The 243793-nt window shown below is 43.3% G+C and overlaps 1 protein-coding gene and 1 pseudogene across 4 annotated transcripts; one reads left to right on the top strand and one right to left on the bottom strand.

Annotated features, from left to right (window-relative positions):
- Positions 1-2045: 2045 nt before the first annotated feature.
- On the bottom strand, positions 2046-134825 carry LOC309565315 (sodium/calcium exchanger 1-like). Of its 3 annotated transcripts, none has more exons than XM_082270226.1 (7): positions 134557-134825; positions 125197-126947; positions 10623-10717; positions 10319-10437; positions 7102-7201; positions 6416-6688; positions 2046-3744 (listed from the first exon to the last, which is right to left on the bottom strand). In XM_082270226.1, exons 2-7 carry the CDS (start codon positions 126900-126902, stop codon positions 3368-3370), a joined length of 2670 nt encoding a protein of 889 aa, XP_082126352.1. In that variant the 5' UTR covers positions 126903-126947; positions 134557-134825; the 3' UTR covers positions 2046-3367. The 3 variants fall into 3 exon arrangements, with proteins under 3 accessions (XP_082126352.1, XP_082126351.1, XP_082126353.1); XM_082270225.1 differs by lacking the exon at positions 134557-134825 and adding an exon at positions 134361-134423; XM_082270227.1 differs by lacking the exons at positions 6416-6688; positions 134557-134825 and adding an exon at positions 134361-134423.
- Positions 134826-201287: 66462 nt separating this feature from the next.
- Positions 201288-215809, top strand: LOC309565650 (glyoxal reductase-like; annotated as a pseudogene). The gene is made up of 2 exons (XR_014226114.1): positions 201288-201376; positions 214769-215809. The product of XR_014226114.1 is annotated as a glyoxal reductase-like (transcript).
- The last annotated feature ends 27984 nt before the right edge of the window (positions 215810-243793 follow it).

The raw sequence follows: 243793 nt of genomic DNA, 5'->3' as shown, positions 1-243793 counted from the left end.
GGGGGCTGGGATGCTGCAGTTAGTTTGCAAAACACCAGTTCTATAAAAATTAACAGGTATCTTATATCACTTCTAAAGTGTGACAATAATACTTTTGACTAACTCCTTGATGCAATATTGCAAAGTATTTTAAAAAAAATATTCATTTTAACATTACACACAAGTTCATCCCATACCTTTGCCACTGGCAGGTATCAGTTATTCACATAAAACACACACAATGTTACATTTGAATGCTAGCATGTTGTCACAGTTATTCACATTGAAATGATCCCACACATACATATCTATGATCTTATTTTTTCATTCACAACCTAAAAAAACATTCCTGAATAATGACATACACTGCACAGCACCATTTAACATGTCACGCACATGTTGCATGTAAAATACAGTGCACCAAACTTATACAAACATTAGATATTTATAAAGAATATACAGTTAGCATAAGTGCAAAGAAGTCACAGAGAAACATTCATATTAACATGACCGTGCATTATCCTATATTCCACTCTGTTGCCTTCTTCATTTTTCTTTACTCCACTTTTCATTCCCAATGTTTTAATTATTCAGATCAAATATAATTACCTTTGGCCTTTCCCTCTCTGTGTCAAATTAAGTTTGGGCCCTGCAAGGTACTGAAATCAAGGTCCCCAATTTCCTTGTATCTGATTGCCTTCACAGGCATGTCAAACTCAAATAGTGGCCGAATTGAGTAAAATAAATATTTCAAGTGGCCTATTATGTCTATTGGGAGCCACAACTACTTAATTCCAGAAAATGGTTTTAGCACTTCTGTAATCAACATTAGGGTAAAACATGCAACTTATTTTATGTCAGAGAGTGGGACAATAAATCGTTTTCTGAAGTATGCAGCTATAAAATGAGATGCAGGAGTGCAGCCTTTATAAACAGAAGAACATTTGGGGCCTCATTCAGTTTTAATCCCCATATCGAGTGAGGACTAAAAAAAAAAAAAAAGGAGTAAGAGGGCCAAATGCAGTCCCAAAACCCCTCGTCTGGCTTGCCTGTTCAAAACATTTCTAGTCACTGACTTACCAATAGACAAGCAAACCTAAATGAACACAGTTTATATAAAAAAGTTGAAATACAGATATATTTTTAATGTAAATCTGTCAATAAAAAAAATATGCAGGCTGCCATTGCTGACCTCTTTCTAAAAAAGCACGTTGCTTAGTTATAATGTTGACCCACTAGTTCCAACACTTTCTGAGTCATCAACCTACACAAGTATTTGAATCAGGAATGTCAGAAAAAAAATCAGAAGTCCTTATTTGCTTACTGTAGGTTCAGCTTGGTGACTCGAAGTATTGAAGTAGGAAGATCAGCAAGACAAGGAACTAGCATTTTCGGAAACCGAGGTTAGCAATGGCAGTCAGCCTCCATGATTTCTCTGAAAAAAAAAAACAACAACATTGTAATATTTTGCAGCTTACTAGTCCTTCGATGTGGTGGCTGCATTTGTTTTTTCAGGCTTTTTCTATTTATTTTCATTTCATGATCCTTACAGCAACACACTTCCCCCGTCCACTCACTGTACTACTATGGCGAAGTAGCATTGTCGATCTAGACGGCTCTCCTGATTTGGACTACAAACACCCCCCACATAAGATAGCTGGAAAAGCTGATAAAAATTAAGATTTAGGGTCACCGCACAGGAAGTCACAAGCATATGATTTCTGACAGGATGCAAATGTGGTAATATCCACCTGCAAAAAATTTATTTAGCCTGAAAAAGAAAACAAATGCAAGCACCACATCTAAAGACTGGCAAGCTTCACTATATGTTAAACTTTTGTTCTTGGATTTGGATATCCTTTAAGTGTCATAAGCTTATTTAAGCTGGAGATAAGTAGAAAATGTAACTGGTTATCGTGGAGGAGATATTATCTCCATCACAGTAATCTCGTAAATAAATTATGTAGGTAGCTTTTGATATGCCTCATAGGCCTTAAATAGATTTTAAAAAATAGGCTGCTTTTACCCTTAATACAACTGTAAATACAAGGCCAGATATATAATGTTTTATAGAAATATGGGGTGTTTTACATGCATACTCTTGAATGTTATTAGCAGCTTTTTTATGTATTTTATTAAGGTTTACTGTGCCATTGACATACAAAGTATTTCCATGCTAATGCAATAAAGGGTAAAAGCATCTCCCAAAGTTTTTTGAAATATGCTCTGATGTCTACACTCAATGATTATTTTCCTTTTTTAGCAAAATCACTACTGAATTACTAAATATTTTGAGAGGTCAAGGAAGAAAATCTTATTCCCAAAATTTCAGTTTTTGGAATCTACCCTACATTTTATGAGCATTCAATTTTCTTTTTACCTTTACTGATAAGTGGCAAGTTGAACCCATTATTTTTTTTCTTATTCGAGTTTTGAGTAAAACCTAGTGTTTTGAGCTGACTTTTTACAGAATATTTATCTGAAACTTTAGATACTACTAAGCAAAGGCAAGGACACATTACATATCCTTGTGCATCTTCCATATAAATTATGAGCCTTCCTTAACCTGGCCATGGCAGCATTGTAGAACTGAGAGCTCAGCTGTTGAGAGCATAGGACTCATATCCCTAAGAGACATAGATGCTGTTAGGAGAGTCAGGCCATTGGTACCATCTAGAAATTGTATATACATTTTGGACATACTTTTCAGACCTTATCTTGTTTTTGCTATGTTGAGTACCATGGCCTCTGCCACCTACAATAATACAGGAACCTGTAGGTGAGGTTTGTTAAGAGGCACCCTATAACCCAACATTTTCCTGATTTAACTGCAATTTCTCACAGTAGAAGATCCCATTATTTAATGGAAGCCCTGGATATGAATGTCCTTTTGTCAGTTTGTGCTGCTTCAATACCCTCAGAAGACAAATAGCGCTTATGGCCCAACAACATCTTTGGGACAGATATCACTCATCTGTGTCTGCCCGTTCACTAACACTTCCAGATGCGGTAGGTGGATTCGACTGGTGTAATGGATGTTTATTGCCTCACTGTGTCATTACAATCCTAAAGTAGAACAGAAATAATCACTTAAGAAATCTTGGATATAACAGTGCTCTCCAGTATTAAGAAGTAAGTCCGTTTTTTCAGTCTTAGTCTTGGCAGAAAAAAGTAATTGTCTAAGGACCAGAAAAAAGAATGGGAAGACAACACTGTAAAGAGCAAAAGTCTTTTGCACCAGGCTGTTTTATATTGTTATTGTTTCTATTGTGATTTTCGCTTTCACATACAAAGAGCTAAAATGTTGTACTCAAAACTGACCAAAGGATCCTGGGAAGACACATTTCATAGAACAGCTGTATTTCGTTGCTTTGAGGCACACTTTCCTTTAAAAGCCAGGGATGTGGCAGTATGCCTCTAGCGAGGCAAGTAAAATGTACACCAACCAGAGGCCAAAAAAAAGAAGACTAGTCAGTACTTTTGGAATCTGAGGACCTCCAAGTTCTCCTCCTACAGGGGGACGTCGGCGGTAAAGTAGAACACAGAGGCAGATAAGAGAGAGTCCTGTGAAGAGAGTTACAGAAAAGGCCAGACTCCCTGGCTCCACATGGAAGGTCTTGCCCTTTCCAGCCCAGAATATAGAAGCAATACTCCATGCTATTCCTAAACCCAAGAAAACATTAACTGCATTGCTACCCGTCACGTTACCAATGGAAGCATCAGCATAGGGATCTTGAACTGCTGCTACCTTGCTGGCAAATGTGTCTAAGGAAACAATAAAAGATAAAATTACATATCTGCAGTGTAGTAATGTATAAGATACAGTATATGTGTCTTGTAACATGAATTAGGCTTTCAGCAGAATTTTTGCCTGTTCATCAAGATCAGACCTATACCTACCCTAGGTCATAATTCTAATTGGCCCGAGCAATGCCTACACAATCACTCACGAGAATAAAATGCAAATTATCGATAAGGCTATATTTATTGGTACAGCAGTGCAAGGCTAATGACAGCTTCCAACTTCGGCGGCTGGATCAGGGAACACACATAGACAGGAGTCAGACTCGACTGTTTTGTGTGTGCCTGTTTCCATGGAGGCGGACAGGCATTCCTGCGGCTGTAGTCTCCCCCTCCAAGTGGCTTGACAGCAGCGCAGGGCCGACAGGCGCTTGCCACCTGCAAAGTTCACACGGGAATTGGGACTAATGCTTGGCTGGGGCTGTGGTGCTTGGCAGATGAGGCCCCCCGGGCAAGTGGGGCCCCCGGGCAACTTCCCAGCATGCCCATTCAGTAAGATGGCCCTGCTGGTAATATATATAAATATTATACCGTACAAATCTCTGAAGAGTCCCATTGATTCCATTTATGGTGAATGTATTTATGTTGTTGTCTGTTGCTTATCTGTGCATAAAAAACATATATGCATCTGATTCTCACTAAAATGCCTTCACACTATTTTGTATTTCAGATATGTACAACGTATTCACCTCAAACACTGAACTCTATAAGGAACAGCATCAATCTTGTGTGGTAATAATATATCAAATTGTCAGTTGTACAGGGTGAAGCAATGTAAATAATGTTATATTTCCCTAATATTAATTTACTAAATCAATGTTAGGGAAAAATGTACATAGATTTATGGGGATTGTAGGTTGGGGCAGTGGGAGCTGCCTTGGCCATTGCGACAGATTTTTCTTCAGCTCTACGGTTACTATGTCATTTTTAGGCAAACTTTGGAAGATACAGTCAGCAGCCATGGGTCCTGCACAGCATCTCCTCTAGGTATGCAACCACTGTCATGTATGATCTTTTTAGCCGTATGTAGGGGGCCATTATTTCTGACACTAACCACCAATGCAAGTGCGCACTTCTCTCACTAGCAATGAAAGGAGTTCTGGAAACAAGAGCAACAACTCCAAACATAGTTTTTGTAGACTGATATATGTATTTCATCATAATAGAGTAACTCTAGAATATTACAGTGAAATTCATATTTCCAACTCAATCTTGTTTGATGCCCCCTGCTTAGAAGCTGCTAAACCAGAGCCATTGTCAACAGCATAGACTCTGCCTTGAATTGAATGAAGAATCCAGCACCTCCCACCCACACTCTTCAAACACAAATGAAAAGAGGCACTTTTCTGCTGACCATGATGAATGTTGGGTGAGCACTTTTTCACTGAACACCAATGTAAAGGGTCACCTCTCCACTGACCACCAATGTGGTCAGTGTATTTCTCCACTGATCACATATGTAAGGGGGCATTTCTCCATTGACCACCAATGTACAGTAAGTGGTAATTTCTCCACTACCATTTTAACTCCCTTTTTGGCTATATTTTTCTATTTGATATAGTTATTTCTAAAAATAAATTAGTTTAATATGCTATAAACACTCTTGTGCTGTGGAGAATCTTAAATGAGCCACAAAGTGTTTAGATAGGGGCAACTGGCATACAGGACCTTCTACCAGCTTTTAGGGATGAAACTTAGTAGTTTCACAAGGGTTCCTACAATACAAGTAAAATAGGGTAGGACTCATGTCAAGGATATCCATTTTATTTTGTACAAAGACATTTTCTTATGCAATACCTGGCTATGCCACCAAGTGCCAAATCTTTAACAACTTATGCAATCCAATAAGGATTATAGATTTTCTTAACTGAAAGCAGAGGCCATATATACTTTTGGAGACTTTTGGAGTCTTGCAGTCTTATCTAGGTGCTGTCATTTCAACCACCCTGCTATGTCATAATACTGACTTCTTAAATCCTTCAAACAGTGCAAAGTTTTGGCATTTCCTACCAAGAAATTTAAATTGTACCCCTCCTCCATAAAAAAAAAAAAAATAGCAATAACAATATCAAACTGCTGCTACTGTTTTTTTTAACAACTGCTGCCCTTTGCCCGTTCAACGTTAAATGGCATTATAAAATCCTCTATTTTCACTTTTGGGATTAGCTTGTAGCACAGCTGTTTGAAGTGGCAACATTTGCCAGGACCTCAAAAGCATATCCCATATGTTTATACTTAAAACAGATAGCTTTACTTAAGGCTCTTACTTCATGGCCTTTATAAACGGCTTTTTACTAATATAGGAACCAATCGCCGAAAAAGGACAGACTGAATGTAATCCGAAAACAGAACATTTTCCTCCTTATAACATTTATACTGGCTGGCTTCTGTGTGAAATGTGATGCGGCTGCCTCCACTAACAATGTCTCATAGCTTGTCTATACAACTCCTTTAAAGAGGAATTATAGCTGTTAAAAAGTTTAGCATAGGATTGGAAACATCTACAAATAAAATAAATTTCTGTTCGATTCTTGTGTTAATGGTTACCTTATTGTATCATCTATGATAACCTGCACCCCTTGCCTCAACAGTAAATCAGCATCAACAACATTCTATTTGACAGTACAGTCCATACCTGGCACGGATGTACCCAAAGCAACAAAGACCACAGCGGTGACGGAGTCTTTCAGCCCAACAGTGCAGCCAAAGTGTGCAGCCAGGTCGCCAGTGACAGCAGTGAGGATCCCAATGATGCAGATGGAGACCAGAAAGCAGGCCCAGCCTCCCCAGTACTCAGTGGGGGGCACAAAGGCAAAGAGAACCTTCCAGAAGACGGTCAGGAAATGCATGATGTAGTCACAGCAACTGGGCAGCCCTTCCTCACTGCTCTCCTCATCATCATCATCTCCTGCCCAGGATGCGACATGCAGAAAAGGAAGAGGGGGCACAGAAAGAGAACAGCGGTGGAAAAAAAGGGGGAAAAAAAAAACAAAGAACAAAAGAAAAAGAAAAGGAGGGTATGAGAAAAAAATAAAGCATTGCGATATTAGCATGCCAGTAGGAATAGTGGTAGGGAAAAAGTAAAGAAGTTAGTGGCATGGATGCGGGATTCTAGTGAAAAGCATGTGTAGGTGTAGACTACTGTTGCAAAATGTAGTAAGCATATTGGCAATTAGTGTATATGATATCTTATCATTAAATGTGTCATGGTTTTCATGTACTGAAAATAGCATGGCTCTGTGTATTACATTTGTTTGTGTGATCAAGTGCATTTTGTCCTGAGTTAAACATGCAGACAATCAATATGCATCACATACTTACCTGCGCTGACTGTTACTGCACTGACAAACTGCTCTCTCCAGCTGCTGCTTCCAACAACCAAAGCCAAATTCGCCTTCTTAATCAACTTGTCTACTGTGCTCTATATGCAAAGCAAAGGAATACAGGTTAAGTGTAAAGCAATGCAAAGGTTACAGACTGGGGTAATGTTTTCTGCATCACCAGGCATAATGGGAAAGAAGAATGAATGGCTGTCGAGATTACAATATGCCAAAGCAGAAGAAACAGCAAAGCAGGAGTGAGAAGACAAGGTAAAGTCACCACACAGAAAAAACAAAACACAGACAAACAAACCCCCCATCCCCCCAAAGAAAAAAAAATCAAGGCAGACCGAGAACAGTGACAAAACAGTGTGAATAAAGCAGGACTCAAATAATGATGGCAACAGTGAAAGGAATTGGGACATTTGGAGACTCTTAGGGGCAAATTTACAACAGATAACATTATCCACTCTCCGATATACTCTGTTCAGCTACTCTCACTGCAGCCTGCATTTTACAGCCCACTCATAAAATGTGGACCTCGGTGTGGAGCCAGAGGTGCCCCATAGAGTTCTTTCTGCTTAATGAAGCAGACAGAGCTCCAAAATAGGGATGATCGAACGGTTCGGGTCAACCATCGGTTCGATCCGAACATTGACTGTTCGAGGTTGCTGAAAAAGTTTGGAATTCGGTAACCAGAACCAACCAAAATGCAATGGGACAGGAAATGTGCTTTAAAAGCCCATGATTGGACCAGAACCATTAGCAAAAGCCAATTGAGGGGGCAGGAGAATGCTAGGAATGTGATTGGAGTGACTAGGGGGTCCCTAGGCCAATTATTAGTGAATACGTCCCCCAGTATATAAGATAGCCCTCGCCAAATTCCTAGCATTGTAATACAGGGATATGGAATAGAGTGGAAGCAGTTCTGTTAATTTTACTTTAAAAGTGTCATTTAGCATTTATTAGTGTGAGGAAAGGGATATCTAGTGTAGTTAGGGTGCTCTTTTACACTTTAGTTAGATGCAAAAATTTAGTTTCTGTAGGGAAAGTGTTAAGTGCGAGGGTGACCGTAATGTAGTGTAGGGTGAACTGACTGCTATGGCAGGGTGACCAAACCCTTCCATATCAGGGTGACCGCTATAGAGAAAAGCTAGTTTCTCTTAAGTCACATTCGGTGCAGTAATATGGCTTCTCCCCTGTCAGCTTGCTTTTTGGCTGCAGGCGTCTATAGGGATTTTTTGAGGACATGTTTGGAGTCAGGCATGACATCTAAACATGTGTATAGGGGGTATATATACACACCCATGTATGTATATATACACCTGCACATATATAGGTGTGAAAGGAGCAGAAAACACTACTTGCGCTAATGAAATAATTAACACCAATATAGTTACGCTCCTATCACACCTATATATGTGTATGTGTAAAATACATATAAGTGTGTGTGTATATATATACCCCTATACAGAAGTTCAGATGTTTTGCCTGCCTCCAAAGAACCCAAAAAAATGCCCAAAAAAACGCTAGCGTCAAAAAAAAAAAACGCCCAGGTGTGTTGTTGCAGGCATTTTTTTGGGGTTTTTGGAGGCAGGAAAAACATCTGAACTTGTGTATAGTGGTATATATACACACATACTTATATGTATTTTACACTTACACATATATAGGTGTTATAGGAGCGGAGCCATATTAGTGTAAATGATTTCATTAGCGCAAGCATATATTTCTGCTACTATCACACCTATATATGTCTAGGTGTATATATACATATAAGTATGTGTGTATATATACCCATTTACACAAGTTCAGATGTTTTGCCTGCCTCCAAAGAACCCAAAAAAATGCCCAAAAAATTGCTAGCACCAAAAAAAAACGCCCAGGTGTGTTGTTGCAGGCATTTTTTGGGGGTTTTTGGAGGCGGGTAAAACATCTGAACTTGTGTATACGGGTATATACACACACATACTTATATGTATATATACACCTAGACATATATAGGTGTGATAGCAGCAGAAATATATGCTTGCGCTAATGAAATCATTTACACTAATATGGCTCTGCTCCTATAACACCTATATATGTGTAAGTGTAAAATACATATAGGTATGTGTGTATATATACCACTATACACAAGTTCAGATGTTTTGCCTGCCTCCAAAAAACCCAAAAAAATGCCTGCAACAACACACCTGGGTGTTTTTTGGGTTCTTTGGAGGCAGGCAAAACATCTGAACTTGTGTATAGTGGTATATATACACACATACTTATATGTATTTCACACTCTAGGTGCATATATACATAAGTATGTGTGTATATATACCCGTATACACAAGTTCAGATGTTTTGCCTGCCTCAAAAGACCCCAAAAAATGCCCAAAAAAACGCTTGCTGCTAAACCGGCAAGGTGTGAAAAGAGAGAAGCAACTATCCTGTTCTATAAGTGACCTAATACAAACAATCTTTTGTTTATGGTTCTGGACATGCTACAGAGCTGAAACTTCACGGGTATACTTTTTAGACCCCCCCAGATACTAAATCCAAAGACATTTTTTTTTTAATTTTTTCAATAATTGGCTCTCTATCAAAAATTACAATTTTTAAGAACTTTTTTTGTGTGATTAATAGTCCCTGGGGTATGACCCAGAACCCTAGGCACTTTTTAGGGGCATTTATTGGGTTTTAGGGCTACAAAATGGTGTTTTTTGATTACAGAAGTTCGGGTCCCATTGATTTCAATGGGGTTCTGAAATCCGGGCCGTTCGGATGTTCTGGCCGAACCGAACTTTTCAAAAGTTCGATCATCCCTACTCCAAAATAGGGGCAAACTGGTTGTGTTGCTTTTCCTCTTCCTTCCATTAAATTTTATTGCACTCCAACAAATTTTGACGCCAGCAGACCACAATGCACATCTGTAAAGAACATCACTGAGTTTTATAAACGTGCAAATTCAACTTTGTGTGAAACAGCAGTATTGCGGCGGTATAGCCATACCGCTGCTATTTAAATGAGTCCCTAGAACAGTGATGGCGAACCTTGGCAGCCCAGATGTTTTGGAACTATATTTCCTATGATGCTCAACTACACTGCAGAGTACAGGAGCATCATGGGAAATGTAGTCTCAAAACATCTGGGGTGTCAAGGTTCGCCATCACTGCCCTAGTATATGAAATATCAATTACATTTAGAACCTTCCTCAACTCATTACCTCTTACCTTGAATTCATAAGATTCTTCAATGATCACTTCCATCTTGCGGTGTTCTCCTAAGCTTGGACTTCCAGCAATCTCCTCACCACTTTTGGTGCACACCACCCATTTTTCTCCAGACTCACCTGAATAAAGCCAAAAGAGTTAGATTAGGAATCCCAAGCCCACTTATGAACAATCATTCAAAAATAATAGGTGACTGTAGACCAGTTTCCCAATATATATAAAATTTGTTTTGATATAAAATGATTCACTCATCAATTGTTTGGTTCTCTTTATTCCCTTATTTTTTCTATATTTCCTATATTACCTCCTTTTTGTATTTCTGGCTCCCCAAGTTCAATAAAGAAGTTTTTGTTTTTCTCGTACTCTTCATCATCAATTATTTGTATTTCGATGTATCGCCTAAAAATAGAGAAATTTGTTCATTAGTGTTTTCCCCTTATCTGGTTGATATACTGCATATTTACATAAGGAGTATGTGCATGTTTATACACTATAACCAAAGCTAGTTAAAGTGCAACTGCAAGCAAACAGCTGTAAACGGTACATATATATCAAGTAAACATGAAGGTCAGGGCTCTCACAGGTATTTCAAAAATCATAAATAATCAAAGGCTTTATTCACCGACATTATCAAGGCTATGACCCACCAAAACATCAGAGAATAAAGCTTTGCTTTAATTATGTTTTTTAATATATCTGTGAGTGCCCTGACTGACCTTCATGTTTACTAGGATATGCTTGCTTGAATATCCACTACAGTGTGCACCCAAGACATAATGTATTCATGGAAATCTATAGTCACAGCATACACTTTCATTTTTTCACATGAACATTGTACTAGCAATACAAATGGTTATTTTTGACAATCAAATATCCAATATAAGCTTGAAAAGACGAATTTCATGTTCTAAAATGCTGCATGTCTGCTGGCCATCTCTTTCCACAACTTCCCGAATTCCCTGCAGGTTCTCCTCTGCTGTTTACTTTGTAAGGACTACATACACTATATTGTCAAAAGTATTGGGACACCTACCTTTAGATGCAAATGAACTTTAATGGCATCCCAGCCTTAATCTGAAGGGTTCAATATTGAGTTGGCCCACCCTTTGCTGCTATAACAGCTTTGACTGTTCTGGGAAGACTGTCCACAAGGTTTAGGAGTTTGTCTAGTTTGTTTGGGAATGTTTAAAAATACATGATGTGACTAGGCGCCAAGGAAAGTCTGTGACAGGTTAATAACCAATAAACCCATTGCTAGATGCTAAAATAGACACACAGTTACTCTCAAGAGGCGCTTGGGGTAGTAATCAATAAATCCACTAGGTTTGGTGTAAAATTCAAAATAAAGACACTTTTATTGGTCAAAAAGTTCCAAAAGAGGTATAAAAGGTATAAAGATATAAATCCCTGGAGATGGCTTATGTCGTAAGTACATTACCCCAGAAGCCCCCCTGGCTGACCCCAGAATGAAAGCAACATGCCTGGATAATTGTATGGAGCCAGATGGAGATCAATCCTGCAGCTGGTGTGTGACACGTCAATGGCGTGTGTTGAAGAGGACGGGGGAGATGGCTGCTTAATCAGCTGCTGCTGACGATTGGAAGCTGTAGACCCAACGGACGAGATGGTAAGGGAAGCTGCAGTAACCTGTCACATCCACTGTGCAGGCAGAGGGCGGGAGGGAGAGGCCTCCGGTGGTATCGAAGGACGTCAGGCACGGCAGCCTGGGGATGACGTCACTGATGCAGGTCCCGGCGGGTAATGGTTTAAACCCACCACTGACGATCTCTGTCAATAATACAATCCTGGGCCCAGGAGAGAGATGGAGAGGAAAGCCAGCACTGTTTTAGATTTAGGCCAGCAATTGCAGTCCTGGGTTTGGCCCTACTGGTTGCGGGCTTGTATGATGATAGGGAATCACCAATGTGGGCAGATAGGACTAGAGGGTGGTTGCCTTACCAAGCCTTATCAAGTCATGTCTCCATCCCCCCTGCCCTCTGCCTGCACGGTGGATGTGACAGGTTAATGTGGCTTCCCTTACCATCTGGTCCGTTGGGTCTATGGCTTCCAATCGTCATCAGCAAGTGATTAAGCAGCAGTTAGTCCCCGTCCCTGGTTTGCAGTGCCCGGCAACACACACCATTGACATGCCACACACCAACTGCAGGATTGGTCTTCATCTGGCTCCATATAATTATCCAGGCATGTGGCTTTCATTCTGGGGTTAGCCAGGTGGGCTTCTGGGGTAATGTACTCATGAAATAAACCATCTCCCGGGGTTTATATCTCTAATACCTCTTTTGAAACATTTTGACCAATAAAAGTGTCTTTATTTTGAATTTTACACCAAACCTTGAGAGTAACTGTATGTCTATAGGAATGTTTGACTATTCTTCCAGAAGTGCATTTGTGAGGTCACTCGCTGATGTTGGACGAAAAGGCCTGGCTCACCGGCCTCTAATTTACACCGAATTGAATACCCAATTCAACCCTGATTGAACACCCAAAGGTGTTCAATCAGGTTGAGGTCAGGACTCTGTGCAGGCCAGTCAAGTTCCTCCACCCCAAACGTGCTCATCCATGTCTTTATGGACCCTGCTTTGTGCACTGGTCCAAATCATTTGGTGGAGGGAGGATTATGGTGTGGGGTTGTTTTTCAGGGGTTGGGCTTGGTCCCATAGTTCCAGTGAAAGGAACTCTTAAGGCGTCAGCATACCAAGACATTTTGGCCAATGTCATGCTCCCAACTTTGTGGGAACAGTTTGGTGATGGCTCCTTCCTCTTTCAATATGACTGCGCACCAGTGCACAAAGCAAGGTTCATAAAGACATAAATGAGCGAGTTTGGGGTGGAGGAACTTGACTGGCCTGCACAGAGTCCTAACCTCAACCCAATAGAATGAATTAGAGCTGAGACTGTGAGCCAGGCCTTCTCATCCTACATAAGTGACTGACCTCACAAATGCACTTCTGGAAGTATGGTCAAACATTCCCATAGACACACTCCTAAACCTTTTGGACAGCCTTTCCAGAATAGTTGAAGCTGTTATAGCAACAAAGGTTGGGCCAACTCAATAATAAACCCTACGGACTAAGACTGGGATGCCATTAAAGTTCATGTGTGTGTAAAGGCAGGTGTCCTAATACTTTTGACAATATAGTGTATCTCATGGCACCTTACTGCCTGCAGGCAGTGATTCTAAACTGACTCCGCCTCCTGAAACCTCCTCCTCTCAGCACCTCTGTAGTTCAGAAGGCAGGCTCTGTGATATTACACAGTGGTGCCTACACACGAGGCAAAGGCATACCTCCCAATTTTCTGAGATGGGAATGAGGGATACCTATTAGCAAAAGTATGTAGGCATAGGACACGACCCCTGCCCCCTATAGGGAGAATTGTAAAAAAAAAAATTATTGGTTAAACCCACAAGTGCTAAAAGGAGAATTGTTCAAAACAAATTATTGCTTAAACCCACAAGTGCTTTTTTACCTCTATTATTCCTTTATACTGGCTTTTGGAATTTACAAATGCAGCAATTTAGAAATTGGATTAAAAGTTTAGCACCCACAAAACCCTTTTTAATAAATAAGAAGTGCATTTTATATACAACTATATATCAGACCAAAATAAGGAACAAAGAGGGGCAGAGGGACAGTCCCTCGAAATCAGGGATAGTTGGGAGCTATGGATAAAGGGAACATGTGTCACAATATTCAAGGGAGTAAATGTGTGGGGGATCTTCACAAAGTAATTTTACAAACTTCAAGATTGTTCAGATGAACCCATTGCCAGCCGTATACAGTACATATATGGTGGCAAGGCGGCCCTCCATCCCTGGATCAGGTACCTAGTACTAGTGATCCACGTGCTGGGGTAGGGAGCATCCCCTCCGCCCCGGTTGTGCTGCGATTGGCTCAGCATGAACCAATCAGCGGGTGCCGCCCGCAGATTGGTCGCCGACACCCGGCAATCAGCTTCAGACATTACCGAAGAGAGCCCTGTGTAGGTAAACAAACACAGGGCTCTCTTCTGACAGCAGCAAAGTGCTGTTTTTTTCTTCCTGCAAAGCAGGAAGTAGAAACAGCACATTGCTTAGAAAAAAACAGCACACACAGCAACACATGTTGGCCACAGATTTAACCCCTTGATTTTCCTAGATTTTAACCCCTTCCCTGCTAGTGTCATTGGAACAGTGCATATTTTTAGCACTGATCACTGACTGTACTGGTGTCACTGGTTCCCAAAAAAGTGTCAAAAGTGTCAGGTGTCCGATTTGTCCACCACAATATCGCGGTCAGGCTATAAGTCGCTAATAGCCGCTATTACTAGAAAAATAAATAAATACAAATTCCATAAATATATCCCATAGTTTTTGGATGCTATAGCATTTACAAAAAACAATCAATATACACTTATTAGGATTTTTTTTTACCAAAAATATGTAGCAGAATACATTTTGGCCTAAGTTGATGTAGAAATTTGTTTTTTAAATTTGTCTATTAGATGTGTTTTATAGCAGAAAATAAAAAATATTGTTTTTATTTTTTTTCAAAATTGTCAGTTTTTTTTTTGTTTATAGCGCAAAAAAATAAATATAAACTGCAGAGGTGATCAAATACCACCAAAAGAAAGCACTATTTGTGGGGAAAAATGGACATACGTTTTATTTGGGTACAGTGTCTCACGACCGCGCAATTGTCAGTTAAAGTAACACAGTGTCATATTGCAAAAAATGGCCTGGTCATGAAAGGGGTAAAACCTTCCGGAGGTCAAGTGGTTAATAACGGTAGGCTAGAAATAATTTGAACATAGTGTAGAAATTATTATATTAAATTATTAGTATAAAATTGGACCATAAATATGCTTGAATATAACATGTGCAGGAACTAACTATTGCTGAAGAAAGAGCTGTATGAGGATGGAGTTACTGCTCTGATACATCCACTTGTGTGTAAACTTGACCTTGAGCTATTGATGTCGGTAAACAACAGGTTTCTCTCAACACCTCAACAAATGTATTATTACTGTAGCTCAAGAATACAGTGCACCATCATCACATGTCATTTACATCATGAAAGCGTGAATATTGACTATAAAACCAATAGAGTGTATAACTTTGCAGCATAGTCATATTTCATGTGCATACATTAGTAGTTATGCATAGTTAATACAACCACCCTCAGACATGTTTTCCTTATGAGAATGAAGAGGCATTCTCTTAGGTGTCGGGACAATGAATTATTATGTAGCTCATTTAAAGCGTATGTATAGTGATATTGCACATATTTCTTCCTTTATTACAACCAGGACTAAAAAAAATAAATATGAAATAAATGTATTTATTCCATTACAGAAGACATTCTTATTCCCTGGTATGGTTAATCAAAATATTACTGCTATGCTCGCGGACGTGTTACAAAAATAAATTGCATTTTGCTATCTGTCTTTTATGAGTGGTAAAGCTGAAGTACAGGACAGTCTCATTATTCTTGTCAAATGAAGCATATTGGAGTAGAAATGAAACAAGCCACTTATGGAAACACAACTGATGAACTTTTTTTATGAAAATAACAGCAAGACATTCCAAGAAATATATTATTTGAATATTATTCCTTTTTAAATTTTTCCATTTACAGGACCCACTTTACCCAGTAGGCCTGCCACTAGAGACTTTCAGAGTGAGGAATTCAATATGTTTTCCATGCTGTTTTCTTGTTAGCTAAAGTGCTTCTAAAGTCTGAAGTTTGTTTTACCTCCATGCATTCTATATCTTGATATCCATCCATCCCATGGTGATACTGGGATAAAGTGCAGCCAGACCCCCATCTTGGCGTCCGAGTAGCTGGTAAGCTGCTTGAGAGTTGGGTGTGAAGATTTTGCTATCCACACTGTAATATGGAATTTTGTTGAGAAACAGGTATAAATGAACTTTTTGCACAAAAGCACTTCTCTTCTGTTTTCTGATGGACTATGAATCATTAATGCCCATAGTATGTATACTTCATTACTTTAACCCTAAATACCGTTGTTATGGCAGCAGCTAGCTGCCATAACTCTGGTATCCTCTTATTCTGTGGGCAATTGCAGTGGCATCACTAGGGTTGGTGTCACCCAGTGCGGAAAAAAACATTGTGTCACTCCTCCACCAACTATAGTCCCCCCTTAGTACAGACCCCCCTCCCTCAGTACAGACCCCCCTCCACTAATTGCAGACCCCTCTCCATTAGTACACACCCCCTCCCCTCAGTGCAGACCCCCCTCCATCAGTGCAGACCCCCCGCAGTACAGACTCCCCTCCGTTAGTATAGACCCCCCACTAAGTACAGACCCCCCTCCCACAGTACAGACCCCCCTCCATCACTACAGAACTCCCTCCATCAGTACAGACCCCCCTCCATCAGTGCAGACCTCCCTCAGTACAGACCCCATCCATCATTTCCAACTCATCAATTTTATTAGCTAGGCTCCTGGGCTCCTGGCATTTGTTGATCCAGAGGAAGGTGAAAAACCCCTGCAAAGCATGATCCAATTTGCTACAGCAGGGGAAAAGGTTCCTTCTTGATCTCCCGAGAGGCAATTGGATATTTCCTGGATCAACTTTACCTATAAATATTAGTACCCGGTTATATTATTTACACCTAGGAAAAAATCCAAGCTTTTTTTTTTTTAAAGCAATCTAGTGAGCTGGCCAGAACCCCCTCTGGAGGGAGTCTATTCCACATTTTCACAGCTCTTACAGTGAATAAACCTTTCCATATTTGGAGACAAAATCTTTTTTCCTCAAGACGTAAAGAGTGCCCCCTTGTCCTTTGTGATTACCTTAATTTGAATAACTCAATACCAAGTTCACTATATGGACCCCTTATGTATTTATTCATGTTGATCATATCCCCCTTAATCTCCTCCTCTCAAGAGAGAATAAATTCAGCTCCTCTAATCTTTCCTCATAGCTGAGCTCCTCCATGCCTGTTATCAGTTATGTTGCCCTTCGCTGCGCTTTTTCCTTTTTGAGAATTGGTGCCCAAAACTGAACTGCATATTCCAGATGAGGTCTTACTAATAATTTGTATAGGGGAAAAATTATATCTCTCTCTTGCATGCTATTATTAAACTTATGATCTAACAGAACACCCAGATCCTTCTCCGCTATGGATTCCCCCAATTCTACTCCCCCTAGTATGCATGATGCATGCATATTCTTAGCCCCCAAGTGCATAAATTTACATTTATCAACAATAAACCTCATTTGCCACATAGTTGCCCAATGAAACAGTGCATTGAGTTGGCTTGTAAGTTGGAGACATCCTATAAGGAAGTTAATCCACTGCATAGCTTGGTGTCATCTGCAAAGACTGAAATGGTACTTTTAATCCCAGACCCTATATCATTTATAAAGGTATTAAAAAGTAAGGATCCCAACACTGAACCTTGGGGTACACCACTGATAACCTTAGACCATTCAGAGTAAGAATCATTAATCACTACTCTCTGAATTATATCTTTTAGCCAATTTTCTATCCATATACAAACTAATCTTTCCATGCCTGTAGACTTTACCTTACACATTAGCCGTGTGTGGGGAACTGTGTCAAACGCTTTTGCAAAATTCAAGTATACTACGTCCACAGCCACCCCTCTATCCAAGGTTTTACTTACCTCTGCATAAACAGAAATCAGGTTTGTTTGACAACTTCTGCCTTTCATGAAATCATGTTTATTTTTTTCCAGCAAGAACTCTTTTATTAAACTCTCCAGTATCTTCCCAACTATAGAAGTTAAACTAACAGGTCTATAGTTACTTGGCAAAGACTTTGATCCCTTTTTAAATATAGGCACCACATTGGCCCTACGCCAATCCAGTGGTGCTATTCCGGTCCTTAACAAGTCCCTAAAAAGTTAGAAACAAAGGCTTTGAAATGACAGAGCTCAATTCTTTTAGGATGCGTGGGTGGATGCCATTTGGTCCAGGCGCTTTATCCATTCTGTCTAAATATTTCTGGACCATATCACTTTTGAGCCATTGTAGATCATTTGGGGCTGTGTCAATACCATCCTCAATATGGTCCTTTGTATACACAGAGCTGAAGAAAGTATTTAATAAATTTGCCTTCTCTTTGTCCCCAGTCACCCACTCCTGATTATTTTGTAAAGGGCCTACATGCTCAGAACTGACCTTTTCACTATTTATATATTTGAATAATTTTTTGTGGTTTGTCCTACTATCTTTTGAAATCTGTCGTTCCTTTTGAATTTTTGCTTCCTTGATTTCCTTTTTACATATTCTGTTATAGTCTTTATAACAATTAAACAATGATAGTGTTCCTTTATTTTTATATTTTTTTAAAAGCTCTTTTCTTGTTATTTATAGTTTTTTTTAAACTTTGGCTGTGAGTCACATAGGTTTTATTTTTATTCTTATAAATTTATTGCCCATGGAAATATACTTTGAAGTGAGTTTGCATACAGTCTTTTTGAAGAATTCCCATTTCTGTTCTGTGTTCATCAATGCCAATATTCCCTCCCAATCTAAGTCTTGGAGAGCAGCCCTCATCCTTTGAAAATGTGCTCTCTTAAACTTAAGTGTTTTTATATTTCCTGTATGCGTTTGTTGCTTACAGCTACCATTAAACAAAATTATATTATGGTCACTGCTACCCAGATGTACTTTTATATGAACATTAATAAGAAGCTCTGCATGGTTTGAGATTACCAGGTCCAACAGAGCATAATTTCTATCCGGGGCCTCAATAAACTGTACCATAAAATTGTCTTGCAATAGTTTATTAAATTTTTGCCCTTTAACTGTTAATGCAGTGCCATTACTCCAGTCAGTGTCTGGGTAGTTAAAATCCCCCATTATTATCACTGTCCTAGCCCTTTCTATCTGTGCAATGAGCTGAGTCTTTGCCTCCTCATTAATACTGGGAGGTCTATTACAAACACCTATGTACATTTCCACCCATCCTGCTTCAGACTCATCACACTCTCTATCAACAAGGTCCTCTTTCACACTCACTTTTAGATCACTTCTCACATACAGACAGACACCACCACCCCTCTGTTTTACCCTGTCTTTCTGAAAGTGAGCATAGCCAGGAATATTATTAGCCCAGTCATGTGAAGAACGAAGCCAAGATTAAGCAATAACAATTAAATCATAGTTCTCCTCGTACACCAGAGCTTCCAACTCACCTATCTTGCTTGGCAGACTTCTGGTATTGGTGAACAAACACTTTAATTCATTGTCACATTTTGTACACTTATTTTGCATATTTTTTATTTTGGTACAATTAGTACCATTTCCAAAAGTTGTTTGTAACCTGGGAACCTTCTTATCCTGTGCCATAGCTCTCCCCCAATTTTTCCCTATTCCACCCACCAATAGGGTGGAATAGTGAAAAGTAAACCCAGTGCTCTAAAAACCCAAATCCCTCCTTCTTACACCAGGTCTTTAGCCATGCATTTAGGTCTCTAATCTCCCTCTGTCTTTCCTGTGTTGTGTATAGCACAGGCAATATTTCAGAGAATATCACCTTGGAGGTCCTTCTCTTTAACTTGCAGCCTAGTTCATTAAATTAGTGCTGAAGGAGCCTCCACCTTCCATATATTCTGCTGTTGGTTCCAATGTGGACCAGGACAGCTGGGTAAAGCCCAGCCCCTCCCAGTAATTTATCAACCCGGTCCACTACATGCCAAACTCTGGTACCAGGGAGACAGCAAATCATTCAGTTTAGGCGATACTGGTGACAAATTATTCTATCAGTCCTTCTGATTTTAGAATCCCCTATTAGCACCAACTGTCTAGGCCTACCTGCACTACCCTCACCACCCCTATTAGAGTGGCTGCTCTCCCGGCTGTTAGGGATAGCAGTTAGATCTAGGGATGCCACCTCTGAGCTTGCCACTCCCACATCTTGACCCAACGTGGAAAATCTGTTAGGGTGCTCAAACCCAGGGCCGACCTTCCTTTTCTGTGAGCCCCTACCACTTCCTCTGACTGTATTAACCCATCTTCCTACCTGATAATCCTGAGTTAATCCTTCACCCTCCCCATTAACCCCACTAGCCACCTGATCAGCGAGCAGAGGACCTCCTACAAGGTTGTCAGTTCTGCCCAGTGTTGCAATTTGCTCCTCCAGATCTGTGAGCTTCCAGAAGGGCAACCAGCTCACATCTGTTGCAGTGGTATCCCTCCTGGAGCGGTTGCTCCATTATTGTATACATGTGGCACACTGTGCACTGCACACAACCTTCAATCTTGCTACCGTAGCACACATTTTTCCCAGTTACAACAATAATGCAACTAATAGAAAATTTCAGATGTTACTTACTGGTCTGAAGACTCCTGTTATAAACTTTGGTTTTTAACTCACCACTTAGTCAAGGTCCACTTGGTCAGAGATCCAGCAAGCAAAAAGGTGGCAACCTCAATAAAGAGCAAGCTCAGAAATTAGTCCTACAGAAAGTAGCATGAAGCACCTGTGACTAATTAACCACACCCCTTAATAAGTAGTGTGAAGGAAGGAAAGAAAGAAAAAAAAAAGGCCGCTGCGCAAATACGGTGTGACATAAAATTTTGCAGTGAACGCTATTTTATTCTCTAGGGCATCTGATAAACAATATATATATATATATATATATATATACTGTAAATATATACTGTTTGGGGGTTCTAAGTAATTTTCTAGGAAAAAATACTAACTTAAACTTGTAAAGCATAAAGTTCCAGAAAAGGACTGGTCTTAAAGTGGTTAACACATTCTTATTTACAGTTTTTGATATATGAGAATGTTTTGCTTGATTGATGAATTGCTACAAATTTATGCACATTATACTGATAGAGCAACACGTTTTTCATTATTATTAATATGTATAATGTTTATGTGGACATTTTGTAAGTGCAGCTATCACTGAGAAATTATTATTTTTTTTTTTTTACTATTTGGTGACATTTTTGGCACAACTTATTTTTTGGTTATGTTTCTTATTATGTCAAACACTTGATAAAAAATGGTAACCTCCATGAAGCTGATTTCCGGTACTACCACCAGTGGCAGAATACCTAGCATATGGGCACCTGGGAATGATAATAGCATGCCAAGTCACATTGTGGGTGCAGTCAAATTGCATTAACACTGAGAAGGGCTTATAGGGGTATACTCCCCTATACTCAGCACAGTTCTTTTACCCACAAATAATGGTTTAATGACTGTGCCGCAAGCAAGAGTGTAACAGGCAAGTACAAACCTCAGCACATTTATTAAAAAAAAAAGAAAAAGGAAAAATAAACTTTAATTAATTAAAAATATAATTTCTGTGTTTACGGATAACACCAAGCTATGCAGTGGAATAATGTCCTTTCAGGACACCTCAACTTACAAGCTGACCTCAATGCACTCTTTAATTGAGCAGCAACTATGTGACAAATGAGGTTTAATGTTGATAAATGTAAAGTTATGCACTTAGGGGCTAGAAACATGCATGCATCTTACATACAAGGGGGAGTCAATGGAGAAGAAGTATCTGGGTGTTCTGGTAGATCATAAGCCTAGTAATAGCATGCAATGCCAAGCTTCAGTTTCTGAAGCGAGCAAAATCCTTACTTGTATTAAGAGAGGCATGGACTGCAGAGAGAGAGAGAGAGAGATAATTTTGCCCTGTTCAAATCATTAGTAAGACTTCATCTGGAATATGCATTTCAGTTTCTGACACCAGTTCATAAAAAGGATATTGGGGAACTGCAGAAAGTGCAGAGAAGAGCAGCCAAACTGATAAGAGGCACGAAGGGGCTCAGCTATAATGAAAGATTAGCTGAACTGAATATATTCTATCTTGAGAAGAGCAGATTAAGGCAGAAGGATGAACATACTTTCAGAGCTGTGCTGTGAATAAACCAGCTCTCTGCTAATCTATTTATAGCACCCACCCAACACAAATTTTCAGCTGCTTTTTTCTCCAGTGTAGGAGAACTTGTCAAAAGTTATCATGCTGATAACAGAAGAACGGAGCAGCAGAAAATCATGGGACCTGTTGCTTTGGAGAGAGATAAGCAAACACTACAGAAATATGTGCCCAGGTCAAATTTCATGAATCGGGTTTACATCCACTTTAAGGGGAGATATGATCAACATGCATAAATACATAAGTGGTCCATATAATGAGCTTGGAGTTGACTTATTCACTTTAAGGTCATCACAGAGGACAAGGGGGCACTCTTTACATATGGAGGAAAAGAGATTTCATCTCCAAATACGGAAAGGCTTCTTTGCAGTAAGAGCTGTGAAAATGTGGAATAGACTCCCTCCAGAGGTAGTTCTGGCCAGCTCAGTAGATTGTTTTAAGAAAGACCTGGATGGGGAGGGGCCTGCTAATGGCGCCAGTGAGGAGAGTGGAGTGAGCCCGTGGAAGTGCCCTTCCAGGATGACGACTGCTGCAGAGTCTCACTTCCTCCCATGCATCTGCTGAACCCCAGCCAGTCCCGCTGACCCTGCCTTGTACCTTCAGCTCTGCGTTCCTGCTTGTGCAGACCCGTGCTTACTGAGACACGATCAGACATCCATCGGAGAAGGAGCCGCTGGAGGAGTGCCGGGGAGCTCGGAGAGAGAGGAGACACCGCAGACGCCGGGAGGTCATGTGTGCCCGGCGTGCGTTGTGCAGGGACCTCAGGCGGATGAGATTTCCCTGTGCCACACAGAGGATCGCTCTGGCTGGACGAATAAGTGGTGACAAGAGGAGGAGAGGCCCCAGCAACCCCTCGGTGGTCGGGTGAGGTGAGAGGGGTAATACCCCCCTTTTTTGTTAAGCATAAAAAAGGCTGGCACAGAAAGCACATGCAGGAAAATATTGACAATGAAGCAATACCAAAATCGCTAACTGTGCTAAATTTCTGAATGCAAACATTATTATAACTGGAGAGGCTGTGTGGTGGAACTGACACAGGAGAAAGATTATTAATCATAGATTTTGATGAATCTTTTGGATGAATTTTGATGAACTCAGATTGCTCTAGATACCTTATTGGGGAAATACTTATTAACCACGTTCAAAACACCTCTGTGGACTGCTACCAGGACTGAAGAGGTAGTTTTCTGAATCTAATTGTAAAAACAAGATTATTAACTCTAAGAGATCCGGATTGATCTGAGAATTTCATCTCTGGGACACTTGTTAACTATGTGGAAAAATTCAGGTGGACTATTATGTAGAAATTGATGCCATTATTGGGTAGGTAGCCTGGGGAAGCCAAAGTAAAAGTGAAATCGACGGTTTTTCTTTTGTCAGATTGTTTTGGAAAAGTTATTTAAAATCATTAACCATGCTGAAAACCTCTGGGTGGACTTTTTTGTAAAGTATCACCAATGGGGTGAAGGTTGTCGGGTTATAAAAATCTATCTAAGAAAGTGAAATTACTAAATACACATTAAAAAGGCAGACAAATTAAAAATAAACCAACAAAAGACGTGGGAGGAAAACCACCAAAACTAAGTGCCAGTCCAGGATTTATTAAAAATTATATGACCCCAGAGAGAAAGACAGAAAATAAGGAGAGACAAGTATCAACAAAACCAAAACATAGCAATGAAGGCAACAAAAAAGCCCGCAATCAGAAAATAACAGAGATAAGTGAAAAAAGCAATATTGCCCAGCCGAAAGAAGATGTACAAATGGATAATGTACAGATGGACAAGGATCCTGATACAAGTGGAGAGGAAGAGCGAAGAGTTAAAAATCAACTCCCCACAAGGGATGAAATGAGGGAAATGTTCTCTAACTTGGAACAATCTATTAAAAAAGACATGGCAATCTTACATGAAGATTTGGGGCTAATGTTAAGAAGAGTTGAAGAGGTGGAGGAAAAAGCGGAATACCAAGGAAAAGAACTGAAAATACTTAAAGAGGAAATGAGGAGAACAGAAATAGTACAAAGAAATCTACTCTACAAATTAGAAGATCAGGAAAATAGAGACAGAAGAAAAAAAAATCGAAGGGTCCGTGGTTTACCAGAAATGGGGCAAGAAGAAAAACTAGCAGAAATGTTGGAAATAGTGTTTAATCCCCTACTAGGAAGAGAAATAACAACAAAACTAGAAATCGAAAGAATACATAGAATCAGGAAACCACAAAATTCACCAAAGGAATCTTCAAGAGATGTCATAGTGAGGTTCCACAGATATGAAACAAGATCTCAGATATGGGAAAAATTAAAAAGCCGTCCCCTCTTAAAATATAAAGATGTAGAGATACAAGTATATGCCAATTTATCACAGGAGTCATTAGCTAGGAAGCGGATACTGAAACCGATGGTTGAAATACTGAGACAACACAATATACAATACTTCTGGGGTTTCTCGGCATGTCTAGGAGTTAGAAAAGAAGGACAGATAGTAAAATGAAGATTCCCGGAAGAACTGGAAGATTTTTGTGCGACTTTGAAAATTCCCATGCCTAAGATCCCCGAATGGTTGGCCACAGGGGACAAAGGAGCTGAAGACGAAGATGAACAGTGGCATCTGAAGATCAAGAAGAAATAAATATAGTGAAAACACAGTGAAAGAGATAAAAACTACAGAGAGAGAGAGAGGGGGGGAGGGGGGACTGGCGGGGGGGAGGGGGGAAGGGGGAGGAAAACAATATAAAGAGAGAATTAAAAGACTGGAAGGGTCGCTGGGGGAACTAAACAACTCTTCTCTAATATGGCTCCAGGGAAGAAGGGAGGGGAGCCAGGCGTACAGGTGCACCACCCTAGAGGAGAAAGTCAATATAAGGAGGGAGGGAGTAGATCGACTAAAAAGGTCCAAAGGGCGAGGGCCTAGGAACCCATTGGGGCGCGGGCAAAAGTCTGTGAGTGGGGGTAAGGGGAGGAGGGGAGGGGTCCGTGGGGGAGGGGAGAGATGGAGTGGGGCCGAGGGAGGGGAGGGGGGAAGGATGAAGCGGGGAGAGGAGGTGGGGGGCGGAGGGTGGGATGAGGGGAAGGGAGGGAGGAGTCGGGTTAGGGAAAAACAACTACTGTCGTAAGAACCTATCCTATTAACCAGTTAGAAACAATCTCTCCTTATTAAGTGACCAGGAAAGAAAGTTATACAACCTATTAGGAAATAGATGACAGAAGTAAATTTTGTGACGTATAACGTCAGAGGCCTTTCCCCGGAAAAAATACAAAAAATTATGAAAGAAATTAAAAATATGGAAGCTAACATAGTCTTCCTGCAGGAAACTCACATCCCACACTCATCTAATACCAGGCTGTATTTGAAGGATCACCCCAGGTGGTACTATGCAGATTCTACAACAAAAAAAGCAAAGGAGGTAGCTATAGGGATAGCAAGAGGAATACAGTTTACCCTGGAAGAGAGGATGACAGATAATGAGGGTAGATTCCTCTTCTTGAAAGGGAAACTGTTTTCAAGAGAGGTGACCTTGGTAAATATATATTGCCCAAATGACAACCCCATGGGATATCTCGGGAAAATACTGGATAAATTAGCGGAGTTTAAAAAGGGGTGGGTGACAATGGCCGGAGACTTTAATTTTTGTTTAGACCCTGAGGCGGACAATACATAGAATGTACGGAGGTGTAGAACATCACATTTGAAAATGATCAAAAATAAGTTATTTCAACACCAACTCTTGGATACATGGAGAGTGTTACACCCAAAAGAACGGGATTATACATTCTACTCCTCGGTATATAAGATACATTCGAGGATCGATTATATACTGATTGAACACAGAGGAATAGAGGCGGTGACAGAGATAAAAGTTGGGATTAAGACATGGTCAGATCACGCCCCAGTTAAGATGAAGCTGAAAATAGTAGGGGGACAGACTAAAATAAACACATGGAGACTAAATGAGGAACTACTAAAAGATAAGAAATGTGGAGAAGAAATTAGAAACGAAATAGAACTATATTTCCAAATAAATGAAAAGTAAGAAACACCAAAAAATATACTCTGGGAAGCTCAAAAAGCTTATATGAGGGGGATTCTAATCTCTAAAGGGGCCAGGAGGAAAAAAGAGAGAGCAGAAAAAAAAGATAGACTGATAAATGACATCTACTGGCTCGAACAACGACATAAAAACATATAGAGATTCAACATCAATTAGAAATAAGAAGAGATGAACTAAAAGAACTATTAGTACAAGAAATTAGACAGGGTAATAATAAAATCCTAAAAGAGAACTATCAATGGAATAATAAGATCGGGAAGAAACTGGTGAGGGTTATAAAAAGAAAGAAAACAATGAACTATATAGAGAGGATAAGAGATGGAAAGGGGGAAATAGTATATTCAACTGCTGATATAGCAAAGGTGTTTCAGGAATATTACAGGAAACTCAATAATATTAAAGAGTTAATAGATGAGAAGGGCCTAAATAAAACAAGTAAAATACAACAATATCTAAGAGAGTCGAGACTTCCCAAAATACAACAAGACAAATTAGATCCGTTAGAGGCCCCAATTACAGAGGAAGAAATAAGAATAGACCTTAATACTACAAACTCAGGAAAAAGCCCTGGACCAGATGGGTTTATAGTGAACTATTAAAAAAAGTATAAAGATCTACTGATACCCAAATTAAAAGACTATTTTAACGGTCTAGGTCAAGTATACGAAATGAGCAAAGAAGCCCTCCTAGCTTCAATCACAGTTATCCCGAAGGAAGGAAAAGACGCTACAACATGTTGTAGCTATAGACCCATCTCGTTACTGAACATAGATATAAAACGTTTTGCAAAAGTGTTGGCAACCAGGCTGAAAAGCTTGATGACGAAATGGGTCCATAGCGATCAAGTGGGTTTTATACCGGGGAGACAGGGAAGAGACAATGGAGTAAGAACACTTCTATTGATGCAACAAATGGTTAGGAGTGGATCCCAGGGACTAATACTATCAATAGGTGCAGAAAAAGCATTTGACAGGGTAAGTTGGGAATGTAGGACTAAAACCATGGAGGAATTTGGGATTGGAGTAAAAATGATGGCATGGATTAAAACGTTGTATAGCCACCCTACAACTAAGGTGAGGGTAAATGGGATCCACTCAGAGCCATTTGGAATGTCTAATGGAACGAGGCAGGGATGCCCCTTATCCCCGTTGTTGTTTGTCCTCTCTCTGGAACCCCTCCTGGCAACAATAAGGAGGTGCCCAGATGTCATGGGAGTAGTGGTCGGAGATGTGGAACATAAAGTAGCCGCATTTGCGGACGACGTTTTGCTTTACACCTCCAACCCAAGAATAACCCTTACAAATTTGATGGAAATTCTAAGAAAATACAGAGAACTCTCTAACTTAAAAATCAACCTGTTAAAATCAGAGATATTAAACATTAACATAAAAAAAAAAGAAGAAGAAAAATTAAGATTGGAATTCCCCTTCTCTTGGAAAAATTCAGGTCTAAAATATCTAGGGATCATATTAACAACAGATCCCGAAAATTTATATAAAGAAAATTATATACTACTGTTAAACGAAATTAAAATGGAATTAAATAGGATCTCACATAGACAGTTATCTTGGATAGGAAGAATTAACATCATTAAGATGGCAATATTACCGAAAATAGCCTATAAATATCAAATGTTACCAATACCGATTCCTAAAGTATATTTTAAAACTCTGAAATCTTCAGTTTCTAGATTTATATGGAAAAAGAGTAAACCCAGAATACAATATACGGTACTAACAAAAGGTAAGAATCAAGGGGGCCTAGCGGTTACAGACTTCAAAAAATATTATGATGCAACACTACTTTCACGACTGATGCAATGGGGGAAGCTAAAAAGTGAAAAAAGTTGGGCAAAAATAGAATGCACTATGAGTTGCACCCAATTAGGGAAAATTATATGGATACCTGCACAATACAGGAAAATGAACACTAACACACATTTGATTACATATCACGCAATAAAAATTTGGGATACAACTCACAAAAAAATAAATGGAAACACAATTCACCATTGATTCCTTTAAGAGACAACAGCTTTTTCCCACCAGGACAAAAAAAGATGTGAGGATGCTGGATCAGAGATGAGGATGCCGTTTGAGGGATATTGTAGATAAAGGGCAGATTTGCACAATAAATAATTTAAAACAAAAAAACTGGAAGATTAATGAATGGCGGTATTGTCAGCTAAAACATTTCGTGTCCACCCTACCAAAACCATTAAGATCGGGAGACGAGTTGCTTCCATTTGAGCAAATTTGCTCATCTGAAAAACATAAGAACAGTATTTCAAACATATATAAAATACTGGTGGACATGGCAGGCCCGAGAGTACCGCCATACATTGAAAAATGGGAAAGGGAATTTGGAACACGGAATAAGGACTTTCACTTAGAAGAATGTTTTAGATTAATACGCAGTGCTTTGGTAGATGTGAACACTATCAATGCATCAAAAGATGGTATAATACCCCAGACAGAATTCACAACTACCAAAAAGAGAAATCAAAACATTGTTGGAGGGGTTGTATAGAAGCTTGCACAATGGCCCATCTATGGTGGGAATGCCCGAAAATAAAAAAAATTTAGGAGGTTCTAGCTCAAATTAAAAAATTTAAAAAGTTTTGAAAATAGAGATTACAGAAGATCCTTGGTTTTGTCTATTCCACGGGAAAAAAAGCTCAATAAAACAATATAAAGCGACATTAATCCCCCATTTGATGAACGCTGCAAAGGGTTTGATTCCGTTATTCTGGCAGAAAAGCGAGGCACCAACATTAGGTGATTGGGTGAGAAGAGTAGAAAAAATAAGAACATTTGAATACCTAAAAGAGTGGGAAAAAGATGAGATCATAGACTGGGATGACATCTGGGAGGATTGGATGGACTTTAAGAAAACAAGGGGATATACTAAGTGGATTATGGAATAGGTAAAAGAAAACTAGAGTTAAGGGAGTAGTTGGGGGGAAGGGGGAAGGGGAAAATTGGGAGGGAGGGGGGAAAGTAAACAAAATTGATGTATTGTTTTATATTTGAGATGAATTGGTGTTTTATATACTAAAAATAATAAATACATTTATTAAAAAAAAAAAAAAAAAAAAAAAAAAGACCTGGATTCATTCCTAGATACACATAATATAAATGGATACTAATACCTATAGGTAAAGTTGATGCAGGGAATATCCCATTGCCTTTTGGGGATCAGGAATTTAATTTTTCCCCTGCTGGAGCAAATTGGATCATGCTTTATTGGGGTTTTTGCCTTCCTCTGGACTGTGGGTATAGGATTGTATATATAGGATTGTATATATTTTTCCCCTTCTGCTGGTTGAACTGGATGGGCTTTTTTCAACCACACTAACTATATAACTATTTTTTCCATTACATATGTTTTTCTATACATAGCCTACCTTAAAGTGGTTGATGTTTTTTAACCCTAATGCATTCTCTGCATTAAGGTAAAAAACCTTCTGGGTACAAACCTCTCTTATACTTACCTGAACCCAATCTTGATCCATCAATGTCCTCCCTCCTCATAGATTCAGACAACGCAGCAGAACCAAATGTTTCCAGCTGCTGTCAATCACAGCCAGCGAGCGGAGTAGGACCGAGCTGTAGCTTGTGTCTGGACACAAAGAGCCAGCTCGGGAGAAAGCCTGTAGGTGTTGAGGGAGAGGAGCCAGGAGTGCAGGTGGAAGACCTGAGAAGAGGATCAGGGCTGCTTTGTGCAAAACCATTGCACAGAGAAAGTAAGTATAACATGTTTGTTTGTTTTTTAAATCAGGGTTTACAAAAACTTTAAAGGACTTTAGGAGTAATGTATTTAGAGTGCAGTGGTCAGGAGTATGAAATTAAAACACTGTGAGGGGAATGTATTGAATCTGGAGCAGACAGAATATGAAGCAGCTGTGCATAGCAATCAATCAGCTTCTATGTTCAGCTTGGTAAGCTGAGCTTTGAAAATTAAAGCTAGAATCTAAGTTGAGTGCCATGCACAACTGCTCCAGTTTTGATAAATTTCCCTAAGTGTCTATAGTGCAGGAGTTAGGAGTTGACAATACACATGCCACGTTGCAGAGTACAACCAAAATGTCTCCCTATGACCAGTACAAATCATTCTTTCCCTCAAGCCCATACCCCCGACAGTACAAATCTCCCCTAACTTCCCTAAATCCCTCCAAGCTCAAACCGCTCAGTACAGATTCCCCTAGCATAGCATAGACCAACTCCTCATCACAGACCCCTCAGTACAGACAGACCCTTTACCCCCCACCACAAACCTCTCAGTACAGACTCTTCCTAGAACAGACCACTCAGTACAGGCCAACCCCCTCACCAGCACACACCTCTCAGCACAGACAGAACCCCACAACACAGGCACCATAGCAGAGACCAACCTAACTCAGAACATACCATTCAACACAGACTGACTCCCCAAGGACAAACCGCTCAGTACAGACAGAGACCCTCTCTCTACGGACTAATCTTCCCTCCAATCCCACCCCCTCAGTACAGACCCCCCCCCAGTACTGGACCCCACACTTCCGTCAACCTCCACCATTACAAGCCCCTTGCTTTATTGTACAGATGCCCTTACTCTATTGTACAGACCCCTCAGTATAGGCCTCCTCCCTACCCAGTAAATACACCCCTCTCCCTTAGTACAGACATCCCGACACCCAAAGTAAAGAATCCTCAGTACAGACACCATCCATTCCCCCAACATTGAGAACTCTCAGTACGGACAACTTCTATCCCTGTCCCCAGGTACAGACAGAAACCTCAGTACATATTTTGGTAAATGCACTCTTCAGACACCATAAGCAGCAGGATCTCAGAGTGAGAAGTAGTCCTACTTTCGGTACTGTCATATGAACAGAGCAGGGAAGGAGACTTCCTCTCACTCTGAGCTCCTGATGTCATTGAAGCTCTGGGTGTGGATTGACTGGAGGTGCTGTGACTTTTTCTTAATGTGATGCATGCATGGCACAATGCAAAAAAAGTCCCCAGGGCAGACCACACTCTCCTTAGTACACCAAAACCCCTAAAAAGCTCTAACTGAAAGCTCTTGGTGAACTCAAAGGAATGAATTAATAGCACTGATGCCATCATGCACTCAAATAGCAGTGAACTCCCATAACCAGGGTCCACAAAGTTCATTGGACTGTGCACCAGGGAGGACAGTACTCAATGGTTATGAATTAGCAGTTTGGATTCCCTGTGTGACAGCTGATAAGTTTTTGCCTTTAGTGTTAATTACACAATGGTTCTAAATTAGCATTCTGTAGTTTGCAGCTATCTAGAATTGCTAGGACAATCTAAGGTTATGAAGATTTGTCCTTGGAACACTGTCTGGCATAAATTGCCATTATAGTGCACATATATATGTGCAGCATTATAGCATTATCAAGTTAATTTGCAGAGGTCAACATACACTCTATACTTTATTGAAGCCTTGTTTTCCCCTTTAATACCCTGTTATGTTCTTTCACAACCCAGATATCAATTGGTTTTATGCTATTAATCATCTAACAATGCAATGAATTATGGCCTAACATTAAAAAGGTTACCGATCTTAACTAAAACTGAAATCTAATTGTTAGTATACTTAGCACCTCATTATTATATGCCAACCTTTACAAAAAAAGGGTGATACAGTATGTGCAATAGAAGCAAGCTTAATGTACATGAAAATAGAACTGGATCACTTTAAAAAATAAATGCAAGATGTAAATGTATTGTGGCTGATATAAATGGAGGGTACATCTACTTCCTCTTTTAATTCTGCGTAATGTTCAACCCACTCTTCTATTTAATGAAATTATCCCAGAAAGTTATAAATTGCAAAGAAGAATCCAACTTCATTGTTAGAAGACATTGTGGCATGAGTCACTTCCAAAATTAAATGCAGCTAGTGGTGAAAAAGAACCAATTTTAGATCCCATTGACGTGTTTATACCTAAAATGCACAGTTTAAATCACATAAGCATAGTGGCAAACTATAGAAACATTTAGAAATAAAACTTGGTTAAATGTTCTGTGTAAAACTTTCTATTAGTGTAACAGCGCCACAGAAATAATGAATCACAATGTAGACCAATTTGATGGATCGCTGCTGCCCTAATTAAATGGAAACCAATTAATAAATCAGGAAGGATTTTTTTTAATGAGCAGCGCTGATCCACACACCTAACTCAATGTGCTCAATCAACAGTGTAAATAAATTGCATAAATCATACAACATATGTATAAAAAATGTGTTAAAAAAACCAATAGTACAACATAATATACAGTATGTGCAATATACGATAATTATCAAAAGTGCTAAGTGCAAATAAAGTGCAATACAACATATAAAGTGACTGATATAGATCAAAATAGGGGTAGGGAAATTGGCGCTGCCAGAAATAGGATATATAAATATGGGTGGTAAAAGATAAAAACCAGTGTATAGGATAAATTGTTGGGGTGATAGAACTAAACTTTACCTTCATTCGGGTAATCTGGTACAACAATACAGTAGTGCATAAAAAGTAGAACACATAGTGCTCAAAAAATATATATACATATTTTTTTTTTGTACAGTTTTATGCTACTACCAAGCCGAGCCCTACAATACCTCCTCCTGAGTTCTCTATTAAACCATGGACCTTGCGCTTCGACTGTGTTTGGAGAGACCGCTCTCTCAGTTCCCACTTTGGACTTGTTTCCGGGCGATTCTACGACCTCATTGACACTCCATATCTATGTGTAAGCCCTATTTCTTACACAATCATTACAAAACATTCTTCTATTTGATGCAATATCATATATTTATGTGTATATATATTTTTTAGATGCTATGATCATGCCTGCTCCTGAGGAAGTGAAAATGTATTTCACGAAACGCGTCGAGCTTATGAGGCAAATAATTCACCTACAAGTTTCATCATGCAAATTCGAATGTTTTGTAACACCCTCTCACTGTCTGTTAACGTTGTTACAGATTTTATCAGACTTTATATATACATACCTTTTTTACTGCTGCTGTATTGTATTTATACATTGTTGTCAACTGCCATTTTTATATATTATTAAAACACGTGATGTTAATTGATTCTATACTTGTTTTGTGCTTACCAGCCTAGGTATATGAATTATCATTCATAACATCATGTGCACACTGGCCACATCTCATACAAAGTCCCAAACTGCTTTTTGAGCACTATGTGTTCTACTTTTTATGTATACATAGGGATGGAGACCCAAGGCAGGAGTCTCATTTAAAGTCCCACCTATCCCCCATAATTTTTCCCACTGTCCCCCCTATTTTTTCCTCCCCCTTTCCCTATATTATAATACAGTAGTGCAATAAATAATATCAAATCAATAGTAAAAATATACACACCAAATAGTCACCAATCTATGTGTAGCAAGGTTTCCAGGCCTGTGACCTGATGTGGGTCTGCCATTAGAACCGGTACTCTCTCCAGCCCATGTGAGCTACGGCCCTGGGTGTGATAACTAAAGCAGCGACAACTCCGGCATCTTTGTTTGTGGTTTTTATTTGATTTAAAGGGGATGGGAGAAGGGAATGAGTAGGATACTCCTTGCGGCTCGAACTAATTACACGTGGGACTTTGTTACTGAAAAATGCCCGTCGGCGCTTCCTTGACGCCAGCCAATGCTCACTGACTCTTAGAACTCTCTGTGTATCCTAAGAAGTGTTGAATCCCCAACTTATAGTCTTGTAGATCCAAGACTGAGAGCTGTAGACTCCTGACACTGCTGTGCTGTGGAAGTCACTAAAAAATGTCCCCTGCTTGGTACAGCTTAAGGTAGTATCTTGTAGAACTTTGGGTAACTGTCGCTTCACTGACACTCTCTGTACAATTCAGGGCCCCGAATGCCGTTACCCCCTTTACAACTTCAGGGTCCTCTACTTAGGCACCCCCTTTACAGCTAGCTGACACTGGATCCCAGAACCTCTTCCGAAATGGTCCCCTCTAACACTTCAGGCCAACCCCCAGCGGCAATCCTCAGTACTCAGGACCTGTGTAGGCTTTCCAAGGGACTGGACCCCTCTCTCTCCGCAGGCTCTCGGCACATCGGATCCCCTCAGCTCAACTCAGCACTCTCTGGATACTTAGGCGACACCCCGAGACATCCACCTTCCTCACACAGGAGGAGAGACAGCCGCACTCTCCTTCCTAGGACTCTGCTCCTGCCAAAGACAACTTGTCACACACTTCCCCCAGATTTATACCCACTCCCAGAATCCTTTGCAGCCTAATCTGCCCTCTGGGGTAGTTACAAGCTGTGATGTGTCCCCTGATTGGGCTTCTCACACTGCCCTATGAGAGACCTCTCACAGGAGCCAGTGGGGATACTTCTCCCCTCAGCAGGCACATCTGGAAGTCCTGACACCCTACCTAAAAAATCACAGCCCTGCTGTTAGGCAGACAAAGTCCACTATACATTTTACCTAGCACCTACCTGTAGGGTGTTACATATGCATAAATATAAATAAATATAAATAAATAATGAAATCACATGTAGTAATAACATAAACATAAATATAAAAAAGTGATTAGTGATGAGGTCTGGGTTTTAAAAGATCAACCCAGTAAACTGACTATGTGGCATAAAGTGAACTAGAGATGAATGGTGCCAAAGATGGCTTGTGGGAGGTGAAGCAAAGTATTATCTCATACAATGGTGTATCAAATTATGTGCCAAAACAAAAGGGGATGGAGAAGAAATATATCCAGTATTGGATAATAATATAAAGTGACTAGTGCAAGGTGCAGCACCGATAATAGATGTACAATATGCAATGGAATAAGTGCAAAGTGAATAAAATATACAAAAAAGTGACAAGTGCATATAATCCACTGACTAATGAATAACCACTAAGGGTGTGGGTGATTAAATGCACAGTGAAATATATACAATAAGTAGTGCATAAATCATGGAAATAAAGTCCATAAATGGGGGAGTTAAATCTTCATGCGGCAATCCCAACGATTAACGTGATACAAAGAAGGGTGCCCGGGATAACTCTAATATAGATTGCACTCACCAGAGTGCCCAACCCCACACAGGGGTATTAGGCAGGGGTTATATTTACTGTATAAACAGTGTGGAGATGGCTGGTCCTTTGGGTCCTGGGTGGTGCTCCTACATTCATAAGCTTCGGAACCAGGAGGGGGGAGGGGATGGTATTCCTTAACCACTGGTATGCTCCCCGGATAAACTCCAGCCGTGGTATATGAGAAATGAACAAGGGAGGGACACATAGTGTAATACTGTAGCAAAATGTGTTTATTAAAGTCTCAATGTTGGGTACTTACATATAAATAGTAGTAAACAGCATTGGTAAACAGGGAACGGTAGAAAGTCAGCAGGATACGCAGAGCTCCAGAACGCCGTGCATTCCACGGGGATACAGGATCAGGAAATGACGTATCTTAGTAAGATCTACTTTCATACATTTAATATGCATTCCTTTCACCAGACATGGTTATATATTTTTTTCTATTTTTATTTATTTTTACATGTATTTTTAGGTTTATTTTTATCCCCTTAGGTTGCAGGGTATCCAATTTAAAAATCCAAGCGGTTTCGTTTTTTGAGTTCCTAATTCTCTTGTTGTCACCTCTCCAGTGGGGTTTTAAAATATCAATCCCCTAAAATATTATTCCACTTGGGTCTTTATTGCGGGCTTGAGAAAAATGTTTCGAGAGACTGTGCTTTGGGAATCCCTTATGCATATTATTAATATGTTTGCGGATTCTGACATATAGGGGCCTAGTCGTCCTCCTGACAGATTGAAGCCAGCAGGGGCATTCTGACATACGTCATGTGGGTGTTGCAGGTGATCAGTTCCCTGATTTGGAATTCCTCGTTATTCCACCTTGATTTAAATTCGGTAGTCTTTCTTGGTAGGTTCCTATTAGTCTTTCATGGCAGACAGCCTTGCACCCGAAGAACCCTTTTGTCTGAGGGAACATTTTCACAGTTTTGGGAGGGTTCGCCACATTATGTACCAGATGGTTCCTTAGGGTAGATGCTCTTCGATACACAAATTTTGGTTTATTTGGAAGGAATTTGGACAGGACCCTATCTGATTTGAATATAGGCCAGTGTACATATAGAAGTGACCAGGAAGTGTAGTGACGCTGCTGAAGACGTCTATGATGAAACGCGTACAGCATAGTTATGTCACTTCCTGATCCGGTATCCCTGTGGAACACACGGCGTTCTGGAGCTCTGCGTATCCTGCTGACTTTCTACCGTTCCCTGTTTACCAATGCTGTTTACTACTATTTATATGTGAGTACCCGACTTTGAGACTTTAATAAACACATTTTGCTACAGTATTACACTATGTGTCCCCCCCTTGTTCATTTCTCATATACCACGGCCTGAGTTTAACCGGGGAGCATATCGGTGGTTGAGGAGTACCATCCCCTCCCCCCCTCCTGGTTCTGAAGCTTATGAACGTAGGAGCACCACCCAGGACCCACAGGACCAGCCATCTCCACACTGTTTATACAGTAAATATAACCCCTGCCTAATACCCCTGTGTGGGGTTGGGCACTCTGGTGAGTGCAATCTATATTGGAGTTATCCTGGGCACCCTTCTTTGTATCACGTTAATCGTTGGGATTGCCGCATGAATATTTAACACCCCCATTTCTGGACTTTATTTCCATGATTTATGCACTACTTATTGGATATATTTCACTGTGCATTCAATCACCCACACGATTAGTGGTTATTCATTAGTCAGTGGATTATATGCACTTGTCACTTTTTTGTATTTTTTATTTACTTTGCACTTATTCCATTGCATATTGTACATCTATTATCGGTGCTGCACCTTGCACTAGTCACTTTATATTATTATCCAATACTGGATATATTTCTTCTCCATCCCCTTTTGTTTTGGCACATAATTTGATACACCATTGTATGAGATAATATTTTGCTTCACCTCCCACAAGCCAATTTTGACACAATTCATCTCTAGTTCCCTTTATGCCACATAGTCACTTTACTGGGTTGATCTTTTAAAACCCAGACCTCATCACTAATCACTTTTTTTATATTTATGTTTATGTTATTACTAAATGTAATTCCATTATTTATTTATATTTATGTATAGATTGGTGACTATTTGGTGTGTATATTTTTACTATTGATTTGATATTATTTATTGCACTACTGTATTATTGTACCAGATTACCCAAATTATGGGTGGAGTTTACTTTTATCACCCCAACAATTTATCCTATACACTAGTTTTTATCTTTTACCACCCATATTTATATATCCTATTTCTGGCAGCGCCAATTCCCTACCCCTATTTTGATCTATATCTTTGATATAGTCTTTGACTATATTTGAGGGAGGCTGCAGCCTTCTCTTCCCCTATATCCGTAGAGCGGGACTTCTTTCACATATAAAGTGACTGATGCCAAGTGAACTAAAATCTAAAAAAGTCCAAAAGTGTCACCATGAAAACAAAGTATGCTGTAATGTGTAACTGCATTTAAAAAAACAAAGTTCAAACCAAAATTCCTCAAGGATGTGTGGTGTCCTCAAACATGTGTGGTATCCAAACACGGAAAACGTATATACCTGCAGTGCAGCACCCAAAGTGATTCTGTCACCGTTGTCACTAGATATCACTCACCAGAGCCCCAGGCTGGTCAGATTATAAACCAGCACACATGCCAAAATGTATCCAGCAAACACAGTCTCCACTCCTCTCCACAGTCAGGCTCCCATCTGCTTTACCCTTATTTAAACCACAGCGCTCAGTGCAGGAAAAATGAAAGAAAGGAACAAAGCTCCCATCGCGTGAATTGTAAAAACAGGCTTTTATTAAAAGTGCAGATAGTACACTCACATGTCCCGAGTGACCTCCCGACACTAGGGTATAACGCTAAGTTTTGCGGCTCATTTGTCTCCGGTTTATTCGCAGACCACAAGTACGATACAGCATGCGCGGTGACGTCAGCGTCCTTGCCCCCTCCCTACGCGCTTCATCATGCGACGTCCTCATGGAGCGGCAGGACGACTGGACGTGCCATGCCATCTTTATAGAGGGACAATTGCCACTCTATCCCCTAACCTTTATCAACAGTGCAATTGTACAACAGTGCACACCAACCTCAAACCGTAGACGAATGTGACTGGTGTGGCTGTGAATGGCTGGCGCTGTGTGCAGGATTGAGGCATCTGTTGCTGACAGGCATTTGAGGGGAGACACTTTAGGCCTCCCTTTGTGGGGGTGTGTAACTATCGGTTCGTGCACGGGAGAAGGTGATTGTGTGCACTAGCACATATGAATTGAGATCTGGCACTGCCTTTTTTTTGTTGGATATTGGGGAAGGGAGAGGAGTGGGAGGATTTTCCTCTTTATCTCTGTTCCTCTTTTAAGAATACAGGCGATCTATCGGCCTGTCATGATTTTGTTCTCCTTTTTTTTTAATAACTTTGATTGATCTGACATTAAGCTTGGTCACTGGTGTGGTCTTTGTCTTCATCTCTCAAACTACTAGCATTCTTCTCATGTCTTACAAGTGTTGGTAATTCTTCATATTTGGATCCTGAAGAAGCCCCAGAATAGGGCGAAACGTGTTGATCCTCAATTACCCACATTTTATTTATTTGATCCTGCTGAGTCGGATACATTATTTGTATAGAGAATTGTTATTTTTACCTTTCTAATGGTTTTACTATCTGATGTAACAATAAATTATTCTGGTTTTTATATATGTGGATTATACAATTATTATTAACTAGACATTAAGACCGTTAAATTAACGGGCGCTAGAACATATGTGGTCAAACATTTGTAAAAACAGACTTGTTCCAGTTAAGCGAGAGCCTCTGTCAGCTCTGCGTCCCTGTTGCCCTAGCAACGTCGAGGACATGCGCAGAGCTGACTGAGCGGCTCTCGCTTATCTCGTTCTTTTTTTCTAACAATGCGAGAGCCGCATGACGTAGCCAGCTCTGCGCATAGCATCCCTGTTGCCCTAGCAACATCGGGGACACGCGCAGAGCTGACCGAGCGGCTCTCGCGTGACATCGCTCGCCTTTTTTCGCTCCTGGTTGCTGTCCAATTGGAGAAAAGGCAGGGGTTCCTCTCCTTTAGTTTAATTTGGGGATAGTGCCGTGGATTTAATTGGATATTTATTCTGTCCATACAGAATTCCCCCCTTCCTTCTCTTATCAACTCTTTTTGTAAATGTTTTTCCCATTTGATCAGTGATGGAGACTTGGTTACTCGATAGTCACCTAACAGGGTCCTGTAAAAGAAGAAAATTCCCTTGATTGCCTTGGTTAGTTTTCCTTTCAGGAAGTTCCAGCTAGCTGTGGGAATAGACATTTTAGACTTGAATTTATTGGTTTGTGTGTAAGTGGCTTATTTGTAGGGCTCTGTAATTGTCTCGCGGGACGCTACTTTGAGATAAGGCCTCGGAAGTATTAATTTCATGGCGCTGGCAATCCTCAGTCACAAAATCAGATATGAGCCATTCATAGGTTTTTGACAGGAATTATGGTAGAGGTACAGTCTGTGCACTGTTTGTTGTTAAGGAGGCTGAGCCATGCAATTAATGTAGGGGCAATCGTCGGGTGCACTATCTTTTTGATAATACCTGGGGAAAGGACAGATGCAAGCATAATGGGCACAAAGTCTAAAAGTTTAATAAATGCTTGTGCTATATTTATCCAAAGCTTATCTTCCGGTCTCTGCACCCAAAATGAGAGCTGGTCTAGCAGGGAAGCTTTTTAGTATGGTCCGGCAAACCTATACCTCCGCAAGATCGCAGGAGAACATCCATTTCATATATCCAAAAGGTTTCCCTTCTGGATAACTCTCTGGATTTATCTCTACCTCTCCAATGTCCCTCAATTTTCTCTATCCCATAAAAAGTGAGTTGATTGGGGTCTCTAATTTGTTGTAGTTTAACCACATAACGACCGCCCACCGGGGTACGTCACTCGCTCAGCCGCCTGAGGGGGGGCGAGCGCGCGATGCCGGCGGCATGCTCCCACCCCCGCTTGTTCCCTGGGGAGCTAGCGCGAGTGACTGGCAGCTCCGATGGCCGCCGGTAACTCACGATCTCCCGCTGCAGAGTGAGAAAGGCAGAGGGCTGATGTAAGCACAGCCGTCTGTCATTCTCCCTTAGATCATCACAGAGGCTATGCGATCCTGCTATGTAGTATCGTATGTCTCTATGATGATCTAACAAGCCACGCCCCCTAACAGTTAGAATCACACCCCTTTATCACCAATAAAGTTAACCCCTTCCCTGCCAGTGTCATTTTGACAGTAACAGTGCATATTTTTAGCACTGATTACTGCAGTAATGTCACTGGTACCCCCAAAAGTGTCAAAAATGTCAGTCAGAGGTCCAATCTGTCCACCGCAATGTCGCAGTCCCGCAAAAAATCACAGATCGCCGCCATTACTAGTAAAAAAAAAAAATTACATAAATCTTTCCCGTAGTTAGTAATCGCAATAACTTTTGCGCAAACCAATCAAAATACGCTTATTGCGATTTTTTTTAACCAAAAATATGCAGCAGAAAACAAATTGGCCAAAAATGTTAAAAAATTTTGTTTACTTTTTTTTTTGAAAATTTTATATAAAAAAAATGTGAAAAATATTGTTATTTATTCAAAATTGTCTCTCATTTTTTGCTTAAAGCGCAAAAAATAAAAATCGTACAGGTGATTAAATTCCACCAGAAAGCTCTGTTTGTGGGGATGTCTCTTCTCTATATACGATCATCCAACACGATGACGCGTTGCTCGCGTTCAACTGGGCGTTTAGTAAAAGGGATGATATCCCTGATATCCAGAAACGTTTTTTAAGAGATGCTCTTGATTTCTGTCTAGCGCATAATTATTTTTGGTTCGACAATATATTTTATCAGCAGCAGAGAGGTGTAGCCATGGGGGCTAAATTCGCTCTGAGTTTAGCCAACATATTTATGGGGGAATGGGAGGACCGGTCCATTTATGCAGCCCAACATGAGGAGCTTATCATGTACCGTCGATATATCGAAGACTTGTTTTTCTTGTGGGCAGGGACCGAGTCCTCCCTGGTGGCTTTCTGCGACAAACTGAATGTCAATACAAACAATATCAAGTTAGACTTCAGTTGGAGTCGAGAAAAGATTCACTTTCTGGACGTGGAGATATCTCTTCTAGACGGTGGACTGAAGACCCAAGTGTACTTTAAGCCGACCGATCGGAACGGATATCTCCCCGTCCAGAGTGGACACCACCAATTATGGCTGTCTAACTTTCCCAGGAGACAGTTCCTTTGTGTCAGAAGGAATTGCACCATGGATGTAGATTTTGCAATGCAGTCCCAAATCTTAAAGGAGAGATTTATCGAAAAAGGGTATCAAGCCACTAAACTTGATAATACAATAATGGAAATAGGGACTTTGACGCAAGAAGAGTGTTTGAGAGACTCTGTGAAGCAAAGGACACAAGAACATGAATGGAGCTTTATTTCACAGTTCAGTGCACAACACCGTGAGGTTGAACAAATTTTCATAAAGCCCTGGCCAGTCCTGCGTATGGATAAGCTTTTGAGCGGGGTGTTGCCAGATACTCTAAGCTTCATTTACAGAAGGGGACCAACATTTGGAGATCAGGTTGTGAAAAAGGTGTTAGACCCTCCAAAGAAGCCAAAGATGTTTTGGGATAAAACAGTTGGTTTTTTTGCATGTAGGAGGTGCAAGACGTGTAAACAGGTTATTACACACCTGAGGAACTTTACTAGCTTTACATCTCCGTCTAATGGTCTGTCCTTTGAAATAAAGGATTTCATTACCTGCAACAGCACACATGTTGTATACTGTTTGCAGTGTCCCTGTAACTTATTGTATATCGGAAGGACTAAACGAACGATAACCACCAGGGTATCTGAACACATTACAAATATACGTAATGGTTTTAAAGATCACAGTGTTTCGCTTCACTTCCGAGATTTCCATAACAGTGATCCTACCCATCTTAACTTTTGGGGTGTAGAGAAAGTGGAACCAGTGTGGAGGGGCTCGAACAGGGTTCGGGAAGTATCAAAACGAGAAACACACTGGATCTACCTTACGGATTGCTTGCATCCCAAGGGCTTAAATGTGGATTTGGATATTAACTGCTTTATTAGCAATTATTAATAATATTAGATGTAGTTATTATCCGGATCCCATTTTTTTTAGCATATTTCCAAATTATGTGGTGTAACATCTTTTTGTGTCCATTCCTGATCTCATTCGTTTATAATCTTAAATTATGAGGTGTCTAATTTCTTATGTCTGGTTTTAGCCTATATAGTCGGTTCTTATGGGTTTTAAAGCGGAGTTCCGGGCACAAAATCGATATTTTTTTTTGTGCCCCTCCGCTAGTTAGACATCACCTGAAAAGGAATTGGATAGTTAGGTGTTTTTTTTTTGTTCACTCACCTTGTAAATGAAGATCGTAAATACTCACTTCAGAGTACTTCCTCCCTCAGCGCCGCGGCTCACCCGTCACTTCCTCCTTCGCGATGATTCCTGGGAGCTGAACGTCATCACTCCCAGGAATCAATGCGATGGCACCGGCCCCGCTCGTCACTTCCGGGCGACGCCGCATTCCCCTGCTAAACAGCTTCTGGGCATGCCCAGAAGCTGTGGAGGAATGCGGCGCCACACCGGAAGTGACGAGAGGGGCCGGTGCAGGCGCATTCTTGGACAAGAAGACACGGAAGAAGACACAGAAGAGGACTGCGCCGGCTTCAGCTGCCCACAAGAGAGATGGAAACGCTGTGGAAGAAATTTTATAAGTAAGTATTTCTTCTAAAAGGTAAGTGCGAACCGGGACAGATCAGAGGCTAGCCATTGTGGAATGTGCTAGCCCTGACTGTCCCGGGGGTATGTTCAGTGAAAAATGACTTCTGTGCCCGGAACTCCGCTTTAAGTAATGCTTTTTTCAGTCTTGGTTTTTAGAAAATTTACATATTATTTTAGATGCAAGAATATTGTGTTTTAAAATATTTTAGATATGTATTCATAATCAATGAATCTAAATTGATTATATATTTGAAGTTTTTTACCTTTTATGGGTTGATCCTAGTTAATTAACGTGAATGTACATTTATTGTCTTAATGCGTATTGCAACTTGATTTGATGCCGTTTTTAGTATATTTTATGTACAGTGTAAGGCATTCAGTGAAAAATATGGATGCCTTATATAAATTGTCCAGAATCGTTGATTCATTACAATGCCTATTTGCCTTTTAGTATGATCATAGGGCAGCGAGATGGTTAAGCGATGCCTTGATGGCTATTGTTTTTCCATGGTTCTAGCACTAACCGGAAGTAAGGAGCGAAGGGTGTCCGCAGAGCCGATGTCCTAAGGGCTTGGTGAGGACATACATCCGGGTCCAACAACCGGATGTTGTAATCGGCTGCACAGTTCCTGTCTAACGGCAGGATGGGCGTCATGACGCCGGGCGGAAGTACGCATCCGCGCATCAGGGTATCGATGCCGGATGTTGTCATTGTTTGTTTACTTCCGGATGACGCCGAGCATGATGCAGGGGCGCATGCGCCGGCGTCATTATAAATGGAGATAGACCGCGCCGAGCACACAGGCTCTCAGAAGAAGTCGGTAAGACGAAACGTCAGAGCTGATGTGCGCGGTCGCTCATTAAACTACACAGGACATCTTCCAGGGTTCCTCGGCCTAAAGGAATTGGGAATGGTGGCTATCCAGTGTACATATTTTTAGCTCTATGCCATAACTACTTTGCCTTCTTGTAAGTAGACATCTGGAGGGGAGAGGGGCTCAGTTTGTGTTTTTCTTTTAATAAATCATTTTGCGGAATTACACTATTGTTGCCCCCACTTTGTTCAATTGCATGTGCTTTGAACGGAGGACTATTTGAGGAGGAGGGAGCTAGTTGTTGTCCAGCAGTGAGTCCTACACCCGTCGATTGGTGGATACATTTGAAGGATCGGTTTTCACTGATTTCTGGTGAGTGTTTCAAATAGGGGGGAGCACCGAGGTGTGGTGGAAGCTTGGTGAAGAGTCAAGATCTCTCACTCCCCTACCCTGTTTGATGGACTTCGTTTGATCAAGTATTTTATGGACTAAATGCCTATATATCATATGAGGTTTTGAAGGACTTTTTGGTTGTACACATAAGTTCTGGTTTTAGCGCTGCTAGTGTTTTAGATTTATTTTACAAGATTTAAATATTCTATAACACCTTTTCACCATATAGTGGCAATTGTCCCTTTATAAAGATGGCGCAGAAGATCCAGTCGTCCTGCTGCTCCATGAGAATGTCCCATGACAAAACACGTAGGGCGTCACCGCGCATGCTGTATCGCACTCACTGTCTGCGAAGAGACTGGAGACAAAGAAGCCACAATATTCAGCGTTATACCCTAGTGTCGGGAGGACACTCGTAACATGTGAGTGTATTATCTGCATTTTTTTCTTGTACAAAAGTTTTTATTTTAAGAAAAGGCATAAACATACATCAAAACAAGGTATATGTGTACAATGTACAATATGAAAAAAAATGGAACGTAGGAAACAGGTAGCAGCAAAACAGGATGCAGACATAGGGCGTAAGCCAAACTTAAAACATTGTGGACCAAATAAAGTTTATCAGCAAAAAAATTGTTAGACCGGGACCAAAAGTCCCCCCTAGTGGCATATAGTGCAATAAAAACAACAGGAGAAGAAGTTCTAGAACGTTCCAATGAGCAAACATAGGCATGGTCTGAAAGTACCGAGCCAGAGAAGAAGGCAACACTAAGAGACAAAAGAGAAAGAGGGGAAAGAAGGAGTGAGAAAAGAAGACAAACAAAGAAAGAAACGACAATAGAAGAAGACTAAAGAGAGGATGGGAAAAAGGAAGAGAGAACGGGTCCTGTGGGGCGAGCGTCCAGGGGGCATTAAAGGGAGAGAAGAGTGATCTGAAATCTGGAAGGGGCAACATTCGAGATCCAGGGGTCCCACACCTTAAAATTTAGCATGAGAATCAGAGACTATTGCAGTCAATTTTTCATTAATTAGAATATCATTCATATGGTTTTTGACCGCCTCAAAACTAAGCAACGGGGTCTTCCAGGATCAGGCAATTGTCAATTTCGTTGCTGTAAACAAATGCTGGGCCAACTGACGTTGTGTACGGGTCAAGTCAGGTATAGGTTTACATAGGAGCGCCTCATACGGGTCTCTCTTCAGGGTGACCTGAAAAATATTACGGAGCAAGGCATAGATCCTGATCCATAATCTACGCACCTTGGGGCATGTCCACCAGATATGTGCCATGGCCCCCTCCTGAGTGCATCCACGAAAACACAAGGGAGAATACGCAGGTATAAATTTAGCCAGTCTAGCTGGGGTATAATACCATCTGTAAAACACCTTATAAGCATTTTCCAGAATCAAGACATTTCGGGAACATTTAGAGAGAGCTGCCGTCATGTGCTGCCAGACTTCCTTGTCCAACCTACCCCCCAATTCCAGTTCCCAGTTAGAATGATAGACCGTGAAAGGGGGTGTATCACAAGAAACAATAGAGGCATATAGGAGAGATATGAGTCCCGGTGAGTGGGGTTGTGCCCTACAGAGGCTTTCAAATGGCGTGAGTGTATAAGGTAAAGGTTTATGCTTAATGAGTTGCTGAAGGAAATTGTGGAGTTGCATATATCGATAATGTTCCCGCAAGGGTATATCATGTGAGGAGCGGAGGGCCCCAAAAGGGAGTATCCTGGTAGGGGTAAATAACGAGTGGACATCCACAAAGCCATGGTCCGTCCACCACAAAAACAGACGTGGATTAGTATTATCTGCATTTTTAATAAAAGCCTGTTTTTACGATTCACGCAATGAGTGGTTTTTTCCTTTCTTCCATTTTTCCTGCACTGAGCATTGAGGTTTAAATAAAGGGGAAAGCAGATGGGAGCCTGACTGTGGAGAGAAGTGGAGACTGTGTTCACTGGATGCTTTTTGGCACGTGTCTGACCAGCCTGGGGTTCTGTGAGTGATATCTTGTGACAGCGGTGACGGAACCACTTTGGGTGCTGCACTGCGGACGAGAACATTTTCAGTGTTAGAATACCACACATGTTTTAGAACACGACACATCCTTGAGGAATTTTTGCTTAAACTTTATTTTTTCAATTGTAGTGACACATTACAACAGACTTTCTTTTTCATGGTGTCACTTTTGGACTTTTTTAGATTTTAGTTCACCTGACATCAGTCACTTTATATGTTGTATTTCACTTTATTTGCACTTAGCACTTTTGATATTAATCGTATATTGCACATATATCACATTGTATTAGTTTGTTTACACATTTTTATACATATGTTGTATGATTTATGCAATTTATTTACACTGTGGATTGAGCACATTGATTAAAGTGTGTGGATCAATGCTGCTCACTAAAAAATTCCTTCCAAGTGTTCTGTGTAGAAATAATTTGCAGCAACATGTACAGTAGATGCAGCTTGATCTGATGTTATGTTCTGCTCCTGTTAGCTATACAATATAATTATAGATATAAATTGTGTACTATTACATAACATAGTACATTGGCAATTTATATCAAGAACAAACAGTACTGCCGACAAAATTAATTTTGCTTTGGTTGACAATGCTACCATATTTACCCATGTATCCAACACATAAATATTATTTTTTAAAAGTACTAAGCCACATCTCAACCTTTTCAAAATCTGCATAACAGGCAATTCATTCAAAATAAATTTTCCATCCTGTTCCTTTGAATGTTCTTGTCACTGTGGTTGAGACAAAACATTGATTTAACCCCACCAATGATTAAACAATCCAACAAAACAAGGGGTTGATTACTGTTAGAACACTAGTGGTATTTGTGGAGGGTGTAAAGGGTCCAGAAAGTAGGGATAAATTAGCTCCAGGGCCACAGGGTTCTGCACTTGGATGTCAAAAATACCCATGCAAAAAAAAAACACATTAGAAGGAGCTCCCCCTAGCAGAATCATTGATATAAAAGGTTCTGGGGTGCTTGTAGATCACAGAATAAGCAATAGCATGTAATGTCAAGCTAGCAAAATATTAAAAGTCCTGCGTTGACTTTACAAACCCCTAGTGTCCTATGAATTTAAACGAAAAGCCGCTCTCATCTCTGTTTATTCACCAACCAAGAACTTAAATATATGCAAAAATTACGGTAGTGCTTTTCACGTGCTTTCTAAACTGAATGTTTTAAATGCAAAGCAAACTTATGCAAATCCAAAAACTTTCACATATACTAAAGTGCTTGTACAAATACATTTTACAAAACGTGCATCGTCCAGTAAAAAACAATTCCACAACCTGCTTTCTATATATGGAAATGCAATAAATTGTTCAGGATAAGATAAAGTTCTGTGTACGAAGAAAATTTGGCCCAGTCCACTGCCACATGATATAAATGTTCACAGCTATCCACAACAATTCACTTCCAGTGAATCCCCAGTGTCCACTCTACAACCGCAAAATAGTGTTTGGATGTGCCCTCACCTTTAAAGGTAGACCTGCAGGTTAGAATGAGCTCAAAAACAGCTTAGGAATATTACAAAAGCCCAGACACTCTCTTCAACTCCCCTGGTTTATTTCACTCCTCCAAGGGTTAATAATACTCATAAAATGAAAAAGGCACTGGTAATGTAGTATGATTGCTTTATTATACAAACAAAAGCATCAACCTACATAATAACTTGTATCCTTCGGCATCACATCAAATCAGCACAACATAGCCCTGATCAACACTGCTTTGTCGGGAAATCTCCAGAGATCTGCCCAGTGTGGTGACGTCACTGCCCTGCCCACCTGGCGTGTTGTGTGAAATAGGGACTTTCTCAAAGGCTACCAGTACCTTTGAAACCAGGGGACCTAGGGAGCAGTAATGCTGACCCAGGAAACAGTAATTCTAAAACAGAAAATGGCATAGAGCAGTTTCTTACTAGTAGAGGTATGTATCACAAGAACAGTAGGCTATGCAGTCTAATAAGACATTGGCTAAACAAAATTATTATTTAATACATAATGCCCTGATAAAGTTGCTTTGGCAACTCACAGAGTAGGGGAAAACACTGATGCCATCATGCATGTCTCAATCCAGAAGTGCAGATGGTATTGTAGAGAGAGCAATTTTTCCAAATGTATTCTAGCATACGCACCATTGTTTAGGTTCTATCTTTCTGATAAAACTGTTTTACGCAACGAAAGGCTTTGTTATCTTTATAAATGACCTTTGAAAACATTGGCGTTGCTGGTTAAACCTTTAGGAGGGGTTAAAAGAGTGCCACTGAGAGAAGAGGTACAAGTGCTCGGGGAAAGGTTTTATCAAGCACTTTCACAGCCACAAACAATCTGGGCAGGATACTCACTATATATATATAAGTGACCTACTCTAATATTAGGTAGTCAGTCAGTGGGTGAATTCACTGTGAAGAATGTGGAAAGAACACATTTTGTATTAGAGAAAAATAGGACTGATTCACATACATTGTTCTTTGTGTTTGACACTACTGACACTACTACAGTTATTTGGTGCTGCATTTATAATTATTATTGTTTTGAATATATGAAGCACTGAACACTTTATAATTGCACCTTTTGGTTTGTTGCACTTTATATTGTGAATATATAGTCATTATAATTGTATGGTAGGTAGACATTTTTTATTCAGCTAAGATTTGTCTTTGTAAATATTGTGATCATAGGGCATTCTACTTTATGTAGTTTAATTTAAAGTGGTTCTAAATGCAAAAGTTTCTTATCTTAATGCATTATATGTAGGGTTGAGCGGACACCTAGATGTCCGTGTTCGACGGGTTCGGCCGAACTTTAAAAAAAAGTCCGGGTCCGTGTCCCGGACTTTTACCGAACTTTTCCCGGACACCGAACCCCATTGAAGTCAATGGGGACCCGAACTTTAAGGCACTAAAATGGCTCTAAAACACCAAAGGAAAGGGCTAGAGTGCTGCAAATGGCAGCAAAACGTAATTAAGAGCATGGCAAGTGCTCTGCAAACAAATGTGGATAGGGAAATAACTTAAAACAACAAAAAAAAACAGAAAAATAAAACAATGTTCTTCTTCATCTCTGAAGGACGAGGCCCATATGGAGTAGGAGGGAGGTTGAGGTGGTGGTGGATGTGGCGGTGACATAGGCGTGCGCACAGGGTGTGCTGGGTGTGCCTGGGCACACCCTAATCACCTAGGGCACATAGCATTGCCAGTGAGGAGATGGGAAAGATCTCCCTGGGACCTGCTCTGCTCTATTTCTCCTTGCCTACAGGTACATGGCCCCGATACATTACTCTCCCTGCTGGCAAACACATGCATGTGTATTTCAACTTTGGGGTGCACACCTTAATGCAATAGGCTGCGCACACCTATGGGCGGTGTAGGTGGAAGCGGCGGTGGAGGAGGACCAGGGCCGGATTAACAGCATCATGGGCTTGGTGCTGAGGATTTTGAAGGGCCTTAAGGGCCGTGCCTTGCCATGCACCCAGAGGAGGAAGGGTGCAGCCATGCATGCCTAATTCAACATGGGATGCTGTCTCTGAAGCCCATAAACACATCCATGCATCGCCAACTGTCCCTCCTTGTCCGGCCTTCACGCTGTGTGGGGAGGTTCTGAGGGTGCTGCCTGGGGAAGCGAGCATAGAAGCCAGACTTCTGTGTTTACAAGTGACAGAAGAGCGGTAACAGTGAATATGGCCAACCCGGGGCCTATATAAAAGGTAGGGGCCTGGAGCTGCAGCTCCAATAGCCCCTACATTAATCTGGCCCTGAGGAGGAGGACGAGGTAGCCAACACTGCTTCTTTTCAAAAATTTTAAATGAGGGTACACCCCAAAAGAGTGAGAAAGAGCAAAAATGGAACAATGGGTGGGTAAGGTCGGTATCCATTGCTATTCTGCATAAGGTACGGAAAAGTCCCGTGGGATCCATGCCTGGTTCATTTTAATGAACGTGAGCTTGTCCACATTGTCTCTGGACAGGCGGCTGCGCTTGTCTGTTATAACGCCCCCAGCCGTGCTAAATACCCGTTCAGATAATACACTGGCTGCAGGGCACGCCAGCACCTCCAAGGCGTAAAGGGCAAGCTCAGGCCATGTGCCCAATTTGGAGACCCAGAAGTTGAAGGGGGCAGACCCGTCATTCACTACATGTAGGCGTGTGCACACATACTGCTCCACCATGTTGGTAAAATGCTGCCTCCTGCTAAGACGTTCCATCTGAGCTGCTGGTGCTGCTGTTTGTTGTGGCGTGCCGACAAAGCTTTTCCACATTTCGGCCATGCTAACCCTGCCTTCTGAGGTGCTGGCGGTGCCCTGGTTGCGTTGGCGACCTCCTCCTCCTCCTCCTCTGCCTTGTGCTTCCACTGTGGCCCCGCTGTCAGATGGGAATGCCAGCAGCATGGCGTCTACCAGCGTGCGCTTGTACTCGCGCATCTTGCGATCGCGCTCCAGTGAGTGAATTAAGGACGGTACGTTGTCCTTGTAACGGGGATCCAGCAGCGTGGCCACCCAGTAATCAGCACAAGTTAGAATGTGGGCAACTCGGCGGTCGTTGTGGAGACACTGCAGCATGTAATCGCTCATGTGTGCCAGGCTGCCCAGAGGCGACGAAAGGCTGTCCTCTGTGGGAGGTGTATCGTCCGTGTCCTCTGTATCCCCCCAGCCACGCACCAGTGATGGCCATGAGCTGGCCTGGGTGCCACCCTGCTGTGAACATGGTTCCATCTCCTCCTCCAGCTCCTCCTCCTCCTCATCCTCCTCATCCTCCAGAACTGTGCCCCTGCTGGACAATTGTGTCCCTGGCGTTTGTGTGTGCAGGAACCCACCCTCGGAGCCCCTTGCGAATGACTGCCCTGAAAGCCTTTGAAATGTTACCTCTTCATCCTCCTCCTCCTCCTCATCCTGTGCCACATCCTCTTCCATCATCGCCCAAATTGTTTTTTCAAGGAGGCATAGAAGTGGGATAGTTAAGCTGAGAATGGCGTCATTGCCACTGGCCATGTTGGTGGAGTACCCAAAACAGCGCAACAAGGCACAATATATGCAAATGTCAAATATGCAAACTATGCCGCAATTTAATGTTTTTTACACCAAAAGGGTGTGTATTGAATAGCGGAATAGGATAAAAAACTGTGTATCTCACACGTACAAACACAGACTAGGCCCGATTAAATTTTTTCCTACCCTAAAGGGAGGATGAGGAAGAGGAGTATGGAACATGCAGCACCCTCAAATCTTCAGAAGTATGAGATGAACCCCAAAAACTTGGAAAGGTGGATCTCTCTCACACGTACCAACACAGACTATCCCCCAATTTAACTGATCCCCAAAGGTTTTTGATTAAATAGCGGAATAGAAAATATGATCCAAAAAAAGTGTATGTATATCACACGTACACAACCACACTAGGCCCCAATTACTATTGTTTGTACCCCTAAAAGGCTAGATGAGGAGTAGGGGGGGTATGGAACAGGCAGCACCCTCAAACCTTCAGAAGTATGAGATGAACCCCAACAACTTGGAAAGGTGGATCTCTCTCACACGTACCAACACAGACTATCCCCCAATTTAACTGATCCCCAAAGGTTTTTGATTAAATAGCGGAATAGAAAATATGATCCAAAAAAAGTGTATGTATATCACACGTACACAACCACACTAGGCCCCAATTACTATTGTTTGTACCCCTAAAAGGCTAGGAGTAGGGGGAGTATGGAACAGGCAGCACCCTCAAACCTTCAGAAGTATGAGATGAACCCCAACAACTTGGAAAGGTGGATCTCTCTCACACGTACCAACACAGACTATCCCCCAATTTAACTGATCCCCAAAGGTTTTTGATTAAATAGCGGAATAGAAAATATGATCCAAAAAAAGTGTATGTATATCACACGTACACAACCACACTGGGCCCCAATTACTATTGTTTGTACCCCTAAAAGGCTAGATGAGGAGTAGGGGGAGTATGGAACAGGCAGCACCCTCAAACCTTCAGAAGTATGAGATGAACCCCAACAACTTGGAAAGGTGGATCTCTCTCACACGTACCAACACAGACTATCCCCCAATTTAACTGATCCCCAAAGGTTTTTGATTAAATAGCAGAATAGAAAATATGATCCAAAAAAAGTGTATGTATATCACACGTACACAACCACACTAGGCCCCAATTACTATTGTTTGTACCCCTAAAAGGCTAGATGAGGAGTAGGGGGGGTATGGAACAGGCAGCACCCTCAAACCTTCAGAAGTATGAGATGAACCCCAACAACTTGGAAAGGTGGATCTCTCTCACACGTACCAACACAGACTATCCCCCAATTTAACTGATCCCCAAAGGTTTTTGATTAAATAGCGGAATAGAAAATATGATCCAAAAAAAGTGTATGTATATCACACGTACACAACCACACTAGGCCCCAATTACTATTGTTTGTACCCCTAAAAGGCTAGATGAGGAGTAGGGGGGGTATGGAACAGGCAGCACCCTCAAACCTTCAGAAGTATGAGATGAACCCCAACAACTTGGAAAGGTGGATCTCTCTCACACGTACCAACACAGACTATCCCCCAATTTAACTGATCCCCAAAGGTTTTTGATTAAATAGCGGAATAGAAAATATGATCCAAAAAAAGTGTATGTATATCACACGTACACAACCACACTAGGCCCCAATTACTATTGTTTGTACCCCTAAAAGGCTAGGAGTAGGGGGAGTATGGAACAGGCAGCACCCTCAAACCTTCAGAAGTATGAGATGAACCCCAACAACTTGGAAAGGTGGATCTCTCTCACACGTACCAACACAGACTATCCCCCAATTTAACTGATCCCCAAAGGTTTTTGATTAAATAGCGGAATAGAAAATATGATCCAAAAAAAGTGTATGTATATCACACGTACACAACCACACTGGGCCCCAATTACTATTGTTTGTACCCCTAAAAGGCTAGATGAGGAGTAGGGGGAGTATGGAACAGGCAGCACCCTCAAACCTTCAGAAGTATGAGATGAACCCCAACAACTTGGAAAGGTGGATCTCTCTCACACGTACCAACACAGACTATCCCCCAATTTAACTGATCCCCAAAGGTTTTTGATTAAATAGCGGAATAGAAAATATGATCCAAAAAAAGTGTATGTATATCACACGTACACAACCACACTAGGCCCCAATTACTATTGTTTGTACCCCTAAAAGGCTAGGAGTAGGGGGAGTATGGAACAGGCAGCACCCTCAAACCTTCAGAAGTATGAGATGAACCCCAACAACTTGGAAAGGTGGATCTCTCTCACACGTACCAACACAGACTATCCCCCAATTTAACTGATCCCCAAAGGTTTTTGATTAAATAGCGGAATAGAAAATATGATCCAAAAAAAGTGTATGTATATCACACGTACACAACCACACTAGGCCCCAATTACTATTGTTTGTACCCCTAAAAGGCTAGATGAGGAGTAGGGGGAGTATGGAACAGGCAGCACCCTCAAATCTTCAGAAGTATGAGATTGTGTTCACTGTACCCCACAAAGATTGAGTTCACTGCACCCCACAATGATTGTGTTCACTGCACCCCACAAAGATTGTGTTCACTGCACCTCACAAAGATTGTGTTCACTGTACCCCCCAAAGATTGTGTTCACTGCACCCCACAAAGATTCTGTTCACTGTACCCCACAAAGATTGTGTTCACTGCACCCTAAAAGGATGTTGTTCACTGCACCCCACAAAGATTGTGTTCACTGCACCCTAAAAGGATGTTGTTCACTGCACCCCAAAAAGATTGTGTTCACTGTACCCCCCCAAAGATTGTGTTCACTGCACCCCACAAAGATTGTGTTCACTGCACCCCAAAAAGATTGTGTTCACTGTACCCCCCAAAGATTGTGTTCACTGCACCCCAAAAAGATTGTGTTCACTGTACCCCCCAAAGATTGTGTTCACTGCACCCCACAAAGATTCTGTTCACTGTACCCCACAAAGATTGTGTTCACTGCACCCCAAAAAGATTGTGTTCACTGTACCCCCCCAAAGATTGTGTTCACTGCACCCCACAAAGATTCTGTTCACTGCACCCCACAAAGGATTTTGTTCACTGCACCCCAAAAAGATTGTGTTCACTGCACCCCAAAAAGGATTTTGATCACTGCACCCCAAAAAGGATGTTGTTCACTGCACCCCAAAAATGATTTTGTTCACTCCACCCCAAAAAGATTGTGTTCACTGCACCCCACAAAGATTGTGTTCACTGCACCCCAAAAAGATTGTGTTCACTGTACCCCCCAAAGATTGTGTTCACTGCACCCCACAAAGATTCTGTTCACTGTACCCCACAAAGATTGTGTTCACTGCACCCCAAAAAGATTGTGTTCACTGCACCCCAAAAAGGATGTTGTTCACTGCACCCCAAAAAGGATGTTGTTCACTCCACCCCAAAAAGATTGTGTTCACTGCACCCCACAAAGATTGTGTTCACTGCACCCCAAAAAGATTGTGTTCACTGCACCCCAAAAATGATTTTGTTCACTGCACCCCAAAAAGGATTTTGTTCACTGCACCCCAAAAAGGATGTTGTTCACTCCACCCCAAAAAGATTGTGTTCACTGCACCCCAAAAAGATTGTGTTCACTGCACCCCACAAAGGATTTTGTTCACTGCACCCCAAAAAGATTGTGTTCACTGCACCCCAAAAAGGATGTTGTTCACTGCACCCCAAAAAGGATTTTGTTCACTGCACCCCAAAAAGATTGTGTTCACTGCACCCCACAAAGGATTTTGTTCACTGCACCCCACAAAGATTGTGTTCACTGCACACCAAAAAGGATTGTGTTCACTGCACCCCAAAAAGATTTTGTTCACTGCACCCCAAAAAGATTGTGTTCACTGCAGCCCAAAAAGATTGTGTTCACTGCAGCCCAAAAAGATTGTGTTCACTGCAGCCCAAAAAGATTGTGTTCACTGCAGCCCAAAAAGATTGTGTTCACTGCAGCTCACACACAGAAAAATGGATGTGGATCACTGACACCTGCCTATCTCCAATCCCACACCACACAGCAATATCGATTGTAGTTTGTAGAACACAGTTTCCCTAAAATTCAGCAGACTCTGTCCCTAACAGGATTGAGAAGAGATCGTAGATCAGGATTGAGTGCAGATTCACCCCACCCCCCACACAGCAATATCGATTGTAGTTTGTAGAAGACACTGACCCTATAATTCAGCAGACTCTATCCCTAAAATGCCTACAACTCGCCCTGCCTAAACACTCCGACCTGTCCCTCAATTCTATCCGGACACAAATGGTTTTTTCCTGCCTATCTTTCCCTAATCAGCAGCCAGCACATTGATGTGTGCTCTGTCCCTTAGCTAAGCAGCAGAATGACGCTGCTGCGGCGGCTGCCTCGAACTTATAAAGACTTGGTCACATGCTTCAGACGGCCAATCACAGCTACTAAGACATTTGCAGGCATGGCTGGGATGGCTTAAGGCACACCAGTTAAACGATTGTTGATTGGCTGTTGAAAGCCCGCCATGAAAAGAGCGCCAAAGCATGCAAAACCCGGAAATAAAACGACCGAACACGGATTTTTACCCGAACATACAGTAAAGTGTCCGTGTCCGTGTTCGGGTAAAAAAAATCCAATTATTCGGTACGAACACGAATAATACAGTCCGTGTTCGCTCAACACTAATTATATGCATTAAGGTAAAAAAGCCTGGGTGCAACTCTTCCCCCTCCAGCCCCCCCTTATACTTACCTGAGCCCCATCTCGATCCAGTGATGTGCATGAGAGCAGCGTCTCTCCCTTGTTTCTCTCTCCTCATTGGCTCACACAGCAGGGAAAGCCATTGGCTTCTGTTGATGTCAATTACAGCCAGTGAGCCAATGAGGAGACGGTGGGGGCCAGGCTGAGCCACACTTTGTGTGTGAATGGACAATGTTAATTCCCAGGAGTCCGGCTCAGGAGCAAGCCTGCTTGAGTGCCCCCAGATCAAGAGGCTTGCTATTGGGGCACTCGGCAGGGGGGGAGGAGCCAGGACCACCAACTGGGGACTCAAAAAGAAGAGGTTCGGGGCTGCTTTGTGCAACATCATTGCACAGAGCAGGTAAGTATAACATGTTTGTTATTTAAAAAAAAAAAACAACCTTTACAATCACACTTAGGAAGCCAAAGACTAAATTAAACATATAGTAACACTTTACCTCCTAACTTTTGACCCTAACACAAACCTTAAACCTAAACTACAATTATGCTAAATCCAAAGGTACTTAACCACTTTACCACTAGAGCATTTTGCTGTCTTACGTCTGGGCCACTTTTTGCGATTCTGCGCTGTGCGAATTTAACTGACAATTGCGCGGTCATACGACGCCGTACCCAAACAAAATTTACGTCCTTTTTTTCCCACAAACAGAGCTTTCTTTTGGTGGTATTTGATCACCTGTGCGATTTTTACTTTTTGCGCTATAAACAAAAAAAGAGCGTTTATTTTAAAAAAATAACAATATTTTTCACATTTTTTTATATGAAATTCCCCCCCAAAAAGATGTAAAAAACAATTTTTTTAAAAATTTTTGGCCAATTTGTTTTCTGCTACCTATGTTTGGTAAAAAAAATCGCAATAAGCGTATTTTGATTGGTTTGCGCAAAAGTTATTGCGTTTACTAACAAAGGGAAAGATTTTTGTCATTTTTGGTGTTTTTTTTTTAACGAGTAATGGCGGCGATCTGCGATTTTTTTTGCGGGACTGCGACATTGCGGCGGACAGATCGGACCCTTGACTGACATTTTTGACACTTTTGGGGGTACCAGTGACATTACTGCAGTAATCAGTGCTATAAATATGCACTGTTACTGTAAAAATGACACTGGCAGGGAAGGGGTTAATTTTATTGGAGAGGGAGGGGTTAATGTATGCCTGGTGCTTACTGACGTGTGGGGGGGGGAGGGGGCTGAGTGAGACAGGGACAGATCGGATGTCCAGCTATGCTGAACAGTCCGATCTGTCACTCCCTGTCACGGAGGAGATCCGCCCGCTCTGTTTACACAGGCGGGCGGATCTCCAAACTGGATTCCCCGACGATCGGGGCAGAGCAGCGGCGATCGCCGCTGCTCCTCCCCTGGCCCGACTCCCGCTGTGAATGAAAACAGCGGGAGCGCGCCTCCGGCGGCGCGCGAGCGCCGCCTACAGGGGAGGAGTCTGGCGACGTAGGTCTATGTCGTCAGACGGGATCGTGCCACTTTGCCGCAGTAGTACTCCGGTACTCAGCGGTAAAGTGGTTAACTTGATTTATTGAGAACACCTGGTTATTGACAGTTAAGTCATCCTCTAGCCCTTTACCATAATGTCTCAGTGCTAACATGGTAATAAAACCTAATGTTCCATTATTTTGCTTTTCTGATGGTGGAAGCTGTAAGCACTGGCAAAAACAATGAAAAGACACCAAGGGATTGATTTACTTAAACTGAAGAGCTCAAAATCTGTTACAGCTATACATGGTAGCCAGCCAACTTCTAATCTCAGTTTGTTCGATTAAGATTTGACAAAAAAACTAAAAGCTGTTCTACAGGAAAATGCTGTCACATACAGTACATACCTACATACTAAAGCCAGCAGGTGTCTGAAACTATAGAAAGCTTTCAGAGTTTGATGTCTGAAAACTGTATAACAGAATTACATCATTCTAACTTGCATTGGGTCAACTCATTTCAATGTTTTCTTGTAGGCCTTAAGAGTGCCGTAGAATGACATCATGATCTCCTACAGTGGCAGAGTCATCTCAGGTGGATTGTTCTATTTCTGAGTGAGAATGAACTGAATTATGATCATGTCTTGGAATTAGGTCATGTGGGACAGATGTGGTATCCTAAGCTTTCATAGAGCAAATCCTGTATCCTTCTTTATGAGATGTTATCAAGATGTGTACTGTATGCTAAGATACGAGGACATCTGTAAATCCCTAAATATGAAACATAGACTTTTTACATGTTTATCATCATGTTGGTGACATCTGGCACCAGGTAACATATGTTATTTAGCAGCAAAGTTAAATAAACATCTGCTTTCTACCAATATTTCTCTTACATGCACTTCTCTCTGCAATTTGCCAGCAACCTAGCCCATCACTAGAATCTAGTTGATATCTTATTTTCTGCATACAAATCTCTTCTCTCTTTGCATCCATCATTTTGTTTCATTCATTATCTGTTTTCTACATCTCTATATACTCCCTCTGTCACATATTTAACAACCTTAGAGACCAGTAGCAATGTTTATTCTCTTTCCTCCTCTCTCATAACTTTGTTCATCTTGGCCTGTTATTACTGCCAATCTTCCTATTTTTTTATTTTAGATCATTGTCCCTCATTCCCTTTTTGTCACCCACACATCATCTCATTCACCTCCAAATGCACCCCTCCTCTTTCTGCTTAAGCATAGCTACAGAATACTGAGCACCATTTTCAAGCAAACAAAATACGTGAGGTGCCTTTTAACAAGCTTCTCATTTTCCCAGGCTTGCTGACCAAGAAGCAGTAGCATCTCCCTTTTTTCATTGTCTCTTTGTATTAGTCTTCTGTGTGCTTCCAGACTGACTGATTGTGTCCTCTTTCATCCAGCTGTGTTGCACCACACAGATTATACTACTGTTTTTGCTCATCATCATACTTCTCCTAAATGCTTTATTTACTGTTTTCACAGATTTTATTCTTTGTAAACATTTATCTTTTCTCTTACTGTTTGCATTTTACCTGTTACTTTTGTACTTCACTTGAAGCTACACTATGGGTTTGAAAATTCCTGTGTACTTTGCAATGGAATTTGCTCGTAGTTTAGTCTATGTGGCTTACTACTACTAGTGTGCTTACTAGAGTGTTTTATGGAATGGTGGTTTACGTATAGCGGCAAATAGAGCACTTATCATGCTCCTTGGGGACCCTGCATTACAGTCCAGCAAATCTTAACTCTCTGCAATTTTTACAATAAGAACATAAGCCACAGATTTAAAGATGAAAGTTTTGGTTTGTGGCTTGGATGACTTGGAGGACACACGCAGCTATCTAAAGCTCTGCCAGCCATTAATCACTTTTAGAGCCTCACAACAGATCCAAAATAGGGAAACAAAAGAACCTTAGGGATGCGAATGCCTCCTCCCAGCAAACTAGCTTGCCATCTGGGGCTCCCCTGACGATAACCGGACTTACTTTGGCATGAAGGTTCCATGGGTCCTGTTCCTGCAAAGATAGCTCCTCTTGCCTACCTGACACCTTGCTTCCTGAGCATGTCTTCTGGGACTCACAGCTGCCAAAATGGTCTATAGCCATGTGTGGTTCTTTTCGTTCTGAATTGAAATTCAGCCAATTTTTCATTATTCAGATGTGTCCGTATTACAGTAGTGACAAATAGGGTTGGGTGAACAGTTTGGCCTGATCATGAGTTTGACTGAACATTGGCTGTTTGCCCGTTCGATGAACACCCAAATTGTCACCGCCGAACAACCACAATATATTGGAAGCCCTGATTGGCTGAAGCAATAAAAACTTTGCCCAATCAGGTCACATAGCTCTGTCCGAGCCATGACCTGATACTGTCATGATGACTCTATCCAATCATGGCTCATTGACCTTAGTCCCACCCCACACTATAAATCTATTCTTTCAATAGCAGCCATTTGAAGCGTGAGATTGGCGTGGAGATAGAACAGGGCTCTGTTCAGCGCTGCTAAAGAGTTAGTGTGCTACAGTGTGCTATTGTCATTCTATTGTCAATGTATAATACCAGTTTAGTGTGAATCTAGTGATAGTTCAGTGTGAATGTAGTGCGACCATTAATTTTTACTTTAGTGTCAGTTTAGTGTGAATCTAGTGATAGTTCAGTGTGAATGTAGTGTGACCATTCATTTTTACTTTAGTGTCAGTTTATTTTGTCAGTGCAGGTTTACTGCAGTATATTTCAGTGCATTACTGCACGTTTAACGCAGTATATTTCAGTGTGTTACTGCATGTTTAACGCAGCATATTTCAGTGCATTACTGCACTAAACACAATATATATTTCAGTGCATTAGTGCTGTATAACGTAGTATATTTCAGTGCATTATTCCGCATTTACCACGGAATTTCAGGGACTTAGGGAATAGATTGAGGAATAGGACCTCCAAGGTGGTTTTCTCTGAAATACTGCCGGTACCTCAAGCCACACAGGAGAGGCAGAAGGAGCTTAGGGAACTTAACAAGTGGCTGAGGAATTGGTGTAGGAAGGAGGGGTTTGGGTTCCTGGAGAACTGGGCTGACTTCTCAGTCGGCTACCGGCTCTTTAGTAAGGATGGGCTGCACCTTAATGGGGATGGTACAGATCTTTTGGGGAGAAAGATGGCCACCAAGTTGGAGGGGCTTTTAAACTAGGAAACGGGGGGGGGGGGGAGGGCTCAGAAGTAGAGTCAGGAGGGAGGGAGCAACGGACAGAAGGCAGTAGTAGAGTCAGCAGCGACAGTAGTTCCATAATGTCAATTGGGGGGTCTGTGTGGGAAAACCTCAGACCTAACAGGAATAAACATAATCACCATTCACGATCAACTTCCACAAAACTAAGAGGGGTATATGCTAATGCCAGGAGCCTAGCTAATAAAATGGATGAGTTGGAAATGTTAGTACATGAGGAGGACATAGACCTTGTGGGAATAACGGAATCTTGGTTCAACCCCTCACATGACTGGCTGGCCAATATCCAAGGGTATTTGGTGTACCGGAAGGACAGGGTAGGAAAAAGAGGGGGAGGGGTATGTCTCTAGGTCAAGAATAATGTAAGGGTGATAGAGAGGAGTGATATTATGGAAGGGATAAGTATGGAGTTAGAATCCGAGTGGGTAGAACTCCATAGGGAAGAAAAAAAGGGAAAAGTAATTGTGGGGGTTTGCTATAGGCCACCTAACCAAAGGGAGGAGGTAGAGCTGGAATTTATATCACTGTTGGGTAAAGTGGCAAAACAGGGATAAGTCAACATTTTGGGGGACTTCGATTATCCTGACATTGACTGGGAAGAGGGGACTACACACTCACAGAAGGCTATTCATGGAAACCTTTATATACTATTGGGCTTTTTTACATTTGAATTTTGGTAAGCGCATAGCATGGCCCTTAGGCTATCACAGATTGAAGAGATATTTTTCACGGTGGAGGAATCTCTGTTTCTACACTTTTCACTACTTTTTTGGACTATACTTTTATTAATATATCATTTAGATGTGTATTAATTGCTTTATCAGCAGTAATTTGATTGCCTCATTTAAGCACGTTTTGATCATTTTATGTCTCATATTAGCGCGGCTCTTACTTTATATTATCTAATTGGTGTGTTCCCACTTCAGCTGCTGCTTTTGTTCATGACTTTTTAGTTATAATTTTCAGTTGAGTTTATTTCACTAACGTTCAGCACATATATATATTTCTTTTAAAGTGTGTCTAGCGCGGTTATTTTTTGGCATTAATCAATAGCATGCAATGTCAAGAGGCAGCTGCCAAAGCCAGCAGAATATTAGTATGCATAAAGAAAGGTATGTATTCCAGAGATAAAACTATAATCCTTCCACTTTATAAAACTCTGGTCTGACCACATCTGGAGTATTCTGTCCAGTTCTGGTTGCCAGTCCTCAGGAGGGATGTGTTGGAGCTGGAGAGAGTCCAGAGAAGGGCAACTAAACTAATTAGGGGATTGGAGGACCTTAATTATGCAATCGCTTGATTTATTCTCCCTGGAGAAGAGACGCCTGAGAGGGGACATGATTGCAATTTATTAATATCTCAATGGTGATCTCGGCATAGAAAAAAAGCTATTCAATCGGAAGGATTGCATGAGGACTCGAGGGCATACAATGCGATTAAAGGAGAAGCGTTTTAACCTCAGGCAACGTGGGGGTTTCTTTACTGTTAGGGCTACAAGATTGTGGAATTCTCTACCACAAGAGGTGGTTTCTGCGGGAAGTATGGTGGCTTTCAAAAGACTCTTAGACGTACATCTCAAAGATCAGAACATTCAGGGGTATGTGAGATGAGTACGGCCACACACACCTACACAGGTTGAACTGGATGGACTATTGTCTTTATTCAACCTCACCTACTATGTAACTATGTAACGGTATATTTAAGTGCGTTATTGCACTAAACGCAGTATATTTCAGTGCGTTAGTGCCGTTTAACGCAGTATATTTTAGTCCGTTACTGTACATTTAATGCAGTATATTTCAGTGCGTTACTGCACATTTAACAGTAAATTTCAGTGCATTAGTGCCGTTTAACGCAGTACATTTCAGTGAATTACTGCACGTTTAACGCAGTATATTTCAGTGCGTTGCTGCCCGTTTAACGCAGTACATTTTATTGCATTTCTGCCCGTTTAATGCAGTATATTTCAGTGCATTACTGCCCGTTTAATGCAGTACATTTCAGTGCGTTACTGCATGTTTAACGCAGTATATTACAGTGCATTAGTGTTCATGTAACGCAGTAGATTTCAGTGTGTTAGTGCACGTTTAACGCAATATATTACAGTGCGTCAGTGCAGTTTTACTGTAGTATATTGTAGTGTGTCAGTGGAGTGTGTCTGTGTAGTGAGTAGTGAGATTAAAGTGCACCAAACATAACTTGCCATTGATTAAAGTTCATGCAAGTACAAATTTCCACTTCTTTATCAGATTTTGTTAATAAGAGCCCCCCATCATGTCTTAGAGGCCAATAAGGAGAGGCAGACGCTCCCATGCCACTGTGAGGGGGCCAGCAGTGTATGTGTCCACAGGAAAAGGTGGACATGGTCAGTCCTCAGGCAGGCATCATTTCCTCTGTTTAGTGATGTTACCCGTGCTATCCAGCCACAGCATGCAGAGGAGGTGGTGGACTGGCTTACAAAACCATCCTCATCCTACCTCACCCAAGCAGAGACTAGTGCGCAGTCCACTGCAGATGCCAGAATGGCTTTTTCTGCCTCATTGTCCACAGCTATTCCTGCAATAGCCCCAGCATCAGGCATTTAGGTGTTATTTGAACACAGCATCACCACTTGCTCCTTGACGATGCACAGCCATCACTTGATTCAGATGTTGGTTCTGAGGTTGAGGAAGGTATGAACATGAGCCCACAGAGAGGGGAGAACACTGGTACACAAATTGGCAGTCATGCTCCCCCAGATGCAGTGTATTGCCAAGTTGTCTCCAGTGATAATGAGGATGAAGGGGATGATGATGATGAGGTCACTGACACAACTTGGGTGCCGGATAGAGCAGAGGAGATGGCAGGTTCCCATTAATTATTTATTTTCATGTAAGGCCATTACAGGTCTGTACCAGCATGTGGAAGGCAATGTTGTGACACCGTTGGGTAAGGCAAGCAGCCACAAGGTCAATATTACTGCAGACACCTGGTCCAGCAAGCATGGTCAGGGATGATACATTTAGTTCACAGTACACTGGGTAACTCTGCTTGCAACTTGGAAGGATGCAGGGCAGGGCTCAGTTCTGCAGCTTGTTGTGCTGCCACATTTCCATACAGCTACCGGTGATGATGTGAGATTTGTCAGCTCCACACGCTCCTCCTCTATGCCCCAAGAGCTACAAGTTCTTAGGGCATAGTCCTAAGAACCACAAGTACCCCCAAGCGTTCAGGGGCTATTTAATGAGTCAGACTAAATGGTTAAATGGTGCCATAAAGTGCTTCAGCTCGTGTGTCTAGGGGACAGGAGCCACATTGTAGCACAGATTCTTGCAGCTCTGCAGGGGCAGGCCCAGAGGTGGTTCATACCACGCCAGCTGGAGCCAGGAATGGTGGTGTGAGATAATGGCTCAAACCTCCTGTCTGCCCTTAGACAGGGAAAGTTTACACATGTGCCATGCCTGACACATGTCCTCAGTTTGGTGGTGCAGTATTTCTTAAATAGGTATCCAGGGGTGTAAGATCTGCTAAGGCAGGCCAGAAGAGTCTGTAGCTATTTGAGGGGGTCGTACACAGTCAGTGCTCGATTGGCTGAAATTCAAAGGGAATTCCAACTGCCCATAAACTGCCTGACTAGTGACATGCCCACCAGATGGAACTAGACTTTGGCAATGCTGCAGTGGCTGCACATGCAGTAGAGGGCTGTCAACGAGTACCTATGTGAGTATGGCACAACGTCGCACTCAGCCCAGCTCGGCTTTTTTAGCCCATGCCAATAGCTGCTGATAAAGGATGCATGTATGGTACTGTCACCATTTGAGGAGACGACAAGGATGGTGAGCCGTGACATTGCATGCATCAGTGACACAATCCCTGTTGTGTTCCAGATGGAGCAGACTCTGCGTGGCATTGTGGACAGGGCACTCAAGGCAGCGGAGGAGGACTTTCTTTCCTCTCAAGGCCCGCTTTATGCAAACAAAACTCTTGTCATGCCACAGAACACAGAAGAGGAGAGAAAGGAGGAGGAGGAGGGGGAGGAGGAGGATTCTGGCAGTTTTGGAGGCATGGAAGCAGAGCAAGACATACATCAAGCCTTAACAGATGATTTTACATCCCCAAAACCCTTGAGAGTAGTATGTGGTTGGGAGGAGGCAGTTCCAGATACTGTAATCCTCATTAGGCTGTCTTTGTGATCAGACTGCAAGTCCTAAGTTCCTTTTTAGGCTTTTTGGAGCCTCTTGGGCTTGGAATTGAAATAGGAAGATAAATGGGTGGGGATTTTTTCCTCTTTCAGTTCTGGGAGACTTTGATCCCAGGCTGAAGTGAGAGACATTGTTTCAAGTTTAAATTGACAGCTGCAGTCTGGAGTATGAATTAAGCTCAATATATGTTATCATTCAATTGTTCAGGAAGTTGTGTGTCTGTTTCCCTCCTGCTGGAGATCACCTGTGGTGAACTGCTCCCCATGGTGGAGGTCCTGACATTCTCTGAATCCTCGGGTCCCTGCTGTGTGCACGACATCTAGCCAGAGAGCATCACCAGTGCTTGTTCTGAAGAAGCCATTTTGGCGAAACCAATCAACTAAAGCACGGTTATTTACTGTTTTTAACATTTTCTGATGTGATTTTAAAATTTTTTCTTTTCTCTTTTTTGTATAAAGAAATAAAATTTTGTATATTTGTACTATATGGAGTTTTTTGGTCCATGTGTATGTTGGAAACTTTAGAGAATCACACCTTAAAATTCCCCAGTTCTCCCTTCTTTCCTTATATACTGTAATCCTCAGTGATCCCGAGGAGTCTGCTTCTTATGCCTCCGCAAACTTGCGGTGCATGGGCTCCTTCATCCTTCAAAGCCTGTGAAAGGACCCCGAGAATTTGTGGCATCAAGGCGAAGGATCACTATTGGTTGGCAACCCTCCTTGACCACCGTTACAAGGGGAAAGTCTCAGAACTCATCCTGTTCCCACAGAGAGAGAAGAAGATGAAATCTCTTGAGGACACCTTAAAGAGGAGTTTATTTAACGCCTTTCTCGACTTTACAGTCTTTCTCGAGGTTACAGGTTTCTCAAGGTTACAGTCTCGTGGAAAACTTAGTTTTGATGCTTCTGTTGGTCAATAGAGGAACTGTGGAGTCTGTCCACAGACTTCATGGACTGGATGACATTTATCAAAACAAATTATTCGTGGATTAGCCGCAGCTTTTAAGCCCCTGATGCCGAAGTCGCTGATTAAGTGTTTTTGGATGTGGAATTTCTGCAAGACTTCTAGGCTGCCTAGCTTTGTGGGTGTTGATTTCATCAAGGAAAATACATTTTTTGGTAGGTTTTATGGGCACAAATAACACCCAAAGGTCAATTTTTCCACACCTGTTTGACAGGTGCATATCATTTCATATTTTTATAGCAAGGCCAATTCTTGCTTTGATTAAGAGTACCGCTATAGGGATACGTTTTGAAGGCACCACGGACACCCAAAAACCAACTTTTCCACACCTGTTTGACAGCTGCAAATAATTTTAATTGTTGACAGAAAGTCCAATTCTTGCTTTTATCAAGAGTACCTCTATAGGGTTACGGTGTGAAAGCACCACGAACACCCAAAGACCAATGTTTGCACCTGTTTGACAGGTGCTTATCATTTACATTTTTGACAGCAAGGTCAATTCTTGTTTTCATGAAGAGTACCTTTATAGGGTTACGGTGTGAAGGCACCACCAACACCCAAAGCCAATTTTTCGGCACAGTTTACTATCCAAAGTCTGCAAAAGAGACACTAGAATTTATCCAAAGAATCTCTAATCTTGTTCCCAGTCAACTACATTACTACACTGCAATATACTACTGTGCCTCATCATACAGACTGGCTCCCCAAACTGTTATTTCCAAAATAAAGAAAACTTGCATGGAAAATGTCATTTTTTTGGCTTTATAAAATGTCATTATTGCTGCAGCAGCTTCTATATACAGTACAGATGTTCAACTTACCAGCAGACTAAGGGGACCCCCCAGGCACTATATTGAAATGTTTCATTTTTATTGTTATTTCTCATTTTGATGCTTTCACCTTAGGCATCAGTAAATCACTGCTCATTTAAAAATTAAATTTTTTACAAACTTTTTTTTCATTGATACATGTCCCCCAGGGCAGTACCCGGACCCCCATAACCATTGTATGCCCTGCATATATGCAGGGCATACCTGCATATAAGCCTTCAAAATGGGCACTTTTGATTTTTCCAGTTCGGGTCCCATAGATTTCAATGGGATTCGTTATTCAGTTCTGAACTTTCGCGATGTTTGAAAGTTCTGCTGCGAACTGAACAGGGGGCAGTGCGGCCCATCCCTAGTAACGAATTTAAACTAATCCAATATAACGAAACAAAATTTGAAATTGAAATGAATTTGAACAAAACAAGAATAGAATAAAATAGAATAGAAAATAAAGGAATAGAAAATAATAGAATAAAACCGAACATAATAGAATAGAAAATTAAAGAATAGAATAAAATAGAATAGAAAACAATAGACTAGAACAGAAAAGAATAGTATAGAATAGAAAATAAAAAATAGAACATTTTAAATGTGTGAGAGTTATAATTCGTGCCAATGTTTCACCTACTGTGCAGCTGCTATCTCAAAACAATAAAGATCTATTACAAATAAACACCATTCAAGTGCTAGATAGCACTTGCAATATAAAGCAAATAATAAATATAATATGCTACCACAAATAATATAAATTAATATTATTAAAGTGCTCAGTCCATAGTTTTATAATATCTGTGTGCAATATTTCACAAAGAAAGTAGACAGTCCATGGAACAGTGAAGATAACACTTGTGTCAGAAATTACCCCTTGGCTTGCTGTATCATCACCATGTGCTCATATAAATTAGTGATGGGCCGAACATCCCCCTGTTCAGTTCGCACCAGAACATCTCAAACAGGGGAAAAGTTCTAGCAAACATTCAAACTCCATTAAAGTCTATGGGACACAAACATGAAAAATCAAAAATCTTCATTTTAAAAGGGCTTATAAGCAAGTTATTGCCATAAAAAGTGTATGGGACCCGGGTACTGCCCTGGGAGAAATGCATCAATCTAAAAAATGTTTTTAAAACTATCGTTTTTACAGGAGCAGTGACTTTAATGATGCTTAAAGTGAAACAATAAAAATGACAAATTCCTTTAAATATCGTGCCTGGAGGTCCCCTTAGTCTGCCTGAGCGTAGAGTTATCCCCCCAGTCAATACCAGGCCCTTCAGGTCTGGTATGCATTTTAAGGGGAAGCGGCGCTCTGTCTCCCCGCCACTGTACCTCACCCACCGGATCCATAAGCCTACACAGACCCCACAAGGACATCACCAGGACCCTGACCAGGACTTCAGAACAACAAGAACTACTCCCCCACAGAGAGCTGGAACAAGAGCATGGAAGGACAGTCAGCACAACCAGCACACACAGCAGCTGAGTGGTGGTGACTCATCCATCCCATCGGTTCCTAAGGGACACACACAGCCCACAGCAGCAGCAGATAACAGCCGATCAGAGCTCACAGGATAAAGGTACCAAGTACTTACCCTATTTAAAGGTTGACTTACTATCCCTTCAGGATCCCTGTACTTTTCCTTCTCCCCTTACTCTTTGTTCCGTCTGGATATCCGGACCATCCCGCTCCACCTGATCTACTAGCAACTACTACCTGTGCTTTGCTGCTTGTCTCCTTCTCCCTCTCCCTGCCCCTCCACCTCCCCCCCTTGATCAGCCTTTGGCTCATATCTTTCTGACAAATCCTGGCCAGGATACCCTCCTTGCACTGTCCAATTTTGGTTTCCCATCCCTCCTTGCGTACTTACCATTATTATTATTTTTTAGGAGGACCACAGCCAGAATTCTGGCAACGTCTGGTAAACCACGCCCCGGACGACGTCAACCTATGACAAAACGCGTTGGGCGGTACCAGACCCTGCCCCCTGAGATGTCGGCTTTTGTTTGTGAACGCGGGACGCCGTGGTTTTACTGCCTTCCACTGTACATGCTCCGCCTGTTTATTTCGGATGTCCTGTAAGTGTACTCGCATTAAAGTTTTTTATCTTACCTTGCGGTATTATGCTATGTGGCTTTTAATTTCCTTTTCACATCTGTGAACTGCCATCCCTGGAGTTGGATATGAGAAGCCATTGCTGATACGTGCATTGTATCCACATCTTCCATTACATCCTTATGATCCATTGGTGCCCGATAGGAGGATTGAATAGTGCGGTTATACCATCCATATACAGTATACTAAGCGCACGTGGCCTATCCAATAACTTGGGGGCCCCTTATCTCTGGTAAGCAGCCAATTTACATACCTTCCAAGGGTGCATTTCTGGCTCACATCTTCTTTGGGAAAAAGGTCTCCTATCTACCACCATTTATGCTGGGACTTATTGTCCATTACTGTGTTGCACGGTTTAAATACCTGATGAACTTTATTTCCTTCACGGATTAATTTTTCACTATTTTTTCTTGATATGGACACTTTATTGATATGATTTTCCATATAAATGACCACTTTTTAATGAATTAATTTTCTATCTATCACCATTTTTATTGCTCACTATTAATGTTAGCGGTACACATTGTATTATTGTTGTTTTTGATTTTTTTCTATAGATCAGTGTATTGCTGGCTGCTTTCGTTCTCATTATCACTTACTCCCCCCCCCCTTTTTTCATATTATTTAGCGCAGGAATTTTTTGGTTTATTTTATACACAGCCCGTGCACGCAGGGTTGCCACTGCTATTGTTTTCCCCTTAATCTCCCCAAATACCCATTGTTAAACAGCTCTCATACCTTTTTCGAGCATGCAGCCTGGCAGGTCAGGAAAGGGGAGGGGATGAGCGAGCGCCCCCCTTTCTGAACCATACCAGGCCACATGCCCTCAACATGGGGGGGGGGGCTCCCCTCCCATTCCCTATATAAGAACTATCAAAACGCGAATAGGCAGTCCGCGGGAAGTGTTCACTGAGAGCAGAGCTTTTTTTTTTATTTTTTCAGGTGTGGTGGACGGCATGATTGACAATGGAGTTACATCGGGGGGACACACTTTTTTTATTTTTAAATAAAGGATTTGTCAAAAATTGTCTTGTATGTTTATTCTTTTTGTACACTTTTTTGGTGAATGGGTAGGGGTACGATGTACGCCTACCCATTCCCCGACACCCATTCACATGGGGGGCGGAATCTGGGGGCCCTCTTGTTAGAGGGGGCTTCCAGATTTCTATAAGCCCCCCACCCGCAGACCCCCACAACCACAGCCCAGGGTTGTTGGAAAGAGGCACTTGTTCCCATCAACATGGGGACAAGGTGCATTGGGGGGCACCCCAAAGCATCCTCCCCATGTTGAGGGCATGCGGCCGAGTATGGTTCAGGAGGGAGGTAGCTCGCTTGGCCCCCCTTTCCTGGCCTGACAGGCTGCATGCTCCAATAAGGGTCTGGTATGGATTTTGGGGGGGGCTCGATGCTGTTTTTTTTTATTTTGGCGTGGAGCTCCACTTCAAATCTATACCAGACCTGAAGAGCCTGGTTTGGATTTTGGGGGGGACCGGTTTACATCGACCAGTGTGACGGAGTGGTGAAAGTCTCAGGGCACCCTTGTAACTCCATCCCCTATGTATATGACTTATCAGCTGCACTTCTGTATAATGTGACTGCACAGTGTGTCAGGTGCCTGTGATAAACTTTGCTGATCCCTTAAGAACTTTGGCTGCATACTATATTAGACTGCTTAGCCTTAAAACTACCAGGAGGTCTTCCTTGATCTGCCAACATTAATTTATGGGCTGTCTACCAACCATCTCAGTACAGCTGTGTGGGTCATAGCATATACTCATGGGCACCAAGAGACTTATACGTACCTCCATAGGAGGCTATGTGCTCCCATGTCATCCCAGACCCGGACTGGTACAACATTGAATTATACAGTTTTAGCTCACTGTTTTAAGTTACTGGGCCCCTGTGAGCAGTGTCTTTAAGCCAGAGATATTCCGTTACTCTGTGTCAGGGAGATAAGCCCTGATTCGGAAGCCTTGACTTACTGCTCTCAGGCTAAACTGCCTTGACTTAATTTGAGCTGGTTTGGCTGCATTCTGGTGATGCGTGTGTGTATGTGGGGCCCATATTTGCTGTGTGTAGTGTGACAACATTGCCTGCTTGGTTTTTATTGTGCTTTCTGGGGGTTTTAGATTTGTAGTATTTTTGATTGGTCATTTTTCAATATCGTTGTTGGTTCTCCATATACAACTTCTCTCCTAGAGTGACCTGAAGGTTCTCCCATGTTTTCTTTTGTCTATAAATATAACCTGTTTTGGATCCTTATCTTCTTTATGTTTTACCCAGTGATTAGATAATCTGTAGTCACACAACCAGGCAGACTTGGTGAAATGCCCGTCTGAGAATTATTTCACTACTCCCCCCCGCAAATGGCTTAACCTCTTCTCACCTTTTAGATGCCTGAAGGACAACATTATTGCATTGCTACTCCCTCTACCCTTTGCTGTCAATTTTTTTTTTGGTATTAGTGGGCAATATTGGTAATGCTCCACTGAATTATGTTTCAATGTCTCTTGTTCTTATCTACTTAAAAGAGAATATAGGTTTGGAGTATTTTTTAGGTTAATAATTACCTAGGTGGATGTAGCTTTGCTCTGATGCTGCATCTGTCCCCCGGCACCTCTACATTGAGAACCGAGCGATCGAACACCGCCTACCACTCGGTTCTCACAGCTCCCGGGCAGGGATCTGCTGAGTGTCAGTCAGCAGCTCTCTGCTCTCTCCTTGCTCATTGGAGCACTGAGCTGTGGAGGGGCAGGGAGCAGCCCGCTCAGGCTCTCAGAGGCACGGCTTTAGTGGTTCCCACAGCTTTTCCATCCCCGCAAGAGCCCAGGGCCACAGTAAAAGTTGGTAACTAATGGCACTTTTCCACTGCAAGTACCGGCTCGGCTCCACTTGGCACTGCTTGTCCCAGCTCAGTTTGCTTTTCCACTGCGTGGTACAAGTCGGCACATTTCAGCACTGTATAGGCTCTACTCGGCTTGGTTTGCTTTTCCACTAAAGTAGTAAGTGGGTGGGATTGCAACGATTCTCTGACCAATCAGTGGCTAGTAGTGACAAACAATCAAGGCTGCATGCAAAGGATTGTGAGATATGGTATAGGTACGGCCCGCTTGGAACCCCAACCGAGGTGGTACTGTTTAAGCGAGCCGCACCGAGCCGTACCATGTAGTGGAAAAGCGCAGCTGTACCAAGCCGTACCGAACCATTCTAACACATACCATGCGGTACCATGCAGTGGAAAAGTGCCAAACCGAGCCGTACCATGCAGTGGAAAAGCGCCATAAGAGAGTAAGAGGTGACCAGGGAACATCTGTTGCCCGAACTCCCGGTGACTACTGGACCCAGAAGCAATGTATGTTCCATCACTTAGGGTTCACAGCTGTCATTCCCCAGCTACTGTAGCTGAAAATGCAGCTAATCAAGGACAATCTGTGCTTGAGTAGCAGCAGTGGTGGGCAGGGGATCCCCTGGTGTTTCCATAAAGAGGATCTGTTAGCTGTCCAATGCTATCACATGGGGGGGGGGGGGGTTGTGAGCCCCTTTGTAAATGCAGTAAAGTTAAAACAAAAAATAAAAAGTATATCAAAATTGTAAGAAAACCAACAAAAAAGAAAAAAACATTTAAAAGTACCCCCTCACTCCAGTGAAAAAGCATGTGTATGTAAGCAAACATTTTGCCACACACACATGAGATATTGCTGCAAATGTCAAAGCGAGAGCAATAATTTTAGGGCCCCATTCATGGTTAACTCTAAACTGATAAAAGCTAAAGGCTTTGAAAGCATCACCCAAAAATAAATTTGGGTACCTTAGATTTCTGTAAATTCACTGGTACATGCAGTTGTAAGGCTTGACATATTTGGTATTTACCCAATCCCTTATATTTCTCCAAAAATAGGGTATTATTTTGTGTAAACACCATGCATTTGATAAACAGTTGCACAAAAATTATGCAACATACAAAATGTGACTGCTTTCATTTTCATCTACAGGGTCTCTGCTTTCAGAAAGTAAATAATTGTTTGGAGGTTTAAGGTATTTCCAGCAAAAAATGCAGGAAAGTATTTATGATCTCAAAATCCCTAAGGCCATGAAAACACCAAAGTAGTCTACTGTAATTAAGTTAAAAATACATTGAAATTGTAAGGTTTTCACAAAAGAGATTTTAGCTTTGTCTATTGTCAAAACACCTCTATATGTAGCAATTTTAAACATATACCTCTATATATAGTAGTTATTAAACTAGAACAAAAAATGGAACATATGTAGAGATTTCAAATAAAACACAAAGTCTGAATACAGTGGGTAAAAACTCCAATATATGTTCCACTTTTCCTTATACAGATTCATACATTGACTGTTGTATTCAGTGGTATTCATTTTCTGCAGTAATTTGCCATAAAATGTGATCTGATCTTCATCTAACTCACAACAATAGACAAACACATACAGGATTGTGTGTAAATCTCACAAGAAGAAGCCTGCCTTCAGATGGAAGCATTAGCAACGTGGTCGCCCGATTGCTTCCACACACACCCGGTCACGACAGAGCCCTGCCACCCCCCCCTGTGCGCACCCCGGCCATGTATCCTGGGATCTGCTCTCCACCCCTCCTTGTTGCTTGTTTTACATGTGTTTAACGTCACTTTCCCTGGCAAGCATGGAAAGGAAAGAATGTAATGCAATGCAATCTGAATTGCATTACATTCAGTGGAGCACAGGGGAGACATCCAGGATCTTTTAGACCCTGGATGTCTCATTAAAGAAAACCTGTCACCAAAAACTCATCACATAGTTTGTCCCCTACGTGATGGGAAATAAAAGTTAAGTAAAACATTTTTGGGGGAAATTGTAAAAAAATGTAAATTACATCCAAGCACATAAAAAACATTTTTGAGGCCCCCCGAACCCACATAAATGCATGAATAAACGTAAACACACGTATCGGGGGAATCTACGCATGAAAATGCTGATTGCGCTACACGTTACATATTGCCGCACTGGAGTGAGAGCAACATTTCTAGTACCAGACCTCCTCTGTAACACTAAACTGATGACCTATTGGGGGTCACTTAATGGCCATACACACTATAAGATTTTCTGAAGGCTTTTTCCTTCAGATTTACCTTTTCTATGTAGTGCAAGGGCCTGCCAGATTGCATACAAATTGAAAGTGTTTAGGTTTGACCTCATATTATCTGGTTTTGGTAAATCTAAAGGAAAAAGTCTATAGAAAATCTTATAGTGTGTATGGCCCATTAAATTGTCACTTATGGGAAATATAGGGTACTAATATTTGGGCACTTGCACATTTAAGGTTTGACATGTTGGGTATCTATTTTCATCTTTTATATTTTACCAAATAATTGGGTAATTTCTTGTGTTTCTGAGCCCTAACATTAACTTTAGTATATTTTTTACTGAAATTTTGCGTTTCTTAGACCTTTGCGGTAATATTGCATAACATAAAAAAAATTTGGAACTACCACTATTTTATTCTCTAGGGTGTCTGCTTTCAGAAAATATATAATGTTTTGAGGGCTTTATGTAATCTTTAGGCCTAAAATTATTTTTTTAAGCATGTGTGCAAAAAAAATGCAAAAATGGCTCTGGCAGCAATACTCACTCAGACACTATGAGATTTGTTTTCTGTATTCTGCAAAAAAAAAAAACCTGATTGATCTTGCTGCTCTCTATCTCCACCTTCTGTCTACATCTCTAATTCAGCTAAGGATTTTGCAGCTGTAGTGGCAACATGCTAATGCTCAATTTTCAGTGAGTTTCTATGCTGAGCATTTCCTCCCTATCACATCTGAGCAGCCCATGTGATTATAGTCATACATATGGGTGTATGCACAGTGATAAATGACAGTTTCCTCCCTCCCTCCTCCTCATTGCCCACTAACCACCTAAACACAATGGGGCCAGGATATTACATGTAGATTAATGGAGGTTTCACATACCTCTTATTCTAAGACACAGGGTGGAGGGGGTGTGACTGCCAGAAATCCGCCTACACCATTTTATTGCCAAAAAAATAATTAAGATTTGATTGCAAATATATATTTGTATGACAATTTAAAACAGTTTATTGATCATATTTTTTTATTTTTATTATGTATTCCAAAGGCTCTTTTTCTCATTTTGAACATGTGACCACTGACCAGCAGCATAGAACTAGAAGCTCCTCCTCCTTATGTTTTCCTGCAGACAGGCTGTAAAAGATCTGGGTCATGTGGTAGCTGTATATTGATTAGGAAAAAGGTACTTAGATGCTTTTTTTTTTTTTTAATTAAAATAATCACTGTGCCATCATCCATATACAGAAATAGAAGGGATAATGTAATTTAAACAGTGTGTGTTTAGTATCATTATAATAACTACAGCCATAGCAGCATATGTTTCAAAAAGTGTGTATTTGAGGTATTGGTATTAGTTTGCTGCAGTGTTAGTTTCTGAAATTGAATAGCACTGAAGCTACTGTCTTTATTATGGAGGTTGTAGAGCTAGGGATCCTCTAATGATTTTTCTTTGGTATCTTTCATACACAGTTACATTTCTACTATGATGTAGTCAAACCTTTTTCATTCATTTATTTCTTTCCTTTTAAATTTGTGTTTATGACACTCCAATAACCCCTGTCTTCTTAATTTAAGAATAACAAATCAATGGGGAAAAACAAAGTCTTTATTGCTTACAGAAACTATTCCCCTGAACGCCCTGTTCCTCTCTTTGAAGTCAGTTCCCTTGTTAGAGGTTTAAAATTATCTCAGCTTTTGCCATTCTTCCCTTTTAATTTTTCCTTTGTCTTTTCAAATCATCCATTCATTATCATATCACGGTAATACTGCAACTGTAGTCCATATAGTACATATTATAAGATATGTTTCGAAACAGCATAAAGTCAGTATAGCATTAATACAAGAGACGCATTTCAGGACAGATAAAATACCTTATCTCAAAAACAGATTTTTCCCATATACATATCACTCTACGAATATGTAAGCAAAATCACGAGGGGTATCGATATTGATAGCAAAGGATGTCCCATGGACCTTCCAGGATAGTAGACAAGACCCAGAGGGAAGATTCCTATTTGTAAAAGGACAGATAGGTGAAAATCAGGTAACATTAGCAACACTGTACGCGCCTAATAAACGACAGGATGTGTTTATATCGAGAACTCTGGCCAGTCTCATGAGCTTCTCAGAAGGTCAGTTGATTTTAGGAGGGGACTTTAACACGCCACCGATGCCGGCAGTAGATACCTCCTCCAGGATTTCGGCACTCTCCACTGGAATGAGTAGACGAATATTGAAGGCACTATATAAATTCCAGTTGATTGATGTGTGGAGGTTACAGCACCCCTGTAGAAAAGACTATACGTTTCACTCGATACCACATAAGAATTACTCGAGAATTGATTATTTTGCAATACCTCACGATCAGCTACAGGCAGTGAAAAAATCAGACATTAACAGTATCACCTGGTCAGACCATGCACCCATAACAATAGTATACAGTTTAACAGAGAACCCCTTACAGAAAAGACAGTGCTGGAGGCTGAACGAGAGTTTATTGCAAAGGGAAGAAATACTAAGGGAAGTAACACAAGAGCTGAAAGCTTATTTTGAGATCAATGACCAAATTGACTGCAATATGGGCACCCTTTGGGAGGCCCATAAGGCAGTAATTAGAGGGATCCTTATCAAGCATGGGGCACGTATAAAAAGGGAAAGAAATAAACAAATGGTACAACTACTGGACAGACTCAGAGTGCTGGAAACAAAGCACAAACAATCGCCATCGGGAAGAATATGGACAGATTTAATGACGACCAGAAAGCAGATCACAGACTTGCTACAATATAAGGCTAAGGCAGACATACAAAAGGTGCCGTAAATTAAACTATGAAGCGGGAATTAAATGCGGAAAATTACTTGCTAAGACTGTCCAGGGGCAGAAGTTGAGATCATATATACCTCACATTGTAACAGCAGAAGGGACTAAGAAAACCCTACCACCACAAATAACGGAAACATTTGAGAAATATTATGCCTCACTATACAATCTAAAAGTGGAGACACCTACACAACGGGAAATTGAAAAGTATTTAAATCAGTCACACTTACCTAAATTGTCAGAGGAAGAACGGGAATCTTTAGAAGAGGAAATTACTATAGAGGAGGTACAGCAAGCAATAAGGTCAATGAAGCCAGGGAAAGCGCCAGGACCGGATGGCTTAACAACACAATATTACCAGTTACTGTTCCACACTCTAGGCCCATACCTGGTAAAGTTGTATAATGCGACAGAACTAGACGGGACACTAAATAGAGATACACTTACGGCACACATCTCACTAATATTAAAAGAAGGTAAGGACCCAGCTGCCTGTAGCAGCTACAGACCAATATCTTTATTGAACGTGGATCTGAAGATATTCACCAAGGTGTTAGCAGATAGACTGGCAAGAATGTTGCCAAAATTAATACATCTAGACCAGGTAGGCTTTATGACATCAAGAGAAGCAAAAGATAATACCACAAGAATACTCAACCTGATACAAATAGTAAATGAGAAGAAGATCCCGTGTGTGGTGCTGAGCGCGGATGCAGAAAAGGCATTTGACCGGGTCGGATGGCCTTTCCTGTTTGCGGTGCTCAAATACATTGGGCTGGGAAACTCGATGCTAGATAAGATAACTAGAGTCTATACAAATCCAATAGCTAGAGTGAAAGCCAATGGGATAATATCAGACGCGTTTCCAGTAAAGAACGGCACAAGGCAGGGGTGTCCACTGTCACCCCTTCTTTTTGCTTTGACATTGGAACCCTTCCTTTACGGAGTCCGCCTGAACCCAGACATTGAAGGAGTGAGAATAAAGGAAAAACAATACAAAATAGCCGCCTACGTAGATGATATGTTATTCTCTTTGTCTAATCCAAGTATCTCGCTGCCGAATCTGATACAAGAATTCAAAAGATATGGGGCCATATCGAACCTGAAAATTAACTTTGGGAAGTCAGAGGCAATAGGGGTGGGGATGTCATCGACCCAAATACAAATATTGAAAAACAGCTTTGGCTTCAAGTGGAATGAGACGGCAGTGAGATACTTGGGGACATATATACCAGCAAAATTAACACGAGTCTATGATCTCAACTTCTTGCCCCTGATAGTAACGACTAAGAGACTTCTAGAACAATGGCATGGAGGGATGCAGTCATGGTTCGGTAAATGTAATCTGTTGAAAATGATCGTACTACCAAAATTTGTATACCTCTTTCGAGCATTGCCAGTCAAGATACCAAACAGATTCTTTAAGGCAATACATTCGTTATTCATAAAGTATATTTGGTCTCACAAAAAAGCACGTATAGCACGGGGAATCCTGACCTTACCAAAAAAAAGGGGGGCTTAGCATTCCCAGATATACGAGCATATTACCAGGCTACACATGTAAGTAGGATCTTGGATTGGTGGCACCACTCGGAGTCTAAATTGTGGGTAGAACTGGAACAAGCACAAACAGAGGTGAACTTGAAAAGAGCTATATGGTGCTACCGGGATTTACCCAAAAACTTAAAACACCATCTAATAATAGGAAATACACTACGTATTTGTACAAGACCAAACATATACTCTAAATTGACAACGGACAGATCCCCCTTATTTCCAATACTAGGTAATCCTCAGTTCCCCCCGAGACTAGATAATAGACAGTTTACAATATTAAGGGAAAAAGAACAGGAACAGGCTTCATCATTTCTAATACAAAAAAAGTGCCCCTCAGTGACCAAATTGATGGATGAGGAAGGACCATATAATATGCCATTTTGGCAAGCAATTCAATTACACCATTATCTGGTATCCATATCGAAACCAGAAGATTTCGATAGAGTACTAACGAGATTTGAACAGTCTTGCGTAAAGCCAGGGAATCTACTACGTACTCTATCGATCGCATACGGACTACTGACAAACCCAGAGGACCAACCGGAACTGCGCTGGGTGAGAAAGTGGGAGGCAGATTTGAACTGTACCTTGACAAAGGAACAGATCCAGAGGATATTGAGGTTTACCTTTGGCCCAGCTAGATGTACCAGAACACAAGAGATGAACTATAAGCTTATAACAAGATGGTACATCACGCCCAAGAAATTACAAAAGTGGTACCCAAATCAATCTAATTTATGTTGGAGATGTGGAAAAGAAGTGGGCACACTGTATCATATCTTCTGAACCTGTTCTAAGATAAAAACATATTGGGCGGGAGTGAAATCTATAGTTCAGAAAGTTGTAGAATATGAAATAGAAGAGAGCCCAACCTTTTTCTTGCTAAATATATTGGATATACCAGCAATTAAATATGAAAGATCGTTGATTCCACACCTGATAAATGCGGCCAAGGCAGGTATTCCGGGCTGCTGGAAAAAAACACAACCCCCATCGGTAACCGATTGGATAAATAGGATAGAAGATAACAGGAGATTAGAAGAATTAATTGCCACGACACAAAATAGGCAAGAAAAATATGAGAAAATCTGGAAATCATGGAATGACTTCATAAGTTCTGAAGAAGGGAAACAATATATGTAAAATAAAATAAAGGAATAACTCCATCTCTGTTCGCAAGATTATAATAATTTTCTTTTTTTTTTTTTTTCTTTCGTTATTTGGGGTGGGAGGGAGGGAAGGGAAAGAGGAAAAAGAAGGGAATTTAAGGTAATAGCAAAAGAAGATGTTATATTATACATTAAGATGGAAAAGTACGAGATATTGAAAAAGTTATGTATATTTTTATAAATTCCTGAATAAAAAGTTGATATTTGAAAAAAAAAATAAGATATGTTTCTCCAAAGGCTATATTGTGGATGTGGGCAGTCCTTACTATGCATATGTCAAGACTCGGAGACAGCTCTCTCAAGCACCCCCTTAACGCAAGGCTGGCATTAAGGCAGCACTCCAGCTTAAAAGTGATGCTTCTCCAAAGGAACACAGTTAACTTCCTTGTAATCTATGGCAGAGTTATTTCTCTCATTACACTCTGGATAACTTCTCCTGAGGCCTCACTCCATCTTCAGTGACTTCCAGGCTGGTTTAAGATGCCCTGTGCCATGAGTTAGACCCAGTATTGAGGTTCTGATCACTAGGAAAGGAGCCTAAGCACACAATCTCCTTCACTACCAGCAGGGCCGGACTGGCCTACCGGGATATCGGGAAATTTCCCGGTGGGCCGCCGGCCCTGGGGCCGCTTTGGGCCAGCCGCTTTAAGCATTGGGGCCACTGGGATGATGGCCGCTGCAGCCCCGGCCCCCGCTGCGCTCCAGAGTGACGGTCCGATATACTCTTTCTACGTCAGCCGCTGTGAGCGGCATGACGTCACATCCGGCGGGGGCGGCTTCGCGGTGGTGGATCAACTGACTGGCTGAGACTGTCACGGCGCCTCTCCAATCCCTCCCACACAGACGCGCCAGCAGCAGCATGATCGCAGGTGAGCCTGAGGTCACACTGAGACCGAAGACGAGTGAAGATTGAGAGAGACTGAATGAGCGGCTGCGGAGAAAAGCCTGAGACAGACAGCCAGAAAGAGTAAATGGGCTGGGGGGGACCTCGTCCTCTTGCATTTGGGGGGGGATTGGAGAATCAGCATATTAGGGCCCCTACTGCTACCCCCCCTCCCCCCTAATACAATGCTGGCCTGACTTGCCCCCCCCCTCACCCTCATACAATGCTTATCTGCCACCCCTCCCCCTAATACAATGCTGATCCACCCCCCAAATTTAGGGGGAGGGGGGGAAACAGCATTGTATTAGGGGGAGGGGGCCAGGGGGGGTCAGCAGTGTGTTAGGAGGAGGGGGGGAGTCAGCATTGTATTAGGGACAGCGGGGCGGGGGGGATCAATATTGTATTAGGGGGGTCAGGTATATTAGTGGGTGTGAGGGGGATCAGCAGTGCCTTAGGGGGAAGGGGCCGGGGAGAACAGCATTGTATTAGGGGGAGAGGGCTGCGGGGGGACTGCATTGTATTAGGGGGAGGGGGATCAGCATTGTATTAGAGCCCCTAATACAATGCTGATCCCTTGCCCCTAATACAATGCAGTTCCCCCCCGGCCCTCTCCCCCTAATACAATGCTGACCCCCCGTCACTCTCCCCCTAATACAGGGGTGGGGAACCTGTGGCCCACGGGCGTTGTGTCCGCCCCCCCCTCCCCGTGCCGCTGAGCCTGTGTAGCTGTCAGAAGGAGCCAATCGCTATTGTCACACGGATCCTCCTCCTGGCCAATCAGGAAGCAGGTCCGAGACCCGCTTCCTGATTGGCCGAAAAGGCGAAAGCATACCATTGGTCGAGGATGAGGCGGGAAGACTCAAGGAAAAGCCGCCGTTGCAGATAAGTGCATTGGCTTTCTGCATTAAAAGGGGGCACGCTGTGGTCAGTCTGCATTAAAAGGGGGCACGCTGTGGTCAGTCTGCATTAAAAGGGGGCATGCTGTGGTCTCTCTGCATTAAAAGGGGACACGCTGTGGTCAGTCTGCATTGAAAGGGGGCACGCTGTGGTCAGTCTGGCATTGAAAGGGGGCACGCTGTGGTCAGTCTGCATTGAAAGGGGGCACGCAATGCATGATTTTACCTTTTATGAACAAGAAATCAACGTTGTGCTGGTATGACGACGCAATGCTATGGGGCTGGTATGTAATTTTTTCCAGGGCTGGTTTTCATACCCAGTCCGGCCCAGACTACCACGGACTTTCATCACCTATGGCAAGTCCCACGGCTTCCCGACTGCCTGGCTGCTTATGCACTCAACACTGGTTCTGTAGTCATTAGCATCCGCAATATAGCCTCCTCCAAATAGCTTCAATGCATGGTAGACATTTGGACTGCCTCTTCTCTAGCTTGTCTTATCCCCTTGTTAAGCCCTTTTCTTGTGATACACCATGCATGCATGCACCTCTTTAAAGTTGTCCTCAAGTAACTTCAGACCAGGCCAAACTGAATAACAAAAAATGTTCTTTTACTAGATTTAAAAAAAAAAAAAAAAACAAATCTATGAAACAATTAACAAAAAATATCTTCAATTCACATTCCTGTACATAACCTTCAAAGTGCCCCTTAGTTAGTCCACTGGTGTCCCTGATTACCCCATGAGGTGAGAAAGCCCTTGGAGTCCTTCGGTCAAGCATAAGTCCATACCCCTGGAACCCCGACTTGACTTCCACAAAGGGTGGTTAAGTGCAAAGTAACAGATCACATCCTTAACAGCATGCCCTAGGCTTGGGGAGACCTGAAACTGAACATCTGTCTGTCTTGCTAACTAGGATTCCCCTGAGCAGTGGTTCCCTCCTTCTTATATGTTTGGCCCAGCAGTGGGTGCTCCCCAAAATGCCCAGGAAAACCTGTGCAGCAGAGCTAACCCTTATCTGCCAGGGAGTACCAACTCAGCAGGGAAAACACAACTAAATAGTGCAATATTATAACACAAAAATGTTACCATAGATATTATTTGAAAGGCAATAGAACATTTTAACATAACATAAACATTTGACATTCACTTGCTTACATGCAGATGCACATATACAGTACATTTACTCAGCATGCAGTAACACTGCTCCTAATATTAGAAAAAGCCTATATTCTTCCACATAAAAGTTTAGGGCAGGATTCTTCCCGCGATCTTGAATCATTGCAAATCACGGTATGCCTGTGCAATTCCTGTTACTTGCAATGGCACCCCAAGCGCAGCACGATTTTGCCGCAATAGTCGCTTGACGAACCACACAAACAGAATTGCGGGACGTCTGTCGTCCAAAAAAAGAACAGACCAACAGCTGCAAAGGCTGCTGGACCTTGTAGTTTTCATTGCGCATAGCTCTGTCAACCAGTGATGGTGGGGACAGAGGCCCACTGGGCCAAATTTTTGTAAACAATTCTGATAGCTAGTGGGGAGGGAGAAGAACCCCGCTAGCTGTCACAGCAGAGAAGCGAGGAGGTGCGGGAGGCAGTCCGTTTGTAACATGTTACATGGTTTACCCTGAATATGGGTGTAACATGTAACATGTTATGAAAGGTGAACTTATCCTTTAAAAGCCCAGTCCTTTAATAAATGTAATGCCATTTTATAACAATAAGCAGTTTTTACATGTAATGACAGTATCCAGTAAATTAATTTCCAATTATTGCACATTATTATACAGTATTTATGTGTTTTCCACAATTACATGCAGATCAAGCTGGTCACCATAAGTGTTCAGCTGAGACTTTTTATTGACATTGTTTAATTTGTTTTAGCTTTTTTTTTTTGCATTCTTTATTTATAGAATGTATCATACAGTACAGCATAGCAACGTACTACAAAAAAGGTAAGGAAATCCACAGGCCAAACACATGACCAATGATAAAGAAATTACATCTCAATATCTGGCATAATATCAATCTGTCGAGATCATATCAGGACATTTGTACTCAAGATGACCCAGCATTCATATATTTGTGGCCTATGTGAATTTAAGTTATGAAATAAAGTGGTCTGGACATGTAAACCTCTCTGCATGCAATTCTTTTGCATCAAAAGAATGTGGAGTAGTAGGAAATAGAAAAAGAAACAAAGGGGTTCAAGAAGTAAGAATTTTTTTTAACCATGGATGCAACTGCTCACTGTCCCTGCCATTCATGCTGGACAACTTGGATTGGATAGAACTGTTGAGAAAACTTTAAAAACAGGCATGAAAAATAACAAAAATGATCATAGTTAGAAGGAAACATGGACTTTATTCAACTAGACAATCTTAATGTGAACACTGAACAGTACAAAAGAGTCAATATATCAAAAACATCAAGCTTATAAGTTAAGTTTACAAGTATTCCTGGTAAATCGCAATGGTGTCCTAAAATAGATTTATCTAGAAAGGAATGTATAAATAATCACCACAAGGTCCTAGTGCTGCAATAATATATAGATAAACTTTAATCATATGTTCACAACTCATTCTGGTCTTTACCCACGTTTTATTACATGGATGTGTATATATTTATTATTGTATTTCTAGCTATCTAAAAATTATACTTTGGCTCCTAAAGAAGCATTAATTTGTGAAGCATTAGCTACATGAAGCTTACCTATTGGACACTAAGTTAAATCTGGGCTTCACCACATACCAAGTATTCTTCAGTGCCATATCTCTACAGCAGGGTCCATTGGGCTCACACTAAGCCACAGTTTATAAGCTTCATGTTTTTATATATTGCGTCTTTTATACTGTTCTCATTTTTTACCTACTTACTGTCTAATTCAGGGGTCTCCAAACTTTCTAAGCAAAGGGCCAGTTTACTGTCCTTCAGGCTTTGAGTGGGCTGGACTGTGGTCAGTGGAAGAAAGCAATGCCCCATCATTGGTTGTAGTTGGATGAATAGTGCCCCTTTTTGGTATCAGTGGGAGGAATAGTGCCCCATCATTGGCTGTAGTGGGAGAAATAGTGCCCTTGGTATCAGTGGGAGGAACAGTGCCCCATTGTTGCTGTCAGTGAGAGGAAAGGAATGGTGTCCCATCATTGGAGTCAGTTGGAGGAGTAGTGCACCAAGAGCCAGATAAAGGCAAGAAAAGGGCCACATCCATCCCCAGGGCCAAAGTTTGGAGACCACTGGTCTAGTTGAATAAAATTGTATTTTTGTTAACATATATGGTGCCTTTAAAGTCCATGTTTCATTCTAATTAGGATATTTTTTTCTATATAACCTAGGATGTGGCGAATCAATGCATAAAGGCAGCTATGAAAATGAATTATAATCATAGGGTCCTGGAGTTTTAATCTGTAATATCGGAAGGAGGACTAGGAGTATGGTTATGACTGCATACAATTAAAAAACAAGCCGGATAAGTAACAATTCTTGCTGTAGGATGAGAATAGTAATTCATTTTCAGGTCTACAAAGAAAAGTCCACATAATATATATATAATATATCAAAAGTTTGTCTCCATATTTAAACATATTATGATTTATAATGACCTCTAAAACCCCCTTCAACCCCCAGCCTCTCTCCCCCCAGCTTCCTCTCTCCATCCCTTACATGTTATGCCTTCTGTGCCTAGAGCTCTTCATCTGCTGGGGTGATTACATTTTTGCTTACAGTTTTCAAATCTCTTTGTTACATAAAATTTGGAGAAGGTCTGATTGTTATACTATGCATATATATGCTCATATAAATTAAAGTAAAAACTCCAAATCTATCAGAAATTAGATCATTTTTGAGCATTACAAATAAAAACCCTGGGGTGGAAGTGGATTCTCCCCTCTCTGTAATCACATTCACAGTCTGGCTATAACTGCCAAATGTACCTTCTCATCAGATGATTTACTTAGAAGTCTCTGGGTTGTTTCGATCTAATCCTAGCCAACTGTAAAAATTATTAAAACTATTGTGCCACTTTCCCTAAATATTGGACATGTAAGTTATTGAAGATGGTGTATTCTCTTACGCATTAATAATAATAATAAAAAACAGAAGCAAAATGTGTTTCATATGATGCACTATACTACACACAAAGAAAGCCTAATTTACAAAGAAACAAAGAACGTGGATACATGCATTAAATAGACTATGCACTGTTCAATAATGCTCTCTGTTTACATGCCCTGCACAGAGGGTATTTGTGAAATTGCAGCATCTGCTAGTGCATAAAAGTGCTTGTTTTCAGATGAGAGGACTCAGCCAGATTGCGGAGTATGGAAGAAGTGAAAATGTATCAAGCTCTCTGCCTTCATGAAAAACCAAATACATTTTTAAGAAATAGGATTTGAAATGCTTTTCAGCTAGAGGATAAACAAGAAAGAAAAAATATAAAGAGGTATTCCATGATTAACAGGAGGTGTACAGAGTCTCTTCCCCTGCAAAAAGCAATGATGTCCTCAGAGGTCATTGAGCATCACCCTCCAATGTTAGTGAAAGTCTTTATAAGAACTCAAAATATGTTACGTGCAAACGTATAGTAGAAATTAAAATTAAACTCAGAGGCGTAACTAAAACCTTTAGGGCCCCGGTGCAAGAAACCATTAAGGGCCCCCCGGACCCCTGGCCAGGGCCCTTCCCTTCAAGCCTGGGGCTCTTCCCACTGATCCTGGGGGTTTTTACTCTAGTTGCGGGGCCATTTATTACAGTCCCGCAGCGGGACCCTTTCACAAGTTCTGCGGTGGGCCCCCTTCCTGCCATCTTGGGGCCTCCCCACGGTGGTGGAATGCCAGGGCCCTGTCTCAAATGTGACCTTTGCAATCCTGGAAGTTCACCCACTGGTGTCAGTCGTTTTTATTTTTTGGTATTTTAATTGTATTATTTTTTATCACTTTATTTTATTTTATCATTTTATTTTATTTTTTTACAATGTCACTGACTATGACTCTGTCCATTCAGAAAAGGAAGGAGCTGTAAAATTACATATTTACCGACCCCTTCCTGGTTTTCTATTGTGACATCCCCTGCAGCAGCCTGCAGGAGACAGGAGGGGGGGCCAGGGGAGCACACAGGGGCCCAGAGACAGCAGAACACAAGTGAACTGGGTAGGAAGAGTGGTGGGGGCAGCATACAGAGGAACCTGCATGCTACAGGAGGAAAAAGGAGGACAGTGATTTCTCTACATGCTGCCCTCGCTGCCCCTCCTATCCAGGTGCACATGGGAGCCACGCGGGCCCCCTGGAGCATGGGGCCCGGTTGCAATTGCAACCCCTGCAACCGCTGTAGTTACGCCCCTGATTAAACTTATTAAATCTCACAAAATTTGATCATCAAAAAGTTAATTTATTTAGGTAATTCAATTCAAAAAGTGAAACTCATATATTATATAGCTTCATTACACACAGTGTGATATATTTCAAGCATTTCTTCCTTTTATTTTGATGACTATGGCTTACAGCTAGTAAAAACCCACAACTCAATATCTCAAAGAATTTGAATATTATGAAAAAGTTCAATATTGTAGACTCATGGTGTCACACCTAATCAGCTAAATAACGCAAAACACCTGTAAAGGTTTCCTGATTCTTTAACCACTTCAGCCCCGGAAGGTTTTACCACCTTATGACCTGGCCATTTTTATTCGATACGTTACTTTAACTGACAATTGCGCCGACGTCTACAAACTAAGGGATAGATTTATAGAATTTTTCTTTCTATCAGAGAGGAAGATGGAGATCTTGTGTTTCTGCTAAGCAAAAACATGAATCTGTCTTCCTCCAGTTAGGCCATCCCCCTCACAGTTAGAAAGCACTCTCTAGGAGCACACATAACCCTTTGATCACCCCCAATGTTAACCCCTTCCCTGCCAGTGTCATTAGTACAGTGACAGTACATTTTTTTTAGCACTGATGACTGAATTGGTGTCGCTGGTCCCCAGAAAGTGTCACTAAGTGTCAGATCTGTCCGCCGCAATGTCGCAGTCCCGCTAAAAATCGATGACAGATCTGACACTTAGTGACACTTTCTGGGGACCAGCGACACCAATTCAGTCATCAGTGCTAAAAAAAATGTACTGTCACTGTACTAATGACACTGGCAGGGAAGGGGTTAACATTGGGGGTGATCAAAGGGTTATGTGTGCTCCTAGAGAGTGCTTTCTAACTGTGAGGAGGATGGCCTAACTGGAGGAAGACAGATTCATGTTTTTGCTTAGCAGAAACACAAGATCTCCATCTTCCTCTCTGATAGAAAGGCGGTCTGCCTTGTTTACATAGAATCTATGGGCTATTGTCTAGAGGAAGATGAGACAAATATATATGGGGGGTCTGATAAATGTGTTCTCTATATATGCATATATACTGTTACTTCTGCTTTTTCACTGTCATTTCTGTTAAGAGCTAATGAACACTTTTCTGGTTAGGAAAAAAAGTTTGAGCCTGTGATGACACTTACTGAAAACCAACCATCTACCTTCCTGTTTGAGCAAAGTATAGACATTTGTGGTCAGAACCAGTTTGAACCAACAACTGTCATGGCAGACTGCCGCTTAGTTCCCTTGTTATGTCAGTCACATGATGTTAACGCCCATTTAACTATTTACTTACCATAAGAAGATATGGACACTAATTGTATTGGTTATACAGTCACACCTAGATTACAGTCTGGAACACACCTATATCTTATACATATTCTTTACTATAAATTATTTAGCCTAATGCTTGTTAGTTGGACGTTACTTCTGTTTTTGCCCAGTTCACACAAACTTGGCTTCTGTAAAAATGTATCCTATTCACTGCAGTGAATATATGCACCAATTCTTTCATCAATTTGGACTCACTATCACATCTGTTTGAAGACTCCCTAACCCAAAGTAACAGCTGGTGCTGTGACTTGGATCCAGTCCAGTGGACCCCCGACTGGAGAGACGTTAAATCCATGCGAGGCAGATCAAATGGCCATGGTAGGACCTTTTGTTCTTACTTATTCTGCCCTCCATAGCAAGTAGCAGTTGGTACATGAGCTCTGCTGGCTGGAGGAGTCTTATTTATGCTGTTGATGAGATGATGAGATATAATGAATGTAAGCCAGAATATTGTTAATGTTACGCAGTCTGACCCAAATAACTCCTCTACTTCACTTGTTGCGGAAATAATAGAACCTATTATTATTATTTTCAGGGGATTGTTAATGTTCTGTTTTTATGCTTGGGGTGTCAATAGATTTTTGAGACTTGTGAAAAGGTTTGACAAGAGGACTGTAGTGGTATAAAGAGCCTGTGTGGCAAGTGTAAACCTGTGTGGCAAGTGTGATAAAGTGCCATTTGACGGCTACTATGTATGGCCCAGAGAAACAATTTAGGTAACAACACAAATTGTAGTAGAGACTCAAGGAGGACTCTAGAAATGGGACAGCGGCAAACCCATGGGCCTCTCAATGCAGAGAGAGGTAAAAATCGCACAAGTAAATTGAGTCCTTTGGCAGAAATGACGGATAAATACGGACAGTGGTTAAGGAATGGTACCAAGACTATTAAAGGTTGTACTAAAAACAGACCAGATCCAATCCCAAACGAAGGAGTTTATGATATAGCAACTTAGATCTCTGTGTATATTAATTATCATGGCAGACTGGCAGAGCTGGACAAGGGAATTAAATGTGTACAATTTTGGATTTTTGAAAGTATGCAATGTGATGGAATTTTGACTAATTATGAACCTGTTAAGAGTTTTCTAACACATATTATTGATGGGCCCAGTAAGAAAGATTTAGACATGGCAATGCAAGTTATCTAAATGCTTAAGAAATGGAAAAATATGTGAACAAAACCTGTCAGAGATGGTTGATAAGTTACAATTATCCTGGGACAATGTAAGTTATAGGCAGAGTAAAAGGAGCAAAAAGAAAAAAACAGAGAATGAGACAGTTAAAACAGAGAATGGGGCTAGCGAGGATGAGGACAGTGATGATAGCCAAAATTAGATAAAGACCCCCCCTTTCATCTAAAAGGTCATCACAAGTCTGCCCCCCAGTATCCATGTCCCCTACAGCACCCTTTGACCTAGATCTACACCCCCCTCCTCTAAGTTATCAGGCACACTCTGAGCCTAATGTTGCAAGACAAGAACCTACCGCCATACAGGGAAGCCATAAGAGACTTTAAGAATATAGCTGCTCAGGAAGAAAATTAAGCTGTACTTGGCTTAAGATATAATGCATATCCTGTTCATGCAATTACAAATACAAGACAAGGACTAGATGATATAAATAAAGTGATACAGCGCCACTGATCCCAATAAGGTGCAACAAGCAAAAATGATATGTGCACATGGGTGCCCTATATACAATTGCAAATCAAAACCAAATATTGCTATACAGTATATACTTGTAAAGTGCTCACATAATTAATAGATGTATACCTAACATAAATGTAATAAAATATGTACAAAAACGCAGATAAACTGAATTACCAAGTGTAAAGTGCTACTACAATATTAGTTTAAACTTTAGCGTGACGCATCAAACAAATGTTCAAATTGGCAAAAACATACACATATTACAAATAAGATCCATGAAACAGGAAATAAGGTGCTCAGTGCTAGTCCAGTGGAGAAAGCATGGATAGTAGATCACACTGTTATTAAGTGCAATCACACAGTCTCTTTAGTGTATGTGTGCCAAAAAGTGGATGCCGTAGGTGCTTGTGATCCCACAACCAATTATAGATGGCCTCTCACCTTAGGTTTTGACCCGTGTTTCACAACTGGGTCAAACAACGCTAAATAGATAAGAGAGGTATGCCAGGTCATGTTGCCACATCAGGAAATCCTATGATACTGTGCAGGCTGATACAAGATTCTGTCTTCACATTCAGTAATCCCGGTCCCAGCGTGTGGTCAGAGAATGAGAAAATAGGGAGATCTAATGCTCTCTGTTTGCAAATTTTATTGAAGAGTAAAGGCAGAAATACACTCACATTTGGTTGAACATGAAGCTGTGCGGGCTGGAGGAGACACTGTATGCTACGAAGGGAGACACAGGAAGCTCTCCTGTGCTGCTGTCAGATCTCGTCTGTCTGGAGTCCCTGCCCCTGACTAGATGATGGTCAACCGATAGTTACAACAAGTACTAGTTACCAGCCCTTTTCCCCAGGGGAAATACACGCACTTACAAAGGATATCCCACATCCCTCAAAAGACAAAGCTGTCTTTATGCAGAAAATTAACAAATTAAAATAAACTCAGGATCTATGTTGGGCAAACACAGCTCAATTGCTGAGAATAGTCCTTGGATCTGCTGATCTAAACGAGGTTGCACAGAAAAGTGCATACGACAATGCTAATGTCACAATATGCCCTACAGGCAGGGGAAACTTCCCATTTCAGGCTGAAGATAAGACCACAGAAACATTAGAAAGGAAGTGGATGGAATGTTGTAGAATTATTAATGAATGGCTCTCGCAGAACAAATCAGGTGGCTTGCTGGATGTGAGACAAGAAAAGACTGAGGATGTTTTTGATCATTTTAAACGTGTCCAGACCAAGGCAGAGACAGTGGGGGTAGATGTGACTGATCGTACTAACATTACTGCCATAGGTTGTAATAATGCTGTTGTGATGGGACTTAAGGAATCATCAAGGAAACGATTAATGGCAACAAAACCAGAGCGGAAGGGATATGAATGGGCTTTTCTGAGGGAGGTGTGCAGTAGTATTGAGACGAAAGAAGAAGAGAAGAAAGAGAAGAGGCTAAATAATGTGGCCCAATTTCAGGCTCAAAGAGCTAAAAATCTCAAAACCAGGAAGTGCTTTAATTGTGGTAGGATTGGGCATCTTGCTAGAAGGTGCAGACTGCCTGATAAACATAAGCAGAAGAAGGAGGGGGAAGGTGATGAATGACTAGCAAAGCATCACAAATTCTCTGAGAGGGCCGAAATTAACTTCTGCATTTCTGAGACAGTTTGTAAGGGCGCTTTTGTAACATTACGCTTTCCACAATTAACAGACCAGGAAATTTCATGCTTAGTTGAGTCTGGCTCCGCCCGGACTATAATTCCAAAGGGATTCCTACCAAAGGACATCCCCCTTACATCTGTGCCACTAGCACTTGGAGTGGGAGGAAAGTCCACCCCTCTCAAGGAAACACCCCTCATACAAATAGGGATTGGAAACCACAACATGTTTCATTAGCTTCTTGTCTCTGACACTGTACCATGTAATCTACTCATAAGAGACTTACTGAATCGTTTACAGGCCTGCATACAACATACACCTAATGGAGTAGAAGTACATGGTGGAAAATTAGATGAGGAAATTATATGTGGATTGACAGCAATGGAACTAGAGGAAGAGATTGAAGGCAATATTCCACCTGAAATTGTTCCCTAAATACCTGATACTCTTTGGGCCAAGGGAATGAAAGATGTGGGGCTACTACAAGTCCCTCCAGCAGTGGCGGCTGGTGCTCAAAATTTTTGGGGGGGCGCAAAAAGAAAAATGTAATGGGTATTGCTTCGGGCCAAAAAACGCAGTAAAAAAATTGCGTGACTTTGAAGCTGTGCCCCCTTCAATGAAATGAATACTGTGCTGTGCCCCCTTCAATGCAATGAACACTGTGCTGTGCCCCCTTCAATGCAATGAACACTGTGCTGTGCCCCCTTCAATGCAATAAACACTGTGCTGTGCCCCCTTCAATGCAATAAACACTGTGCTGTGCCCGCTTCAATGCAATGAACACTGTGCTGTGCCCCCACAATGCAGAGTTCAGCGTGCATGCCCCTTTCAATGCAGAGCACCACAGCATTGTCCCCAATCACTGCAGAGCGCCACAGCATTGTCCCCAATGATTTCAGAGTGCCCACAGCATTGTCCCCCAATGATTGCAGAGTGCCCACAGCATTGTCCCCCAAAGATTGCAGAGTGCCACAGAATTGTACCCCAATGATTGCAGAGTGCCACAGAATTGTACCCCAATGATTGCAGAGTGCCCACAGCATTGTACCCCAATGATTGCAGAGTGCCATAGAATTGTACCCCAATGATTGCAGAGTGCCCACAGCATTGTACCCCAATGATTGCAGAGTGCCACAGAATTGTACCCCAATGATTGCAGAGTGCCCACAGCATTGTACCCCAATGATTGCAGAGTGCCACAGAATTGTACCCCAATGATTGCAGAGTGCCACAGCATTGTACCCCAATGATTGCAGAGTGCCCACAGCATTGTACCCCAATGATTGCAGAGTGCCACAGAATTGTACCCCAATGATTGCAGAGTGCCCACAGCATTGTACCCCAATGATTGCAGAGTGCCAAAGAATTGTACCCCAATGATTGCAGAGTGCCCACAGCATTGTACCCCAATGATTGCAGAGTGCCACAGAATTGTACCCCAATGATTGCAGAGTGCCACAGAATTGTACCCCAATGATTGCAGAGTGCCACAGAATTGTACCCCAATGATTGCAGAGTGCCACAGCATTGTACCCCAATGATTGCAGAGTGCCCACAGCATTGTACCCCAATGATTGCAGAGTGCCCACAGCATTGTACCCCAATAAATGCAGAGTGCCCACAGCATTGTACCCCAATGATTGCAGAGTGCCCACAGCATTGTACCCCAATGATTGCAGAGTGCCACAGAATTGTACTCCAATGATTGCAGAGTGCCACAGAATTGTACCCCAATGATTGCAGAGTGCCACAGAATTGTACCCCAATGATTGCAGAGTGCCCACAGCATTGTACCCCAATAAATGCAGAGTGCCCACAGCATTGTACCCCAATAAATGCAGAGTGCCCACAGCATTGTACCCCAATAAATGCAGAGTGCCCACAGCATTGTACCCCAATGATTGCAGAGTGCCCACAGCATTGTACCCCAATGATTGCAGAGTGCCCACAGCATTGTACCCCAATGATTGCAGAGTGCCACAGAATTGTACTCCAATGATTGCAGAGTGCCACAGAATTGTACCCCAATGATTGCAGAGTGCCACAGAATTGTACCCCAATGATTGCAGAGTGCCACAGAATTGTACCCCAATGACTGCAGAGTGCCCACAGCATTGTACCCCAATAAATGCAGAGTGCCCACAGCATTGTACCCCAATAAATGCAGAGTGCCCACAGCATTGTCCCCCAATCAATGCAGAGACCAGCGTGTGTGCTCCCTTCAATTTCATGCACTTACCTGGCGGCGGGTTCTTCCCTCCTCGATCCAGTCCGTCCTCTTTGCGGCTGCGGCGGGAAGGTGAGCGGCTTCTCCCTCGTCCTCCGAGCGGTGGTGACCGGCACCGCCCCCATTGTGACGTCAGGGATCGGATGTCCTGGATGATGATTGGTCCAGGCTGGAGACTGGACCAATCACAGCCAGGATATCAGAAAGTGGGGGTGTCCAATCGCAAAGACTTGTGCTCCGGTTACGCCCCCAGAAGGCAGCCGATCGGCGCTCTTCTGGGACGTAAACCCCACCCCCCCCCCTAGCCACCACTTCCATTACAGAGGCCGGCGAACCCAATTTTTTTTTTTGTAAAACTTTATTTGTTCGCTTTGTCATTTTTTTTTCTTTTTTTTTTCTTTTTTTTAGGGGTAGGGGGGCGGTGCCCTGGCGTCTCCTATGCACGGGCCGCCACTGCCCTCCAGTAAAAGTTAAAATGAAAGCAGGAGCCCAAATCCCACGCATACCACAATACCCATTATCAGTAGATCAACTCACCAGTATATGAATACAAATAAAAGAACTACTTGAGGCAGGTGGTATAAAGAAAACAGAGAGCAGAGCACAAACGCCATTGTTTCCTGTAAAGAAAAAGGTCAAAAAGGGAGAGAAGCCAGTATATTGAATGGTACATGTTTTAAGGGCTATCAATCAGATCATCGAGGAAGACACTCCTGTTGTCCCAAATCCTAGTACTTTGTTCAATGATATACCTACAGGAACAAGGGTTCACACCGTAATTGACTTAGCCAATGCTTTCTTTAGTGTCACCCTGGATGAAGAAAGCCAAAAACTCTTTGCTTTCCAGTTTGAGGGAGAAATGTACACCTGGACAAGAATTTCACAAAGAAATTCAAAGGCATCTTAAAAGATCACAACATTCAGGGTGGGATATGGAAAATGAATACGTCATTGACACACACACACACCTACACAGGTTGAACTGGATGATTCAACCTCAACTACTATGTAACTATGATTTCCTCCCCAAGTGTATTCTCAAAGACCATGATGATAATCCTGAACTAGTGGCAAGCAGCCCATGAATGCACAGTGATTAAAGTGTAAATTGATGACATCTTGCTATGTGTAGACACAAAAGAACATTGTGAACAAGACTCTCTTTCTCTGTTAAAATATCTCAGTGAACAGAATTGCAGGGTGTCAAAGGAAAAGGTACAATGGTGTAGGCCTCATGTGAAATTCTTTTGTCACTGTCTAGGCCCTGGAACCAAGCACATTGACATTGAAAGAAAACGGACAGAAAACAGACAATAATTAAAATGCCTCAGCCAGAAAACCACAGGCAACGCAGGGAATTCATCAGGATGGTGTCATATGTGAGACAATGGATACCAGATACTAACACCAAGTTGAAACCCTTGTATTCTGCCCTAACTATACCCTTTGCATGGACAAAGGAATTGGAGGATGCCTTCAACCAATTGAAAGCTGATATCCAGATTGTGCCCACTTACCTGAACAAAACAAGACCTTCCAATTATATTGTTCTGGCAAGAGAGCCACAGGCAATGGAGTCCTTAATAAACAGGCAAAAAATTTGGGGGAGCATACCCATGTATTTCTAAAGCTGCTGCAGCTATGAACCAAAAGACATGTATATTAAAAAAGAATAGCGCGCAAATGCAAAAGAAATAACTACCAAATCTGAAGACAATCCATAAATAAAAATGGGGGTTTGGTCCCACCATATGGCCATATCCTGCTCAAGCCCACTACTGCGTCAAAGTACCCCATTATCAGTGGGTCCTACACTATCCATGAAAAAGAGATGAATCCAGCCTTTCTAACCCTTGGAGATAATACTCCTTGCTGGGAAGGATGTGCAAATGCACTACAGGGGACTCCTCCTATATCCACTTGATGGTGGACACTGATTGAGTACAGGTGTGTGTGGGGGGGTGGGGAGGGTTGCTCAACCTCGATAGTCTGGTCAGACCGAATACATAATAAACAGGCAAAAAATTTGGGGGAGCATACCCATGTATTTCTAAAGCTGCTGCAGCTATGAACCAAAAGACATGTATATTAAAAAAGAATAGCGCGCAAATGCAAAAGAAATAACTACCAAATCTGAAGACAATCCATAAATAAAAATGGGGGTTTGGTCCCACCATATGGCCATATCGTGCTCAAGCCCACTACTGCGTCAAAGTACCCCATTATCAGTGGGTCCTACACTATCCATGAAAAAGAGATGAATCCAGCCTTTCTAACCCTTGGAGATAATACTCCTTGCTGGGAAGGATGTGCAAATGCACTACAGGGGACTCCTCCTATATCCACTTGATGGTGGACACTGATTGAGTACAGGTGTGTGTGGGGGGGTGGGGAGGGTTGCTCAACCCCGATAGTCTGGTCAGACCGAATACATAATAAACAGGCAAAAAATTTGGGGGAGCATACCCATGTATTTCTAAAGCTGCTGCAGCTATGAACCAAAAGACATGTATATTAAAAAAGAATAGCGCGCAAATGCAAAAGAAATAACTACCAAATCTGAAGACAATCCATAAATAAAAATGGGGGTTTGGTCCCACCATATGGCCATATCGTGCTCAAGCCCACTGATAATGGGGTACTTTGACGCAGTAGTGGGCTTGAGCACGATATGGCCATATGGTGGGACCAAACCCCCATTTTTATTTATGGATTGTCTTCAGATTTGGTAGTTATTTCTTTTGCATTTGCGCGCTATTCTTTTTTAATATACATGTCTTTTGGTTCATAGCTGCAGCAGCTTTAGAAATACATGGGTATGCTCCCCCAAATTTTTTGCCTGTTTATTATGTATTCGGTCTGACCAGACTATCGAGGTTGAGCAACCCTCCCCACCCCCCCACACACACCTGTACTCAATCAGTGTCCACCATCAAGTGGATATAGGAGGAGTCCCCTGTAGTGCATTTGCACATCCTTCCCAGCAAGGAGTATTATCTCCAAGGGTTAGAAAGGCTGGATTCATCTCTTTTTCATGGATAGTGTAGGACCCACTGATAATGGGGTACTTTGACGCAGCAGTGGGCTTGAGCACGATATGGCCATATGGTGGGACCAAACCCCCATTTTTATTTATGGATTGTCTTCAGATTTGGTAGTTATTTCTTTTGCATTTGCGCGCTATTCTTTTTTAATATACATGTCTTTTGGTTCATAGCTGCAGCAGCTTTAGAAATACATGGGTATGCTCCCCCAAATTTTTTGCCTGTTTATTATGTATTCGGTCTGACCAGACTATCGAGGTTGAGCAACCCTCCCCACCCCCCCACACACACCTGTACTCAATCAGTGTCCACCATCAAGTGGATATAGGAGGAGTCCCCTGTAGTGCATTTGCACATCCTTCCCAGCAAGGAGTATTATCTCCAAGGGTTAGAAAGGCTGGATTCATCTCTTTTTCATGGATAGTGTAGGACCCACTGATAATGGGGTACTTTGACGCAGTAGTGGGCTTGAGCACGATATGGCCATATGGTGGGACCAAACCCCCATTTTTATTTATGGATTGTCTTCAGATTTGGTAGTTATTTCTTTTGCATTTGCGCGCTATTCTTTTTTAATATAATGGAGTCCTTACTCAGAGGTCACCATCAGAAACACACATAGTGGCCTATGACAGCGTACAACTGGACCCAATCCTTCCAGGAACACCAACCCGTGTAAGAGCAGTTGCAGCTGCTGCATTACTAGTTGAGAAGGTTGCCATTATAAGGATGAATCAGCCTCTGACAGTCTACACAACACATGCAGCAAATTAAATCATAATAAGAGCAAAGACCAAACATTTGTCATCAGCAAGGCTGAGAAAATATGAAGCAATACTGCTTGAATCAGGAGAGATAGAAGTGAGAAGATGTACTACAATCAACCCTGCCAGCTTTCTCCAAAAGAGAGAGGAAGACCTTGAGGAGGATGGTGATCACACTTGCTTGGAACTCATGGAAGAAGAAATGCAGCAAATCTCCCCAGTAAAGGACACACCTCTGGAAAATCCTGATCCTGTTTGTAGACGGTTCAAGCCTGTACAAGGACGGAGTCCCAAGAACGGCATATGCAGTGACAACATTGGAAGAAGTGGTTGAGACCCAATTACTCCCTTCAACACTCTCGGTGCAGGTTTCCGAATTGGTAGCACTCACCAGGGCTTTTGAGACCACAAAGGATCAATCAGCTAACATTTATACCGATAGCAGATATGCTCTAGGTGTGGTTTACAACTATGGACCCATATGGAGGAACAGAGGATTCACAGCTGCTGCAGGAGAACCAATTCAAAACTGGAAATATGTTCCAGTTGGCTGATTATACTGCTAGGAAGACTGCTGAAACACAAATAGAGAAAATTATGACCCTAGTCACTGATTTTTCAAAAGAAGAAAAAGAAGTTTGTAAAAGATTGGAGGAAAGTAGAGAACGAGTACAGAAGGCGAAATAACTAATCAGGAAACTGCAAGAATCTGCACCAGATGACTGGTATGAAATCATGAAAAGGGATGGAGCAAGGAAAGACCAAGATGGACTATGGTGCAAAGAAAATGGAATGTCCCACCCCAAACTGAGAAAATGATCATGCAATTATCCCATGGATCAGGTCATGTAGGCCCTAAAGCAATGGCGAGAAACATTAAGAAGGCTGGATGGTTTATTCAATACTCCAGGAATGCTTGTCAAGGCTTTGTTGAGGGATGCCTAATTTGTGCTAAAAATAACCCAGGAAAGCCAACTAGAGTGACACAAAGACATTTGGTTAAGCCACTATTCCCTTTACAAAGACTTCAGATTCACTACATCCAATTACCTAATATAGCCAAAATACCAGTATGTTTTGGTGTGTGTGGTCATGTTTTCAGGATAGGTGGAAGCCTGGCCAGTAACTAAAGAAAATGCCAGGACAACAGCAACAGAACAGAACACTGGTAGCAGAGATGCACTTTGGAGCACAAACACAAGGGTAAGGACTGCAACCAATCAGGTGATAGATATAGTCAGGTGTGCAGCGCCCAGGGAGCAGGTAAGTGAGGATGCAATCAGAGTCTATAAGAGGCAGCAGTCTGCAAATGTCTAAGATGGCTGCCAACAGAAGGGCAAGGTAAGACCTTGACAAGTGGATAATTTCTGGAATGTGGCAATATCCCAGGATGAGAAACGTTTCTGCAGCCAGATGTTTTAATCATCAGACCAATGAGTATATACGTTGCCCTGGTCACAGACTTTTTACACCATATGTACTTATAGATCAAGAATGGGCAAAATACAGCCCGCGAGTCACTGCATTGAAAGGGGGCACGCTGGTCACTGCATTGAAGGGGGCACGCTGGTCACTGTTTTGAAGGGGGCACACTGGTCACTGTGCATTGGAAGGGGGCACGCTGGTCACTGTGCATTGGAAGGGGGCACGCTGGTCACTGTGCATTGAAAGGGGGCAAGCTGGTCACTGCATTGAAGGGGGCACGCTGGTCACTATTTTGAAGGGGGCACACTGGTCACTGTGCATTGAAAGGGGGAACGCTGTTCACTGTGCATTGAAAGGGGGCACGCTGTTCACTGTGCATTGAAAGGGGGCACGCTGTTCACTGTGCATTGAAAGGGGGCACGCTGGTCTCTCTGCATTGAAAGGGGGCACGCTGGTCACTGTGCATTGAAAGGGGGCATGCTGGTCACTGCATTGAAGGGGGCATACTGGTCACTGTGCATTGAAAGGGGGCACGCTGGTCACTGTGCATTGAAAGGGGGCACGCTGGTCACTGCATTGAAGGGGGGCACGCTGGTCACTGTGCATTGAAAGGGGGCACACTGGTCACTGCATTGAAGGGGCAACGCTGGTCACTGTGCATTGAAAGGGGGCACGCTGGTCACTGTGCATTGAAAGGGGCCATGCTGGTCACTGTGCATTGAAAGGGGGCACACTGGTCTCTCTGCATTGAAAGGGGGCACACTGGTCTCTCTGCATTGAAAGGGGGCACGCTGGTCACTCTGCATTGAAAGGGGGCACACTATACCTTAATTACTGAAGGCCCCTTTCACACTTTTGTGACCTCAAAGTCACGCAATTTTTTACAGCGTTTTTTGCCATCTACTCTTGGTCCGGCCCCCGGGTCCAATATATGAACCCATTGCAGCCCTCAAGTCAAAAAGTTTGCCCACCCCTGTTATAGATCCTCCCTACCTGTTCTGTGGTCAAAAGGCTTATAAGTGGATACCTCCCCATAGTTATGGTTCCTGCTATATTGGGACATTAGCGCCATCCCTCTTTGTGTTTGAGGAAAATAACATCAGGCCATATACGGTGCCAATGAGTCATCTAGAGGACCACCATCAACCCATGCCTCTACGAAAACGTAGAGCTGTATTTAAGACTGGAGATAAGGTATGGGCATGGTTTCCAGCAATATTAGAGGAAGGCATAAATATAGTAGACAAAATGGAAAATGCTCTTTATAAATATAGTGCATTTGTTGACCAGATGTTTAATGAAACTGAAAGTGCGATCAAGGAAATAGGTGCAGACCTAAAATTACTACACAAGCATACTATGCAAATTAAATTGGCTTTAGACTACCTGTTAGCCAAAGAGGGTGGCCTATGTGTGCTTGCAAATGATACTGCCTGCTGCACCTGGTTTGAAAGCCCTGAGACACAAGACACGATAGAAGCCCATCTCCAGAAGATGGTAAAACTGTGCAAACAGGCCATTGATCTCCCCACCCCTGAAAAGAATAGAAATTGGAATCTATTTGCTGATTGGAACATCAGTAGGTGGATGGGCTCATGGATTCAACAAATAATTTTTGTCATTGTAGGAATTTTTGTCATAGGATTGCTTGCTTATTTGTTTTTCAGGTGAACTAAATGTGGAATACAAAATATTACTACAATGGCAGTTAGGACTGAGGAAGATGACCCCAAGGAAGAGATAGAGTGTTAACAGATAGTCAATATAGCACATTCATATGATGCCAAGATGGGTTATGTCAATGTATAAAGTCTACTCTCCACATACACCCTAAGAATAATTTTACTCCACTTAGCAGTGAAGTAGTACTGTGGATCCTTGGTGTTGTATAAGGTAGGGAAAATACTGTAAGGTAGTGACCCCACCATAGGGGTCAAAAGCCGCTGTCAAAGCAACCTGAGCATCCATAACATCTCAGCAGTGCCACAGGCTAATCGCCTCCATGCCACACTGCATTTACGCAGTAATTCATGCAAAAGGAACCCTGACCAAGTATTAAGTACATACTATACTGTACATGGACATACTTTTCAGTAAGGCAACATTTCTGTATTAAAAATCATATTTTTTATTGGTCTTTTGTAATGTTCTAATTTTCTGAGATACTGAATATTGGGTTTTCACTAGCTGAAAGCCATAAGAAATGCTTGAAATATATCACTCTGTGTGTAATGAATCCATTTAATATATGAGTTTCACTTTTTGAATTATATTACCGAATTACATTAACTTTTTGATGATATTCACATTTTTTGAGATGCACCTGAATGTAAAACGCTGCGTAAATTGATGGTGCTATATAAGTATCTGTAATAATAATAACCATTCTCGTGTACAGGCACCTTTTAATCCCTGCTTGTACCGGTGTTAGACTTCAGTTGGATCCCTGTGGAACCCACTCTGGTACTCAGGCACCTGACCTCTGCCCAAGTCATGATTACTGCCTATTTTCAGTACTAAGTCCCACCCACTGTTATTCAACTGTTAAAATACCAGATCTTCAGTGGGCAATAGAGTATCTGGATTGTTACAATTGAACGACAGCTGGTAGGGATTGCTGTACAGTGTATCCGGGTTTTATCTTGTTAGAAGCAGAAGTTCAGGACTGGGTTTAGGTTCCAATGGGCTAATTGCAGACACCTAAAGGTGCACTTCAGCACTGTTGTTACCTTAGAAATAATGTATGTGATATCAAGATAAAACTTGCTGAAAGGTACAGTATTGTACTAGTAGTAAAATCTGTTCTAGCATCACTAAAGACTAATGAGTTATTCTCAGGTAAAACTGGAAAAAGTATTAAAAAATATTACATTAATGAGTTCACCCCTTTGGGCTTATCTGGTACGTCCAAAGAGAGAACCATTTAAAGCAAGCTCACAGCCGCAGTAACAGCTGTGATCCTGTTTTATTTTTGCAGGCTTTGGGCTTTTAGGTAAAAGTGATCTGGGCAGGCTGTAGGGCTGGGCAATCACTTTTACTTGACCGGCAAGTGCTGCTTCCCCCTCCCTTTGTCCCCTCCCAGTGGTTACTAGGCTTTCCTACTCCCCCTGGGAGCCTGGGACCACAATAGTTATTGTCAGGATAGCGAGAAAGGAAGATAGGGGAACAGCTCTACAGTACTGTGACCTGGAGGCTCCCTGCTCTGAACACAGTTCAGAGCTGTCAAAATCAGGGCTAGAAAACAGGGTGTACAGCTGTTCAAGCACAATCCTGTTCTCATTTAGCTGGAGCAGAGGGTCGGTGAGAGATTAGGGGTCCAATTAGAACCCCTTAAATCTCCATAAAGAATAAAGGCATTTAAAGTGTCGCCAACTGATAATTTTGGGTACTTTCATTTTTTGCCATTTATTGGGCTCACGTAGTTCTGAGGTTTTACACATTTGGTATCTATTTACTCTACACTACATCTCTTTTATTATGTACAAAATATTGGGATTAAATTGTGTTTGTATGCAATACATTCATTTTAGTGATTTTTTTCTGAAAATATAAATTTGATAAACATAGAAACATATGAAAGTGACGCCAGAAAAAGGCAGCGTAGTCCATCGAGTCTGACAATTTAAAAAAAAAAATTTCTCTTGATTTTTCATTTGTGTTTTTTTGTGCAAACATGGTATAACATAAAAAACACAACTACCATCTTTTTATTTTACGGGGTCTCTGCTTGATATATATATATATATATATATATATATATATATATGAAAAAAAAAAAATATATATATATATATATATATATATATATATATATACTGTGACAGGAAGTCAGGTAAATCTGTGGGTGTTGTCACAGACGGGAGATACATTTCTGCCTTGTTTAGACAATTCACCAATTACTATCAGGCGTCGGCTGCGGAGGTAGCCAGAAAGGTTTAAGGAACGTTGGAAAGCTTCAGCTATTCAGAATGAGGCAATTAAGGCCTCTATAAGTTATTCAGAGGATGACTACTGATTGCTGCCTCCTGAGGCTTTTTGCGTTAAGGAGAGCAGTGAGCTGAGAAAGACTTCTGAAGGTGAGGTGGTGTTGACTTTTTCTGTGTGAAAGGAAAACAAATGGACTATTGGTTTTCTGCTGTATGACCAGCAGTGTCTGCCCAGCAGTAGGTTGGGACAGACTCCATAGGTAGGTTCCTGTGTTGTGAAGGTAGACGCCCCAAGTGGCCAGGGTTTATTTTATGTTTGTTTGATTTATGCTGTTTGGATGCTTGCACTTGTTTCCAGCAAATTGTAAGAATAAACCATAGACCGTTGTTTTCAACCACTCATCGGCTGTCTCTCTGTGTAGCGAACCCACCCAAGGGGTCACCCACACCCCCTACCGAGCTAACCCCTTACAATACACATAGTATATCACAAAAGTCAGTCACATCCCTCACATTTTTTTAAAATATTTTATTATATCTTTTCATGTGACATCACTGTTGTTACAATGTAAAGTATTGAGTGTACAGCTTGTATAACAGTGTAAATTTGCTGTCCCCTCACAATAACTCAACACACAGCCATTATTGTCTCAACCGCTGGCAACAAAAGTGAGTACACACCTAAGTGCAAATGTCCAAATTGGGCCCAAAGTGTCAATATTTTGTGTGGCCAGCATTATTTTACACCATTGCCTTAACCTTCTTGGTCATGGAGTTCACCAGCGCTTCACAGGTTGCCACTGGAGACTTCTTCCACTCCTCCATGATGACATCACAGAGCTGGTGGATGTTAGCTCCTCCACCTTCCGTTTGAGGATGCCCCACAGATGTTCAATAGGGTTTAGGTCTGGAGACATGCTTGGCCAGTCCTTTACCTTTACCCTCAGCTTCTTTAGCAAGACAGTGTTCGTCTTGGAGGTGTGTTTGAGGTCGTTATCATGTTGGAATACTTCCCCGCGGCCAAGTCTCCGAAGGGGGGGGGGGATCATGCTCTGCTTTAGTATGTTACAGTACATATTGGCATTCATGGTTTCCTCAATGAACTGTAGCTCCCCAGTGCCAGCAGCAGTCATGCAGCCCCAGACCATGATACTCCCACCACCGTGTTTGACTGTAGGCAAGACACACTTGTCTTTTTACTCCTCACCTGGTTGCCGCCATACATGCTTGACACCATCTGAACCAAATAAGTTTATCTTGGTCTCATCAGACCACAGGAATTGGTTCCAGTAATCCATGTCCTTAGTTTGCTTGTCTTCAGCAAACTGTTTGTGGGCTTTCTTGTGCATCATCTTTAGAAGAGGCTTCCTTCTGGGACGACAGCCATGCAGACCAATTTGATGCAGTGGGCGGCGTATGGTCTGAGCACTGACAGTCCAACCTCCACCCCTTCAACCTCTACAGCAATGCTAGCAGCACTCATACGTCTATTTCCCAAGACAACCTCTGGATAGGACACTGAGCATGTGCACTCAACTTTTTTGGTCGATCATGGCGAGGCCTGTTATGAGTGGAGCCTGTCCTGTTAAACGGCTGTATGGTATTAGCCACCATGATGCAGCACAATTTCAGGGTCTTGGCAATCTTCTTATAGCCTAGGCCATCTTTAGGGAGAGCAACAATTCTTTTTTTCAGATCCTCAGAGAGTTCTTTGCCATGTTACATAGTTTGTGAGGTTGAAAAAAGACATCAGTCCATCCAGTTCAACCTATGATGTGTTTGTGTTTACTGTTAACCGTACATTGTATACCCCTGTATGTTGTGGTCTTTAAGGCGCCCATCTAATAGTTTTTTGATTGATTGATTGATTGATTGATATGTTTGATTGATTAAGTTCACATATGTGTAATTGACGATAATTTATCAGCAGTACTTCACGGGATAATTCAGTGCCTTTTGGGAAAATCCATTCTATACAGATATAAAAGGGAAGTGGCGCGCTTCCATTATATACTTACTAGTCAATGTGCATGCATTGAGAGAACGCAGCTGCCCTGTTAGTTAGTTAGGTACCTGCCCGAGCACAGCAAGCATCGTTCACTTTTTTAGTAATAGTGTAAAATTTCTTTTGGTGATTGTTATTCAGTATCCTTTTCAAAATCGCCATAAAATACTGTAGATATTATTAGAAATGCTAAATTCTCATGGATATCCGCCAGATATTTTCTGGATTCTCATTTCTGCCACATTAGGAAAACAATTCAGAATAATTTCTAGGTAGATAGACATTATTTTGTAGGTAGATTCTGAAAATTTGTGAAGATTTTTCATTAGATCTTTCACTTAAATTTCTATCAAGAATGCACACCACCCAAGGCTTGGGTTAATCCATGCGAATGGAGAAATAATATATATAATAATAGTTTTTACATAGCAGTTTGCCAATCTATTTTTCAAGATTTATTTACTTTTAAATTAAATATGTAATGCTGCAACCTTATCCAGAACGCTGGAAAAATAACTGAACATCTGCAATGAAATAACTTAAAATTATACAAAAACAATAATTTCTCCAATTTTTATAAATAAGCCCATAAGTCTTCATAAACCTAGAACCTTAGCTTTCCATCAAGAGCTTTTGAATGTAAAACCACTGCTAAAACTGGCTATCCTGAAGGTTTCTTTCATTAACAGTGCTTCTGGTCATGTGGACTAAAGTTTTTAACCATTTTGTCTCCTCTCTCCCTGCCAAGTGCCCCCATAGTGAGCCCCTTGCTATGGGGGCACTCATGTGTGCTCACTCCTGAGCTCTGCTCTGCGTGTCCACAAGACACACAGAATGGGGCTTGGCCCCACACCCCTGCTTCTCGTCACTGCCTCTGATTGACAACAGCCAATTGTTTCTGCTGCTGTATCTGAACCAATGAGGAGGGAGAGAGCCAAGACAGTCTCAGCTCTTTTGCACTTAGTTGAATCAAGATTGGGCTCAAGTATGTATTTAGGGGAGCTGCAGGGGGAGCTTCTGCATAGAATGCAGTAAGGTTAAAAAAACCTTCTGGCTTTACAACTACTTTATGAATAGCAAACCTAACCCTGTACGTCAGGAAAGGAAAGCTTGGACAGACAGAAAATGTCCAGAGAAAAAAACAACCAATCAACAGTTAAGTTAAAGTTAAGTGGAGTTCCGGCCTATTTTGCAACTTTAGTGATTCCTGGAGTGCTCGTTATGCTGATCAACAATTGGACATTTTCAATTTTTTCGGGGGGTCCCTTACCTTATTTTTAGGGCATTTTTGATTGTACTTCCTCCTTCTCCCCCCTCTGTGGCCGCAGCCACCGACACCACTTCCGCCTTTGCATTGCATCCTGGGAGCTGTTTGTCATCACTCCCAGGAGGCTGGAATCAGGAAGAACTCCCAGAATACTCCCTGAATCAGGAAGGACACAGCCGATTAAACTGCGGCTTCAGGTGCCCACATCCAAGATGGCCACGCCCAGACAGCATTTTTAAAAGTAAGATTTTGAATAAAATCCAATACCGTACACCTTGTAAGTATGAGAATAGCGGTTCTGTAAAGGGCGATGGATTAGTATTATAGGGGTATTTTTAGTTAAAAAAGGTATTTGAGGCCAGAACTCCGCTTTAACCCTTGACTTTAGGGAGAGGGAGGTCCCTAATGAGAAAGGATGTTACATCTTAAAGAGATATCCATGGATACAAAAGTCATTGAGCCTAAACTTTAAAAACATAGAAAAAAATGAAGGGTGCTAACCCTAAATCCTTCTTAAAGCGCTTGTTGCCCATACAGTTTATATTCCTGATATGCGCCTGTGGTCTCATGTACTTGTATGAGAAAGTTTCCTCTTCTCTTTGTATTGCTTCTTTTATGTGAAAGGGGGAAGCATGGAGATAGATGCACAGCATTAGGCGGAAGGCTGGACATGACTGGGTTTGCAGGACAGGTTGCTACCCAGTGGGGGTTAATTAATTTAAGTAAACATGTTAGATAGGTGATTGGTCTTTAGTAAGGTGGGACAGGGTGGGGCAGGGTGTGGCAAGGTGGGGTTAGTGGGGGAATAGTTTGAGGGTGGTCCCAAGGGTCCGGTCAGTTGCAGCCTGGACAGCAAAGGAAAAACTTCTCTGCCCCTCTTGCTATTTCATAATGGCGGACTTAGATACCATGCTTGCTCAGATTCGCAGTGTGGCCATGGTCCATGGCCTGCAATGGCTGCAATCTCGTATGACGGACTTGATTCAGGGGTCGGGGCAGGTACCAGCCTCGCCTGCCCCAATTTTACAACGGCCTAGGAGGTCAAGGCCTCCTGAGCGCCTCAGCCCTGAAACGACCCCTAGGGTCCGCCACCGCTTATGGAGCCCCCCTAGGGACCCTTCGACCTCGGCCACTGGCAGGAAGCCCCCTACTGGTGCTGCTGGGGTTGGAAGGAATCCTCGACATCAGCGGGGCCCTGGCAAACAGAGTGCGGCCCCCTCCCGCGCCATTGCCCCCTCACCTGCAGTTCCGGACGTCGCGACCGGCTCCCCGGGTCCTTCCAGTGGGAGTGCGGTTCTGCGTGGGAGTCGAGTGCGGGGTCCAGGTGCGGGCCTCCCTCCGGGTGCGGCCGTGACCTCTCGCGGAAGAAGCTGAGGTACCAGGAGCTTCCCCGGCGTCCCATCGCCAGTTCCGGACCAGCTTGCGGCGCCGGCGTTAGGGCACCGCATCACTAACATTCGATTGTCCAAGGACCATCGTGATGATTTACGAGTGTGGGAGTTGTTTTTGGGTTCCTTCAACGGCAGGTCTGTCTGGTTGGAAGCTCCGGTGTCCAACTTTGACCTTGAACTTTACACCGATGCGGCTGGCTCCGGGGGCTTTGCGGCCTATTTGCATGGCCAATGGAGTGCGGGCGAGTGGCCGGACTCTTGGCGTGGTTCTGACTTCATACGAAACTTGGTACTGTTGGAATTATTTCCCATTGTGTTGGCTGTAGAGCTGTGGGGTCCGGAGTTCAGGAATAAAAGAGTTCGTTTTCACTGCGATAACCTGGGGGTGGTACAGTCACTCAATAGCATTACCGCATCTTCCCCGCCGGTTATTAGATTGCTTCGTCACCTGGTGTTGAAATGTCTAAAGCTGAATTCGTTTTTTTATGCTGTACACGTACCGGGTGTTGACAATTCGGTGGCTGATGCTCTTTCTCGATTCCAGTGGGACAGGTTTCGGATGTTGGCACCGGAGGCGGAGCAGCACGGATTGCCTCGTCCTGAGTATCTGTGGAACATAGCCTTGCCGCAGTGATGAATTTGGTTCGAGCATCGGTTTGTCCTGCCACTTGGAAGGCATACGAGCCGTTATGGGCGACATGGACTCAGCTGGTAAGTGAGGTGGGGGGTCTTTCTGACGACCAAGATAGACTGTACCTGCTTCTTTATTTCGTGGGTTTGAATTTTGCACAAAAAGTGTCGGTCTCTTCGTTAAGCCGGAAGATGGCGGCTTTGGCCTTCTATTTTCAGTTATCAGGGGTCGCGGATGCTACAAAACATTTCCTAGTTAGAAAAGCTTTGCGAGGTTATAGAAAAGGTTGGCGATCGGTCGATTCCAGACGCCCGGTCTCCTTTGATATGTTAGCCCGGCTGGTGGACTACTTACCGCAGGTTTGTTCTTCTGCTCAGGAGGTGGACCTCTTCCGTACGGCTTTTGTTTTGATGTTCTTTGTAGCCCTCCGCATAGGCGAGTTGGTGAGTAACTCCAGGCGGGGGGATGGGGGTTTACAGTTGTCAGATGTAAGTTTACATCATGACAGAGTGCTGGTCTGGATTCGCAGGTCTAAAACAGACCAGCTAGGACGTGGGGCTTGTGTGGAACTGGGAGAGATACCGGGGTCCTATCTTTGTCCAGTATCTGCGGTGCGGCATTGGCTGCAGGTGCGCTCCGCTCTACCTGGTCCGCTGTTGCTACGTGCCGACGGCACAGCGCTCTCTCATTTTCAATTCACTGCGGTTTTCCGTAAGTGCGTGGGGGCAGCTGGTTTTCCTGTGAATGAGTACTCCTCTCATTCTTTTCGCATTGGAGCTGCCACGCAGGCAGCTCGGTGGGGCCTTAATGACCAGGCATTGCGGAAGATTGGTCGCTGGGAGTCCCGGCGTTTTCGCCTGTATGTTCGTCCGCATCTGTTATGAGGCGGCGAACGCTGTGTACATTACTAGTCCACGGGGGGGGGGGCCGGGGGTGGTCCGCCTTTAGTATTTGTTACATGTGTTCTCGGTGTGCTTCGTTTATGTGTTAGTGATTTTGTGTACACGGGACGTATGTTGGTATGTATTCTTTTATGTTTTACAGGTACCACAGATGTCTTGGTCTGGATTTTAGGACATTCCTACGTTGTATGGGGTGCTAGGAGGGCGGTAGTTAGGCCGGAGGGTCGACAATTGGGATTTGATAGGAATGAGGTAAAAGTCAGGTGGATAGGGGTTTCGGGGATGCTGTGGTCGCGGGTTCTTCCCGAAGTCCATCGTTGTGCGCGGTTGGAAAGACCGCCCGACGTCCTTTTGTTACATGCGGGTGGTAATGACCTAGGCCTCCGTTCTTCCAGGGAATTAATCAGGGATATCATACTGGATTTCCTGAGATTGCGGACGCTTTTTCCCCAGACAGTGGTAGTGTGGTCGGACATAGTTGCCCGGACCTCTTGGCGCCTGGCTCGGTCGGTGGTTAGCCTGAACAAAGCCAGGATAAAAGTGAATAAAGCTGTGGCAAAATTCTTTGTGCGCAATGGGGGGTTGGCAATTCGCCATCTGGAACTAGAGCAGGACCCGGCCCTTTATCTAAGGGGGGGATGGGGTTCATTTGAATGCGGTGGGCATTGACCTGTGGGCCTTAGGTTTACAGGAAGGTCTTCACAGGGCTCTGCGGGTGTGGAGGGCTACACGGCCATAAGGGGTCATGCCCGTTTGCTGTGGCTGGGGTTTTTAGGGTCTTGGAGGGTGTGACTATTTTGAAAGGTAATGTGGAGGGGTAGGGCCCATCTTAGGTATGGGTGTACCTACCCTGCCAATGTCAGTTGGCTGTATGAAGGTATCCCAATGGTAATAGTCCTTGAGCTGGTGCAGTGGCGGCTGAGGGCCTGGAAGTCCATTGGGGTCAGGGATACAGCCAGGGGGGAAGTCAATTTGCCTTCCAAGACCCTAAAATGGTAATTTACACTTTAACGTTTTGTATGTATTGATTTGTTTTGAATAAAATGGTAATTTGTGTAATTAGTGTTTTTACAAGTTGGTTGTAATAAAGATGGCTGCTATGGCCTTTTAAAATCCAAGACAGTAGTAGTGTCCTTTCTTAAGATAGAAAAGGGGGGGGTGGTTGGTTTCTTGGTTGGTATAAGGTCAAGCAGCCGTAGTATCTGCAATACTTCAGTCAAGGGGGAAGCATGGAGATAGATGCACAGCATTAGGCGGAAGGCTGGACATGACTGGGTTTGCAGGACAGGTTGATACCCAGTGGGGGTTAATTAATTTAAGTAAACATGTTAGATAGGTGATTGGTCTTTAGTAAGGTGGGGCAGTGTAACGCTCCTGCATTTCATGTATGGTGTGGATTTTCAGCTGCAGAAATATTCCACTTCAGTAGTCATGTAAGAGAGATGCTGAGATACCATTCCCAACCTCAATGACTCATCATGTGTGGAAGGTCTTAATTCAGCTAGTAAATACACACACTCAACAAGCTGGTTCCTAGAGTGACTTTATGTATGTAGTAACACAGTGATGAAGATTTAAGAGACAGGTTGAGTGGAGGTGGTAGGTGACAGACACTTGAAGGTAAGACAGTAGCAGATGGATGCAGGTAGGTTTAGCAATCATGTATGGTAGCAGATGACAGAGTAGCAGGTGGACATACAAGAGAGATCAACCCAGTGCAGGAATAAGTAGCAGTAGTCTTAAGAGCTAGCAATCTAGATATGCAGATGTGATAAATAGTCTTTACTATGCAGAGCTAGATAGTGTAAGCTTAGTATAAGTTTATAGAGGGTTCCCCTGCGGGGTACTTAGCACTAATAGCAATACAGCCGAAGGTTGGTTCAGGAGGAGCGGATGATCCGGAAGCGGGATGCAGGGATCAGCGCAGCGAGGTTCCGTCAGCGAGGTATGCTTGCAAGCACGAAAGCTTTAAGCCAAGTTAGCATCCAGGTAAGGGTGTTTGAACGAACACATGTGAGTGAGAACCGGCGATTTAAATAGCCATCTAGTCCGGCGCTGAGTGATGACAGCTTCAGTCTTAAAGGTGTATGCGCACCTTTCCAAAAGAGAATGGTGGGGCGCATACACTTGTGAAAAGAGTAATTTAGGGTACCAAAGGTACCGGAACATTACAATACCCCCCCTTAAGGCCGGCTCCTGAAGGCCTCTGGAGCTGGTTTGTCTGGGTGTCTCGCATGAAAATTGCGGATTAATCTAGGGGCATGTATTTCAGAGGTGTTTAGCCAGGTGTCGTCTTGGGGCCCATAGTTCTTCCATCTAACCAAGTACTGAAGTCTTCTTCTGTAGATACGAGAATCCAGAATCTCTTTTATCTCGTATTCTTCTCCACCTTCAACTTGTACAGGAGGCGGAGGTGGAATATTTGGCCTTATTCCTTGGTCCGGAACATGGGGCTTCAGTAGGGACACATGGAAAATGGGATGGATTTTTAGGTCTATTGGCAATGTAAGCTGTACTGCAGCTTTTCCAATAAGTTTTTTGATTGGGAAAGGTCCCAAGAACAGAGGTCCAAGCTTTTTGCTAGGGATCTTCAGTCTTAAATTTTTTGTTGAGAGCCAAACGAGGTCCCAGATAGTGTACTGTGGAGAAGGTCTTCTGCGAAGATCATAGTACTTCTTTTGTTGACTGTGAGCGTGTGCAATGGTAGTATTTAATAAACCCAGAGAATCCTTTATTTGGGTAAGATAGTCTGAGGCTACTGGGTTGTTTGAAGGAAGGATGCGTGGTGGAAGAATAGAGGGATGAAACCCATAGTTCAAGTAGAACGGACTCTGCTTGGTTGTACTGTGGGTTGCGTTGTTGTAGGCAAATTCTGCCAGAGGGAGAAGATCCACCCAATCATCCTGTTGGTAAGAAGTGTAACAACGTAAATACTGCTCGATGCATTGGTTGACTCTTTCAGTCTGTCCGTTGGTCTGCAGATGGTAAGGAGAAGTGAGCTTCCGCTCGATCCGTAGTATGTGATATAGTTCTTGCCAGAACTTAGAAATAAATCGGGATCCACGGTCAGACAGAAGAGTTTTTGGGATACCATGTAATCTAAAGACATGTTTCATCAGGAGTTCTGCCGTTTGTTTGGACGAAGGTAGTCTGCGAATAGCAATGAAATGTGCCATCTTTGTCAGATGGTCCACTGACACCAAGATGGTATTAAATCCTTTGGAAAGAGGCAATTCTACGATGAAGTCCAAGGACAAAACTTCCCATGGAGTTTGGGGTATTGGTAGACTGCATAGTAGACCGGATGGTCTCGTAGTGTCAATTTTGGACCTGGCACAGACATTGCATGAAGAGACGAATTTTTGTATAGATGTTTTCATGTCAGGCCACCAGAATTGCCGGGAAATCAAATTAAGAGTCTTTGTCATACCCATATGTCCTGCCATAGGCACATCATGAGATAATTCCAAGATCTTGGTGCGTAGGGTAGGTGGTATGTAAAGTTTGTCGTTGTAGTAGAGGAAGCCTTCTGCATCAGTATTTAGTTGTGGTGGGGGTGAATCCAAACTTATACCATGCAAAACCTCTTCCTTAAAGGAACGGACAACTTCAATAATGCGTTTGTGAGGTATTATAGGAACGGAAGGGATTTCAAAGTAGTTTTCTTCAGTTAGTCGTGATAGTGCATCCGCTTTTTTGTTCTTATCTGCAGGTGTGTAAGTCACTAGGAAGTTAAACCTTAGAAAGAATAGTGACCATCGTACCTATCGGTGCGAGAGAGTTTTGCTAGTCTGAAGATATTGGAGGTTTTTATGGTCCGTGTATATAATTATTGGTAATTGGGTGCCTTCGAGTAAATGTCGCCAATTCTCCAGAGCCAATTTTATAGCAAGCAGTTCCTTTTCACCCACGGGTAATTTATCTCGGGACTGCTTAGGGATTTAGAAAAAAAGGCGACTGGATGAAGTGGTGAAGTGTGGGTTGGTCGTTGGGAGAGTATTGCTCCTACTGCCATGTTTGACGCATCTACCTCCAGAATGTATTGGAGGGATGGGTCTGGATGGCGTAATATGGGAGCGGAAGTAAACCTTGTCTTTAACAAGTGAAAAGCTTTATTGGCTTCTTCTGACCATTTGAATGTTTTTTTTATGCTAGTGAGCTGTGTGAGGGGTCTCACAATAGCAGAAAAGTTTTTAATGAACTTCCTGTAGAAATTTGAAAATCCCAGGAATCGCTGTAGCGCCTTGCGTGTGGTTGGTGTAGGCCAATCCTGAATGCAGGATATTTTACTCATGTCCATCTCGATTCCTGTTTTGGATATGATGTAGCCTAGAAAGAGTACCTCGTCTTTATGAAACAAGCATTTCTTCAGTTTCACATAAAGGTTATGTGCAAGCAATCTCGATAGTACAAGTCTTACATGTCTTATGTGTTCAGACAGGGATCGTGAATATATAAGTATATCATCCAGATATACCACAACACAGACATCTAGTAAGTCTTTAAAAATATCGTTTATAAATCGTTGGAAAACTGCAGGGGCGTTGCATAGCCCGAATGGCATCACAAGATATTCGAACAATCCGTATCTGGTTCTGAATGCAGTCTTCCACTCGTGTCCATCACGAATTCGAATGAGATTGTATGCTCCTTTCAGGTCCAATTTTGAAAAATAGGTAGCTCCACGCACCTGCTCAATGAGCTCAGGGATAAGCGGTAGAGGATAGCGATCTTTTATTGTGATAGCATTCAATTTCCTGTAGTCGATGATAGGTCTGAGACTTGAGTCCTTATTGCGACCAAAAAAAGTCCTGCTGCTGTGGAAGAAGTGGAAGGTCTAATAAAACCTTTTTCCAAATTCTCATCCAAATAGGTTTTGAGATGGGAAAGTTCATCCTGTGAAAGAGGATAAACATGACCGAACGGCAATTTGCTATTTGGGAGTAGATCAATGCTACAATCATAGTCTCGATGAGGAGGTAATGCTTGAGCATTTTTCTCAAGAAAAACCTCAGAAAGATCCTGATAACATAGTGGTGCAATCTCATCTGTCACCATAGACAGAATCTTCCCGGAAGACGGGAGGTTACACGTATCCTCGCAATAGCAAGAGAGGAAGGCCAAGGACCGTTCCTTCCAATCTATGGTTGGTTGGTGTGTGTGTAACCAGGGAAGTCCCAACACAATGGGAAAGAGGGGTGAAGGTATTAAATCGAAGGTAGTAGTCTCCCTATGAGACTCGTTAATAGTGACTAGAAGTGCTTGTGTCTGATCGGTGATCGGACCAGAGGATAACGGAACACCGGTAATAAGACTTACTGAGACAGGTTTAAGTTTAGAAATAATAGGAATTTTATTTGAAGCAGCAAAACATATATCAATATAATTTCCACAAGATCCTGTGTCAATCATGGCCTTAGTAGTAATCCTGTTCTGGTCCCACTGTAATGTCAAACAAACAAAAATGTAAGGGTTAGTGAATGAAGTTGTCAATCCCCCTAGGAGGACATGTGAACACTCACCCTTCTTTTTGTTGACTAGGGGACAGACATTTATCTTGTGATCCGGGGATGCACAGTACAAGCAGAGATTTTCATATCGTCTTTTGGCTTTTTCCATAGTTGATAGCGTTGGGCGTATGGTTCCTACCTCCATAGGAACGGGGTTAACGGCCGGAATCCGAGAGGAAATGGATAATGGCATTCCCATTTTCTCAGCCTTTCTTTCTCGTAGTCTTCTATCTATGGTAATACTGAGTTGTATTAATGCATCCAGGGTTTTTGGTAGATCCGCTCGGGCGAGCTCGTCCTTAACGGCTTCTGATAGGCCAAGCCTAAATTGGGTTTTCAGAGATGCATCATTCCATTCTGAATCAAGGGTCCATCTCTTGAATTCCGCGACAAAGTCTTCTACAGGCCTCCTTCCTTGTTTCAAGGATCTTAATTGAAGATCGGCAGTACTCTGCCTATTGGGGTCATCATATAGGCTAGTGAGTTCTGCTAGGAACACACATAGGAGTTGAGAAGCTGGTTGTTTTTCTCAAAAAGAGAGTCTGCCCAGGCTCGAGGATCGCCTGTTAGGTAAGAAATAATAGTACAAACCTTAATGTGATCAGTAAGGTAGGTACGAGGTTTTAGCAAAAAAAGTAACTCACATGCGTTTTTAAATTCGCGAAATTTTTTGCGATCGCCTGTAAATACCAAAGGGGGATTTATCTTGGGTTCAGGGGACTGAGCAGAGGTAAGTTGTGTCAGTCTAATTACCTGCTGCGACAGAGCCGGATTGTCTTCTTTTAATTCAGCAAGTGCGTGTATTAACGCAGTTACTTGCTGTTTTAATTGTGTCACCTGAGTGGTTATTTCTGCTGAATCCATTTGTGGGTTTGTTCAATCTGTAACGCTCCTGCGTTTCATGTATGGTGTGGATTTTCAGCTGCAGAAATATTCCACTTCAGTAGTCATGTAAGAGAGATGCTGAGATACCATTCCCAACCTCAATGACTCATCATGTGTGGAAGGTCTTAATTCAGCTAGTAAATACACACACTCAACAAGCTGGTTCCTAGAGTGACTTTATGTATGTAGTAACACAGTGATGAAGATTTAAGAGACAGGTTGAGTGGAGGTGGTAGGTGACAGACACTTGAAGGTAAGACAGTAGCAGATGGATGCAGGTGGGTTTAGCAATCATGTATGGTAGCAGATGACAGAGTAGCAGGTGGACATACAAGAAAGATCAACCCAGTGCAGGAATAAGTAGCAGTAGTCTTAAGAGCTAGCAATCTAGATATGCAGATGTGATAAATAGTCTTTACTATGCAGAGCTAGATAGTGTAAGCTTAGTATAAGTTTATAGAGGGTTCCCCTGCGGGGTACTTAGCACTAATAGCAATACAGCCGAAGGTTGGTTCAGGAGGAGCGGATGATCCGGAAGCGGGATGCAGGGATCAGCGCAGCGAGGTTCCGTCAGCGATGTATGCTTGCAAGCACGAAAGCTTCAAGCCAAGTTAGCATCCAGGTAAGGGTGTTTGAACGAACACATGTGAGTGAGAACCGGCGATTTAAATAGCCATCTAGTCCGGCGCTGAGTGATGACAGCTTCAGTCTTAAAGGTGTATGCGCACCTTTCCAAAAGAGAATGGTGGGGCGCATACACTTGTGAAAAGAGTAATTTAGGGTACCAAAGGTACCGGAACATTACAGGCAGGGTGTGGCAAGGTGGGGTTAGTGGGGGAATAGTTTGAGGGTGGTCCCAAGGGTCCGGTCAGTTGCAGCCTGGACAGCAAAGGAAAAACTTCTCCCTCCCGCCCGCCCCCTTTTTCATAAAAAAAAAAAAATTAATAAACAAATTAAAATAATATTTAAAAAAAAAAAAAAAAAACTAAGAAGGTATAAAAAAAAAAAAAGAAATAAATAAAATAAATTAAAAAAAAAGAACATGATCTTACTGATCACTTGTGTTGGTTAGGGTACGGTCCTCACTTATTGTCGTAGCAGTGGCTGGGGTTTTTAGGGTCTTGGAGGGTGTGACTATTTTGAAAGGTAATGTGGAGGGGTAGGGCCCATCTTAGGTATGGGTGTACCTACCCTGCCAATGTCAGTTGGCTGTATGAAGGTATCCCAATGGTAATAGTCCTTGAGCTGGTGCAGTGGCGGCTGAGGGCCTGGAGGTCCATTGGGGTCAGGGATACAGCCAGGGGGGAAGTCAATTTGCCTTCCAAGACCCTAAAATGGTAATTTACACTTTAACGTTTTGTATGTATTGATTTGTTTTGAATAAAATGGTAATTTGTGTAATTAGTGTTTTTACAAGTTGGTTGTAATAAAGATGGCTGCTATGGCCTTTTAAAATCCAAGACAGTAGTAGTGTCCTTTCTTAAGATAGAAAAGGGGGGGTGGTTGGTTTCTTGGTTGGTATAAGGTCAAGCAGCCGTAGTATCTGCAATACTTCAGTCAAGCCCTGGTGTTCCTGCTGTCCCCTTGCTTTCCTATTAAAAACTGACACTAAGCAGGAAAGCACACCATTGTCAGTTCTCTAGCTATTCTAGGAACTCAGCCTGCTCTCCTCCAATGATCAGACATGTCCAGCCATGCCCCTGTTGCACAGCCATTCGCTGGGAAGCTCAGTGTGCTGCTGCTTCTCCTTCCCCAGCTCTTATAAAGCTTAGAACAGAGGGAATGTTCTCACTTATAAAAAAGGAAAAGGGTATTTATAATTTTTTTTATATCTATACACAAATGTTTTGCCTTTCATTTCTAGTTAAAATGGAGTGGGTTGTTTTACAAGGTAAGGGTTTACAATCACTTTAAGGAGAAGGTGGGAAGATTAACAACATCTGTATAAAAGGGTAGGCAGGGATGTGGATAAGCATAATGCAAGTGGTGTAAAAGAACATAAGGATCAAAAGGATGAGAAGGAGTCCTTCTAACCAACACCCATAGGTAGAAGCATGAATCCTAGTACCAGCACTAGGAATATTCACCTAATGTAAAATGGACACAAATGGCACACTTATCGCTGCCCATCATAGCACACCAGTCTATTTCAGAGGAAGATCTCAAATCTTTTCGGCAGTGAAGATTTTTCAACTCCAGATGAAGTCCAGCAGAGGTCAGATCAAAAACCAACCAACAGGGGGATCCCCCTACACATTGGTAAAGGTCTGTTTTGGGGAGTCGGACTCAAGGAGTAGTCAACACGGTGTGGGAAGGACCATTGCCATATTCAAACATAGGTTAAAAAAGCATACAAGCAAAAGGAAAGGGTACGCTGCTAACACTAAATCCAACAAAAATGTTAGATCTACTTTATCTCATCCAAAGAGAGTAAATATACATCTCAAGATTGGTTCATGCATAAGTGACAGCTGCAATTCTATCACCTCACACACAACAATTTATAAACAATAAACACATAATAAAAAGACAGCGGTATGTAAGACATGTTTCTCATAATTCCAAATGACTTGCCGTAACAGAGAAATCTCCCTATAATAGAAATAACTATATTCATATGCTTATATAATACTATCCAGCTTCAATAAACCATTAGCAGAGTCAATCCCAATATTGGAATGATAACAGGTCACGTAATTTTCCTCAGGAGTAATCCAATCCTTGATCATAGCCTGATTGTTTCAAAAGACCATGGACCCATTACATAGTTGCAAATAATTGTGGCTATTCACTTTGCTCATGAGTTCATTGTCATGACAACATCTCTCCACTTAGGATTAGTCCATGGACTGTAATATGATAATGGTTTATGGTTTTCTATCATTTAGCTTCACTCCCAACTAGTCTATTTTCTTAAGAGATCCTCCTATTTTCACATACACTATATTGCCAAAAGTATTGAGACCCTTGCCTTTAGAGGCACATGAACTTTAATGGCATCCCAGTCTTAGTCCGTAGGGTTCAACATTGAGTTGGTCTACCCTTTGCATCTATAACAGATTCAACTCTTCCGAGAAGGCCGTCCACAAGGTTTAGGAGTGTGTCTATGGGAATGTTTGACTATTCTTCCAGAAGCGCATTTGTGAGGTCAGGTACTGATGTTGGTCGAGAAGGCCTGGCTTGCAGTCTCCAGTCCTATTCACTCCAAAGTAGGGATAGACCGATTATCGACAAGGTCGATATATCGGGTGCCGATATGCACTTTCCCTGATATATCGGTATCGGCCCCGGAACTGGACGATATTGCCGATATTTTTGTGACGTCATTCTGCCTTCTTAGGCTGCCTCCCTCGCCTTGGACAGCCTCGTCTGGAGTCGGGACTAGTCTTGCGCGAGTGTATCACAGCCATACGCCCACCCACAGCCCAGTGCCAGCCAGCCACCCACATCCACAGGCCCTGTACCGACTAGCCAGGCAGCCGCAGGCACTGTACCAGCGAGCCAGCCCTCCACAGGCCCTGTACCTGCCAGCCACAGGCACTGTACCAGCCAGCCACCCACAGGCACTGTACCAGCCAGTCACCCACAGGCCCTGTACCAGCCAGCCACCCAAAGCCCCTGTGCCAGCCAGCCACCCACCACAGGGTGCCAGACAGCCAGCCACCCACAGACAGGGTGCCAGACAGCCAGCCACCCACAGGCCCTGTACCAGCTAGCCACAGGCCCACTCTACAGGGTGCCATCCAGCCACCCACAGACAGGGTGCCAGCCAGCCAGCCACCCACAGACAGGGTGCCAGCCAGCCAGCCACCCACAGGCCCTGTACCAGCTAGCCACAGGCCCTGTACCAGCCAGCGGCCCACAGGCCCTGTACCAGCCAGCCACCCACAGCCCCTGTGCCAGCCAGCCACCCACTACAGGGTGCCATCCAGTCACCCACCACAGGGTGCCAGACAGCCAGCCACCCACCCACAGACAGGGTGCCAGCCAGCCAGCCACTCACAAACAGGGTGCCAGACAGCCAGCCACCCACAGGCCCTGTACCAGCCAGCCACCCACAGCCCCTGTGCCAGCCAGCCACCCACTACAGGGTGCCATCCAGCCACCCACCACAGGGTGCCAGACAGCCAGCCACCCACAGACAGGGTGCCAGCCAGCCAGCCACTCACAAACAGGGTGCCAGACAGCCAGCCACCCACAGGCCCTGTACCAGCCAGCCACCCACAGCCCCTGTGCCAGCCAGCCACCCACTACAGGGTGCCATCCAGCCACCCACCACAGGGTGCCAGACAGCCAGCCACCCACAGACAGGGTGCCAGCCAGCCAGCCACTCACAAACAGGGTGCCAGACAGCCAGACACCCACAGGCCCTGTACCAGCCAGCCACAGGCACTGTACCAGCCAGCCACCCACAGGCCCTGTACCAGCCAGCCACCCACAGCCCCTGTGCCAGCCACCCACCTACCACAGGGTGCCAGCCAGCCAGCCACCCCTCACAGGGTGCCAGCCAGCCACCCACCATAGGGTGCCAGCCAGCCACCCACCACAGGGTGCCAGCCAGCCATCCACTAAAGGGGGGCCAGCAAGCCAGCCCTCTTTTTTTTTTAGCTTTTGGTAGAAGGATCAGACCCACCCTAGTTAAATCCCAGTTAACAGCATCCCAGACTTTTTAGACTGAAGAAACCAGCTTGATGCCTTGTCCAAATTTCAAGAATTTTTAAAGAATCTAGTGCACTTTTTCAGTCATAGACCATCAATGAAAGTGGGTACTGAGGTGAACTGACAAATGGTGACATCACAAGAATAGTCCAAACCTTAAAATTCCACCAGTACACCAACTGTAGCAAAACAGGAACTAAACCTTTTTTCCATCACCATATAATGCATGACACATTTCAGGGCCACTAATCATCCGTCCTAAGGCAACATTAGAGTCCCTAGCAGCTGTTAAAAATGTAGCAAGTATTATGTGATGGCAAATAGATTTTTAACTCCTGTTTTGCTACAATGGGTGTGCTAGTTGAGTACAAGTTTGAGTGGGAAACCTTTTCCATAAATAGACTTTGATTAACGATGGAATCAAAGGTCTCAGGGAAGCTAAACAGTACCTAAAGGCCGTGGAGGTGCCTGATATAATGATCTAGAGTGGAAGATATAGGGAGAAGCCTTAACATCCAAACTGTGAGAAGGTAACGTACCAAGGGATACAGAAGGGTAAACAAACAAAAAGGTCACTATTTGCCTATGTTGGGGTGCATCTTTATGTAGGAGACTGAGCAGATGAGACAAAGGGCTTCTGACTTGGAGATCTGCAGTCTGAGTGGGAGGTAGACTATAGTAGGTTGCAGTAGTAGATGAAGTTTGGGGTTCATCTACCCCATTCACAGATCACCTTTATTGAGGCAGGTGGACATTTAAACTGTGAGTAAGATTAGGAATGATATTGTCAAAGGTAGGTTCAAAGTGAATCGGACGTGTCCTGTGCGTATCCCCATTGTCCCAGGCATGTAGCCAAAGTATCATACGCATATGAAGAGACATCACCAGCAAGCAACACACATACTCGGATGCCTGTAAGAGGCCATGAGAGCTGTAGTGCAAGGTTCCAGACATTTGTTCCAAAAGCTGCAGGACATGAGATTTGTCCCTGTGCTGAAGGTGACCTGGAGGATGGAAAGAGTCACTCCAGTTAGGTAGGGAGTCCAAATGTCTGTCAGTAAAATCCCTAAAGGTAAAAACACAATCAACTTGTTTTGTGTTATTCTTGTAAAGGTGTATGTCCGGAGTGTTTACAGTGAGCAGAGACCACTAGCAAAAAAATAATTTTCAAAAGCAAAGGTTCACATTGTCATGAAGGGCTCTTAAATCTTTAACTTGTTTCCAGTCCTCACTGAGGAATGTATTAAATACATGGTGTATTTGAAAGGTTGATCCTCTAAATGCAGGATAGAACTTAGTGAATCGATCAGGTTAGAAACAACTACCTATACATGTGGGTCATATGGAATTTTCTGAAATACAACAGTCTTTTTGCAGTAGACTGTGAGAACTCTGAAAACAAATGAGAGCTCTTAGAGCTGTGAGCAGATAGCTTCGTTGTTTGTGTTTAAACCAACAAAAAGTATGAAGTGGACATAAGGGGCCTTGTGGCTGCATGGAAGGTCCCCACCTGACAGAAGTATAGAAGACTCAGATGAAGATGACCCTATAATAATAGAAGATGTAAAAACAAAGTTAGGCCAAAATGAATTATGCTTCATGTCTTTGGTAAATAAAAAAAACCCCAAAAAATGTATATTAATTGGTTTGTGTGAAAATTATAGAGTCTAAAAACTATGGTATATATGTCTTTAAAACTGATCAATTCTGATGTACCGATGGCTGATCTCAATTATTGAGCCCCTAAATTGCTAGGACAGTAAAAATTCCCCACAATTTACCCCTTTTTGGAAAGTAGACAGTCTGAGGCATTTAGTAAGAGGCTTTGCGAGATTTTTGAAGTTGTACTTTTTTGGCACTATTTTTTTGAAAATTAAGACGTTGAAAAAAGCTTGAGTTTTTTTTCACAATTTTTTTTTTTACATAGTGTCAACAAAGCAGTACAGTGTCATCATTAGACTGATCTGGCAGTGATCAGGGACACTGACTGGTGACAGTGTGTTATCAAAAAAAAAAATTTAATTACATTTTTTATTTAATTTTTTAAACATTTTTGTTTTTATTTTGTAACATTTCTTTTCATTTTTTAATTTTTTTTTTCTTAAAAACTTTCATCACAGTGGTAAACAGCAATCTTAAATGGAAGGTGGAGGAGCGCAAGGTCTCTAACATCCACCAGTATCTGACAAAAGTGAGTACACCCCTCACATTTTTTGTAAATATTTTATTATATATTATTACACTTATCATGTGACAGAAATGTCACTTTGTTACAATGTAGAGTAGTGAGTGTACAGCTTGTCTAACAGTGTAAACTTGCTGTCCCCTCAAAATAACTCAACACAGCCATTAATGTCTAAACCACTGGCAATTAAGACGTTGAATATAGGCTTACCTATAGGTACAAATTGCAGAGGAGGGTTTACTTCCTCCACCCAGTGCCAGCAGCACCCATGCAGCCCCAGACCACGATACTCCCACCACCATGCTTGACTGTAGGCAAGACACACTTGTCTTTGTACTCCTCCCCTTGTTTGCGACCACCTACACTTGACGCCATCTGAACCAAATAAGTTTATCTTGGTCTCATCAGACCACAGGACATGATTGCAGTTATCCATGTCCTTAGCCTGCTTGTCTTCAGCAAACTATTTGCGGGCTTTCTTGTGCATTATCTTTAGAAGAGGCTTTGTTCTGGGATGACAGCCATGCAGACCAATTTTATGCAGTGTTCCACGTATGGTCTGAGCACTGACAGGCTGACCCCCCACCCAGGGCCGGTGCTAGACAATTTTGCGCCCTAGGCAAGACCAGCTACTTGCGCCCCCCCCCACCCACACACACACACACATTAGGAGTGCCTCCTTACACATCAGTGCCCCCTTACACATAAGCAGTGCCCCAGTGCACTTCAGTGCCCCCTTACACATCAGCAGTGCCCCAGTGAACTTCAGTGCCCCCTTACACATCAGGAGAGCCCCTTAACACATCAGAACCCTTTTACATATCACAGCTCCCCTTACATATCAAGGATACCCCTTACATTATCAGCAGCCCCCACACACCAGGAGTACCCCCTTACACATAAGAGCCCTCCCTTATATATCAGGAGTGCCATCTCATATTGGAAGTGCCCCCTTACTCATTTAAGCACATCTACACATCAAAGTGCCCTTTTCACGTCAGAGGAGCCCCCTTGCACATCAGGAGAGCCCCTTTACACATCAGAACCTCCTTACATATCAAAGCCTTCCCTTACATATAAAGGGTACCCCTTAGATAAGCAGTGACCCCTTACACACCAGGAGTGCCCCCTTAAACACCAGAGTCCACCTTAAATATCAGGATTGCCTCCCTACATCAGGAGTGCCCCCTACACATCTGAGCTCCCTTATTCACCAGGAGTGCACCCCTTATACATGCACCTCTGAGTCTGAGTCTGTGTTACAAGTGGGAGACACCATGTCCGAACATATGCTTAGACTCTATGATAAGTACAGAGGAGGAGGAGCCGAGCAGTACAACTAGGACCCTTCCAAACTGAAGAGAAGAAGAATAAAGAAATGAAGAATCAGATCAAGATTTTACCTTAAACTCCTACGGCGCCTGATCCTGTACACTCCCCACATCACGTGCTGCAAATCCAGCCTGCAGTGCTAACCGCACTGAAAGAAGTGGGTGGAGTGGAGGCGGAGCCAAATTGGAGTAGATGGGGAGGCGGCGGCGGCACAGCGGCTTGGAGGAGGAAGGAGTGACGTCATTGGTTGCTAGACGCCAAGCGGCTCTAGCAACCAGTGCTGTGTGTGTGTGGGCTGCCGCCCGCCTCCTGCAGCTTAGAGAGAGAGCGGCCACGGCCCACAGGCAGAGCCAGTGGAGTCGGATCGGATGTGGTCATGCGGATGATGATGATAAATTGATGATCCATTCCAGATGGTGCAATAATGGGTCACTGAACAGTAAGTCTTGCTACAGTGCACCCCTAGGCGGCAGTGCGCCCTAGGCGGCTGCCTAGTTCGCCTAGTGGGAGTGCCGGCCCTGTCCCCACCCCTTCAACCTCTGCAGCAATGCTGGCAGCACTCATAGGTTTATTTCCCAAAAACAACCTCTGGATATGACGCAGATCATGTGCACTCAACTTCTTTGGGTGACCATGGCGAGGCCTGTTCTAAGTGGAACCTGTCTTGTTAAACCGCTGTATGGTCTTGGCCACCGTGCTGCAGCTCAGTTTCAGGGTCTTGGCAATCGCCTTTTAGCTTTATGTAGAGCAACAATTCTTTTTTTTCAGATCTTTAGAGAGTTCTTTGCCATGAGGTGCCATGTTGAACTTCCAGTGACCAGTATGAGAGAGTGAGAACGATAACACCAAATTTAACACACCTGCTGCCCATTCACACTTGAGACCCTGTAACATTTCTTTTCATTTTTTAACGAGTCACATGACACCAGGGAGCGAAAATGGCTAATTGGGCCCAATTTGGACATTTTCACTTAGGGGTGTACTCACTTTTGTTGCCAGCGGTTTAGATATTTATGGCTGTGTTTTGAGTTATTTTGAGTTGTTTTGAGGGAACAGCAAATTTACACTGTTATACAAGCTGTACACTTATTACTTTACATTGTAGCAAAGTGTAATTTCTTAAGTGCTGGTTCACATTTCTGCGATGCGGGAACGCTGTGAATATACAGCGTGTTCCCGCATCGCATCCGCACCTCGGCAGTTCACACTGCCATATGCGATACGCTGGGGTGTCAATTAAAAGTTAACGACACCCCCAGATTAGATCGCATATCGCAGTGCGATCTGAAAGTTCGCACAGAATCGGATCGTACTAGTGTGAACCACCATGCGATCTGATTCTGCTGCGGACCAAAAAAAGGGTCCTGTGCGCGTTTGGTGCGATTGCGGTGCGAATTTAGCGAAACAAACAGACAACCTGTATAGCTGAATTTGCACCGCACAGAGATCGCATGTAATTTTAGGAGCAGTGCGCTCCGAATTACATGCGATCTCTGTCATCGCAGAAATGTGAACCAGCACTCAGTGTTGTCACATGAAAAGATATAATAAAATATTTACAACAATTTGAGTGGTGTACTCATTTTTGTGAGATACTGTATATCATCCATACAAAAATAAAACAGAAATTATATATAGCAACTGAATAAGAGAATAAGGCCACACTGTTACTGGATGAAATGTATAAATGACAGCCTGTCTGGGTATAATCATTTTTAATCCAACCCCCTTTTTTCTATATGACTATCTGTATATATAATAGAAATTTAAACTATACTCACGTAGTTTCATCATTTTGAAATTCCACTTTTCCAGCCAGTTCCAGGTAGTCCTCTCCTGCTTTTGCTGTTCCTTCGCTTGTTCTGTAAGGAATTACAACTTTCCCTCTTGCTCCTGACCCCCTTACCACTTTTGCCCTCATGGTTCCCAAACTTTCGCTCACTTTCATGCTACTTGATTCAAAGCTGAAGATACCAGCATGGTCATCATCAAATATAGTCACTGTGGCTCTCTTCCCAGCCCCAAGCCTTACTCTACCTTGCCCCTCTCTTACACCTCTTGCTCTGCGGGGGTTGCTCAGCTGCACATAGAAATGTTCATCTTCCTCAAATACATCATCATCAATAATGCCCAGACGCAGTTCTTTTCTGGTTTCACCAGCCTGGAACACAAGTGTGCCTTCTGCCAATTCATAGTCTGACCCTGCATTGGCTGAGCCATCTTCAGTTCTATAATCTACCTGAACTGCCCCTTCACCATTCGCCCTTTTGCACAAGACCCAAACACTAACTGTACCGCAATTTTCAAAACACTGGTAATGAGTGTGTTCAAATTCCACCTCTGTCCACCCATTCTCTTCTTCACCTCGCCCACCCCCTTCATCTCTGGTTCCACCATCTGTCAATGCTCTCCTTGCCTGATCTGCTGCATGCTTCTTTAGCACATTTCCTGCACCAATCATCATCCTTGTGGCTTGAATCCTATAAAATGCTCTGCTTTTTTGTTGTTGAACAAGTGACTGATAATTTGCAAGTTCCATAAGCTGCTCCATGTCTTTCCCAGGATAACGCTGACGCATGTCTTTAAACACTCTGGCCATATCTCTCCGTTCCTCTTCTTCTTCACCATCAAAATCTACAGCGCTTTCATTTCCAGCCATTCTCATCTCTTCTGCATCTTCCTGAGCAACTGCATCTTCTGCACCAACAAAAACACCTCGGCTTTTGCCAGCTCTGTACTTTGCCCTGCCTTTTCTTCCTGAGAAACGGTAAAATAACAGCCTCCTGTCAGCTATCCAAGCCTGTAGAACACATATTGGGAAGAAGAAGAAAGTCAGTAATGCTTCCCATACCTCTACCTCTCCAGGTGATGACCAGGACAAAATGAGGAACAACCAAACATAGGCAAAGACGCTCCAAAAAGCTGTAACCGCAAAGACTCGTGGGTGACGGATTCGACGACTCTCACCATCAGGGACAACTGATACACAAAGTCCAATTATAACAAACATATTGAAGGCAGCTGAACCAACAATAGTGCTGGGCCCCATGTCACCAGCCTCAAAGCCTCTTCCAACTACTTCAATGATAGAAAGTAAAATCTCTGGAGCTGAGGAACCCAAGGCCATCAGAGTAAGGTTGGAAACTGTTTCATTCCATAAGCGTACACTTGTTACTGTCACCTCCCCATTTGGGCGTCTGAATGTGATTCGCCTCTCTTGTGAAGTAATGACTTCAATGGATGCCATAAATCGGTCAGCTATGATAGACATTCCCAAAAACATGTATACCAGTGCCACAAAATATACAATGGCCCGTGCTGCTCGATCACCTGTTGAAGGAGGATGTGGCAACCAGGCAGGAAGCAAAACACCATCTGTACATTCTCCATTTAGTTCACGGCTTGGTCCACAAGTGGAAGAATTTGAAGGAGATGAAGAGACAGTAACTGAAGGCAAGACCAACAGGGTAAAAAGAAAAAAGGACATGATGGAGATAGAAGGGAAAGGAGGTAGAGGGAAGTGTTGGATCACCTAAAAGGAAAAAAAAATTAAGTTATTGTGATTTATAATAGCAGACATTATCTCAAATATGTAAAATAGATAAAAGCATCACAGGTTCCTCCAGGCTGGCAGCTACTGCAAAGCTGCCTACTACACACAGCTTGCATTGTTAGAAAATGCGTTTAAGGCTCGGTTCACACTGTAAACAGCATGTGAATCTCACAGGAACCACACCAAAAAGTCTGGGTAGGTGGGACTGTTAAATGTACTAGCATGTTTAGATAAACTAACACTTGAAGTCAAACTCCAGCTAACACTTTATAAGCAGTTTCTTCCTTTTATGATAAGGTTTTATATAAGGTTTTATATAAGGGTTTAATATATATAACAGTTGACCATTGTAAGCACTCCTGTCAGTGGTAAATGGTTTGTCTCATCTGTGTAACTCATACATTCTGCTGGAGAGCTTATTCTTTCCAAAAACAACAGACTTTTCTGTCTGGATCACTAGATTAAAATATAACAAAGAAATCCTATAAAAGAAAACAAATACAACCATCACATGCATCTAAGAAATAGTAGGCTGCAATATAATAAATTATTTATTTTGGGTTTTTATACTACTTTAACCACTTAAGGACCAGAAGATTTTGCTGCTTAATGACCAGGCCCTATTTTGCGATTCGGCAGTGTTAATTTAATGGACAATTGCGCGGACGTGCGACGCTGTACCCAAATAAAATTGACATCCTTTTTTTCCCACAAATAGAGCTTTCTTTTGGTGGTATTTGATCACCTGTGCGATTTTTATTTTTTGCACTATAAACAAAAAAAGAGCAACAATTTTGAAAAAAAAAAAACAATATTTTTCACATTCTGCTATATAACATTCCCAAAAAAAAAAATTAAAAATCTAAATTTTTTAACATTTTAGGCCAATTTGTTTTCTGCTACATATTTTTGGTAAAAAAAAAAAAAAATTGCAATAAGCGTATTTTGATTGGTTTGCACAAAAGTTATTGTGTCTACTAACTATGGGAAAGATTTATGTAATTTTTTTTTGTTTCTTTGTTTTTTTTACTAGCAATGGTGGCAATCTGCGATTTTTTGTGGGACTGCGACATTGCAGCGGACAGATCGGACGCCTAACTGTCATTTTTGACACTTTGGGGGTACCAGTGACATTACTACAGTAATCAGTGCTAAAAATATGCACTGTTACTGTAATAATGCCATTGGCAGGGAAGGGGTTATACTATTACATATTATACATAATACTATTAGTTGGGCTTGTGAGATCCTCACAGAGACATGCGATCCTATATAGCAGGATCACATAGCCTCTGTGATAACTTTGGGGAGAATGACGGACGGCTGTGTTTACATCAGCCGTCTGTCCTTCTCTGTAAGCTGGGGGAGATTGCGAGTGGCCGGCGGCCATCGGAGCCGCCTGTCACACGCACTGACTCCCCAGCTGATGAGCGGGGGCAGGAGCGCGCTCACCCCCTAGAGTCCCCTGAGTGAGCGACGTAGTACTACGTCGGTTTTCCCAGGAGCGGCCGCATGCCGCAGTAAATCTGCGGTGAGCGGTCGTCAAGTGGTTAAATGTGTTTTTTTTGTGTGGGGATCTCACTTAAAATCCAAACCAGACTCAAAGGGACTGGTATTTTTTTTGGTGGGAGAGTAATTTCTTTTCATTCTTGCTGTAGGATGTGCTACAGCAATACTGACTATTACAAAGAAAAAAAACAGTTTAATTTGCCATTTTACAATAGCATACAAAGCTCTCCAAAGGTCCCCAAAAATACAATGCAGATGCCTAGGGGTCTGCTATGTATTTGGGGGGTTCTTTGGAGGGGGTCAGTGTGCCATTTTTTTCCCAGCAGAGAAATGTAATTTGCCAGCAATTTAAAACATTGGTTTCCTTTGTAAATGTCAGTTCTACTGCAGCCCCTTCACAAGCAGGATAAGGGCACCTACAAGCATGAAGTTAAGCATTTAAAAACAATCACTGTTCTCAGCCCTCATTTTTTACAATTTTTTATATTTTTTGCCCTGGTACATGTTCCCAGGGAAGCTCCCCCCATGCTATTTTTTTGACAACTCCTTGCCTTTTAGTAAAAAAAAAAAAAAAAAGGGGGTTTAGGCTCCCACTGATGTTGGTGGGGGTTATATGAAGTTTTTGCAAATGCAGCTCAAACCAAACCCAGGGCAATTTGGTCATCTCTATTTGTGAATTAATATAATTTGGAAAAAAAGCAATGGGAGATCCAAATTGTATGGGGCAATTTTCATGAATGAGATATAGCTAGAAAAAAAAAGAAAAACTGAGATGCGTTTAAGAATCCCCTATTGTATTGAAAACAAAGTACAATTCTTGTTGTTATTTTGATATCAAATTCCCATTTTGAATAGAGTTAACTTGAAATGACTTAAGATTGTTATATCTCTGTTTACTCTATGTGATACCAATATTTGTCATATTATTGTACCAATTCTCTTTGTACCACCATCTTCTGTTTCCTTTCAATAAAAGTTTGTATACAAAAATAAAACAAAGTACAATTTTGGTTTAAATATACTATAAGGTGTAACTAAAGGCAAACATTTTTTGTAGTTTTGGATAGAATAGAGAGGGATTAGAACACCTGTTAGCTTTTATTGCTATCTGCCCCCATTAGGGAGATTCACCTGCTCAAATTGTTCTGTTTATCCCTATTATCAAATGTGAAAGTAAATCAAAATCCCAAATTTTGGGTTGATATCAGAAGAGTAATAGAGGGGAAATCTTCCAGTAGGGACACTAGTTTTTGTGACCCTGGTGACACCCTGGAATTCCCTCACTATGGAGGGATTTCCTCTCACTTCCCTTTTTGGCTATGGGACAGGAACTGAGCCCCCGTTCACATCGGGGCGATTTGACATGCAACTGAACATGTCAAATCTCATGCAGCCTATTGCTGGCAACTGCCCTGTCCGAATCGGTGTGACGCCGCACCGATTTCTAAAAGTAGTTCCTGCACTACTTTTGGCAACTTCGGGGGGGGGGGGATGTGAATGAACCCACACAGATGTCTTTCACATCGCCCCCAAACTCGCAATGAAATGCAGGTTTAAAATTGTGCGAGTTCCGCTGAACTCGCATGATTCAAACCCCCCTCCAATGTGAACGAGGGCTGAAGGGAAATCTATCCTGTGAGACACAGATAGTGATAAGAAAACTTGAAGAGGTTATAATCCTTCCTTACTATGTTCAAATATTAAAAAACAGTTTTGATTTTAGTTACACTTTACCCCTTCTCACCCAGCCCTGGCATCCCTTTAATAGGGGATGATTGAGTAATCACTCTGATTGGCTTCACAGGGGTTATATTTGGACCTGGTCTTGCCAGCTACCGATCTTTAGTGGAGACCAAGAGCTGTCTTTGTCTCTGTGTTGGCAGGGCACAGTGTACGCGCTCTCAACACAGAAGCATCAGCTGCCCAGTGCGCCATGTGGGCCTTAAAGCCCACCATTTTGCCACCACACATATGTTTTATGTGGGTAGCAACAGGTTGAGCTATCTACACATACAGTACACAAAGACTTTTGCATGATCTTAGAAAACCCGACACAATTGTTTTAAATTCTGCACCTGTGTAGAGGCAAAGCAAATTCAGCAGACACGCACAAAAATTGTACAAGTTGGAAAAAACATAGCAATGTTTCCAATGTTGTTTGCTGAATCTGTAGAGAAAAGCAAGCATTGTACAACCCTGTGCTGAGCTTGCCCAGCATGCAATGTCCAGTTGTAATTGCAGCTGGTATAAAGCATACTTCAAGAAGGGAAAGATCATAATCTCTAGTGAGTAGGTACCTGAACTCTTTCCAAAAACATTTTCTTCATTGGCGTCTAGTGTTTAATAGCACAATTATACAACTTTGTTTGATTTGAATGCTAATCTGTTATTAGATTAGTGAAATTATGAGGGAAAATACTTTGCTATAAAATAAAAACACAGGAACGCTTTGCCAAATCAGTTGACACACAACTGTTATCTCTCTAATACATTGTATGTAGAATATAACCTAACAAACATGGTGAGTGTGCATCTACGTGATCTGTATACAGATTCTATCAGAAAGATGCCCATAGGCATTGAAAAACATAGAAAAATAATCTGACTGCTAAAAATGTTTTTCTACAATACAGTGGATAGTCATTACCCACTTGCTGATGGCCTTAAGATGTCTGATAATGTCCCAGGGTGCCCATAACTAGCATATTTATCACCTGAACTTGTTAAAACTTAAATTTCTGGATGAAAGGCATTTTACATCTTTGGGTACTTTTAAGGTTTTTACAGGCTAACATGACAGAACAATTTCCATGTGACTATCTTTTCCCTCAGTGACTGCATTGGCATCCAAAGTCAATTGGTATAGTGTCTATAAATACAGAATGTTTAAACACAGATTGAACTGCAATTATATATGTTCTGTTTTTTCATGTACATAGATGAAGGCTGAAATAGGGGGACCAATTTACTGAGCATGGTGAATTTAGGATTTTTTTTTAACAGTACTGACCTGTCTATTCCTGACCTATCTATACTAAACCTGCTATACAAATATAGGCATACCTCTGTCACAAACATAAAGCTGATCAGACGGAGGAGTCTTTGGCTTCTCATAGCTGTTACATTTGGCATGACCCACAAAGACTATTTATCCATTGCTACTGATCCCAAACTTACATTGACATATTGAAAGAATCTATGTTTTAATCTTGATGCTAAAATGCTAGGATAGCCCTGAGGGGCTCATGAAGTTTGGGCCATCTCGTTTGACTTGAGGAGCTTGACCATACAGTTCAATTCTAACTAATATGGATTTTGCTCACTCAATATTAACTTTGCTGTTATGCAGAAGGGTTTATATGATAGTTGAACACATGGACAGATCCAGTTATCACGTAACTGCAACGAAAATCCTGTTTTCTATCTGGGGAGTTATCTGTCAGGCCTCAACATCATAGGTTGCCCATACATGTTCTCACCATTGTTAGAATATGTCTAACACAACTTGCCCTGCCTGACACTAGTTGTGTTTCAGCATTTTGAATCGAAAGGTATACTGAAGGAGTCATGCAAACATTGACATAATAAAAAATTGGTATTAATTCTGGTACAAAATATAAAGTGAGTTCCTGTTCCAGGTTTGACAAGGCATGTGACTTTTAATGAATCTTTGTACAAAGTCTGACACATACTGGGGATCCCTGGATATAAATTTGATTCTGACATACTTAGGGTGCCTTTCTATCAATCTAAGGCCCCTTTCACACTATCCGTCCGTCCGACAGATTCCGTTTTTCTCAGCGGAGGATCGAGCCGCCGATCCCCCGCTGAGCAGAAGGAGGACAGCTGTGTCTCCGCGCTGTGTGCGGAGACACAGCTGTCAGTTCCCATGCATCTCTATGGGGGAAATCAGATGGGAACGGACCGTCGGACCGTTCTCATCCGATCCGCTGGACTGATGGAAAATAGGGTTTCCATCCGTCCAGATTTGACGGATCGGGTCGGATGTCAGCGGACATGTCTCCGCTGCCATCCGATGCCCCATAGGAATGCATGGGGGGACCGTTCAGATCTGCCAAAAAATCGAACAGGTGGATCTGAACGGTTCGCCTGTGTGAAAGGGGCCTTAAGTAGATATACCACAGTAGAGGAGTACGTCTAGTACAGATACAAAGTGTGTCACACACACACATAGGTAACACTAAAATAGTCCAGTAAACATCCAAAACCCATTCTGAAATAATGATTCATTCACAAGGCTGTAAAAAATGCATATACAAGGGGTTTTTAAATTGTGGATCTGAACACAGCTGCATTGTTTTTAATGGAGCCATTCGCACAGGTGCGTAAACATGCACTGCATTCAGATCTGTAACACCAAATCCAAAAATTTGAATAGGTACATGCCTTTGTAAGTGCATAAATAAAAGTAAAGTGTTTGCTACCCCAGCATTTCATATTCCTGATGTGTGCCTGTGGTACCATGTACTTATATGAAAAAGTATCCTATTTTCTTTGTATTGCTTCCTTTGTGTGAAATCCCTGGTGTTCCTGCCAGTCCCTCTGCTTTCCTACTAAAAACTGACCACACTAAGCAGGAGAACACATTGTGGTCAGTTCTCTAGCTGTGCTGAGAACTCAGCCTGCTCTCCTCCAATTATCAGAATTGTCCTGACAACCCCCCCCCCCCCCCCCACACACACACACAGCCTTTCACTGGAAAGCTCAGTTTGCTGCTGCTTCTCCTCCCCCCAGCTCTTACGCAGCTGAGAACAGAGGAATGTGATAACTTATAAAAAAGAGGAAAAAAAGGTATTTACCATGTTTTTTTATATCTATACACAAATGTTTTGCCTTTCATTTCAGTTGTAAACGGAATGGGTTGTTTTACAAGGTGTTTATTTACAATCACTTTCAGTCTAAATAAAGATTAGAAAAATCAATTATCATTATGTACGCATGCACATCTTTATGCAATTAAATGCATCTATATGCAAATGTTTTACTGATCATTCCGCAGGAAGTTTCTCCTAGAAAATACATGTGTATTATTATCGGTAAAATATTTACAGCCCTGTGAATGAAGCCATAGGAAACAGCTATCACAGATAGATCCAGATAGCTCATATGCCACATCGACCAGTAATATAAAGATACTGTCAAGATCCAGTCCTAATGCTGGACTTAATGAAGGACTCCATCCCATATCTGAATGTGACAAACTGAGGAAACATCAATGCCTTGGTCCTATCCTTACTTGTTGAAAATTAATCTTGGAACATTAATTACGCCTGTCTTCTTTGATATAAGGGGGAAGCTACTAACCTGTCACAGTTTGATTGACACCCATCACTGTCTTTGATGTACTAAAAGAGTTCCCTCCCATTGCCTTGGAATAGCAGATCTATCTCAGTCTTTCTGACATCATATTTCCATCCCCCCAATTGTGCTTCTTTCCTTCCTTTTCTTGTCTGAATTTCTTTTTTTTTCCCTTTAGCTTTGGGATTTGTCATAGAACATAATGCACATAAGGCCCTTTTCTTTCTGATCCTTTTCTTTCCCTCAGTAATAAGTCCTGTATTTCGCTCATTGTGCTGGTTCGCATTTCTCCCCTCATCTTTTTTCTGATGTAAACTAGGCTGGAAGTTGTTTTATTTCTGCGCTCATCACTGCATCTTCCTTCTCACATGCTCAGGAGTGAAGGAGGTTCTGTGTGTGTCGGGGTCTCTTCTTCTCTGTCTCCTATGCACTACGCTAATGCTTCATGACCTTTCTTCTTGATCCACACTCCTAACCGAACTCACTCTATGTTTGTATCTGCTCCTCTCGCTGAACACGCCAGCTCTCAATATCCCAACTATCCACTTCATTGCTCCCTCTCACCTTTTTTCTCTCCATCTCGCTCCCCGTATCCGCACCTGCCTTGCTTCCATCCACGCTGCCTCTCTCATTCCCATAATACTGGGGGGGGGGGGGGGGGGGTTATTGATTCACTTTTCCCTCTCCTCGCCTTATACCGCAGACCCCCTCCCCACCCCAACACTCTTCCCTTTCCCCCAAATTTACAAAGAGCAATCACCTTGTGAATCCACCGTTGTGCATCTCCCGTTCAGCTGCACGGCAAGCTGGCATGTGTGAAAGCACGCATGTGTGAAAGCAGAAGTCTTCTGGCATGTGAAGAGGCATGAGGCTGTTTGTGCATCTGTGCAAGGCTCTCGCACACACGAAAAAAAAAAAATGCCTGTGTCCCTGTATACTGCAGCTAGGAGCATATACACACACTGCACTGTGATGAGGGAGAGAGGAGAGGAGGGGGAGAATGTGTGAGAGAGAGGAGTGTAGAGAGCGAATGAAAGGATGGAAGAGACACAGAATGTATGTGTGTGTGAAAAGGGGGGAGTGAGAATGGAGACTAGGTAGACTAAAAGAGAGAAAGGAGAGCGTGGGAAAAAGAGGAACCACCTTGGATTATGTATTATTCATTCACATTCAGCATTGTCCATCATAGCTGTATACATATATGCATATAGGTAGGTTTATTTATATATCTATATCTATATAAATATATATATCTATATATATATATGCACCTATGCAGTATGCATACATTTTTAATGAAAGAGAAATAGAGGCAACACCATTCACACTTCCACATATATAGATTAACACTCACACTCTAAAGCATGCGTGCTAAAGATATCTGCTTTGAAATATGTAGCACATGTCCATAAGCACAAACTCATTTTCAAATCCAGCTTACAAATGAGAATATTTTCCTCTGACAGAAACTGTAACAAGCGTGACGGGATTTATATCAGACATTAATCCCCAGCCTGCCAGAGCAATCATTTAACCTTTCACCTGCCAAAACATGACTTTGCCTCTCTCATTCCACAGCACCACCTCATTTGAGCTCTTTGCCCTCTCTGCATTGTTCCTCTGCTTTAACACCACCTAAACTGCACTTCACCAGAGCAATCCTATGACCTGTGCCTGTCACTTCAACTTTTTTCTACTACAGAACCATGACATCTCCTTCTTCAGTAGTATTCTTTTAGGCGGCATTACATTCCCCCTCTACATTGACTGTATTACTGGACCACTGTTCTTCCGCAGCGTCATATCCCCCCCACTCCCAATTCATTAACAGTATTGCTTAATCCCTCTACTTCTACAACATCATGTCACCCCTCTTCAATTAACGTCATCATTTGACCCCTCTTCTTCTACTGCATCATATTCCTCCAATTCACTAACTGGATCACTTGTCCCCAATATTTCCACAAGAACATGTCACCCCTCCCCATTACCAGTATTACTTGACCTATCTTTTTCCACAGCATCATATCCCCCCAATTCATCCATAGCCCCGCTTGCCTCCCACACTTCCACAACATCATGTCCCCCTTTCAATTAACATCATCACTTGACCTCTCTTCTTCCACTGCATCATATCCCCCCCCCCTCAATTCATTAAAAGGATCACTTGTCTCCAATATTTCCACAAGAACATGTATCAGGCACTTTGCCAGAGCAATCCTATGACCTGTGCCTGTCACTTCATCCTTTTTCTACTACAGAACCATGACACCTCCTTCTTTAGTAGTTTTCTTTTTTCGCAGCATTACAATCCCCCTCTACATTGACTGCATTACTGGACCACTGTTCTTCCACAGCGTCATAGCCCCCCTATCCTCAATTCATTAACAATATCGCTTAATCCCTCTACTTCTACAACATCATGTCACCCCTCTTCAATTAACATCATCACTTGACCTCTCTTCTTCTACTGCATCATATCCCGCCAATTCATTACTGGATAACTTGTCCCCAATATTTCTACAAGATCATGTCACCCCTCCCCATTAACAGCATTACTTGACCTATCTTCTTCCACAGGATCATATCCCACCCTAGTTCATCAATAGCCTTGCTTGCCTCCCATACTTCCACAATATCATGTCCCCCCTTCATTAACAACATTGCTTGACCTCTCTTCTTCTACTGCATCATATCCCCCCAATTCATTACCGGATCACTTGTCCTCAATATTTCTACTAGATCATGTCACCCCTCCCCATTAACAGCATTACTTGACCTATCTTCTTCCACAGCATCATATCCCTCCCCCCCCCTAGTTCATCAATAGCCTTGCTTGCCTCCCATACTTCCACAACATCATGTCCCCCCTTCATTAACAACATTGCTTGACCTCTCTTCTTCCACTGTGCCATACCCCCCCCCTTCCCTATTCATCAATAGCATTAACCCCAGTTCTTCCACAACATCATGTCACCCCTCTTCATTAACAATATCTCTTGACCCCTTTTCTTACACAACATCATATACCCCAAAGTTCATTGACAGCCTCACTTAACTCCTGTATTTCCACAACGCCATGTCACCTTTCTTCATTAACAATGTCACTTGACCCCTCTACTCCAACAACATAACCCCCTCCCCCATTTCATTAACAGCATTACTCAATTTCTGAACGTCCACAACATCATGCATGTCACCCTCTTCATTAAATAATCGTTTCACCTCTCTTGTCTCCCACTGTATCAATACCCCCCCATTTAGTAACAGCATAACTTAACTAACGTACTTCTGCAACATCATGTCATCCATTCCCATTAACAACATCACAAGACCGCTCTGGTCTACCACTGCATCATGCCACCACCCCAATTCATCAATAGAATCATTTAATCCTCATTCTTTCACAACATCATGTCACCCCAGTTCATTGACAGCATTACTCTTGACCCTTCTTGCACAGACTCTTATCTCTCTTTTTCATTAACAGCATCACTTAACCCCTCTTCTTTTACAGCATGCTATCACTCTCATCTTCATAAGTGTCCTTTGTCCATAGCATCATCAGCAGCACTGTTCTTTCCTCAGCACTATATTACTTCTCTTCATTAAAAGTATCATTAGACACCTCTTGTTCAACAAAATTATAGAACTCTTGTAACTGTGCAAGATAATGTAATTCATCTTTTTGCACAACACCACTCACTAATCTCTGTAGTGTCATTCTATGGCCTTACATAACCTGTCATACTGTAAGATATCCTTTACCTCTCTTGCTGTGTTCTATCATTTAACCTGTTTTCCAGTGCAGCACCTTGTCTCTCTCTTCCTAGACAACCTCCTTTACACATCATCTTCCCATAAACAGCATGTAATCACCTATCCTTTGGCATAGCTTAGCTCTCTTTTCTCTCAGGCATCACTTAGCAACTTTGCACGGCCAAAACAAATGATCAACACAACATCGTACTGAAATCATTATATGACGCCCCGTGTCAAAGCATCCCTTTTGCTCTGTCATAGAGAAATATGTCAGTGTAGCACCCTCTTAGGTAGGTGCAAGGAAAAGTATATATTGGCTCTGTCTGCTTATCAGGGGGGCCTGATCATTCAGTTAGGCTGTCATATGTTTCCAGGTGTGGTCAGTTGAGTCTGGGGAGTCTCCTCACTGTATCCAATGAGGGCTCTTATTGGACAATGGAGGAAACCTGGCCAATAGCACATCAGGGCTTATAGCTGTCTAGGTGGGTGGAGTTTGCCGCAATGCACCCTGGGATCGGATAAGTCTGAGGGGAGCATGTGACAAAGGGTCTTTGGCAGGAAACAGAGTCCCAGGAGGAGGCTGACGGCTGTCTCTCCTCCTGTCAAAGCAAGTGAGGGTGTCCTGGGCAGTCGGCCTAGAGGACCGGAGGTTGAGCTGGGCTGAAGGAAGAGGATCCAGAGTGTTGCTGACCGAGTGGAGCTGCTGGGCAGAGGTTTCCAGGAAAAACAGTGTTGTGAGTACTCAAAACTGCCCAGGGGTATTCTAGGACAGGGGGCCACTCCAGAAGGTCTAAGGGATCCGGGAGCCAGCTAACCAGTAGAGGAGGCTTAGGAAAGGGGGTGCCAGTGTCTAAGTCCTGAAGATAATTGAGAGAAAGGGGGCGCCGGTGTGGGCCCTGAAGTGTTCAGCAGTGGAGCAGTATACAAGTAGCTACCTTAGCAAGAGTGCTTAAGGGAGCTCAAAGAGGACTTCTTTAGTCAGAAAGCAGTCACAAGTCAGTTCAGTGTTAACAGGCATTTGGCTAACGTTAACCAGCATCAAGCCAGCATTGATAGGCATTCAGCCAGCGTCAAGTCAGCGCCAAGTAGCGTTTTTCAAGTGTCCCTGCCAAATTGTGCATAGTTCAGTTCAAGGAGTATCCCACTCATCCCTTTCCTGTTACAAAATAAATACAAAAACCCAAAGATACTGGACTGGTCATTGTCTAAGTGCTCACACTTGGAGAAACATGCTTAAATGTGCTGTTGTTGCTAGCGGTAACCCAGGGGGACCCATATCCAGAAAAACGGCTGGGAATTGTGCTACATCAGATTTCTAACTGTTTAATCTATGCTTTGTCTATCACCTTACACAGTACTTGCCATCCCTGCAAAATCTTTTTTATTCCTGTGTCCACTATGGGCCAGTTCACACAGGAACGCACTGTGCGTTCCACATGCAGTTCTGTGCAGTGCAATTTCAGCCCATTCATTTTGAATTAATTTTGCACTGTGCATGCGCTACTTTTGGAAACTCACTGCAACCGCATTGCATGGTACTTCTGTACCCTGCAATCCTGTGCGTGCAAACGCACTGTGTGTTGCGACCTGCGTTTTAGGGGGCGAAAAAGCTTAATATTGACACCCGCTGCAGATTGCAACTGCAGTGCGTTTTGCACATGGTGCAGGAAATGTGCACGGAACATGGGTTTCCCCCATTGCATTCTGGTGTCAACTGCCCCTTTAGGAAGATTTTTCCTAGTGGCCTGTTCACACATTTTCATGCTCGGCAGTTAAATGCATGCATTTTGCTTCATGCAAATCTGCCACAGTACAGCTTGCGAACAAAGTGTGTGACTCTGTGGTGAACCTAGTTAAAGTTTATGGAAGCAGGGGGATCTTGTTACTTTATTCTGGCCATTTGTAGGGCAAATAAGCCAGCTATGAAACTGGCCAGTAAAATGGGGATCATCTACAAAAAAAAAAAATGTATCTACCCTGCACAAAATTTTTAGCTCTCTATAACATTTCCAAAACCTTGAATCCTTGATTTTACTTGATCTTGTGACTCTCCTAAGGGCTCTTTCACACGGGCGTTCCGTATGTCTGTATATCACCCCATCCGTTTGCGGGTGATATACGGACATAATGCATGTCAATGGGATTGCGAATGTCAGCGGATGACCGATTTGTGTCCTTTCAGTTCTGTTCCGTTTTTTGGAATGGAACAGAACCCTATTTTTCTTCCGTTAAAAAAACGGAACGGATGCAAAATTGGATGTCAGCGGTGTCATCCGCTGACATCCGCAATCCCCATAGACATACATTATGTCCGTATATCATATACTATGTAAATCATCCGCAAACGGATGGGATGATATGCGGATGTACGTCATCCGTGTCCGTGAAAAAAAAAAAAAAAGTGGAAGAAAAGTGCAGCGGAAGAAGAAATCGGAGTGGCCGTGTGAAAGAGCCCTAACTAGGGTTTGCCACCTAATCCCTTTAAAATCAAACACATATTAATTGCACAGGTATTGTGGCTGATTAATATGGTAAGTAAACTCACTTAGCGCCTTGTCTGCTTTAAATTAGCCTTAGAACCTATGTAATTAATATGTGTTTGGGTTTAAAGGGATTAGGTGGCAACCCTACACCTAACCTGGAGGCAGACACATACTTTTTCAGCTTTCTAGAGATCAAAAAACCCCCCCAAATATAAATCTAGGATGGATAATACATCCACGCCCTCATAAATCTCTGCGAGCTACAAAAACATATATTATTATTAATCAGTGTTATAATTTGGTGCCGATCAGAAGGGCCCTAAATAAAACAAACTGTCTTTGGAAAAACAGGGACCTTTGGTTCTATCCCCTTCCTAGGCCTTTGCCATAATAGGAGGAGAGGGAACCCACATCTCTCAGTCAAACTTTCTCAACTCTCTTCGCTAAAAAATGGGAACATACTCTGGAATTATGGAAGAAAGAAAAATAGGAGATCTCATAGGAAATTAGTGAGATAATTTGATGCTAGGTATACAACAAAACTTTCAAGGACGAGAACAACAGGACTCCGACATCACAGCCCTTTTCAACACATTAAAAAGATATCTAGAAAGAAAATCAGCTCTACATTGGCACATAAGATCTTTTGAAAGATACATCAACGAGAATAGAAATCCTGCAGCACTAAGAATCCAGATTTTCCCAACGATGGACAATATCACCAGGCAAATGAAGAAAGAGCTGGAAAATATATTACACGAATGTTCCCGTAATTTCATGATACTACTCCAGGAAGAGTACCTACGACAAATAAAAAGCTTGGATAATGACATAAAATTGATATACGAGCAATTATCCCCCCTCAAAACTATAGCATTATATAGTGAACAGGAGAATAAACTAAATGAACACCTGGAGGAACATAGTAGAGAAATCTTACGAAAGAAGGAATGGAAATATTGGCGAGATAAGAACGCCTTCAGCCAAAACCGAGCCTATAAATGGTCAAATAATAGACAGATAAGAGGCAAAACACAATATAACACAAAATCAACTAGGAATGCAGGAAACTACAACTCATCGGACTCAGCATCCTATGCCTCTGGATCTGAGCAGAACAAGGGAAGAAGGAGGGTCAACAAAACCCATCACAATATCAACAACAGATGGAAACAGAAGGAAGAGAAGACAAAACCCTAAATGAAAGAGGAGAACATAACATATTCGAACAAAACATACAAGGGGAAGGGGAAACCAACCCACCCCTGAAACACCATCAGATCTTCACAAGATCCCAAAGAACCAAAGAAAATGACCTGAAACAGCAAAGGGGTTTTTTAGGGAGACAAAACATGAAACCACAGACGAAAACATCACAACCTATGAAACACCAAGAGACGAAACAAGAAAACAAGAAGGATTAACAATTATCAACCTTTCCTCACATACTCTGACCAAAGACCAATCAGAAGTACTGACACTAGGACTCTATTTCTGCCCAAACAAAACCATGGATAAATTTGAAGCAATCAAGGACATCAACCTTGATACTATTTTGGCATTGATGTACACATTCTCTTTATTTCTGTAAATATATTCTGTTATTGCCACTGCCATGTCATAGTTCACAAATCCCAAGTCTTGAACAGGGGTCTCCAGGAGCCAACAGGGGTACCACCATCTACACCCCAATTTGATCCCACTATGGGACATTGGCTCGAAATCCTCCGTGGCGGTGGCCAAGAAACGTCTTGACAGCCTCCCGATGCGCACGCAGCTTCGCGGTGCATGCGCAGTAGGGAAGTAGCCGCGTGATTGACGTCATGTCCAAGTACGTGCGGCGCCTAAGGCGCATGCGCGGACGAACATAAAAGGCCGGGGAACCGCATCCATCCTCACTTCCCTTGCAGAGAGGGAGAAGGAAGGACAGAGGAGGTGCTGCTAGGAACGTACCAGGAAACCCCTTAAGCAAACCAAATGTGAGTCAAATATATATTATATACCTTATAATTATATGAATGAAATACTTTGCATAGCCTTCTTTAAAAGATTTAAAGATATAAAGACAGATCATTTTGATGACTTATCTATTCCCTCTATAGTGCCTTTGGCAAAGATGGGAATTTAGAGACCCCCTCTTTTCTTTGGAGCTTCAACCAACCCAGGCTGCTTCTTTCTTTTCTATTCTGCAGCATAAGTCCATGAGTTTCTGTTTTTCTTTCATATAATATTCATATATATATACAGTGGGTACGGAAAGTATTCAGACCCCCTTAAATTTTTCACTCTTTGTTATATTGCAGCCATTTGCTAAAATCATTTAAGTTCATTCTTCTTCCTCATGAATGTACACATAGCACCCCATACTGACAGAAAAACACAGAATTGTTGACATTGTTGCAGATTTATTAAAAAAGAAAAACTGAAATATCACATGGTCCTAAGTATTCAGACCCTTTGCTCAGTATTTAGTAGAAGCCCCCTTTTGATCTAATACAGCCAGGAGTCTTTTTGGGAAAGATGCAACAAGTCTTTCACACCTGGATTTGGGGATCCTCTGCCATTCCTCCTTGCAGATCCTCTCCAGTTCTGTCAGGTTGGATGGTAAACGTTGGTTTACAGCCATTTTTAGGTCTCTCCTCCAGAGATGCTCAATTGGGTTTAAGTCAGGGCTCTGGCTGGGCCATTCAAGAACAGTCACGGAGTTGTTGTGAAGCCACTCCTTCGTCATTTTAGCTGTGTGCTTAGGGTCATTGTCTTGTTGGAAGGTAAACCTTCGGCCCAGTCTGAGGTCCAGAGCACTCTGGAGAAGGTTTTTGTCCAGGATATCCCTGTACTTGGCCGCATTCATCTTTCCCTCGATTGCAACCAGTCGTCCTGTCCCTGCAGCTGAAAAACACCCCCACAGCATGATGCTGCCACCACCATGCTTCACTGTTGGGACTGTATTGGACAGGTGATGAGCAGTGCCTGGTTTTCTCCACACATACCGCTTAGAATTAAGTCCAAAAAGTTCTATTTTGGTCTCATCAGACCAGAGAATCTTATTTCTCACCATCTTGGAGTCCTTCAGGTGTTTTTTAGCAAACTCCATGCGGGCTTTCATGTCTTACATTGAGGAGAGGCTTCCGTCGGGCCACTCTGCCATAAAGCCCCGACTGGTGGAGGGCTGCAGTGATGGTTGACTTTCTACAACTTTCTCCCATCTCCTGACTGCATCTCTGGAGCTCAGCCACAGTGATCTTTGGGTTCTTCTTTACCTCTCTCACCAAGGCTCTTCTCCCCCGATAGCTCAGTTTGGCCGGACGGCCAGCTCTAGGAAGGGTTCTGGTCGTCCCAAACGTCTTCCATTTGAGGATTATGGAGGCCACTGTGCTCTTAGGAACCTTAAGTGCAGCAGAAATTGTTTTGTAACCTTGGCCAGATCTGTGCCTTGCCACAATTCTGTCTCTGAGCTCTTCAGGCAGTTCCTTTGACCTCATGATTCTCATTTGCTCTGACATGCATTGTGATCTGGAAGGTCTTATATAGACAGGTGTGTGGCTTTCCTAATCAAGTCCAATCAGTATAATCAAACACAGCTGGACTCAAATGAAGGTGTAGAACCATCTCAAGGATGATCAGAAGAAATGGAAAGCACCTGAGTTAAATATATGAGTGTCACAGCAAAGGGTCTGAATACTTAGGACCATGTGATATTTCAGTTTTTCTTTTTTAATAAATCTGCAACAATGTCAACAATTCTGTGTTTTTCTGTCAGTATGGGGTGCTATGTGTACATTCATGAGGAAGAAGAATGAACTTAAATGATTTTAGCAAATGGCTGCAATATAACAAAGAGTGAAAAATTTAAGGGGGTCTGAATACTTTCCGTACCCACTGTATATATATATATATATATATATATATATATATATATATATATATATATATGGTTTGATCCGTCTAAAAAGGATACATAACTTTAAACTATGTACCATTCCAGGACACACCCACAGGTTCTCGCTGCGAATAAGGGACAAAAGAATCACACATGGAACAGGCAAACAAAATAAACAAATGTATGTATACACATAATTATCTAGCACCAATGATTTAAATGTCCGTGGTATGCATAATTATATAATTAATTAATACCTCACTACACTTTCAGACATGGTGATATGAATCCTTGACAAAGGCTAAAATAGAGCCGAAACGCGTAGGATACGAACTGGGAATTTCTCTGACAACTTTCCAAGCCCAACAAGCATGGAAGAGCAGAGACAAATATCCGAATAAAGTCACCATGCCACTAATGTCACAAAACTTTTCAAAAACATTCTTCACCTATTCACCTTGGGTCTATAACCCAACACCAATGAATGCACAACTATATGTGAATCCAATTGTATGTTAAATCTTTTTCAATAAATGTATTTTTATCTACATCCTTGTATATAAACTCACTTGCCCATAAAGTCCCACCCCCTTTGGTTTGAGGCACCAACCAACCCCACACCCTACACCTAACCAGGGGCAAAGGCTATGCGCTGCATTATAGTTGCTTCATATTTTCAGTGGCAAACCTGCTAACAATTTCCAGACAAACGTTTGCAATTTGCAATCTTTGTGAACTTGTTGCTAACTCGTGGTAATAGTGAGCATGAACCATGTGTTTCAAGTAAAATTCTCATGAATTCCCTGTTGGCTAGTTCACATGGGTGCACTTTTTAAGGCCTTTTTCACATGGGCTTCAGCTTATATAAGGCTTCACGTACACTACAGCTCCTAAACTTGAGGTTAGGAGCTTTTGGCGTTTTTTTTTGCCAAAGTTCCTAAATTCAACTCCATAAAAGCCTATGTGTCCCTGTACACATAGGCTTTTGGGAGCGTTTAGGAGCTGCCGTGCTTAGAGGAGGTTCAACTTCCCATTCCTGAATGCGGAAGAATCGCATTCAGGATAGGAACGATTTGAACGCTAGCCGAAAAATGTGGCATAATCGCATTTTTGCAAAATCACAAATTTTACTGAGTATTGCATTTTGCAACACTCATCCTAGCTCCTCCCACTGTCAAGATTCTATTGGGATCTGTTGTCCAAAAATTTAGTTGCTCCACTACATGGCTGACATCTCAGACTACAACTCCCAGGATTTCAGGAGTGCTGCAATAAAGTCCGTGGACTCTCTTGACTTCAGCTCTCTCCCTGCTGGCCAGGGAATAATGGTGCAACATAACATTAAAGGAGTTGTAAAGACAAAAGGTTTTTTATCTTAATGCATTCTATTCATTAGAATAAAAAGCGTTCTGTATGTAGCAGCCGCCCCAGCACCCTCTAATACTTATCTGAGCTCCATCTCTATCCAGCAATGTCACCGAGTCCCTTGGCCATCCGGGACTCTTCTTCCTGATTGGTTGAGACACAACAGCAGCTCTATTGGCTCCCGCTGCGGTCAATCAAAGTCAGTTAGCCAATCAGAAGAGAGAGGGGTGGGGCTAAATGGAAGCTCCATGTCTAAATGGACACACAGAGCAACAGGTGGGCTCAGGTGCCCCATAGCAATCTGCTTGTGTGGGGACAGTCAACAGGAGGGAGGGGCCAGTAGCAGCGAAGAGGGATCTGAGAAGAGGAGGATCTGGGCTGCTCTGTGCAAAACCAACAGCACAAAAAATAGAGTTTTGTAAGAACTTACCGTAAAACTCTTTTCTCTGAGTCCTCTGACAGTCACAGCCCAGTCCAATCAGCCTTCACTATTGGGTAAAAAAGTTAACACAACAAGACTTTTACACTTGACACACCCCTAGGGGCTGTCCCCCATACATTACCCTGCTTACCTCATCCCATGCACTTAGTTTTGTAGCAAGCAGTAGCGGAAGGCATCAACCCCAAGAAAAAATTCAGAGGGGCGGGGGGCTGTGACTGTCAGAGGACTCAGAGAAAAGAGTTTTACCGTAAGTTCTTACAAAAACTCTATTTTCTCTTACGTCCTCTGACATTCGCAGCCCAGTCCAATCAGCCTTCACTATTGGGATGTGCCAAAGCAGTGCAGGTTTGAGGGGTGGGAAGACGCAACCTACTAGAAAAAACCAGGCCAGAGGAAAAAAACAAAAAAAAAAAACCTCTGAGCCAACAGGGCAACAAAAGCTCAACAGGAGCTAAACCCCGAACCAAAAAAACACCCAGTAAAAGAGATAAGAAATATATCTCTTCAAACAACTGCTGCACTCAAAACCTTGCAGACAAAGGAAGCATCTGAAGATGCCATCACGTCAAGTTTATAAAATTTTGTGAAAGTGTGCACCGATGACCAAGTCGCTGCTTTGCACACCTGAGCCACTAAAGCCTGATGGCGAAAAGCCCAAGAGGCACTGATTGCTCTTGTAGAATGTGCCCTCACAGGGAAAGGAGGCACCTGACCCTTGATTGCATAGTCTGTCTGATCCATGTTGAAATGGTTGCAGTGGATGCAGCAGAAACCTTCCGAGGTCCCTCGGGAAGGACAAACAGGGAATCAGACTTCCGAAAGGACTCCGTGGCAGCCAGGTAAACCCTGACCGCCCGGACCATATCCAAGGAATGCAAGGCAAATTCCTTGGGATGTTTGGGCTTCGCACAAAGCGAAGGTAAAACAACATCTTCGTCAAGATGGAAGGCAGATACCACCTTGGGAAGAAAAGACTGATTGGCTCGCAGGACCACTTTATCTCTATGAACAATCGGATAAGGCGAACAACAAAACAGCGCCGCCAATTCAGACACTCTGCGGGCAGAGCTGACAGCTACAGCAGAGGTGACAGAAAGGCAACTTTCCGGGACAACACAGGCAAAGCTATTTCCCTGATATTCTCAAAGGGAGGCCGTTGTAGAACGGACAAAACCAAATTCAAGTCTAACGTAGGCAATGGAGCCGTCCTCGGGGGAGTTAGATGACAAACACCTTTTATAACAGTGCGAATCAAGGAATTAGTCACCAAGGGACGCTGAAAGAAGATGGCTAAGGCTAACAATTGACCCTTTATAGTGGCCAATGCTAAACGCTGATCCACACCTTCCTGCAGGAAGGCCAAAACTCTCCCCACCGAAAAGGAGCGGGGATGAAACCCTTGCGACTCGCACCAAGCAATATACGCCCTCTAGGTACGATGGTAAATCTTCCTAGAGGTACTGTAGCTTTCCAAGCCTTCACCAAGGTAGGAATGACAGCATCTGAGAGACCCATGTCCCTCAACACTTAGCTTTCAACAGCCATGCCGTTAAAGCCAGAGACTGTAAAGCAGGATGGAAGATCGGCCCTTGAGACAGGAGATCGTTTCGCAGCCGAAGCTGCCAGGGAGGCTCGACGACCATCTGCACGAGATCTACATACCAAGACCGGCGAGGCCATCCAGGGCCACTAGAATTACCTGTACCTGTTCCGACGCTAACCTATGTAGGAACCTGGACAACAGTTGGATTGGGGGAAAGGCATAGAGCAGCCGATACTGGTGCAGAGGCACCAGCAAAGCGTCCGTGGCAGCCGCCAGAGGATCGCGGGTTCTGGCAACGAACCTTTCTACCTTTCTGTTGAGACAGGAGGCGAACAGATCCATGTCCAGAGTTTCCCACTGGGCGCACAGGAGGCGGAAGCAGACCTCCTGGTGTAAGGACCATTTCCCTAGTTTGATTGCTCTGAGCTGCAAGACATTTATAGGCAAGGATGATTCCTCCGCCGACCAAGACCCTGGGCACAAAGCGTGTCCAGGACACCCCCCCAGCCCGACAGGCTGGCATCCGCGGTAAGCACCGTCCACAACAGAGGCAGAAAAGATTTGCCCTGTGTCAAGGCGGGAGACAGGAGCCACCATAACAGGTCCACCCTCGTGAGGTGGCTTAGGGATATCCTCTTGTCTAGAGACAGAGTCTGCTTGTCCCATCTGGCAAGAATCTCTTCTTGCAGGGTTCTTGTGTGGAACTGGGCAAATGGCATGGCCTCAAAGGCCGAGACCATCAGACCCAGGGACCGCATGCAGGTCCGCAGCGAGGAGAGATCCGCTTCCCTGAGGGACCTGAGCTCGCTCTGTAGGGTCCAAAGCTTCTCTTCTGGGAGAAAAACCTTTGCTTGGACTGAGTCCAGGACACCATCCCCAGATAAGTGAGACAAACTGACAGGGTCAGTGTTGACTTCTGAATGTTTATGGTCCAACCGAACTCCTGGAGCGTCTGAAACGTAACCATCAGATCGCTGGTCATAGATGCATTTGAGTTCCCCCTCAATAGGAGATCGTTCAGGTAGCCGATGACTGCAATCCCTTTCATGCGCAGCAATGCCAATACTGGAGCCAACACCTTGGTGAACAATCTGGGAGCCGAAGCGAGACCGAAGGGTAAGGCCACAAACTGAAAGTGCTTATCTGCCACTGTGAAGCAGAGATACCGCTGACTTTGAAGATAGGGGTGTGCAGATATGCATCCTTTAGGTCGACGGAGGCCATGAAGGCTCCTGGACTCAAGGATGCCACCGCCGATCGGATGGACTCCATCCTGAACGTCTGTACCCGCACAAATCGGTTCAGGGACTTGAGGTCCAGAATCGGACGAACCTTGCCCTCTTTTCGGGGCACCGTGAACAGGTTGGAATAAAAACCCGTGGAATCTGTCCCGCTGAGGGACTGGCACAATCACTTCTTGGACAACCATGGTACCTGAAATTAACGCAGACGTCCCCCCACCCCTACAACGGGTGAGGGCGTCCCTTCAGGCAGAGGAGGACTGGGCCCCCGACCCAGACTGACCCGTCTTGGACTTACCAGACCAGGATTTCTTGGTCCCCCCCGGGGGCCTTGAATGATTTTCCTATTTCTTGTGACCCTGAGGCACGAAAAGGACCCCCCGATAAGCCCTGAAGGAAGGACCCCTCCGAGGGCGGGGCTGTTTACCCCTAGAATTTTGGGGCAGTAGGGCAATCTTTCCACCCGTAAGACCCTTGATCAATTCATCTAAGGTAGCCCCAAAAAGTCGATTCCCCATATGTGGCACAGTTTTTTGGAGGCGTGGTCAGCCGACCAACTCTTTAGCCAAATAATGCGATGGATAGTGATCCCCACCGCAGATAGCCGTGCGACCAAAGGTGCCTCGTACAAAGCCGCATCACATAGATACAATAAGGCTTGGGCCATTCGATCCACCAGATCGAGGGCTGCAGGGGGGGGGGCTGATTCCACCACCAGGATGTGCTTAGGCCCCTTGAGCCATTCCGTGACCACCTGAGACACCATCACAGAAGCGAAAACTGGTTTGAGTAGGGAACCCACCAACAAAAATATATGGCGTGAAAGCGTTTCCGTGCACCTGTCCGCCGGGTCCTTAAAAACCGGGGAGTCCCCCACGGGCATTAGTGTGGACTTGTTTAACTTAGAAACCGTATGGTCCACCATAGGCGGCATTACCCAGCGGTTGTCAACTGTATCCGCAAAGGGATAACGGTACTGGAAGCGCTTAGGTATTGTCAGCATATGTTTTATGCGACGACATTGTTCGTTCATTGTTTTTTGAAACTCCTCGGGAGTCGGGAAAGGGGAAAACCTAACCCGACCTCTGGGCCTTGCCTCCTGAAGCTAGGCAGAAAAAAATCTGAGAGCATGGGATGAGGTGAGCAGGCTAATGTAGGGGGGACAGCCCCTAGGGGTGTGTCAAGTGTAAAAGTTTTGTTGTGTTAACTTTTTCACTGCCTAGCTACTCCTGCGAAGGTTGCCATTACCCAATAGTGAAGGCTGATTGGACTGGACTGCGACTGTCAGAGGACGTAAGAGAAAAAGTAAGTATAACATGTTTGTTATTTATTTTTAAAAAAAAAAAAAAAAAGCCAAGAGACTTTACAATTACTTTAATATCACCATAGAGGGAGAGAGGCAAACAAAAGGGCAATGTCTCCTTCACTTTGTTGTAGCCCAGCACCTGGCTACAATAGATTTAGATGGACTTTACATAGACATCTAACAAGTTAAAGGAGTTGTAAAGTCAGGAAGGTTTTTTATCTTCTATTCATTAAGATAAAAAGCCTTCTGTGTGTGGCAGCCCCCTCAGCACCCCCTAATACTTACCTGTGCCCCCTCTTTGTCCAGCGATGTCCACGAGTCCCTCGGCCATCCTGGGACTCTCCCTCCTGATTAGTTGAGATGTAGCTGCGGCGCCACCGGCTCCCGTGTCTGTAAATCAAAGTCAGTGAGCCAATCAGAAGAGAGTAAGCGGGGCCAAATGGCAGCTCCCTGTCTGAAAAGACACACGGAGCTGCAGCTCGGCTTGGGTACCCCCATTAGCAAGCTGCTTGATGTGGGGGCACTCAATAGGAGGGAGGGGCTAGAAGTAGGAACAAGGGACCCGAGAAGAGGAGGATCCGGGCTGCTCTATGCAAAACCAACTGCACAGAGGAGGTAAGTATAACATGTTTGTTATTGTTTTTTTTTTTTTTTAAATAGACTTTACAATCAATTTAAATTGGTTGTAAAGGTAAAAGGTTTACTTTAATGCATTCTCTACATTAAGATAAAAAACTTTTTACATGCAGCTTCCACCCCAGGCCCCCTACATACTCACTTGAGCCCGATCTCAATCCAGTGCTGTGCACGTCTGAAGCAGCTCTTCACCCTTTTCTGTGCTCTCACAGGCTTGGCTGAGAGCAGCAGGAACCATTGGCTCCTGTTGCTGTCAGTCAAAACCTATGAGCAGAGAAAAGGACTATGGGCCAAGCTGGGCTGTGCGTGTGAATAGAAGCAAACAGGCTGGATCAGTAGCGAGTGTGCACGAATGCCCCCATAGGAAGCGGCCATAGCAATGGGGGAACCCAAAAGATGAGGTTTGGGGGCTGCTTTGTGCAAAGCCTTTGCACAGAGCAGTTAAGTATAACCTATTAACTATTTTAATGGAAAGAGTGGAGCTTTACACTAACTTTAAAGCCTAACTCCAGAAAGAAACACTTTCCAGGCAATTGCAAAAACATTTTCCCCTTTTGGTATAAAGTATTTAACTACATAAATAAAAGCTGACTCCTGTAAGTATGCCTGGTTTGATATGCCATGCCTCCTGTTATGCCTGCCTCCAAAGACGCCCAAAAAATGCCCAAAAAAACGCCAGCTACAAAAACGCCCAGGTGTTTTTGCAGCAGGCGTTTTTTTTGGGCATTTTTTGGGGGTCTTTGGAGGCAGGCAAAACATCTGAAATTCTGTATAGGGGTATATATACACACACATTTATATGTATTTATACACATACACATATATAGGTGTTATAGCAGAGAAGCCATATGGGTGTTAATGATTTCATTAGCGCAAGCATAGGTTTCTGCTACTTTCACACCTATATATGTGTATGTGTATATATACATACATGTGTGTGTGTATATATACCCCTACACAGAAGTTCAGATGTCATGCCTGACTCCAAACATGTCCTCAAAAAAGCCCTATAAACGCCTGCAATAAAAAGCCGGGTGACAGGGGCGAAGCCACTATCCGGTTCTATAAGTGTTCTAAGAGAAACAATCTTTTCTCTATAGCGGTCACCCTGACAAGAGTCAGTTAACCCTACACTACGGTCCCCTTACACTTAACACTTTCCCTACAGAAACTAGATTATTAAATCTAACTATAGTGGAAAATAGTACCCTAACTACACTAGATATCCCTTTCCTCACACTAATAATTGCTAAATGACACTTTGAAGCAGAAGTAACAGAACTGCTTCCACTCTCTTCCACGGCCCTGTATTAAAATGGTAGAGATTTGGCGGGGCTATCTTATATACTGGGGGGCGTATTCACTAATGATTGGCCTCTGGACCCCCTAGTCACTCCAATCGCATTCCTAGCATTCTCCTGCCCCCTCAATTGGCTTTTACTGATGGTTCTGGTCCAATCACAGGCTTTTAAAGCCCAGTTCCTGTCCCATTTTGGTCGGTTCTGTTTGCTGAATTGCGAACTTTTTCTGCAAAAAGTTCGGAATTCGGCCGAACCTTGAACAGTCAATGTTCGGGTCGAACCGATGGTCGACCCGAACCGTTCGATCATCCCTACTACAGACAAAGGCAGACGTGAGAATCATACCATTTTATGAATCTAAATCTTATTGCTCTGCATCCATAGGACACTCTTCAAGATCTGCCAAGTCTCTACAATCAAGATTTTCCACTCTTTAGTAAACAACTCTTAAAAAGCCTGTGCAGACGCTGAAGTTTCTAAAAATTCAGGCATCATTTGCCTAAATGAAAGCAGAAATGGAAGCGGAAGCTGCAGAAATGCTTGCAATAAACACTGATGGAAGCAGAGGCAGAAGCCGCAGAAAGTGCACATAAGAAAGCACTACAGAAAGCACAGAAGGAAGTAGAGGTAAAAGCAGAAGTTGCAAGCAAGACAGCAGAGATGGAAGATTTTGAGGAACAATGTGAGCACAACCATGGCAAGGTTAAAGGTTTTAAATCAAGCTGCTATCAAAGGTGAAGGAGGTAACAACAGCAGACACTTAACTGCATTGCATACATCATATTCCTCACATGCCCTCCCACAGCTTCTGCTCCCAGCCACAGCAACTGTACTCCTCAGCAAAGGTAAGAACACTCCACCTAGCACCTTTCAAGACAACCTGCCTACTCATCCCCACACTAGGCTTTCGCACCTCAGCAAACTGTGGACACCAGTGTGCAGATAATAGACAATACACCTTACCATGAGGCTAGTCAAATACCTCTTATCCAGTATATTTTTTTACGGCTGCAACCCAACACAGCAATCAACCCAAAGCTAGTGTTAGATATAATGATCTTTGCACCACCATATCTTTCAAAGTCACTCAATTTCAGTATACCAGCCTAACTAACTTTGTTCCTCATGCAAGTGTGCATCCAAAATCCTAAAATATATACATCACAGTTTGTTAAATACATGCTTCACAAAGTGTTTACCAAGACAGGTCTCACTAAGTTCAATAACAAACCTCAAAAACTACAGAGAACCCAAATCACCAATGTCCCATACATAACAAAACACACCTGCTTAGAAAATGTATTGGCTTCAGAAAGAAACCCTTACAAGACACAAAGAGCTTTTAAAGAAATTCAGGGTTTTCTTAACATGCTGTGCTTCCATGGACCACCATGCTATAGACCAGTGTTTCTCAACTCCGGTCCTCAGGGCACACTAACAGGCCAGATTTTAAGTATTACCTTGGGGAGATGCAAACTAGAATACTGCAATCACTGAGCAGCAAATGATATCACCTGTGATGTAATTCAGTTTTCTTGCAAATCTGGCCTGTTAGTGTGCCCTGAGGACAGGAGTTGAGAAACACTGCTATAGACTATGAGGCTACTATTAAGTGCATAGTATTCGACAGTGATGATCAGATGCAAGAACTTCATCCATTTCAAGACATTTCTACTGTGTCCACAGGTAATCCTCCTGAGTCAAAGCATGGCAGGGAGAGCACAAACCAAACACTGTCTCATACTCCAGTTTTCTCTAGATGTACAGATGTCTGTGGAGAAGGACAAATCCTGTGCCAAAATATGCTTAGTTCCTGTATACCCCAAGGGTCAACCTGAAAAGGCTGTAAGACTGTATACTATTCTAGATGATCAGAGTAACAGGTCTCTTGCAAAATCAAAGCATTTTGACCTGTTAAACATAACAGAAGTTTAAGGCTAGACAGCTACTGGTCTTGCATTATCTCTTCTTAATGGCAGTGTAGAAATACCATTTCAAACTCTCATCAAGTGCAATCAGATACCAACCAACAGCATAGAGATGAAAGGCATAGCTGACCACTTACCAGCTCTTGACAAAATTGCCGATATTCCCCTGATTCTCAGCAGAGACATCCCAAGGGCATACAAGGCTCACCAACAAATTACCGGGCAACATAATACGCCATATGCCCAATGCCTGGATCTAGGCGGGGTTATCATAGGCAACATCAGTCTGGGTAATGTCAGGAAGTCTTAAACAGTTTCTTCTTTCAAGACTCATATCCTGCCAAATGCTCTCGTTACTTTGAGCATTGGTTAGTAAGGTTTAAGTGAAAGGTGAACAGGTTAATTTGAGCAGACATCTGGAACATGAACCTTCAAATTTATGATAGATAGCCAAACTTTGTCATCCACATGAAAAGTAGGGAGTGATCTGCCATGTCTCTCAGCAGCCTTCTTGTAATATTCCTGAGCCTCCATCAAACTACTGTATCAATCAATTTCTCCTGAATCTCCTGTAATGTAGTTAATCTGTTGGTAACAGCACAAACTGGAGTTGAGATAGGGAAATCAGGAAGAAAACTGGATGATACCCTGAATTTACGAAAAAAGGGCTTCGAGAAGTGGAGATATGTTTAGAATTGTTATAAGTAAACTCTGCCATAGGAAGATAGTCCACCCAGTTATCCTGATGATAACTGACAAAACATAGAAGGTACTGCTTGAAAGTTTGATTGGTTCTCTCATTAGACTTGATAATTAGACTTGATCATTAGACTGACGATGAAAAGCAGGGCACAGATTCATTGTTACACCTAAAGCTGAGCAAAAGCTTTTCCAAATGTTTGAAGAAAGCTGTACTCCTCTGTCAGACACCACATTTTCAGGAATTCCATGTAGTTTAAAGACTTCTCAAACTATCAGCTCTGGAGCTTTTAGCAGTGGGTACACCCTTAAGTGGTATTAAATGAGCCATTTTAGTAAGATGGTCGACAACTGCCAAGATGGAAATCAACTATTTAGAGGGAGAATGATCGATCACAAAGTCTACCAAATTTTACCCCCATGGTCTTGATAGAACTGGGGGTGGTTGGATTACCCCAGTGGAGAAGATCTGTGTCTCTTACTGCATGCACGGGTCAGACACCAGGTCACATATCTCTTGACATATTTCTTGTAACCAGGTCACTTATGTCTTAGAAGCTCCCAATGCCCAGCAAGTTTAGGAGTCATGCACCAACCTGAGGGCTTTTACTTGAACTTATTCAGGTAAATAGAGATGATGGATGACATGTTGAGTCCAAAAGCCTTTCTTAACATTAATTCAAGGTTAATGTTCTTAGAAGGATGCTTGAGAGATGGTTCATTCTCATTCTCCTCTTCGAGGTTACTCAAAAATATTTTGGAACTCGTGGCCCCTAGGAAGTTCTTTTGAGGCAGAATAGCACATTCAGAGTTGATTTCCTGGAGAGGCCCAGCCTTAATAACTAGATATAGTGATAACAGTTGTGCCTCTGCTTACTACATAAACCATATAAATAAGAGTAAAACAGTCATCAGTAATATTCCAACACTATTCCACAGCAGTGCAATGACATTTTCAAAAATAGTGGAAAAATATTTTTAGATTTATGTTCACAAAATTAAATGTTGGAGAAAAAATGTGTATGTAAACCACAAAAATTAATAAGTCCAAAAAAAAAAGTCCAAAAAAAAATAAGTCCAGAAAAATAAAAGTCCATATGAGTGTCACAAACCAGTGTGAAATCTTGTAACCAACGTGACAACTTGAATCCACCACCAAAGTGATACTCTGAGGCCCTTTACCCCAGGAATAACACTCACCAGAGCGTACAGCTGTAAGCCATGAAACCCCTCATTCTACTGTACCACCAACTGGGGCAAGTTATATAGCACACTAGGTGGTAGTAACCTTTCCTGGAGCAGATGGGACAGATTCTGAATGAGAGTGACTTTTCAATATTGATCAGCTAATGCACTTGAGGAAAGTTGTAGCGTCTGCATGTTTAGAAGTGATTAACCCTTTAAGCGCTATTGCCTACTCATGAGAATAGGTGGAAATTTGGCCTGGTGAGTGAGGGAGAGGGGCTCACAGTATCACTTTGGTGGTAGATTCATACACATTTTTTCTCCAACATTTCACCGATGACTGTTTCACTCTTATTTATATCCTTAGTAAGGTATCGGTCTTACCAATCCTTGACACAGGTCAATATGAAATAACAAAATTGAACCTAGAAAAGAATAGGATCTGAAGTGTTTGTCTAGAAGATAATCTCTTGGCAGAATTAATAAATTATACATTTTTATGATAACTGAGAACAGTTACTGGATGCTTTATCCCTTCCAGCAGGTGTCTCCACTCAGAAAATGCTTCCCTAATTCACAGCAACTCCTCATTTCCGATGTCATAATTCTTTTTGGCTGAAGAAATTAACATAGAGAAATAAGATCAAGGATGAAGCTGCATCTTTTGTCCAATTTGCTGAGAAAGGATAGCTCGCACAGCAGAATCTGAAGCCTCAACCTCCACAATAAAAGGCAGTTCAGAATTAGGATGTACCAGTATTGGTGCAGAAGTGAACAGTCTTTAATTTACTAAAAACAGCCTGTGCTTTATGTGACCAAAAAAAAAAAAGATAAACAATTGGTGAAATTACCTTATTAATCTTCTGTAGCAGTTGGCATATCTAACATATTGATGCGTTTCCCTAATGTTTCTAGCAGAAGGCAAATCCACTATTGTTTTGATCCTTCTGGGATTCATGCTCACTACTGCTGGAGAAATAATGTATCCCAACAACTGGATTTGGGTTTGACACTATGACATCGATAGCAATTGTTCTTTCAACTTTTGTTGGGGCAATTAACTGTGTAATGCCCATAGTTCCCAAAAGAAAGACTCTCCTGAGTAGAAACAGACTGCCTAGGTTTGGGAGTGTTAGAATCTGGAAAAACGTTGGATCCTTCTGAATGAACTAACTAGCAGAGAAACACATGCTACCATTACTTCCAAATATTCCCATTCTCTCCTTCCTTCTTTCTGTAGGTCTGTGATCATTTTGGATACATGATTGGATGAAAAATTCATATAAGGCAGCGCTAACAGGTAAAAGACAAAAATCTGTGTGTACAGTGCTAAAAGTGTATATAAATATAAATAAATCCGTGTAACTATGATCAGAATATTAAAATACATATAAAATAAAGTGCATTCGTGATCAACAAGTAAAAAAATCAATACATATTAAAGTGCAGAAATATGTTGCATTATGTGTCCATTGTGCAACCATATGCAAGGTAGAAAATAAATATAATAAAGTGCAGTCCAAAAAAGTTTCCTTCAAAGAAACTAAAGTGCTGGAAAGGTGCTCAAATAATCAGTATAAGTGCCCAGGTGCTCTTCAGGAAAAAACCCCCTATGGGGATCCACTCACCAAATACAGGATATAAATGAGCCTTAAGCAGATATGATATCCCTTGGCCGGATGGATGGATCAACCTCTCAGGAATGGCTCCCTTAATGGTTCCTCTCCTCTCAAATACAGGATATAAATAAGCCTTAAGCACATATGATATCCCTTGGCCGGCTGGATGGATGGATCAAATACAACCTGTCAGGAATGGCTCCCTTAATGGTTCCTCTCCTCTCTCTCCCCAACAGTGTGTTTCAAAAGAAAGGGAAGAAGCCAAACATAGTGAAGCCCGTAGGTCTTTTATTATAATCAAGCTAAAAAATGGTACTCACAAACATAACGTAGAAATCAGCATTGGTTTAGCAAAACACTGTATGTCACTCCACTTCCGTGTACGCTGCCGGCGTGCGTTCCACGGTGGTTGCAGGAAATTACGCTGTGATGCTCCGCTGCCCGGAAGTACGTTGACGCGTTTCGCCCGCCTTAATGGGCATTATCAAAGACCAAAATGGTCTTTGATAATGCCCATTAAGGCGGGCGAAATGCGCTACATGAACACCCAGATCCTTCTAAACCTTCTCTAAGTTAGAGACATCCTGTAAGTATGTTATTCCACTGCATAGCTTGATGTTCTCTGAAAACTGTACTTTTAATCACAGACTCTATATCATTTATAAATATATTAAAAAGTAAGGGTTCCAACACTGAACCTTGGCATATACCACTAATAACCTTAGACCATTCAGAGTAAGAATCATTAACCACTACTCCCTGAATACGGTCTTTTAGCCATTTTCCTATCCATTTACAAATAGATTTTTTCAAGCCTGTAGACTTTACCTTACACATTAGCCATGTGTGGGGAACTGTGTCAAATGCTTTTGCAAAATTCAAGTATACTATGTCCACAGCCACTTCTCTGTCTAAGGTTTTTTCATACGTCCTCATGAAAAGGAAATCAGATTTGTCTGATAACTTCTGTCTTTTATGAATCAATGCAGGCTATTGCTTAAAATATATTTTTTCTAGCAAAAACTTCTATGTGGTCTTTTTATAAACTCTCCAGTGTTCTCCCAACTATAGAAATCAAACTAAACAAACTATTAAGGCAGTCAGTAAGAGCCTCTAAACATTAGAAATAATAGATTTTAGATGACAGAGCTCAATTTTTTAGGACCTGTGGGTACATGCCATCTGGTCCAGCTGAGTACTTTATTCACCTATATTCTGTAAAAAGTCAATATCATCCCCATTATGGACATGAAGGATATGGAGCTCCCCCATGCTTTTTTGTATACACAGAGCTGAAGAAAGTATTTAATAAATGTGTCATTCTCCTTGTCCCCAGTCACCATCTCCAGATTATTTTGTATAGGGGTGACATGCTCAGACCTGAGTTTTTTTACTATTAATATATTTTAAGAATTTTGAGGGTTTGTCCTACCCGCTTTTGCAATCTGTTGTTAGTTTGAAATTTTCAGCCTTGATTTCCTGTTCACATATTCTGTTATTTTCCTTGTAACATTAAATGATTCCAAATTAAAGCTCATCTTTTACCTGTTCAGAAAGCCCTTGGCAGAACTGTCTTTTTGTGCTGCTGGTTTCCAAATGGTATCTGAGAGCCAACGTCAGAATTCAGCAACGTCAGTGTACTCAGCAACAGAGGGTCTACCCTGCTGAAAACTAGGCAACTTTGGTTTGGCAGCGGCTGGGATCATCAAAACTTGACTTATCCCAGTCTCAAAATTATTGAATTGCGGTGTCTTGTTCTACATAAGAGGAGGCCCAAGCTAGAGCTTCCTCAGTCAGGAGGTTGTTAACAAAGAATAACTTCTTTTCTCATAAGTAAATGCAGTGGGTTGCATTTGTAAATATATGCAACACTGGTTAAGGAAACCTCTGTAATGGCAGTGGTCTCCATTGGACTTGAGTGGTAGAGGAATACATGCTTTAGCATCATCTCAGAAATGTAAGTCCAGCCATTGTCTCTGCAGAGCATGGTTTTCCTCCTGCTGCCATTTTAACACACGTTTCCAGTTAAGAAAGTTGTTCTTGATGAGGAAAAACAAACTCTTAGGCTCCCAGGCTTGGAGACCAGCAGCGATAGCAGTAGAGAGTTTCCCATCGATCAGCAGGATAAGTGCACAAGCAGGTCACCCTGGTAAATGATGCAAACTCACCCAAGATGCAGGGTCTAAGCACTAGCCGGCCCTTGCAGAGCTCCTGATAGTGGAGATGGGGTTCACCATGGTTTTAGTCCTCATGATCGCCCCACCAGGTGGTGAACAAGCTGTGGTCTTGTAACAGATGTAGCATGTAGAGATCATGCAGAAGCGTTGTCAGTAAAAAAGCCAAAGGTTTACAGTTTGGAAACAAGTGGAAGCATAGTCAAGGAACTAGTCAAAGGTCAGTAACAAATGGTAGCAAATATAAGGACAGCTGTAGGTATGCAAGTAGCACGATACTGAAGAGAGCACAATAAGTGTAGAGACATGGCTTAAATCAGGAAGTTCATGGGAGGAGAAAAGAATTTAAGGTTCACTAGAAAAAAGATACAAGGCCAGATTGTCTAAGGGATCAGGCAGGGAGCTGTAAGCATCTCAGGTGACACAGCGATAAAAGCTACAGCCAGACATGATAGAGGTCCATGGTTCAGCAACTTGACAATGTCTTCTGCAGTAATTTGTTGACAGAGTACCTTTGCATCCTTCAAGGTCATGGCAAATGCCAAACAAGACCTACAAGTGGGCAAAATAGTCCTCTTGAAAGAAAAGTATACCCATCGCAACAATTGGCCAAAGACTGTGCCAAGTAATGATGGAAGGCAAAAATCAAGATAATAAAGTTTAGCGCTACCCTCGAAGAAACCGCTGAATATGTTTGTTTCCATACTCCGCCTATCAACCCCAAGAACCATTTCAGGCCCTCTGGCACACCTAGCAGCAACGTCGGTGTAATACCACAATAAATGACACACAGACACAATCCAAACTGAATTTAACCTTCATTGTTTTACTTACTCAAAAGAGGAGAGCGTAATTGAGCATCAGTCAGCCGAATCCTGGGAAAGATAGGCCAAAACTCAGTTAAATTAACTTTTAGCAACTATTAAGTATAAGTAGCAATAACAAATGAATAACAATAAAAAAATAATAATAACAATAGCAAGGTTACTCAAGGTAACAGATCAATAACAGACATTTAACAATGATATTTTCAAAGGAACTTTAGCTGATCATTCTGCTACTAAAGGGGAAAAAGGGCCAGCCTACAGTAACTCTAATCCTAATGAAAGGTTGAGCTGTATAGGGACCAGTAACACTTTCCTTTAGGGGAGAAAAAGAGAAGTAGTCTGAAGTTTGAACGTAAGGCCTTGCATTTATCTTCTCTGGCAGTTGGAGCTCAGAAAGAACAAGGGATCCCCTAAGTGTAACAAAAAGGATCAGTAACAAGCTTAAAGATGTTTGATATGGCTAATGACAGGCCCTTTTGGCAATCCAGAACTATGATGTCTGCGTGCAGTGTTCAAAGGTGTTGTGCAAGTAGCTGGCAAAGGGAAGTTTGGGCTTGTGCCTGCTCACCAAATCCTGAAGACAACAGGCTCTGGAGCGATGCAAGTTGGCCCCTCATCTGGTGATAGGCCCAATGCAGCTGCTTGGTGGTTTCAGCAATCTGCGTTTTGTCTCTGCCGTCAGCTATATTGCAGGGAGGCCCCTGGCGTGGCTGTGCAGGTCCCGTCCTCATGGGCAGGAACAGCAGTGGCACTGGATGTCGCAGTAGGCTGCACTTAACTCCATGGATCACAGCAATCTCTCTAAACACGTCTCTCTGCTTTCCCTCCTTGTGGTGGTCTGCCTTTTTTTCCCAGGCAAACAAGTTTGAGTCCTTTCTTCTTTTCCCCCAGAGCAGGCTGGAACTTGTAGTTTCTGCCCTCAGGGGTTGGAATATGGCTGCCTGTGCTGGAGACTATACATCCCACAATCCTCTCTAGCTACTGGGGTCCTTTTTAATTGGCTCCTCTCTTCCTGCCACTGAGGATGCAGGGGAGGGAGCAGAGAGGACGGCTGTTTATCATACACAGTCAGTGTAGCGGAAGAGAGAGAGGGGGGAGAAATCCCCCGTAGGAGCTGACAGGCACTCTCTCCCTTCAGTGAGAGCCTCAGTAAGCTTGGCACGGTTGCAGGAAATGCGGGGCACTGCTACATAAGGATCAGTGCAACTTTATTTCAGGCCTATCAGTAAACTGGTGCTTCTTTTGCCAAAGGAAGATGATTAGTCTTCTAAACAAGCAATCTGATTGAAAGGGAGTTAAGAAGGACTGATGCATGTTGCTGCCTTCCCCTCTGAAGAACTTGATTCAAATGGAGGTAAGCATTGGTGCATTTTGCTCCTTTCCCCTCTGTAGAACCTCATCCAAAAGGTAGGTAAGAAGGACTGGTGCAGGTTGTTGTCTTCCACCCATCTTACAGATTCCCCATAATGACTTTTACAGTATGGTAATGTTTGCATTCTGTGTTCTCCCCCTTTCTTCTTATTCAGGTGTTCTAGGAATATTTTGCTCTTGCAATGCTTAGTCTTGGTTGTCAATTGTTTAATATTTGAAATCATACCTTTTGACGTGGGAGTATCATGTTACACATGCATGTGTATACAGGAAGAGAAAACACACACACACAGAACGACTGTGAGTTCTCTCTTCTATTCAATACTACAACCAAGAGATAAAGTTAGATCACATGTCAATTGCGTGGAACAATACAGTTTTCTCAAGTTCATAGCTAGTGCCTAGAAATAACGTTATCTAAAAAGTTTCTAAAGCATAACTCTGGGCGAGGCCAACTTGGTCATTTCTCCCCTTTGTCCATTCCTGTTGCTTTCCAGTGGGTGGACTATTTATCAAGCTCACCCATGGTCGGGGAACTTCCTGGTCTTAAAAGCAAAAGCTCTGTCCCCTTGAAGCTTTATGAAACAGTTTTAAACAGTTTTTATTCCATGGCAGGGCGTTTCGTCAGCAAATTGGACTCCTTTTCAGCAGGAGCTGTAGCTTTACACTTTACACATTCTGAAGCTCAGACGCATAAGCAATGTCATTGCAAGGTAAATAAAAAGTAAAGCAAAATAGCCATGAAATCAGCATTCCTACTCATCTAAACCACAAAAATATGCTACCAAAGTCTCCAAGACCTTTAACCACTTCCTTACACCTGGACGTCATGACGTCCTGGGCTTTAAGTGGGGATATCTGAATGATGCCTGCAGCTGCAGGCATCATTCAAATATCATTTTTTTTTTAGCTGGCGATTACCTGCCCCGTAAGAACAATCATAGCAGCTGTTCAGCTACTTGATCATTCTTACAGGCGGTGGGAGGGGGGCTTCTGCTGGCTGGCCCGTGCGAGTCGGAGAAGGAATCCGCCAGCAGCGGAAGTACACAATAGAGACTACCAAGGACCAGATGGTCCCCGGCAGTCTCTATGACTCTTGGAGGCCCGGGCGCAATGTGATGACGTCCAACCTGGCAGTTTTCAGCCTGTAAGAAGAGATCTAAGGTCTTATTGACCCCAGATCTCTCCATAAAGAGGACCTATCATGCACAATTCCTATTACAAGGGATGTTTACATTTCTTGTGATAGGAATAAAAGTGATAAAAAAAACAAAATGAAGGGAAAGTGTAAATATGTCTATATCTATATATATATATATATATATATATATATATATATATATATATATAAAATAAAAGAAACAATAAAAAAATAAAATTAAATGAAAGTGCCCCCATCCCCGCCTGCTTGCACTTTAGAAGCCTGCGTACGTCACGGCCACATATGTAAACGGCGTTCAATCCCTACATGTGAGGTATCGTCGCAAGCGTTAGAGCGAGAGGAACAATTCTTGCTCAAGACCTCGTCTGTAACTCTAAACTGGTAACTGTTTTGTTTTTTTTAACTCATAAAACAGTTTTTTCCCCCAAAAAAATCACGTTTGAAAAATTTATGCGCAAATACCATTTGACATAAAAAATTGCAATGACATTTTATTCCCTAGGGTCTCTGCTAAAAAAATATATAACGGATTACACTGTATCATGCCATTTTATTACAGGATTGCACCTGGTGATTTTGCTTGCAGGACAGCGGGAGGATGGCGGGGGAGGACTGCAGGAGAAGGTGAGTTTTAAAATGTAAAACAATAGATTTCCATGCTAAAGAATGTACCGCTTTTAATACAGAAATCTGGACATAATCAGACCGCCAGGGAGGTTAACAATACTTCTAAGCTTGGCTTGAAGGAGACCGAATACCTCTTTCCTGTGTTGTTCACTTTACTGATAAATAGGCTTGGATTATTACTGAAAAAATTGGTTACAACACTGTCTGACACACTCTGCAAACTGACAAATGGGGCACCATTCAAGAAGAAAGTGACATTTACTGGCACTACCACAAGGGGAATCCTCAATGTACTATGGTGTAATTTGCTACAAATCCAGTATTGCTTATGGTCAGACTTCTGGAAATATCTGTATTTAAACTGTAATAAAAATATATTTTCAGTTAGTGACTTCTTATGGATATCAAGTTCTCTTGTATCAGATCAACTTCTTTAGTGTCCTGACACTGTCCTGCACTTGATTATTTTTTTTTTTTTTTTTTTTCTTGATTATATTATATTATAGGATTCTGAAATATACCTCCATTACACACACTCAGTGGTGGTATTTACAACCAAATAGAATATAGAAGAAAACAATAAACCACTCACCAACCTTTCCAAGATTCATCCCTAAGATTCACAGCAATCCTTTTACAAACGTTTTAGTGACTAGTATGGACCTAGGTAGACTTTAATACAATATTAATTGTTTTTAATTCACCATAGTTTTAGTATTAAAACATTCCCTTTCACCATATTTTTGCCTATTCATTTAGGTTTAATATAATATTAATTGTTTATTCAATATAATTTTTAGTAATAATTTATTCCCCATTCACATTGCATTTATCACTTTATTGTCAATACATTCACCATGACCATTCCATTATCTCATTCACACATTTATACACATATTTATATTTTATTCTCAATATTACTCTATGGTGTGACACATTGATATTAATAATTTTCTATATTTATTCATTTTATATCACTTAATTAATTTATTATTATGAATACTTTGGTCTATTACAATTATTTATATTTTATCACTGACACTTATTACTATATGACTTATCTAATATATTATGCCTATATATATATATATATATATATTTATTCTTAAATATATAAATATAAATTTTTCATATTTTTTAACCACTTTACCACCGGAGGATTTTGCTGTCTTCCGTCCAGGCCACTTTTTGCGATTCGGCGCTGTGCGACTTTAACTGACAATTGCGTGGTCGTGCGATGCCGTACCCAAACGAAATTTACGTCCTTTTTTTCCCACAAACAGAGCTTTCTTTTGGTGGTATTTGATCACCTGTGCAATATTTACTTTTTGCGCTATAAACAAAAAAAGAGCATTTATTTTGAAAAACTAACAATATTTTTCACATCTTTTTATATGAAATTCCCCCCAAAAAAAAAGTAAAAATCAAAATTTTTTTTAATTTTTGGCCAATTTGTTTTTTGCTACATATTTTTGGTAAAAAAAAAATCACAATAAGCGTATTTTTATTGGTTTGCGCAAAAGTTATTGCGTTTACTAACAAAGGGAAAGATTTCTGTCATTTTTGGTGTTTTTTAACGCGTAATGGCGGTGATCTGCGATTTTTTTTTGCGGGACTGCAACATTGCGGCGGACAGATCGGACCCTTGACTGACATTTTTGACACTTTTGGGGGTACCAGTGACATTTCTACAGTAATCAGTGCTATAAATATGCACTGTTACTGTAAAAATGACACTGGCAGGGAAGGGGTTAATTTTATTGGAGAGGGAGGGGTTAATGTATGCCTGGTGCTTACTGACGTGTGGGGGGGGGGAGGTGACAGAGTGACACAAGGACAGATCCAGGGTTCAGGCTGCCTGTCACTTCAGAGATCCGCCCGCTGTGTTTACACACAGAGGGCGGATCTCCAGACTCGATCCCCGACGATCGGGTAAGAGCAGCAGCGATCGCCGCTGCTCCTCCCCTGGCCCGACTCCCGCTGTGACTGAAAACAGCGGGAGCGAGCCTCCGGCGGCGCGCCGCCCACAAGGGGCGGGGTCCAGCAATGTAGGTCTACGTCGCTGGATGGGAACGAGCCACTTTGCTGCAGTAGCAACAAAGTGAGCGGGGGTAAAGTGGTTAAGTATAAAAAACATATATTGTTTTCATATTTTTTTCAATCAGTACTATTTGTGATATTGTTTTTCCTTTTCTTAATTGATTTTAAGATTTTACATATTGTTGCAGATATGGTTGTATCATATATATAAATAAAGTTTATTATATCTCATGTGATCAGGAAGTAACATCGGAAGATTTTAATAGTCATTTATTTTGCACTATAGTAATACGATTAATTAAACAATCATTTAAGTATGACCTATATTAATTATATGTCATATATTTACGTCATCCGAGTGACAAGAAGTGACTTTACATATTTTTGCTGCCATAATATATTCGTTGTGGGAGGAGCACCGGATATGAGTCATGCTCCCAGCACGATATAAATTCATGTTAGTGTACCGGATATGATGTCTTTGAAAACGCCCTATTGGGAGGGCGAAACGCGCTGACGTAATTCCGGTACGGCACCTGAGCTTTAGTCACTTCCGGCCTACTTCCTGAATAGCCATGGAATGCACGTCGTTAGCGGCGTTCCCGGCTTTTACTGCAATTTACCTCGCTTATCATTTAACTTACATTGTGAGTATGTTTTTGACTTTTACTAATAAAATCATTTGAAACGGGCTTCACTATCCCTGGTTCCCCTTTCTTTCTTGGCAATCACTACTTGGAGCCATCTAGGGTCCATTCAGCTTTTTATTATCAAGTAGAAGTCCTGGTGCCATTTACATCTATGTGTCCACAGGCTCTTTAGACCCTTAAGTAGGGTCCACATGTTCTGGTGAGTAGGGTTCCTGGAGGGGTCACCACCACAGTTTTATCTGCACTGGAGCACTTCATCACTTATTGTATATTCACCTTACTGGACACTTTTTTGGCTATTTTAATTATTTCGGACACTTATATATTTATTTTTTATCAGTTTTTTCCAAAATAATTTTTTGAGTCACATGATTATGTTTATGTATCTCTTATTTATGTATGCAAGCGCTGTGTTTAATTGATTATCTATAGACTTCCCTTGAGTTTAACCGCTGTGTTGACCCAGAGAAGCACTTGATTGGATCCTCCAAAGTGTTCTTTCAAACTTTTCTGCATAATTTTCTGGATTAGGACCAGGTCTTTGAGCTGCAGGCTGTAAATCCCTATAACAGAGGAAGGATCTGGAATGAAAGAGTAGATTAGCTTGTGCATATCCTCAAATCTCTTATGGAAGCTTTCAACATACAAATAAAGTTTATTGTTCAGAACAGAAATTTGTTGAGGAAAGTTAACATCTTAACCTAGGTATTGTCCCAAAAAGTATCTCATAGAAAGTCTCGTCATTACCTTTGGGGCGGTTCTGATTGTGTATAGCACTATAGGCAAACACTCTACTATAGTTTTACCTATTTCCTTAGTCATTTTAGTCATCTATCTTTGAATAATCTACTAACCCTTTTTGACCTAACCGCTACCCTGAGATGGTAAGGGATGTGCAACACTAAATTTATCAAAACCTTAGCCATGATTTCACCTATAAAGTGTTAGTTTCTATCTAACTCAATAACCACAAAAATACCATAGAGACAGACAACTTCTGAAAAACACCTTTTAACTGTGGCCTTAATTGTGGCTTGTGGCATTGGCCATGCTTCAGGCCAAACTAAGTTTGTGTCAACGCACACCAAAACATACTCATAGGATTCACACTTAGGGAAAATAATCTATCTGGAGGTGCAAAAAGGGAAACTCAGGCCTAGGGGAGTGTCACAAATGGATAGTCATGTTTTTTCCTGAATTGCTTTGAGCACAGGTCAACCAAGATGCACAAGCTCTGGCAGCAAAGACCCCCCCGGGGGCTATCCATAGCTTACCCATGCAGAAAGATGTCCTGGTCCATGTGCCAGTTGTGCTGCTGTGGGGAACCGAGCTCTGGAGAGACCCCCCTGGGTCCGGCAAATCCAAAGGCCCTCTTTTTGAGTTCCTTTTCCTTACCATATTTCTGGATCCGCAGAAAGACTATGGTGCTCTCATCCCAAAACATCAGAGAACTCTGCCGATGACAGTTAAAGTGGTAAGAGAGCAGCTTGCTACATTGCTTTGTCCATCACTCTGTTCACTTCTGCTTTTCTTATACCTGCTGTGGTGTGAGCTTCAAAATGGCCACTACAAAGGGGCTTATGGAAAGCTTTAAACAACCTCTTGATATTAGCCTGCATGCTCGACTAGCTCCTGACAACTGTCAGGCAGTTTTTCTGCCTTCAAGGCAGAACCAAAATTGAGTGCAATCCCAAAAGCATAACCTGTATCTCTGCAAACAATTCATTTTAACCATATACATGCTGCTCATGTGCAAATAATTCAGCTTCCTATGCTGACATGTGTGCTGGTACAAATTCTTCCAAAAGTAATTCTTTATCAAATGTTACTACGAGTTTTGTATGTGAAATCACCTCAGCAGTGTAATATCGGGATCCACACAATAAGAATGAATATATCTTTCCCCTCTAATGAAGAATCTTTTACTGGCATAATAAACAGCGATTCAGTCTTCTTCAGTTTTATGCAATTACATAAATAATATTTTACCAGCTGGCAATTTCATCCTGAAAATCATGAAGAAAGAAAATGTGCATATCACCTGCACTTCCACAGCCGGACCAATACAACACATCCATTTATGGTGACATGGGGAAGGCTAGTGGAGTTACTTTTTTAAGCTGCATTCCTGCAGCCAGCTGGTAAGCGGCTATTACCTTTCTCCCACACATAGAAAGTATCCTGATGTCTCACATGCCAGTACCTATCAGGAGTTACTGAAGAGGATTGCATATGGGACTCACTTCAAATTAGTTTTTCTATGAACTTATTGTCGGTTTTTTTTTATTAGCTCATAGGAATCATTTGCACCAGGGTGTGCGGGGTCCCGTACATTTGTAACATGTTACACCCTGAATACAGGTGTAACATGTTACAAACTGTGAATCTTTTAATCTAAAAGAACTCTGTTTCACAGAGGTGCCCAGATCCTCCTCTTCTCAGGCCCCTCGCCAGCACTCCTGGCTCCTCTCTCCTGTCTCTCCAGCCAGCTGCTTGCTATGTGCTCTGTGTGTCCATTGAGACATGGAGCAGCCGTTCTGCCCCACCCCCTCTCTCTACTCATTGGTTTTCCTGACTTTGATTGACAGCAGCGGGAGCCAATGTCTCAACCAATCAGGGAGGAGAGTCCCGGACGACCAAGTCACTCATACACATCTCTGGTTCGAGATGGTGCTCAGGTAAATATTAGGGGGGCTGAGGGCGGCTGCTGCAAACTGAAGGTTTTTTTATCTTAATGCGTAGAATGCATTTAGATAAAAAAACCTTCAGCCTTTAGAATCACTTTAAATTCAGCTTGTCATGACCTTTTCATTCAAATACACCCTAGCAAAGATACATTGAAACTAAATAACCATTTCATTTTACCATAATTGGAAACAGATTCAAAACAACTGTGATCACATTAAGCTAGCACATTTATATAATTCTTTCTAAAAGAAAACACAAAAAAAGTGTTAATAACTTTTACAAATGTATATACTGTATATACAGTACATATCAGGGCATTGTCATATTTTTTGACTTGTTATTCTTTATACTGCATTTTTTATATAACATGTACACAACATTATCTTATGTTTTGTTCCTTCTAAACACACCCTCTAGTGTTCACGTATGCAACAGTCTAGTTTTTGTTGAAGGGAGGGGAACATCTTCTGTCTTACTTTAACCCAAAGTATCCAGTTTTGTTTCAGCCAGAATACTGTTCTTCAAAATAATCATCCTTGGTTAAAGTGTTACTAAACCCACAATAGTAAAACCCGTCTGTATATGCAGTAAAGCATGCTTGTTATGGTGGAACCTAAAGAGTTAATCCTGTGTATTGTGTAAAAGGCTGTTTGATCCTGTCTTCTCTGATCCTCCCCTTCTTCCACTGTCCCAAATCTATCTCCTGATAAGACAGGGCCTTTGGAGTCACTGCACATGCTCAGTTTGGTGTGTATTGCTCGAAAGTCTTTTTTTCTTGGGGACTGCACATGATCAGCACAGCTCCAATCAGCCCTCTTAAGAAAGAGGGTCAGGGGTCGTGCAGCCTCATTGGACAGTCAGAGTAGAATGAAAACTCCTCCTACAAGCTTTAACCAGCCATTCATAGAAGTAATAAGACTGCAATATACTGCTGATGAGAAAAGGTATTTAGCAGTTTATATTTATATAATTACATTTCAATGTTCTGTGTACTGTGGGAGACCAGATATAGTGAATGCAGGGTCCTGGGTTTAGTAAGACTTTAATAACAGTCTTACATACACCTATGCACACCCTGACCAACTTTCTTTATTTCTGTTCCAACATTTATGCTGTAACATTACTTTATCACCTTAACAAGGTTTCATAAGTATATATTTCTTCTACATATACTGTACATCGTTTTCAAAGCTCTCCATCTGGGTATTAAAGGAAGATGGAGGAACTTGTGTCGTTATAGGTACAATAAGAAACAAAGTATATTAGTAAGGGGGCAAACTCTTAGATTCTCCTTGGTTATACAATAAGAGATTCCCCGTTTCATCTGATATTTAATTACATTATTCTTCTCTAGGTACTCACTCTCAGAAACTTTACTGGAAATAACTTATCAGTTATTATACTCTGCCCCTTGGGAGTGCTGAGTTTAACTATTAGTGTGTCCACTGGCATAAAATCACACATCAATAAGCACCCTTCCAGGACTTTCTCTTGGATTACCCATTTTTCTCATTAGACTGGCCGGCTATACTGAAATCTTTGTCTAGTTTGGTTACTTGGTGTCACCCCAAGTCAGTATGCAAGCATCCATGATGAGAAGGGGGCTGTATACTGGGCATCCTGAAGGACAGGTCTTAACAAAGTTTGCCTCAGCTACAACTGGGCAACACTAAGCCTTTATCATCCCACAACTCAGAATGACACAAATTGTGTTCTTACCAAAAGGCAGCCAAAGAACTGACAGCCTGCTCAATTCCAGAAAAAAAAAAGTGTGAGGAAAAAAAAGAGAGGTTGATAAGGAGATTATCTTGCAGCGAAGCCACCATAAAGCAGAAAGAAGGTAAGCGAAAAAAAAAGGTTTGCTTACCCAAGCGTCTTGTGTCTGCAATGTGGGGATTCACTGGATGGTCTATTCAACTGCTCGGCAATCAGTCCATAACTCCTGGCTGGTTTGCCATCTCTTAAAGTCAGAATCTGTTGTATACTTAAAAATCCAAAAATATACCCAAAACAATCTGTGTACACAGGGAGAAAAAACACATGCACAGAACAGCTGTGAGAAAGTTTTCTCATCTATTCATTAATAATCAATGGCTTTAGTACAGCAAGGAGATAAAGTCAGATCCCATGTCAATTGCCTGGAACAATACAGCTCTAAGTCTTAGTATACTCTCAAAATCATAGCTACTGTATGTGCCTAGAAATAATGTTATCTCAGTTTTTCTCATGAGAATGCAGCTGGAAAGGAAACTTAAGGGGAGAATAAGGCGTGTATAACAAATATAAAGTAAATTCTCTCTAAAGCATAACTCAGAGTGAGGCCAACTTGATCAAACATAAACAGCATTTTTACTGTGCCTCAGAATATAGTTTTCCAATTGTAAGTCAGTCAATGTGTGAGATTATTGTAGGCTTTTCTGGTTCACTTGCTATAGATCAGTGGTCCTCAACCCTGGCCTACAGGGCCCACTAAAGCCCCGTACACACGTACCGATTGTCGGCCGTAAATATTCGGCCACCGACCGATCGGCCGATTGTAGGCTTGTTAGTATGATGCTTCCGACAGCCGACAGCGCATTTTCGGCCGAACAGAATCTGTCGTGCAGGCATTAAAATTTTTGTTGGCCAACACCAGAACGGCCGATTGTTCGCCAGTCAGTACAGAATTCGGCCGACAATCAGCAGATTTGCAAGACTGGGCATGCTCAGAAAAGAAAAAACACATGGAAAGTTAACCATCACATGACATCACTTCTGCAGTCGGCTGCTGTTGGCCGACAAAATTCGCGTGCAGTCTTTTGCAGTTTTCAACAGACACGACAGCCCTGGACAAAAGACGGCCGATTGTTCAGCTGACGATCGGTACGTGTGTATGGGGCTTAACAGGCCAGATTTGCAAGATAACTGAAATACATCCCAGGTGATATCATTTGCTGCTCAGTGATTGCAGTACTCTAGTCTGCATCTCCTCAAGGTAATACTTAAAATCTGGCCTGTTAGCGGGCCCTGAGGACCGGAGTTGAGGACCACTATAGATAATGGCTGCCCAATTCCTAAATTTCAGCATTACAAGCACAGAAGTGCCTGGCCCCATAGGGCCCCAAAATAAATTATGCCATTCTTATATTGCATTCTCCATTATATTGTTTTAATTTCTAGTCAGTAATTTATTCTGATAAGTTTAGGTATTTCTAGTTCACTTGCTAAACAAGATGAGTGTCTGCAGCACCCAAACAAATCCCTGGAAACCAAGCAGCAGACCACCGCCCCCCCCCCCCAAAAAAAAAGATTCAATACCTTTCTTACTGTGCCAGTAACCATTGTTAATTTTAGTTTGTCAATTATTCAGCTTACAGTAGTTCAGGCTTTTCATAGCCATCTACTGCCAAACGGCTTTCTTCCAAGACCCCCACCTCACACAGCCAGCCACCTCAGCCACTTGCAGTTCCAAGTTCATATCGGTGCAGACAGCATTTTATTAAGCCTGTAGAGGGTGCTGATGGAAGCAGGTTAGGTGGTCACCAACGTTATTGCCTACCAACACAGGACATAAGTATAGCAGAACACAGATTCAAGCACTGGGGGTGAATTCATCTGCTGGAAGAACGGTATAAGCTAGGTAAAAACTTGAATATCACATGAAGTCTGGTGGCTCATACGGAGGGTTCAAGTACTGCAATTACTATACAGTCTATGTAAAAATAAGTATCCCTTTTTCTAAAAAAAGTTATACTCCCCGCACCTAGGAATTTGTTTAAATGTATAAATTACCTTTAGATATGTGAAAATATGTGAGAATATATATAAAAATTAAATATAAACGTGTAAGAAATAGCAGCAGCAGTAGTATAAAAATGGGGAAGTTTGGTACAAAATGGTCCTGATGTTAGGGCTATCTACAGCGCTTGCTAAAAATTGTGACAAACTAAATTTGTGTAATAATATGTAGGTATAAAATATATATTCTTCCCAATTTCCACCGGAGCTACCTTATAAAATTGCTGAGGAGAGAGACCACGGCACAGGAGAGGCTTAAAGGGAACTTACCACTAAGCGTTTTTGGTCTCAATATTATAAGATATGTGAGACCCACTTTATCTGGTAAGTTACCCAACGTATAAATTACTGCATGGGAAGAAGGCTTTGAAGCACCTGCACTTTATTAGTCACCATATTATAAACATAATTAAGAGCACGTTGCACACCAACTTAAGGAGAAGTTATTTGCACGAAAGTTTTTTTTTTTTACAAATAAATATCTGAAAAGTGTGGCTTCCCCATGTTTGCTGTGTCCCCCACATGGCTTCTCGCAAACTGCAAACCTGACTTCTTATGGCTTTCTTTTAACAATGGCTTTCTTCTTTCCACTCTTCCATTAAGGCCAGATTTGTGGAGTGCATGATTAATAATTGTCCTGTGGACAGATTCTCCCACCTGAGCTATGGATCTCTGCAGCACCTCCAGAGTTACCATGGGCCTTTTAGCTGCTTCTCTGATTAATGCTCTTTTTGCACGGCCTGTCAGTTTAGCCATGTCTTGGTAGGTTTGTTTGCAGTTGTGCCATACTCTTTTTATTTTTAGATGAAGAATTGAACAGTGCTTTGTTAAATGTTCAAAGCTTGGGATATTTTTTTTTTATAACCCAACCCTTCTTTAAACTTCTCCAAAACCTTATCCCTGACCTGTTTGGTGTGTTCCTTGGTTTTCATGATGCTTTTTGTTCACAAAGGTTCTCTAACACAGAACAGCAGTATTTATACTGAGATTAAAATTACACACAGGTGGACTCTATTTACTAATTAGGTGACTTCTGATCGCAATTGGTTCCACTAGATTTTAGTTAGGGGTATCAGAGTAAAGGGGGCTGAATACAAATGCATGCCACATTTTTCAGATATTTATTTGTAAAAAATTTTGAAAACCATTTATCATTTTCCTTCCACTTCACAACTATGTACCACTTTGTGTTGGTCTATCACATAAGATTCCAATAAAACATTTACATTTACGTTTTTGGTTGCAACATAACAAATCTTGAAAAAATTTCAAGCGGTAGGAATACTTTTTCAAGGCACTGTATATACAGAGCTCGTATCAAAAACGTTTAAACACACTCTGATTCTGACTGCTGGCTTACATGTGGAAGTGACTGGGCAGCTATGAAATCCTGGGGCCCCATACAGCCTACCTGACAGCCCCCCCCCCCTCACTTCTGCCAAAAAAATATCAAAATTATATTATCACCCCCTCCCCCAATCCCTCTTTCTAGCAGAAATCCCTCCCAATCACCCCTCTCAGCGCAACCCCCCAAATCTCTCCACAAATTCACAACCCCATTCCCGTACAGAGTGCAGGGGTCAGGAATGCATTACGTACAGAGTGCAGGGGTCAGGAATACGTTGCGTGCAGGGTTCAGGAGAGTGCTAGATACAGAATGCAGGGTTCTGGAGTGCATTATGCACAGGGTTCAGGAGAGTGCTAGACAGAGAGTGCAGGGAGTAGTGCCTTACCAAGCTGACCAAGATTTCCCATAGATGCAAATGTTAGACAGGGAGCCGTGCCATACCAAGCTGACCAAGATTTCCCTTTGAGGCCAATGTTAAAAACTGGGAGTAGTGATATACCAAGCTGACCAAGATTTCTCATTGCAGCCAATGTTAAAAATCGGGAGTAGTGCCATACCAAGCTGTCCATAGTAGCGAATGTACGTAAATGCCACTGTACTGCACCTCTTCCCAGCTGCTACAACCTCTGCAACACACACACCTCTCCTCTGCCCTCATCTTCCCCAAAGGTCCCCCATCTTCCACATGATTACCTTTCTAAAATACCTTTCTGTTGCTGGCTGCCATGTCTTCCCTTTCTTTCTTCCCTATACACGTGTTGCTTGGGTAGCAGTCCCGCCCATTTCCGACATCACAGCTTGAATTTGACAGTTGCAGTCTTTCATTGTGGCTGCACAGTGCCCATCCAGCTGGTTTGTTAGTCAATCCCTGGCTGTTCTAAATGTTCCCACTGCTGCAGGTCCTTCTGAGCTAGAAGGTAACATTTATCACCAGAATTATGCCGGACAAAGCCTCTGTACAGCGGGACAGTCCTGCCCAGGTTGGGAGGTATGCTGTCATCCTACCGATCTTCCTGCTGTCCAGGCCCCATTATGTGCCCGGGCTCCATACAGGAGTACTGGCTGTACCCCCCTGATGGCGGCCCTGGCTCCATTAGCTGGGGAGGAGTACAGAGGAGAAATCATGGATCTATTTGAGTCTCAATAAAGGGAACCTGTCACAACCTATATTTTTCACAAAGGGGCTACTGGTCCCCCATGTGATAGCAATAACTTTATGTAAAAAAAAAAAAAGAAATATTTTAAACATTAAAAGTTAAATTAACCACTTGCCGACCAGTCACATTGACCGTACTGCGGCAAAGTGGTTCGTTATCGTCCAGCCCCCTGTAGGCGGCGCTCGCGTGCCGCTGGAGGCGCGCTCCCGCTGTTTTCATTCACAGCGGGAGTTGGGCCAGGGGAGGAGCGGCGGCGATCGCCGCTGCTCTTCCCCGATCGTCAGGGAATCTAGTTTGGAGATCCGCCCGCCTGTGTACACAGAGCGGGCGGATCTCCTCAGTGACAGGGAGTGACAGATCGCAGTGTTCAGCATAGCTGAACATCCGATCTGTCCCTGACTCACTCAGTCACCTCCCCCCACACACGTCAGTAAGCACCAGGCATACATTAACCCCTCCCTCTCCAATAAAATTAACCCCTTCCCTGCCAGTGTCATTTTTACAGTAACAATGCATATATATAGCACTGATTACTGCAGTAATGTCACTGGTACCCCCAAAAGTGTTAAAAATGTCAGTCAAGGGTCCAATCTGTCTGCCGCAATGTCGCAGTCCCGCAAAAAAAAATCGCAGATCGCCGCCATTACTCGTTAAAAAAAAACCACCAAAAATGACAGAAATCTTTCCCTTAGTTAGTAAACGCAATAACTTTTGCGCAAACCAATCAAAATGCTTATTGTGATTTTTTTTACCAAACATAGGTAGCAGAAAACAAATTGGCCAAAAATGTAAAAAAATTTTGATTTTTACATTTTTTTGGGGGGGTAATTTCATATAAAAAAATGTTAAAAATATTGTTATTTTTTCAAAATAAACGCTTTTTTTTTGTTTATAGCGCAAAAAGTAAAAATCGCACAGGTGATCAAATACCACCAAAAGAAAGCTCTGTTTGTGGGAAAAAAAAGGACGTAAATTTCGTTTGGGTACGGCGTCGCACGACCGCGCAATTGTCAGTTAAAGTTGCACAGTGCCGAATCGCAAAAAGTGGCCTGGATGTAAGACAGCAAAATCCTCCGGTGGTAAAGTGGTTAAAGCTCCCCCTCCTTTCTAAACACACATGCATACATAACAATTGCACTGCACGTTTATATCACTGTGCATGCTGGAGTGAGAGAAGTAATTCTAGGACCACTATTCACACTTAAAGTGGTTGTATAAGTACAAGGTTTTTAACTTTACACATTCTATGCATCAAGGGACTTGCACTGTTGATTTGCTTTTGGCAGCTTTGCTGTCAATCACAACCAGTGAGCCAATCAGGAACCAGATGGGCAGGGTTGAGCTGCCGCTCCGTGGGTAAATGGACACACAGACCTGCCGCTCAGGAGCGTGCCAGCTTGGGTGCCCCCAGAGCAAGCTGCTTGCTATGGGGGCACATGGCAGGAGGGAGGAGCCGGGATTTCCGGCGTAGGACCCAAGAACAGGAGGATCTGGGCTGCTCTGTGCAAAACCATTGCACAGAGCAGTTAAGTAGTAGTACTTAAGTAGCAGTTTGTTTTTTATTTATTTTTTTAAATCAAAGCTTTAATATCGCTTTAACTTTAAACTGATGACCTGTAGGGGCTTTTTAAAGCAATGCCTTTGGACAATTTTGGGTACCAATATTTGTCGCCATTTATCTTGCACATGCAATTTTAAGGCTTGCCATGTTGGGTATCTATTTACTTGGCACAACATCATCTTTTATATTTCACAAAAAATTGTTATATCACTGTATGTTGGTGTACTTTAAAATTATTTGTAGTGTTTTTTTGATAAACTAATGCAAAAATGTCATGTTACACAAAACATTGGAACTTCCTCCATTTCATTCTCCAGAGTCTTTGCTTTCATAAAATATATAATGTTCAGCACTAAAAAATAAACAGGTTATAGCATGTATTTACAACTGTGAACGCACCTGTGTGCCTCTGCATGTAGTGCTCTTGGCACAGTGCGTAAAGCCCATCCACCACAAAGACAATTGCTCTTTATTCTGCATTCAGCTGTCAATACAAGGGGCAGTTGGAAGAGTGCTGGACACATCTAAGATGCATTATTCTTTATTTGAAACTTATTCAGCTCTCAGCAAATTGTTCATGCGTGTTGACAACAGGCTTTACAGTTGATGCTTTCAAATGCTGCTTTTGTCAATGCTAAATGAAGGCAAACTCAAATGCAACTGAGCTATTTGTTAGCTCTAAATTCTAATTTACATTGACAGCATATACACCTTCATTGTGCAGCGCATTAATGAGACTAACATTAATAAATGATGAGTTTCACATCCATAATCATGTTGCTATGTGCAACGTGTGTACCTGTATTGTACAAAAAAAGCAAGTACATGCATTTTTGTTCTATTTATTACCTTAAAGGATTTCAAAATTAACCACTTGACCGCCAAAAGACTTACCCCCCCCCCCCTTCATGACCAGGTCCCTTTTTTTTTTGCGATACGGCATTGTGTTATTTTAAATGACAATTGCTCGGTCATGCAATGCTGTTCCTAAATAAAATGTAATACATTTTTTTTACACAAATAGAGCTTTCTTTTTGCGGTATTTGATCACCTCTGTGTTTTTTCTTTTTTTTTATAAACAAAGACTAATATTTTTAAAGAAAAAAAAACTAAATATTTTTTTACTTTCTGCTATAAAACACATTCAATAAAAAACATTTAAAAATCAAATTTCTTCATAAATTTAGACCAATAGGTATTCTGCCACATATTTATGATAAAACCCCCCCCAAAAAGCATATATTGATTGATTTGCGCAAAAGTTATAGCATCTACAAACTATGGGATATATACTGGAATTTTTTTACACTAGTAATGGTGGCGATCAGCAGTATAGCAAGACTGCGATATTGCCGCAGACATTCTGACACTAGCTGACAGAAAGATGAGTCCTCTGACAGTCGCCGCCCACTCATACAGTATGCACGTCTGGGTATTGGCCTTCTCCACAGGAGTAAGCTAGGCAGAAGATTTTGTTAGAATATTCACAAAACCTTTGTATAGACACACCTACAGGGGGCTGTCCCTCTGGTCAATACCCCCAGCTAGCTTCATTCCCAATTCAGTTTGGTAGCAAGCAGTATAGAGATCCATGAACCCCAAAAGAGGGGTGGGGGGCGGCGACTGTCAGAGGACTCAGAGAAAAGAATTTTACGGTAAGTTCTTACAAAAATACTATTTTCTCTTACGTCCTCTGACAGTCGCCGCCCACTCATACAGTCTGCACGTCTGGGAAGTCCTAAAGCAGTGTAAATGTGAGGGGTGGGAAAACGTAACCGTCAAAAAAGGCAATGCAGCACCCAGGTCAGAGAAAAGAGAACACTGGGCAACAAGAAAGCTCAACAGGAGCGAAAACCCAGGAAACAAAAAAGGGAAACCCCAACAGGAGGAGACAGGCACAAAACTACCCTGTCCCCTCTAAGGCACTGCCGCACTCAAAACTTTGCGGCCAAAAGAGGCATCCGCTGATGCCAAGACATCAAGTTTGTAAAACTTTGTAAAGGTATGCACGGACGACCAGGTCGCCGCTTTGCACACCTGAGTCACCGACACCTGATGGCGGAAGGCCCAAGACGCACTAATCGCTCGAGTAGAGTGCGCTGTGACAGGGAAAGGTGGAACCTGATCCCTAATTGAATAGGCCTGCACAATCGTCTGTCTGAACCATTTAGAAATGGTTGCCGCAGACGCAGCCGTAACCTTCCGAGGTCCCTCAGGAAGCACAAAAAGACAATCCAACTTTCTGAGGGATTCAGTAGACGACAGGTAAACCCTGATCGCCCGGACCACATCCAAGGAATGCAAGGCAAACTCCTTCAGATGCTTAGGCTTCGCACACAGCGAAGGCAAGGCAATGTCCTCGTTGAGATGGAAGTCTGAAACCACCTTTGGAAGGAAGGACTGATGAGGTCGTAAGACCACTTTATCCCTATGAACAAACAGATAGGGGGAGCGGCAAGACAGGGCCGCCAACTCCAACACTCTGCGAGCAGATGTTATCGCCACCAGAAAGGCAACTTTCCATGACAGCACAGGCAGAGGAATCTCCCGGATGTTCTCAAAGGGAGGCAGCTGCAAAATGGACAGAACCAAATTTAGGTCCCAAGGGGGCAAGGGTGCCCTCCTAGGGGGAGCCAGATGCCACACCACTTGAATAAAGGTGGGGATCAAGGAATTTGATGCCAAGGGGCGCTGAAATAGAATGGCCAGCGCAGACAGCTGGCCCTTAATAGTGGTCAGCGCAAGACGCTGCTCCACACCAGTTTGCAGGAAAGCCAACACCCTCACCACCGAAAAGGAGCGTGGATGGAACCCCTGCGACTCACACCAGGCGAAATAAGCCTTCCAGGTACGATAATAAATCTTACCCGAGGAGTCCTTCCTGGCCTTGTGCAAGGTAGGAATGACCGCCGACGAGAGACCTCTGTTTCTCAAGACCTGGCTTTCAACAGCCACGCCGTCAAAGCCAGCAACTGTAAAGCAGGATGGAAGATCGGCCCTTGAGACAGAAGATCGTCTCTTAGCGGGAGCCGCCAGGGAGGCTCGACCAACCAAAAAATTTATCAGAGTTCGGGAAGTGCCTGTAAGCCAGTATTAGCCCTTACTACTGTAGCAAAGGCTATTCGAGTTGGGACAGATAATATAGAAACAGCTCTTAAGCCTGGTACACACGGTCCATGTGTATAGCAGATGGTTCAACACAAGCTGGTCATTCTGGAAAAACAGCATTCAATCAGTGCTTGTGGCAAATGGCTGTGAGCACGAATGAGTGTATTCTGGCAATGAGCAGAAGGAGAGATTCCTGCATCAACATGGCTTGTGTTGATGGAGGGATCTTTTATTTTTTTTTGGTTAACCCTTTGGTTATACAAAAAAAAAAAAAAAAAAAACTGTGCATGTGCCCTGCTTTAGATCTCAAGTGAAGATCTTGAAGCTTGTTAAGGGTAGTTGTGATAGACTAATTATTTAGATGTTCAGCTAGATCCTGTTGGTTATCCATCACAGCTCATAAAGCAATATGGCTCAAGCACAATGACAATGGATGCAGGACGCAATACATGTTGTATGATGATCTTAATTTGACTTCAGCAAAATTCATGCCGCAGTCTCTAAGGTTACTTACTGAAGGTAAATTGAGGCAAGGCAGTAACAGATTTAAAGATAGACCAAGAAAGGAATTCTACAGGACCTGGAAGAGTATGCAATCATCTTTTCTGAAGTTGGCTAAGCATAAGTCGGTGACTGTCTAAAACACAGAAAGATTTGTGCTGTTTTATCCATCCAGTTTTTGATAGTGGCAGGCAAGGCTTAGTGTGTTTTTTTCCAGATCTAGAGAAAAACATTTGAAATGCCTGGGTAACAGACCATTCTGCAAGGTCATCATTTGAAGTTCAGGTCAAACCCAAGACTGTCTCCAAAATTTCAATGAATCCACCTAACTTTTGCCACAAGCTGCAGTTTTGTGTTCACTTTTGCAACGAGGGCAATACAGCCAGTGTCTCATGATTAGAAAGACAGGGATTTTTACTCCCCTATATTATTGGTCAAGAAGAGGTTTAGGGTTTTTTAACAAGTTTTGGATTAAAAAAGAAACTCTACAGACACAAAAAATGCATTCCTTCTTTATGGAATCTCTGCAATCCATCATACAGATGGTACATACTGTATCAATGACTGGATGTTATCATTCATTTATCTGACGCCTATTTTTCGACTTACATTGCATCTGAAAAGTATTTACAGCACTTCACGTTTTCCACATTTTGTTATGTTACAGCCTTATTCTAAAATGGATTGAATTCAGTATTTTTCTCAAAATTCTACAAACAATACCCCATAATGACAACTTGAAAGAAGTTTGTTTGAAATATTTGCAATGTTATCAAACATAAAAAAAATCACACGTACATAAGTATTCACAGCCTTTGCCATGCCACTCAAAATTGAGCTCAGGTGCATCCTGTTTCCACTGATCATTCTTGAGATGTTTCTATAACTTGATTGGAGTCCATCTGTGTTAAATTCAGTTAATTGAACATGATTTGGAAAGGCACACACCTGTCTATATAAGGTCCCACAGATAACAGTGCATGTCAGAGCACAAACCAAGCCATGAAGTCCAAGGAATTGTCTGTAGACCCCTGAGGCAGGATTGTATTAAGGCCCAGATCTGGGGAAGGGTAGAGAAAAAATTCTGCAGCATTGAAGATTCTAATGAGCACAGTGGCATCCATCATCTGTAAATGGAAGTTTGGAACCACCAGGACTCTTCCAAGAGCCGGCCGCCCGGCCAAACTGAGCGATCGGGGGAGAAGGGCCTTAGTCAGGGAGGGAACCAAGAACCCGATGGTCACTCTGACAGAGCTCCAGTGTTTCTCAATGGAGAGACGAGAACCGTCCAGAAGAACAATCCTCTTTGCAGCACTTGACCAATCAGGCCTGTATGGTAGAGTGGCCAGACAGAAGCCACGCCTCAGTAAAAGGCACATGACAGCCTGCCTGGAGTTTGTCAAAAGGCACCTGAAGGACTCTCATATCATGAGAAACAAAATTCTCTGGTCTGATGAAACAAAAAGATTGAACTCTTTCGCCTGAATGGCAAGATTCATGTCTGGAGAAAACCAGTTACCGCTCATCACCTGGCCAATATCATCCCTACATTGAAGTATGCTGGTGGCAGCATCATGCTGTGAGGATGTTTTTCAGTGGCAGGAACTGGGAGTCAGAATCGGGGGAAAGATGAATTTAGCAATGTACAGAGACATCCTTGATGAAAACCTGCTCCAGAGCACTCTGGACCTCAAACTGGGGTGAAGGTTCATCTTCCAACAGGACAATGACCCTAAGCACACCACCAAGATAACAAAGGAGTGGCTACAGGACAACTCTGTGAATGTCCTTGAGTGCCCCAGCCAGAACTCAGACTTGAACCCGATTGAACATCTCTGGAGAGATCTGAAAATGGCTGTGCACCAACGCTCCCCATCCAACCTGATAGAGCTTGAGAGGTCTTGCAAAGAAGAATGGAAGAGACTGCCCAAAAATAGATGTGCCAAGCTTGTAGCATCATACTCAAAAAGACTTGAGCCTGTAATTGGTGCCAAAGGTGCTTCAACAAAGTATTGAGCAAAGGCTGTGAATACTTATGTACATGGAATTTAGTTTGTTTTTTATTTTTAATAGATTTGCAAAGATTTAAAAAAATGTCTTTCACGTTGTCATTATGGGGTATTGTTTCTAGAATTTTGAATGAAAAAATGAATTCAATCCATTTTAGAATAAGGCTTTAACATAACAAAATAAGGAAAGTGAAACGCTGTAAATACTTTCCGGATGCACTGTATTCACCCAGATTTTTAACAGGTCCTCAGATTTTGGTGGCAGATCATCTTTTCCAGTTTGTGGCTCTTCCTTTCAGACTTTTCACAGCACTAAGAACTTTTTCCAAAACTCACCTCCCTCTTGTTGCATTACTCTGTCGGAAGGGTCTTCAAGTATTCCATTACGTGGATAACATACTGTACTCCTCATGTTGAGTAAACTATAATACTTGAATATCATTAAGACACTCAAATTCAGTCTCTATTCAAAAGTAAACAATTTTAGCTTGTTATAGCCCATCATTGTACCCTGGCATTGTAATAAATTGTATATAAGAACTACGACACTATGGATCATTTTTGCTATCTCTGCATGGGGGAATCATAACTTTGGATGAGTGGAAGAATTGGTGGACCTTTTGTGGAAAGATCATATGAGGAGCGCTGACTTGTGTAACATTTGGTATGGTGTATGTAGTGATTACCTGGTGAATGATGGTACTGGTGACATAATTCATGGTTACTAATAAGAAGCATATGGTTTTGCAGGTTAACCATTTCCCGCTTCAGCTGCTTGATCGGTTTTACAGGCAGCTGGCATCCCTGCCCTCCCGCCATAGTGAATACAGAGGCAATCTCTATGACCTTCGGAGGCCCGAGTGTGACGTTATGATGTCACGTCAAGCCTGCAGATGTAAACACTGCCGTGTACTCGGCTGGTAGGGCCGAAATTTTTTTTTTTACTCAGTCTTTCCTGCCTAGACCTTTACCCCTCCCAGGGCTGGGCAGGTGGTGTGGGCGGTGCATACTGGCTATATAACTTCCTGAGAGTGTATGGTGGGTCAGTGGCAACTTTGGTTCTGAGGAAGAGGGTCCTCCCTCGAAATGCGTAAGCCATACAAGCTTGTGAGGACGCTATCATGCTATCCAACAAAGGTTTGCAGTTGTGCCATACTTTTTCCATTTTAAGATGATGGATTGAACAGTGCTGTGTGAGATGTTCAAAGCTTGGAATATTTTTTTTATAACCTAACCCTGCTTTAAACTTTTCCTCAACTTTATCCCTGACCTGCCTTTTGTGTTCCTTGGTTTTCATGATGCTTTTTGTTCACAAATGTTCTCTAACACAGAACAGCAGTATTTATACTGAGATTAAAATTACACACAGGTGGACTCTATTTACTAATTAGGTGACTTCTGATGGCAATTGGTTCCACTAGATCAGGGGTAATGAATTAAAATTCAAGGAGGTCCGGTTGCTAAAATTTTCTTTGGGCCGAGGTCCGAATCTGAAGTCTGAGCTATGACTCAGAAAGATGGGCAAAACAAAAACGTGTCCATCAGCGTTGCTCTTAACATAAAATATGCCCATTTGAGTGCCCCCTAACATAAAATGTGTCCATCAGCGTGCCCCTTAACATAAAATAAGGAGCACGCTGATGGGCACATTTTATGTTAGGGGGCACTCTGATGGGCACATTTTATGTTAGGGGGCACGCTGATGGGCACATTTTATGTTAGGGGGCACTCTGATGGGCACATTTTGTTAGGGGGCACACTGATGGGCAAAACAAAACGTGTCCATCAGTGTTGCTCTTAACATAAAATATGTCCATTAAAGTGCCCCTTAACATAAAATGTGCCCATCAGAGTGCCCCCTAACATAAAATGTGCCCATCAGCGTGACCCTTAGCATAAAATTTGCCCATCAGCATGCCCCCTAGCATAAAATTTGCCCATCGGGGTGACCCTTAGCATAAAATTTGCTCATCAGCGTGCCTCCTAGCATAAAATGTGCCCATCGGCGTGACCCTTAGCATAAAATTTGCCCATCAGCATGCCCCTTAACATAAAATATGCCCATCAGTGTGACCCTAACATAAAATAAGGGGAACGCTGATGGGCACATTTTATGTTAGGGGGCACTTTGATGGGCACATTTTATGTTAGGGGGCATTCTGATGGGCACATTTTATGTTAGGGGCACTTTGATGGGCACATTTTATGTTAGGCGGCATTCTGATGGGCATATTTTATGTTAAGGGGAACTCTAATGGGCATATTTTATGTTAAGGGGAACTCTAATGGGCATATTTTATGTTAAGGGGAACTCTAATGGGCATATTTTATGTTAAGGGGAACTCTAATGGGCATATTTTATGTTAAGGGGAACTCTAATGGGCATATTTTATGTTAAGAGCAACGCTGATGGACACGTTTTGTTTTGCCCATCAGCGTGCCCCTTAACATAAAATGTTCCCATTAGAGTGCCCCATATGTTAAGGGGCACTCTAATGGGAACATTTTATGTTAAGGGGCACTCTAATGGGAACATTTTATGTTAAGGGGCACTCTAATGGGAACATTTTATGTTAAGGGTCACGCTGATGGGCAAAACAAAACGTGTCCATCAGCGTTGCTCTTAACATAAAATATGCCCATTAGAGTTCCCCTTCACATAAAATATGCCCATTAGAGTTCCCCTTAACATAAAATTTGCCCATCAGCGTGACCCTTAACATAAAATAAGGCGCACGCTGATGGGCACATTTTATGCTAGGGGGGACTCTAATAGGCATATTTTATGGGGCACTCTAATGGACACAAATGTGTGCCCCTTAACAAAATATGCCCATCAGTCTGCATTTTATAAAAATGTGCCCCACATACCTTTGGGAGCAGAAAATACGGGAGCCAGGAGCAGCGAACATCAGAGAGGCAGGGCGAGCACGCTTCTAGGCTGAGTGTGAGAGTCAGGAGCCGCAGTTACGAGCAGGGGGCAGGGCCCGCTCGTGACGTCACGCCCCAACTCGCGGCTGGCTGGGAGCCGAAGAAAGAAGCAGGGGGCGGGGCCCGCTCGTGACGTCTCGCCCCAACTCGCGGCTGGCTGGGAGGGAGCCGAAGAAAGAAGCAGGGGGCGGGGCGCACACACGTAATGACACCCGCGGTCCCAGCAAACTAATAACTACTTACAGTGGCGGCCTGACGGGTCCGGGCGGAAGCATCGTGCGGGCCGCTCCTGGACCGCGGGCCGCCATTTAGTGACGGCTGCACTAGATTTTAGTTAGGGGTATCAGAGTAAAGGGGGCTGAATACAAATGCACACCACACTTTTCAGATATTTATTTGTAAAATAATTTGAAAACAATTTATTATTTCCCTTCCACTTCACAATTATGTGCCACTTTGTGTTGGTAGGGGTAAAGTGCCCAGTAGGCAAGTGAGCACAATATATGATTTTAAGTTTTGCACATGTGTGCAGTAGAGCATTCTACACTATATTGTTTCCTTTTTTTCTTCCTTTGCGATTCTTTTCATAATTAAGAGTCCCATCAAATGTTCAAGAATAAACAGACAGTTCTTATACAGTGTGCAGATGTACTTTACTTTTTTGGATCCAAAGTCTATAAAGATTTTTTTTTTTTTGAAGGGATATTGACTTTTTAAAACCGATTTTAAACTTGATGAATATGTTCAGACTCGCTCATTATGTACGAACAGTTTTGAAGGCAAACAAAGCCATTCATATGAATGTAGAAACCTGAAGTGAGGACAATGGTAACTCACCACTGCATATATATATATATATATATATATATATATATATATATATATATACACACACATACAGTATCTCACAAAAGTGAGTACACCCCTCACATTTTTGTAAATATATTATATTTTTTCATGTGACAACACTGAAGAAATTACACTTTGCTACAATGTAAAGTAGCGAGTGTACAGCTTGTATAACAGTGTATATTTGCTGTCCCCTCAAAATAACTCAACACACAGTAATGTCTAAACTGCTGACAACAAAAGGAAGTACACCCCTAAGAGAAAATGTCCAAATTGGGCCCAATTAGCCATTTTCCCTCCCTGGTGTCATGTGACTCGTTAGCGTTACAAGGTCTCAGGTGTGAATGGGGAGCAGGTGTGTTAAGTTTGATGTTATCGCTCTCACTCTATTACTGGTCACTGGAAGTTCCACATGGCACCTCATGTCAAATAATTCTCTGAGGATCTGAAAAAAAGAATTGTTGCTCTACATAAAGATGGCCTAGGCTATAAGAAGATTGTCAAGAAACTGAAACTGAGCTGCAGCACGGTGGCCACGACCATGCAGCGGTTTAACAGGACATGTTCCACTCAGAACAGGACTCGCCATGGTCAACCAAAGAAGTTAAGTGCACGTGCTCAGCGTCATATCCACAGGTTGTCTTTGGGAAATAGACACTTGACTGCTGCCAGCATTGCTGCAGAGGTTGAAGGGGTTGGGGGTCAGCCTGTCAGTGCTCAGACCATAAGCCACACACTGCATCAAGTTGGTCTGCATCGCTGTCCTCCCAGAAGGAAGCCTCTTCTAAAGATGATGCACAAGGAAACCTGCAAACAATTTACTGAAGACAAGCAGACTAAGGACATGGATTACTGGAACCATGTCCTGTGGTCTGATGAGACCAAAATAAACTTATTTGGTTCAGATGGTGTCAAGCGTGTGTGGCAGCAATCAGGTGAGGAGTACAAAGACAAGTGTGTCTTGCCTGCAGACAAGCATGGTGGTGGGAATGTCATGGTCTAAGGCTGCATGAGTGCTGCTGGAACTGGGGAGCTACAGTTCATTGAGAGAGCCATGAATGCCAACATGTACTGTGACATACTGAAGCAGAGCATGATCCCCTCCCTTCCGAGACTGGGCCGCAGGGCAGTATTTCAACATGATAACAACCCCAAACACACCTCCAAGATGACGACTGGCTTGCTAAAGAAGCTGAGGGTAAAGGTGATGGACTGGCCAAGCATGTCTCCAGACCTAAACCCAATTGAGCATCTGTGGGGCATCCTCAAATGGAAGGTGGAGGTGGGCAAGGTCTCTAACATCCACCAGCTCCGTGATGTAGTCATGGAGGAGTGGAAGGCAACCTGTGAAGCTCTGGTGAACTCCATGCCCAAGAGGGTTAAGGTGGTGCTGGAAAATAATAGTGGCTACACAAAATATTGACACTTTGGGCCAAATGTTGACATTTTAACTTAGGGGTGTACTCACTTTTGTTGCCAGTGGTTTAGACATTCATGGCTGTGTGTTGAGTTATTTTGAGGGGACAGCAAATTTACACTGTTATACAAGCTGTACACTTACTACTTTGCATTGTAGCAAAGTGTAATTTCTTCAGTGTTGTCACATGAAAAAATATAATAAAATATTTACAAACATGTGAGGGGTGTACTCACTTTTGTGAGATACTGTATACTATATATATATATATATATATATATACACACAGTGCCATGCGAAAGTATTCGGCCCCCTTGAACTTTGCGACCTTTTGCCACATTTCAGGCTTCAAACATAAAGATATAAAACTGTAATTATTTGTGAAGAATCAACAACAAGTGGGACACAATCATTAAGTGGAACGAAATTTATTGGATATTTCAAACTTTGTTAACAAATAAAAAACTGAAAAATTGGGCGTGCAAAATTATTCAGCCCCTTTACTTTCAGTGCAGCAAACTCTCTCCAGAAGTTCAGTGAGGATCTCTGAATGATCCAATGTTGACCTAAATGACTAATGATGATAAATAGAATCCACCTGTGTGTAATCAAGTCTCCGTATGAATGCTGTTGTGGAGAAGTTTAAAGCCGGATTTGGATACAAAAAGATTTCCCAAGCTTTAAACATCCCAAGGAGCACTGTGCAAGCGATAATATTGAAATGGAAGGAGTATCAGACCACTGCAAATCTAGGAAGACCTGGCCCTCCCTCTAAACTTTCAGCTCATACAAGAAGAAGACTGATCAGAGATGCAGCCAAGAGGCCCATGATCACTCTGGATGAACTGCAGAGATCTACAGCTGAGGTGGGAGACTCTGTCCATAGGACAACAATCAGTCATATACTGCACAAATCTGGCCTTTATGGAAGAAGGTGCTCTGGTCAGATGAAACCAAAATCAAACTTTTTGGCAACAATGCAAAACGTTATGTTTGGCGTAAAAGCAACACAGCTCATCACCCTGAACACACCATCCCCACTGTCAAACATGGTGGTGGCAGCATCATGGTTTGGGCCTGCTTTTCTTCAGCAGGGACAGGGAAGATGGTTAAAATTGATGGGAAGATGAATGGAGCCAAATACAGGACTATTCTGGAAGAACACCTGATGGAGTCTGCAAAAGACCTGAGACTGGGACGGAGATTTGTCTTCCAACAAGACAATGATCCAAAACATAAAGCAAAATCTACAATGGAATGGTTCACAAATAAACATATCCAAGTGTTAGAATGGCCAAGTCAAAGTCCAGACCTGAATCCAATCGAGAATCTGTGGAAAGAACTGAAAACTGCTGTTCACAAACGCTCTCCATCCAACCTCACTGAGCTCAAGCTGTTTTGCAAGGAGGAATGGGCAAAAATGTCAGTCTCTCGATGTGCAAAACTGATAGAGACATACCCCAAGCGACTTACCGCTGTAATCGCAGCAAAAGGTGGCGCTACAAAGTATTAACTTAAGGGGGCTGAATAATTTTGCACGCCCAATTTTTCAGTTTTTTATTTGTTAAAAAAGTTTGAAATATCCAATAAATTTCGTTCCACTTCATGATTGTGTCCCACTTGTTTTTGATTATTCACAAAAAATTACAGTTTTATATCTTTATGTTTGAAGCCTGAAATGTGGCAAAAGGTCGCAAAATTCAAGGGGGCCGAATACTTTCTCAAGGCACTGATATATATATATATATATATATATATATATATATATATATATATATATATATATATATATAAACACAGGTACAAACAATAACTTCTACGTCATTTAGAACTGTTTGCATGTTTTGGTTTTGTTGTACTTTATTATTAGAAAGATAGACAAACAGAAAAAGTGTCCTAAGAGCAACTTTTACAATTTAACCGGTTGCCGACCGCCGAACGACTATATACTGCGGCGGTCAGCCCCGGCCAGGCAGAGTGACGTACCGATACGTCACTTGCCTGTCACTTCCTTGTGAGCCAATAGCGGGCGAGCGCGCGCCCGCCGCGGCTCGTTCACAGGGAAGTTAGTGCGTGTGACCGGCGGACCCGATGTCCGCCGGTCACTCGCCGATCGTTGGTACAGAGGGAGAAAGTCAGGCGGCTGATGTAAACAAGCCGCCTGTCATTCTCCCCTGTGTAGAAACAGTGTTCAGACGGTTCTACTATGTAGGACCGTTGATCACTGTTCCTACACTAGTAGCCACAGCCAATCACAGTTAGAAGCACGCCCCTAGGGACACACTTAACCCCTCCCTCCCCAATAAAGTTAACCCCTTCCCTGCCAGTGTCATTTTGCAGTAACAGTGCATATGTATAACACTGATTACTGCAGTAATGTCACTGGTAACTCCAAAAGTGTCACAAATGTCAGTCAAGGGTCCGATCTGTCCGCCGCAATGTCGCAGTACCGCAAAAAAAAACGCAGATCGCCGCCATTACGCGTTAAAAAAACCCACCAAAAATGACAGAAATCTTTCCCTTAGTTAGTAAACGCAATAACTTTTGCGTAAACCAATCAAAATACGCTTTTTGCGATTTTTTTTACCAAACATATGTAGCAGAAAACAAATTGGCCAAAAATGTTAAAAAATTTTGATTTTTACATTTTTTTGGGGGGGAATTTCAAAAAAATGTGAAAAATATTGTTATTTTTGCAAAATTTACGCTATTTTTTTGTTTATAGCGCAAAAAGTAAAAATCGCACAGGTGATCAAATACCACCAAAAGAAAGCTCTGTTTGTGGGAAAAAAAGGACGTCAAATTCGTTTAGGTACAGCGTCGCACGACCGCGCAATTGTCCGTTAAAATCACGCAGTAAAAAAATCGCAAAAAACCCCCTGGTCGGAATGGGGGTAAAATCTTCCGGGGCTTAAGTGGTTAAAGAGACATCCACACAAGCATGCGCCTAGTGCAAAACACCAAAAGTTGCTATTTTCAACCCTTTTTTGCCTAACATAGTAGCTACTAAATAATTAATTCATAGGTAGGCAATCCGACATTACCAACCCTCCCTAATCTGTGCAACTACATACTCCACTGTGACTGGCGTTTGTGATCTGCCTTTTATTTCTGCCTCTGGTCCAGATTTATTCATAATTAGTGCAAGGAGACCAGCAAAAGCAGAGAACACACAGCAGGAAGATCCCACAATGTCACTGTGCACATCTGGGTACATGTAAAACCTGACTGGCAGATTTGGAACTGTGCAGTGATGCTGAGACAAGCGGATGGCAGCTGGAAGTGTTTAGCTCATATGTCGTGTGCAGCTCAGCATCTTCTTCCTAGGCGCTGGATAACCTTGTCCTGGCATTGCTCATACTGCTCTTGTGTGTTCAACACTCCAGTATCTTCAGCATATTCTTGGTTTCTCGTCAGCTGTAGCTTGCATGGGTGTGCTTGAATTCTTCCACAAAACCTGTCATCGTTTGTGGCGTGCTCTGGTAAATACTTGGTTCTCCTTAGACTCTGTGCCCTAGGCTACACCCATGCTATACATATACATACACAGACACCCTGATCAGCCAGTGTCTACTATGCCTCTGTTGTTCCTAAGACACTTAAGCTGCATTCATACCTGGGTGTTTTGATTTCAAAATGCCCAGGTGTAAATGACAAATCGCACAATGCACATTTCAGATGTCATTTATTTGAATGGCACCCAAAAAATGAGGTGCGGTTCTGCCGCGATTGTCGTGCTGCTATTGCGGCAAACTGCATCACGTAAAGCTTGTCGACCAAAAAAAGTTCAGGAGCTTCTTTTGGGCAACATGCTTTACGCAATGCGGTTTGTCACCATTGCAACGCGATTTATCATGTGGCAGAACCACACCACGTTTTTAGGTGGCATTCAAATGAATGGCATCTGAAATGTGCATTGTGCGATTTGTCATTCAGACCTGTGAGTTTTGAAATTGTGGTGGAATCGCTGCGATTCTGCCTGCAATTTAAAACGTCCATGTATGAATGCAGCCTTAAAGCTTCTGTTTCCAGTGAACCCAAATCCAAGGCTGTGATACTTGTATCTATTCCATTTTGTTTCTTCATTTTTGTTGCCCCCCCCCCCCCCCCCCCCAACAACATTTTTTAAAGTCCATTTGATTTGTGAATCTTGTGACCTTTCTCTGTATCAGAAAAATGGAAAATTGTGATCAAACGCTTCCCCTAATTTTACATTCCTAATTTACTCCATGGCAGCAAAGGATCAATCCCAGTTGTTGAGTGGGCTAGATACAAAACACATCAACTGGATCAGCCACAAAATATATGAGAGGGGGGTCCAAAGGGGTAGGAGTGAAGGCAGCATCTACCTATTCATATGCTCCTACAGAGTGTTAAAGTGGAACAAAAAGGCAAAACTTTTTTTTTTTATTCTGGATAAAGGAGGGTAATAACCCCTGGTATTTATTTATTTATTTATTTATTTATTTTTTTGCCATCTATGTCCAATTGTGCAAATGTCCCTTTGCTTCCTGTCCCATAGACAAAACAGGAAGTGATAAGAAATCCCTGGTTGAAATCCCATGGATACCCCTTGGAAGATTTCTTCTCTCTTCCCCTTCTGGTGGGATTTGATTTTACACTGGCCCCAGATGATTTTTTTTTAACTGCTTGTGGACTGTATACATTACATATACGGTGGCAAGGCAGCGCTCTGGGAACCACCGATTCAGACAACCCCTCTATCCTACAGCACCTGGCTTTCGACAGCCAAGCTGTTAAGGCCAGCGACTGTAAGCAAGATGAAAGATTGGCCCTTGGGCCAACAGATCTCATCTGAGAGGAAGTCTCCAAGGAACATCGGCGAAGCCAGTCTGGAGCCACTAAGATGGCCAGAATCCTTTCTGCCTCTATCCTATGCAGGAGTCTTGCCAGAAGTTCTAGAGGAGGAAAAGCATATATCAGACGATACTGGTCCCAAGGAGCCACCAGTGCCTCTGTGGCGTCGGCCAGAGAACCTAGAGACCGTGCCACAAACCTAAGCACCTCCCTGTTGAGACAAGAGGCCAACAGGATCACCTCGGATGTTCCCCACCCGAGACACAACTGGTGAAAACCAGAGGAGCTGAGGCTAAACCAAAGGGTAATGCCATGAACTGATAATGCTCCTCACCCACAGCAAAGCGGAGGAAGCGCGGATGACCGACATGTATAGCAGTGGTTCTCAATTCCGGTCCTCGGGACCCACCAACAGGCCAGGTTTGCAAGATAACTAAATTACATCACAGGTGATCTCATTTGCTGCTCAGTGATTGCAGTATTCTAGTCTGCATCCCCCAAGGTAATACTTAAAATCTGGCCTGTTAGTGGGTCCCGAGGACCGGAATTGAGAACCACTGATGTATAGGTTTAAAGAAAATATATGAAAAAAACATTCCGATTCTGAAACCGGAACAATCACCCCTTGTAGTAGCAAGTCTTGCCCCGCCCCGAAGAGACCTCGCAGTCGGTCTGGGGATAAATGCAGGTTGAAAGAAAAGAACCTCTCTGGAGAATAAGATCGAAACTCAATCTAGTAGCTGAACCGAATCAGCTCATGGTCATGGACCCACTTGTCTTGAATTAGGAAGGTCCACGAGCCTGGAAAGAAGTGAAGACGTCCCCCCAGCCCAGATAAGGATGAGAGCGCCCCTTCAGGCGGAAGAGAGCTTGTCTGCAGGACTGGAAGGACCCGCTCTTGGCATACCAGACTAGGTCCTCTTGGAACCTCCGGAGGAGGTCCTGTAAGATTTAGATCCCTTGATCTTGAGATCCTGAGGAACAAAAAAAAACACTTATGAGCCGATAGAGAAAAGGCCCACAACTGCGATGAGATTCCCCCTGGCAATTCCCCACAAAGGGAAGATCAGATAAAGCCTTCTGGAAAGTCTGGTCCGCAGACCAGTGTTTCAGCCATATCATGTGCCGAAGGACCACTGTTAAGGTCCCTGTTCACACTTCCAAATCATGTTAAAAAGCATGCCGCACATTGGAGTGCCATTCATTTCTAATGGCACCTCAAATGCGGTGTGGCTTAGGCCCCTTATACACTTGTGTGACTTGTCCTGCAACTGCAAAGTTGCATGACAAGTCGTACCCTATGATTTCCAATGAGTAATGTTCATATCTGTGCGACCTCAAAGTAGTCCCTGCACTACTTTGGTCTGACATTGATGCGACTTGAGGTCCATATCCCTAAGATTACACAGGCATTGCTTTAAGTCCAGTCAAAGTTGCATAAAAAAATTATGTCAAAATCGCACGAAAGTCACACAAGTGTAAAAGGGGCCTTAGCCACAAAAATCACAGAAAACGTGGGACACCACCAAAGTTGCAAGAAAAACATAATGAGCCAGCATCGCCCGGTTTCAAAAAGAAAAAGGCCATTTACCTATACTAAGCCCACCAAAGTAAAGTCAATACAGTTAACCACTTCACGCCCAATTTTATATGAAGTCCTGGACTTTGAGTGGAGACACCTGAATAATGAGTGCAGCTGCAGGCATCATTCAGATGTCATCTTTTGCAGCCAGTGATTCACTGCACCATAAGAACAATCAAAGTGGCAGTTCAGTCGCCTAATCTTTTTACAGGTTGGTGGGAGGGGACATCCCCCCCCCTTCCCGCCACCCTCTGGTGCTTCTACCAGCTCGCCCGTGCGATCGGCATGCTGGAGAAGGAATCCGACGGCAGCGGAAGTTCACCATAGAGAATACCGAGGACCAGATGGTCCCCGGCATTGTCTTTGACTCTTGGAGGCCCGGGTGCGACATTATGACATCACGCCCGGCATGGCCGTTTTAAATATTGCCGTGGACTTGGCTGGAAATGCTGAGATTGATTTTTTTTTTTATCTCAGTCTTTCCTGCCTAAAGGAGAGATGTGGGGTCTTACAGACCCCACATCTCTCCATAAAGAGGACCTGTCAAGCCCTATTCATATTGCAAGAGATGTTTACATTCCTTGTAATAGGAATAAAAGTGATCAAAAAAAAAAAATTTAAAGGGAAAGTATAAAAAAAACAATAATAAAAACTTATTTTTAAAGCATCCCCGTCCCCGCGTACTTACACGCAGAAGCGAATGCAAACCCAAGTCACGACCACATATGTAAACGCTGTTTAAACAACACATGTGAGGTATTGCAGCAAATGTTAGAGTGAGAGCAATAGTTCTAGCACAAGACCTTGTCTGTAACTCTAAACTGGTAACCTGTACAAAAATTTTAAAGCGTCGCCTATGGAGATCTCGAAGTCCCAACTTTTGGCACGTTAGGTATCTATTTACTTAGTGTAACATCATCTTTCACATTATACAAAAAATTTGGGCTAACTTTAGTGTTTTGTTTTTTTTAATTCATGAAACTGTTTTTTTCCCCCCCAAAATAACACGTTTGAAAAATTGCTGCGCAAATACCATGTGACATAAAAAGTTGCAATGACCACCATTTTATTATCTAGGGTGCTGGGGACGTCCCTAGGGTCTCTGATAAAAAAAAACGTATATAATGTTTGGGGGTTCTGTGTAATTTTCTAGCAAAAAAAAAATGATGACTTTTACATGTAGGAGAGGGGTGCCAGAATAGGCCCGGTATGGAAGTGGTTAAACTACTTATTTGACTAGAGAAATAGTATGAATCCGACCTAGATCTGCAGAGACAAAACAAAAATGGGGAGTAGAGTATTATCAAGTCACATAACCAGTGTTTATACCACCATATTGGTGTTCTGCTTCTTTAACCAATTTCAAACACAAAAAGTCAGAGGAGAATCAGGCTACACCCAGGAAAAAACCAAGCGGTTATTTAACCACTTAAGCCCCGGAGGATTTGGCTGCTAAAGGACCAGGGGTTTTTTTGCGATTTTTTACTGCGTGACTTTAACGGACAATTGCGCGGTCGTGCGACGCTGTACCTAAACGAATTTGACGTCCTTTTTTTCCCACAAACAGAGCTTTCTTTTGGTGGTATTTGATCACCTGTGCGATTTTTTGATCACGCGCTATAAACAAAAAAAGAGCGTAAATTTTGCAAAAATAACAATATTTTTCACATTTTTTTATATGAAATTCCCCAAAAAAAAAAGTAAAAATCAAAATTTTTTAACATTTTTCGGCCAATTTGTTTTATGCTACATATGTTTGGTAAAAAAAATCGCAAAAAGCGTATTTTGATTGGTTTGCGCAAAAGTTATCGCGTTTACTAACAAAGGGAAAGATTTTTGTCATTTTTGGTGTTTTTTTTTTTAACGCGTAATGGCGGCGATCTGCGATTTTTTTTTTCGGTACTGCGACATTGCGGCGGACAGATCGGACCCTTGACTGACATTTTTGACACTTTTGGGGTTACCAGTGACATTACTGCAGTAATCAGTGCTATACATATGCACTGTTACTGCAAAAATGACACTGGCAGGGAAGGGGTTAACTTTATTGGACAGGGAGGGGTTAAGTGTGTCCTAGGGGCGTGATTCTAACTGTGTAGGGACATTCCTATTGGTGTAAAAGCAAAGATCAACCGTTCTACATAGTAGAACGGACAGATCTTCACTTTTACACAGGGAGAACTGACAGGCAGCTTGTTTACACAAGCTGCTCTGTCTTTCTCCCTTCACAGGAGCGATCGCAGTGTGACTGGCGGACATCGAGTCCGCCGGTCACACGCACTGACTTGCCTGTGAACGAGCCGCGGCGGGCGCGCGCCTCGGCGGGCGCGCGCCCGCCCGCGATAGGCTCGCAAGTCAGTGACAGGCGAGTGACGTACCGATACGTCACTCTGCCTGGCCGGGGCTGACCGCCGCAGTATATAGTCGTGCGGCGGTCGGCAACCGGTTAAGCAGACACTAGACTTGCTGGTAGTGTAAAATAAAAAATATCTTTAACGATATAAATTAAAAGTGGCATTCACTGATGTTGCCATATTAATATGTATGTAGTATGTAATAAAAATGATTGATTTTACAAGATGATTTTTTCTATTTCTAAGTGCCACTAAAGTCCATACATACACATATCTTTTAGATGTTGCCATATTAACTCAAAGAGGTACCCTTTCCCACCCATAAACTACAATGTCACCAGTAAAACGTCCAGACTCAAAATGTAACTATGTATACTGCGCAGAACTGTGCATGCGCTTGCTTGGTACAATGGTTGAGCGACACGTGCTTATATAACTGCAGTATTGCTGTAGAGTTTATTAGAAAGGTACTTACAAGAATAAAAGGTTCAAGAATAAAAGGCCCCTTTCACACGAGCGATCCGATCAGATCCGCCTGTCAGTTTTTTTAGGCGGATCTGATTGGATCCTCCATGCATCCCTATGGGACAGCGGATGTCAGCGGAGACATGTCCGCTGACACCCGCTGCCATCCGCATCCGATCCTGACCGTGAAATCCGAATGGATGGAAACCCTATTTTCCATCCGTCCAGGGGATATGATTGGATCGGATCAGATGAGAGCGGACAGGCGGTCCGCTCTCATCCGATTCCCCCATAGAGATGCATGGGGCTCTGACATCTCCCTTTCTGCACACAGAGCGGAGAGGGAGATGTCACCTTCCTGCTCAGGGGGGATCTGTGTTTACAATCCCCTGCTGAGCAGCACCGATCCGCCTACGGAGGCAGACCGTGTGAAAGAGCCCTTATCCCACAAGTTCTGGATGAAATCTAGAGCAGGGAGAAACTCTGAAGACTCTATACCAGTGTTTCTCAACTCCGGTCCTCAGGGCACAGGTTTGCAGGTTTTGCAGGTTTGCAAGAAAACTGAAATACATCACAGGTGATATCATTTGCTGCTCAGTGATTGCTGTATTCTAGTCTTCATCTCCCCAAGGTAATAGCTAAAATCTGGCCTGTTAGTGTGCCCTGAGGACCGGAGTTGAGAAACACTGCTCTATACAGCTGATACTAATAGTAAGTTAAACAGTCTGATTACAGGAGGATCATCTAGACGGGGTAAGCCTGCTCGCTTCCAATTATTTCTATCAAAGACTCCACTGCTACCATCTGGGACACTTTTGAACCTACTCACCTTAAGACTACACAGGGATATATTCCCCTCAGTGCATTGATATAGCAAGCTTCCTAATTGAGTATTTGGTCCATAATACTATTCTCTGAGCTCCGGTGCCTAGGTACATACAGTATCTTACAAAAGTGAGTGCACCCCTCACATTTTTGTAAATATTTTATTATATCTTTTCATGTGACAACACTGCAGAAATGACACTTTGCTACAATAAAAAGTAGTGAATGTACATCTTGTATAACAGTGTAATTTGCTGTCCCCTCAAAATAACTCAACACACAGCCATTAATGTCTAAACCACTAGCAACCTAAGTGAGTACACCCCTAAGTGAACATGTCCAAATTGGGTCCAATTAGCCATTCTCCCTCCCCGGTGTCATGTGACTCGTTAGTGCAGGGCTTGACAAATTTTCCTGAAATCTAGGAGCCAGCTAAAAAAGTTAGGAGTCAGTTTTTTTTTTTTTAAACTAATGCCCCATACACACATGCAGATTATCTGCAGACTTTTGTCTGCAGACTTACCAAAACCAGATAATATGAGGTCAAACCTAAACATTTTCAATTTGTATGCAATCCGGCAGGCCCTTGCACTACATAGAAAAGGTAAGTCTGCAGACAAAAGTCTTCAGATAATCTGCACGTGTGTATGGGGCATAACAACCAAGCTTTATTTAATAAAACGGATACTAAATTTACACATAAATACGACTAGAACCCCACTCTCCTCTATAGCGCAATTGGATGGAAACAGACTGTCTGTCTCTTTCCATCCGATGCCATCTGATCCGATGGATAGAAAATAGAACCACCATCCATCTGCTTTTGGCGGACAGGATCAGATGGCGGTAGATTACTGCTCAATAGAGGAGAATGAAGGGTCCGATCAGGTCTGCCTGAAAAACTGACAGGCGGACCTGATCAGACAGCCCGTGTGAAAGGGGCCTTCGGCTGTGGCATGGCGATGAGGGGAAAAAAAAAAAAGATTTTATTTATATATATATATATATATATATATATATTTTAATAATAGGGAAAAAAAAAGAATTTTTTTATTTTTTTTAATAATTAAAAATAAAGAAAAAAATATTATTTTTTTTTTTTACATTTAAAAAATAAATTAAATTAATAATAACCACACTCCCTGTCAAAGGTAACTAACTGGACAGGGAGATGGTAATTGCATTAAGAACAAACAGGCAGTGGAAACAGTCATTACTCCCAGCCACCACAAGAGGGCACCAGTTCCCCATTGGAAGCCTCTCTAATCTCAAGTAGGCCGAAAAGCCGGGGCCTCAATTTTCGGACGGCGCGGAAGTCCATGCAAAAATCACTGGACACCTTCTGCAGGGCACCCCAGGCGCCAGGTCGCTAATTCTAGTCGCAAATGCGACCTGGCGCCCGGGGATTGTCGAGCCCTGCGTTAGTGTTACAAGGTCTCAGGTGTGAATGGGGAGCAGGTGTGTTAAATTTGGTGTTATTGCTCTTACTGGTCACTGGAAGTTCAACATGGTACCTCATGGCAAAGAATTCTGAGGATTGGAAAAAAAAGAATTGTTGCTCTACATAAAGATGGCCTAAGAAGATTGCTAAGACCCTGAAACTGAGCTGCAGCCCGGGGGCCAAGACCAGAGGGGGAGTACAAAGACAAGTGTGTCTTGCCTTGCCTACAGTCAGACATGGTGGTGGGAGTGTCATGGTCTTGTATTGGAATGCTGCTGGCACTGGGGAGCTACAGTTCATTGAGGGAACCATGAATGCCAACATATACTGTGACATACTGAGGCAGAGCATGATCCCCTCCCTTCGGAGACTGGTCCCTAGGGCAATATTCCAACATGATAACGACCCCAAACACACCTCCAAGACAACAACTGCCTTGCTAAACAAGTTTGTTGCCAGCGATTTAGACATTAACCTCTTCCCGACCGCCTGGCGTCTATTTAGTGCGGCCCTCCTGTGCAAACTGACGCAGACCTACGTCGGTCACACGCCTGCAGCTAGGGGGCGAGCGTGCGCCGTGCTCCCGCCCCCACTCAGCAGCAGGGACTCTGATTGCTGCCTGACACCCGCGATCGCTCCCCGCTAACAGAGAACGGTCAGCTGTTGTAAACACAACAGGTTCTTCTCCCTGGAATGATCACAGAGCGCCTGTGATCCTTCTATATAGGATCACATGCCTCTGTGATCATTTCACAAGCCACGTCCCCCCCCAGTTAGAATTACTCCCCTAGGCTCACATTTAACCCCTTGATCACCCACAGTGTTAACCCCTTCCCTGCCAGTGTCATTATTACAATAACAGTGCATATTTTTAGCACCGATTACTGTAGTAATGTCACTGGTCCCCCCCAATAGTGTCAAAAATGTCAGTTAGGGGTCCGATCTGTCCGCAGTCCCGCTAATTACTAGTAAAAAAAAAAAAACAATAAAAATTACATCTTTTCCGTAGTTAGTAGAAGCGATAACTTTTGCACAAACCAATCAAAATACGCTTATTGTGATTTTTTTTAACAAAAATATGTAGCAGAAAACAAATTGTTTTTTAAAATGTTAAAAAAATGTTGATTTTTACATTTTTTTTGTGGGAATGTTATATAGCAGAAAGTGAAAAATATTGTTTTTTTTTTTCAGAATTGTCGCTCTTTTTTTGTTTATAGCGCAAAAAATAAAAATTGCACAGGTGATCAAATACCACCAAAAGAAAGCTCTGTTTGTGGGAAAAAGGGACATACATTTTATTTGGGTACAGCGTCACACGACCGCACAATTGTCCGTTAAAGCAACGCAGTGCCGAGTCGCAAAATATGGCCTGGTCATTAAGGAGGAAAATCTTCCGGTCCAGAAGTGGTTAATGGCCGTGTGTTGAGTTATTTTGAGGGGACAGCAAATTTACAGGGTTAGGGCTCTTTCACACGGGCGATCCGATCAGATCCGCCTGTCAGTTTTTTAGGCGGATCTGATTGGATCCTCCATGCAGCTCTACGGGGCAGCGGGTATCAGCGGAGACATCTCCGCTGACACCCGCTGCCATCCGTATCCGATCCTGTCCGTGAAATCTGGACGGATGGAAACCCTATTTTTCCATCCGTTCAGGGATCGTATCGGATGAGAGCAGACAGGTGGTCCGCTCTCATCCGATCCCCCATAGAGAGCAGTGGGGGCTGATGACACCTCCCTCTCCGCACTGCAAGTGGAGACGGACCTGTCATCCGCCAGCTCAGCGGGGATCCCTGCTGAGCAGCATGGATCCGCCTACGGAGGCGGACCGTGTGAAAGAGCCCTTATACAAGCTGTACACTCACTACTTTACATTGTAACAAAGTGTAATTTCTTCAGTGTTGTCACATGAAAAGATATAATAAAATATTTACAAAAATGTGAGGGGTGTACTCACTTATGTGAGATACTGTATACAGCAATACTGCAGATATATAAGCGTGTCGCTCAACCATTGTACCAAGCAACCGCATGCACAGCCCTGCAGTATACATATTGGGTCTGGACGTATTACTGGTGACATTGTAGTTTATGGGTGGGGAAGGGTTCCTCTTTGAGGTAATAATGGCAACATCAGTGAATGACACTTTTCATTTATATCATTAAATATGTTTTTTTTTTTCCACTACCAGCAAGTCTAGTGTCTGCTTAGATAACCGCTTGGTTTTTTCCTGATTTCTCCCCGAACTTAACCGCAGAGTCCTCTTATTCAGTGTTTCCTCTGAGGAGAAGAGAGTCACATAGAAAACCTCGGCTTCTTATCTCTGCCCGTTACACACGACGTTCTTTTCTCGCTGTGAGACAGTCGGAGAACGTTCTTCTGAGGTGATGTATCCAGCGGGATTTCTATTGGTCACCCAGAATGAGGGCTGGCCTTGTGGGCTCCTCCTCTCCCCTCAGACATGTGATCTCCTCATGTTCGGTGGAGCAGTGAAATGGAGCAGCACGGAGGTAGGTGAGCGGGCAGAGGGGAGCTGTACACAGTGAGCTCCCAGTGTGTGGGAGCGCTGATACTCCCAGTGTGTAACGCACAAGGGGATACGTCAGGTCATGTGACGCTTCTTCTGCTTCCTGGTTTAGTGAAGATGATAAACAGACACTTCTCCAGTGTGGTTGGGCAGGTAGTGAGTAGTGAGTGAGGAAGGGTTGTGTAGGCTTACACCTAGGTGTTGGTAACATTTCACATTGAAATGAGCCTCTATTGTCACTGAGGAGGTAGTGACCTCACCTTTCCTGGACAGGGTGTCAGTGTCATGACCCTGCACCATTGGGGCTCAGAAAATGTACCCCTCACCTCACTCTTAGGGGGACCTCTGCTCTTGTGTGGCCAGCCATAAAGCAGGTGGTTTCCTTTAACCCTTTGGGTGCAAGAGCTAAAAACATTTTGTTTTGCATATATTACTACTCAATATTACTTATAGAACCTAACTAACGATAAACCTGCTCTGTGCCACATTCTAAACCGAATCTATTTAACCCTGTGAATAAAAATTTGCTGTACTTCCCTATTCTGCACCTGATCCGGTCCCACGCTGAGCTGTCAGCAGCGGCTTCAGCGTGGAGGCGGGTGCAGGAGAGGCAGCCGACAACGGAAGCCCCATAGTAACTCTATGTGTGACGTCACTTCCCAGGCATTTCACCGCCATTGTCAGTCCTCTCCTGCACACCAGACTGGATCAGGTGCAGAATAGGTAAGTTCAGCGATTTTTGCTTTGCAGGGTTAGATAGATTAGGTTTAGAATGTGGCACAGAGCAGGCTTAGACCGCATTCACACTGCTACGACTTGGACCGCGACTTGTCAGCCTGACAAGTCGCGGTCCTCACGCTCCCACTGTGTAGTACAGGAGCCGTTCTAATTGGAGCGACACAAGTCGCTCCGACTTAGAAAAAGGGTCCTGTACTACTTCGGGGCAACCTGGAGGCGACTTGCATTGACTTCCATTATGTGAAGTCCGTGCAAGTCGCGCCGAAGTCATGCTGCACGCGACTTCACAGGTCGCCCCCTAAGTCGGAGCGACCTAATATGAACGGAGCCTTAACCTTAAGCTGGATACACACTATACAACATTTGTTTTTAGATTTACCTTTAGGCCCCGTTCACACTGGGCGACGCTACTTCCCGGGGCGACCTCCGAGGTCGCGGGGCGCTTCTCGCACCGCAACCTCGGAGCGGCCAGCACGGACTTCATAACATTGAAGTCTATGAAGGTCGCTCCGGGTCGCCCCAAAGAAGCTCCGGACCCTTTTTCTAAGTCGGAGCGACTTGTGTCGCTCCTATTAGAACGGGTCCATAGCTTCTCAATGCAAGGCGACCTGTCAGGCGACCAGGTCGCCCCAGTGTGAACGGGGGCTAAGTGTGTAGTGCAAGGGCCTGCCTGATTGCATACAAAATGAAAGTGTTTAGGTTTTACCTCATATTATATGGTTTTGGTAAATCTAAAGACAATTGTATAGTGTGTATGGCCCATAAGTTAGGTTTTGCCTGGACTTACGCTTTAGGCTCGGTTTCCACTGCTGCGGCTACAGAGTCGCGCTACTTCTAGCGTGACTCTGTAGTGTTCACTTGTTCGCGGCTTTCAGTGAGACATGTCCCTCATTATAGAGGGAAGTCGCACTGAAGTCGGCCCAAAAGTAGTGCACAAACTACTTTTCAAGGCGCCGCAACTCAAGTCGTGTCAGTGAAAACGGGGCAGATAGAAATGAATGAATTTTGACTTGCTGTGCGACTTGACATGTGTCAAGTCGCAATCGTGGAAACCGAGCCTTAAAGCGTTTGTTACCCCCCAAAAAAAATAAAATAAAGATCCTGTTCCTTTAACCAGTTCCGGAGCGCCCACCGCAGATATACTGCAGCAGGCAGCCCCTCCTGCGCGAACTGACGTAGGGGTACGTTGGTTGCACGCCTGGTGCTGGGGGGGGGGGCGAGAGCGCGCCACCGGCAGTGCACTTCTACACCCACTAAGCAGCGAGGACGCCACCTGCGATCGCTTCCCGCTGAGAGAGAAGAAGAGCTGACCGTTCTCTCTGAAATGATCACAGAGCGCCTGTGATCCTTCTATATGGGATCACAGGTCTCTATGGTCATTTCAAAAGCCACGCCCCCCCCCCCCTCCCCCAGTTAGCAATCACTCCCCTAGGCTTACATTTAACCCCTTGATCACCCACTAGGTTAACCCCTTCCCTGCCAGAGTCATTATTACAGTAACAGTGCATATTTTTAGCACGGATTCCTGTAGTAATGTTACTGGCCCCCAAATGTGTCAAAAATGTCAGTTAGGGATCCGATCTGTCTGCCGCAATGTCTCAGTCCTGCTAAAAATCACAAATTGCCGCCATTACCAGTAAAAAAAATAAATCAATAAAAATGACACAAATCTTTCCCCTAGTTTTTAGATGCGATAATTTTTGTGCAAACCAATCAAAATACGCTTATTGCTAATTTTCTCTTTTGCCAAAAATATGTAGCAGAATACAAATTATTTTTTTTTGGGAGGAAATGTTTTATAGCAGAAAGTGAAAAATATTGTTTTTTTTTTTCAGAATTGTCGCTCTTTTTTTGTTTATAGCGCAAAAAATAAAAATCGCACAGGTGCACAGTGCTTGTGCTGTGAAATTTGGCCCCTTTTATCACCTGAAATAGCTGGCTGATCCTGCCAGTTTCTGCTCTCCCCCCTGTAAACTGACCACGGTGTATCATGGCTGCTTAGCCCTGACACCGTGGTCAGTGTACGTGCCTCCATCAGCCGCAGCCCTGCACTGTGTCTCCCTCTGGCCTCCTCCCCCTCCCTGCTTTTTGCTCCTATGTCAGGTACCTGCCCCCTCCCCTCCTGCTGCTGAAAAACCTTTTAATATCTTATATAATCCTCCTTTTTTTTTTTTCTTTTTTTTTTTCTTTTTTTTTTTTTACCCTAATGATGGGTGCTCCTGTCATTTTGTTTTATTTAAAAAAAAAATGCTGGCTTTACCTGATTTCAGAGCACCGCTCGGCTGTCACGTGACCGGCCAGCCCTCTCCTCCTCTCCTGACTGACGTCAGTGGGGGAATCTCAGTCCTACCCGCTGCAGCTGTCAGGTGGGGAGAGGAGAGAGGCAGCGGGTCACGTGACGGCCGATCGGCGCTCTGAAATCAGGTAAAGCCAGCATTTTTTTTTTTAAATAGGGACAGGAGCACCTATCATTAGGAAAAAAAGAGGATTATATAAACTTAGCAGTGTGGGTTAACAACCCCTTTACCACTTCAGCTCCGAAAGGTTTACCCTCCCTTCATGACCAGGCCATTTTTTGTGATACGGCACTGCATTACTTTAACTGACATATGCATGGTCGTGCAACGCTGTACCTGAATAAAATTGATTCACCCCCCCACAAATAGAGCTTTTTTTGTGGTATTTGACCACTTCTGCGTTTTTTTTTATTTTTAATGCTATAAACAAAAAAAGACTGACAATTTTGGGGGAAAAAAACAATATATTTATTTTCTGCTATAAAACATTCCCAGAAAAAAAAATGTAAAAAATCGAAATTCTTCCTCAATTTAGGCCAATATGTATTTTGCTACATGTTTTTGGTAAAAGAAATTCCCAGTAGGCGTACATTGATTGGTATACGCAAAATTTATTGCGTCTATAATCTATGGGCTATTTTTATGGAGTTTTTTTTTTTTTTACTAGTAATGGCGGCGATCAGATTTATAGCGGGACTGTGGCGGACAAATCGAAACACTTGATGCTTTTTTGGGGACCAGTAACACTAATACAGTGACCAGTGCTAAAAAATATGCACTGTCACTGTACTAATGACACTAGCAGGGAAGCGGTTTACATCAGGTGCAATCAAAGGGGTAAATGTGTTCCTAGGGAGTGCTTTAACTGTAGGAAGGCAGAGATCTTTATTCCTGCTTAGCAGAAACACAGGACCTCTGTCTTCCCTTGTCACAAACGGCGATCTTCCTTGTTTACGTAGGCAGACCGTTCTGCCTGTCAGGAACAATTGTGGGACTCAGGGGACATTGGGTCCTGCAGCACTAAATCTTGTACCTGTACGTGATTTCGTGCAGAGGAGCCACAGCTCCGCAGTATATGTATGTGGGGTGGTCGGCAAGAGGTTAAAGTTGTAATAAAAAAGAAAAAAAAAGAGATCCTGTTCCCCTATAGCAGGTTAAACATCACAGTGCTTGTGCTGTCTAACCTGCCCATCTATAAGCTGTAAAAAAAAAAAAAGCCTGGTTGATCCTGGCTGGTCCTGTGTCCCCCTCTGTGTGGTGACCATGATAATCATGGCTGCTGAGCCCCGACACCGTGGTTAGTTTACGTGCTTCCGTCATCCGCAGCTCTCCTCTCCCCCCCCCCCCCCCCTACCCCCCTACCTGCCTGTCAGTTCCTATGTCTGTGAGACATCTCGGCCCCCCCAAGATATTAGTAATAAAGTAAATCTTAAAAAAAATGTCACTTCCAGCCCCTCTTTTTCATGCAACCATAACATAGTGTACATATTTTTGGAAAGCGAAGCCTCTAAATACTTTCTCTTTCATTCATTGACGGACACAGCTCCTTATATTCCTAACTATTGGGCTCTACTGCCCCCTACAGGAGTAGGCCACTAGACAGGAAAAAGCCTAACTAAGCCTATGGGGCAGTCCCAGGGGGGTATACTCCCACTCTCAGCTATAGGCACTCAGTTTTGTTACAAGCACTGTCAGAAGAAAGCAAACTACACAACTATAGCTACTCCAGTTTTTTCTGCCTAGTCAAGAGTAAGGACCTAGTTCCATGCTGGGATCTTTGGTTCTGGCAATTTTTTCTTTTTAGATTCAGTTTTTTCTCCTGGATTTTTCCTGTGAGATCTACAATCACCTGCCGGATTGGTCGAGGGGCTGGATAATATAGATCCAGTGGTCACCACAGTCTGGCCAGCGCGTGCATGCAGACCTCAGCTCCGCACTAGGTCAGCTGCGACATAGCCCCACTGGACGGAGGCTGGCCTGCGAGTTAAACCCCTCACAAGTTCGCATACGACCGGGTCTTGGCCCGAGTTGCAGCGTTCCTCCTGGCCGACAGCCCCCCATTTTGATGGAGGGGTTCTGTCTGGAGTGGTGCCTGCCTGGTTTCTGATATTATGAGTAGCTGCCCCCCTCTCCCCCTGGAGGGTTTTGGGGTGGATATGAGCCCATCCTTGGGACGGTCGGACCCCCAGAGAGGAGCATTATCAGTTGTGGCATTACCCTTTGGACTCGTTTCTACTCCTCGGATCTTCACAAAAGTATTAGCCCTGGTGCTAGCTTTGTTACACCATGGGATTGTGGTGCTGGGCTACTTGGACGATCTCCTTCTGCAAGCGGAGTCTCCTACTGCTCTGGTGGAAAACCTGGAGATCACAATACGAAGTCTGCGGGAGTTCGGCTAGATTCTGAATTTTCAGAAGTCTGCGTTAGTTCCATCCACAGAGCTGGATTATCTGGGCCTGGCTCTGGACTCAGCCTTAGCCAGACTGTTCCTTCCTCTGGACAAACTCCAGAAATTGTAGGCTGCAATTTTGTCTCCTGCTGTCGAGCAAATGGTCATCCCTCCGGACTTGCATGCGGTGCTGGGCCTGATGGTGTCTACCTTCGAGGCGGTTCCATTTGCGCAGTTCAATATGAGGTCCCTGCAAAGGGAGATTCTGGCCAAATGGGACAAGACTCCGCAGTCTCTAGACAATCAGATCCGGCTGAGTCGGGCAACGAAGGAGTCCTTGATATGGTGGCTTCGTTCGCCGTTGTATTGGGACAATGGTCACCACAGATGCCAGCCTGTTCGGCTTGGGAGGCATCCTCGGCAAGCATTCTGCTCAGAGGATCTGGACACTGGAAGAGTCCAGACTACCCATCAATGTCTTGGAACTCCGAGCGATCAGACTGTGCATGGACCATTGGACAGATCGTCTTCAGGCATGTCCAGTGCGCATTCAGTCGGACAGTGCCACGGCCATGGCTTATGTCACTCACCGAGGGGGGCACAAAAAGTGTACACTGTGTGTTATGGCTGCATAAAAGAGAGGGGCTGGCAGTGACATTTTTTTAGGAGGTTAGAATCACTTTAAATTCCCTAAAATAAATTTTCTGAAAGCAGGGATCCTGTAGAATAAAATGGTGACAATTGCAATTATTTTCTGTTTCAATAATTTTATTAAAAGTTTTCAGGAATAGGGTCCACAATGCAGGTGAAACATATCAAAACATTAAGAACCGGTATAAAAGGGAATCAAATATTATACCACCAGTTATTTCCGACACAAAGGGTTGCCATATAAAGTAGAAATTCAACATATAGAAAAAAAAGGTTCTTATAAAGCAAATGGCAATCCCACTCAGAAAAGGCAGGGAAATATTATAACCCATACTTCGCCACCACCCACTGGCACGCCGGCATGGGCCATGAGTATACATAATGCTCAACAATGAGTGTAATGCCCCATACACACGTGCAGATTATCTGCAGACTTTTGTCTGCAGACTTACCAAAACCATATAATATGAGGTCAAACTTAAACACTTTCAATTTGTATGCAATCAGGAAGGCCCTTGCACTACATAGAAAAGGTAAGTCTGCAGACAAAAGTCTGCAGATAATCTGCACGTGTGTATGGGGCATAAGCAACACAACTAAATGAAAAAGGAAGTGTGAATTCAAGTAAGAAAAAGGGGGGGGGGTTAAAAGGAAGACAAGACAAAGAAAAGGATCAAAAAGGAGAAGAAGAAACCAAAACAAAGCAAAAGGAGAAAGAAGACAGTTGTGATTATTTTATTGTCATATGGATATTGGAACAACTGTTCATGAAGCCCATATTTCCAGTAAAAAAAATAAAATCACACTTCTATTCATTTTGGTGCACACAAATGCAATATAATTTATTTTTTTGGTAAAATATGGGGTTCAAGAATGTCCATAAGCAACACTTTTTTCAAAGATAAGTTCACCCTTAACCCATCCCCCCCCTTTTCCTTCCCTGCTCCCCCGTCGTTTATAAAAAAAAAGACACCGCCATGCAGGGCTTCGACTGCGTCACTTATTCACAGAGTTCTGTGAATGTGAAAACTACCAACAGCCTTTGCAGATGTCAGCTTGTAGTAAACTGCCACGAAGCTGTTGAGCACTCTAGGTAGTTTGATTCTTCTTGTCTGTGTGAAACTGCCTGCTTGTATGATGTATGTGCAGACAGCTCACACTGACAGTCTGTAAGAGTCCAGCATGGCACTCACGATCTGCAGATGGCGGGTGCAATGCTTTCCAGGCTACAAAAAAGAAAAGATTTGTTATGCACATTTTATTTTACCTACAAAAATAATGTGCATTTATTTATTTTTAAAGTGAACTTATCCTTTTAAAATGGTTCTATAGCTCATCAGTTATGGAATTCTTGTTCTCACTCTGACATGCACAGCGATACCAAACATGTTTGGTGCAGTAGTCAATTTTGTAAGTGTTTGCTTGGGTTTGTGGGTTGTTTTTTTTTTTTTTTGTGTCGCTCCAGGTCGCCCCAGGTCGCTTGACATAACAAAAGCAATGTTAATCAATCAGTGCCGTCTTAATTGGCACTACTGAAGTCGCTCCGACTTCAGAAAAGTGTCCTGTACTACTTTGAGGCGACCTGTGATCCGACTTGTCCCATATACTTCAATGGGAGTCGCCTCCTTATCTTAATTGAAGCGACTTGTGATCCGACTTTCCATAAAAATGGTATTAAACAAGAAAAAAGTGCATTTTACTTATAATTTTTATTAAAACCTGAATATGTCTTCTGTCCACCTGGCCGTTTTTCTTGCAGGCATTTATCAGGCATTTTTGGAGGCAGGCATGACTTTTTTTGGATTTAGTGTCTGGGGGGTCTAAAAAGTGTACCTGTGAAGTTTCAGCTCTGTAGCATGTCCAGAACCCCAAAAAAATTAGCATTTTTCTTATAATTTTTATTAGAACAATAATACGGCTTCTCTCCACCTGGCTTTTTTTCTTGCAGGCATTTATCGGGCATTTTTTGAGGCAGGCATGACTTTTTTTGGATTTAGTGTCTGGGGGGGTCTAAAAAGTGTTCCTGTGAAGTTTCAGCTCTGTAGCATGTCCAGAACCCCCAAAAAATTAGCATTTTTCTTTTAATTTTTATTAGAACATTAATACGGCTTTGTGACGAGACCAATCTCGCCACTGGGCGTTGGAGAAGCCTGGTTGCTTGCCTCCTGGAATATGACTATGGACCTAGGGGCTTTTACCCCTTTAAGACTGTATTTGGGCATGAAAACGTGCCTGCGGTCGGTCAGAAAAGGACTTCCGTCTAACTTTTTAACCCCTGGAGGGTTTTCTATGATTTTTGGTTATGTTTGCATTTGAAGTATGCTGATTCTGAAAATGTAAGTTTTATTTGAATGTGATGCATATTTTAGAAGTTATGAAAATGTTGCTTTTGGTCTGAGGTGGCTTTGCATTCACCTATTGTCGGGTGTGCTAAGTATTCCTGTTCCATTCTTACATGCTAATGACCTTGCATTGTTCTGGCCAGGTGGCTAGATAATTAGTTTAGTGTTATTTTGTGCCTGTTTACAAATCTATCTGCATATGCTAATGCAATGAGACTCACATTACCTGATAGTGTATATAATGTGTTTGTGTGGATTTAATAAACAGTTCTAAGTCAGACAACTGCTTGAACCTCACACGGAGCCTTGTCTCGTTCTTGGTGGGATTCACTGTATGCTGTTGGAGACTGATTGCTAGGAGTGTAAGCTGATGTATGCTTTTCCTGTTCGTCTGCTAGCAGCTATTCGTGAGGTTCCAGGTTGGAGTGCTATTTTGTATCCAGTTCGGGAGTTTGGTGTCCTGCAAGTAGCTGTGCCTGTCTCTCAGAAAGGGGCATATCGCCTAAACGGATTTTAACCCCTTGTCTGCTGAAACGGTCCGTTACAGGCTTCTCTCCACTTGGCTTTTTTTCTTGCAGGCATTTATCGGGCATTTTTGAGGCAGGCATGACTTTTTTTGGATTTAGTGTCTGGGGGGTCTAAAAAGTGTCCCTGTGAAGTTTCAGCTCTGTAGCATGTCCAGAACCCACACTGAACCCACAGAACCCACACTGCTATATTAATAATTTATAAGAAAAATGCTTTTTTTTCTGGTTCTGGCCATGCTACAGAGCTGAAACTTCACAGGGACACTTTTTGGACCCCCCCAGACACTAAATCCAAAAAAAGTCATGCCTGCCTCCAAAAATGCCAGATAAATGCATGTAAGAAAAAAATGCAAGGTGTAGAGAAGCCGCCACACTGCTGTATTAATAATTATAAGAAAAATGATATTTTTTTTGGGGTTCTGGACATGCTACAGAGCTGAAACTTCACAGGTACACTTTTTAGACCCCCAGACACTAATCCAAAAAAAGTCATGCCTGCCTCCAAAAATGCCCAATAAATGCCTGCAAGAAAAACGCCCAGGTGGAGAGAAGCCATATTCATGTGCTCATAAAAATTACAATAAAATGCTCTTTTTTTTTGGTTCTGGACATGCTACAGAGATGAAGCTTCACAGGTACACTTTTTAGACCCCCCAGACACTAAAGACATGCCTGCCTCCAAAGACGCCCAAAAAATGCCTGATAAATGCCAGCAAAAAAAAAGGAAAGGGAAATTAGGTCACAACACATCATATTCTGATTGGCCAAATACAAAGTCGTCTCACGTCAAGTCACGCCGAAGGTGCGCTAAAAGTCGCCCCTTATGAGGCGACTTTAGTGGTTGTGGCAGTGTGAACCGGCTCAAAGTCCTGTGTGTAGCAACATAGTTAAAGACGAGCTTTAGCTACAGTAGGTTTCTAAAAAAACTGCAGCTGCTGACTTTTAGTGCCGGTTCACATTTGTGCAATGCGGGAACGCTGCGGATATGTAGCGTGATCCCACATCGAATCCGCACCTCTAGCAGTTCACACTGCCATATGCGATACGCAGGGGGTGTCAATTAAAAGTTAACGACACCCCCAGTTGCGATCGCATATCGCAGTGCGATCTGCAAGTTCGCACAGAATCGGATTGCATTAGTGTGAACCACTATTCGATCCGATTCTGCTGTGGATAAAAAAAAGCCTCATGTGCGAGTTTAGTGCGGATGCAGTCATACAAAGTATATGGCTGAAATTTGCACCGCACATGAGATCGCATGTAATTTAGGTGCGCTCCGAATTACATGTGATCTCTGCGATCGCACTAATGTGAACCCGGGGCTTAAATGATAAGTTCACCAGCTCATTGAGAACTACAAGCCATTCACTGAAATGGCTGGCAGTACTTGTAGGCATTCATTCACAGGAAACTGAATGAATGATAAGTGTGTGGGCGGAGCCCCGCAGAGCTTTGTGTTTTTTTTATTTTGACAGCAGGGGAGAGAAGATCCCCCCCCCCCCCCCCCCCGCCCGTTGTCACAGGGAGGAAGAGGAGGAGAGACTTGAAAATGTTACATGTTCCACCATAAAAATATGTGAAGCATGTAACATGTTCCAAAGACGTACTTTATCATTTTATAAACAGACACTCACCTGTCCAGGAATCCAGCGTAGTCCTCCCCTGGGGTGGTTCTTTGCCAGTCTTTGGGTCCCTGGCGCTGGCATGTTCACTGTGGGAAGCCGGCCGTGACTCCTTGCAGCTTTCACAGCCAACTTCCCACTGTGCGTGCATGCTGCACCCTCTGAATGGTCCCACAGCCTCCAGGCACCTGTGACTTGTCCCAGAAGTTAGGGAGGGGGGCTGTTCTTCTGCTTCGAACACTTAGGTGATCGGAGTGGGCATTTATCAAAACTAAATGCTATTCCCACCCAGCAAAAAGAATAAAAAATTCAAAATGTGTGTGTGTTTGATTACCTATCATTTTGACATCTGTCATGAAGGTTCTGGCCATCCAGGAAAGAGGTAAGCTTGGGGTGATACATGGGGAGTACATTTATGAGCATATAAAAGTGATCGAGCGACTCAAATCGCTGGTATATGGGAGGGTATGGGACAGGGATATGGGAAATATGTTGAAGTATCACCAGAAGGAATCGTTACAGAGGAGTCAACCCAGATATGCCATATTTTGGGAACATTTCTGGGAACAACCCCCTATAATTATAAGTCTATTTATACAGCGATATTGCTGAACTGACCAGTTTTCCAGAAGTCAAGCTTAGGTGCCATCGGGGACTTCCATTTGAGCAAAATGGCTTTGTGGGCATAAAATAACAGTAAACTTATCAACATTCTCATTGCTCTAGACATGGCCAGTAAGTGGACTAGACCCAGCACACAGACACCCACCCTCATTGGTACAGATAACAATGTACACTTTTAGGGTTTATTATCACTTTAAGCCAGGCTTTAATTTCTGAAAGAAGGCCAGCAATACAAGATTACATGTTTCTCTGACAACAACTGCACTTTAATTTCCATTTCTCATGGCATGTGTTCTGTAGTCATATGTTGATGACTGGGCTGCACTTCAGGATATGAGCGGTGACTACAGTCTGCACAGGGCTATCACAGACCGCCTTTGCCGCTCAGCAGGGCAGGGGGTGGGAGGAGCTGTAGATTGGAAAGGAGAGCTCCTCCCACCCCCTGCTCTGCTGATAGCATGACATTGTCGGGTGGGCGGAGGACCTGGGAGAGGACACACGGACTGATCAAAGCCTCTGCCCTGCTAAATGTAATAGTCCTGTGCAGGGTATGCAGACTTTAGAATGGGGAAGTGTCATGTTACAGAGGAAAAGGGGGGGGGGGGGCAGACTGCAGTGGCACTATGATGGAGGGGGCTGTGATTGCTAGAGGTGCTGTAATATATAAGGGACTGCACTATAATCATTACAGTACCCCTTTACAGTGCAGTCCCCTTTATATCACAGTGAGTGCAGGTTGAGGCTGGGGACCGCTGATGTACTGTATATCTGTACAGTGCGCTATGTTTATAAAACGAAAAGCCTGAGGGAGTAATGCAATGTCCCTTAGTTCACAAGTAGGCCACACATTACCTTTGCAAAGAGGCATCAGATCAAATTATGAGATAAGAATGTGATATGTTCATACAGCCCAACATTACCTCTAGTTGTTAGAGAAACCTCATTCTGCTATAGGGTTGTGTTAGAAGAGAAATTTTACCTTTTTTTTTTTTTTTTTTTTTTAATTTTACCTTTTAAGCTGATTCTGTAATCCTAATATAATGTTTTATATTTTAATATATTATAATTTGCAATTAAAAATTATTTCATTTTTAAATGCAAACAGTGAAAGTACCTGCAATTCGACCTGGTGTCAGCCTTTTGCTCTCCCTGTACAGCAGGTAGAGTGTGAGAGGAAGTAGAAGTATAAAGAGCCAATCGGTTCTGACTTAACTCGATAGCCAGCTTGGACTTGCCAGTCCCGGTGGCCCCAAGACCAACCACAAGATGTGTACACGCTCGGCCACCGCAGCTAGTCGCTGCTGCTTATAAACCAGCAGCAGTAGATTTCCTTCTGCTGGGAATCGCACCATGGCAAAACTTCTATGCGAATGTACCCTAAGCAGCATAGTTTCACTAATTTTATCTCTATAATAAGGAACAATCTGTATAAACAATCCCAATGCTCAGCTGCGATCGGCTAGCTGTGGCCGCCACTGTAATGACAGGCTGTCAGCAGCTGTAGCTATTCATGGCTGTTCATACACCCATTGATTACTTGCAGTGAGGGTGGCTGGATACACTGTGAACAGCCATGAATAGCTGCGCCCACTCGCAGCTGTCAAACCCGGCACTTGGGATCTGCGCCGTGGCAAAACGCCTGTGCAAATGCTCCCTTAATGTATTAAGACCCGATTCACACTAGCGCGACTTGTCAGGCGACTTGGTCGCCTGCCATAGATTAGCACAGGACCCGTTCTAATAGGAGCGACACAAGTCTCTCCGACTTAGAAAAAGGGTCCTGTACTACTTTGGGACGACCTGGAGGCGACCTGCATTGACTTCAATGATATGAAGTCCGTGCATGTCGCGCCGAGGTCGCGGTGCACAGCGTCGCCCCAGCAAGCCCCTATGTGAACGGGGTCTTAAGGGATCAGACAATGATTCTCACCAACTCTGATTATATGTTGTTGTATTTACACGTTTAATCATGTGTTCCTTTTTTTAAAGGCGTATATAACTAAAACCTGTTCTGTGTGGAAACTTGCTTTACTGTATTGAATAATTAAAGGAAATTGAACTGTGATTGATGACTGAGTGAGATGATAGTTTTATTCATAGATATGCATGAAAATCGAGAGACCACCAAAATCTCAAAGGAAATTGTGATGGATGCAAATGTAATTATTTTTTTTTCCTTTCATAGACCTACAGCCGACTTTGACACTAAATAATGGGGTCACTATGCCTCTGCTTGGTCTGGGCACATTCCGTCTACGTGGCCTTGAAAATGTTATACAAGCTGTAGATGCCGCATTGAAATATGGCTATCGATCATTTGACACAGCTTCTGTCTACCGCAATGAAGGTGATCTTGGCCAGGCTTTGCGTCAGCTTCTCCCTAAATATAACTTGACTCGTGCTGATGTCTTCATTACAACTAAATTAGCCCCTGTAGATATTGGTAAAGGAGCACGTGAAGCTTGCCTGAGGAGCCTGGCTGAACTAGGATGTGAATACTTGGATCTTTTCCTGATTCATTGGCCAGGTAAGCAGGGTTGGCGAAGTGATGATACCAGGAATCAAGAAGCAAGAAAAGAGAGCTGGAAAGCTTTGGAGGACTTGTATCAGGCTGGCATTATTAGGGCACTGGGAGTATCTAACTATACAACATCTCACCTCACAGAGCTGCTTGGATCATGTTGCATACCACCAGCAGTGTTGCAGGTGGAATTTCATCCACGACTACCACAACTTGACCTTTTGAACTTTTGTAAAAAACATAGGATCCACTTGCAAGCCTATTCCTCTTTAGGATGTGGTGACCTACTGAAAAAGGATGACGTGACTAAGGTGGCAAATATCCATGGACGCTCGTCTTCCCAGATATTACTTCGGTGGGCTCTCAGACAAGGTGTTGGGGTTATACCCAAGGCCTCAGTCCCTGAAAGAATAAAGGAAAACATTGGGGTCTGGGACTTTGATATGAGTGATGAAGAAGCTGAGACACTTAGAGGGGATGGCACAGAGAAGAGGTACTGCTGGGATCCTACTGGAGTTATATAGAATTCTATACTCTCTATATAGGTTTCTGTTTAATGGACATGTAGTAGTTACCTTTTTATATCCCTTACTCTTCTGTCCGTTATTACGGAAAACATCCCTCATTTATTAAAAGCAAAGAATTCAGCTTATTTCTTGTTTTAAGGTTGCTTAAAACATTGGCATTGGTTTAAGATGCAAAATGAAAATTACATTTTATGACTTAACTGCAAAAAGGTGACATTTGGATGCAATGGGTAACTACAGCTTTTTGCTTTTTGGAACTACTAAATTGACATCTAGATGTAAAAGAAAGCCAACATTAAAACATATTGGGAGCAGCTTCATCAATCACTTTTCTGGCAGTATGGTCCCTTTAAATAGTCTTACTCCTAATTTATGAAAGCTTTGCAACAGGTTCTTTATAAGTTCTGACATGTACAACAAATTCAGGTAGTTATTAAAGCTATTTGTGCCACTTTCACATCATGTCGCTATGGCTGCAACAAATAAAAAATAAATTGCTCCAGTTTGTAGATAACAAAACTGAAGATAATTAGGACCAACTAAGATGGCGTACAGAAACATGCCAGAGTTATCGGGAGTAGGGGAGGGATGTCTATTAACTTTTTTAAAGTGTTTATTAGCTTAGTTGGTTGCTAGGATGCAGGACTGAACTTGGGCATTAGGCGGAGATCAATAGGGATGCTGAGGGACTAGTTACCCATCAAGTCTGCCTTCCCTGTAATTTGACGGCAGTGGCAGATACCATAAATCAGGGTTTCTTAAACAGAGTTCTTCCAGAGTATGCCAAGAGTATCTTGAGCAATTTCTGCCTCTCAGATAAGTTTCAACTGACACCATTAATCTTTTTAGCTATCTAGATATAGGGGGTAATTCCTCCCAGTGAGCAAGTATAAGGAGCATTCTTTCCACTAACTATCACACTGTTGTATAGTGAGTTGGAGATATGGTGATTTTTTTAGCAGTGGTTCCCTGAGACTAGAAGGTTATTTCAAAGGCTCCTCTGTGTTGAAAAGGTTGAGAAAGGCTGCCATAGATACTACTGAGCTGTCCAATGTCTATGGAAGCCACCCTCTCCCATCTGCTGTCAGTAATAAGGTAGGTAGACACTGGCCAAGCAAGAAAGTTCAGTAATGCTAAGTCCTACTGCCAGCTGCCTCCTGCAACCAACACATTCATGTACCTGTTCCCGACAAGTACATGAATCTGTTGCACCGACAATTGAGTTGTTTAGATGTTATGATATTCTAAAGAGTGAGAATGTCTATGGTGCTTTTTGAGAATCTACAGTTCTGGGCCCATGATTATCTTCACTTCAATTTTGATTTATTTATTGTGTGGAAATAGAATCTCTTTTGAGACTTCTGTTCCGTTTAACACCTTGTCTGGACAAGAAGGAAGAGGAAACTTCCCCAAGGGACACCCAGAATCCCCAATTGTACTAGATTATTTGTTATTACTGACTGTATTCCCATTGGGTAAATTTCCCTCACTTACTGTTCTGTCTGACATTCATCAAATGGGAAGTAAGGAGAAATTGCCTAGATGTTGGAAACACAGACAGCAGTAAACATTTTAAATGGTTTTAGGCTAGGTTCACACTTCTGCAGGTAGTTGTATCTGCGGGACGGCATTTATTCCTGCACCTTAAAACCACCCGCAGAGGTAAACATGTTGTCGCTCAGGAGATGCGTGGTGGTACCATTAATCCTTACGGCACCCAAAACTCCTTGGAGACCTGAGCACACTATGCAGTTTCCCTGCGGCCGCTTTTTCTGAAAAGGTGCAGGGACTTTTTTCCCTGTGTTTTCAGCGGATATAGTAGTTTATTCAAATGAATGGACTGCTGTGCACAAGCAAACACAGCTGCGGGGAAACCATATACAGTGCCTTGTGAAAGTATTCGGCCCCCTTGAACTTTGCGACCTTTTGCCACATTTCAGGCTTCAAACATTAAGATATAAAACTGTAATTTTTTGTGAAGAATCAACAAGTGGGACACAATCATGAAGTGGAACGAAACTTATTGGATATTTCAAACTTTGTTAACAAATAAAAAACTGAAAATTGGGCGTGCAAAATTATCCAGCCCCTTTAGGCCCCTTTCACACATACGGTCCGTTCAGTTCTTCAGTTCAGTCACGTCAAAATGTATCAGTTTTCTATCCATTTTTCATCCGCTTTTCATTCGTTTTTCGTCAGTTGTTATCCGTTTTTCATCCGTTTTTCGTCAGTTGTTATCAGTTTTTCATCCGTTTTTTCATCAGTTGTTATCCGTTTTTCATCCGTTTTTCATCAGTTATCTGTTTTTCATCCGTTGTCATCCGTTGTCATCCGTTTTTCATCCGTTGTCATCTGTTTTTCGTCCGTTGTCATCCGTTTTTCGTCCGATCCGTTTTTTTTACGGATGAAAAATAGGGCATTCATACGTTCAAAAAAACGGACATTGACGGAAGCGGATGAAAACGGATGTTAACTGATGATCATCCGTTGTCATCCGTTTTTACATAGAGATACATTGATGTCCGTTTTTCATCCGTCAACGGATGGATGAAAAACGGACAAACGGACAGCATGTGTGAAAGGGGCCTTACTTTCAGTGCAGCAAACTCTCCAGAAGTTCAGTGAGGATCTCTGAATGATCCAATGTTGGCCTAAATGACTAATAATGATAAATAGAATCCACCTGTGTGTAATCAAGTCTCTGTATAAATGCACCTGCACTGTGATAGTCTCAGAGGTCCGTTTAAATCGCAGAGAGCATCATGAAGAACAAGGAACACACCAGGCAGGTCCGAGATACTGTTGTGGAGAAGTTTAAAGCCGGATTTGGATACAAAAAGATTTCCCAAGCTTTAAACATCCCAAGGAGCACTGTGCAAGTGATAATATTGAAATGGAAGGAGTATCAGACCACTGCAAATCTACGAAGACCTGGCCGTCCCTCTAAACTTTCAGCTCATACAAGGAGAAGACTGATCAGAGATGCAGCCAAGAGGCCCATGATCACTCTGGATGAACTGCAGAGATCTACAGCTGAGGTGGGAGACTCTGTCCATAGGACAACATTCAGTCGTATACTGCACAAATCTGGCCTTTATGGAAGAGTGGCAAGAATAAAGCCATTTCTTAAAGATATCCATAAAAAGTGTTGTTTAAAGTTTGCCACAAGCCACCTGGGAGACACACCAAACATGTGGAAGAAGTGCTCTGGTCAGATAAAACCAAAATCGAACTTTTTGGCAACAATCCAAAACGTTATGTTTGACGTAAAAGCAACACAGCTCATCACCCTGAACACCCCATCCCCACTGTCAAACATGGTGGTGGCAGCATCATGGTTTGGGCCTGCTTTTCTTCAGCAGGGACAGGGAAGATGGTTAAAATTGACGGGAAGATGGATGGAGCCAAATACAGGACCATTCTGAAAGAAAACCTGATGGAGTCTGCAAAAGACCTGAGATTGGGACAGAGATTTGTCTTCCAACAAGACAATGATCCAAAACATAAAGCAAAATCTACAATGGAATGATTCACAAATAAACATATCCAGGTTAGAATGGCCAAGTCAAAGTCCAGACCTGAATCCAATTGAGAATCTGTGGAAAGAACTGAAAACTGCTGTTCACAAACTCTCTCCCATCCAACCTCACTGAGCTAGAGCTGTTTTGCAAGGAGGAATGGGCATAAATTTCAGTTTCTTGATGTGCAAAACTGATGGAGACCTACCCCTGTGTGTAATCACAGCAAAAGGTGGCGCTACAAAGTATTAACTTAAGGGGGCTGAATAATTTGCACGCCCAATTTTCAGTTATTTATTTGTTAAAAAAGTTTGAAATATCCAATAAATTTCATCCACTTCATGATTGTGTCCCACTTGTTGATTCTTCACAAAAAATTACAGTTTTATATCTTTGTTTAAAGCCTGAAATGTGGCAAAAGGTTGAAAAGTTCAAGGGAGCCGAATACTTTCGCAAGGCACTGTATATGTGAACTAAACCTTAACATTTGACACACGCACACACATCTACTATTTTGCAACAATTTTTAATTTGCGCATATTGTTTTGGAGTATTTTTGTACTTGCTTGAAGTGTTTTTCTGTGGCCTTTGTATTTTATTTTGAATTCAAAATTTGATTATTTTTTCATTGGCATGCTTTAAAGTAAATGGAAAAATGTACTTGTTAAATCAAGCATACTGCAAGCTGGTTTAACACAATTGAAAAACTTTCAACTATGAATGAGTGCTTTCTTTTAAATTTAATTTAAGAAAAATTTATTAAAAAGTATTCAATCATGTCCCCACGCAGTTTCATATGCATTCATATCTCAGATCTGGAACTGAAAAAAGCTTGATGTCAAGTACACCTGTCCTACTTTGATGTCTATCAGGGGGTGCAAATCCTACATTAGACAGCAAAACATCTGTGCTCTGTGCAAACTAGTGTTCATGCACGCTTCAGTGGAACAACTTGCACACAGCTGCAATCCATTGTGAGCATGCTCTGTATTTGTGGATGTAAAAACAGGATGGTTATTCCAATTTCCAAACTGCATGGGTTTCATGTTAAAGTACATGGTCTGACACTAGAAGTTACTATTTTAGTGTTGCCTCATGTGTTCAGGGCCTTTAAAGATTTCTGCACCCAACATTTCTGTAAATACTAGATGCCTGCACTCCCTCCAGCAACCCCCCCCCTCCACACACACATTCTGCATACTGTAATTTAAAAAATATATATATATTAGGTTCTACAACATACAGTATGACAGATATAGAATTGGCACCAAAGAGCCTTTCTATAGCAAGAATGTGTAAAGTATAGTTACATAGTTAGTCAGGGTGAAGTCCATCTATCTCAACCAATAAAAAAACAATAAAGAAAACACAACCATTCAATCCCATATACACAATCCTATACCTGCAGTTGATCCAGAGGAAGGCGAAAAAGCCCAGCAAAGCATGATCCAATTTGCTTTAGTAGGGGAAAAAAAATTCCTTCCTGATCCCCCCGAGAGGCAATTGAATATTCCCTGGATCAACTTTACCTATAAAATATTAGTGCCCAGTTAGATTATGTACACCTAGGAAATAATCCAGGCCTTTTTTTAAAGCAATCTACTGGGCTGGCTAGAACCACCTCTGAAGGGAGTCTATTCCACATTTTCACAGCTCTTACTGTAAAGAAACCTTTCCGTATTTGGAGACAAAATCTCTTTTCCTCCAGACGTAAAGAATGCCCCCTTGTCCTCTGTGATGACCTTAAAGTGAATAACTCAACACCAAGTTCACTATATGGACCCCTTATGTATTTATACATGTTGATTCCCCCCTTTATCTCCTCTTCTCAAGAGAGAATAAATTAAGTTTCTCTAATCTTTCCATTATAGCTGAGCTCCTCCATGCCTCTTATCAGTTTGGTTGCCCTTCTCTGCACTCTCCAGTTCCCTGATATCCTTTTTGAGAACTGGTGCCCAAAACTGAACTGCATATTCTAGATGAGGTCTTACTAATGATTTATAATAACAGACATGTTATACTTACCTGCTCTGTGCAGTGCTTTTGCATAAGTAGATGGCAATAGCACCACCTGGATCTTGGGTAATAGGCATTTCACCCAGACATTTGCAATCTGATGTGCCAGATGTAAACATTGTAGCTTCTAGATTCAACAACAAACTACCTCTGTTTTGAGCCAGGACCAAGAATCCAGTGGTACTGGCCTCGGAGGACTTGATCATTTTCTGACTTCAGTTCAGGCTCATCTACACTGTCTATGCAGTGTCAATTCTGCCTTTTCTGCTCAAAAAGATAGCGTAAGAGAGGACAATGGTGATTTTTCATTGCACTGAACTGGTCCAGAAGAACCTAGCACGCAGATGACTCCTGGCCTCTTCTTAACAGGCCAAATCTACTGTCCCAAGGCCCTCTTTTCCATCCGGTTTTTCAATCTGTCTTTAATGACTCTTTAAGAAAGATTTACTATTGCACCTAGAAATTTTTTTTTTCTGCCTAGTGTAAACACAGGCAATTCAGTGCAAGTGATTACCTCATGCATTGCATTCTGGCTTTCCTACAATCAGGTCTTGGCCTTCAATCGGAAAGGACAGGTTTTAGCTTTGCCCATTCTCTTTTAGCAACTTTTTGCTTTGCTCTCACTTGTAAAAACTTTCCTTCAAGGTGTATCTAGCATTAGGCCCCCATTACAGCAACCTGTCCTTACTTTGGATCTCAACTTGGTTCTCTAAAGTAGCAAAGGATCTTGTGTTAGCGAAACAGGACAGAAGTTGCAAACAAAGATGAATTTGCACAAAGAAGGCCACCAGATTCCAGCCCCCCCCCCCATGTGAATAAATATGCCTACTCCTTTACCAAAAAAGTGAATAAAAACAGAAGGGTTTTAAAAGAAGTCCTTTTATTAAAAAAAAAACATCTTCTAGTATTGATCCAACATCAAACAATCACAATGACCGCTGACCCAAAAAAGGTAGAAAAGAAAAGGACATAGGCTTCTGCTGAATTACAGCTCTGCCAAATGCTGCCGCTAAATAACCTAAGTGGCGGGGAAACCTGGTGACCTCGCACCTTTGTAATAACAACCGGGGTATCCTGGGTCAATTAAGTCACATTGGGTCACCAAATGACATCACCAGGTGTCCCAGCCTCTTAGTTTCTTTGGTGGCGGAAGACGGCAGAGCTGTCATTCGGTGGAAGCCTTCGTCGGGAGCAAAGCTTTTTTTTTTTTCGCCGGTGCCCGGCATTTATCGTGATTGATGTTGGATCTACATGGGGGAACAAATGTTTCTTTTTTAAAAAAAGGACTTGTCAAAAACCCTTCTTGGTTTTATTCACTTTTTTTGGTGAATGAGCAGGAGTACTCATTTACATGGGGGGGGGGGGGCAGGATCTGGGGCCCCTCTAGTTAAAGAGGGCTTCCAGATTCCGTTAAGCCCAATTTTATTGCAGTCTGTGCTCCCATTAGGGAGATTCACCCTCTTGTTTTTGTCCTAATTACCCCTATCATTGAAAGAGAAAGTAAAAAGAAAATCCCAGATTTTTGGTTGCCATCAGAACAGGAATAGAGTAGAAATCTTCCAATGGATACAGGATTTCTGGTGACACCCTGGGATTCCCTTCACTTCACAGGAGGTATTTCCTATCATTTCCTGTTTTTGCTATGGGACAGGAGGTGAAGGTAAATCTCTACATTGGGACACTGATGGCAAAAAAAGACAAGGGTTATAACCCTTTACTCTATCCAAAATGCCTTTAGTGACACTTAAACCACATCCCATCCGGCCAATAGCAAAATGACAGATGGGCAGTGGCTCTCCTGTTCTGACTGGATGTCATATGACATCCTTCAGAACAAGCCGCTTGGACACGAAGAAATGACACTTTGCCACAATGTAAAGTAGTGAGTGTACAGCTTGTATACCAGTGCATATTTGTTCCCTCAAAATAACCGAACAGCCCTTAATGGCTAAACCGCTGACGACAAAAGTGAGTACACCCCTAAGTGAAAATGTCCAAATTGGGCCCAAATTGTCAATATTTTGTGTAGCCTCCATTATTTTCCAACACTGCCTTAACCCTCTTGGGCATGGAGTTCACCAGAGCTTCATAGGTTGCAACTGGAGTCCTCTTCCACTCCTCTATGACAAAATCACAGAGCTGGTGGATGTTAGAGACCTTGCGCTCCTCCACCTCCTGTTTGAGGATGCCCCACAGATGCTCAATAGGGTTTAGGTCTGAAGATATGCTTGGCCAGTCCATCACCTTTACCCTCAGCTTCTTTAGCAAGGCAATGGTCGTCTTGGAAGTCATTATCATGTTGGAATACTGCCCTGCAGCCCAGTCTCCGAAGGAGGGGATCATGCTCTGATTCAATATGTCACAGTACATGTTGGCATTCATGGTTCCCTCAGTGAACTGTAGCTCCACAGTGTCGGCAGCACTCATGCAGCCCCAGACCATGACACTCCCACAGGCAAGACACACTTGTCTTTGTACTCCCTCACCTGGTTGAAACACGCACACACGCTTGACACCATGTGAACCAAATAAGTTTATCTTGGTCTCATCAGACCATAGGACATGATTCCAGTAATCCATGTCCTTAGTCTGCTTGTCTCCAGCAAACTGTTTATGGGCTTTCTTGTGCATTATCTTTACAAGAGGCTTCCTTCTGGGACGACGACCATGCAGACCAATTTGATGCAGTGTGCGGCGTATGGTCTGAGCACTGACAGGCTGACCCCCCTCCCCACCCCTTTAACCTCTGCAGCAATGCTGGCTGTACTCATACATCTATTTCCCAAAGACAGGATATGACACTGAGCACATGCACTCAACTCCTTTGGTCGACCATGGCGAGGCCTGTTCTGAGTGGAACCTGTCCTGTTAAACCACTGTATGGTCTTGGCCACCGTGCTGCAGCTCAGTTTCAGGGTCTTGGCAATCTTCTTATAGCCTAGGCCATCTTTATGTAGAGCAAGAATTATTTTTCTCTTACGTTCTCCGACAGTCGCCGCCTCTTCATATTCGTCACTATGGGGTTATTGACCTTTGCTCCGTAGGAGTAGCTAGGCAACAGAATATGTCAATATTAAAGCTTTTAGCATATCCCACCCCCAGAGGGTGGTCCCCTCAGTCAATACCCTCCTGCTTCCTGTATCCATACCTCAGTTTCAATTGTCTAGCTCAGGAGTAGGCTGGCTGATTCTGTGCTGGGGCTCTTCAGTCTCAGCTTCTTTTCTCTTTTGATTTTATTTGAAGTTTTTTCTCTTCCTTTTACTTAGCTGTTTTATTTATCAGCACTAGTTTGATTCTTCTGATGAAGATGACCGTGCGGAGCTGGGTCTCGGGCTGGCCTTCCTGGTTTTCCAGGGCTCAGGGCCAGTGGCTTCCCAGCCTGCCATCGAGCGTTCAGTCAGGTTTTTTCCTGGCATGAGTGAACGACCCATCCCTGTTCGCTGCAGGGATGCTGCGGTGAGGTGGCTACCTCACTGGACGCCATGCGGTTTCGCACCGCAGATCTACTGCGTCCTGGCTGCGACTCTCCCTGTCCTCTGTGCAGCGGCTTGATCGCTTGTGCGGGCTCCCCACGCCATTCAGAAGGTAAGTGTACTCTGTGTGGGGACCTGTCTGCTTAGTGGGTGTCAGTCTGGGACTGTGTAACCCTGCATTTCTGTACACACTATTGGGCTCCCTGTCTGGTTTGCTGATTTCTGTGGGCTGCAAGGAGGGGGGCTATCCTGCACTGTTCTGTGTTACAGGCTGTGTGTTTTTCTGTGTGACATGCTGTATGCTGTGGGGCATGATGTGAGACATGTTTGTGCATACATGCGGCGGCCGCTGCTGCGGTCCGCCATTTTTATTACTGCAGGCGTATGATGGCCAATATTGTGTGGTGAGAGCGGCGTTTTTGGCGGCGATCGCTCAGGCCGCATGTCAGCGCTGCATGCTCTGCCTTTGCAGTCCCCCACCGGCAGCCATGTTTGTGGAGCCTTCCATAGGCTTTATAGGAGCGGTCTGTATTGCATCACTTCCTTTACCCTGAGAACAGCGATCGGTGCAGCAGCCTGAGTGGTCTCTCCAGGTTTATCTTCCTTATTCCTGTATTCCTTGCCTAGTTTTGTACTTCTCCCTGTGGGGGTCGGTGTGTGCTGTGTGTGCGGTGGGCTACGCTCGCCGCGATCTTAAAGGGGCAGTACTCCTTTTTTTCCTGCAAACTTTTGGGGCATGGATTCTCAGGAAAGCAAATTTCCTGCCACTATAGTGGGGGGCCAAGGGGCTGCTGCTTCCCCCGAGGGGGGTGATTTGGCTACCATTGTGGCTAACCTAGCTGCTCAGGTGCAGATGCTTGTGGCTGCTCAATCCACAAAACGGCCCAGAGTTTAAATTTCCTCTGATTCAGAGGGCGATGGTGATGGGGCTGCTATGGCTGGGGTCCCCTTATCGGGGTCCCGTTCGTCCCTGGATCTTGTAGGGTCTGAAGGGGAGGCAGAAGTTGAAGGGGTTGATAATTCCCCCCCTGGCTCGTCTGAAGAGCTTGCAATCATGGATGAATTGGTTGCTTCTATCAAACAAACACTGCATTTGCAGGATGAACCATGTCCTCCTGCCGTCCTGGCCTCTTATGGGACGCAGCGAAGACGCAAATCATCGCAGGTTTTTCCTTGCACTGCGGATTTTCAGCGCGCTGTTAGTGAACAATGGCGCAATATAAAAAAGCCTTTTACTGTGCCAAGTAGGTTCAAGCTGCGTTATCCTTTCACACCCGCTACTGATGAACGTTGGTGTGTACCGCCTCCGGTGGATCACGCAGTGGCAGTTTTGAATAAATCTACTGCGATTCCGGCGGAGGATACCCCGGTGTTCCGGGATCCCACGGACAGGAGACTGGAGTCTCTTGCCCGCCATACTTACTCGGTTACCGGTTCCATGCTGAAAGCTATTTTTGCTTCACTTATGGCAGCTCAGGCTGTCGCGGATTGGACGCAGGTGCTCAGGCGCGTTCTGGTGGCTGACTCTGCCCCTCCGACAACGTTGGCTATGGTAGATCAAATTAATCAGGGTGTCATGTATTTGTGTGATGCGGACTTGGATATAGTCCCTTTGGCTGCACGTGTGCACAGCGTGGCGGTGTTGACACGCCGCCTGATTTGGCTGAAATGTTGGTCTGTGGACCAATCTTCTCGCAAAACTTTAGCTAATCTACCCTATAAGGGATCTCGCCTTTTTGGCGAATCCTTGGATACGCTGATAAAGGGGATCACTGGGGGTAAAAGCACGCTCTTGCCCCAGTCTCACAAGGCTAAGGTTGCTCATGGTAAGAAGCATGCTTCGTTTAGACCCTCTCAGGGGGCCTTTCGTGCCTTTCGGTCGCACTATAAGGGCAAACCCTTCAAAGGTCAAGGCTCCCAGAAGAAGCCGTGGACAGGTAAGCAGAAGTCCGGCCAGTCCGGGTCCGCTGCCCATAACAATACTGGGGTGGGGGGACGTTTGCTCGGTTTTCTTCAACCCTGGCTGGCCCGCGTTCGGGACAGGTGGGTTCAGTAGATCGTTCGGTCCGGTTACAAGATCGAGTTTCTCTCTCAGCCGCCGAGCAGATTTTTTCCCTCAAATCTTCAACTGTCTCCGGAGCGTTTGCGGGATCTGCACCTGGCGGTGCGGGATCTGCGGGCTCAGGGAGTGGTGGTTCCTGTGCCTCATCGGGACAGATTTCGGGGGTTCTATTCAAATCTGTTCACTGTGCCCAGGAAGGAGGGCAAGGTACGTCCAATTCTGGACTTAAAAGCTCTGAACCGCTTTGTGCGGGTTTGCAAGTTCCGCATTGGAATCCCTGCGGTCGGTGGTGGCTGCCCTGGTTCCGGGCGAATTCATGGCCTCCATCGATTTGAAGGATGCTTACCTTCACATCCCCATTTTCGAGGGTCACCAGAGGTACCTTCGATTCGCCATTGCGGAGGATCATTACCAATTCGTGGCGCTACCTTTTGGTCTCGCTTCGGCTCCGCGGGTGTTCACCAAGGTGCTTGCACCGGTTCTGGCCTTATTGAGAGCCCAGGGCATCTCGGTCCTGGGGTATCTGGTCAACATTCTGGTTCGGTCTGCGACCAGTCAGGGTCTGGTGAAAGACCTGTCCGTCACGATGCAAACTCTACAGGAGTTTGGTTGGACGATAAACTTTCCAAAATCGATGCTGTGGCCGTCGGTTCGTCTTCCCTACCTGGGAATGATCCTGGACTCGGTCCAGGCGAGAGTCTTCCTGCCGGACGACAAGCTCAGGACACTTCAGGAAGAAGTCAGGTCCCTCAGGGACGTTCCGTGCTCATCCCTCCGGACGGGCATGAGGTGTCTGGGATTGATGGTCTCGGCTTTCGAGGCGATTCCCTTCGCCCAGTTTCACACGCGGGGTCTCCAAGCGGAGATCCTGTCCAGGTGGGACGGACGACCACAATCTCTGGATCTCCAGATTTCGTTGAGCCATTGCACCAGAAGGGATCTTCTGTAGTTGCTACAGTCCCCGGCGGTGTCGGGGGGCAAGTCTTTTCGCCCTCTTTAATGGACGGTGATCACCACGGATGCCAGCCTGTCGGGCTGGGGTGGTGTTCTGGGCGTTCTGTCCGCCCAGGGTACTTGGTCGGAGGGGGAATCCTCCCTTCCGATCAACATTCTGGAATTGCGAGCGATAAATCTCTGCCTTCGACGTTGGACGGACAGGCTTCAGGGCCGTCCGGTTCGGGTGCAGACGGACAATGCCACAGCGGTGGCCTACATCAACCACCAAGGGGGCACCAGGAGTGCCCGAGCGGCTCGGGAGGTGGCCGACATTCTGTCTTGGGCCGAGACACACGTCCTGGCGATAACAGCGGTTCACATTCCGGGGGTGGAGAACTGGCAGGCGGATTATCTGAGTCGCCAGACCCTGGACCAGGGGGAATGGTCCCTCCACCCGGATGTCTTCCAGATGTTGTGCGCGAAGATGTGGACCTGTTCGCGTCTCGTCTGAACAACAAGGTGGGAAGGTTCGTGGCGAGGACGCGCGATCCTCGGGCAGACGCGTTGGTGGCTCCGTGGCATCAGTATCGACTGATGTATGCATTTCCACCGATTCAGCTGCTATCCAGGTTCCTTCGCAGGTTGTCCTCGGAACCGCTCACGGTGATTCTGGTGGCGCCAGACTGGCCTCGCCGGTCTTGGTACGCAGACCTCGTGAATCTGGCGGTCGATGCTCCGTGGCGTCTGCCTCTTCGAGAAGATCTCCTGTCTCAAGGACCGATATACCATCCTGCTTTACAGTCGCTGGCTTTGACGGCCTGGCTGTTGAAACCGAGGTCCTGAGGGATAGGGGTCTCTCCCCTAAGGTCATTCACACTTTGATCAACGCTAGAAAGACCTCTTCGGGGAAGGTTTACTACCGTATTTGGAAGGCCTATTTTGCCTGGTGTGAGTCCAGGGGTTTTTCCCCTCGCTCATACTCGGTGTCTAGGGTGTTGTCTTTCCTTCAAAAGGGTGTAGACCAGCTTTTGGCGTTGGCCACGATTAAGGGTCAGATTTCGGCGTTGGTCGTTCTTTTTCAACGCCCTGTGGCGTCTAACCCCTTGGTTAGCACTTTTGTTCAAGGGGTGCGGCACCTGGTCCCTCCTAGGAGGGAGCCTTTGCCTCCATGGGACTTGAACCTTGTTCTGTCCGTGTTGCAACATGCTCCTTTTGAAAAGATCAGGGAGATCTCGTTGTCCATGTTGTCCAAGAAGGTCGCTTTTTTGGTGGCGATCACTTCGGCTCGCAGAGTGTCGGAGCTGGCAGCCTTGTCCTGCAGGTCTCCGTATTTGGTGATTTACTTGGATAAGGTGGTCTTGCGACCTAACCCTTCTTTTCTTCTGAAGAGGATCTCGGAATTTCATCTCAATGAGGACAATGTCTTGCCTTCGCTTTGCGCGAAGCCTAGACATCCGAAGGAGGTGGATTTACACTCCTTGGATGTTGTTCGGGCGATCAGGGTTTACCTGTCATCGACTAAATCCTTTCGCAAGACGGATTCTCTATTTGACCTTTCTGAGGGACCTCGGAAGGGCTTGGCGGCGTCGGTTTCTACCATCGCAAAATGGATCAGACAGACCATTGAACAGGCATATGTTTTGAAGGGAAAAGTTCCCCCTATGCCTGTGAAGGCACACTCTACCAGGTCTCTGAGTACGTCTTTGGCCTGTCATCATCGGGCTTCTGTGGCCCAGGTGTGTAAGGCGGCGACTTGGTCGTCCGTTCACACCTTCTCAAAGTTCTACAAAGTGGATGTTCAGGCATCGGCAGATGCTTCCTTTGGCCGCAAGGTTCTTAGTGCGGCAGTGCCTTAGGGTCCCTTATTTTTGGGCCCTTGGCTGTTTGGGATGTTTTTATCCCTGGGTTATTTGTTTTTCCTGGGTTGTTGCTCCTGTTGAGCAAAGTTTTTTTCATGCTGCCCAGCTGGTTTCCTTCCTTTGGTAAGGTTCTTTTTTCTGCTGTGGGTACTGCGTTGCCTTAGGCGCGGCTGCGTTTCCCACCCCTCATGTATGCACTGCTTTGGGACGTCCCCATAGTGACGAATATGAAGAGGCGGCGACTGTCGGAGGACGTAAGAGAAAACTGAATTTTTGTAAAATCTTACCTGTAAAATTCCTTTCTCTGAGTCCTCCGACAGTCGCCGCCCCCCGCCCCACTTTTGGGGTTTGTTTATGTACTCTACTGCTATTCTACTGAAACTGAGGTATGGATACAGGAAGCAGGGGGGTATTGACTGAGGGGACCACCCTCTGGGGGTGGGATATGCTAAAAGCTTTAATATTGACATATTCTGTTGCCTAGCTACTCCTACGGAGAAAAGGTCAATAACCCCATAGTGACGAATATGAAGAGGCGGCGACTGTCGGAGGACTCAGAGAAAGGAATTTTACAGGTAAGATGTTACAAAAATTCAGTTTTTTCAGATCCTCAGAGAGTTCATAGCCATGAGGTGCCATGTTGAACTTCCAGTGACCAGTATGGGAGGGTGAGAGCTATAACACCAAATTTCACATACCTGCTCCCCATTCACACCTGAGACCTTGGAACACTAACGAGTCACATGACAACGGGGAGGGAAAATGGCTCAATGGGTCCAATTTGGACATTTTCACTTAGGGGTATACTCACTTTTGTTGCCAGCAGTTTAGACATTAATGGTTGTGTGTTGAGTTATTTTTAGGGGACAGCACATTTACACTGTTATACAAGCTGTACACTCACTTCTTTATATTGTGGCAAAGTATAGTTTCTTTAGGCTCCGTTCACATCTTAGCGTATGGATCACGGGCAGAACCGCCGTGGTCCCGCCCGCGATCCGGAGATTATTGCAAATCGCGGGACGCCCGTGCGTTGCCCGTTGATTTGCAATAGACCCCCAAACGCTGAGCGATGTTGCCGCGATTTCCGCCTGCCGAATCGCGGTAACATCGCGCAAAAAAAATCGCGGGACGCAATACGATCCAAAGAAGCTCTTGTACTTTTTTGGTCGTAATGCGTCCCGCGATCTTTTTTTGCGCGATGTTACCGCGATTCGGCAGGCGGAAATCGCGGCGACATCGCTCAGCGTTTGGGGGTCTATTGCAAATCAACGGGCAACGCACGGGCGTCCCGCGATTTGCAATAATCTCCGGATCGCAGGCGGAACCGCGGCGGTTCTGCCCGTGATCCATACGCTAAGATGTGATCGGAGCCTGATGCCCCATACACACGTGCAGATTATCTGCAGACTTTTGTCTGCAGACTTACCTTTTCTATGTAGTGCAAGGGCCTGCCGGATTGCATACAAATTGAAAGTGTTTGGGTTTGACCTCATATTATCTGGTTTTGGTAAGTCTGCAGACAAAAGTCTGCAGATAATCTGCACGTGTGTATGGGGCATTAGTGTTGTCACATGAAAAGATATAATAAAATATTTACAAAAATGGGAGGGGTGTACTCACTTTTGTGAGATACTGTATTAGTGCCTCCTCATCAGTGCCCATCAGTGAAGGAGAAAACATACTCATTTATTATTATTATTATTATTATAATACTGGATTTATATTGCACCAACAGTTTCCACAGCGATTTACAATATGTGGGAAGACAATACAGTTACAATACAATTCAATACAGGAGGAATTGGACTGCCCCATTTACAACATTTTATAACAAAACATTTTTTTTTCAAAATTTTAATTTGTTTAGCAAAAAATAAAAAACTCAGTGGTGATTAAATACCACCAAACAAAAGCTCTGTTTCAAAAAAATGGTAAAAATTTTGTTTGGGTAAAGCGTTGCATGGCCATGCAATTGTCATTCAAAGTGTGACATCACTGAAAACTGAAAATTGGCATGGGCAGGAAGGGTGTTAAAGTGCCCTGTATTGAAATGGATAATGACATATACTGTGTATGTGTGTATATATATATATATATATATATATATATATATATATATATATACACACAAATATTAAGATAAGGGCTCAAATGTTAGAATGTGCCCCTGTTCTGTCAGAATACCGCTACCTAGCAGATTCTGCTACCGGAAGTGACGTACGGACTAGAACAACTTATTGTGCATGCGCCCTGCGTTCCAACATGGCCGCTATGCGTTCCAATAGGTTTCCTAATGTGACAGAACACGAAGCAGAGGCGGACATTTTCTTACACCCACGCAAGTCTTGAATTTTACATTTATTTTAGCAGTAAACACACCTTCTATACTAAAATAGACAATTTCACCGCGACTATTTCACTATATAATCCATTGATGCTGAGCAGTGCGGGGTGTAGCAAGATGGTCGTCGCCACCTTCTACCTGCGGGTTACTTGCTAGAATACAATAATAATACAAATGTAATACTGTGATTCAGTATATAAGGTGAGTTTACCTGGCCTCGACCTGAGTCGCAGCATTCCTTCTGGCCGACAGCCCCCCATTCCGATAGAGCGGTGGTCTGTCAGGAGCGGGGCCTACCCTGTTCCTGCTATGGTAAGTAGCTGTCCCCTCTTCCCCTGGAGGGCTTTGGGGTGGACGTGGACCCCTCCCTGGGACAGTGGGAAACTCGGGTTCCCCCCCAGCCCCTCTAAAATTTCAGTGGTCACTGTGGGTCTTCCGCTCTTTCTTTTGGGCATCTGCCTGGCTGGGATTCATGCACTTGCGGCTGAACCGCTACAAAAAATTTAGGCCGTGCCTTGCTGCCTACTAGTCCAGGCGGCCAGCTTGGCGCCTCCCTTGGAAGGGGTGGCGCTGTGGAGGTGGTTTATTTTTTTGATGGCAGCCAGCCTGCCATTATTGTGTAGGGCACCTGCCCCTTTTTAGCACTGCGGGACCATGAGGGTACGTCACAGCAGGGCTATTTCCTATTATGCGGGTCTCTATGAAGGGGCTCGGAGGGCGACCCCCTTGTTTTTTTGCGGGGTCCAGTAGGTGGTCTATTCATGGGCCCTTGGTCGGCGTCCCCTTTGCGGGATCGCAATCGGTGGCCCTCCCCTGATTGGTATGTTTTCCATGTAAGCTTAGTATATAGCACCCTCCCCTGCCTCATCTGTCTCATCAGATCCTGAATCTGTTTTGGCAGACGCGAGTCACCCTACTGGGTCTGTGCCCACGCACCCTGAGTGCTCAGATAGTAAGGATGATTCCTCGGCTCCTATAGCGCGCATACAAAGGTGCTGGTGGATGCACTGATTATGTCAGTGTCACGGAACCATGAACCAGACGTACAACAACAGATAAGTGAAAATAAGAAAGCTTTATTGAAAAACAAGCTATAAAGCAAAAGTCCAAACGGATGGTGAAACCGATGCAGAGTCTTTGCGAAGCCAGGGGTCAGGAACCAGCAGGGTAGTCAGACGAAGCCAGGATCAGGAACCAGCAGGGTAGTCAGACGAAGCCAGGATCAGGAACCAGCAGGGTAGTCAGACGAAGCCAGGAACAGGAACCAGAAGTAGCAGCAGTCTTAGTAGCATGTGAACACAGGAGGACCAAGCAGGGAACTGAAGCCACAGACCTCCTATATATATGAGCTAGGTATCCAGCTCCTCCCAGTGGAAAGGAGGAGCCGCAGGGTGGGAGGCTACAAGAAACCCAGAAACCAAGATGGCCGCCAGCACATGTCAAACGAAGGAGAACAGCAAGAAGGTAAGACCATGACAGTACCTCCCCCTCAAGGGCCCCTCCTCCGCGGAGTAAAGAACGGTTTCTGAGGGAAGCGTGCGTGGAAGGCTCGGAGCAAGGCAGGAGCATGGACATCTGCGGAGGGAACCCAGGAACGCTCCTCTGGACCATAACCACGCCAATGAACCAAAAACTGCACCCGACCGCGGACCAGGCGTGAGTCCAGGATATTGCTCACCTCATACTCCTCACGATTGCCCACTCGGACCGGACGAGGCCGAGGAACCGAGGAAGTGAAACGATTACACACCAGAGGCTTCAACAGGGAGACATGAAACACGTTGGACATCCGCATGCCAGGAGGAAGCGCAAGGGCATAGGCTACCGGGTTTACCCTGCGAAGCACTCGGAAGGGACCAACAAAGCGAGGCGCCAGCTTGGGAGTGGGCACTCGAAGGTTGAGGTTGCGGGTGGACAACCATACACGGTCTCCGGCCTGGTAGGAAGGAGCAGGCGCTCGTCTGCGATCAGCCTGGAGTCTCTGGCGCTGCGCAGAGACCTCAAGGGACTTCTGGATCTGTACCCAAGAAGCACGTAGGACGGAAAGGTGATCCTCCACAGCCGGAATATCCTGGGGAGAGAATACCTCCGGTAACACGGCAGGTTGGAACCCATAGTTGGCCATGAAGGGAGACGTCCCAGAGGAAGAGTTCACCGCTGTGTTCCTGGCAAACTCAGCCCAAGGCAGGAGGTCAACCCAATTGTCTTGGTGATCGGAGACATAGCAACGAAGGAATTGCTCCAAGGCCTGATTGGAACGTTCTGCGGCCCCATTGGACTGAGGGTGGTAGGCCGAGGAGAAGGAGAGATGAATCCCCAACTGGGAGCAAAAGGCGCGCCAGAACCTGGACACAAACTGACTCCCCCGATCCGACACAATCTCCTTGGGCAAACCGTGCAACCGGAAGACCTCCCTGGCAAAAATCGTGGCCAACTCCTGTGCAGAGGGTAACTTCTTGAGAGGAACACAGTGACACATTTTGGAAAACCGATCCACAATCATGAGAATGACCGTATGGCCTCGGGATGCAGGGAGGTCCACAATGAAATCCATCCCCAGGTGTGACCATGGGCGCTCCCCGGTGGCTAAGGGTTGCAGAAGGCCCAACGGAAGGTGCCGAGGGGACTTACTCTGGGCACAAACGGAGCATGCCGCTACATATGCGGCGATGTCGGAACGTAGGGAAGGCCACCAGAACAGACGTGAAACAGCCCAGGACAGCTGATTCTTTCCAGGATGCCCTGCGGTCTTGGAGTTATGGTAGGTTCGCAACAACCGAGTGCGCAACTCCTCAGGCACAAAACATCTGCCGTTGGGTCTCCCAGAGGGAGCACCAGATTGAGCCGCCAAAATCTGCTCACCCAGGGGAGAGGTCAGGCTGGTGCAAATGGCAGCCAGGATCTGATTCGGAGGTATGACCGAAGTCGGAATCGACTCCTCCCTGGACAGGTCGGAGTACTGCCGTGATAAGGCATCAGCCCTGATGTTCTTGGAACCGGGTAGGTAGGAGACCACGTAATTAAAACGTGACAAGAACAGAGCCCATCTGGCCTGACGTGGTGTCAATCTCTTGGCCTCAGAGAGGTAGGTCAGATTCTTGTGGTCCGTCAGGATGAGGACCGGAACCACCGAACCCTCGAGCAAGTGCCTCCATTCTTTAAGAGCCTGCACGATGGCCAATAACTCCCTGTCACCAATCTGGTAGTTGCACTCCGCGGAAGACAGTTTCCGGGAGTAAAACCCACAAGGAAGCAGAGGACCCTCTGGTGTTCTACGCTGAGACAGAAGGGCGCCTACTCCCGTCTCAGACGCGTCCACCTCGAGGACAAAGGGCAACCCAGGGTTGGGATGCGACAGAATCGGAGCCGACACAAAGGCGGACTTTAGAGCCTCAAAAGCTCGGATGGCCTCGGGCGGCCAGACCTGGGAATTACTGCCCTTCCTGGTCAGATCCGTGAGAGGCTTGGCTAGCATGGAAAAGTCCCTGATGAACTTCCGATAATAATTGGCGAAGCCCAAAAAGCGCTGCAGGGAGCGAAGACCACTGGGCTGGGGCCACTGTAAGACAGCCGAAACCTTCTCAGGATCCATGGAGAACCCCTCAGCGGAAATGATGTAACCTAAGAAGGTTACCTGGGATCGGTGAAATTCGCATTTCTCAAGCTTACCGAACAGCTTGTTCTCTCGTAACCGTTGCAACACTCGTTTGACATCCAGAATGTGGGTCTCCATGGACTCAGAACATACCAAGATGTCATCCAGGTAGACCACCACACACTGCTGCAACAGGTCACGGAAAACATCGTTGATGAATTCCTGAAAGACTGCGGGCGCATTGCACAGCCCAAAGGGCATAACCAAGGATTCATAATGACCGGTCCTGGTGTTAAACGCGGTCTTCCACTCATCGCCCGCCTTGATCCTTACGAGGTTATATGCCGCCCTCAGGTCGAGTTTGGTAAAGACCGTGGCCCCTTTAAGGCGATCGAACAGCTCGGAAATCAAGGGTATCGGGTAAGCGTTCTTGATCGTGATGCGATTGAGACCCCTGTAATCGATGCAAGGCCTCAACTCACCGCCCTTCTTTTTCACAAAGAAAAATCCAGCCCCTGCCGGGGACGAGGATTTGCGAATGTGTCCACGTGAAAGCGCCTCCCTCACGTACTCCTCCATGGCCTCATTCTCCGCTACCGACAGTGGATAGACTTTGCCACGAGGAGGAACGGCACCAGATTGTAACTCGATGGCACAATCGTATGGGCGGTGCGGAGGTAGGGCAACCGCGCGCACCTTATCGAATACATCCCGGTACTCCTCGTATTCAGGGGGCAACAGAGAGTCCGAGGAAGTACACAGCAACTTGACAGGCCCATGGATGCAACTAGCCCCACACTGCGGTGACCACGAGAGGATCTCGGCCGATCTCCAATCGAAAATCGGATTATGCTTCTGGAGCCAGGGGTACCCCAAGACCACCGAGTAGTGTGGAGACGAAATAACCTGGAAGCAGACCGACTCTCTGTGGACGGCACCAATGGCTAACCCCACTGGAAGGGTCTCATGAGTCACGTGTGGCGGCAGAAGGGGTCTGCCGTCTATCGCCTCAAGAGCCAGAGGAGAACCTCGAGCCTGCAGAGGAATGGAATTGGCGGCAGCGAACACACTATCAATGAACAAACCACCAGCACCAGAGTCCACCAACGCCTGGGTCGTCACCGAGCCCCCGACCCAGGAAAGGACAACAGTGATCAGTGGTTTGTCAACACGGGAAACCGGGGACGAGGAGACTCCACCCAAGATCTGCCCCCGACAGGATCTCAGGTGCGAGCGTTTCCCTGGACGGTTCGGACATGCCAACCGAAAATGCCCACCGAGACCACAGTACATGCATCGGCCCTCGCGTCTCCGGAGTACCCTCTCCCCCTCGGACAGGCGAGCAAACCCCAGCTGCATGGGTTCACCCCCAGACAAGTCATCCCCAGGAGGCGTGGGAGGAGAGGGAGGCACGGGTGGGACAACAAAGGTAGGCGCCAATCTGTTAGGAGGCCTCCGCAGACTCTCCTTAAAGGAAGGTCTCTCCCTGAGTCTGGTGTCAATCAAAATCAGGAAAGAAATAAGAGACTCGAGCTCCACTGGTAGGTCCTTAGCTGCAACCTCATCCTTCAAGGCATCCGAGAGACCATGAGAGAAAGCAGCGACCAGAGCCTCATTATTCCAGGCCACCTCTGCTGCCAGGGTACGAAACTCAATGGCGTATTCAGCTACGGATCGTGAACCCTGTCTGATGGACATAAGGAGCTTCGCAGCAGAGGCAGCACGAGCCGGCACATCGAATACCTTCCGAAGAGAAGCAACAAAACCGGAAAACTCGGCAACCACCGGATTGTTGTTCTCCCATAAAGGGCTGGCCCAGGCCAAGGCCTTGTCCGAGAGCAGCGAGATTAAGAAGCCCACCTTTGATCTCTCAGTAGGAAAGGCATGTGGCAGCAACTCGAAATAAATGCCCACCTGGTTAAGGAAACCTCGGCACTGAGTTGGCTCTCCCCCAAAGCGCTGTGGAAGGGGGGCAGAACCGGACATACCCCGAAACACCGCAGGCGCAACAACAGGTGTCGGGGTAGACTCTGGCGCAACAACCGGAGCGGCAGTAGGAGCGGACCCAGGAGCGACAACCGACCCATCGGCAACGGGAGCGAAATGAACCGTGCGTTCAAGCAGGGTTTGCAACGCCACGGCGAACTGACCCAACAGGTGATCCTGCTGATCAAGTCTGGCAACCAGCGTGGGTAGTGAGGATGGCCCTGCACCGTCAGAATTCATGGCTTGGTCCTAATGTCACGGAACCATGAACCAGACGTACAACAACAGATAAGTGAAAATAAGAAAGCTTTATTGAAAAACAAGCTATAAAGCAAAAGTCCAAACGGATGGCGAAACCGATGCAGAGTCTTTGCGAAGCCAGGGGTCAGGAACCAGCAGGGTAGTCAGACGAAGCCAGGATCAGGAACCAGCAGGGTAGTCAGACGAAGCCAGGATCAGGAACCAGCAGGGTAGTCAGACGAAGCCAGGAACAGGAACCAGAAGTAGCAGCAGTCTTAGTAGCATGTGAACACAGGAGGACCAAGCAGGGAACTGAAGCCACAGACCTCCTATATATATGAGCTAGGTATCCAGCTCCTCCCAGTGGGAAGGAGGAGCCGCAGGGTGGGAGGCTACAAGAAACCCAGAAACCAAGATGGCCGCCAGCACATGTCAAACGAAGGAGAACAGCAAGAAGGTAAGACCATGACAGTCAGTGTGTGAAACTTTAAAGATGGAGGATGCGGCTGATGCTGTGTCGGAGGTGCCGGTCCTTTTGGCTCCCACAGGCCCTCCAAAGTGGCGAGGGTTCCTCTTTTCCATTTACTTTGACAACATTGTCACAAAACAGTGGGGTGATCTAAAATGCATTCTTGTGGTCCCGTAAGCATTTTGCTATGCGGTATCCTTATGAGGTTTCCCTGCTTAAAAAGTGTACGGTGCCACGTGTAGTGGACTTGCCGGTTTCCAGGTTAAAAAAAGCTACCTTAATTCTGGTTGAGGAGTCCCCGGCCTTTAAAGATCCGGCTGATAGGAGGGCAAAGGCTCTTGCCCGCCATATATTCACTGTGGCTGGTTTGGCACTTAAGCCGGTATTTACTATTGCCCTGGTGTCCCTAATTCTGACCGAGTGGGCTAAACTTTTACGCCGGGACCTGGAGGGGAAACAACTTCCCCCTGCCTTGCAGAGCTGGTGGATCAGTTGGTCCAGGGGCTATAGTTTATCTGTGATACCTCTTTGGATGCAGCTCCTTTGATTCTAGACTGTCTGTATCAGGAGTGGTCATTCGGCCTATTATCTGTCTGAAATGCTGGTCTAGACTTCTAAGAAGGCCTTATCTGATCTCCCCCTTGTAGAGGATCGCCTGTTTGGAGCTTCCTTGGATGACATCTTTAAGGGTCTCACAGGGGGGAAAGTAATCTTGCACAGGCTACCAAGGGCAAGGAGCCCCGTCGTAGATGTGGGCTATTCTTCTCAGCTCATAAGAGGCCTTTTCGTCATTCAGGGTCTCAAGATAAGGGATCAAAGCCCTTTAGGGCCTCCACTGGAGTTTCCAAGAGGACCTGGTCTGGCAAGCCACGAGCAGGCTCTTCCAGACCTGTAGACAAGGCTTCCTCTGCATGAAGGGGTGCCCTCATTCGTATCTGGGGTGGGGAGACATCTTCGCTGGTTTCCGGATCTGTGGACCTCCCCGGTACAGGACAAGTGGGTCCACAAAGTCATTCGGTCCGACTACAGGATTGAGTTTCGGTCTTATCCTCTGGAAAGGTTCTTTCTTTCCAACCTGCACCTGTCCCCAGATCACTTACAGGGTCTCTTTGGGGCAGTGCAAGACTTGTTACTTCAAGGGGGGATTGTTCCGGTTCCGACTTTGGAACGTTTTCAGGGCTTTTACTCAAACCTCTTTACAGTTCCCAGGAAGGAAGGCAAGGTACGTCCAATTCTGGACCTCAAGGCGCCAAACTGTTTTGTATGGGTACAGACATTCCGAATGGAGTTCATTCCCATGGTAGTGGCGTCCCTACATCAGGGGAATTTTCTTTCTTCTATTGACATGTGTCGGTCACCAGCGCTTCCTCTGCTTTGCCGTGGGCGAGGAGCATTATCAATTTATGTTGTTACCCTTTGGTCTCGCCTCCTCTTCTCGGGTCTTCACAAAAGTGTTGGCCCCGGTGCTAGCATTGTTGCATCAGCGTGGGATCGCAGTACTGGGGTACCTGGACGATCTTCTGCGAGCGGAGCCTCCGACTGCTCTGATGGACAACTTGGAGATTACTCTGCGAAATCTGAGGGAGTTCGGTTGGATTCTGAACCTTCAGAAGTCTGCTCTGGTTCCGTCCACAAAACTGGACTATCTGGGTCTGACTCTGGACTCGGCCTCAGCCAGAGTGTTTTTTCCTCTGGAAGAATTCCAGACATTGCAGGAGGCAATTCAGCTTTTGTTGTGCAGCATCCCTCCGGGCTTGCATGCGGGTGCTGGGCCTGATGGTGTCTACCTTCGAGGAAGTTACGTTTGCACAGATCCACACAAGATCTCTGGTAAAAGAGATTCTGGTGCAATGGGACAAGAATCCACAGTCCCTAGAGGTGGCTTCCTTCTCAGGCACTTCGACTTCGACGGGAAAAATCCTTTCTCCCCCGTACTGAACAGTTATCACCACGGATGCAAGCCTCTCCGGGTGGGGAGGCGTCCTCGGCACAGATTGTGCTCAGGGGATCTGGACTCTTCCAGAGTCCAGACTGCCGATTTGATGTACTGGAACTCCGAGCGATCAGACATTGGATCATTGGACAATTCGTCTTTGGGGGTGTCTGGTACAAATTCAATCGGACAATGCCACGACCGTGGTCTATGTCAACCACAAAGGGGCACAAGAAGTGTCCTGGTGGCTCAGGAAGTAGCTGGCATTCTAAGATGGGCAGACCGATTTGTTCCAGCCCTCTCTGCTGTACACATTTCAAGGAAGGTACAGAGGTTTGTGGCACGGTCTCGGGATCCTCTGGCCGATGCCACAGACTCATTCTAGTGGCTCCAGACTGGCCTTACCGGTCTTGGTACACCGATCTGGTATGGCTGGTCACCGATGCTCCTTGGAGACTTCCTCTCAGGGAAGGTCTCCAAGGAGCATCAGCGACCAGGGGTCTGTCCCAAAGGCTAATCTTCCATTCTGCTTCACAGTTGCTGGCTTTAATGGCTTGGCTGTTGAAAGCCAGGTGCTGAAGAATAGAGGTTTGTCCGAATCAGTGATTCCTACGCTATTAAAGGCTAGAAAATCTACCTCTAGGAAGATCTGCCATTGTACTTGGAAGACGTACATTGCGTGGTGTAAGTCTTTTGGGGTTCCCCCTTTTCCTCCAATGAGGGGTTGAGCAGCGCCTGGCCTTGGGTACCATTAAGGGCCAGGTTTCGGCCTTGATGGTGTTCTTTCAACATCCATGGGCCACACATTCCTTGGTGTGTACCTTTTATCCAGGGAGTTTGACACTTGGCTCCTTCAGTGCGGTCTCCAATGCCACCGTGGGACCTCAATTTGGTTGTCAGTTCTCCAGAAACCTCCCTTCAAAAATATTCGGGAGGTTCCCCTGCTTGCGTTGTCCCAGAAGGTGTTTTTTTTTTTGTGGCTATTACTGCTGCATGCAGGGTGTTGGGGCTGGCGGCCTTGTCTTGTCCACCTTACTTGGTGGTTCACAAAGATAAGGTGGTTCTTCGTCCCTGTCCGTCATTCCTTCCAAAGTTTGTCTCTGATTTCCATTTGAATTAAGACATTGTGTTGCCTTTCCTATCTCCCAGCCATAAACATCCTAAGGAAATTGCCTTGCCTGGATGTGGTTCGGGCAATCAGGGTGTAACTGGCAGCTATGGAGTCTTTTAGGAAGTCAGACTCCCTATTTGTACTCACAGATGGAATTCGGAAAGGGTTGGCCGCCTCTGCTGCGACCGTTTCCAGATGGATCAGACAGAGGCCTTCCATCATCAGGCGTCAGTGCTGCAGGTTTGCAAGGCGGCCACCTGGTCGTCTGTGCACACTTTCACAAAGTTTTATAGAGTGGATGCGTTGGCATCTGTGGATGCTTCTTTTGGCCGCAAGGTTTTGCAGGCTGCTTTTAGAGGACCTGGTTCTCTTTGAGGGTGTATTGTTTTTTTCAGGTGAGTTGTTTATGATTGAGCTCCATATTACCTGGTTGGCTACGGTTTACCCTTGGGAACTTTTTCTTGCTGTTCCCACCCCTCATGTTTGACACTGCTTTGGGACGTTTCAATGGTCAAGAAGATATACATAGAATAATCAACATTAAAGGCGTGCCCATTGAAGCATAATAAACATTTCAACACCGTTTGGACACTTGGTTGTATTCATTCTGTAAACACTCTTTTCGGTGACCAGGAAAAGATGGCTGCATTTGCAGTTTACCATCAGACAATCGTACAAATGCATATGAGAGCCAGTCATTTATGACTTATATATTAAATTGAACTATACTCTGCATGGAACCAAAGATTAGACAAACTTTGCTAAGTACTTTTCACTTTCAATCCCATTTTATTTCTCATCTTTCTTTTGGAATATTTTTTCTGTAAATATTTTCCTGCACTGTTTTTCTTTGTAATAAATCAGTATTTTACCATTAAAGTGGTTGTAAACCTTCACATATACTCAGTAAAGTGAATAGCCTCAGATGACACACAGAGATGCAACAAATCCTCCTACATACCTTTTACCTGTTTAACTGCAATCTTCTCTTGTCTACAACCCTTCCAAATGCTGATTTGTGATAAAATCCTTCTGCATTGGTGAGGAGTACAGAGGAGGGGGTGGAGAACTGCAGTTACACTGTGTGAGAGTGGATTGGAGAAAAGAGACATACCTCCTTCAAATAGGCAGAGGAACGAAGGAACATGCAGAGCTGTATTCTGAATAGTCAAGCTGTGTGCTTATCTCCCTCCCCGATGCACATTTTAGCACATGTTATCACATGTCACACTTCTCAGAAGTGACTCATGCTGTAACAGAGGAATAAAGCAGCAGAGAGAAATGACACTTAGAGCTTTGAAGAGACAAGTAAACACTTCAAATATATGTGCTTTGTTCAGATTTCATGACTGGGGTTTACAACCACTTTAAGCTGAATCTCTGAATGCTCTAATCAGAAAGTAAAGAATCTTTGCCTCTGAGGGTCACCATATTGTTAACTCGGTTACTTTCCTTTCTTGGTGTGGCAGTGAGTGTCACAAACACTTCTTAAAGATTCAGAAGTGTAAAAGTGAACGCTTTTAACAATGCATGTTTCAATTAAAACGTGGTGGTGGCTACTCTTTGCGTGGTTGTAAATGGTTAATTGTGGAGTTGACCTGCCCCAGTGACAATTGCTCTCAGTGTACTGGCATTTAGAGTGTTGTCCTGTGAGCTGGAAAATCTCAGTGTGTCTGAAAGTGCAATACATCACATTAAGCAACTCAGGATTTCCAAATAAGTGGGTGACTTTGCTCCTGGAAGCCGAATGGATTAGCGAGTAGAGTGAAGGAAAAACTATTTTATGCTACACCAGAAGGGGCACAGTAAAGGTAATCTGTTGCTTTGCCTTTTATTCATCTGTGCTCTATAGTAAAACCAATGACAGTAATTGACAGGCAATCTCTAAAACAGAGCGGAACCCCATATAAGAGTAAAAATCTATTAGTAGGGAATGATTTAAAAAAAAAGGATTATTTAGTCAATCCACCTACAGTTATTATAATATTATATAGCTTAGACGCTTACACACATAAATAGGAATAAAAACTCGACAGGTTTCTAATCCTGCCCAAAAAAAAAAAAAAACCTTTTAGCTGCACATACACATAAAAGTTGGTCTTGAGCATGTGATGTCAGCGTCTGTCCATGAATCTTACTAAATTTTCATGTACACTGGCCTACATTTACTGCAGCCGGCTGTCAAAACGTTTCTATCCTGAACGCGATTCTTCCGCGTTCAGGAAAGGGAGGTTGAAGCTCACCTTACCGTCGCAGCTCCTAAACTGCTAAAAGCCTATGTGCACATTGACACAAGCTTTTATGGAGTTGAGTTTAGGAGCTTTGACAAAAAAACACCAAAATCTCCTAAACTCAAGTTTAGGTGCTGCCAGTGTACATGAAGCCTTAAAGCGGTAGTATCCCGCTTTTTGACACTTTTACCTACAGGTAAGCCTATAATAAGGCTTACCTGTAGGTACAAATAATATCTCCTAAACCGGCACGGTTTAGGAGATATTTACAGTACATGCAGCCGCTCGCGCGAGCGGCGCATGCGCTCTGAAGGTCCGGGGGACCTTCAATTAAGTTGCCGGGAGCTTGCCGGAAAAATCGGCTCGTCATCGCGGCTCCGGCCAAT

Source organism: Pelophylax lessonae (assembly GCF_965119305.1).
Source record: "Pelophylax lessonae genome assembly, chromosome: 10".
NCBI lineage: Eukaryota > Metazoa > Chordata > Amphibia > Anura > Ranidae > Pelophylax > Pelophylax lessonae.
The sequence above is the reverse complement of the archived record's forward strand: the minus strand, read 5'-3'. Positions and strand labels throughout refer to the sequence as shown.

What these genes read in the sequence shown, in the direction of transcription:
- LOC309565315 (XM_082270225.1), bottom strand. An exon ending in TGCAGTAACAGTCAGCGCAG is followed by an intron (nt 6,689 to 7,101) that starts GTAAGTATGTGA and finishes CATCCTGGGCAG; the next exon opens with GAGATGATGATGATGAGGAG. An exon ending in TTTGGGTACATCCGTGCCAG is followed by an intron (nt 3,745 to 6,415) that starts GTATGGACTGTA and finishes TTGTTTCCTTAG; the next exon opens with ACACATTTGCCAGCAAGGTA.